The sequence below is a fragment of the Mus caroli genome, unplaced genomic scaffold, assembly GCF_978045245.1.
Source record: "Mus caroli unplaced genomic scaffold, Mus_caroli_1 scaffold_1, whole genome shotgun sequence".
NCBI classification, from domain to species: domain Eukaryota; kingdom Metazoa; phylum Chordata; class Mammalia; order Rodentia; family Muridae; genus Mus; species Mus caroli.
This window is the reverse complement of record NW_028227256.1, coordinates 163,456,007-163,744,364: the sequence shown is the minus strand read 5'-3', so window position 1 is coordinate 163,744,364 and position 288,358 is coordinate 163,456,007. Positions and strand designations below refer to the sequence as shown.

General features: G+C 42.2%; 2 protein-coding genes, 1 long non-coding RNA gene and 1 pseudogene across 17 annotated transcripts; 3 read left to right on the top strand and 1 right to left on the bottom strand.

Moving 5' to 3' along the window:
• The first annotated feature begins 28,705 nt into the window (after nt 1-28,705).
• Nucleotides 28,706-29,344, top strand: LOC110303833 (elongin-B pseudogene; annotated as a pseudogene).
• Nucleotides 29,345-72,132: 42,788 nt separating this feature from the next.
• On the top strand, nt 72,133-219,280 carry Pou2f1 (POU class 2 homeobox 1). Of its 12 annotated transcripts, XM_085842585.1 has the most exons (20): nt 72,141-72,193; nt 120,935-121,010; nt 127,678-127,778; nt 136,347-136,400; nt 141,892-141,957; nt 159,894-159,994; nt 162,067-162,120; nt 163,885-164,007; nt 167,189-167,377; nt 169,586-169,712; nt 171,835-171,929; nt 176,461-176,634; nt 181,038-181,179; nt 182,351-182,496; nt 183,846-184,025; nt 187,004-187,109; nt 194,618-194,689; nt 197,214-197,559; nt 200,623-200,711; nt 201,640-212,477. In XM_085842585.1, exons 4-20 carry the CDS (start codon nt 136,385-136,387, stop codon nt 201,948-201,950), a joined length of 2,337 nt encoding a protein of 778 aa, XP_085698711.1. In that variant the 5' UTR covers nt 72,141-72,193; nt 120,935-121,010; nt 127,678-127,778; nt 136,347-136,384; the 3' UTR covers nt 201,951-212,477. The 12 variants fall into 12 exon arrangements, 10 of the variants coding, with proteins under 10 accessions (XP_021023407.1, XP_021023425.1, XP_085698723.1 ...); XM_085842584.1 differs by lacking the exon at nt 120,935-121,010 and having other exon boundaries at nt 72,137-72,193; XM_085842586.1 differs by lacking the exon at nt 136,347-136,400.
• On the bottom strand, nt 214,721-285,332 carry Cd247 (CD247 molecule). Of its 2 annotated transcripts, none has more exons than XM_021167811.2 (8): nt 285,173-285,332; nt 221,592-221,695; nt 220,410-220,466; nt 219,319-219,399; nt 218,344-218,379; nt 217,546-217,602; nt 216,982-217,017; nt 214,721-215,758 (listed from the first exon to the last, which is right to left on the bottom strand). In XM_021167811.2, exons 1-8 carry the CDS (start codon nt 285,228-285,230, stop codon nt 215,693-215,695), a joined length of 495 nt encoding a protein of 164 aa, XP_021023470.1. In that variant the 5' UTR covers nt 285,231-285,332; the 3' UTR covers nt 214,721-215,692. The 2 variants fall into 2 exon arrangements, with proteins under 2 accessions (XP_021023470.1, XP_029335968.1); XM_029480108.2 differs by having other exon boundaries at nt 218,344-218,376.
• LOC110298520 (uncharacterized) lies at nt 232,721-244,563 on the top strand. 3 transcript variants are annotated; one of them, XR_002378379.3, is made up of 3 exons: nt 232,721-232,851; nt 241,472-241,603; nt 242,399-244,563. It is a non-coding gene; the product is annotated as an uncharacterized LOC110298520 (long non-coding RNA). The 3 variants fall into 3 exon arrangements; XR_015048363.1 differs by lacking the exon at nt 232,721-232,851 and adding an exon at nt 240,172-240,858; XR_015048364.1 differs by lacking the exon at nt 232,721-232,851 and adding an exon at nt 240,172-240,869.
• Nucleotides 285,333-288,358: the final 3,026 nt, after the last annotated feature.

Below are 288,358 nucleotides of genomic sequence, written 5' to 3'. Positions count from 1 at the left end.
ACTCTCAGCAACAAAGTCTTCCATATTCCTACTAGGATGGTCCATTAAGCCCCAGTTAAAGCATTACTGCTTTCCAAATCCAAAGTCCTAAAATCCACATTCTTCCAAACAAATGCATGGTCAGGCCTATCACAGTAATACCCAAGTCCTTGGTACCAACTTCTGTCTCCATTAGGGTTTTACTGCTGTGAACAGACACCATGACCAAGGCAAGTCTTATAAAGGACAACATTTAATTGGGGCTGGCTTACAGGTTCAAAGGTTCAGTCCATTATCATCAAGGTGGGAGCATGGCAGCATCCAGGCAGGCATGGTGCAGGAGTCGCTGAGAGTTCTACATCTTCATCCAAAGGCTGCTAGTGGAAGACTGACTTCCAGGCAGCTCCCTGGGCCAAGCATATACAAATCATCACTCTCTCCTTAAGAGTTTTCTAATTTTTTTAAATTATTGTTTGGGAAGTCTTAATATATATGTTCAGTACGTAAGATGCTTGCCTGCCATGCAGAAGGCTTTAGTTTCAGCCCCCAGTACCTGCATAAACCAGGTTTTGTGGCACAGGCCTGTCATCTCAGAACTGAAATGGTAGAGGTAGGGAATGCAAGGTCCTCTGCAAATACATTATGAATTGGAGGCCAGCCTGACGATACGTCAGATCTCACCACAAAAGAATAAAACAAAGCATCCTTGTAGGCCATCACTATAACAAGGAGCATCCTGACGTGTAAAAGTCCCCCTGTGTCTTCCTTCTCGGAGCCTGTTTTTCCCTGGTTACCACGCCCACTTCATACTTTTGCCCAGTCGGTTATTCACGAATGTCTTCGTCTTTAATTTGACTTCGAAGAGGTCGAGAAGACAAGAAGGAAGGAGTTGGAGCTCTTGGCTTTTCTGAATCTTTTGAAAATCTCCCCTGGCAGGACTGAAGACTCACAGCACATTGTGGTGGGTGCAGCAACCATGGCTAGAACTCTCTGAGCTTCTGTGATCAGAATCGGCAGTCAGTGATTATGAGCCGAGATCCAAGAGATGGGAAGGCAAGAGCCTTTTTTCCTTCCGAGCCTCGGACCAGGTAGACACCATTTGCTGCAGGGGCACATTCAAAGCTGCCTGCCCGCCGGGCTGGGAGGTGGGGGATGGTAGCAGCTTCTGTGCTAAGAGCTGAAATTGAGCAAAATTGACTGCAATTTAATGTTCAAGCCTCCCCATCAACGCACTCCAGACTTTCCAAATAGTTTCATAGGACAGACTCTTCCAGAGTAATTGTTGTCTGGGTGAGGACACAGACTTGCCAGTTTCCCAGAATTCTCTCTCTACTTCCGGTCATTATGTGTTTTGTTGAAAACTATTCCCACTCAGCTCATTTATTCATTTCCTTACTCTGCCTTCACACGACGAAGGCAGACGTGAGGGATTTTGACCCAGGCTGAACGCACAGCCAAGCCAAACGTTTACTAGTTTGCTCTTTACGATTTCCTTCTCCTTTTTCTTTGTTTTTATTTTATGCGTTAGTCCTGGCCTGTGTATATAAATATGTACCAAGTGCATGCCTGGTACCTGTGAAATTTAGAAGATATCAGGTTCTGAAGCTCTGAGCTGTTAGAAGCACCTGTGTGAGTGCCGGGAACCAAACCCGGTCCTCTGCAGGACTAGTGAATGAATGCTCCTAACCACTGAGCAACCGGTCCAGCCCCTACTTAGAAAATAACTTTGCCAATAACCACAGAGAAATGGGGCATAAATATTATGACAGTTAATAAGTAGAACATCTATTTTTCAAAGAAATATAAATTAAAGCTATAAAATACAGTGCGTGTTTGCATATGTGTGTGCCTGCCAATACTACAATTCCAAAGGACAAAATGTAAAATGTGTATTCATTTTAAAGATAAATTGCTGGATGAAGTTATCCATGGCTGCAGTGGGTTGATTTAGCTCTACGTCTGTGTCCTTATATTCTGCTTTGGCAAGTTACTGTAGAATTATGGCATATGAAAAGAATAATTTATAGAATAAACTTTTTTGTGTTTACTCTGTGGGTATATTATGTTCCCAATTCATTACTAGTCACCTAAGAAGCTGTCCCAAAAAGCTTCGACCAAAACATTCTAAGGTTAACTCAGAAATAGGCAATCGCAATAACCAAAGAGTATTTACTCTGGGAGTAGGTTAAGACCATGTGTCAAGGCAGAGTCCCTGATACTGAAGGGGCATGTAGAAGTTCTCCTTACTCAACCAGGAGAGATAGGGTCCTTATCTTGGGTGCAGAGTCAAACTGTGGGGACATATATGATACCCACCTTGACTGAATAAACCAAGCTTGGAGCAACCTCTCATTTTTCTCTCAGAGGAACACAAGGAGTGTGCTCCTCTTCTCCATAGCCCCTGGACTCTGAATTGAAGTATGTAACAACAATTCATTCATTCAGTAGGAATGCATTTTATTTTAAATCACAAGGTGAGGTTGGTGAGATGGCTCAGGGAATAAAGACACCTGCTACCAAACCCATCAACTTGAGTTCAATCCCAGGGCAGGACAAATGTGCACACACACATACACACTGAACATACTGAATATATATATATATATATATATATATATATATATATATATATGTGTGTGTGTGTGTGTGTGTGTGTGTGTGTGTGTGTGTGTGTACACACACACACACACACACACATTTAAAAAGAGAATCAAAGACAAGTTGACAGTGGTGGTGCATACCTGTGATTAGTCAGAAAGCTAAAACAAGACTTTTGAGGCCAGTCTGGGCTACATTTTTGGAGGGTCTGTCAGAGAAAGGGGGCGGGGAGAAGGAGGAGGGAGACAAGGAGCAAAATGCAGGGACCGAAAAGCCCTGCTTTATCATTCACTTTCCTAGGTAAAAACTAGGTAAGAGGAAGTTCCAGGGTCTTTGATCAGTAATGCAACCCTCTGTCCCCTCACCACAAACCCAAGGATTTTTTTTTCCAGTGGAAACATTGTAAGGACAGCTCTTGTGAGCTGACATAGCTGCGGTGGTGTGATCTGTGTTGATTTGTAAGAGGTTGGCATTAAGTCTTTATGAGTGTTCACTCAGTCCCATGGGAGAGACTGCATTCCAGGAAAGAACATTCCTGGGTGGGACACAGACTGTCACCCATCTTTTCTGTAAGCCATATACAATATCACTTCATAGTCTCCAAGCAGCTAATTTCTGATCCCTTATCTGCTACGAAAGTTGCTACTTATCTACCCAGAATCCATCCTGTCTCTTTTTTCAGTAACAGGACTCTGCTTTGAGCGAGGAGGAAATATGCAGCTGAAAATTGGAATTCCCAGCTACTCTTACAGGGCTTGAAAAATCCCGTAACTAAATTCTAGCTTCGAATACCTAGGTCTTTGTGGGGAAGCCCTTATAAAAGGACCATTGAATCAGCTCTCGGTTCCCTCCAGCCTTCTCCCTTCCTCTTCATCAGAGAAGAAGGGATTCGATAGATGGAAGGGCAGTGTCTAACTTGTGACCTTAAGGTGGCCTTGTGAGTGGGAGCCAAATTATTATTGCAATTCTTATCAAAAGAATTGCTGCATAGAACCTGCATTTCTGTGCTTATTTGTCTGTGTGATGGTTTGTATATTCTTGGACCAGGGAGTAGCACCATTTGGAGAAGTGGCCTTGTTGGAATAGGTGTGACCTGGTTGGAATGGGTGTGTCACTGTGGGTGTGGGCATAAGATCCTCACCCCAGTTGCCTGGAAGTCAGTCTTCCACTAGCAACCTTTGGATGAAGATGTAGAACTCTCAGCTCTGTCTGCGCCATGCCTGCCTGGATACTGCCATGCTCCCACCTTGATGATAATGGACTTGAACCTCTGAACCTGTAAGCCGGCCCCAATTAAATGTTGTTTTTTTATAAGACTTGCCTTGGTCATGGTGTCTGTTCACAGCAGTAAAATCTTAACTAAGACAGTCTGTATTCAAATTTCATTGTTTTGAGAGAAACAACCAAAGTCTCTAACTTCTAGACATCTGTAGCTAAAGTGGAATGTAATTCATACTGCTTCATGTGCCAGGCAATGTACCTCAGTGATGGTGAGTTATACTTACCACGCATGGTAAATACAGCTAGGTAAAAAAAGACTATTTGGGAGAAACTTTTAATTGGGCCTAATGTTGTCAGAGATGGGCAGCAACCATGAGGGAAGCTCCAGTCTGACCTGAAGAGACCAAGAAGCATCCTGTTTGTATAGCTGTTTAAAGGAGGCATGGAAAGTTTCATACAAGGGCCAGTCCCTCACTCCCAGACTGACTGCTACATCACCGGGAAAAGTGTTCCCATGCCCTGTCTGACCAGTAATAGCTGTAAGATGATCGGGACCATCCAGAGTCTCTACAGATAAGGTCATCTGGTCCCTGAGGCATGTCATATCAAAATTTGGAACAGCTGTAACTGAACAGAACCTTCTAGAGTAGAAGTTTGGGGTCAGCAGCCATCAGGACCACAATCATAGTTGTCTTCACAGCTGGAGTGGAGTCTTCTAGGGAACACGAAGTGTTCAAGACAGCCAGGCTGCCAGAATGATATTCTGGCTGGGAGCCAAAGGAAGAGATGCTTAAATGATAAATAACTCCCGGCTTAAGGAAGCCGGGTGCAAAGAAAAGCGAGGACAGCTGTTCTTCAAGCAGCTAATTGTTCTACTCCTCGAAGCTTAGATTATTGGAAAAATAACAAGCATCAAGAAATGCTTACAATAAAGTCCTACCATGAAATTAACATTCTCCATAGTATTTAATAGGTCTTAACCCCCAGGGGAAAAGACTGGGCTGTCTCGCTCAGGAAAGCAATAAAGAGAAGGAATTCTGAAGGCGTGATCACCTTTTGGTTAAAAGAAAGTTATGAAGAGAAAGTTCTGTGAAAAGCTTGAAGGTGAAAAAAAAATTTATAAAGGTAGGTAGGCTCCGAGCACAAAAGCATGAAATATGCTGGCTTCAGCAATGGCAAACCAAACCCGCCGCCCTCCCGCCTCACCCCTACCTTCTCTACCTGTACTCACACCCCTGTAAGCTTGAAATTCACTCCTGTCCTGTCCAGTCCCGAGGCTCTGGGGTGGTGCAGCCATGGCTAACTTCCCAGTGGGGATCAGATTTCCTGAACTCTACTTTTCGAATGCCTGGAGGTCACCCTAACAACCCAGGATGCCTCGAGCCTGAGCCTCGTCAGCTGCCTGGTACATATGTCCCATACAGTAAATATTGCTTGTATTTTATGAAAGACGAGGTGAAAGCAACATCAAAGTAAACATGGCTGTAATTTTAAAGGGCAAGAAGATTGAATGGTATTATTTTAAAGAAGCAGAAACAGGAGACTGCATTAGTTAGGGAAGCAGAAACCGGCCTGAGTAGGGCCACAGGCCTCATCCGGCCGGATCAGCACCGGGGTAGCTGGAGCGCAGGGTTGCCTGACACCCGCCAGCTACCCACGACCCCCGCCGCAGGATTTTGGGACTGCTGGTGAGTGGAACACAGCTTCTGCTCCAATCCAATCACGCGGGACCTGAGACTGCTCTGGTTGGGGAGAGAGAAATCCAGCCTACATAGGGCCACAAGCCTCTTCCGGTCAGAAAAGCACCGGGGCAGCTGGGGCGCAGGGTAGGCTGACACTCGCCAGCTACCCACAACACCCGCCACAGGATCTTAAGACTTCTGGAGAGTGGAACACAGCTTCTGCTCCAATCCAACTGCGCGCGGGACCTGAGACTGCATTAGTTAGGGAAGCAGAAACCGGCCTGAGTAGGGCCACAGGCCTCATCCAGCGCCGGGGTACCATCAGCTACCCACGACCCCCGCCGCAGGATTTTGAGACTGCTGGTGAGTGGAACACAGCTTCTGCTCCAATCTTTAAACAGTGACAACGATAACAACTAACCCCAGAGATTACCAGATGGCGAAAGGTAAACGTAATAATCTTACTAACAGAAACCAAGACCACTCACCATCATCAGAACCCAACACCCCCACTTCGCCCAGTCCAGGGCACCCCAACACACCGGAAAAGCTAGACACGGATCTAAAAGCATATCTCCTGATGATGGTAGAGGACTTCAAGAAGGACTTTAATAACACACTTAAAGAAATACAGGAGAACACTGCTAAACAGGTAGAAAACACTAAAGAGGAAGCACAAAAATCCCTTAAAGAATGGCAGGAGAACACTGCTAAAGAGTTACAAATCCTTAAAGAAAAACAGGATAACATAATCAAACAGGTAGAAGTCCTTACAGAAAAACAGGAAAACACATCCAAACAGATGATGGAAATGAACAAAACCATACTAGACCTAAAAAGGGAAGTAGACACAATAAAGAAAACCCAAAATGAGGCAACACTGGAGATAGAAACCCTAGGAAAGAAATCTGGAACCATAGATACCAGCATCAGCAACAGAATACAAGAGATGGAAGAGAGAATCTCAGGTGCAGAAGATTCCATAGAGAACATCTGCACAACAATCAAGGAAAATGTAAAATGCAAAAAGATCCTAACTCAAAACATCCAAGAAATACAGGACACAATGAGAAGACCAAACCTACGGATAATAGGAGTGGATGAGAATGAAGATTTTCAACTCAAAGGACCAGCAAACATCTTCAACAAAATTATAGAAAAAACTTCCCAAATCTAAAGAAAGAGATGCCCATGAACATACAAGAAGCCTACAGAACTCCAAATAGACTGGACCAGAAAAGAAATACCTCCCGACACATAATAATCAGAACAACAAATGCTCTAAATAAAGATAGAATACTAAAAGCAGTAAGAGAAAAAGGCCAAGTAACATATAAAGGCAAGCCTATCAGAATTACACCAGATTTTTCACCAGAGACTATGAAAGCCAGAAGATCCTGGACAGATGTTATACAGACACTAAAAGAACACAAATTCCAGCCCAGGCTACTATACCCAGCCAAACTCTAAATTAACATAGATGGAGAAACCAAAGTATTCCACGACAAAACCAAATTCACACATTATCTCTCCACGAATCCAGCCCTTCAAAGGATAATAACAGAAAAAAACCAATACAAGGACAGGAACCACGCCCTAGAAACAACAAGAAGGTAATCCCTCAACAAACCTAAAAGAAGACAGCCACAAGAACAAAATGCCAACTTTAACAACAAAAATAACAGGAAACAACAAGTACTTTTCCTTAATATCTCTTAATATCAATGGACTCAACTCCCCGATAAAAAGACATAGACTAACAAACTGGCTACACAAACAAGACCCATCATTTTGCTGCTTACAGGAAACTCATCTCAGAGAAAAGGATAGACACTACCTCAGAATGAAAGGCTGGAAAACAATTTTCCAAGCAAATGGCATGAAGAAACAAGCTGGAGTAGCCATTCTAATATCTGATAAGATTGACTTCCAACCCAAAGTCATTAAAAAAGACAGGGAGGGACACTTCATACTCATCAAAGGTAAAATCCTCCAAGAGGAACTATCAATCCTGAATATCTATGCTCCAAATACAAAGGCAGCCACATTCATTAAAGAAACTTTAGTAAATCTCAAAGCACACATTGCACCTCATACAATAATAGTGGGAGACTTCAACACACCACTTTCACCAATGGACAGATCATGGAAACAGAAACTAAACAGGGACACAGAGAAACTAACAGAAATTATGAATCAAATGGATCTGGCAGATATCTACAGAACATTCTATCCTAAAACAAAAGGATATACCTTCTTCTCAGCACCTCATGGTACCTTCTCCAAAATTGACCACATAATTGATCACAAAACAGGCCTCAACAGATACAAAAATATTGAAATTGTCCCATGCATCCTATCAGATCACCATGGACTAAGGCTGATCTTCAATAACAAAATAAATAATAGAAAGCCAACCTTCACGTGGAAACTGAACAACACTCTTCTCAATGATACCTTGGTCAAGGAAGGAATAAAGAAAGAAATTAAGGACTTTTTAGAGTTCAATGAAAATGAAGCCACAACATACCCAAACTTATGGGACGCAATGAAAGCATTTCTAAGAGGAAAACTCATAGCTCTGAGTGCCTCCAAAAGGAAACTAGAGAGAGCACACATTAGCAGCTTGACAACACAACTAAAAGCACTAGAACAAAAGGAAGCAAATTCACCCAAGAGGAATAGACGGCAGGAAATAATCAAACTCAGGGGTGAAATCAACCAAGTGGAAACAAGAAGAACTATTCAAAGAATCAACCAATCAAGGAGCTGGTTCTTTGAGAAAATCAACAAGGTAGATAAACCCTTAGCCAGACTCACTAGAGGGCACAGGGAAAGCATCCTAATTAACAAAATCAGAAATGAAAAAGGAGACATAACAACAGATCCTGAAGACATCCAAAACACCATCAGATCCTTCTACCAAAGGCTATACTCAACAAAACTGGAGAACCTGGATGAAATGGAGAAGTTCCTAGACAGATACCAGGTACCAAAGTTGAATCAAGATCAGGTTAATGATCTAAACAGCCCTATATCCCCCAAAGAAATAGAAGCAGTCATTAATAGTCTCCCAACTAAAAAAAGCCCAGGACCAGATGGGTTTAGTGCAGAGTTCTATCAGACCTTCAAAGAAGATCTAATCCCAGTTCTTCACAAACTATTCCACAAAATAGAAACAGAAGGTACTCTACCCAACTCATTCTATGAAGCCACAATTACTCTGATACCTAAACCACAAAAAGACCCAACAAAGATAGAAAACTTCAGACCAATATCCCTTATGAATATTGATGCAAAAATCCTCAATAAAGTTCTTGCTAACCGAATCCAAGAACACATCAAAACAATCATCCATCCTGACCAAGTAGGTTTCATCCCAGGGATGCAGGGATGGTTCAATATACGGAAATCCATCAACGTAATCCAGTATATAAACAAACTCAAAGACAAAAACCACATGGTCATCTCGTTAGATGCGGAAAAAGCATTTGACAAGATCCAACACCCATTCATGATAAAAGTCTTGGAAAGATCAGGAATTCAAGGCCCATACCTAAACATGATAAAAGCAATCTACAGCAAACCAGTAGCCAACATCAAAGTAAATGGTGAGAAGCTTGAAGCAATCCCTCTAAAATCAGGGACTAGACAAGGCTGTCCACTTTCTCCATACCTATTCAACATTGTACTTGAAGTCCTAGCCAGAGCAATTCGACAACAAAAGGAGATCAAAGGGATACAAATTGGAAAAGATGAAGTCAAAATATCACTTTTTGCAGATGATATGATAGTATATATAAGTGACCCTAAAAATTCCACCAGAGAACTCCTAAGCCTGATAAACAGCTTCAGTGAAGTAGCTGGATATAAAATTAACTCAAACAAATCAATGGCCTTTCTCTACACAAAGAATAAACAGGCTGAGAAAGAAATTAGGGAAACAACACCCTTCTCAATAGTCACAAATAATATAAAATATCTTGGCGTGACTCTAACTAAGGAAGTGAAAGATCTGTATAATAAAAACTTCAAGTCTCTGAAGAAAGAAATTATAGAAGATCTCAGAAGATGGAAAGATCTCCCATGCTCATGGATTGGCAGGATCAACATTGTAAAAATGGCTATCTTGCCAAAAGCAATCTACAGATTCAATGCAATCCCCATCAAAATTCCAAATCAATTCTTCAACGAATTAGAAAGTGCAATCTGCAAATTCATCTGGAATAACAAAAAACCTAGGATAGCAAAAACTCTTCTCAAGGATAAAAGAACCTCTGGTGGAATCACAATGCCGGACCTAAAGCTCTACTACAGAGCAATTGTGATAAAAAACTGCATGGTACTGGTATAGTGACAGACAAATAGACCAATGGAATAGAATTGAAGACCCAGAAATGAACCCACACACCTATGGTCACTTGATCGACAAGGGAGCTAAAAACATCCAGTGGAAGAAAGACAGCATTTTCAACAAATGGTGCTGGCACAACTGGTTGTTAACATGTAGAAGAATGCGAATCGATCCATTCCTATCTCCTTGTACTAAGGTCAAGTCTAAGTGGATCAAGGAACTTCACATAAAACCAGAGACACTGAAACTTATAGAGGAGAAAGCGGTGAAAAGCCTTGAAGATATGGGCACAGGGGAAAAATTCCTGAATAGAACAGTAATGGCTTGTGCTGTAAGATCGAGAATTGACAAGTGGGACCTCATGAAACTACAAAGCTTCTGCAAGGCTAAAGACACCATCAATAAGACAAAAAAACCACCAACAGATTGGGAAAGGATCTTCACCTATCCTAAATCAGATAAGGGACTAATATCCAATATATATAAAGAACTCAAGAAGGTGGACTCCAGAAAGTCAAATAACCCCATTAAAAAATGGGGCTCAGAACTGAACAAAGAATTCTCACCTGAGAAATACCAAATGGCAGAGAAGCACCTGAAAAAATGTTCAACATCCTTAATCATCAGGGAAATGCAAATCAAAACAACCCTGAGATTCCACCTCACACCAGTCAGAATGGCTAAGATCAAAAATTCAGGTGACAGCAGATGCTGGCGAGGATGTGGAGAAAGAGGAACACTCCTCCATTGTTGGTGGGATTGCAAGCTTGTACAACCACTCTGGAAATCAGTCTGGCGGTTCCTCAGAAAATTGGACATAGTACTACTGGAGGATCCAGCAATACCTCTCCTGGGCATATATCCAGAAGATGTCCCAACCGGTAAAAAGGACACATGCTCCACTATGTTCATAGCAGCCCTATTTATAATAGCCAGAAGCTGGAAAGAACCCAGATGTCCCTCAACAGAGGAATGGATACAGAAATTATGGTACATTTACACAATGGAGTACTACTCAGCTATTAAAAAGAATGAATTTATGAAATTCCTAGCCAAATGGATGGACCTGGAGGGCATCATCTTGAGTGAAATAACACAATCACAAAAGAACTCACACAATATGTATTCATTGATAAGTGGATATTAGCCCAAAACTTAGGATACCCAAGATATAAGATACAATTTGATAAACGCATGAAACTCAAGAAGAATGAAGACCAAAGTGTGGACACTGTGCACCTTCTTAGAATTGGGAACAAAACACCCAGGGAAGGAGTTACAGAGACAAAGTTCGTAGCTGTGATGAAAGGATGGACCATTTAGAGACTGCCGTATCCAGGGATCCATCCCATAAGCAGCTTCTAAACGCTGACACCATTGCATACACTAGCAAGATTTTGCTGAAAGGACCCAAATATAGCTGTCTCTTGTGAGACGATGCCGGGGCCTAGCAAACACAGGAGTGGATGTTCACAGTCAGCTATTGGATGTATCACAGGGCTCCCAATGGAGAAGCTAGAGAAAGTACCCAAGGAGCTAAAGGGATCTGCAACCCTATTGTTGGAACAACATGATGTACTAACCAGAACCCCGGAGCTCTTGTCTCTAGCTGCATATGTATCGAAAGATGGCCTAGTCGGCCATCAATGGAAAGAGAGGCCCATTGGACTTGCAAACTTTATATGCCCCAATATAGGGGAATGCCAGGGCCAAAAGAATGGGAATGGGTGAGTAGGGAAGTGCGGGGCGCTATGGGGGACTTTTGGGATAGCATTGGAAATGTAATTGAGGAAAATATGTAATAAAAATATTAAAAATCAAAAAAAAAGAATTAAATAGTCAAAAAAAAAAAAGAAGCAGAAACAATTTACAGTTAGTTATAACCTGTGTTAATAGTTGATGAAAAGCTGGGAGGAACCCCTTCTTAGAATAGTCTGTGTTCTTATCCATCCTGTCATCACAACAGAAATCAAACAAGCACAGGGGGTGTGGGGGAGCTAAAAGGGAAATAAGAGGCACCCATGGCCAATTCCTTTGAGTTACAAGTTTTTTCACGGCCAGCTGTACTTACCACAGTGACCAGTCCTCTCTTAAGCACCCCTCTCTATGCCAGCTGTCCACTGCACCCCCTCTATACCAGTTACCCACTGCATTCCCTGTATGCCAGCTGCCACTGCACCCTCTCTATGCCAGCTGTCCACTGTACTCCCTCTATGCCAGCTGCCCACTGCACCCCCTCTATACCAGCTGCTCACTGTACCCCCTATGTGCCAGTTGGTTACTGCACCCTCTCTCTATGCTAGCTGTTCAGTGTACCCCCTCTATACCAGTTGCCCACTGCACCCCCTCTATGCCAGCTGCCACTGCACCCTCTCTATGCCAGCTGCCCACTGCACCCCCTCTATGCCAGCTGCCCATTCTGACCTCCTTTGCTTCTTCCACACATCTTCATTTCTCCTGAACTGAAACTTATCCCTGTGATTCACTTACTCAGGATAAGATGTCTGTGGCACCAAATACCTGTAGCTCCCTAGAGCAGAAGACTCAAGGCTAAGCTGATGTGAACAGTATTCACCTCAGAGGCTCCTGGTCCACATCAACCCCAGAAAAAGCACGTTCCTTCAAAGTCATATTTGATACTAAGTTAAGGTCCAGAAGTTTGACCCAATCAAAAAATAATGTCCCAAGCGGGCAGATGGATAAAGAAAGCAGAGTTTACTGAGAGCACCAACAACCTGGAAGGAGGAAGGCTGGAGTCTCCAGATCTCCTGCTTCTAATGCTACAGAGAAGTAGGGGGATGTTCGCAGAGATCCAGGATAATAAATGGGAGAGAGACTCGTGCTTTCTTTGAGAGTATTTGGAGATTTCCCAAGAGCCTGAGCGCCCCTTCTTTTCACCGTTTTTACTGTTTTGTTTTGTTTTGTGTGTGTGTGTGTGTGTGTGTGTGTGTGTGTGGTTGCTGTAGGGGGTAAGTGTGTCTTTAACCTTGAAGAGAGAGAGGAGGAAGCCTGGGTAAGTCTAGGTCAGGCCAACCCAGTTATAGTTCTGGACAAAACATTTCTCAAATCATTAACATGTCTGCATTCAGAGCTGAGTAGAATCTGCCCCAAAGGTGGAGGCTGCAGAGGAAGAGAACTCAACATGAGGCCAGAGAGATTGAGCTTTTCATCTTGTCCCAGTAACTGGACATCTACAGACCAGAGTGAAAAGTCAGTTTCAGCAAAAGTGGTCTTTTAAGTCCCACCCCCACCCCTAAATAACCAGGCAACCATTAGCATCAGAATCCCTAGATCACAGGAATTGTCCACAGCAAAGCCAGCGGGAGACTGATTATATACTGCCCCGCTGTGTGACCTCCAAAATGAGCCCACCAAAAATCGAAGCTAGAGGGCTTAATTGGTTTCTAGTAACACAACCTCTATGATTATTTTAGCTACTGAGGACCAGACTGCTCCATGTTAACTCATCTGCTCACCAGCCTGCTTCTGTAGTTATCCCTGTTTTACAATGAAGGCTATAAACTTAAGGTACTCTACCCAGAATCTTAGTGTAGAGTTTAGGACACTAAGATCCATGCCCAGGTGGTGAGCCATTGAGCTGGTACTCAGCCTCTATACTGTTGGCCCTTTTCTATGAACTATAGAAAAAAGAAGAGAGTAAAAATTACCTCCCATTCTGTCAGCAGAGGTAACTGTAACTTTAAATTTTTTTTTCAAGCCTTATTTTTAATGATGGTTCTTAAATGCTTTAATGAGAAAGAAAGGATGGGGCGGGGGGGGCACGTTTAGAAAGGTTCTTTGGAGCAACTCTTGTCTGTGTTGCAGTTGAAATCGGAAGTTCAGCTCACAGGTCCACTTGCAAACACTTCACAGATACACCAGCAGTCCAGTTTGGTGGAGTCAGGATAGCAAATGCGAATCAGCAGCAGTGGCACTACCTAGCAGAGACAGCCAGGCCTCAGCCTCCCCATGAGTCAGCAAGAGAGACTGGGGGGGGGGGGGGAACGACATGGGACACACCAGGAGTTCTAGGCTGTGCCTCTCTCAGCAAAGTGAAAGATCATCAAAGACTCACCCACAAGCATTGCACAAGCATTGCACAACTAGCTCTCTCTATAAGCAAGCCTAGCTCAGCCTCCGGCACTGTCTGTCCAGTCCTTTTTATACTCTCTCCAAACATCACGAACCCTTCATGGGTCTTGTCTCAGCTGACATCACTCTGCCCATCAGTCACAGAAGCGACAAGAAATTACAGCACACCATCAGAAGTTTTATGGCCCATTTCTCTCTATGGAATCCCAACAAATTCGGCTCAACTACTCAACGAAGGGCAAACCAGTGCACGCTTGCTGTTAGCAAAGAATCCTTCATCACATGTCCTTTCAAGTTCTTGCTTTAGCAGAACATCCTCTCTCCTGTGTCTGCTTCAGCAAAACCTTCTATCACAAGTCTGCCTTAGCCTTTCACCTGTGTTCACTTCAGCTAAACGTTCCTTCACATGTTTGCCCCAGCAAAACACTATCCAAACGACTCTCCAAAGAACCCTTAAGTTTCCACATCAGGTCACTGTTTTTCTTTCTATCGAGAGCCTTAGTGCAGACTCAGCCTTCATGTCTCAGTAATGTTAGCATTGCAAGCCCAGTCCTGTGGGAATCCAATGGCAGTCTGGAAGATTACGTCTGCACCTCATTGCTTTCCCCAGAGTGGTCATTGCAGCAGACTTTCTTGACCCCTTACATGAATAAGGCACATGCAGGAGAGTACTTTGTCCTTTAAGCACAGTTGCCTGTCAATGTGGGCTTCTCCATTTTTGCTGACTTTGTCTCTGGAACCAGTTTTTACCTATGTTCCAGTTCTATAAATGGGACAAATTCGGAAAGCCATCAGAAAATCCTTTTCATCAAATGGGGCCTGTGTGGAAGCGTTGGGATATGATCAAATGCAGGAGAGGCAGAAGGCCTCAAAGCTGGAGACGGTACCAGCCTAGGTGGAAGGGCAAACTCATCAACTCACCTACAAAGCATTCTACATTTAGAAAAAAAACGCCCTGACAGCCCTGTGGAGAAAACTGGAGTGAAGCAGCTCATGTGAGTCACACCAAACCCAAACTGAGAATCTGTCCACAAAGACAATGGAAACAATCTCCTACAAGCAACCTGTTATACGCACCACGTGTGCTGATTAGAAAGAAGCAAGGGCTGGGTGAGCCGAGTACTCCGTCAGCCTGTCGTGTGACAAGCAGCTGTATCTTAGTCAACTGATGAGCTGTGATGGCTCTGGAAGGGTTATTTGCTCTCCTGGGAACCCAGGCAACGGGGACATGGACTTTGGAAATGAAAGGACCATAGGAGCTAAGCACAGCCCATTAGAGGGGATTCCATTCTCAATTCTGATCTGCACACATATCCCCACTGTCAGGACAGATGCCTCGGGCTTGCTCAGCCAGCTGTCAGGGCCAGGTGATCCCATTACCAATTCTCACTCTGACTCCACACTCACCTGGAACGCTTCTGATTATAAATTGAACTGGCCTGGTCATTTTCTCCTTCGGAGAGAGATTGTAGGACAAGGGTCCCATCACCTTGGGAGATATAAATCTCAACGTGCATTAATAACTGGCGTTTTGTTTTTACATCGTGCTTTATGCACTTTGTTAAGTGTGGGTCAGTACCACTGAACCTGATCACACCCAAGGGCCCTGGGAAGATGAATTTTTCACACTGGCTATGAGTAACAGCCAGACCTGGGTTGTCCTTGCATCTTTACTTCTGTAATCTATATAATTATAGTTGAGGAAGACTCTGCATTGATGAATGAACCTAAACTAACAGAGAATAAAATATTTTATTACGTATTTATGTAAATGCCCTGATGTGGTCGTCTGAACATCCAAAGCAACATCAGCATACAACCCCAAGACAGGTCACATAATAGCTATGTGACTGTTAATCTTGACCATCATGCTGATAAGGGTGAGAAGTACATATGAAGTAACTAGTTCAGAGGGGATTAGTTAAGAGAGAGGACCTACCCTGAATATGAATGGCAGCATCCCATAGCCAGGGGTGGGGGTGGGGGCAGGTCCCATATGTAATAACAGGAAAAGGAGAGAAAGCTCTCTCTGCTTCTTGCCTATCACAATGTTCCCCTTGGCCTCATCCTCCCCACCAGGATAGACTAAAGATAAGCCCCTCCCTTTTTCCATTGTTTTTGGTGGGTATCTTGTCAATGGTAACTCAAAAACACAAGCTGTAAAGGGTGTCTCTCTAGTATTAGGCTCTGGCACGTGCGTTTTGTGGGGGCACATTCACTCCACTCATAGCAGCTCCATCGCTGTCTGCTATCTCCCCCTAATGCCCACAGTCCGGGCTGGCACTGAAAGCGCAGCCAGCCGTTCTTGCCAAAGGCAACCTGCTGCTGAACCTCTTCCCAGCTCCTCCGCTGATCAAAGCTGTGGGAGCTTCGCTAGGCTCACCGAGGGTTCGGAATTGCCCAGGGCCAGAGCTGGGCTTCCCTTGTTACTGCAGACTGCCCAGAGCACAGTAAAAAACCACTTTCCCCTTCCTCTCTCTCCCTCTCCTCCTCCTCCCTGACTCTCTGGTCCTGCAGGGCTGCCTCCTGTTCTCAAACAATCCTCAAAGCAGTCCATGGGGACCCACACTACAGCAAAGGAGTGGCTATGCAGAACTGAGCGCAGCGGGTCCCCACAGCCCTGTCTTGCCTGCTCTGGAAGGAGATAAAGTAATGAATTGATATGAACATAGCCCACTTTCATGAAAGAAAAAGAAAGACACAACCAGGCCAACATTATAAGAAAGAACACACTCACTAAGTTTGCTGTCTATCGTCCTATACACAAACTGCCCCCAGGTCACGTGTCCTAATAGTGTGGGTTTGGTCACTCTCCAGTGAATTGTCCTGCTGTTTCCATAAAAATTACAGGTGAACAAAGCCCGTAAGTTGGAAAGGGGAAAGATAATAGATACGACTGGAGCAAATAGGTTGTATCCAGGGTTCATTTGTCCCCTGCATGTGCAATGGAGGGAAGTGGCTTCCGGAACAGCTCTTCTTTTTCTGGCACCTTCAGAATAGGCACTCAGTGAGACTTCTGTCTGTGGAGGAATGCCCAAGGAGCCACTTCCAGAATCAGAGGCTCTTTTGTACCGCTTTCTTACCATGCCAAGGATCTATGCCCATGCCTGTGTGTGCATGTAAGAGTGCACATGAGCACACACCTTTCTCCCTCTGCCCAGATGACTTCCAAGGCTTCTGGTTAACCCCGTTCTGCTCCCTGACAGCTACTCACTCCAGGCTTGGCCTTATAATCCCAAAGAGTGCCCGGGGCTCTGCTCAGTGCTCTCCTGGGAGAGTCTGTAAGCAGCCTGGATCACTCCTTTCCAGCACTCTCTCCAGACAGGACTCACAGAGGACATCCGTGTCCTCCAGGGAGCCTAAATGCTCACGCTGCAGGTTCCTCTAATTTATTTCTGCTTTCTGCCATCCTATTCCTGTGAAGTCTTTCCTTTATTCCATGTGTCTGTCTCTGCCACCCCTCTTGATCTGACCTTCCCTGCAAACCTAGTTAGGAGAGGGACTCTTCTATTTATGGTTGACCTTATCCTGTGCCTTCTAAGGGATGCTGAAGGATTTCCCCACCCCCACCCCTACCCTCAACACTGGATTTTGAAATTAATTTTAAAAGAGAATACAATTTCTAAAGCTGTCCTTCCTTGAAGGACACTTTTTATTCCCTCTGCTGAATGTATACTGAGGACTGGTCTCAAGGGGGAAAAAAAATCATACTTGTGTGCCTCTGTTTTGTTTTATTTCTGGGGTTACAAGGGGGTAGGGCTTGATGACACAGCATCTGCTTTCCTTGACAGAGTTTGATTTACAGTGTAATGTGGGTTAGAAGGACCCCCCTAGACAGCAAAAGCTTTTTCTACACAAAGCATCATTTTGCCTCAGGCAAAGCCTCTCTACCTTGATGACTACTTTTGTCAGTGTCTAGCATCCTGAGACACAGTAGTGCTTAATGCTTGATAATTAAAAAGGGAAATGGGTTGGCAACACACACACACACACACACACACTGATGTGCCTTTTATTGCAAAATTGTTTATTTTATTACCAACCAAAACCTGGACCTTTTCCTTGAGAGGAAAAGATGGGAAGATAAAAAGAGGCTGGCATCAGAACACTTCTCTGAATCTGGGATGTGGTGATTTCTTTTCTTCATCCAGCGGAGGATTGAGACCAGATTGGGAGACAGAAACCATCAGAGAGGGGGCCTTTTCTCTCCTTTTCTACTCGGTACATGGTTAAACCCCAGCTCTATTGGCAGAGATCCTGAGGTAATGTTGCTATGAACCAAGCCTAGCTTACCCAGGGTGCACACACGAAAGCCTGAGATAAGGCAATAGCATCCAGGGTCTGGCTTCTTAGGTCAGAGGGCCAAATAACTAAATGTGAGGGTTGTGAATAGTTTGGCAACAGTGAAGGGTTTCTGAATATATACTGACCAAAAATTAATGCATAGGAAACTGAGGCGTCCCTGGCTATGCTCACATGTGTTGCTGCTCACGATGCCATGGTTATGGACATGTAACATGCAGCATGGCATTGTGTATGACACACCATACAACACCAATGAAGCCACCTGGAATATACATGTAAGAATTGCAGTGTTAGGCTGGGCATGGTGGCATAAGCCTTTAATCCCAGCACTGGGGAGGCAGAGTCCAGCCTGGTCTACAAAGTGAGCTCTAGCCCAAGTGACCCTCTCCCATTGTTTTGTGGTGGGTCCCCACAGCACTACTAAGGCCTGTAAACGACAGGTGGTCCAAGGTCTCTGGGGTCTCCTAAGCTGTCACACTATTCTCATCTCATCCACACCAGAGAACTGGAACTGGGGCTGTTAGGAAACTCAGGTGATTTTCAGTCTAGTTACACTGACCATGTTGGAACACGGCAGATTGGGGGTTTGAGGGTAAGGGCATTTTCTGTAAGAGTCTCCCCATCTCCTCGAAGTACTTCCTGAAAGGTGCAGGGACCTTCCGTCAGACCCCACCTCCTAAACTGTTACAAGCGGGGTCCCCAAACCACTGAGCTTCAGGCAAGTGATCCAGTGAGAGGATGGGGATGGGGGCGGTGGTGAGCCGCACTGCACATCCTGAGAGAAAGGGGGGCCGGCTGCATGTAGCTCACTCTTCTGTTTTCCTTTCTCTCTCCTCCCCTCCCTCGTCAGAACACAAGTCTATGCTACCCTTCAGAGCTCCTCAAAGTGCTTGTTTGCAATAAGGTAAGTGCTGCTTCGAGCCAGCACATAAATCAGCCCATGGCTTTCTTCATCAGGAACGGCCTTGCAACCAAACAAAACCTGTGCCAGCAGAAGGGAGCACTGCTCAGTGATAAAGCTGATTTACATTCGGGAGCAGGCTCCTTATCTCTGCAGTAAACCGGCCTCACGAGGCAGCCCACTTTGTCCGGACTTCCTACCCACTCTGTGGCTTATGGATAAAGTTTATGTCCTGCTTCCTTCCGGCTGTGGGCTTTGGGCTTTGGCGTTTGATGTTCAAAGCCAGCTTTTCAAATTTATAAAAGCTTTCTCTCTCTGGCGCTTTGTCCTCTGCGACTATTGTTTCAGCTATGAGTCGGAACAACCCTGTGCAATTCGGTTGACTCCTTTGTTCCAACCTGGGTCTGTCCTTGTCCTGCGAAGAGGTATTATTCTGAAAAAAAAAAAAAAAATTCTGAGCGAGTGGTGGGAAAGATGATGATTCTACCTCTGCTCTGTTTAGCTTTTTAACTGTATTCCCTGGGTCTCTGGTAAGAACAATGTGCGGAGTTTAGTGTAGGGATTTATTTTACAAATGAGACGTCATCCCCTCCACAGCATACACCACCACCAAGTGCCAGGTTAGTCTGCCATGTATTAAAAAACATATAATGACCGGAACAAATGCAATGTTGAATATACCTTTTAAAACAGCAACAGTGCGACTGGAGAGAGGTGGCTCAATGATTAAGAAAGATTACTGGCTGCTCTTGCCAAGGACCCAAGCTCAGTTCCTAGAACCCACACTGGGCAGCTCACAACTGCCTGTAACTCCAATTCCAAGGGATCCAGTACCCTCTTCTGGCCTTGGTAGGCATCAGTGTCTGTCTGTCTGATTGACTGACTGTCTGTCTGACTATCTGTCTGTATCTCTTTCTTTCTCTGTCTCTCTCTGTCTCACTGTCTTTCTGTCTTTGTCTCTGTCTCTTTCACACACAGTGCACATATATGTATTCATGCAAATAAAACACTCAGACACATAATTTAAAAATAGAAAAAAGCAATAGAAACAAATATATTCCCTTGTATTTTATATTTTATAATACTTTTATCTCTCTCTCTCTCTCTCTGTGTACAGGTGCATGTGTGTGTATGTATGTATATGTGTGTGTATGTATAAGGCTAGGGAACAGCAGGGAGCCCAAATGCACATCCTCAGAGCAGAACAAAGTGCTTGTTTGCAGTAAGGTAAGTGCTGCTTTGAGCCAGCACATAAATCAACACATGGCTTTCTTCATCAGGAATATTTTGCAACCAAACAAAACCTGGCCCAGGTTTTGTGTGTATAGGTTGTGTGTGTAGAAGTGTGTATGTATATACAGGTGTGTGTGTGTGTGTGTGTGTGTGTGTGTGTGTGTGTGTGTACAGGTGCATGTGTGTGCGTGCAGGTGTGAGTGGCTGTGGGTGTGTATGTGTATATGTGCAGATGCCTGTGTGTGCACATGCAAGGGTAGGCTAGAAAACAACTTTGGATATGTTTTCTCCTCGGCTGCTAGCCATCTGTTTTCTGAACGACGATGTTTTTTGAGGACTCAGGACTCCATCCGTGACTGCTAGGCTGGCTGTCTAGTAAGCCCCAGGGATCGTCCACCTCCACTGCCCTGACATTACTGGCACAGGCTACCATGCCCAGCTTTGTACATGGGTACTAGACATGGGACTTAGGTCCTCAGGCTGTGCAGCAAGCTCTGTACGGACTCGGCAATCTCTGCTCTTATGATGGCTTGTCTTCTCAGCTGTTTTCTAAAAATCTTTCCTGCGGTATTTTCAAATTTTAAAAGTACAGAGTTCAGGATTGAACCCAGAACCTTATGCATGCTAGAAAAATACTCCTCTACTGAGCTACACCCTCAGGCCTTCTCTCTGCAAAAATTTTAATAACTTTAGAAGGCAATCAACCCCTTAACTATGGCACACTTTTATTATCAACAACACTCTTAAGACCCTCTCCCTTCATCCCTGATCTTCTCTTCTACCCAGCCTCAGGTGGCCATATCACCTCATGTCTGGGAACTTGTAGACCCTCCCTCACGCCGTGCGTAGATAGCTCTGAGCCGAAGGGAAGTGTGCTTCCAGTTTGCACAATGGAACAGTGCTAGTCTGGCATGCTCTACCTCTTATGAAATTTAAATTTATTTTTATTACATTTATGCAAGTTAGAGGACAACTTGCACAAGACAGTTCTCTCCCTCCACCATGGGACCCAAGGATCACACCTAGGTGGCCAGGTTCATTGCTAAGAGCTTGCAGTCACTGGGCCACCTTACCTGCCTGCTCTATGGCTTACTTTGCTCATCCAATGTAATTTTTCAAAAATTACCCCACTGCTGAAGACTTGTTTCCCATCTTGCAGTAAACGGAGGAATCAGAGGTCTCTTATGCTACATGCAAAGAGGGTGGAATTTAAGCGAGAGGGTGCCACAGATCCCTGAATCACGCCAGTTATCAGAATTATGGAAGGGTTACAGCTCTATTGACATATAATGCATCTATTTAAAATGTACAGTTCAGGACCTGGAGAGGTGACTAAGGAGTTTAGAGCACACATTGTGATGGACACTCGACTTTAATTCCAGCATTTGGGAGGCAGAGGCAGGTGGATCTCTGTGAGTTCAAGGCCAACCTGGTCTTCCAAAGGAATTCTAAGACAGAGCTACAAAATAGAAAGATGCTGTCTCAAACAAAACAAAAGAAACAAAATAACAACAACAACAACAACAACAACAAAAGATAGTGTGTCTTGTTCTTCTGGAGGACATAAGTTTGGTTTATAGAGCCCGATCACTTCAGCTCCAGAGGATCTAACATCTTCTGGTCTCCTAGGGATACCTGGACCCACATGACACATACACAGACACAAATGTGTACATATAATAAAAAATAAATAGATAAATAACTTGAAATGTATCATTGAGTGTTTTTTTTTAAATACTCCTAAGGTTGTACAACCATCAACACTAGCTAATTCTAGAACATTCTTATCACCTCAAAAAAAGTCCTCATATCCATTAGTAATCCCTACCTCCTAAATCTGGCAACTATTAACCTATTCTCTGATTCTATGAATTTTTCTATTTTAGACATTCACACAAGTGGACTCATATACTATATTGTAGTTATGGCTAGCTTCTTTCATTTAGCATAATGTGTTCAAGGTTCAGCCCCAGTACAATGTGTGCCAGCATGCTATTTCTTTTACTAGCCAAATAATATTCCACTGTATGGATATACCATATTTTTGGGCATTTACAACAGCATCACTGTTAGTACCTAAACTATACTTGATTTAGAAATTGTATTAATTAGGATAAGTTATGTCTTTAACTTCTAAATAAGATAAGCATTCTAGCAAAATGAAGGAAAGAAGGGAGAAAAGATATTTGGGGGAAAACAAGAAATTTCTATACCGTTTCTGCTTTCCAGAAAAACAGAATTCTATGCAAGCCAGAAATATTTTGTAAAACCTTTTCCCTGTGCACACATACAGAGATACACTTTCTTAAGTCCGGAGAACACAGCACTCTGCTAACTTGGTTCAAAGTTTCCAGAGGATAAGGGGACGAGAAAACAAATGCACACAGCCACCTTGTGCCTTAGTCTGTCTTTCCCTGTGTCTTGACCTCAACCTCACTCTGCTGTTCTGTCCTTCTGTGTGCTCCTGTGGTCCATCTGGAGGTCAGTCCAGCAGGCGATTCTGGGCCAGCTGTGGGAGAGGTTAGCAGTTATGCTTAATTACAAGGAAATAAGATTTCTCTGGGGCTGCTGTGAGCGGGGGAAGCAGATATGATCAGTCAAAGTGCTCCAGGAGCCTTGGAAGGCAGCCCCTCTGCAAGGACAGGGTTGGCCTTTATTGTTACTGCTGTTAATAAGCCAGATGTTCTCAAAGCATTCCTCCAACCGGTGACAGGGCTTGGGAAATTGCTACCCCTTTATTGGTTGCTGAAACCAAATAAAAATCAAATTAAAGTTTAATTCACCTCATAATTTTCTTCATGGCAGCTCTGGTTGGCAGCCTTGAGGCAGAGCCAACCTCCTCCTTCTCCACAGCATCCATCACCCTCAGCCGAAGCCCCCAGAGGCCAGCTGCTCCTTTTACCTCTGCCAGAAGTCCTCTGTGGGTGCAGGCTGCAGCTGCAGAGAGAGTTGCGGCTCTGGCTAAGATGAAAGGACTTTGGGAGCGGCATGGGGGGGATGCCAGAAAGTCTTTCCCTCTTCTCCTCTCCTCTGGGGTCTCCATGGTGACCGGGCAGGGGTCTGATAGATATTCTAGTTATGCGACTTGAGCCAATCCTATATCCACCTCCCACAGGGTTCTTGACTCCATATGCAGGGCGGGCTGAAGCCACTCCTGCTATCCAGGCAGCTCCTGTCCTAACAAAGATTCAATCAGTATCTTAGAAGATTTTCTTAGTGAAGGAGTGAACAGTAAAGTCACCTTCTTGGCGTTTCCTTTTAACACAATCTTTATTCTTTCACTGTCTTCTCTCCTTTTCCCTTCCTTCTTTCCCTTTCTTTGACACAGAAATACCCAAGACATCCGGGGCAGCACTCCAGCGCTAACATGATTCCACATGTGTTGTGAGTTAGCAGCCTGCTACTGTCTGTGTAAACGCAAGAGCTGGGTTTGGTTTGCCGTTCTGAAATGCACAGGTGAAAGTCAGCAGTCTCCTCCTCGAAATCAGACGAAGGGCAAAGGCAGAAGATCGCGATAGACCCAGGAGGTAACAGTCATAGGGGTGGAGATCTGCTTCATAAAAAGCCACCGCAGGGGCACCAGAAGGGCACATGTGAGCACCAGACAGGGGTGCGAACCCTTCTTCGCAGTCACCCCGATCACCCACTCATTTTACAGCCCAGGGACTAGTCCATGCCAAGGAAGACCGGACCGAAGGCTGGAGCGAGTGCCTACAGGCTGATGGAGTGACTGATTGACAACTTACACTCAAGCAAGACATCAAATAGAAACGGAGCCAGGAAGTGCTCCACAGAGGACATAACTGAGAGATGCAAGCAAGAATTAGCTCCTCTCGGTGTGACAGAGTAAACACTAGATCAGTGGGGACCTGGGGGGGGGGGAGGGGCGACAAGGGGATGGAGGAGACACAACACGTGAGACATTGCCTACCTTCATTACCAACTGTGCCTTTAAAGACACGGAAGGTTTTAATGCGTGTAGCCATGCTGATCTTTGTACTTATGAGTGAAAAACTTTTTTGTTTGCTTGCTTGCTTGTTTTATTCTTCCGTGGGGATCGTAGCCAGGGCTCTGTTCCCGCCGAGCACGTACTCTACTACTGAGCTGCGTCTCAGCCCCCCCACCTCCCGCGCCCCCATAGGAGTTTTTCCTGTAAGGACCTTGAGACCTGGCATGACATTAAAGAAAAGCAGTACAATTGCGCAGAACCTCTTTTACCTCGCTGTATAAAGTGTAGCGTGCTTCCTGAAGCTGCGTCTAATCTAATCGCCTTCTGTTTCTCCTGTCAAGGAAGTGGCAGAGCGAAACGCTCTGATTTGAATTCGTGAGCTAGTTCATCTTTCTGGCATTCCTGGTGAGTTTTCAGTGTGCTGCTGACAGAGACATGCGCTTTCTAGAGGCCCTTCTGCCTCCCACATCCACTGCATCTTCCCGACCTGGCAGCAGACACTGACAGACCCTGATACTCAGGACTTGAAGACAGAGGTTTGCTCCACAGGTGGTCCTGAGCACACAGGTCGGCTCCTCCATACTGGACACTGCTCGCTCGCATTTCTTTGTCTACTCCTTTAACTTCATGGTTTGGTTTGGTTTGGTTTGTTTCAATTTAGCATTTTCTGGGCAACCAGGCTTACTCCAAGATTGTGCGGAGAAAGACTGGTCGATAAAAATAAAGGGGAGGGGGCCAGTGAGTGAAGAAAAAGGTATGGCTGAGATGGGAAGGGAGAATATGAAGGAAGTGGAGATGCAGCAAGTTTGGGGTTTTGTTTGTCCATCTTGTTTTTAAAGTGGGATAAGAGGGCCAGTAAGATGGCTCAGTGGGCAAAGGTGAGTGACTGCTACCAAGCCTGAAGACCTGAGTTTGATCCCTCGGGACCCATACAGTGAAAGGAGAGAACGACTTCTGAAAGTACTCCTCTGACTTCCAGTCACATAAAATACAAAAATATTGATATAATATTTTTTAAAGATGAGATAATAATAATACTGCTTTTCTGGAGTCATGAGGATTAGGGCACAGGGCCTTTTTGCCCACATTGCCTTCAGTAGCAACTGTCTCTCCTCAGGGACTTCACTTCCTCAGTTCCTCTCCAATGTCACCTCACAACAGGGTTGTCTACCCGTGTAAAAGCCACTGCCTTCTCTTGTCCTCTAATTGTTTAGCCTGTTCTATTTATCTTTACAGCAATTGTTAGACCCCATTACATCCCACACTTCCTGGTTTGTGTGTCTGTCTGTTTGTTTGCCTTCCCTCAAAGGAATCTCAACATACCTGGCCCTGGGACTTTCTCTGGGATATCCAAGAATCTCACACAATGCCTGGCATATAGAAAGTTTTGAGTGGATGAGTTAATGAACAAATGGGTTCTCCAATGGCACAGGCAGGAATGGGAATAAGAGACATGTGTGCCCCAGCCCTTAGGTATCAGACCGTTGGACTGCAGAGTCTTGACATGTCTCCAAGAGCCCCAGGCTGGGAGAAAGGAAAGGATGAAGTCCTGTGGCAGCAGCAGAGACTTGTCTTCTAGGAAGAGATCTCAGCCCGGCATCTTCCTGGACCACCTTGCAAGGGAGACTGGAGGAGCTGAGACAAGAGTGGGGGACCACAGCTTGACCAGGTGACCAGGCTTACTCATGCTCTATCTCCTGTCCTGTGCTTCTGTCAGGATCTCAGAGGGAGGTCTTGGACTTGGTGGTTCCTGGACTCCCTTGTTTTTCTTCCTGATGTGGCTACCTTAAAAAAATCTTCTTTTTCTGCTTTCGTATTACAGAGCACTGGCTAAGACCAGCTTGCTGGTTTTCAGGCTTGGCTACAAGCACCCTCAACCCTAACCACTGAGACATCCTACCAGTCCAGAAAATACATTCTTAAGATCTATCAACACAGAAAGAGTAACAAATGACAAAGGGGTGGTTGTCTTTTTTTTTTCTTTAAAAAAAAAAAAAACAACTTTATCCAAATAGCAAAGAAACGCATAACAAGAAAGTTCTGGTTTCTATCTATAAGCGCCCAGCAAAACAGTATCAGAAGGAGATCATGGACTGGATTGGGCTGTGGGTTTCCGTGCAAAAGGAGAAAAATTCCTCACAGGCGGATGGTAACTTCTTCAAACATCTCAGTATTTACTTGGGTGTATGAGCCACATAAGATGACGAAGTGAGTGGCCATAGAAAAATGCCTCGTGTCCTGTCCACTGTCAAAACTACTCTGGAGAAAGGACAAACTTGTAGGGAAATTGGCAAGTGTTCCTGTTAGTTTTAATCACCAGTGCTGCGTGCATTTTGGCTGTCAGAGTCTCATATCCAGCCACAGCTTTCCTAAATCCCACGGCACATTCCATCCTGCCTAGCCCAGGGCCTGGGCCCCATTCTCAGCAGGAGCTCCCTCCCACCAGACTCCTCTTGCTCCTTCGGTTAGAGCCTCAGCAGCGGGGCAGCGTGCTGTCTGTCTTTAATTGGCTGCAAGGTAGAAGGAGGTGGGGGGCTGGGGAAAAGAAAGGTTATATAGTGTCCAAGTCTGTGCAGCTTGGGGTCCGTTAGGATGGCTGCTCTCCGGAAAGCTTCCAGAAAGTGCAGATTGGGGGTTTAGAAGTGGGGCGTTTATAAACTGCACTCCCCCCAAACCCTCTGAAAGAAAGAGAGAGGGGGAGCTCACAGGCTGCGCTCTCTGAGAAGGCTGGATTTGGGGATGACTAATGCAATTACCCCTTTGGAATTTAGCTTAAGAGATGAAAGAACTAGGCCAGAGGTAACAGTTAAAACTCCCACCCACCCCCTCCCCTTCCCTCTCCTGCTCAAGAGTTAGAAAAGGAACTGGGGAGGGGGGAGGAGAGGAGAAGGGAGGAGGGGAGAGAGGGAAGAGGAAATGGAAAGGGTACCTGCGCTGCCAGTGGGCCGTCCTCTGATGAGATGTGGCCAGGGAGCATGATGGGGTGTGAGTTTTGATCCCCTGGATGTATGCCTACGAGATCGATCGATCGACCGCCACTGGATTGCAAGCATTTGGTTCCAGAGGAGCGCAAAGTCAGTGAATGGCAAGCAGAGAGGTCACTGCCCCTGGCTTGCTCAGGCCTAACAAGACTACTGAGAGAAGCCACCAAAATCTGCCCAAGCAGATGGCCCGGCCCTGGTGTGTCACGGTTTAGACTGTGCTGTGTTTCCCAGATTGTTAGACTGTGCTGTATTTCCGAGGCTGCATCCTCCCAAGGCCATTGGCCATGCACCTCATTAGAAGGCCAAGAGCAATGAATTTCATTCAAGCCTATCCATCAGTCCATTCTGTGCCCCCTTTAACCTTCCTCAGCTGCATCCAAGAGTCCCTTCCAGGGAAATGACAGCTGGCTAGGGTCATGGAGGAGACTGACCTGAACAACCCCCCACCCCACCCCAAACTGGGACTTTTTCAGATCTTAGAGAGAAACCACCACAACCAAGAGAAGTCAAGGAGATGTAGCAACTAAACACAGCATGCTCAACAGGAACCTGGGGTAGCAAAGGCTACACTGGGAAAACAGGAAACCCAAAGAGATCGTGGGGAGAGTGTGGACTTCTATTAATAAAAATGTATTAGAACTGGGTCATTCATTGTGGCAAATGTAAAATGTCAACTAGAGGGGAAATTGGGCGGGTGTAGGGAAACTCGACAGTGCTTTCAGTTATTTTCCTATCAATCTAAAAGATCCTGGAAGAAACCGTTTTTTAAAAAATGTGAAGTATTAATAGTGTAGATTAAAAAAATGAAGACTTTTTTTCTGGGGAGGGCCACATTAAAGATGCCGTCACTGAAAAATGATATAGGTGCCAGCTAGATAGCTCAGTGGGTAGAAGTGTTTGCCACCAAGGCACACGACCTTCGTCTGATCTCTGGGACTCACACAAGCTAGAAGGAGAGACCTACCTCTATATCCATATTGCAGCTTGCTCGTGGTCTGAGTATGTACCCCCCCCCACACTCCCTTACATATACACGCAGTAAATGTAATGCTTTGAGATAAATTATATTTTATTTGTAAGAAGCAAGGTTGAGATGCTGTTTCAGTGATAATTTTCATTAATTCACTCACTGAAACATTCAACTGTGGGCGTTCGGTTTGTGTGTGCTTGGACCAGGGTTTTATGCTGAGAGTATGTGGGAGACAAAAGCTGCATCCTACAGGCAGGAAGCAGCTGGTGGCTGATGGCGAGCTGACTCACGAGCCCACAGTTGCCTTTGTTTTGTTTTGTTGTGCCAGGGAATGAAGCTGGGGCCTTGGACATGCTATGTACTAGGTAAACACTTGCTAAGTCACAAACCTATCCCACAAGCTTGACACAGTTACTGGGTGGGGGATGGGAGACATTAAACCCAGAGTGTAGTGATGTCACAGAGGAGGAAACACCCTGCTACTGATTAATCAGTGCTGCACTGTGCAGTATCTTAAGTTGACAGTGTAAGGTTGAGAGTATAAACCTTGGAGTAGGACAACACTGATGATAAAAGTAACACAGAGGGGGCGGGGTGGGGCGGAGCGCAGCCGCGCTAGGGAATTGAGCTGGAAGCATCCGCCTGGATGGACGTGTTGCTCATGATCCCGCGCAAGACCACCATCTTTAAGGACGTTAAGGAAGCTAGAGCACCCTGTTGGAACTGAAGCGCATCTCGTTGAGGGCATCCTCAAGCGGCCTCCAGAGGAGCAGCGACTTCACAAGGACGACCAGCTGCTTGATGATGGAAAAACTCTGGGCGAGTGTGGCTTCACTAGTCAGACAGCATGGCCACAGGCACCAGCCACAGTGGGCCTGGCCTTCCGAGCAGATGACACCTTCGAAGCTCTGCGTTGAGCCCTTCTCAGCCCTCCAGAGCTTCCAGATGTGATGAAGCCACAGGATTCTGGAGACGGTGCCAATGAGCGAACTGTGCAGTGAGGGCCCCAGGTCCGCCCCTAGAGACCCATTCCCCCAATTAAAAAAAATTTTTTTTGGCTGTCTAAAAACAATAAAAAGGGAACACAGTGCCAAGCTCAGGGTCAATTGGCTTCTAGTAGAATGAAGTCTTGTTGTGGAACAAGGACTACTGCATGCACGTGTGTCCATTGATCTATCTAGTCTTCCCATACAGTCTAAGGAGCAGACACTGCCATGTTCTGCCGTTTTGGGGGTGAAGGTATGAGGACACTTTACTCATAGAAACCAGTTAACGTCAGGGCCAGGGCAGAACCTAGCTCATCTCCAGAGTCTGTGCCTTGAACTTCTCTTGAGTTCTCTGCCCTGAATGCCTCCTGAAGGTTGAGTATGAACCAGCAGGTGAAGCGGTCATAATAAGTCTTATTTGATAGGCTAGACCTCAGCAAATGTCCTTTCGATATAAGTTTGAGGTCAGAACTTGGTAAAATGAATGATTAAGGGACCCAGGAAAGGCAGCTCTAGTGCCTACACTACAGATTCTATACTGAACAGAGTTAAGTAGAAACCGTCTCACTGGATTTGGGTGTCTATAACAAAATACCCTAGGCTGGACACTTTTCTTCCACAGTTCTCGAGGCTGTGAGGTCCAAGAAGAGATTGCTGGTAGATCTACCGTCTGTCGAAGGCTCTCTTTCTTTCTAGCTTTCTTCACATGGTGGAGAGCAGAGAGAAGAGGCAAGCCTTCTTAGATCTCTTCCTAGAAGGGGACTAATCCTGAAGGTTCCGCTCTCATGATCCAAGTACTTCTCAAAGTCCTCATGATACTATCATACCGGGAGTTAGGATTTCAACACATAAATGGGTATAGCACAAATATCTATAGCAGCCCATCTTTGCTTCCTCACCCCAAATTCATATCTTCTTTATGTAGAAAATACACTTTTATATCATTCCAGTGACTTCAGTATCACCTCTATAGTCTTCTGTCTCATCTAACTATCATTTTAACCAGGCATATGGATAATATTTGTGATGCAATTCATTCTGAGAGACAAAATTCTTCTTTAACTGTGAACTGTCAAATCAAAGAAGTTGGTGTTTCACAAACACCAGTGGTTGAATGGGTTGTCAAGACTTTATCACTCTGAAGGGGCCAACTCTAAATATTAAAAAAAAAAAAAAAACAGCTGATTAGTCCTAAGAAATTCAGATATGCCAGGCAAATCCTCTGAAATTTTGTTTTTGGTTTGGTTTTCAAGACATGGTTTCTCTATGCAGCCTTGGCTGTCCTGGAACTCACTCTGTAGACCAGGCTGGCCTCGAACTCCAGAGATCCATCCACCTGCCTTGGCCTCTTGAGTGCTGAGCACTGGGATTAAAGGTGTGTGCCACCAAATCCCAACCGATCCTGTGAAATGCAAATCCTATGAAAAGTTAAGACTCTGGAACCATCCTCTTCTGCTGGGTGATCAGCTCCCCCCAGCCCAGGAGTAGCTCCTGGCTCTCAGGACTGAGCTGTCCCATGATGCTGTTGCAGGTTCCTGCTCTGTAGAGTCTAGAGTGTGGGGATAGTCTTTCCTTCCCTTGCCTTTAAGAACAATACACTTACAGCCTTCCTTTGTTCCATCCACTTTTGCTGTTTTCTTTTGGTGCCTGCAGGCAGTTCAGTTGCTGTAACCCCACCTCTCTCCCTGACTCTCACATTTGCGCCAGTCTTTCCAGGAAATGGCTAGGCTAGCCTGACTATTCTTCTGTTCTCTTCTCAGTACTTTCCCATTTGTGTGTGTGCTCTGGACAGGCTGAGAATTATTTCACATCTGATCTCCTGATTCCTTTTGCTTAACAGTTCTGTGCTCGGGTCACTTGCTTGCCCCTGCATTTTACCGTAGGCACTGAGAAGGAGCTAAGCACTACTCCAGCCCTACACTTAGCTGTCTGCTCAGCTAAACGCCCAGCTGCTTCCTTTGCAATCTCTACCTTCCACTAAACACCAGAATGTGAACAAAATTCAGCCAAGTTCTTTGCCACCTTGTGACCGGGATGTTCTTTCTTCCACTGTCCCAACAGCAGGCATCATTCCTTGGAGACATCTGAATGGGGACAAGGCTCTACCACATGTGCTTTTGGAGGCTACTCTTTATATATAAACCATAGCAAACCTGAGACAAACCAGGATATATTCATAGAACAGTCTGAATGAGAAGGAACAAGAACCTAAACCTCCCACCAGCAAAGGGGAGAGAAGGGCAGATCAGAGATGCCCTGGGGAGTTCCTGAGGCCTGGTTACCGATAGGGCCAGGGGTCTAGGTGATTATTAGAGCTTTGTGGGTAAAAAGGATCGTCATCCAAATACACTAAGCAAGAATGATTCATAATTACTCTAGCTGGAAAAACAAGGACAGAGGTGCAGCCATAAAACAGGCATTCCATAAAAGTTGTTTGGGGATGAAATCCATTCTATGGAGAAGGTGCAGCAGTTGGCCACCAGTCTTGTCTTCCATGGCTCTGTCTAGCTGGCTACTTAGAACTTCTCTCCTCACAGGTTGTTCCCCCTTAGATTTTGCGATCTTATGACATATGTGACTTTACATCTCTATGCCTGTGTGCACCTTAACTTCCACTCCTTCCTTACTACTAAGTGTCTTTCTGAATCAATATTTTGGCTTTTGAAAGGGGAGTCTCAACCAGTTAACATGTTGTCCATTGTCCCTGTGAGGCAACATTCTCAGTGGGTCCATTGCAGATTTTCTGGTTCAGTTATAGTCAAGGATGCTAACGGGACAGGTATCTGTTCAGGATCCCCGAGACCCAAGTTCTTAACACCAAAGAGATTTATTTGCCCCAGAGGGACAGAGGTCAGAGAATAAAAAACAAAGATGGGATATAGAAGAAGATGGAGAAAGGGAACAAGGAATAGGGTTATTTGTCCTGGAGGGGGACAAAGGACTGCCTCTGGATAGAGAGGAGACAGATGTGACCCATAGGAAAATGGTGGTCTATAATGGCACAGAGGCAACCCTGTGTTATGAGGAGGTGTTTAATTTTAACTGGCCATGTTAATTAGGTAAACCAGAGGGATTTTGATTGCTGGATTTCAGTACTTTGATAGCTGGACCTCGGTAGTCAACCTCAGGAGGAGGAAGTGGCCAAATAAGGGAATAGATTTCAGTGCCTTGCTTTAGGCATATCATCTAATGGTTTTTAGGAAGGCAAAGAGAAGGGAGAGAAAGGCAAGGCCTGCCAGAGCCATGCTTGCCAAGTTAGGGCTGGCTCGAGTCACTTCAGAGGCAAAGTCACATGTACATAAGAGAAACCCTTTCTAGCCTGGGCTATTCTGAGAAAGGTGTCAATGAAAGGAAATGACTGGCCAAGGATAAGAAGCTAAACGGAGGCATTCTAGGCACATGGAAGTGGATGTCATAGGAAGACCAACTCAGAGGAAACTGGAGTTCATGCCTGGCATTCAAGAGGTGTCAGCTGTGGGTGGGAGAATGCACAGAAGAGCATCAGAATGGCCATGGTACCTCTGGAGATGAGAAGGCCGGCATGAAATTGCTCTGATTTCTTGTCCTTTTCCACAGAGGGACAGAGAGTTCTTCCCCAAATTGGCCAAGGATTCATCATATTAGCAGGTAATGGCTCACATTTCTCTCTATATACTATTACAGTAATACGACCTGTTCTTTCTAAGGCACAGGACTCTGTCTGGTAGTGTCCACTGATTGATCTGAGACAAACACCATGTGATGCTCATGGACACAACTCCCTGTGGATCCCTCAATGACAAACTGACAACACAGGTAGTATTCTAGGGTGTTGTCCCGAGAGATTATGTAAGCAATGAATTCCAAGCTGAAAAAACAAACCACTACACGTTTGCAAATGAGTTTGGACTCTTTTTCGTTCCCCTTCTTCCAGCTGGTCCCTCTCCTAGGAGTATATAATTAGCAGTAAAGCCAATACGATTCCCACCCTCAGCTAATCCATAAGCTGTTTGGCAGCATATTGTATGCCTGTTGTTAGCAGTCCTTGAGCAACGCCCACTCACAGTTTGGAAGGCACCTTCATTTCCTCACACCAGGAATAATGACTGTTGGTAGCTAACTAAGTATGTCTCTCTGTTTTAAGAGCAGACCCAATCAGTACAAACCATCCATCCTCATTACATAACCCAAGAATCCATTCTCAGAGCCTGCTGAAGTGGGAGCTATGCTGGCTGGTTTTATGTCAACTTGACACAAGAGAGAGTCATCTGAAAGGAGGGGACCTCAACTGAGAACACGCCTCCATCAGATCCAGCTGTAAGGCATTTTCTTAATTAGTCTTTGATGGGGGAGGACACAGTCCACTGTAGGTGGTGCAACCTCTGGGCTGGTGGTCCCAGGTTCTATAAAAAAGTAGGGTGGGCAAGCCACGATGAGTAAGCAGGATCCTTTTGTGGCCTCTGCAGCATCTCCTGCCTCCAGGTTCTGGCCCTGTTTGAGTTCCTATCCTAACTTCCTTCAATAATGCACTAGGATATGGAAATGTAATCCAAATATACCCTTTTCTCCCCAACTTGCTTTAGTCATGGTGTTTCATCACAGCAACAGGGGACAGGACTGGTTGCTCACCACAGAACTGCACAATCTCTAGCTTTTTTCCCCTGTGCCTAGAGTCTTCACTTATATCAGGTCTCTCTGCTACCTCTAGAAATCCCCTATCAATGTGTCTTTCAGAAAAAAAACATAAAGCCAGTCTGAATTTTACTTTGAATATGGGTACTCTGTAATGATATCAGCTGAACACAAGCTGGCTCTTGCTACATCCTGCATAGCTTGGTCCTAGAAACCTAACTAGGGTGGATAGAGAATGAGGAAAGGACACACACACATACACTCACACACACACACACCACACACACACACACACACACAGACACACACACACCACACACACACACACACACACACACAGAGAGAGAGAGAGAGAGAGAGAGAGAGAGAGAGAGAGAGAGAGAGAGAGAGAGAGAGAAAGAGAGAAAGCAAGCTGGGATTAGGTGGACTGTGCTCACTCTGATGGAACAACATCAATTATGCAATAACAACCCACAAACTGGAAACCAGCAATTTTATTATCTACAGCACAGGGGGGAGGTTCTATACAATATCTGAAAGAGGTCTCTGTAAGTGAGAAGTCTCAGAATGTAGTCATCTGGGTAAAAGAAGCTGTTTGCTAGTTTTTGCACACACTACCAATACTCCCATTCAGACCAGAAGAAGACTTTGCCATTTTCACATATCTGAAGCAATGGGTCCTTGACATGGCTGCACAGGGCTTCATATACTCTCTCAAGGCATCCTTAGCTTCCCACATGCTCATAATGTCCCCATATAGATCTATGACTGTGTTAGCTACCCATTACCATATGACAGATCATTCCCATATTATCCCTCAGTTCCTGCAGGTTGTGAATTCAGACTGTATTGCTCTGGTTCAAGGTCTCTCATGAGACTGAGTTGATGCTGCATCATCCAAAGCCTCCCTATAGCTGGAGGATCACCTTCCAATATGGCTCAGCCATATGACTTCTATTGGCATCAGCCACTGTCCAGGCCATTAGCTTCTCTCCATGTATGTATCTGTGTACGGTTGCTTTAATGTCCTCCCTGTACTCGAGTAGATGGCTCTCCCAGATTCCTAGAACCTAAAGAGGAACTAGGAGGTTTTTATTATATTGTCTGAAATCATACAGTATCACTTAAGCTATATCCTATTGGTCATGCTGGCTAATCCCAACTTAATATGGAAGGGGACAGCCTGAAAGCATAACCCCCAGGAACTGAGGGTCTGCAGGGATTATTTGATTGCTTCATTCATAGTTCTCGGCCAAAGGAAGCCTTGTGGTTAGGCCCAGTGGGTTGGCAATGTATTGTCCTTCTGTGGGAAAGAAAATGAAATAATTAGCCCATGAGTGGCTTATATACTAACTCTTCCTAACTTTAACACCCACCTAACTAAGGGAACCATCTTGTTTCTTTTACTTCTCTGGTCTCTGCCCATAGCATAGCCTAATCTTGCTCAATTTACCCAAGTGGGCTTAGAGACCACTGCCAAGACTGCCATAGATACGAGAAACCTGAGTCCTCGATAGAATGAGGAAGGCTAAAATCCACTGTTGTGGAAACTCTTAGGTCTCCTCTGGTGAACCACGCCTTTGAGGAAGATTGCTAAAGCTGACAATATCTGTGTAGGACACAGATGGCAGAACCTCGAGCTGGGGTCTAAGAAGCTAGAAACAGACCCAAGTCAGGCCTTTACCACCCTTGGTCAGGAACTGGTCAGGATCCTAGGGTCCAGGGCAAGAAAAGTCAGGGAAGAAAACCAAAGGTGAACTCAGAAAGGTGTAAGATTTGAAAGCCACAGGCAAGTCCAATGCTCACACACCATGCTAAGATCCTGTCACCACAGTCAAGATGGCCAAGGAGCACCCCTCAGGGGACCTCAGTTCTGAGAATGGGTCCCTGTCTCTGAACTATATTTTCTTTGATTTCATCTGCTAGACCTCTCTGACTCACATCCAGTACAGCCCAAACATATTGAATGGAAACTAAGATTGTGGTCGCTATCGCTGCTGTCAATTCAAGTCCCATCTGCTCTGAGTAGCTCAGCAAATGCTAATTAATTGCAACCTAGTGCCATTAACTTTAATATGCAGCTGCTCAACACTGATCTGAATTCAGGACATGAGTCTGAGGGTACATTAACAACCGAAACAGGTAACTTCACCAGTGAAAGGAATCCAAGCAAGAAAATGAAGGCTTAACTTGTTTTTTTCTTTGTGACACTCCTATTGAGAGAAGGGGTTGGTTGCCCCTCCTCTTGATTCAGGAAAAGCTTATTTTCTTTAATCAACAGATGCCATAATGGTTCAGAGCTGGCCTTTAGGGGGACTGACAGTCTCTGCTTTGGTCTTTTGAATCCCTAAGCTGTCACAAGCGATGGCTGATTACCCTGCTGGGGGAACCACATGGAGAGCCTCTGAGGGGAGTGGAGGAGAGAGAGAGAGAGAGAGAGAGAGAGAGAGAGAGAGAGAGAGAGAGAGAGAGAGAGAGAGAACTCAGCTTAACCCACTTCCCCATCACCACCCCTAAGCCCCTAAGCCGCCAGCATAGTGACAAAGCTACTTTGGATTCTCCCAGCAGTCCAGTGAGCCTGTGGATTCTACTAGTGACCTTCCTCAGTGTAGCATAAACCTAGGGAGGAGTCTCAGAAGCCCTGGCCTGCAGAAAGTAAAGGTGAAAGAAAACTCTTACTTAAAAAAAATAGGAGAGAGGGGTAACTTCATCTAGTGTAAATGTGCTGGCTTTAAGGCACATAATTTGCTGGCATTTAGCACTTTTTAAACTTTGCATGATCACCGATTCTAAAAAATCAGCCTAAAAGGAAGCCCCATACACATCTAACAGTCATTCGCTAATCCCTCTCCCTCCCCTCCTGGCAACCACCAATGTGCTTTATCTGTATACATATACCTAACCTGGATATTTCATATAAATTGACTCTCTCATCTATGAGTTCTTTTATTTAACATAATTTTTTTGAAGTTTGTCCATGTAGTAGCATGTATCAGTATGTTCAATGGCTGTTTTGAGTTTCTAACTTTGTTTATCTTTGTTTTAAGGTAGCAGTGGGTTCCCCAGAGTACTTAGTTTGAGCCCCTAAGCTATTGATTTGTTTACCAAACATTTTTTTCTGACTGGAAGCCACAGAGCTGGGCTCCTCTGGTAGCCTCTTCCACATGAGTGCTCTGGTCCTGTATTTTCACATGACTTTTCCCTTTCAAAATTAACACAAAGCATCCAGGAAGCATATGCAGGTGGGAGGTGGTCTTGCCTGTCTGTAAAGTTCTTGCTTCAAAGAAATAGCCAGATCTAGCCCTGAATGCCCCCTGCTTGGCTAATCGGCAGCCCACAGATTCCAGGTGTGCACATTGGAAAACACAGTGCTTACTTATGCATTGAAAATCACATTACCATCTAAAGCCTTTCACGAAGCACTTGGAATGTTTTAAATGAGAGCCTTGTAATTACAAAGTGTCTGTATTATTAAATAGACTCTGAGGGTCCACCCACTAATCCTGCCACCTCTGTCACTTTACAAAGAGGCCCGCATGGAAACCGGACTCAGCAGTTTGTTCCCTACTTCACAACAAAGAAACTTAGAGAACTCATGTGTAGGCTGAATGAACTTCGCCATTGGTTCTGGGTCTCCTACACCCCACCTAGTGCCTAAATTCAAGAAAAATAAAAGGGTATGATGGAAGTGTCCCATAGTGCTTCCCACCAGTTCTCAATGCTAGGCTATCTACACCAGCTTTGGAGGTCTACTCAGATGTTCTTTGGATTCCACTCAGGGAGACCCTGGTTGTCTAGGTTTAAGATTACCCAGAGGGTATATATTTACCCCAAAACTTCTACCAATGGACTTCGGTGAATAGCCACATTTAGCAACTACTGGTTTAGATGAATGAGTAAATCAAACCACATGCCAGCCTCATCCAATGCAACTGACAGACACCACACTCATAATATGTAGAGGATTAGATAATAGTTTCCTGAGAGCTTGGGAATAGTCTGCCCTTCGAGGAGGAAGATAACAGAAGACGGTATGTCTGTAGCTGAAGCAGGAACAAAGAGAGGGTTTACTGTAAGGACACAAGGTTATCTTGTGGTACCCAAGGTTAGACCCAAGATCCAGAAGCAACAGACAAGAAGGAAAAAAAAAATCTAGAATAAAAAAAACAATCACACCAGAACCAAGAGTCTGTGTCACTTGTGTTTGTCAGCCTCTACTCTACCACACAGCTCTCTGTCCTTGCTTTCAAAACAGTCTGGCCGCAACAGGCAGATCTTGCAAGCTTCTGCTTTGCAGTGAATCGTGCCTGCGTTTGTTTGCAGTGAATTGTGCCTGCGTTTCTCTCTCTCTCTCTCTCTCCAATGACAGAGATTGATCCCAGGGTCTTTGCATGCTATGTAAATGTTCTACCCCTCTGAGCTATATATATATATGCTTAGTCACACAAAATGAATAATTTTTCAATGTAAATTGTGAGGTTTCATCTATAAACACTGAAAGACCCATGACATGAGGACTCCCCCACGTTCTGACTCAGGAGAGGCGACACCCCAAATCACTCACAAGAAACGATCTTGCTGCAAACTGCAAGAGGACTTTTTATTTCAAGAGCGCTCTCGGGCCCACAGTCATACACCACGCAGGGGTAGAGGACCGTGGCTCCCCAAGTAGCTGGGTAAAGGGCTATTTAAAGGAAGAAACCACAACTCAAGGAGGTCGGGAGGGTATTGTTGGAAAATACCAAAAATACCAGTTAAGACTCACAAGGAAGTGCAAAGTCACAAGAGTCACAAGGAATACCTGGTAATTGTGTGGGTTATTTCTCAAGACAGTTTCTAAGAGTCCCTAACAATAGCACATTTGCATAGCGGGTTCCAGCAATGGTCAGGGTGGGTCAGGGTGACTTTCTTTGAATGAACATTCCTTGAACCCAGGAAGCGGGGATGGGAGGGGTGGGGGGGGGGTGGAGGAATGTTGCTATCTGTTTTTTTTTTAATTTTTAATATTTTTATTACATATTTTCCTCAATTACATTTCCAATGCTATCCCAAAAGTCCCCCATAGCGCCCCCCACTTCCCTACCCACCCATTCCCATTCTTTTGGCCCTGGCATTCCCCTATATTGGGGCATATAAAGTTTGCAAGTCCAATGGGCCTCTCTTTCCATTGATGGCCGACTAGGCCATCTTTTGATACATATGCAGCTAGAGACAAGAACTCCGGGGTTCTGGTTAGTACATCATGTTGTTCCAACAATAGGGTTGCAGATCCCTTTAGCTCCTTGGGTATTTTCTCTAGCTTCTCCATTGGGAGCCCTGTGATACATCCAATAGCTGACTGTGAGCATCCACTCCTGTGTTTGCTAGGCCCCGGCATCGTCTCACAAGAGACAGCTATATTTGGGTCCTTTCAGAAAAATCTTGCTAGTGTATGCAATGGTGTCAGCGTTTAGAAGCTGCTTATGGGATGGATCCCTGGATACGGCAGTCTCTAAATGGTCCATCCTTTCATCACAGCTACGAACTTTGTCTCTGTAACTTCTTCCCTGGGTGTTTTGTTCCCAATTCTAAGAAGGGGCACAGTGTCCACACTTTGGTCTTCATTCTTCTTGAGTTTCATGCGTTTAGCAAATTGTATCTTATATCTTGGGTATCCTAAGTTTTGGGCTAATATCCACTTATCAGTGAGTACATATTGTGTTGGGAGGGGTGGGGGGGTGGAGGAATGTTGCTATCTGTTTTATGATTAGCATATCTTGAAGCATTGAGTCACAGAGGTCACTTTCTCAAGCCTGGGCCTAAAGGCCTAGAATTTTGCTTTTATGTTATACTTTTTCAACACCAAGTCTGGTCTATAATCATTTGAAAATATGGCAATTTGGACTCGCATGTGGTGACAACTGGCTGGAGCTGGAGCTGAATCATGTCACTTTGATGGGAACACAGCCATTGCTGCCCCAGGGCTGTCTTAGCTGAGGCTTCTCCTCTGGTTTGTTTGAATAGATGCTACAGTATAGGCTCCACAAGAGCAGGGGTTTTCACGGAATTGAGTCTCGGATGCTGGAGGCTTGTGGTTCTCTTCTGGGAGTGGCCCTTGGACTCATTGGAAAGCTTCATACATTTTCTGGGCCACATCTTAGACCTACTGAAGTGCACTTTCCAGGAGGAGGGCCAAGGGGTCTGCATCCTTAGAAAAGCATCTTTGAAGACTTTTGAGTAGTTGTTGTTATTGTTTTGTTTTGTTTTTAAATATTTTTATTAATCATTTTGTTTAATTTCAAATGTTATCTCCCTTCCTGGTCTCCCCTCCATGAACCCCTCCCCCCAATCTCCCACTGTTATTGGTTCAATCTAAGATCTTTCCTAAACTTCTCTGAAATAACTAATGAAACAGAAAGGAGAAAGCAGGTTGAGAGAAGAGGATAAATGGAAACAAAACAAAATAGCAACAACAAAAAGGAAACCCAAATTCTGAAGCTTTTAAAGCTACTATTTGCAGCTTAGCACTGTTTATATTGTATGGGCTGAATTCAGGGCAAGATGGATTTAAAGCTGTATTTGCAACAATTTCTAATGTTTTCTTTTTGAAACATCAGGTACTTTGTAACTTGCAAAATATTCGTTTTCAGATGAGTATTTGATACAATTTCCTAAGAATGTCTAATTATCCAACAAGATGATGTTATTACCTGTCTTTTGAAACATGGTGTATGAATAGAAAACAATAAATATGAGTAGCTAGGCTAAAATATTAAATTAGCCTGGATTGCTTTGTGCTGGCTTGAGATCGAACCCCACTCTCCCCTGGGCTGGACACTGTTGTACACAATGTATAATCTTTCTTGGCTGTAGAATTCTTTACTGTTCTCTTTCTTCTTTGCTGTGCCACCTCTTCCTCTGTCCGTCTTCACCCTGGTCATTTACTCTCCTACACTCTTTTCCATCCTCTTTACCCCGGAGCTTCCCCTTGCCACTTCCGGGTCATCTCCGCACATCCCTCCCTCTACAGTCTGTGTGAAGAGGTTTCTCTTCCACACTCCCTGGCTGCTCACTCCATACTGCACACACACATCTGCATTACACACATCTGCTCATTCCTGTCTTGCAATGCCAGACTAAGCAAGGATTTGTTTACATCACTTAGCAAAAACTAAACAGAGGCACACGGAGTTTACATAACTTTACTGTAGCCGCACAAGCATTAATGAACAAAGAGAGTGATTTAAAATCAAATTTAGGTGACTTCAAACAAGCTCCAACTACTACCCTTGGCCAAGACTGGGTGGTGACCTGGCGTTAGCCTCTGCCCAAGGCAACACATGAGGTGAAAGGCAACTGATAACAGTTTCAGGACACTAGAGGTAATGGTTAATGTTCAGGCACTTTAACTGGAATTAAAATCAACAGAAAAACGCCTCTGAATATGTCTAAAGGTGTTTCTACAAAGATTGCACTGAGTGGAAAGACCCAGCCTAGATGTGGGTAGCTGGGGTCCCAGACTGAATGAAAAGGAGAAGTGAGCAGAACTAATACTCACCTCTCTCTGCTTCCTGACTGCAGATGCAATGAGACCTGTCACCTCACATGCCTGCTGACGTGCCTTCCCCTGCTCACCCTACTGAGGCCAGCATGCTGGTCTTCTGGAGTTGGAGAGAGAGAGAGAGAGAGAGAGAGAGAGAGAGAGAGAGAGAGAGTCTGGTGATGTCCCAGCAGATGGCTCAAAGAATGAAGTCTGAGAGAAGAGAGAGGTATACAGAAAGAGGATCCTAGGGATCTAGAGAGAGAAAAATTGATCCAAATACTAAACGTAGCACGCAAACCACATGAGAGGATCTGAGAGAAATGAGGGAAATTGTCCCTTAGCTGGTTATCCACCCAGACTATGTAATCAACAGGGCACACTCTCTAGAGTACTCGGGAAGGTCTTGCCTGAGTCATGACAAATATTTAGTCTTGAATTAACATGGAAGCAAGAACCAAAAGGACCAAACTATTTCCGACATAACTTGAGCTCAGAATAAAGCTTGATGGCACCAAACTACCTGTCACCCAATGACATACTCCACAATTCACTCCACAATTCTGTCTCCAAGCCAAGATTATTGGGTAGGGAATGACAAAAAGGCCCCAGCTATGATGACACATGCCTGAACTCCCACCAAGAGAGGCAGAGGGATCACAGGTGTGAAGTTTTCCTAGACTCCCTGGGGAGACCCTGTCCCAACAAATGAACAAGATAAAAATGACTCAGATGAAGAATATTTAATCCATTGACATGAACTGGCTCAAGCCAGAACTGGCACAGATGTTAAAATGAACAGCGAGGTTATGGAAGTATGGGGCTGGTGCTCAGTAATGTTAAGTTGTTTTCATTTCATTCTCAAAAACGTCTGTCTGCGAATGATATCACCATCCTCACTGACAGAAAGGAAGCCTGAGTGCTGGAGGGTAGTGTGGCCTCACTCAGTTTCCAGAGGGATGACCTACACACAGGGGCTAGAATTAGTTCCTGGTATTCACCTAGGTTAAAGTTCTCCAAATGCTTGGGCACTTGTAGCAAGCAGAAAGCCAGGGAAAGGCAACCGTTAGCACACGTTGCTATCCTTAGTCTGGTGAGAAAACAACGACAGTCAAAAGCATGCTCAAAGACAAAGAAAATATCTATCTTAAAATAACTGTTTGGATTACTTGGAAGGCGGAATAAGAATCAATTACTTTAACCTATTAAGAAACCCATTACTGAATGAGTATACATGAAGGAATCTATGCAATGATTAGTTTTCAATTATTTTGAATGTGCTTGGGGCTATCAGATGTCCAGGTAAAAATATAGGACCTCAAGTTTCTGTTGAGCCACTGGGAAATGAGATGGAGTACATTTGGACTAGTTCTTGATACCCTGTTCTTTCACCAAAATTACCTTTAAGAAACGAAAACAAATCCCTCGTCTAGCATGTGGCCCACTAGAGCCATAGGATTTTCTTTTTGTGACATTTCTTCTTCTTCTTCTTCTTCTTCTTCTTCTTCTCCTCCTCCTCCTCCTCCTCCTCTTCTTCCTTCTCCTCCTCTTCCTCCACCCTCCTCCTCCTCCTTCTTCTCCTATCTATTTATTTATTTTATGTGTATGGGTGCTATGTGTGCATGAATGTCTGTGCTCATTGTGTGCCTGGCCCATGGAGGCCAGAAGAAGGCATTGTATTCCCTGGAACTGGACTTATGGATGGTTGCCATGTGGCCACCATGTGAGCGCTGGGATCTGCCTGTCTGGGTTACAGATGCACGAGTGGTAGGCACTGAATCCCGGTCCTTATGCTTGTACAGTGGAAACTTTACCCACTGAGCCATTTCACAGCCCAATAGATATACCTTTGAATTTTAAAAATGTACTATTGAGCATATATACTTTATTTTGATATGCACAATACATTATTAAATGACTGTAAAATAGAGAGTGAAAGTCTTTTTAAATTTTTCAGTGGGGAGAGAGGCAAAATTGTCATTATTGGGTGGGATAGGAAATCACTGGTATGGTGAAGTGGTCAGTTTTTAGCGTAAGCCATTGGACTTAATATAGTCAAATTTTAAAGAAAAATAAGACACTTACTGACATACACTGCTTGAGATGGGTTGTTAAAGATTCTGTCTAAATGGCAGAGTGAAGTTGAGAGGCCTTTAATATTATCAGCACTCAACAAGGAACCCTTATTATGTAATAAGCCCGTTTAGTCCCAGTCACACGGCTGATTTCCAGGCATGTCTAGGGACATCTTATGTGGGGGTTGGAAAGGCACACACATTGCACGTAGGCACCCTGCCCACAGCCAGATCATCCCAACGTCCCCTTCCGTCACAGACTCTTTCGCTTTCTTCTTTTTGTTCTCTGAAGATCCCTTCTATCAAGCACTGTGCTGACTGGGTGCTACTGCATAGACTCCATTTAAATTACCAGTGACTTTGGGCTTGCACAGCAGAAAACTCTTTGCCAAGGGGCTTTGTTGTGTCCGGCCAGCAGCTCACACGTCTGGGTCTAGTCTGGAAAGGCATCTTGGAAACCTGGAACAGAAGAGGGGCTAGGCGGCGCGAGAGGAAGATGCAGCTAAGACAGTCATTCTGATCAAAGCTCAATTTTACTATTCCGACACTCAGTTAAGAAGGAGGGGAAGGGGCTACAGGGCTTGTTGCAAAATGTTAGCCAAACTTCCAAAATTCTCTGTAGCATCTGAGATTAGAGTCAACATAGCTAATGCCTACCTGATTGTTGCCAGCTCCTGATCATGTTAAAACTGCTCTTCCCACATCCTCAGCACCATCATTGTCAATACTACTGAGAGGCCATTTTTTTCCTTCTCAAAAACACACAGAAGCAAATGTCAAGGTCTTATAATCACACTTGTATGTGTCTAACTGGCATTCCCCAACAAACCAAGCTTGCATCCTATTTGTCTTGGTCCTGTCAGTTGGTCGGTTCATCTTAGTTTCAAGACAACTCATAGCATTTCTGTGTGGTGTGGAAGAGGGGTAAACTTGGCTCAAGCTCTACCTATAAAGACATCCCAGCTAAGAGATACAAGAGAGCAGTGGGGGCCTGAGGGGGGCTGATGTGTCTCTGAGATGATGGAGCTGTAGAAATGGCAGGGGAAGGGGAGGGATGTGGTCAACAATTTGGCTGTTCTCTCTTGAGTTATTTTGTAGCCAGAGGTGCATTAGGAGGCATTTTAAGGAAGCTTTTACAACCAGGGAAAGAAAGATTCATTGCGCTCTTACAGTGTGAACAAGCACCTGCCAGAGAGAGCTTGGTTCTGCCTTTTCCTCTCAATCATGTCAGGAGAACAGAGTTGAAAGACTTTCATATGTCCAAAATGCTCCCTGAAAGTGAGCCTCTACCCATTCTGCTAAACTGAAAAGTCTCCTTCCCAGGTGCAGAGATGCAGTTCATTTTCCTAAGAGTACTCTCCACCCCCATAGGCCACTTTCTGGACAATCGGTTCCTCAAGCTCAGCCAAGGGTCACTTGCAGCTTGACATGTTTCACGGTGCCCCAACCTTGACCACAAGGGCACACAGTGTATGTCTGGCAAATAAATAAAAGAAGATGCTGCTGTGGTTTGAATACAGTTGTCTCCTCTACAGCTCATGCTGAAATTGAATTGCTGTTGAGATTGAAACTGCAGCCTCTGACAGATGTTGAAATCAGTAAGAGGGATTAATGCTTTATTTCAGTTCTGGGTTCTATACTAGTTACTGCAAGAACAGGTTGTTGCTGGGTAGCAGTGGCACATGCCTTTAATCCCAGCACTCAGGAGGCAGAGGGAGGCAGATCTCTGTCAGTTTGGGGCCAGCCTGGTCTATGTTGTGAGTTCCAGGACAGCCAGAACTGTGTAGAGAGATCCTATCTCCAAACATAACAATAGCAACAGAAAGAATGACAACAAAAAGAACAGGTTGTTATGAAGCCAGCCTGTATTAGTCAGGGTTCTCTAGAGTCAGAACTTATGGGTAGTCTTTATATAAGGGAATTTGTTGATGACTTACAGTCTGCAGTCCAACTCCCAACAATGGTCAGCAGCAGCTGTGAATGGAAGTCCAAGGATCTAGCAGTTGCTAAATCCCACAAGTTAAGCAGTCAAAGAAGAAAGTGAATCTTCCTTCTTCCAATGTCCTTATGTAGGTCTCCAGTAGAAGGTGTAGCTCAGATTTGTGTGTGCCACCACGCCTTTAATCCCAGATGACCTTGAACTCACAGATCTCCTTGTCTTAATCTTCTGGAATTCATAACCACTATGCCTCAAGATTTCCATGCCAAGATCCAGGTCAGAAACTTGTATCTCCCAGCCTCAAGATTAGGATCACTGGTGAGCCTTCCAATTCTGGGTTGTAGTTCATTCCAAATATAGTCAAGTTGACAACCAGGAATAGCCACTACACAGTCCAAGCCATGTTTTTTCTCTTCTGCATGTACCTGTTCACCCTTCTGATTTTCACCAGTATGAGCTCCAATCGACACCAAATTCCAGCCTCCAAGACAATGGGCCAAAACCAACCTCTCTTCTTCGTAAGTGACCCAGGCTAAGGAATTTGACTATAATAACAGAGATCATATTAAGACAAATGTCTCCAGAGAGATCTTTGAATGTTTAGAAGTGATCAGTCTGAGATAATACTGAGAAAAGAGTTACCATTCTTCCCTGTTGTCAAAGTAACATCCAAAAGATGATTTTCACACAGTTTTAAATAAACCAAACTCTGCCTACTCAGAAAATGTCTTCCTGAGACCTAGAGAAATATTTTGAGCCTGAAAGAAAATTCGGTCTTCTGGACTATGGTACCACTAGGCTAAGGCTTCTTCTGCCTTAGACATTGGCTCTGCTTCTCTCACAGGTTACTCCTGTTTCTTCTTCTTCTTCTTCTTTTTTTTTTTTTTTTGGTTTTTCGAGACAGGGTTTCTCTGTGTAGCCCTGGCTGTCCTGGCACTCACTTTGTAGACCAGGCTGGCCTCGAACTCAGAAATCCACCTGCCTCTGCCTCCCGAGTGCTGGGATTAAAGGCGTGCGCCACCACGCCCGGCCTCTACTCCTGTTTCTTAAGAAATTAAGGACATACAGGGCTGTGCTTCTGCTCAGAAATCAGGCTTAATCTTCTGATGTATCCAGTAGACTCCTATTTAACTGTCAAGGCCCAAGCCCAGATTGCTACCTCTTTCGGAAGCCCCTATACACTGCATTACTTCCATATTAAAGTCAATCACTGTTCCCTTTTGTTGGAACATATTTTGGTTGTTATAGGTGAGCCAGTGAGTAGTACTTTATTGTTTATTTCATAAGGTTCTTGAAAGCAAGGATTATGACAAATTTCCACTACTGTAGGGACAGAGAAGCTTAGTAAGTGCTGGTTGGCTTGAGCTGCAGGATAATAGAGATTTTTTTCCTTATGAATTTAACTACATGGAATCTTATGATTATATAGAATAGTTTCATATTTGGTTATACACTTAACAAATAGATTTTATTAAAATGTTAAAATCACATGAAATCGGGGTGTCTTAGAACATCCTAAACACATAGCCATATGGTTTTAAAGCTGTAAAATACCAGCAGCTTGGATTTATCTAATTTGACAAAGTGAGGTGCATATTGGCATCTGAAAGAAATGTCAGACAAAAGCACGGAAGGAGGGGTTGTTTACATTAATTTCAGCTGCTAAGCGGAAGGGATTTACTTCCACGTGATTTGTTCTAGTGCAGAGCTGGTCTTGTGTCCTATAGTAATTGCTTTAATACCTTTGGGTGCGATCTGGCTCCCTTTCACATAGGTACTGAATAATTTATTCTAAAAATAATGTATAAAAACATTTACTAAAGGACTTGATAATTAAAACCTCAACTTTCCTAAAGTTTAAATTAGGGTTTTAGAAAAAGGAAAAGGATCACTAGAATAGAATGCTTTAGGCTTGGAGATGCAGCTCCATGGGCCAAGTGCTTGCACAGCATGCAGGAAACCACAGGCTCCATTCTCTGCACATGGAATAGCCGGTGTGGTGGCACATGCTTATAACCCCAGCATTGGGAACAGACAGGCAAGAGAGCAACAATTCAAAGCCATTCTCTGCTACCTAGTGAATTTGAGGCCAGCCTGGACAAAATGAGACCCTGTCTCAACAAAACAGAACAAAACCAAACCAGAATACATTAAAAGTAGTAACATTATTGAAATGTGGGTGTTGAAAGGAAACTAAATCTTTTTAAGATGGAGAAATTTCAGAATATTTCATCGGTTCCTGTGTTCACTCAAACTTCCACTGAGGCTCACTAAAACACTGTGTGCTTAAGGCACACAATGGGATACCTCTTGAGCAGCTGTCCCAGGAACTTATACAATTAACTTTCTTAGGGCTGGAGAGATGGTCAAGAGCATTGGCTGCACCACCAGAAGACCCAGGTTTGATTACCAGCTCTCACGTGGCAGCTCACAACTGTAACTCCATTTCCAGAGGATCTGATGCTCTCTTCTGGTCTCTGTGGGCACCAGGCATGTACTTGGTATACAGCCACACATACAGACAGAACACCCATACACATTAAAAAATTTAAAAAATTAAATTTCTTCTATAAGAGTTATAGAAGATGCTGCAACTCCTTGTGGTTGTTGGGACTTTAGTTGCAAAGGGTCTTAAGAGGACGGCTAAAGTCGAACTCGATCTCAGGTGAATTGGATAAATTCTGACATTATTTGCCTAGCTGCACACATCACAACAAACAGAACTTAATTCACAGAGGATCCCAGGTATTATCAGGAGTGGTATGTTCAATTTTTCAAATCTCAGCGTGTGCCTGTAATGAGCTGTGCTATGACAAGACTAGGCCATGAAATGCCTACAATCTGGCTCCTTCGGAGTTTTAGTCTTTGTTTTCAAGAACCTAAGAAGGAGATAACTGATCATGGGTGTTCATCTAAACCAACAAACCATTGGTAGGAAAACAACATTCATCTGTGCTTTCCATGTCTGCCATGCAACAAGCATGACACCAAGTATCAGTTATGGTTTCTGCTTCACTGGGCTTGTGAGAGAGTGAAGTATGTGTACAGGAAGATAATTAGCACCAGGGCTATGTGCAAAGGGCTACACGCAGCATAGACTGAAAGATCGGAGTGCATAGACAGATGGGAAGGGAAACTTTACAAAGGCTGTGAGTGGGACAACCTTTGACCTTGGGGAGCAAGGGGAAGAAGGCTAAGCACAGTGGAAGGAACGGGTACAGTGCTGGAAAATGATTGCTTGGTTTTGCTACAGCACAGAACAGAGGCCATGTGCCGCTGTGTAGCAGACCCAGTTATTGGAGACTTGTATCCACAGAGCTTTATTTCTCACTTCTACTGCAAGCCATCTTCCGTGTGTTGTGGCCATGCTTCAGACGTCTTCCTCACTTGAGATCCAAGGGCACCCACAACCTAGACTGTTGTGTCCTCGTGATGGGGGCACAGAGAGGGCAGAACAGCGGCAGACCCATGAGAGTTACTCTTAACCTTTAAGCGGCTATGGCACATGTCACTTCAGATAATACTTCTGGCCAAAACCTGTCACATGCAAACTCTCATGTCAATAGCTTGGGAAAACAGAATCCTACCATGGGGATACTTAGTGACATATAAATAAAGGACATATAATACAACCTCCAACAGTTTTCAAATATGTTCCTCTTCTTAGAAAATATTTTGGAATGCAGTAGGCATGAGAACAGGAGGCCTCTAAATTATTAGCTGCAAAGCTCTGTGACTGATATAAAGTTCTACATGTACATAAAACACATTAAAAAAAAGTTGTTTTGTTTTTTTTTAAAGAACAGCACAAGTCTAGGAAACAGGGCTTCCCATCTTGTCTCCCAAGGAGCGTGCAGCTGAATTGGACAGAGGCTGACAGCGGAGGAGGAAAGGGTCAGATCCTTTGCTTTGCTCCTGCCTTTATTTACAGCAGAGGACAGAACACTTTGTCACCTAGGAAACAACCAACAAAGGCAGAGTGTAAAGCTGTAAGAATCCCTGTCTGTTCTCTTAGAGGTGACTCAGGCTAAGTAGTGGGGTGGAGTGCCCTGCCACTCAGCTGCCCTGAGTGCTGGGTTTTGTGTAGTCAGGCAGGTGACTCCAGCTGGAAGAAAAAGATGTTTGGCCTTTGATGGCCACAGCTGAATAATATGTACCTTCTTGCCTTTTTGTATTCAAAGATAACACTACCAACTAAGAAGAGTGTGGCTGCAGTGTCTGAATCTCTGACCTACACTGGGGACAGTACAGTCTCTCTACTACCTAGCTATTCTTCACAGCTTATACCACAGTGAATGATTTTGTAGCTGTTACTTTTGCTATCATTCTCTCTCTCTCTCTCTCTCTCTTTTTTTTTTCTGGTTTTTCGAGACAGGGTTTCTCTGTGTAGCCCTGGATGTCCTGGAACTCACTCTGTAGACCAGGCTGGCCTCAAACTCAGAAATCCGCCTGCCTCTGCCTTCCAAGTGCTGGGATTAAAGGCATGTGGCACCATTGCCGCTCTCTCTCTCTCTCTCTCTCTCTCTCTCTCTCTCTATCATTTTCAAAGGTCATTTTATGTCACTGCTTACCTAGTAATTACTAATCTTGTCTTACATTTTAATACTGATTTGCATAGAGTATACTAATACAAAATTTCCAAAAGCTGAATGTGTGTCCACCATAGGCAGGAGATTCTATATTAGCTAAAGCTAGGTGATAATTATTTCTGTGCTATCATGAAAGCTTGACATCTCATACCATGATTGCTTGTTTGAAACAGGCTCTCACTATTTAGCCTTGGTTGGCCTGGAACTCACTACTTAGACTAAGCTGGCCTTGAACTCACGGAGATCCACCTGTCTCTGCCTTCCAAGTGCTCAGGTTAATGACTTGGACCTCATGCCTGGTTTACGTCACAACTGATGTCATACTGGCACTATCCAAATGTTCTTGGCCTTTGCAATAGAGGATTTAAAAAATTATTTATTTACTTTCAGTTTATGTGTATGTCTATGTACCTGCATTCGTTTCTGTGCAGCATGTGTATGCAGGTGCCTGTAAAGGCCAGAAGGCATTAGATCCCCTGAAATGGAGATAGAGACGGTTGTGAACTGCATTCTGAGAACCAAATTGTTATTCTTTGCGTTAGCAGTAACTGCTCTTAATGATTGAACCATCTCTCTGGCCATTGAAACAGTGTTGAGCTTAGATTTTTCTAGAACTTACAATCAGTCAGATAACGTAACAACTCAGCTGAGGATTGCTCAGCGTGTCTTTATCTCATCTTTGTTTTATATATATATATATATGTATATATATATATATATATATACATATATATACTCTATGGCACTCCCATGTCTGGGGCCTTTTTCTCATGCCTGTTCATAGCTGCAGTACATTTTATTTCCATTGTGTTGTATAAAACATCCAGTTTTGGTGTGAACATTATTGAGCTCAGAACTTTATAATCAACTCTAGTGTCTTTGAATGCTAAACCAGAGTATTAATATCTCCCTATACAATGTAATTTTACTGCAATGACAATAGACTGAAGAGAATCTGAGTTTTGGTCTTAGTTTGCCCATTTATATGACCATACATAAGACACTTATTCATTAGGAGGCCTGATTCGTATGGATGGATCCTGGAATCTACCACAGAACTTTTTTTCAGAACTGCATTCCTACCAGCCACATCCAGTCACCAGACTTGATGCTAAAGCTAAAAACCTATGTAAGAGTATTTATCTATCATACAAAGAAAGAGAGTTGCAAGGTGTTTGCTATTTTATGCATTTGAAGTATTATTATTATTGCTTCTCTTACTCTAGTTAGACAGATAAAACAAATTTGTACAAACTAGATGGGGTGCTGACAGTAACATGCATCTTGCCGATACTACCTACAATTATTATTCTAACAGCACTGTGTGTTTTTTAAGCAAGTGCACATTGTGCAAGCCTTTTGGGATACAGTGTAAGCACTACCTTACACTGAACTCTACAGAGTTCTGTAGGGAGATGTACAGACTCAGATGTGAAACTTGGCTTTTAACCTGTGAATCTCAGTTGGTCACTCAACCTCTGTGAGCTTCAGTTTCTTCATCTAGGAAGCGAGCTGTTGAAGAACTTAGACATGAAATTAATAGCACAGATTCATACATTGTCCTACATAGATGTTGGTTCTGGGGGCTAAAATATAGTTTAAGACAAGCATTTAAGGACTTTTGATTAATTCTCTACTTTATCAAATGATGTGTAAACCTTCTTTAAGAGTCAAGAAATATTTTCAGTGAAGTATTTTTTTCAGCACAAGAGATGAATGTCTACACTTTCTTAAACCATCATTGTGAAAGAGGAGGAGAAAGGAATAATTAATCACTTGAGTCCAAGGCTATGTGAGAGTCACTGTCTTTAACATACATGAGATACAATTTTATTTTCATTTAAAACCATTAGAAAATTTCAAGGGACCAATAACTCAACAGCTGATTCTATACGAATAACATTGAATAAGTAAAAATGTCATGAAGCAAAATAATATACTTCTACTCTGTGCTAACATCTGAAGTTCTGTCATATATACACAGTATCTGATCATGTAGAATAAATTTCTGTGAATTCCTCTGAAAATGTATCTGTAACACTTTTCAGAATGACCTATATCAGGGTCCTGCACACTTCAAATGGGAGATTTCTAATGCCTGACTAAATGCTTCCATGTCTACCTTCAAAGATGAGATTTTTAAAAACCTAGAACTTTAACTATATCTATATCCTTCTTTCCTATCACCATTCTCACTTTATCTTCTTCATGTATGCAAATTTGTTTTCCTTATAGACAGTTCTTAAGTTACAGAAATGGCTCAATTTAACAATTTTAACTATATAATAGTCAACAGTGATATACATTCAGCAGAAGCCATTCTTCAAATGTCAAACTTTCCCCTACTAGTGATGTATGTCTCTGTTGATGTTGGACAGTGGTTGCCGCAGACCCTCTGGGTCCCGTGCCTGTTCTCTAACGGTTCTCTTAGAGTAGATGGGCAAAGATTAGGACGTGACAGACAGACAAACACACAAGAGAGGTGTTGAATCTGAATGTAATGTCTGATTGAGCTTAGACTAATTATATTACAGCGAATATCATAAATTGTAAAACATAACAGATACGGTACATTGAAGTTTCCCAGGTGCAAAGGGAGTGACTGCAAAGTTTATGCTAGGGATTAGCATCCCTCCAGATGTAAGAGGAGTAACTACAAAAGGACTGAGTTTCGCACTTTAGAGTTAATTAGGCTAGAGGAGTTTTAACTCTTGCCTGGCCTCAGGAATAAAGTAGTGTCAAGGACTTAGGCCTTGTTAATACTTATCTATGTCTGGAGAATTCCCATTTTTCAGTATAGTAACTTAATTTGTTGTTGGCACGGAATATAGTCTGTAATAAGAATTTCTATCTCAGTGAGAATTCCAGTCTCTTTTTGTAGATAGGTGAAATAATGACTAGTACTTAATTGGTTATTGAATAGGTTAAACTCCTTGTTACTATCTGGAATCTAAGAACACTGGGAAAAGGCTTTAGCTAATGTTAGAATACAATCTTAAAAGGCATTTTCTATAGGGTAATACTTAATAGAGTGTGCGTGAGTCTATACATTAAACTAATTTGGTGGGTGGAGGATTGATATTATGATTTATAAAAATTAGGGGAGAAGAATGTCAAACTTCAGGAAGAGAGTTCCCTTTGAAACCCATTGTTTCATCGGTCAGTTTCCCAGCTTTCGCTATGTCAAACTGACTCAACCAAAGTATGTGACAAGTGGTAGTCAACCATTCCCAGTCAGCTACATGGTCTCTCTGTGTCTTAGTTCCAGTGCCTGTGTCAGCCACGGTATCAGTGCTAGGCCATCTCTATCGTGATCAGTGACAGTATAGCCAACCTAGAAACCTATCTACCATTCTAACAGGATTCCCTGCAAGTGACCCAGAAGAATCAAAACTGAGACAATACTTAGTAACAAGCTCTGTCTCAGTTAGGGTTTCCATTGCTGTGAAGAAACACCATGACCAATGCAACTCTTATAAACGACAACATTTAATTGGGACTGGTTTACAGGTTCTGAGGCTCAGTCCATTATCATCAAAGTGGGAAACATGGCAGCATCCAGGCAGGCATGGCGCCTGAGGAGCTGAGAGTTCTACATTCTGTTCAGAAGACAAACAGAAGACTACCTCCCACATGGCTAGGAGGAGGGTCTCAAAGCCCACACCCACAGTGACACACATCCTTGAACAAGGCCATACCTCCTAATAGTGCCACTTCCTGGGCCAGCATATTCAAACCTCCACAAGCTCACTGACTGTTCCTTATGGGGGCCCTCATTATAACGCTATCCTACCTATCAAGGTCTTAAAAGAACCTGTCTCAAGACTAGAGCATATAAACCAACTAGAGCCCCTTGGGAATATATCTTCCAACTGTAGTCTTCACCATAGCCAACATCACTGACTTGACTTGGATCCAAGTCTCTCAATTGTGATCCCAGAGGCAATCCTGTAAGCTCAGAAGTTTAACAAAAACAAACCTCTAACTTTCTGAAAACAGTAATTACAGAGTGAAAGAGGGGTTGGTCCTTCAGATGTGCAATCACCAGTGCAGAGCTACATGGATAATGAGGCAACAAATACCAGACACCCAGAGAAAGTTACAAAGCTCTGATTACTGATCCCAAAGAAATGGAAATGCACAAACTGTCTGAAAGGTAATTAAAAATAATGATCTTGAGCTCAGTGAGATGCAAGACAACTAAATGAAATAGGAAAACAATGAAAGAACAAAATGGAAAACTTAATAAAGTGTGTTTAATAAAAATAAAAAGAAGCAAACATCCCAACACTGAAAGACCTACTAGTAGAACTGGGAAATTCATCAAAAAGTTTCAGGAGTAGACTCAACTGTGCTGAAGAAAGAATTAGTGAACAAAAGATAAATTATTTGAAACAAGCAACTAGGAGAATAAAAAGAAAATAAATTGAAGGGTGACAAAACCTTAAAGAATTTATGTATGGCATATTACCAAATGTATAAATATGAGGAGACAGAGGTAAAGAGGCAGGAAACTGGAACACATTATAGTTAACTGTGGAAAGGCACAGGCAAAGAGAGACTCGAAAGCAGGGGGAAGCTAGGAACTCATCACATACAGTTTATCTGTGTACTTCTCAACAGAAACATAGCAATCCAGAAGAGTAAAATAACATAGTCAATGTTTTAAAAGAAGAACAAAACAAAACAAAACAAAACAGACAAGACAAAAACCAAGAATACTATACCCAGTAAAGCTGTCCTTTAGAAATGGAAAGATTCAAGGTACAATTCACAAAACATATGAAACTCAAGAAGAAGGAAGACCAAAGTGTGGATACTTTGATTCTTCTTAGAAGGGGGAACAGAATACCCATGGAAGGAGTTATAGAGACAAAGTTCAGAGCAGAGACAGAAGGAATGACCATACAGAGACTGCCCCACCTGGGGATCCATCCCATAAACAACTACCAAAACAGACACTGTTGTGGATGCCAACAAGAGCTTGCTGACAGGAGCCTGATATAGCTGTCTCCTGAGAGGCTATGCCAGTGCCTGACAAATACAGAAGTGGATGCTCACAGTCATCCATTGGACGGAGCACAGGGTCCCCAATGAAGGAGCTAGAAAAAGTACCCAAGGAGCTGAAGGGGTTTGCAGGCCCATAGGAGGAACAACAATATGAACTAACTAGTATCCCCAGAGCTCCATGGTGCTAAACCACCAATCAAAGAAAACACATGGTTGGACTCATGGCTCTAACTGCATATGTCGCAGAGGATGGCTTAGTTGGTCATCAATGGGAGGAGAGGCCCTTGGTCCTGTGAAGGTTCTATGCTCCAGGGCCAGGAATTGGGAGTGGGTCGGTTGGTAAGCAGGGGGCAAGGGGAGGGGATAGGGGAGTTTTGGAGGGGAAACTAGGGAAGGGGATAACATTTGAAATTTAAATAAAGAAAATATCTAATAAAAAGGAAAAAAAAGTATGCCCACTTTAAGATACTCTAGAGACAAACATATTCTGAGGGATTTTATTGTTTTAGTCTTACAAGAGAAGCTAAATGAATTCTTTGAAAAGAAACAGAAGAACAATAAGTGAAAATATGAAAAATGTGATAAATTACATAGTTGAATTCAGAAAACACTTAATGCCATTAAATGGCACTAAATGACTCTTAACTCTAGCATAAGAGCTAAAAAGACAAGTATACTCAGCACAGTTTGGGCTATAAGCAATTACTTAACATGAACATAAACAAATAAATATGACGTTTCTAGCATAAAATTTGAGATCACAAAATAAGGCCACATTCAAGCCACCACCATAAGTGAATTAGAGTCTATACCACTGCTCAGTAGATTTCTCTTCTCTTACTGTTTGCTCAATAACTTCCACTTTCTTCCCTCCCCTCCCCTCCCTTCCCCTCTCCTCCCCTTCCCGTTCCCCCTCCCCCCTTTTACTTTCTTTCTTGAAATATGGTCTTTCTGTGTAGTCTGGCTATCCTGAAATTCTCTGTGTAGACCAAGCTGGCCCTAAACTCACAAATTAAGAAGAGTGCAATAATGCCAAATATATTTTCTGACTAAAATGGAAGGAAACTGGAAATTCACTTGAGTAGAAAATTTGGAACATTCACAAAGACATTAGAATTAATCAAGATGCCTCTGAACAGCAATAGACCGAAGAAGAAATCCTGAAATTTAAGGCTTGAGATCCTCTGTTAGGTGTTAGAGCATTTAGCTGGCATCTCTGTGTTTGATTCCTAATAACATACACAGACACACACACACACACACACACACACACAGGCGGGGTTTAAAAATACCTTGAGAGCTAGAGAGATGGCTCTGGTTAAGAGCACAGGCTGCTCTTGTGGAGGACCTGAGCTGGGTTCTCAGCACCTACATCAGGCAGCTCAGGACCACCTACAACTCCAGCTCCAGAAGATCCAATACTGAACCTTCTGAAACCCTGTTCTTAGCTCAACTGCCAATAATTGGAACAAAATGTCACGATAGGCTGGAAAACAAATGGCTGTATCTAGCCTCCATCTCTGGCCAACAAAAGAGAAGGTAAGTATTCATCCTTCAGCATACTTGGTGTTGACACATGCGACCAATGAAGTGGTGAGCCTGTTGCAGTAAGAATAATTTAGTGAGTTAGGGAGATTCCTCGGTCATTAAAGTGCAAGCATGAACACTTGGGTTTGACCTTCAGAGCCCACACTTACAAAATCCAAGAACAAACCTGAGGTTGACCTCTAGCTTCCACATGCACAAGCACGCACATGTACATGTGACTACACACATATGTGCACCTGCACACGAGTGACTATGTATTCATCTGCACAAATAAATTTTAAAAATGACTTGGTAGTTTCCTTAAAAGAAAACTCACTGTCAAACAACAATAATAAAGGTAAATCACGGCCACTGATGGTTGTTAAGACTGAAGACACACAGAAATGTTCACTGATGCTACCGAGTAAATGGAAGAATAGTTGAAGCTCTGCCCCATGTAGATTTAATGCAACTAGCTTCATAGAGAAGCTTTGGGGAATTCAAGCCATCATCATAAGTAAATTAGAGTCTATACCACAGAACAGAGTTCTCTACTCTCTTACTGTTCACTCAACAGACCTTCTGTCCCTCCCTCTTTCTCTCCCTTCCTCCTTCCCTTCATTTCTTTCTCTTTTTTTTTTTTTTTTGGTTTTTCGAGACAGGGTTTCTCTGTGTAGCCCTGGCTGTCCTGGAACTCACTCTGTAGACCAGGCTGGCCTCAAACTCAGAAATCCGCCTGCCTCTGCCTCTCGAGTGCTGGGATTAAAGGCGTGCGCCACCACCGCCCGGCTTCTTTTTCTTTTTTTCTTTTCTTTTCTTTTTTCTTTTTCTTTTCTTTTTTTTTTTTAAGATTTATTTATTGATTATATGTAAGTACACTGTAGCTGTCTTCAGACACTCCAGAAGAGGGAGTCAGATCTCTTTACGGATGGTTGTGAGCCACCATGTGGTTGCTGGGATTTGAACTCCGGACCTTTGGAAGAGCAGTCGGGTGCTCTTACCCACTGAGCCATCTCACCAGCCCCTTCTTTTTCTTTTCTTTTCTTTTTTTTTCTTTTTTTTTTTTTGAGACAGAATCTCTGTAGCTTTGGCTGTCTTCGAACTCACTATGCAGATCAGGCTGGCCTCAAACTCACTGAGAATCCCTCTGCCTCTGCCTCCTGAGTTCTAGGATTAAAGGTGTGTGCTACCATGTCTGGCCAGACCTTTTTTTTTTTTTTTTTTTTAAATCATCTTGTCCATACTGGACTGCTGCAGGAAACACACTCTTCTGCGCTATTTTAGGAGGTGGGAGAGCTGCTGCTGCAATTCTGGTTTTCAACATCCTCTGAACACTTCTTATTCTGATATCAACTAACACCAAGCAGTGTGGGGAGGAGACATCAGCTTCCTGTCTTCCTGTGGACTTTGATCTTTGTGCTAAAGCATAAGGTTTCAAATAGAGGTACCAAAAAGGCAGAAACTGGTATAAGTAAAATGTATTTTTAACTCTCTCCCTGAGGCACAATTTTGCACAGTTACAGAGGCATCATTAATATAGATGACAATGTGGATTTCACCTCAGAGTTACATAATCCACAGACCTTTGTAAACATCTCTAAGACTTTTAGCTGATTTCATAAAAAGATCCAGTTTCCAACTTGGAGCTCTGTTTTTAAATCTCCCTTGCCCCCTTTCTGGTTCTATTCTACTTTCCATCCCAGAAATAAAACCAAAGGCATCGCTAAGGAGGGGGTGGGCAAGGGAAAGGAAACAGCAAAATAGCTCAAATAAATAGTTTAATGCCACATTTCAGAGAGTTACAAAATGTCTAAGACCAAAATAAGTACAAGTAACAAAAACAATAAAGATCAGAATGGAAAGAAATGAAACAGAGAGTAGAAAGAAACCAGGAGATTAGTGGAACTAGGAGTTGGTTCTCTGAGTAGATTACAAAATATGACAAACTCTCAGCCAGGCTAAGGTCTGTTCTGTGCCTTAGCCCACTGAGATGTAACAAGCAGTCACCTTATGGTCCTGCTGTCATGGGACCATATTGCCATGTCTTCTTCACTGTGTCCACTCAAACTGGTAGCCCGAATAAATTCTTCCTCAGAGATGTGGAGAGAAGGAGAGGGAGGGACGGAGAGAATATCAGATGCAATCACAAAAGAAGCAGTTACAACTGATACCAGAGAAATACAAAAATTATAAGAGACCACTATAAAAAGCTGTAAGTCAAAAAAAAAAGCAAACCTAAAAGGAATTCACAAATTCCTAGAAACATAGAGACTAACCAGACTGAATCAAAAAGACAAAAACCCATATACTTCTCAGTTGATGAAGAAAAAAAAAAAACATTTGACAAAATTCAACATTCTTTCATGATTAAAAACTCTAAACAAACTAGGCACAGGAGAAATGTAACTCAATATAATAAAAGTTGTATATGAAAACTCTACAGTTGCTTTATATTGTACGATGAAAGGCTGAAGGATTTTTCCTCTAAGATCAGGAACCAGATACATATACCACACATGAACTGCATCGATGTATGTAAGTTTTAGTCAGGATAATCCAGTGCCTCTGATCTCTGAAAACACCTGCACTTACATAAACATACACACACACACACACACACAATTAACAATAATAAAAGGATGGCTGGCAAGATGGTTCAATGGGTATAGGCATTGTTGCTAAGCTTGACGGTCTGAGTTCAATACCAGAATCCACATGATGGAGGAGAGAACACACTCCTGAAAGTTATCCTTTGACCTCCACAAGTGCTGTGACACCTATGAACCCATGTACACACACACACACATTAATAAATTAATAAATAAATCCGTGAAAATATCTTAAAATAATAAACCTGAAATAAATATACAGAATGGCTCTTGTTCCTTCTGAGCTTCAATAGGAGTTGATTAAAAACAAAACCCAGAAGTTTTCTTGAAGTACTTGGAAATTTTAGGCATAAACTGATCTTTTGGCCAGGAGACAGTTTTAACACAGTAGTAAAGATGCCCTCTTCTTATCTGGCTAGTCAGCATGGCAAGATTGCAAGGCGTCCCGAAGCTGTTTGCTATGACACAGGGTTTGTGACTGAGACAGTCCCAGGAGGAACCTGTGACTGTCAGAAACAACAGGTGGCTCTTTACAGTGGAACACAAGTGGTAATCTTGAATGGGCACTGGTGTGTGCTGATGTTATACAGCAACACGGATAGGTGTTGTGAGTAAAAGCTTTTGAGTTGTTGATGGTGGTTTGACCTCGTTTGTGTCCAGAGTTTATCTGAGTCTTGAGGCATCTGGGTTGATACCAACACAGGTTATTTAGTTTGTTTGTCTGTCTGTAGAAGAAAGAAGATTTAGCTCTATATAATACTCTTACTCATTTTGCAATATAAGAAAATTGATATTCTAGCTAGGTCAATTTCTCCAAGTCATTTAAACAGTTACTTAAGATTTAAAATATTTAATACAATAGTTTATTACTTTTTTAAATAGAGGTGTGTGTTGGGGAAGTATGAATTCAATTGTTCCCTTTTCTCCAAGTTACCAAGAGCATTGATCATGTTTTGTTACTGAGATGTACAGGCCCCTGCCCTGCTGATTCTGTAGGTTGCTTTCTCTAAGATAAATAGCCCCCAGACTCAGTGGTTTCTGAGATGTTCTCATTCTGACAGTTTGCTCTCTTCCATTGTTACAAGGCTGCCAACAGATGTGTTTGGCTTCTCAGGGACGCAGTCTCTAGGAGTATATTTACCTTCATCATACTTTTAATTTGATAATTTATCTACTTTGGAGTTTGAAATCTCATGGCTTATGAAAATTCTGGCTAACAGAAGTGAAACAAACAAATTTTTAAAATGGTGCTTTAACTTTTGACAGAAAGTTGGAAATGTTTGCATGAGAACGAAGCAGAAGTCTTTAAGAGTTGTCTATTTGGAAGTATTTTAAATTAAAGTTTGAACTTGGCTGTTTCCCCAAACTGGCTAGGGGACTTCCAGAGAAGCTGTTTTTAGTACACACATAATTGGGATGCTGGAGAGAGGGGTTAAAGATGATCTTAAGCCCTCCATCTCACCCCCATCAACATTATCCTATTCATTTTATGGAAATTGTAGTTAATATTCTGAATTAATTAGATTGTACAATCAATTTCAAAAGCATAATGCAGTACTGCATAAAATTTAATAATGCATAAAACTTGTTATGGAAATTTAAAGTTTTAGGGCCCAGATGGATTTCAAACATGAATTTTGTATGAAGAAATGAAACAAAATAGTTTTGTTAGAGTAATTTGCTTTATTACAAAGGAAAACATCCACAGCATCATTTAAATACTACATCATTCATCACATGCAGTATTTCCCAGCAAACTAATTTAAGGTGGACTCCAGACTCAATAAATATCAGAAGGGTATGTGACTGCCCCCTCTTCCCCCATCACCTACTTTCCTTTGGAAGATCAGCAGGCTTAGTAAAACCAGATTCCTAAAATAAGCATTATCATCTACAGAGAAGACTGGAAATCATAAATGATGTGAGCAACTTCCCTTGATTATGACAGGAAGCCTGCATATGTAATATTTGTAGCGAATAAACATCTTCAATTTCTAGTATTATATCATCCAATTCCAGGAAAACATTATCATAATATGAAATAGATGAGAAAGTAAATAGCAATCAGGACTATCTGGCAATGAGAAATACTAGTTTCTCTCTCTTGTGAGAAGGCAAAGAAGGTGGGGCAACCTCTTATGTGAGAAAAGCTGATGTCAGTGGTTCTGTATTCAAATTGTAGCCCCTAAGTGATTTTAGGCAAGTCACTAAATTTCTCTGAGCCTTAGTCCCTCTGATCATCATGCTTTTGACACAATCCTTTCCAAGGATGATATAAGACCTAAATGAGAAAAGAGTACTTCTCTACCCTACATCCCTATACATAGGACCTGTAGCTCTGCACTTAATTTGCAGTCCCTCACTCCAGCCACAATGCCTCCCCACTCACCCTGCCCCATCATTCTCCACTGGGTCTATGGTAGTCTCCTTTGAGGTGGCATCTATCCCTGAATCTAGGGTGCTTGTTTTCTCAGCTATGTTGGATTCCAGTAGGCCCCAGGGATCTTCCTGTTTCTGCCTGCCTTCCTCTGGAGCTGGGGTGACTGTGATGGCTGGATTTCTTATGTGCTAGCTGGAATGCAAGCTGGTCCTTAAAGAGCACGGAATAAGTACTCTCAGTCACTGCTGTTCTAATGCCCACAGCCTATCTATCCCTCTGCTATTTTGACTTTGGGGTTCTTGTTCTTACTGCCCAGGCTACTCCTGACACATGATCCTCCTGCCTCAGCCTCCTGCCTAGTTGGGATTACAGGTACTACCATCAGACTGGTACGAGGTACATACACCTGGGTGTTTATGTTTTTGTTGAGGCAGGGTCTTATGCAGCTCAGGCTGGCATCAAACTTGCTATGTAGCCAACTGGCTGGCCCTCAACTCTTTATCCTCCTTCCTCTATTTCTCAAAGTCTGGAATTGCAGGCATTGGACATCATGCTGCATGTACAACTTGAGGACCTTGCAGCCATTCAACTGGAATGCCACTTGTTTCCAAGTTTTTCATTTACCTTTATTCCCTGGCTCTGAACTATTCCCCACCACCAACTGGGATCTCAGTTAGTAATTAGATGCATCTGCTCCAAGCTTTCTAATCTGCATGTACTCGGTGGTATGAACTTAACCCACACTAGGAATACTCAATCGACTAGAACTGTCTTGAAGGAAGGACTTTTTTTTCTCTCTCTCTCTCTCTAGATATAAAATCTATGGAACTATGAAAATAGAAGAACAAAAGTACCATAGACATCTGCCAGTTTTTTTTTTCCTATTACTACTTGTATGTCTCTTCCATCACCAAACTCTTGCCCTGCCTACTTATTGGGCCTATGGTATTTCTGGTGAAATCTTAGATGCCTCAGGTGATCTTACAGCTACTGGCAAGAATAGAAGTACTGAACAGGCAATGTGATCTCCACTGTACAGTGGAAGACCCTGAAGCACAGGATGTTCCTGTGCTTTGCATGAGGCTAAATCACCAGTGAAGGACATGGGTAACCTCAGGTATGGTTGATACCTGACAGCTGATAGCTGTCAGCATTCACAGCTAACTGTTCCAGTTAACTGTTTCCTCCTCAAGTCTAATCAGTTTCCCACAGCATCCACAACGTATACCCTGCCTGAAGCACTGCTGATGTTTTTGGTGAGGCCTGTTGATCAATTTCCTACAGCATTGTAGTTCAATTTTCCAGAATGGATTGAAGTTCTCTTTTCATGCTAAACTCTTTAAGAGAAGGTGATAGTATATATATATTGGCAACTTGACAAGATCTGGAATCATCTAGCAAAAGAGTCTCTGGACATGGCTATATGGGAGTGTATAGAGTAGATTAGCCTCTGGATATGCCTCTAATGGATTTTCTTGATTGGGTTGAGGTAAGAAAGTCCATACTAACTGTGGGCAGCACCTTTTCATGGGTAAGGCCTAGACTGAAGAGAAGGAGAAAGGAAAAGAAACTGACATCTAGCCCTCTCTGCTTCCTGACTGTGGAGCAGTGTAACCAGCTGCCTTGAGTTCATATGGCGGCCTTGTGTTGTTGGATTGCACCCATAAGCTGGGAGCTAAAGTAAACCCTTTCTCCCTGCAGTCAAGAGCAGACCTTGCTTTTGTCAAGCTATTAGTGGGTTAGCCTTTACTGTGTATTACTCTCACCTCATCTTTTTCTGATAATCTTATTTCTGAACTAGATTTTTAAAAAATATTTTAATTTTGTATGTATGGAGGAGTTGCCTGCATGTATATCTGTGCACCTGAGTGCTTAGTGCCAGAGGCAGTTGGAAGACAGTGTCAGACTCCCTGGAACCAGAGTTACAGTTGTGAGCCACCATATTAGTGGAAGGAGTCAAACCTGGGTCCCCCAGAAGAGCAAGCAGTTAAGGCCTCTCTCCAGTTCCTGAGCCAGCGTTCTTACTGAGGAGATAACTGATACTTTTCAGGTAGCTCTGCACCATGGGCCTTGCCTACTGTACATTTAAAATATAGAAGCAATTTTAAAGAGTAGGTAAACCTGGGACAGCAAGATGGGTTCAGCAGGTAAAGGTGCATGCTGGATAAGCCAAATGACCTGGGTTCCATTTCTGGGCTACACATAAAGGTGGAACTTGAGAGAACCAACTTCATAGAGTTGTTCTGCTACCTTCACATATGCACATGTATTAAGTTTATACATAATACTAATAAGAAAGAAAATAAAGTCAAGTCATTAAATTTAAATGACCTAAATTTTATACATCTAAATTTAACACCTAATGATATATATTTAATATAGTAATACATGTACAGTTACTGAACTACATAGTCTTACTTAAACTACACGCATTGGTTTTAACCTTTCTTGACATCACTCATCTGCTACTTACTAGCTGTTTATTTATATTCCTCCTACCTCCCAACCTGTAACTAAATAGTAGACTGCTGGTTAGAGATTGCTGTAATAGTAAAACAACACAGGAAGTGGTTTCATTGGTAGCAAGGTTATGTCTTTTTCTTTCTACTTGATTAAATTCTCAACTTCTTACAAAGTTATAGACACAGGGTAGCAGTTACCCAACAATTTTACTTGATTTACAAAGAGATGTGGCAGTGTAAAAATAGTTCAGGTATGAGTTGCTTGCTCATTTTGAGATTATGACAGGGTTTAAATACCCATGTCTATCCAAGACGGGACTGGTTGAGTAAACCGTGGTTCATGCATGTAGTAAAGTATGCAGAGACATAAAAAAGAATGACCAAAGGCCTCGTGTCCTGAGAGGGAGAAAACACCCATACATTTAGGTGTAGAGAGCAGTATACATGGTATTCAATGTTTTCACCTATGAAATTGAGAAAAATAAGAAAAGATGGATTCTTATTTTGCAAAAAGAAGGTTGCAAGAAGAGATGCTGGAAGATATACAACAAACTAATAAAACATGGCTTCCTAAAGAAGAATTGTGGTACATTCCTTTCATTCCAGTATGTAGAAAACAGACACAGGCCGATCTCTGTGAGTTCAAGGCCAGCAGGGGCTACCCAGCAAGACCTTTCTCAAAAAAAAAAAAAAAAATCTGTATATCATAAGACACTGTAGCTCAGGTTTTTAAATTTACATAAGGTAGAGCCACTAAAATAAACACATTACCTACATTTTCTAAAAGTGTTTGCTGTGTGTTTCAAGCCTAAGGTCTACAGTTGCACTTTCTCTTCCTGGTGGCATCACCTGTTGGTGGGATCTAGACTAACAGTTCTCAGGAATAAAACCTCATTTGTAATACAGGTTCTAGAAGGTGGATTGACTGATTAGAACTTTGTGAGTACAGAGATTGGAATGTTGCAGACTCAGAGCCAAACTATCTTGAGCTATTACAGCCTCTTAAGAGTCCACTGTCAAGCCGGGCGTGGTGGCGCACGCCTTTAATCCCAGCACTCGGGAGGCAGAGGCAGGCGGATTTCTGAGTTCGAGGCCAGCCTGGTCTACAAAGTGAGTGCCAGGACAGCCAGGGCTATACAGAGAAACCCTGTCTCGAAAAACCTAAAAAAAAAAAAAAAAAAAAAAAAAAAAGAGTCCACTGTCAGCCGGGCGTGGTGGCGCACGCCTTTGATCCCAGCACTCGGGAGGCAGAGGCAGGCGGATTGCTGAGTTCGAGGCCAGCCTGGTCTACAGAGTGAGTTCCAGGACAGCCAGGGCTATACAGGGAAACCCTGTCTCGGGGAAAAAAAAAAAAAAGAGTCCACTGTCATGCTCTGTATGAACTAACACCCTGTGACTAATACAGGAAACCTTCTGGAATCATGACTAGACCACTGGAATCCACTAACCTCAGATAAGAATGTCTCCAGATCTATTATCTAAGTAGATTTCCCCACTTCTCTGTAACCTGCCTACCTGATATTTCCATCAATATATTAGAAAATTCTTCATGACTTTCCTTTGTACTTGTAACTGTGAAAATTTCACAGAACTGTTTTTACTTTGGAACATGGTTTTTAAGGCAATCTGAACCCATGTATTTGCGCCATGATCACTAATATTTGGCTAAAGAATAAACTTACTTCTATTTCTTTCATAGTGGGTGTTGATTTATGCTGACTAAGCTGTATGCTGATCTTTCAGGGCTTGCGTTTGTGCCTTCCTCCTTATTCATGGAGATTACTGTTTTCAGCCTGCCTCCACTTTTATATTTTCATTTAGTATTGCTATGTAATTGGAGCAGAGGAAATGTTGATAGGCGTGAACTTACTGTGCAAATGGAAATCTTTCCTTTCATCTTAACCCTAATATTGAAAAGCCTTTAAAAATCTCTTCCTGCTTTAAAAAACACAGAATTAATAAGCATTTCTTAGTAGATAAAACATTAAAAATGGCCCCAGTACTTGGGAGGCAGAAGCAGGCCGATCTTACAAGTTCCAGGCCAGCCTGGTCTACATAATGAGTTCCAGGACAATCAGAGCTACATAAAGAAACCCTGTCAAAAACCAAGAAACAAACCAAACAAAACATCCCTTAAAACCGCATCTCTAAATTTTAACTCTCAATACAAAATGTGCTATTTCATAGAATTTTAAATGTCATAGATTGTCAGATACCATTATAATGTTGCCAACTATCAAAATACATTTTAAAATTAAGCCCCTTCTGAGATTCATGTTGATTTAAAAATACTGATATGTGGAAAATGTATATTTAGAGCACATAAAATTCAGACAACTATGTTGACTTAGAAGATTAAAAGGTTGAATTAAGCCGGGTACTGGTGGCCCATGTGTTTATTTCCACCACTTGGGAGGCAGAGGCAGGCGGATTTCTGAGTTTGAGGCCAGCCTGGTCTACAGAGTGACTTCCAGGACAGCCAGGGCTACACAGAGAAACCCTGCCTCAGAAAAAACCAACAACAATTAAATGTTCACTGTTACCAGTATATTGCAAAACCCCTAAACAAATGTCCTGTCTAGAGCAATGCCAAATATAGGTTTCCAGTGCTGCATATGAATAAAGACTTTGTACGTGTATTGGACAGTTACTATAATATAGATGGAATTGTGCAAGAAAATATGTTTTTAAAATGTTTAGCATAGGTAATGCTCGGGCCCTTCATAGTCTGTACTCTAGTGAAAGAGATACATGTAACATCTTTGACAATAAGAAAGGACCCAGCTTCAGGAAGATAACAGTCGAAATTGTGGGGATGGATAATGACATCAAACAGGCTTGCAACATAAAGAGAGAGATAAAGGCATGTCCTTGGAGAGTACCTATATTAGATGGGAAGAAGAGGAGGATCTAGTGAGGAAAATCAAGATGTGGTTAGAGAGATAAGAAGAGAAATTGGAGAGCAATTTGTCATTGAGGCCAGAGGCAGGGATAGATTTTACGGAGAAAGGAGTGATCAGCATTGTCAAATTGCTGAGAGATGGGCCAAGATGAGGACTGAGGATGTCATCAGATTTGGCAGTTAGGAGGTCATCAGTAACTTCCAATAAAGGGGTTCCAGGAAAACGACTGGAGCAGGGTTAGATTGTAGTGAGTTGATGAGTAAATGCAGGGAGAGTTTATCTAAAAAAAGAAAAAGAGTTTCTGAGGAAGGATAGGAAGAGGCAGGGAAAAAGGAGGAAGGGCAAAACGGAAATTACCAGAGCAGGGAATAGGCACCCCGGTGCATACAACCAAGGTAAAGAGTCACTGCATACAGGCAGGAGGAGGACAGGCTGGGGAGCCAGGTGGAAGCCAAGGCCGTGAGCAGGTCTGAGAACACAGAGAAGCACGGGGGAGAGGATATGAGATCGGGCAATCCTTGCTTCAATTCCTCTCTCCCACTTCACTGAGTGAATTTAGGTGTGCTACTTGACCTCTGCCCTTCAACGTTCAAAAAGAATCCTCAGAAGACAGGCACTCCAAAAATACCCCTACAGTAAATATGATGCATTTCTAAGAGGTTTCCTTATGATTGTAATGTAGGCTGATGACATAAGTCCAAAGAGCAGTTCTAGGAAAGAATCTTACAAGGGGACAAAATGATGAATTTCAAGATCATGGCTTTCTGACAGTTCGGCTTTTAAGAGTATCCAAAGGTGAAATAGCAAATGGATTTCATGTTGCATGCCAATGCTGATGAGATGCCAGTGGCTGCCTGAAGCACTGGTTGGAAAAAATTGTGTTTGAGCAAGAGTCTAATCTCAGTTTAAGAAAGGGGTTGTGGATTAAAGTTAGCCAGAGGCTTGGAAAAGATAGTAGCAAGAGCAGTATTGTATATTTGCTGACCCTGAACTAGAGGGGAAAATAGCTATGTCTCTATCAGACAGTTCTCCATAAATGTTATTGAGCTTTTTGATGAGTATTGAATTGTAAAGATCTCAGGGTACATTCTTTGAGAAGTAGAAAGTCTACATTGTACATTAAGGGTAGAACATAAATTCTATCAGTCAGCTACAGGCAGTATAGGCTTGCCATCCTTTTATGAATGTTAAGGTATTTGACTTAAGACATATCCATTGACTTAAGAGAATGGCTTTTCATGTTGAATAAGGAGATCCACTGAAATAAATGTTCAAGGCAGGACTAGGATCTTTCTTGGAATAGCTTCTGAATACTCCATAAACACAGCAAAAGGGAGATGAGGACCCCAATGATTCATAGCTAATGGCCATAATCACTTTATCTTGAAACCTCCACAGCATCTTCAAACATGGAACAGCCTGGTGGAGTCTTTTCAGGCAGTAAATCCCATACATATATATGATTACCATGTTTCCAAATATATATCTCATCTGTGCTCCAATATAGGTAAAGCAGAGCCATTCTGGTAAAGAGGAGGTAGAGATATCGTTTTCTAAAAATCTGACCTTAAGCTAACCCTGAGGGTGGCACATAACATAGTTTGAAAACCTCTGCCATAAAATAGTTATCAAATTGTACCCATAGAATGTCAAGCAAATTATTCTGTTCTATTAGAATGTTAACTTCATGAACAGGTGAAATATTTATAAAAATGATTATTTTATCTTAGTCACTCAAACCTATCATTAAAACATATTTCCCAAAGTCTTCACTGCTTAGCCCTTAACAAGCATGTGTGGCAGCATGGAGAGTTAAGGTCTATTTAAGGAACACAGTGCCACTCTGTCTCATGATCCCTGTGGAGGCAAGATCAAGTCTGCTTATTCCTAACAACATATTGTATCATGAGAACAATGGCACCTCATGGACCAAGAATGATGAAGGAATTTTGATCCTCATTCATGTATTTAGGAAGCAAGGAAGGAAAAGGAAGGCATTTTCTTTAAGAAAGACCACAAAACTCCAATTTAGTTACATACCATACCTATTCACAAATCAAAACATTATTTGTCAATACATTTTCTCTCCACACTTAAGTATATAGATCTTAAAGACATGGCCCGATCCATAGCAGAATGGTTACGATGTTCTCTTGCTTATGTTTGAACTTCAGTTGCATCATTTAAGAGTAGTGTGACACTGGACAGTCTTTATGCTTCAATACCTCTTCCATCCTGGAAAACTAAGATAATAGAGCTCATGCCTTCCAAGGCCCACATGGATAAAAGAGGGTAATACCTTTAAGTGTGCTAGACTCAAAATACTATCTCAAAATACTTTCCTCATACTTAGCAACTAGTAAAGATCATGGTAACATTATATTTTTGAATGATTTCATCAGTTTAAAAAAACCCTTATATAATTTTATTTGCTTTTTAAAAATCCAATAATCATTTATGTGTCACAGGATTGTCCCTGTCCAATTACATTAGTGCAGAGGCCTGTGACCAGACAGGGAAAGGAAAGGCGGAGCTAAGAGTTGAGAGACAGAGAGGTCTCAGGAGGAGAGAGAAGGAAAATGGAGGCTGAAGTGGTGTTATCAAAAGGTTAGAATATTTGGGTTAAAGTTTTATCATTATCAATTGGCCCTGAAATTACTTATTGGCATCTTGTAAATTGTGATATTATTGATACATAAATCTAATTGGTCAACTTAAGGCTTAAGAGTCATGATTTTGCTGGGTTACTGGGTATTGTGTTATCAAACTTCGAGGATGGGGGACCTATTTGGTTAATGGAGTGCCGGTTACGGTTATGGGGGATTGTGGTCGAGAGGGAACTAGTGGTGGCATGCTGCAGGAGTTTGAGAGCGTTGTTTGACAGTTGACAGGTTCATTTTTAAATACTTTTCAAAACACTTATAAGCATCTACTAAAGCCAAGAGTTGGGCTAAGCACTGGGGACACAGATGCAAACATAAATACTGCCATTATGGAAAAGACTGATACAGACTATTTTAAACTTTTCCCACCCTAAACATAGAATTATTCTTCTTTAACTAATTCTCTCCACACCTACTTCCTTTGATGGAAATGAAACAATGCAGAAGGAATAGTGTATCCACCAGGTTCAGTGACTTGAATGAAGGTCATGTTCATTTAATTTTTGAACCAAAGAGCAAACTAAGACTAAATAGGAAGAAAATAGGTTAGTGGTGATGACTTCAAATTTGTGCCTGCCAGGAATAGTGTTGTTTACTTCACTTTAAATTATATTCCAAGATTTCCCTTATAGTAATATAATTTTGTCATATTTCCAGATGTTAATTGTAACATGGTTCAAATTTGCATTTCCTTTACTGTGTTGGTTTGTGTATTTTGAAATAATTATAGGGTGGTCCAATTATTTGGTTTAAGCAATCATGTGCACACCCTAAGGCTTAATTACTGAGAATAAATCAACCTCACCTCAAATCACTAGCTGTAACTGACAAACAGTTTTAGGTGTACTTGTGCAGAGTAAAGAATTCAACAAGCAACCTCGGGCTCAGAACTAAAACTTTAACCGTTAAAATAATTGCTTTTCCAAAAACAAAAAACAAACAAACAAACACGCCTTTAATCCCAGCACTCCGGAGGCAGAGGCAGGCGGATTTCTGAGTTCGGGGCCAACCTGGTCTACAAAGTGAGGTCCAGGACAGCCAGGGCTACACAGAGAAACCCTGTCTCGAAAAACCAAACCAAAACAAAACAAAATTGCTTTCAGGAAGGATCTGTTTATTTAGGGTCTTTAGGGCTGTGTGTGTGTGTGTGGGTTTGTGTGCAGAACCTGCAGTTTTACCCAGTTGAAACTTGGGAATACCCCTCTCAAGGACAGCCTAGGACCTATTTATTCTTACTACACAATGTTTTTGTTTTTATCCTTAGAAATTTTTTTTAGGAAAATCCTAGGACTTGTCAAGAATTAGTAAAATAGATTTGGGTCTTCATCCAGGCCTTTTTTTTTTCTTCAATAAAGGAGAAATCTGGGCAATATTTTGGCTAATTACTTAGGAAGATGATCACAAGAGGAATATCACCCCTCCCAGCGCCCCCCCCCCCCCCCGCTATCATATTTACTGAACGACAGGGCAAAGAGAATTCGTAACCGTTGGCGCTATTGCCAACTTGCAGTTTTAATCAGGTCAGTTTACAATTAGCCTTTAAAAGGTGTTCCAGAAGCAAAAAAAAAAAAAAAAAAAGAAAGAAAGAAAGAAAAAAGGAGTCCCTACGCAGATGGGGTCTGTTTGTTTCGCACGGGTGGGCGCGTGCAAGGGCGTCCCGGCGACTCGGACGGTCGCTCCTACAGAGGCTGGGCCGGGCACGCGCGACAAGTGGAGGCGACTCTATGCCCAGCTAATTAGAGCCGCCAGGACACGCCCCCGCGCGCCGGCCCCGCCCCGAATCTGCGGCGTGGGCTGAGGCGCGGGGCGGGGATTAGCTCGGATTCAAATTTAAAGCGGGACGTCCGCGCGTGGCCCAGCAGGTGCCTCGTGCCCGTTGCCGGCCGAGGGCGTTTCCGCCCCCACCTGCACACAGGGCCGGAAATTACCTCGGCGGGGAGCGGCCCCCTCCATTGTCGCAGTCAACTGCGAGGGAGTCCTTAAAAAGTGAGCGGCCGTGGAGCGCTCGCTAGTCCCTTACACGCGTCCTCCCGGCGAGACGCCGGGCATGTTGTCCTTTTACAGAGCCGCCGTGGAAACCCCGAACTTATCCGGGAGGGAACTAACACGGAAGACGGGAAGCCCATCCGGAGACGTAAACAAGCACTTGACATACTACACTTTGGGGTGAAGCCACGCTCCCGGGGGAGGGAGGGGACGAAGAGAGGCGCATGCGCTTTCCACCTCTCCGGCGCGTGGAGAAAACTGCGCGTGCGCACAGCGGCGCGGACGGGAGGGGGGAAAGAAAAAAACAAAAAACAAAAAACAAGGAAGAGATGATTGGCAGGTTGGGGGGCACTTTAGCTGCCTGAGGGGGCGGGGTCCCTGCAGCCTGGATGCGCGTGCGCACCGCGCGCGCAAGGGGGTGGAGCTCTTCCAAGGGGGCCGGCGGAGAGCAGCGCCGGCCTCGGGCGCCCCCTGGCGCGCGCCTCGGGAGAGGAAGGAACGGGAGGGTGCGGAGAGGAGGGAGGCGGCGAGCAGGGCGGGAGGGGGAGGGGAGCGGGAGCGAGGGAGGGTTTATCGACCGGGCGATTTTGGTTAAAATATTCAAAATGGCGGACGGAGGAGCAGCGAGTCAAGATGAGAGTTCAGCCGCGGCGGCAGCAGCAGCAGGTAATCATTACAGCATTTTACATATTCATATTCATACTCGAGCCGGGCTCCCGCTGCCCCCCCCGCGACTTAGCATAATTTATTAGTACTCAGGATTATTATAATTAACGGCGAGGAGATGGGGGGCCGGGGAACACAGCCCCCTCTGGGCGCCGAGCGGAGGGGGAAAAGGAGCTCGGAGCGGCCGGGCGGAGGGGGAAGAAGACCCGGGGCAAAGGGGGCTGTGAGCCACCGCGCTCCTCCTGCCCCCGGCCCACCCCGCCGCCGCCGCGCCGGCCCGCCCGCCGGCACCGGCCCTCCTCCTCCGCCGGCCGCCGCCGCCTCCTCGCACGGTGCCCGAATCTAAGCGGGTCCACGGCAGGCGGCGGGGCCGGGGCACCGGGAGAGGACAATAAAGACATTTTACATATTCATAGCTGCTGGGCTGGCGGGGCGCGGCGGGGTGCGGGCGGGAGACCTGGACGGGCGGGGGGGGGGGGCGTGGAGGGGCCAGAGGTGGCGGCGAGCACAATGCCGGTGGGCGGCGGGGCCCGAGCGGACCCCGGTGGCCGGACACCCGCGCGGCGCCCCCCAGGATTGGGAGCCGGCGCGGGCTCGGGCTGGGGGACGCTGCTCGCTGCGGGACGCACCCGGGAATGGTGCCCTGCCCCCGGCCGTGCGGGGGGTCCGCGTGGGGCCGAGCCCGGGGTCACGGCCCGGGGCCCCTCAGCCGCGCCCTGCTCGTGCCCAGGGCAGCGGCCTGACCTCAGCCAGTCCGTGTCTCTGGTTAGGGGCAGCGTGGCGTGGGCCCGGTGAGCTGGCCTTCGGGTTGTGAGCCCGCTCTGGTGTCCCCCGGACCCTTTGGAGGCTGGGCTAGGTGGGAGGAACCCTCGGGGAAGTTCCCCTCCGTGGAAATGGCTTCGGTCGTCCGTGTGTCCCGGGCCCTCACCCAGAGGTCCGCGCTGCCGTGGGTCGCGCGGGACAGTTGGGTTGGAGGTGCTCGCGGGGTCTGGTCGTTCCTCCGCGCACATCCCCACCCCCCCACGCGCGGGTAGCCCTGGGGACCCTCTCGCTCTGAGGCTCCGGAGCTCTCGGAGGCCACCCGAGAACTGGACCGTAAAGGATTGCCCTCCTGCCCTCAAAGGGCTGGCCTGACAAGTTGATCATATTCTAGATTTCTCCTGTCCTGCGGGGGACGGGGGTGGTGGCTAGACACGGAGATCCCCCTCCCTGACTGTGTGTGGTGGTGCCTTCTAGCTGCGTGCTGGGTCTTCTCTACTTGCTTCTCATTTGAATAATGTCTAATTCAGGGAGGTTTATATTCTTGAAATGGCCGCCTGGCTTTCCCCGCCTCTCATGTTTAGTAATTCAGACCTTTAATAACAGCCACTCACAGCCCAACGCCGTGTTTATATTTTACATTCGCCCCATGTGCTTTTGTGGTTCGATATGATTCTTTTTTTTTTTTTTTTTCTTCTCCTCCTCCTTGGCAATCCACAGGACTCTGAGATCAAACCCAGTCTGTGCTGGGAAGACAAGGAGAGAACTAGGCCTGGACTGCCCCAGTTGCCTAGGCCCTGTTCTCTGCTGCTTGATTTATTTACTAATAACCAAAATGACTCCCCCATCAACTGCCGCTCGAGTCCCCTCCTCCGCAGGCAAAACACATCCTCTTGGGGACCTTCCAGCATAAAAACAGCTCTGAGCTAAGCATCAGCTCTGAGGTTGGGTTGTTTTCTTCTAAAAGGAGTTTATCTTTCAGTTCATAGTATGTGGACCTTATTTCCAATTTACAGAGGCTTCTGTGAGCTACTGGTTTAGTACAAATAGAGGACTTTGTTGTGGGAATAGTCCCTCTCTTCCTGAGTTAAACTCGTTCAGACTATGTAAAGATTTGTAGTATTTGTAAAACCGGCAGACTTCCCTTTCAGGAGTGATGGAGTAGCGAGGTATTTTAGAAAGTCCGGCTGACAACACTTGGATACTCTCTCAGCAGGGCTGCTTTTCCAGTTTCTGCACCAACTTGAAGGGAGGCCGGCATTCTTGTGCTATTACTGACATAGACCTGCCTGTTTTAATTGCAGCAGTATGGAAAACAGAAATGGGGTTATGTTTTCCTTGGTCATGGTTAAATGAGTGAAAATAGAAGATAAACAGAGGCATTGTGTCCACTCTGATCTTGGAACTTGCTTAGCCTGCTGGCCTCTTGCTTTAAGGTGTCAGAATTGATTTTTGTTTTATCTAGGCTTAGGACATTGGCCTATGAGAGCCAATTAACTTTTACTGTTTAGAGAAAACAGTAATTTTGATTTCTGGTCTCTCCTGTAAGTTTTGTTTTAAAAGGATTAAAAGGTGGTGCTTTCTGGGGGGTGTTTGAGGTTTCTTGTTAATGGGTTAAGTCCTGGTGCTTACATTAAACCAGCATGGGGAATATATGAAGACATTAGACTTCAGTTAATTTGTAACAAAATTTCAGATTTAGGGGAGGAAATGCAGGCTAATTTAAAATAACTACTTCTCATAATTTGTTTTTTCCTTCTTTCACATCCAGTAGGTAGGCCCTGAATGCAGTAGAGGGTAAAGGTTTCCTGAGAATGCTCAGGTAAACAACTGATTCAGCGCTGAAACATGAGGTTGGGTGGACAAAAAGCAGTAATATGGTTTCATGCCTTAAATAGCATATGTTTTTGCACCCAGTTCCCAAGATGTGGTCAGACTGATGATGTCATTGGACAGAGGACAAGGTGCAGTTAATGTGATTTATTGTCCTGAGGAGAGGTATAGCAATGGAACTTCTCACGGGGAAACCATTTATCTCTGGACAATTTCCTTTATAGCTGCAGTTTAACCACTACAGGGGCTCTAGGTATTTTATCCAAAAGGATAAAATGCACACTGCACTTTACAAACAAAGCTCACTGTTAGAGTTTTTGTCATACAGAAAAAAATATGGGTATTGTGAGCTGGCCTTTTATTTCAGTTGGCTGTCCTTGCCATAGTAAAAAATCATTTCCGATGGGGAGTATGGATTTAAAATAAGGATACTTGTGCTACATACACCTGCTTATTTTATGTGGGGTTTGTTGTTATTGCTGTTTATAATCTTTCTCTTACAGGAAACTACTTCTGTATCACAGTATGGTCCAGACTTGTGGAGTGTTCTGGAACCTATTTTAATGACGAAAACCGAGTTGAAGAAAATGAGGGCACTCTATTTTTTATGTTAAAATTATAGTATTTAAAATAATGTAAAACACTTACGGGGAAGCTTGTGCTTTGAAGTAGCTTTGAAAGAATCTAGAATTCTTTTTGGATTTGTCTGTGCATGTTTGTACATTTACAGTGAATGGTGTTTTAAAAATCTCCTTTCAAAGTAGTGATTTCCATACACAGTTTTTTACATTAATTTTTGTAAGCATTTCTTCTGTTTCTTAATGGGCATCTTAAAGAGATGGTTAAGGTTGGGCCGTGACTGGGAAGGCCGCCGTCTCTTGGAGCTGATGCATTAGGTGCGCTCAGCTCAGTCGGTGTTCAGGTTATTCTGCAGCTCGTCAGCCTCCAACCTGCCAGGCTCCTGTTGAAGTTGTCAGACAACTTCCCAGTACAAGTTTCTAGAAAATCGGCTGCTACTTTCTTGATTTGCCCCACCCATTAATTATAATGGGCCTTCTGAATTAAGGTCTTTGACATTCATGACAGCTGACCAAATGTTCTTCATTTCTGGAGGATTTATGTTTCCAAGTCTTTACTGTAAAAGTAACTTTTAACCTCTTCCCCCCATTTCACTTTTGATTTATTTTTGTTGGGGAAAAAAAGCCACAAGTCAAGGAAAGCACAAACAGTGGGTGTTCAGTTGTAACGGTGTAATGCTTTTGTTCCTATTTTAAATCTGTTATTCTCTACATCAGTAGGCACTAGATAGCCAAAGAAAGAAAATTGTTTCAGTGCTGCCCTACATTGACCTAATTGTTAATCACTTGATCAGTTGCCTTTGAGTGAGTTTAGGGCTCAGAATACCAACCTACCTTTACCAGGTCACCAAAGATATGTAATAGAGCCCTGAATATCACAGGCAAGTGCTTTAAAACGATGGGACTGAGAATACTTTCTTAAATGTATTTCATTTAAGAATGAAATATTTGAATTGTTTCTTGAATCTGTGTTGCTTGAGCTTGACAAATGTAGAAGTGTGGGAATTAAGTGAAGAATTTCCTTTGCGCTGAGAAGACTATACGTAGTCTTGTGTAGCCACTGCTTTGCTCTTCTTCTTCTTCTTCCTCTTCCTCCTCTTATTTTCAGTGTTGGAAACCATGGTCATTCCATGTTTTTCCTGATGGTCATGATTTCATTTGGAGCCATTCAAGTAACTTTTGTTAGAGAATAGAATAGACTAGAACAGATAACACACAGCCAGTTTGGTGATAAATGTCTGGATGGACATATCATTTGTCATAGAAATCCAACATTAGGCATTAGAGTGAAAATTGGGACTTGGCTCAGTGACATAACTCTCTATTTTACTTTCTGTATTCTCCCTGAGTTAATCTCTGCCCCGTGGTGGTTTTGCTTGTATTTTTGGTATTGGGATTTGTTATACAGCCCATGCTGGCCTTCAGTTCTCCACTTACTTGCCTTAGCCTCTTGGGAGCTAAACTTCACCCCTTTTGTAAGAAAACTCTGGATCAGAATTTTAAATAATTGTTTTCCCACCATACCAGCTAAATAGCTCTTTTTAATGGTTAAAAGAGGTAATAATTATCGTTAATAAAGAATAGCAATTTCTTTATGCATCTTTCATAAAGTGTATTTTTGACATCTTCATTTTGTGAATGAGGACAAATTGAGCTGATTTTTAAATAAATGTGGTTTATTTTTTTACACTCACATACTTGTGTCTTAAACTGACAGTGAGCTTTTTATATCAGCTCTTGCAGTGGTAACAGCAGTGACCAGGAGACTATCATGGGTGGAGCTCTTGCCTGACTTACTGATCCTGTCACAGTGGAGTTAGAATTTAAAGGATGAGAATGGCTTTGAGTTTCTGAACCTTTGGCTTGAAGAAACTTGTTGCATGTGCATGCTGTTTACAAAGCTTCGTGTCGTTACTATTAGTTATTAAGTGGTTGACAACTGATAGGTTGTCTTTAAATACTTAGTGACTGCTGCAGCTTATTTCTTTTTTAATAATTTCACTCTTAGCACTCGTTGTTGAGTAAATTTTACAAAACTAGTAATTGAGCAAAGGGAGATTCAAGAGTTGTTTAGATGTCTAAGATTCTCCTTTGAAACGCTGTCTAGAAAACTGAATATTTACTTAAGGAGGATATAGTGTATTATTTTTTTAAAAAAAGATAAAAAAGCACCAAATTAAGCTCTGTGAATGCTTGCAGTAGTAATAATATTGAAAGAAAATTACAAGTATAGTTTAATTTGCCACATGATTTAATAATTCTTTGTAACTTTAATGGTTTTTGTTGGAATCAGAAATAGTTAATGAAATTAATTCAGCACAGTAATACATTTAGATTTTTCTTTCTTGGTGAACTTTGTTCGAATTAGAAAGTATTGACAGGAATGTCTGGAAAGTAAACATTTTGTACATACTTGGGTTTAACCTGTTACCTTAAACAGTGCAGTGCTTATGGTAGCTTTAAGGGAATGTATTTTCAAAGAGACTTATCTAGGTGTTTCCTTGGTTTCATATGTTTTAATGGTTTGGCTAATGAAAAAAATTATTTTTTGCTGATTTATACTATAGCAAATTATTACAATGAATCTTTAAACATAATTAACATTTCTTAGCTTATGAAAGATATATCTGTTGTGTACCTCATCTAACTCCATTCTTTCTTGTGTGCAACAAAGGAGGTATAAGAATGTTATAGTAGGGACATAATGATAATGTCTTATTTAAGCAGGGAAAATTTAAAGCAGTGTATATAATTACATATTAAAATATGCAACATAATAAAGATTAGGAAAGAAATCAGGGTGTGTTCACGTTTGAATTAATCTAAACATCCTAGAATGTTATAGCCGGAAGGTAATTTAGCTGTGATCTATGCCAAAGCTTTTGCTTCCCTGTGTGAAAATATTCCTCAGTTTTTAGTGACTTGTTTACCAGCCACTCAGCCGTTGACTAGCAGGGGTTGGGAGGTGGCTCAACTAGTAAGGTGTTTGAGCTCTAATTCCAGCAGTGGGGGAGTCTGGGATAGAGGTGGGGATAGGGCTATTCCTGAAACTTGCTGCAGGAAGTGAGTGAGCTCCAGGACAATAGAAATCTTGTCTCAAAAACCAAAGAGAACTATTTCCAAAGATAGTTGATGTTGATCTCTGGCCTCCATACGCACGCACATCTGCAGCACACACACATGAAAATGTGTAAGTATGTCAGAATATAGATTTCTGACTTTGAGTGTTGTACTGGTTTAGTGAGTAAGCGAGAGACACCTCTCCTCTCCGGGGAGGCAGGCGGAGGACTGACTGAGGACTGGCTATGAGCAACTGATGGTGTGCAGGTGATTTGAAAAGGGAGAAATCAGAGTCATAGAAACAAGGATACAGAAACCGAAGTGTTTGGCTTATGTTAATTGCTGTACTTTGCAATCAAGATGCTTACAAAGTAAAGCAATTCCTTGCCCTCCAATCCTTTGAGTCTAGTAGTAGACTAATGGTACAAGTCAGACATGTCGGGGATGGTAAGTCCGGTTGTGTGACACAGAAGAGATTCTGGCCCTATCTTTAAGTGAGGAACTTTTACTTCTGAGTTCACTTTTACTCTTGTGAACAGAGAATTGTCTACTTGCTTTCTTTCCAAAACAAATACAATGCTCATGCTCACTTAGTAACCTGAAGGGAAGCAAGTGCATAGGCAGCTATGGTGTACATGTTTCATTTATGTTCTTGCATATGTTTTGTGTTTCTTTTATTGCTTCCATCTTTAAAGTCTTGTTTTGTGTATTATGTGGGCTATTTCCTCTTAAGAAAGGTAGGTATAAATACAATTACCATAATCATGACATAATGATAATGTCTGTATTTTTATAGTGTCTTAAGTTTTATAGCAGCACCCTCATTTTCATTACCTCAGTTAGCCTTACTGACATGTAGCATTATGTCCATTTTATAGTTGAGTAAAATAAAGGCCAGATAAAGTGACTTCCTCAAGGTCCATGTGTTTTAATAAGCACTGAGCATTGTGGAGACCCGGGAGGGGTAAAGCCAGGGTTGGAGCTTTGTCAGTAGGAGCTTCATATCTGGTGAATGCTTTACTTTGGTTCGAAAGTTAATTTATTTTGTTTTCTAGGCAGCAAGAAGTCAGTTTGTAGTTGTTTTGGATAGTGCCCTTATTTTATAAAGATTTTGAACTTGGCTTATCTGAAGGAGATTAGAATCATGAACAGAAAGTTGTAAGGAGGTTGGGAGAGGGAAAATAAGGGAAGAATTCAGTTAAAAATATATTTTTGTATGTATGTGTGCCTACATGAATATATGTGCACTATGTGTGGCTAAGCAGCTCATCGGAGGCCAGATAAGAGTCTTACACATGGGTCCCTGCAACTGGAGTTACAGGCATTGTGAATTGTCAGGTAGATTGCAGGATATAGAACCTGGGTCCTTGGCAAGAGCATAAGTGCTCTTAATCTGCAGGGTCATCTCCCTACGAATTAACATTTCAAACATACTTGACACAGTTTGGGGCAGATCTTATTTAGTTTCCTTTTGAAAATTGAAAAAAATGTGAATTAAATAAATATGGATGTGAAGGGTGGTGTCTGTGCATGCCGTGTGTGGTGTGTGTGTGTGTGTGTGTGTGTGTGTGTGTGTATTGAGCATTGACATCTCATTTTGACTTTGCCACTGACATTTGTGGTTATTTCTGTCAACAATAAGATAGTGCTAATGACAGTGTTAGAGGAATTCTGTGGGGAGGAACAAATTGATAGCAGAGGCATCTTACTTTAGTACTGTAATCATAGCTTTTCTTAGAGGCGCTTGATTAGTTGTGCTGCTACAGAGGAAGAGTAGTGGTAGCCGCTGATGGGTTCTGTGCCGTCCCTTAGTGAAGGTTGTGCATCTGTGTGCTGCCAGCCAGTCCCCTGGGGAAGAAGTGTGTCCTTTCAGTACACTGAAAACCTTTGCAGTGGAAGTGCTGCATTCTGCCTTTTAGTGGTACCTCTCCCTATACACTAGCTTTTTACTACTTACTTATCGAGCTTCCAACAAGGAGTATTTTGTTTTAATGAAGTTTTGATTTTAGAAAAGTTGCCCTTGGGGAGAAGGATGGCTGTATTTTATCTTAAGACTTTCCTGGTTCCTTCTCCGGATCCATCCCCTACCCCAGTTGTGGTGTTTGGGTTGTTGGGCAAGCCTGCACAGCACTGCCTGTGCCTGGAGTGTGGAGTGTAGACAGGTTCTCAGAGTTGAGATGCTGATGTTCCACATCACGGCCTAGGTGTGTAATTGTGTAATTTTAGGATGGTATTTAACGGGCTGAAGACATTTTGCATATTTTAAAGTATTTTAAAATATTTGCATATTTTAAGAGGAATGTCACACTTTTTAGTTTATTTTTATTTTTTGGGATGCTAGGGATGAAGCACACAGTATTACTGAAGTACTGTACCACTGAGCTACATTCTCAGCCCAAATTTCACACTTTTAAGAGCCTCTGGCACTTTTATTTAAAACTCAACAGTGGGGCTATTCTGGTCTGCCTGCTATCCTCTGTGAACAGGGAGGTTGGGTATTTGTCCTTTTCTTTCTGTTCTGGTTATGGCCTTAGTCCTTCAGCAAGACTTTTAAAAGTCTTTAGGGCTGGGATCTAGGAAGCCTTTCCTTTTGTTTATATGAAGGGTCTGTCACCTGCTTATCTTTAGGGACCTATCTATTCATAGCTTGTCACTATAAATAGCTTCTTTTTTGTCTGAGCTCCTGTCCTACTTTCAAATCCTAATTTAGTACTTAATTTGTGTTCATTTAGCTAATTCAGTGCTTCACTGTAGATAGTCTTATTTTCTTTCCTAATTGATTATATAAATCTTGTCACATAAGAACTGAAACTCAAAGCTGTCTGGGTTGAAGAAATGTGTGTTGCTGCTGATACGCGTATGCTTTTTTTATATTGGGGGTGTTTGTTTTTGTTTTTCTATTAAAAGACTCATCTGTCTTAAAAACAAACTATGAAAGCAGGAACCGTAGGCAACCGGCAGCTAGCACTTGCCTAAAGTAATGGGTTCTAATTCTCTAATTCTAATTGGGAGATGAGAAGGCTGTCACCCGAGGTCCTAACACAGCTGAAGTCTGAAAACCCCTATCTTATAGAACTTTACAGTGATTTGATAGCTTCAAATGATCACATGTTATACTTCAAGATCATTTATTGCTTAGAGTGTCTCAAACAATGGTTCTCAATTACTGCACCAGAGAGAATGGCTGGGGGTGTAGCTTAGCCTACTAGGATGGAAATGAACAGGGCATAAGTTTAGCATGAAGTGTAGTATTCAGTTTGAGTGTGAACAGGGAGATAATTAACAAACCTGACTGATCCTTCTGCCTCCATTTTGTTCCGTAAATACAGTTACTTTTCCTTGGCTTGCACTGGAGATAAAGTAATGTTAGTGTAAACACTACCTCAACCCTCAGAGCTTATCATGTTGGAGAAGTCATGTAGTAACAATGTTCATAGCCATTCATTGATAAAAGTATGTGGGGTGGTGGTACCATGGGAATACGTGACAGATGCCTTAGTCTGGAAGAGCTGGTTAAGAAGGGCTTTCTCAAAGTAGTGTTGCTGGTAAGGCATAGAAGGGTAGGGTGTGATCAGTTCAAGGGTTGTTATAACAGTAGGAGGTTGAAAATCGGGAAGAGGGATTGAAAATGTTCTAAGCAAAAAACAATACATACACACACATGACTGAAAATAACATTTTCAATGTTTTCATGATCTTTAAATATTTTAGTCACTGAACCTGCAGTCAGGTTTTGTGACAATTTCTATATCTTCTGATAAAAATGCATTGATTTCACTAGCAGTGATTGTATCTATAAAGTTTTTGCCACTTAGTTTACCAAATGCAAGCAAAATTTCACATTAATCACGAAAACCCTGTTGGGGAATGAAATGGCACCCCTGGACTTGAGGGGACAAGCAGGTTAATGAGGATGAGTGGCACATCCCAGTTTGAGGCCTCTCGTTGTGTCGGTAAGTTAGTGGGAACACAGTATTCCCTTGACACTGACTTCTGTCTCAAACTAGTTGAGGGAGGAGACATAGCAAGAATTGGGGGCTTTCTGAGTTTCTGCTTGTAAAAGGTCTGTATTTAATACTTTCATTTAGTTTCCAGACCCAGATCCTGAGGTAGGAAAAGGTCAGTTTGAATTTTTATTTTTATTTTTGAGGATAAGGTCTTGACATATCACTGCCCTGAAGCACAACTTTTAGCTTTGTGTCTTTATCTCTGTCTTGCTGTTTGGGCATGGACACCTGATTACCAAATGTAGTACTAACTTAGCTTTCAGAAATGTCCAGATGATGACTCTAAAGTAGTTGGAAGGAATTAGTACGCATATTGCTGGTCCTAGTAACCCACGAACCTTGAGTGTTTTTTTTTTAATTCTGTAACAGTTAGATAGTAAACTGATTTTGATAGTCCAGGAAGCTGAGGCTGGGGAGTTGGAGAGTTCAAGGCCTGTGAGAACTCACTTCAAACATAGACAGACAAATAAACCAACAAATAAAGCCAGCTATGTTATTAACATCTTGATAATTTTAATTGGGGGTGTATCATGTGTGTCTTGTGATCTGGTTGTTGAGAAAAAAAATTGGACTTTATTTTTTTAACATTTTGAAATCTTTTAATGTTTTTTAATATGGATTGTAGTAGAAAATTGATATGGGTCAAATCCTGCTAAGGGAAAAATACATTTCTTCCCCCATACCAGACTGCTACTGAGCCTGGGGTCACTGTCGCTTGCGGTGCTGTGACTGCTGTTATCGTTTCGCTGAGAAATCAGCTACTTAATGACATTGGTCCCAGTTGTGGGACACTCTACTTACATTCTGCACTGCCTTGCTTCTTTGGTATGCTGTTTATCTCTGAAAACTTTCCAGATAGCACACAATATTGGATTTTATTGAATAGTTTACTAGTCTCATTCACTTTTTTGTCTTAATGTATATTGGATTTTTTTCCCCATTGCTGAGGTAAAAATTTCATGTATAGTGTTTTGTATTTTAGGACAAATTTTGGTAGGGACAGTAGCACTGAGTGCTTGCCTGGTGTGCAGCAGGGCCCTGGGTACCACAGAGTAACAACAGCAAGGACATTCTTCGAATAGCTTGAAGACACAATTGTAACTTAAAGTAAAGATTAGATGGTTTTTATTTGCAGTTTTAGGTTTGGGAAACATTCTTTAGGATGGGGTCAGTCTTCCAGTGAGCTGAGCGAAGAGGCTTGATGTAGGCAGAAAAGGTAATGAGTGGTACAGAGTTATTCATTTCCTTTTCTTGTTGACAGCTAAACTATATTCCTTCTGATTAGTTGGTATTTATCTTCTGTTTTATGGGGGAAACTGCCTGTTTGAGAGTTGAGTTTGAGTAAGTGACTCTTGGTATGAATGACTTCATTCTGATTTGATCTGATTCTTAGGGACTGGTCCCAAACAGTGGCTTCTCATAAGTTGTGTCCAGTAGAATCATACACATTTAAAGATGTTAGTGTCAGGAATTTGGGGATGGTACCAAGTCATGTTCTTTTTTTTTTTTTTTTTTTTTTTTTTTTTTTTTTTACTTTTTAAGGCCAAATCTCTCTATGTAGTTCTGGCCATCCTGGAACTAGCAATGTAGACCAGGATGGCCTTGAACTTACAGAGATCTGCCTGCCACTGCCTCTGGAGTTCAGGAATTAAAGGCCAGCACTACTGTGACTGGCCGGATGTCTTGGTTGCAGGATTTATCAGTGTCAGTATCTCCATTCTCTCTAGCATAGTTAGTTATTAGTCTTCTGGATCTTTTCTTGGATGATAGATGAATATCTGAGTGTTTTGATTTTTGTGGTTTTGCTCTAAGTTGTGTGTAATAAATTTCTATTTTTCTGTATATTTTCAAATGTAAAACATTTATTTTTATTATATTACAGCCGTTTTAACCTTTTCAAAGTACTTGTAGTTTCGTTGAAAAGTTTTTAATGTATTTTCTTTTGTACATATGTGTGTGTGCACGAGTGTAGGTATACACACCCACCCCGTGGAACCAGAAGAAAGTGTTGGAGCTCCTGGACCTTGTATTACAAGCGGTTGTAATTAGGATGGAGATGGTACACGCCCTTTAGACATTTTCCACAGATACTTCTTTTGTTCCCAGGAAGTGCAGCACTGCTGGCATAGTAAGGATCAGCAAGGGATCCTACCAGAGTGAACACTGAATCGGAAATTGTTCATTGGTGCTTATCATTAATGGTAGAAAGTTAAGATTGGGCAGTCAGGTGGCATCAAGGTGGTATCAATACGACTGTATTGGCAGGCTCATTGGCAGGCCTGATTCGCAGAAACTCAATTATTTGTCAGCATAGCTGCCATACTGTATACTTGATGAAAGGAACAGTGCCTGTTTGTGTTAACCTTAACCTGTTATGAGAAATATAATTGTGAAGTCCACTAGACTTCTTATTCATTGTGCAATCTATTATTTTGCTTTAGATGAAAAAGCTAAATAACAACCAGAGGAGTTCCTTAGTGACTCTTTTAAGTTGACTGTTTTGAAGATCAGGATATCCTGGTCAGAGTTGGCTAGAGCACAGTGCTAGGTACATTCTGAAAATTGTTCTTTGGCTTCTCTTTCTTATTCTTAATGAAATCAAATTCCCACCTAAAAACATTCCATTCATCACTGACAGAATAAAGAGTTGTGGTTAAAAAGTCTACTTAAAATATTTTAAGTGGGCTTGAGAGATGGCTCAGCATTTAAGAGCACTGGCTGTTCTTCCAGAGGTCCTGAGTTCAATTCCCAGCAACAGCATGATGGCTCACAACCATCTGTGATGGGATCTGATGCCCTCTTCTGGTGTGTTTGAAGACAGCGACAGTGTACTCACATATATAAAAATAAATCTTTAAAAGAATATTTTAGGTTAAGGATAAGGTTATTAGTCACTTGCATTATTTTGGGCCATACAAGGTGGCCGAAAGAGAACTGCTGGGAAACAAGACTGTTGATGTGACCTGTTTCAGTCTGAGCTGTTTTCACCAACAAATATTAGGGAAATAAACCTACTCATTTCTGTTTGCTGTGCTATCAAAATTCCATTAACTCTCAGTTATAATAAATATGAATCTTAGTGTGTATTTTTGTTATTCTAGTCCAGTGAAAGTGCATATGTAAATGTGCTAGCCATTTAGGCAACAATTGAAGTGTAATTCTATCACAGACTGTAAGTACAAATACATAGTGAACTATTGTGAGGCTCAATGGTTAAAATTTGGCTTTGTACTCAAATCTGATACTCTCACTCCCACACCCTCTTTTATGTTCATTCTAGCAGGTGCTGGAAATGCTAGAAGCAAATGGGTAGCCCCCTGAAAACAATGTCTTCTGAAAAATGATCACTGTAATGCAGCCATGAAAACATCTTATCATGAAACTAGAGTTTAGGAGCCCAGAATAATTGAAATTGGCATTAGGTGAAGGACCAGGTGGTTGGGACAGTTGGCTTCTTATTTGGAGGGGGGAAATTATGTCCATTTCACACACTGCACACAAATTAGTTGTGAAGGGATTAAAATTTAAATGTTCAAAGGGTAACAACAGAGTTGACGACAACAGGAGCAGGAGTAAGTTTTACAGATCAAAAGGCTTCTGACATACAATACCCCACAAGCCATAAAAAGAAGAGATTTAGCTGTGGACAGTATTTAAGGTTCTGTCAGATTCTGCAGATAAAATTAACATAATAAATGGTAGAAAATAATTGGCTTATATGAAAGATTGAGGATTAATTTATGTTAATATACAAGTAATGTTTAACATTGATAGGAAGTGAAACTATTAGGAGGTTTGGCCTTGTTGGAGTAGGTGTAGCCTTGTTGAAGGAAGTGCATCACTGGGAGTGGGCCTTGAAGCTCTGCCCAGCGTGGAAGAGACCTTCTTCCTAGCTGTCAGAAGACGGTCTTCTCTGGGTTGCCTTCTGATCTCTACTGCATGAAGCCATGCTTCCCACCATGATAATAGACTGAACCTCTGAAACTGTAAGCAGAGGCCCAGTTAAATGCTGTCCTTTTATAAGAGTTGCCTTGGTCTCTTCACAGCAGTAAAAAGCTAAGGCAGTGTATACGTAGGCATTTCACTTAGAAAGATAACTGTGAACCTCAGCACCTCTATCAAGACCTCTGTAGTGAAGACTAAAACCTTTAGGACATACACAAAAGGACGAAGGGCCAGTGACGTGCATGGTTCATCTAATAAAGCAAGGAGGCACTTTTTGCTCAAGCCTGAGTCCCATTACATGGAAGGCAAGAACTGACTCCACAAAGTTTCCTGTCATCTCCACACATGTGCCACAGCACAGGCACACCTCTACAGTTCACATGCATAAGTAATACAATTTATTTTTTAAAAAGGGATGAAATTGAGGCATGACTATTTTGGTGAAATAGTGGACAAATTAAAATATTAAGGGAAAGAATAGTGTTGGAAGGCATGCTGGGTGTAATTCAGAGGTAATTGTGTGTTTTCTGCTTGTGATTTTATTAAATGACAGTCATCATTTTAAATCACAAGGTAGTTAAGGAGGGATTTTTGCCATTCCTGATTCAGTACACAGGACACAAATGATTATAAGCTGTTTAAGCTGGTAGAGAACTGTGCATTTCTGCATCGGTGTTTCCTAGATACCTGTAAGCTTGCTGTCAATTTTTGTGTTCATGTACAAATACCTTTTAAAAAGCAAACTTCCTCCATGTTTTGTTTATAAATATCTTTAATACACTTTTGCCATGTCCTGCTGTTTGTCTTTTGCTTACTTTATTACCTTCTCTAGAGTTCTTTACCATTATTTTCATAGAGATTTGTGTAATTTAGATCTTTTGCTTTGGATACTCTTGATTCTGTATGAAATTGTTCCAGGAAGTTTTTACCTAGGAGGTAGCAGTTAGCCCAACTCTTGCTTCACTATTTATCTCTCATTGGATGATGTTAAGCAATAACCTAACAAAACATTTGTTATAATTTGTTTGTTTTATTGCACACAACTCCAAATTGTCTGGGGTTGGGGTAGTTGAAATAACCAAGTATTTTGCTTTAAAAGCAAGGAATCAGAAATGTTTATTCTAGTTACTACTGATTTGTACATAGTGATGTCAGTAAAAAGTCACTTAAGCAGAGAAAGTAGTGATGCTATTTAAAAGAATTTGAAGGCAATCTTTGTTGTAGTAAGTTGACAACATGAATTTTTGCTTGGTTAATCGACATATAACTTCAGTTATTAGCTTAAGGTAGACTGAGTCTGGATAATAGAAAATCATGTTATGTAATGATATCTGTGTATTTAGTTTAATAATGATAGCCATATTCCTATATGCTTAAAAGTTTCTTTGTTTTTAAAACTTATATCAAGTAAAATGTTAATGTTAGCACCATATTTAAGATTATATGTAATTTTTATTTTGTGCACACTTATTTTGTTCCCCCTCCCTCTCTTTTAAAGACAGGCTATTACTATGTAAGTCTGGCTGTCCTCGAACTCAGTATAGAGACCAGGCTGACCTTGAACTCACAGAGATCCACCTGCCTCTGTTCCCCAAAATGCTGGGATTAAAGGTGCACACCACCATGCCTAGCTTAGTTTTGTTAAGTTCTTTAGTCCCCTGAAAGTATTCCTGGCATATAAAATGAAGCAAAGTGTTCGTTTTATGCCTCATTTTGCATAGAGGCTAGCTCATGTGATAATGTGTACATATTTACTATTTTCTCTGGGGAGTTTTAAGATTGACTGCCTTCATTATGACATGCCTCATGTGTTTGTATCCTAACCACTACAAACATGTTAAGCTAGTAGATAGCTATCTCAGCAGTCATAACACAATAGGTTTTTGTTCTGCCGTGCATATCTATGCATAGCTGATGGTTAGAATCACCTGCTCAGAGCATGTTTGTGCATGTTCTTTATAATATTGCCAGTTTCCTTCTCATTCTTTCTGTGAGAGTCCTAAGTATAGAGCACTTCAGAGAGCTTAAAATCCTCTCTGAATAGGGTAGGAACAGTGTAAGAATCTTTGCCACTAAAGGGTAGACATAAAAGGAAGACACAGATCTTTGTGGTGAGGAATCTGCACATGGTTTTGTTGGGTCCTCTATGTTAAGCCTTTTAAAAGACTGCAATGCTTTGGCCCAAACTATAGTCTTATCTGAAGGTTCAGATTGGAGGGAGCTTGCCGAACTTGCTCACATGATTGTTGATGGATGGAGTTCTCCTTACTGGCTGTTGCACTTAAGACCTCAGTTTCTTCTTATCTAGTACTTGGTTGATCAGAAACTACCCTCCCTTCCTTCTTTTGTGGTTTCTACAGCTTTATTCCTTAGAGTAGGCCTTGAAGGAGCCAAAGAGAATGCTAGCAAGGAAAGAACATTAGCAAGATTGAAACCATTGTCTTGTAACTGAGTCAAGGTAGGTTAGGAAGACTCAACTCCTTCTAAGAGGACATTTCCCTCTCAGATGGTATTTGGGTGAGGACTAAGTACTGGATGAAATTTTTCTGAGAACAAGACTTAATTTTTTTGGTTAGTCTTCATAGCTAGCACCCCTCAACGTACATGTATATTTTTGATGACAAAAATTGTCAGACACAGGTATTTCAACTACTTGATTGACAGCTGTCAGACCTTTCTCCCACACTGACCTACTTGTGGCCTTTATCTCTGTTAGAGAAGGCTGAGTCCAAAATACAAAGAGCCAGCAACTCAGCCTTCGCTGTCATAGTCAGTAGCAGTGAGCAGTGCAGGAGAGAGATGGTAGAAGGCTGGGGCGTGGAGCATGAGCAGCTGAGATTAAAGAAGGTAAAGGACAGCAGAGAGTGGGGTGTTTGAAAAGGTGCAAGCTCTGTCTAACTGCTGGCAGAATTCCAGAACACTTCTAAGAGCTCTGGCTTCTTAGGATCCATAATTCTAAGAGCTAAGGGTCCAAACACTTGAAGCTTGGAAGTGTAACACTAGTTCTTCAGTACTAGGCCACAAGAACTTAAAAGTGTAGAGGTGTCACACTGAAAGCAGACAGTCTGGATATCCAAGGCTCAAGAGTTACTAACATTAAACAAGTGTTACTTTGCCTGTGCGTGTTTTTCATCTATCAAAGAATCCTCACTTGATTGTTAACATAATTTCCTAAGTAGTCTGTTCCCTTCTGCCATGTTATTAGAAGCATATTACTTGATCCGTTTCACACTCAAGAGCAAGCAGTAATACTAGGAGTCAGGTATCAGTGGAGGCCATTTTAGAAATCTACCAACACCTTGCAGTAATTTTTAGGATCCTAAAAGGGTCCTGAAGCCCAAAAATTAGTTGTTTTCAAGCTGAAGAGTTGGCAGGTCGGTTAAGAAAACTTGCTGCTCTTGTCGAGGATCTTGGTTGCTCAACCATCTGTAACTCTAGTTCTAGTTGATCCACTGGCTTCTCTGACTTCCCAGGGTACCAGGTATACATGGAGTACACATGTAAGCAAACCCATGCTTACACATAAATAACAAAATAAGTCTAAAAATGTTTAAAGTTGTTCTCTAGGGTTTGGTTTGGGGCCTTGGAAACCTGCATGTGGGGTAGGGGTGTGAAGTTGACATGAGAGTCTCCCCTTTATGGACTTCATTTTCTCAAAGGAAAGATCTTACTAGTACCATGACTGTCCCATAGCAACATCTTTTATGTAGTAGCACAAGCGTTAAGAGTGCTGAGGCTTGCTTATAGTTGTTATGAGCGCATAAAGCATAGCTCTGTACAGTCGTCAGTGCCGTGTCATTCACCAAAAGTAGAGCGTGTTGGTGTGGTCCTTGGTGCTGAGTGATAGGATTCTGTTGAGTGGTGAGTTATGTTACCTTCCTCATTGCTTAGCTTCTTGTGCACCTTTTCAAAGGATTCCAGAGGCCATGCAATACGCTTAGCAGAAGAGAGGAACTAGTCTGAGTTTTGTTATTGTCTCCTTCAGTGATTTTAGTCTTTTTTTGTTGTTGTTGTTTATTTTTAGAGATGGGGTCTCATGCTGTAGTCTTGACAGTCCTCAACTTGCCAAAATCCCCCTGCTTCCCCAGTGCTGGGATTACAGATGTTAGCCACAACTTCTGGCTCTGGTTATGATTTGTCAGTGTAAAATTTCTTTGTCTGTAAACTAGAATTGTGGATTACATAATGAAGAGGGTTCTGAATGCCTTCTTGGAGCATTTTGGTTTATTGCTTGCTTGTTTTTGATAGCTTGGCTTCAAATGGGAAGAAAATGAATGCCTAAAACTATGATAATGGTAACCGAAGGCAAATGTTTTGGAACAATGCATGACTTGTCTAGTCTAGACCACAGTGCTAGGGATTGGAGGAGATGAACATTAAACTCAGGTCGTCTGGTTTCAGAGTTAGGACTTTTACTATGCAAGGAGCTACGCTTGGGCTATGCTGGGGATAAGCATTCCGAAGAGCTCTCCGTTCTCTTTGTGTTACTAAAACGTGGACAGGTTGACGTCATTGAGTTTTTTCTTCCCACCTCTAGAATTTCTTACATGTTCCATCATTTTCTCACCTCTACCCATTCATTTGTTTCCAGCACTTTTAAGCTTCTGCACACTCAAGCTTCTCTTTTATGTTCCTTCTAGATACCAGCTTTCTCCAGTCCCATCTGTAGACTTCTTTGAAATACTGTAAATTCTAAATTTCCTTCTATTTACCTGTAATGCACCTCCTCAAACCTATTGAAATGGAGGTTTTAAAGACACACATTGAGAAAACTGAGCAGGTGCTGCTGGCCTATGCCTTCTATTTGTATTTTTCCTGGGAGGCAAAGGTGTAGAAAGAACAGTGAAGAAGAAACAGAAGATTGCAGGATTCTGGGCATTATTAAGATACGCAGTTCAACAAGGTGTAATTAAAAGGGAAGTGAAGTGAGGAGTAAGTTGTCTGCACAGGAAGGGAGGTGTGAAGGGCTAAGAGGCTGGGGTTGCAGTTGAAGAGTTCAAAGTTTTAAAGGAGGTGATGACAAACAAGGTATAAGATCTGTGATAGATTTAAAACAAAAGATAGTTATAGAGTTGGAGATGATGGCCCACTAGAGCAACGGTGGCCTTTTGAGTGCAGTACTCTGAACAGCCTGACTGTATAAGCTGGAAGACTCTTGTTATCCTTGCCCCTTGTTTAGAATCAGATGAGGAGAGAATCATTTTATTAGCAGGGGATATGCTAATTTTGTAATTGACATTTGCAAACTACCGGAAAGTAGCACCATGTGTGATGAAATTCTTTGTGTTGTCTTTTGAGGATATTTTTGAGCACTGTATTTTATGTTAGCAGTGTTTTGACCTTTTCTGTCATTCTGAGCATTTTTTTTTCTGACCAACAAAGAAGAGAAAAGGGTATGAGAGAAAGAACAAATTAATAGATATCTGTCTTAGAATGTTAAAGATAAACTGGTGGTTTGGTGGAGAAGTGTCTGCCATGGATCACACTGAAACAAAGCTGTAATCATGATGTGTGATATATTGCTTGTCCTTTGTTTGATTGATTTTTGCTGTTTTAATCATGTATAGTTAAGTTATAGGTACTTCTTAGGTTTTAGATTGTGAGGTTTAAATTTGGGATAAAGTGGGAAGTAAAGCTTTGTGGCATTTTCTTCTTGATGTCACTGCAAGAATATGAAAGGGAAAATGCAGTCTTATTTTCAGAAACTGGGTGTATTGGTAACATTCACCTAGGTGAAATGACAACTGAACCTTGAGGCTCAGGGACATATCCTTAAGAGATGCACTAGCTAGCTAGGGTTTCTCTTGCTGTGGAGAGATACCATGACCAAGATAACTCATAGAAAGGACAGCGTTTAATTGGGGCTGACTTACAGGGTCAGTTATTTTATTAGTCCATTATCATCATGGTAGGAAGCAGGGCAGCATGAGGGCAGACATTATGCTGGAGAAGGATCTGCAGGCTGGCCTGGCTTGAGCATTTGAAACCTCAAAGTCCATCCTCAGTGATACACTTCCTCCAACGAAGTCATACCTCCTGCTAATGACACTTCCTGGTGTTCAAGCATTTAAACCTGTGAGCCTGTGGGGACCATTCTTATTGAAACAACCACAGGAGACTATCCAAAGAAGCCATGTGCTTTCCAAAGTGCTCTGCAAATTCTCATTCCTAACCAGCTTTTCATGTTGAAAATATTCATGCAAGAATCATTAAGTAAGTTTTGTAAGGGAGTCTAAGACCTCAAATCTGACTTTGATGTTCATTTTTTCTCTAGTGAAAAAGAGAACCAGCTCTGTATTAAACTCTATTCTTGATCATTTGAGAATACAAACCAAATTAATATATTCTGATTAGTTATGGTGAAGTTCTAGCCTTTATTTTATTTGGTTTTCTATATAAATTCTTAAGTAAAGAATATCCATAATCGAGCCACAAATGGCAAGATAAACCAAATAATTCTGATTGTTAGAAAAGGCTTTAAAAGGTTACTTAAAATTGTAACCAAATTCAATTTCTTATGACAGATTAATATGGACAACTAACTTATGCCTATTATTTGAGCCAGGTCTTGCTATGAAGCTCAGGCTGTCCTTGGATTCCCTGTAGAGCCCAGGTACGCCTTGACCTCGAGATACTCACACCTTAGACTCTGAGTACTGGGATTAAAAGTATCACCAACATACCTAGCTAATTTGTGACTTGATAAAAAGTGTATTTCTCTAAGGTGGTATTTCTGTTACTCCTATTGCAAAGGCTACAGTAGCTGGCATTTTGCCAGGTTCGTTCCATTAACTGATTTGTTTACATTTAATTCCGGTTTATTAAGGTGTATATTTTAAAGTAAGTTGACCCATTGCAAACTTAATGATCAATTTGCTAATGGGACTAAAACAGGGAGACTTGATTTTCAAGAAACAAGAGGATAAGAGTTTCTCTAGTTCTTATGTGTAATGGGTTAAATTGTTTTATTCTCATCAGTTCAGGAGTGAGAAACCTCTCAGCCTCTAAATTCTGTACTGATTTATTAAGTAGCTCTTGTAAAATAAGACACTCTCTCGTCCTGACCTATTGTATTCTTTATTTTTTTTTTCTTGAGTTTGAATTAGAACTAAGTTAAGTTTGTGTTCATAGCTCATCAGAGGAGAAGGTCATTGTGGTGGTCGGTTCCTTCCTCCCTGTTGTCATCTTTGCCATCCTTTTTTTTGAATCTGGTGTCAGATGTGCCTGCTTCTGTAGGCAAAATAGAAGTGTTGGCTGATGGGAAATTTTCCATTTTTGCTGTGTTTCCTTTGCTTTTGATCCTTTCTCCCCTTTGCTTTTCTAAAGCAGCAAAGGGGAGGAAGGAAAAACAAAATCAAAAACCTTTAAAAAAAGTCCATGTTCTGAGCTATATCTAGGCAGTTTTATACATTTTGTTTGTTTGTTTTTACAAGAATTCAGAGTAGCTTTTTTTTTTTTTTCTGGTAAGGTTGGGTCCTTTAACAGAATATTCCAGATGCCTGAATAATGTATATTAAATTACTTAAATAACACACTTCACTTCTGAAAGCCTGTTCGCACATTACTTGTTTTTTTTTAAAGATTTATTTATTTATTATATGTAAGTACACTGTAGCTGTCTTCAGACACACCAGAAGAGGGAGTCAGATCTTGTTACGGATGGTTGTGAGCCACCATGTGGTTGCTGGGATTTGAACTAAGGACCTTTGGAAGAGCAGTCGGGTGCTCTTACCTGCTGAGCCATCTCGCCAGCCCCATTACCTGGTTTTTAAAGAAGAAAAGTTTTAATGCTTTTTGAAATTAGGAAAACACCTTGGTATTGTTTTAATAGTTTGTATAAGATTAGATTATTAATCTGATTTAAAGATTATGATGGAGGGTTGAGGATGTAGCTTAGTTACTGTTTTACTTGCCTAGCATATGCAAGGTGCTGGGGTTAATCCCCAGCAAAAAGGTGGCACACACCTGGAATCTCAGACTGGGGAAGTGGCAACAGGAAGGTCAGACAGACATTCAAGGTCATCATTGGCTACATTGGAGTTTAAGGCCAGCTTGAACTGTGTGTGACACCATCTCTTAAATAAAGATTATGATGGAATACAAATGAAATATGTGGCAGTATCAGTTCTGTTGAATATAAGCCTGGCTTTTGTTCCAGTGTGCTTTAGTTGCTACATACATGTTCATTTCTGAACTTTGCCAAGGGCAGTCCTGGTTACGCCAGTCAAACACCAGTCAAATTAGTGTTTGGTTCTGAAGGTGGATAGGAAATAGCTGATTCCCCCCTTTTCTGGTTTTGAGAATCTCTGTAGCCAGTGCTAGCCTTGAATTGACTATCCTCCTGCTAGGTTTCTGCAGTGCTGGGGTCTAGATATGCATTACTAATCCACTTTATGTTGGATTTGTATGTATGGGTCATTGTGTTTCTTTGTGATAGTTACTGGGCTTTACACATAGAAAACTTCTGCAGAAGGCAGTATTACTTCTGAGTTGGTAAGAAGCCACAAGTGTCATACTGTCTTAACCATAGAAAACCTGCAAGCTAATTACCCCTGGTTTCAGCAGTTGAACATGGTGTTCAGTTCTTGGTCATCAATATCAGTTCTTAATTTAGGGAATTTTCAGCTTCCAATTCCTTATCTAGTGAAGAATTTTTTTATTAGGTAGAATGTCCAGAAAATGAGTATGATAGTTCACTTTTTCCATCATGTGATGTGTGTACATGTCTGCAACCCATAATTATTTGATTGCCTTTAAGCAGATTATGGTTGTTTAGTGTTTTTGCCTGAGAGGTGAGATAATATCAGCTTCTTGACAGTATATGTGTCTTAGCTCCAATCTAGGACCCCGGGTTAGTGCGATTGGTGTGGTACAAAATTGAGCTTCTGTAGTCAAGTAATTTTAATGTACTTTTGTTTCTCAGTACTGTAAAAATAAGACAAATCTGTAAATATGTCAATTAGCGATTCTTTGAGAAATCACTGTATATTTCTAAGTTCTCCCTCATTCAAAATTGTTTCTTAGTTTTAGTTACCCATTGTTAACTTTGATCTAAAACTATTACATGGAGAACTCTAGAAACAACTTATGCATTTTGAAGTAGATGCTGCCTGAGTTACATGGTGAAATTTTATACAACACTTTGTCCTGTCCTGCCCAGGTTGAGAGCCTATTCTTGTTACGTATGTTGCTCATATATTAGACAGTTAGTAGCTGCTTTGGTTGCTAGATTGACTATCAGGGTCCTCTAGTCCTTGTATCCAAGTGATTTTTTTTTTTTTTTAATAATGGACCCAGATACAGACTGGCACCTGGGATATGCCTGAGAGAGTTGCAGAGTGTTTCCTTTAAATGAAAACATAGAAGTTATCCATTTAAGAAAAAGAAAAAAAAAACCTGTAGTACAATAAAATTATTTTTGAGAGACCACATTCACATATTTTTACAATTATAATTGTTCTGTATCACCTTATGCCTAATTTATAAATTAAAAATTATAATAGGTTTGTGTTTATAAGGAAAAAGCCAGCTTATGCAAGCTCGCTATTGTCTTTTGGCCTGCTGGAGATCCTCGAACCTCTTTTCTGCCAGCAAGGGAGAACTACAGCATTGACATTTTAAAGGGGGAATAAGGTCCTTGTAGAGAGCTCAAGATTTCATAAAAGTAGAAAGATCTTATAGCTCAACCTTATTCTTCTGGGTGATTTAATAGAAACTCCCTTAAATCCAGAGATAAATAGGAAACAGATATCCTAATTTTGGAAATTGCAAGTGAAACTACAGGAAAGAAATGGTAGCAGATAGGATGCTCTATGAACATGGAGAGTGAAATTAGATTTGAACTTCAGAAAGATAACAGGTAACAGAATAATAGAGCATGCATTGTAGTGATACAAAACTGCAGGCAGGAAGGCTGCTGGAACATCTTCAGAATAATCCATGTGTCTTAGGGTTTCTATTGCTGTGACAAACACCACGACCAAAAAGAAAGTTGGAGGAGGAAAGGGTTTATTTAGTGGCTTACACTTTCAAATCATAGTCCATCACAGGAGGAAGTTAGAACAGGAACTCAAGCTTGGCTGGAACCTGGAGGCAGGAGCTGATGCAGAGGCCATGGAAGAGTGCTACTTAACTGGCTTGCTCCTAATGACTTGCTCAGTCTGCTTTCTTATAGAACGCAGGACTACCAGCCTAGGGATGGCACCACCCACAGTGGGCTGGTTCCTCCCCCACTGATCACTAATTGAGAAAATCTCTTCAGCTAGATCTTATGGAGGCTCTTCCTGATCTGAGGGTACTTTCTCTGATGACTCTGTGTCAAGTTGACACACAAAACCAGCCAGTACACCATGGGAGTGATACAGAGTCAGGGTAGAGCACCTAACCAGCATGTTGAAAGTCTGGGTTTGCTTGCCAAGGCTTGGGCTTGGGGGTGACAAGACCCAGATTAAGAGAGTCCTAGTTGGAGGGTGGGAAAGAGGGTTTGGGGAAGGAAGGTAGAATAATATCAAGGGACTGATTAGTTCTTAGGAAGAAGATTATCAATGTTTTCCGCTTCAAAGAACTTCTATCTCCAAGTTTGCTCCAAACCAAGTGGGCAGTGCAGCTCAGATTACAGGTTCAGGTTTACCTGAAGTCACTTGGTTGGTTCAGACTGGATTTGCTACTCAGATAAAGCCATCACTGCTTGCTAGAGGATGGAATGCTCTTTATTTTACCTAGACTGGTGTGATGTGATTACCTGCTCACCATGGGAAAGAGAGTAAAGATAGAAGGCGCATAGGATCAGGTCCTGGCAGGATTTCTTGAGCATTTAAACTGTATTATGCTTTACATAAACCGTGAGTTTCCTAGTTTGTTTTGTTTCATTTGTATTGAGTTTTTCAGTGCTTAAAAAATGATTAGCACCACAACTGAAAATAAAAACGATAAAGTTGTTAAAACTAGAGAACAAATGGTGGAAATAGGTTTAGCTGAATCAAAGCAACCTTGAGTTCTAAGAAGGAGGGTCAGTGACTTGCATTAATGTGAGAAGAAGCACCTGAGACCAGCACTCAGATCTTACACTTAGCTCAGTGTTGTTTGTACTGTATGATATCACTCATCTCAACTGAAAAGTTAAGAAATGGTAGTCTTAGGATGAACTGTGTTGGCGCTTTTTTAACTATTTTTTTTTCGGGGGGGGGTATTCTTATATTTCTGCTTCTAACTCTCTTCCAGCCCTATTCTACCCCAATCCTTTCCAACCCCCAACACTAGGTAGGAGAGAAAGAAAGAGGGTAAAGGGGACGAAGACCTCCTTTGACTGCTTTCTGGTTAGGGGCGTTGAATTTCTTGGGGCCAGTCCAATCTTGTCATCAGGATATCTCCAACTTCTTGTCGAACCACAGCAACAACAGTCAGGAGCAGCCGTCACCACAGGGCCCGCCCTCCCTCAAGGGGCTCTCACATTTTTTTTCCCTCTAGAGTCTCTAGAACTAAAAACTGCCTGCAGCTGGCAAAAGCCCATGCCCTCCTAGAGCATGAGCCAGGCATAGTCAGCAGCTGGGAACAGACTGAACCAGCCCCATAGCCCACACCTGGGATTAAAACAGAAGCATTCACCTAGCATAACTGTTTTTTTTTTTTTAAAGAAACCAAAATTCTCACTATGGAACCGGTTGTGGATAAAGGGAAAGTGTGTTCACAAGAAAGAACATGAGCATATGTGTGTATGGAAACACTTTGATAAAGCCATGCAATGCCTTTCTTCTTGTGAAAATCCTGAGTGAATACCTATTGATGTATTAGATCTGGGTACACTGGTTATAGCTACACAAATCTTTGAGACACTTGTAATTTTGGTTGCTTTAGGGGAAAGATACTTAGAAAGCAGTAAAATACTGCCTGAATGTGGCAGTCCTTTTCACTCTCTGGATGGGCCTGTGAAAAATGTCTCCCAGAACCTTTAATTTTGTTCCTAAATTTATAACAGAGCAATTTCGTGATGCTCAGGGTGCTTTTGGTGATAAGATTTTTATTAAGTTGGGTAGGTGAGTTGTAGACCATGTCCTCCAGGGAATCATTTATTGTTTTGTTCGAGGATAGGTAGTATTGAGGAGTCATGTCTCATTTTTGGGCATCAAGTAGTCTCTTGCTTGAAAATCTGACAGTGGCACTATTTTTTTTTTTTCATGAAAAACCAGTGCTTGTTTGTGCATAAGCAAGATAACTTAAAAAACAACTTATTTTTAAAGCATTGGATCTGTTTTTGCTCTGTAAAAAAAAATAAAAACAAGAAAACGATAGTATCATATACTTAGGTCCAAATGTCAGGAACTGCATGTGATTCTTTCCTTTAGGAAAGTGTCTGTCTTTTGAGCACTAACATTGATTTCCAATTGAAACTGGTAGAAATAGACCAGACTTAGAATATATATATATATATATTTATATACCCACATATATATATACATACACGTATACACACATATATGTATACGTATATATATGTGTGTGTGTATAGTAGCTTCAGATTTAAAGGAAATTGCTGAGAGGGGAAATAAAAGCCTTTGTTAAAAACACTGAAACCAAAATAACATTGGAAAAAATGGGAAATAGACTGATTGCTTTGTAGGAAATAGTAAGGGATCTATTTAGACAAGACTGTACTGTTGGTAGCATTTATTAACACTGATTGATATACCAGGTTATGTGCTTAACTGTTTAACTAATTAGGTGTGTCAGGATACACGTGTTTTGAAACTCCATTTTATAGGGGAAGAATCTGAAGGTTTCAGTAGAGCAGCTTGTCAAAGCTTCTGAAACTAAGCTCTAGGTATGGCAGTTGAGATTTGAGCATAGGAAAGCTGATTTGTGTCCCTGCAGTTAATGAGTGAGCTGTACTCTTCCTCCAGATGTGATTCTAAAATGCCACTTTCTGTTATCTCTTTTCTGTTTTTTGGTATTTTTGAGACAGTTTCTCAGTGTAGCCATGGCTTTTCTGGAGTTCACTCTGTAGACCAGGCTGAGCTCACAGAGGTCCTCCTACCTCTGCCTCCTGAGTGCTGGAGTCAAAGGTGTGCATCACTACTCCTGGATTTCTGTTCTTTCTTATAGTTTAACATTTCTGTCTTTTGGGAGAAGTGATCTATGGGTTTAAAAAAAAAAATGAAGGAATTCCTCACCATAGTTCTTATTTTGTATTTGCCACACTTATTTTTGGGAGACTTCTTAGTAACTGGTCATGAAGAATTCTATTCTCTGTTTTCTTCACAGCTAGTATTTATTATTTAAAAAAGCAAACAGATAAATAAATAAATAAATAAAACTTTAAAGAATGTAATTTTCTTTTAACTTTCCTCCTCACAAATAGTATTCAGTATCTGTGTAAACACTCTTAAAGGCCAGGTGTGTGATCATAAGTACACATCAGGCACTCGCGTTATCTTTTCTCTAAAGGAATAGCTAGTCAATGTTCTGGATTCTTTAAACTGAGAAGTGAAATGGATGTTATGTACATGCTTATAGAATGAGGGGAAACACGTCTCAGCACGTAGGTAATTAGCAAAGTGTTAAGTAAGACTTTGTGATCTAAGCCTTGAGAAGAATTATTTTGAAGAAGTAATATTTTTTAGGATCCCCTGTTAGTGTCCTTATGATCAGCTGCTTTGCAGACATTTTGTAAAACCTATTCTTAGTAGTTCTGTGGATAGGCGAGGACCTGAGTTTGGATCTCTAGAGTCCACACAGGGCTGGTTGGACTTGGTATATAAACCAGTCCTTCTTCAGTGAAATGGGAGTGGAGACTGGAATCCTAGGGAGTTCAAAGACTGGACACCTGGTCTCAAACAAGATTGAACACAAGGACCAACACTCAAGGTTGTCTTTTAACTTTCACACATGCCTATACACATGTATACAGGAACATGTATGCATATACATTAAAAACAAACAAACAAACAAAAAACCCAAACAATGCTGGACAGCTAGCTCAGCAGGTAAGAATACTTTTTGCTTTTGCAGAGGACCTGGGTTCAGACCTGTGCACATGGGGGCCCGTAGCCATCCCAGTTCCATAGGATTCTATACCCTTTTCTCAACCCTATTTGCTGCATATACATACATGCATGCATACATACATACATACAGGCAGGCAAAAATATACATATACAAATCTGTACAACAACAGAACCTAAACTATTCTAGCTTGTGAGCCATATAAAAACAGGCGTTGTGCCAGGGCTTCATCAAAGATGTGATAGTTCACCAGTCCTATGTTTGTCACTGTTCTACTGGTTCACAGGAACTCTGGAGGTGCTCTGAATTATAGTAATTGCCAGTCTTTGTTCAAGGCACTGAGAAAACAATGAAACAATAAATCACTGCATTTATTAGCAAGTATTAAGTACCAAGTAGGGAAAGAAAAAGCATCGGAAGGAATTATATATTCCTGTATTATTTTCTAAACAGGGGTTTTGTGGTTATGTACTTTGTGACAGATTAATGTATTTTAATGTATTCATTTGGCTTTTTAAAATAGTAGAGAATAAACTAAATTGTTGTCCGTTTAGATTTCTGTTAACTGATGCACAGAGGACATTGGCTTAGTTAGAAGTATGGACACAGGTTACTGGGCTCTGCAGCCTTGAATATAAAATCATGATGCTATATTGCTTCTTGTTTGATAAAAACTTTCTTAATTTTACATTTATTGATGGGTGTGTACATATGTTAGCGATTTTGGTTATCAAACCCAAGACCATATATGTCAGGTAAATGCTGTATTGTTGAGTTACATCCTCAGCCTTGGGATAAGTTTTGTACATAGTTTTAAGTTACCTCTGTTCTCTTTTAACATACTAGCTGTAGTATAGACACTTAATAAACCCTTATTTCTTTTAATGTGGCCCAATGAGGAAAACAAAATTTTCTTTTTAGATTTATTTATTTATTTATTGTGTATGCAGTATTCTGCCTGCAAGAATGCCTACAAGTCAGAAGAGCATATCAGATTGCATCATAGATGGTATGTGTCACCATTTGGTTGCTGGGAATTGAACTCAGGACCTCTGGAAGAGCAGACAGTGCTCTTAGCCTTTGAGCCATCTCTCCAGCCTGAAAGATAAATTTTGTATGTGAAATTTTTTTACTGTTCGATTCAAGAGTTATTCAGGTACATACTTTGTTTTAATTATGAGAAACAAAAGATAAATCAGAAACAATTATTGCCCTCAAAGGGAATAGTTTCTGGAAGCAGTTTATAAATTATAAATATGTCTGTTTGCTTAGTTTTGCTCTTTCATGTATCATTTCATGTGATCATTTGCACTTGAGGTGAGCTGGGGTAGTACACCAGGATGGAGCTAGGGCTGTCCATTCTGAGTGGAAAGCTAGCGCAAGAATACAGCAGATAGGATGTTGACAGGTGGATTATGATTCTGGAGAGTAAGACTGCACTTCCAAAAGAAGGAAGAGCTGGGAAGCAAGGTCTAATAGAGGAGAAAGCGCCAGCTGTGTTTGGAGCTAAGGTAGTCTTCTGACGAGTTTGTGTGCGATCTTAGGCATCGGATGAAGGCAGACAGTAGGGAGCCACTGAGGTTGCATTGGGGGAATTAATCCAGTAGCATAGTTGGTAATGAATAATGAGATGATTTTTCATTGCTGTATCTTTTATTTTCTGTAAAATTAAAATAAATGTAAACTTAATTTAGCTGTCAAGTAACAGTAAGAATCTTCACTGATGAATATGGAAGAAGGAACATGCTTATATTCTCATACTGCACCTTTTTTTGTTTTTCAACAGGGTTTCTCTGTGTAGGATGACTGTCTTGGAACTTGATCTGTAGACCAGATTGGCCTTGAACTCAAGAGATCTGACTCTGTCTCCCTGCCTCCCTGCCTCCCTGCCTCCCTGCCTCCCTGCCTCCCTGCCTCTGCTGAGATTATCTTGTGTATTGTATGGATGGCTTACTTGTCAATTTAAAAGTCTATGGTCTATGGCTTAGGCAGGAAATAGGGGTGGAACATTGGGAGGAGAAAGAATTCTGGGAGAGAAGGAGGCAGGGAGAGGAACCTGAAATGATGGGAGGAGGTGGACGCATGGTACCTGAGCACAGGTGACCAGCCACGTGGAAAAATGTAGGTTATATGGGTTGTCTTTGATTTAATCAGAGTAGAGCCCAGCTAGATGGCCAAGGTATTTGTAAATATAATTTGAGCCTAAGTCTTATTTCTGGGAGCATGGGGCTGAGAGGCAAAAAACAGACCTAACTTAAACATCTGCCTTTGTGTGTACCACTGCATATCTAATACTGTACCAATTTATAAAACTAATTAAATTCAACTTTGTTGACTTGTGGTTTAAAGTTCTGTATTCAGGCTCTTTTGCAGATAGATTAATATTACAAAAACACATTTCTGAATGTGATACTACTCAAAAAGCCTTTTAGGCTATTTGGTGGGGGGCGGGGTATATGCAGACTTAATATCCCAGTAATATAGGCCCTTTCTCAATTACCTCCCCATGCATTCCCTACTCTATACATACTATTCTTTAGCTTTCTCTTGATGTTACATTTCTTTGTAGTTGCTGTGACCTTTGCAGAGAAGGGCGTGTATTGAAGTGCTGAGAACTTGGGCTACTAGGTCATATTTGACAGAGCTGAGATGAGAGGTACTTAAGCTTGCTGTGTGCCAGGTATTGTGGTAGATCATGGAGATCAGATAGCAATTGACACATAAGTGGTCTCTGCTCCTTGTAGACATAGTCTGAAGAATATTTTAATCATTAGTAATAATTAATGTACTGCTATAATTGCAAACTGGGTGAGTCCTGTCGGGAAATGCTCTGGGGTACTCTGAGAAAGTATAGTGAGGAAAAGGGGTGAAGCTGATTTAGAGAGGCATGAGGGGAACATCTTTTGAAAGTGAATTTAAAGTGAGAATTGAAATGGGAGAGCAAGTAGACAAGATAGAAGGAAAGTTATTCAAGCCGGGTGTGGTGGCGCACGCCTTTAATCCCAGCACTTGGGAGGCAGAGGCAGGTGGATTTCTGAGTTCGAGGCCAGCCTGGTCTACAGAGTGAGTTCCAGGACAGCCAGGGCTATACAGAAAAACCCAGTCTTGAGAAAAAAAAAAAAAAAAAAAAAAAAAAAAGAGAGAGAGAGAGAGAGAAAAGAAAAAAGAAAAAAAGAAAGTTATTCAAGGCGGAGATACTGTGTAGCAAGAACCCTACAAAAGGGGAAGACTTTGTAGTATTATGTAATCTGTTACTTAAGCATAAAGCCTTATCTGTTCCTGTTCTATCTTCCAAATAACTAACACAAAGACCTGTTAAGTTTATTAACAAACTGTAAGCCTAGGCTGGGCAGCAGGTTCTGAGCTATTCTAACCCTTTAAAGCTGTTAGTACCAGAAAAATGCCCAGTTACTTGCCAATCTGGTCTTGCCTTGGCTTTCTTTGATCCATTCGTCCCCTGTTGTGTCCTGATATATGGAGACCTCCTGGTCTCTCCATGTGGCCCCCTGGGATCCCTGGTTGGGATTAGAAGTCCAGCCTTTCTAATTCCACTGCCTTTGACCAATCAGAAGAAGATGGAGAAGAATGTTTACAAAACAATGACACAGGTGATGCTTCATAGACATAGTAATGTACTCAACTCTCTGCTAGTATAGAAATCATGTGTGACCACACCTACTTAGATAAAATAATTTTGTTGAGAGTTTTGTTAATAGTGTATTCTTAGTATGTAGAAAACTGCATGTACCAGGCAGTCAGTGGCTCATAGCTGAGTGAATGAGTGGAGTAAAAGCTGAGAGGACAGGGAAAACACAGTCTGGATAGGAAAGGCTTTGGTAGTTGAAGTAGTTAGAAAAGATGTGGAGAAGCCGTGGGTTTAAGACAGAATTTGTAAGAAAAACTAATAGGATAGTTGATAGTGATAAAGTAATTTTGTTTGTATATCTGTTGTCTCCCAAGCTCAGTATTTCCTTAAACTACCGTGTTAGTAATTAGATAAGAGACCTTGTTCAGTGTAGTGAAGGCTAGTGAGAATTTAGTAAGTATTCAGCTGCTGAAAATATTTGTATAAGGTTGGGTTTTTTCTGTTTTGTTGTTTTGTTTGTTTGATTTTTGTCATGGGGAAGATTGTACTCACAGGCTCAAGCGTGTCAGGGAGTGCATTACTGACTGAGATATGGTCTTAGCCCTTGATGTATACTGTTTTGTTTTGCATTTTTGGAGTCATGGTCTCATGCTGTAGGCCAGGAAACCCCTTTGTAGTTAACAGGCTGGTCTCAGACTTGGCAGCACTCTCCTAACCTCATCCTCTTGAATGTTAGGTTTCTAGCATGAGCTCTCATGTTGGAGAGCTCAAAATAGAGCTTAAAAATAGGACTATGATGCCTGTCAAGGTGGCTCTGTGGTTAAGAGTGTTTGCTGAAAAGACTGATGACCTGAGTTCAATTCCTTCCACCTGGTGGAAGGAGAAAAGTGACTGTTGCAAGTTGTCACATGCAAAGGACACACACTAAATGAATAAACAAGTAAAATATGTTTAAATTTAAATGGGGTTTGTGAGATAGCTTGTTGAAGTACCCTGTGATGTGGTTCCCACCTAGGCACAAATTTTGTTCATCCCATTCTTCCCAGGGAGAGGCAATGATCAGACACTCTCTTGTAAATACCCAAGAGTGAACAGATCTGTCCACTTTTCTTTCCCCAAGAGAATTGCCTTGTTCAAAAAGTCTGTAGTGCTGCATTTGAGAATTAGAGTTAGTGGTGTTAACATCTACACATGTGAACCCTAAAATAACCATATTCATATCCATTCAAGGAGTGATTAGAAGTGGTTGTTTTCTTTCTCTTAACTTTTGTCTTTTGAAATTAAAATTACACCATTTCCTTCTCTCAGACTCCTCCCATGCACCCCTTTTGTGCTTTCCCAAATTCATGGCCTTTCCCTTTAATGTTTTTTTTTCATTTGTTTTAGACAATTTTTAGTCTATAACTGACCCACTTCCATGTACATGCACATAAGTATAACTGAAAAATATCCTTTCAAAATAGCTATTTTGGAAAGGGTATACAGTGTTTTAATTTTGCCTGTTATTACAGTTGCCTTTGAGATAGTGCAAAGTTTTAAGTTTTAAGTCTACTCACTGGTACTAGGAGTTGATTGTGGCTTCTGAATACACTGTGTAGTGTAATGTGATTGGGCATTAAATAAATATCAACTATAAAGTAAGATTTTATAAAATTGTAACTGACTTTAAAGTAGTTTAAAAGTACTACTTTTACAACATCTCAGCAAATAACTGAGAATATGTACACATGTACACATTCTCAGGTAATTTATCAGATGTCAAATTTTAAAAGAGTGTATAGTATCAGGAAAACAAAATGATAATATTAGAAGTTACTTTAGCACAACTTTGGAAGAACAGTGTAATACATTGAATTTTCAAATGTTTACACTGTTTAACTGAAATACGTTATCACTGGTCATTTGTTTATAGAATTAGTTTAAGCTATCAGGGAAAGATACATAAACAGTAGTACTTCTTGAAGCTCGGTTGTTAGTGGAAGTAGAAATAATTCAATAGAGCATAATACATTGTTTTAACACCCCAGAAATGAGAGCTATGTGTATAATGACTTCTTTTTTTAAATACATGTATGGCATAAGATGCAAATTTATGTATCTAAGTCACATGAGTCAGGAACACCCGGGACAGTAAATGCTAAATGTAACAGGAATAGGACCGCTTCTTATGTTTTAGACTTGTCTGGTTGTTTTATGCTGAGTATCTTTCAAAAACAGTAACCAAATCTATTTTAAAGCCAGACATTATTATCGAATCACTTTATAGCTGTCTTTTTCCCTTTTAAAAAAAATATTTTTAGTTAAGTGTATGTGTGTGGGTTTGTGCCTGTGAGTGCAGGTGTCCACAGAGGTCAGAGGCAGTGGAGCTCTTGGGGCTGAAGTTTAGGTGGTCGTGAGGTCTATGTGCTGGGGGATCTGAGTCCTCTGCTCTCACCTGCTAAGCTCCTCTTTAGCCTCATACAACTATGTTTTTTATTGCTTTAAGTTGACTTTTGTCAGCATTTTGTAGTGCAAACCAGAGTTATTTATATTTTTTAATTGCCAATGATTCCTAGGACTTGTGATTTCTTACTCAGTTTTTTTTTTCATGCCTTCAAGATGACAATCAGTTGATGTTTTTAAAGTCTATTAGCCTTGAATGCACACTTCATCCTGTAGGTGGTGCTCATGGTTTTGTGGTGTTCTTTATGCTACTTATATCTCAACATTTTCCTAATCTGGGAAATCATTTAATACCCAATGCTGTTAATAGAATGCTTATCTTTTATGTAACTCTTGAAAAATCAGTATTTCCTTACTACTATTTAAAGAAATATTTGTAGCAGAAAAAAAATCTGTATTAAATTTTTTGTGTAGAATTTATTTTGCATTTTACTTGTCTACTTAACTACTTAGTGTAATATCTGGAAATTTTTATTTTAATTCTGAATTTTACTAGCCAACTCCTCAAAATTCCCCAAATCTAGCAGAACTAAATTATCACAATGAGTTCTTTTTTAAGATCTCCCTTCCCTTCTCTTTGTGTGTGTGACTCTCACTCTTCTCTCCCCCTTTTTTCTCATCTGTCAAGTTCAAGAGCAGCTCAGATGCCATGAATTAAGTGAAGCACAAAAGAGAGAAAGGAGACCCTTTTGAAGAACAAAGGCCTCCCATTAGGCTGCCATGTTCTTTTCTGACCAAAAGTGCACCCTCCATGGTTCCTATTGTTGTCCACATGCCCTGCACATAAGGTAAATATAGTAGATCCTCATTACTCACGTTTCCCTCCCCTTCCTCCTATGCCACACACAACCAGCGCAGCTTTAGGTCTTTGATATCTTTCGGCATTCTTAATACAGTTGCTTTATATCCTTTTAAAAACTACAGGGGAAGAAATGGAAGTGGAGAACAGGCACACCAAGTAAAACCCCACAAGAAGGGAAAATTAGCTGTTAGATAAGCTGCAACCCAAGAGCCAGGGCAGGTGGAGGAACCAAAGATTTATGGTGTTATTCTATGCTAGTTAGCATCCTGGCTTTTAAAGTTACAACTTTGATTTATATGGACTATGGATTAGTTATTCTTCTCTTTGTCCATGCGACAGAACAGACAAACGGGACAAATTGAGTTGCTGAGTGCAGTCTTTAAATGAGAGCTTGTTGGTAATCTGCATGTTTGCTTTTTGCTGTCATGTACATGACTTATCCATAGGTTCATTACTGCGTTTTCATTGGAAATGAACTGCATTACCTATAGGTTATTACTTGTGTTTTCATTGGAATCGAACTGAATTATCTGTAGGTTTATTATTCTTGTGTTTTCATTAGAATTGACCTAAATCATCTATAGGTTTGTTATTCTGTATTTTCATTGGAATTGAACTGTGGACTGGGGAAAAAAAAGTTTTAAGTGGTAAATAGAATAAACTGTGCAGAGCTTGGTTGTTTAATTTTTTTTGAGGCAGGGTCTCATGTAGCTCACATTGGCTTTGAACTCACTCTGTAGCTGAGGATGACCCGAATACCTGATGCACCTTTACTTCCTAGTTGCCAAGGTTATAGATGTGTGCAGCAACCATACCTGGCCAGAAGTTGCTGAAAGTTCATGTTGTATGCATTTGAGATTAGTGTGTACAGTTGTTGTGATGTTGCTGGAAACGCCCGTGGTACTTAACTTACAAAGGAGTGTGTGGTCCTTGATATTGCTCACAGTTAACTATGGAGGAGAAGACTGTCATTACCAAGCATGGTGAAGTAGCTAAAGGCCTCCTTATTGTACAGCAAATACGGAGTCCTGACAACTAGAGGTTTGGGTATTGGTTTTATTTTTATTCTTTGAAAGAAATTTGACAGTTTTGTGGTATTGTTAAGGAGAAAAGAGATGGAAAGAAGGCCAGAAGGAAAAAGGATGTACTTTTACTGTAATTTTTAAATAAAAACATTTGTTTTGATGTAGGAAAGAGTGAGAACTGACCTTTCAGCAGCATGTGCTTTCTTTTTGTAATACTGAACTGACAAGCAGTTTGTGACAGCGTTTACAGGCTGTCTTGAACTCACTGTGGATTATGGGGCTGCCCTTTTAGGATTATAGATATGATTTAGTGAGGATAAAAAGAACATTAAGTAAACCTTTTCTAGAAATAGTGACATTTTATTTTGAAATTTTCATGAGATGAAATTGATATTCTGGCTTTTTCTACTTGACATTCATATTAAAAATACCTAACATTTAACTTTTTTGCCCTAAAATTTTTTCATTAATATTAAAATCTGGCTTAATGCATGCAATTGTAAGTGTGTGTGTGTGTGTGTGTGTGTGTGTTAGAGAGAGAGAGAGAGAGAGAGAGAGAGATTTGAAAAAAATACTTGACCTTACTTAGATGCTTTTTAGGAATAATGAATAGTTTCATGTTTTGAGGGTACAGTAGTCAGCAAGAATCCTTCAGATTATATACTTGACAGCAAAATAAAAGGCAAAAATCTTCTTGCTTTGTGTTGTATAGGTAATTACCATTTCTGTTGACTGTATGCAACCAGGACTCTCAGACAAGTAAGAGACTTGTTCTAATTTTGTCTTGCTTTTGCCTCTGGTCGCACAATTTTCCTCTTTTGTTTTTTGCGGGGTGGCATTTGCCGTCAGAAGAAACCACTGACAGTCACACCCAGATTGCTAAACTCCAATGCATTCACTGATATGTTCTGCTGGGATCACTGGTGACCGCTTTGATACAGGTGCATTGAAACACTTGCCTTTGAGAGATGGAAAGTGAGTTCTAGTTCTTTTATTGCATGCTCTTGTCTCCTGCCATCACATTTCAAGAACAGTTTTGTTCCTAGCATTCCGCCTGTCACTAGTGCCCCGCTGTTTCTCTTTGCTAATCAGAATGTCCCCTGCACATCCAGATAGTTCATACATGGAGGGCTACTGCTGTAAAATAAATGTGACTCCAGGCCTCCAAGGTTGTGGTCATAATTTTATAAGTTAGTATTGATTTTTAACATTTTGTATATTATGCTATAAATGAAATTGAACTTACATTGTTTTAAATAGTTTCTTTTAGAACCATTAGCTTTAGATTTAAAGACATGCTAAGTCTTTAAAATACACCATCGTTCAATTATAACCATAGTACACAGAATTAGAAAAATCAAGTAAATAGTAACTTTTAAAATCAGAAAGAATACCCAGGGAAGTGGTGATAAAAGCAGTTTAGAGCTGTGAGCCAGTTTTCCTCTTTGAACTTTCTTTGAAGCTATTTGAACAGTTGCTGGGGGTAATTTTAAACATTAAATGTATTTGTGACTAAAATCTTCCTTCTCTAGCTACTAGCTACCAAAGCCTCACAGTGGTCTCATTATATAGAATTTAAATGATGGTTTAAAGAGACAGGGAATAATAAGGTTGGTTAAACCTATATTTATTAAAAGATAGAGCATGAAAAGATTTGAAGCCTTATAGTAGTTCAAGGTAGTAGGATTCATAAAAAGTTGAGATGCCCTCCCAGAACCCCTGCTCATCCCCCCCCCCCGGCCCCCCCAAGGATATATTTTGACTTAAAAACATTCAATCTGTGCCCTGGGGAGAGAGATGGAATGAAATGAAGACTTCAGAAAGTTTCCTTGGAAGACTTAGAACTGGGAATGGAAAGTAGAAATTAATGAACTATCAAGAGAGAAACAATTTTTATTTTCACAAACTCTGATGAAAACCGGAGGACAGACTGTGATCCTTAGGCCACTCCCCACGTGCGCCTTGTGACTCACGTGCTCTCTGTCACCACGTTCTGCAACCTATGCTGTCTGTATTTACTTGGCCCAGGGGCAAGAGTTGGTTTTATGTTTTGAGATGTGTTAAAAAAAATTAGAATGAACAAGATTTTATGGTATATTAAAATTATTTGAAATTGAAATGCTAACAGATAAAATTAAACTTGAATCAAGACACAGAAATAGCCATTTGTATATGTATTGTCTTTGGTATTTCTAGCTGTTCCTGGGCTGCAATGATAATATGGAGTAGTTGTATCAGAGACTATATGGCTCATAAAAGCTAAATTTCATGCTTATTTCCTGGCTATTTACCCAAATATGCTGGTCACAGAAATGTAGCATGTTTTCTAAACTAGAAGTTCTTGGCCATTAATGAAATTCCTTTATACTTACATTTGCTTATCAGGAATACATACCTTTACCCAGTAAATAATTTTATTATTATTATGCAGTACCTGCATAGTCAGTTTGTTTTTGTTCTTGATAATACTCCCTTGGTTGAGTGTTTTGTGTGTGTGTGTTTTTTTTCCTTTAGAGATAGGGTCTCCATAGATAACTCAGTCTACCCTTGAACTCATGACCCCCCAACAATAGCCTTCCAGTGCTTGGATTATAGGGGCTTGAGGGCTAGGAAGTATTTAATTACTTCTGGTTCTCTCATTTGAATTATGAAAAAAAATTTTTTTCAGAAGTCAGTCTAATTTGCTGTTCCAAGTCTACTGAAAACTTTGTAGCTCTATCTTTATTCATGCTTACAAAAATTACAAGAACTTAAACATCAGAATTGCTATTTGCTATTTGGAAAAGCTACATTGAGATGAGCAGTTAATCTTTTCTTGAAGGTATTAGTACTAACAGGTTATTTCTGATACGTTAGAAGTGAGTGCTGTCAAGACGACTTAGTGGCTGAAGGTGCTTGCTGTCAAGCCTTTCAAACCCACATGTAGAAAGACAGAATCAACCCCTGTAGTTGTCCTCTGACCTCCACCGGCTGGCCCTGGTTCACCCACACAATAAATAAATAAATAATTTTCTAAGATGTACTAAGTGATCACATTCTAAACATATGCTGCTAACACTGGCAGCTCTTGTAATACTCTGAATACAAATTTAGGGTAACTTCTATTAGGATTTTTTGAGTTGCCTGGGTAAAGGGAGTACTGTGTGCACGAGGATTTGAACTTATACTCCATTTCTCTTCTTTTTATTAAGCCTCACCTGCCTCAGCCAATAAAAATATGAGATTTAAATACTAAATGAGAAACTGTAGAGTTTGCTTGACAGGTAACAGTTGCTGCCCTTCAGATGACCCAAGTTTGGTTCCCAGCGTCTTTATCAGGCAGCGTCAGAGGATCTGATACCCACTTCTGGCCACCCACAAACGTGTGTACACAAACACTAATAAAAACCTTTTAACATAAAGCAGAAGAAGTTAATAAGTTTACCAGAGGTAGAAAGCTATAGTTAATTTTCTTGCTTTCTTTCCCTTCCCTAGAAATCAGGCCTGACTGGACCATGTTGCTTATGATTGAATAAACTCGTAGAAAAAAACCAAAAGCCACTACCATTGATTAAACATTTATTCTGAGTGAACAACCGTTACTAGATATAAATGAGACCTCATAGCTAAGTTTTCTCAGCCCTTGTCATATCTAAGCAGTAATGAGTGATAGTTCCTTCACTTCTTAGTGACTACTTCACACAAATGTAAGGGTTATTCTATATAGACCTTCCTGCATGTGTAAACTATTCAGTTTGTGTGGTGGTTTCAAAGAGAAATGTTTCCTGTGGGCTCAGGTCCTTGAACGCTTAGTGCTCAGTTGGTGCTGTTTGGGAGTTGGCACAGTCTTGCTGGAGGGCTTGACCACTGGCTTGTGAAGTACTGTGAACTTTTTACCCAGAACTTTCCTTCTTTGACACCCTTGACACCCCCCCCCCCTTGAAACTGCCTTGCCTGGAAGCTGAAATCACACCTCTGTTTCCTCTCATCTACCTGGGAACTCTCCTACTTGGTCTCCTTTGTTTCCTGAGATGTTGGATTCTTGAGGGCTTGATTCTAGGATTCCGTTTCATTTCATTCTACAGCCTAGTGTATTCATGCCCAGGGCTTCAGTTACTGTTTGCTGATGCTATCTGGCATTTTCTTGTGTCCTGTATTTCAGGGAGAAATATCAAATTATTCATGCCCAAGGAAAAGACTTGCTCCCCTTTACTTTCCAAATCCATATCCTGTCTTATCCTAGCATAAGCAATCCTTATCTTCCCTCCTGGAGCACAGCAGGTACACTGGTTCCCTCCAGTAGGTGTCCTTACAGAAGCAACAGCAGCGTATGTTCTAAAAGGACAAATGTAACCACTCAGGATTATAACTTAGGTCATTTGGGTGACACATCCCATTCTACTTTCTCAGTCTCTTCCCTTGCCTGTCTATACATAAGCCACTTAGGCCTGTGTCCAGATTCTGACAAGTATCCTGCTTTGACCTTCTACCTCTCTTTCCTAGACAGTTGTCATTTTATTATTTGCATCTCAACACAAAGACAGTTTCTGTACAAAAACTGCTTGGTGCAGTAATTCCACAGATGTGAAAGGCACTCCAGGAGTCGGAACTAGAGAGGAGAGGTCTGGCTAGAAGGGAAACAGCAAGAGCGCAGAGTGGTTCTCAGCAGTACTGAGAACAGGGTTTGATGTTACTTAGACTGGCCTCTAACCTGGCCTAAGTTGATCCTTAGTCCTCCTGTCTCAGCCTCTACTTAGGAATACTGGTGCCTGGTATTGGAGGAGTTTGTTGTGATTGGTTTGTTTGCTTGTTTGTTTTTCTTTTTTTAATGACTAGTCAGACAAAAGAAGGTCACTGATAGCTTTTAGAAGCTTGAAATACTACATTCTACAGCACAAAACAGAATTCCCTCAAAAAAATATGCTCAAAAATTTCAGTAATGCTAAGTTTAAGATATAGTGGTCAAATGCAGGGTACCATAGAGAGAACTAATAGAAACATGCATCTATATTATTGCCATCTCATCCCTTCTTCCAGTAAACAGAGACATGAGTACAAATTTAACTCAAGCATGTTTAGCTCAGCATGGTACATGTAAATGTGTCCCTAAAACAGAAGTTCTACCTGCTCAGCATGGTCTTTCACCATGCAAAATAGATGCTAAATGAAGCCAGCTTTGCTATAATCTCCCAGCTGTGTTGTCTCTCCCTCCTGGGGATTAAAAAAAAAAGAAAAAAGATATTATTAAGAACATTTGTTTAGAGTAGATAATAATTCTTTTTTTTTTAAACTATGACAGTGTGGGAACTAATAGGGTCAGGGGAAAGAGGGGGAAGGGAGGATAGCCCACGTCCAGCCAGAGTTCCTCCTATGCTCTGGGCAGGCAGATGTGGGAGGGCTGCCGGACACTTTCCACTTGGCCCTGGGTGGGCATCTAAGCCACTGACCCCACTCAATAGGGGGTGGACAAGGAAGGGGCAGCCTCCGAAACCAGGGGGCCCCAGAGCAACACCCTGTAGCCCCCGGGGTTATGGGAGAGAGGGCTTAGGGAGAGAGGTTTCCACACAGGTGAGAGTAAGCGCAGTGGGCCTTGATGGACAGAGACAGTCTATGGTTTTAGAGCTTTATTGTAGAAAGTCAGGGAGGGGGGGAAGTGAGAAGGTGGAGGGAGGGAGGGAGGGAGGGAGGGGGGGGAGAGAGAGAGAGAGAGCGAGCGCGAGAGCCCAGCCATGGCCAAGAGGAGAGAAGGGGGAAAAGGAGAGAGAGAAGAAAGGCTAGAGAGGAAGAGAGGGAGAGAAGAGGAGAGAAGAGAGTAAGGGGAGTAAGAGCAAGAGAGTGAGGAGGGGCCAAGTAGCCCCTCTTATGGTATGCTGTTATCTTTATTGTTGCTAGGTAACTGGGGAGGAGTTTAGACCTTCTGGGGAAGGTTAGAAGCTTGGGACATTGTCTACTTGACTTCTAGCCATGCTTCTCTTGTGGGGGCTGAGGGGGCAGTAACTTCCACAGGAGCCCTGGTTCCAGGAGACATGAGAGAACTCCTTCCAGCCCATGTAGGTGATTTATCACCGCTGGGTCCTGGGATTTAACATCTAACCTCAACTGGAAACCAGGCTATCTGCATATAGCTCAATGCCCCATATGACAGGAAGTCTTTAAACTTTGTAAATTCACTTTATATCCAATTGCTGCCCCCCTTTTCCGGTCTGCCACTCACACAGTCCCTTCCCTATCTCCCTTCCCCTTCTCTGAGAGGGTAAAGCCCCCCTGAGTATCCCTCCACCTAGGCACATCAAGTCTGCAGGGCTAGAGCATCCTCTCCCACTGAGGCCAGATAAGGCAGCACAGTTAGGGGAACATATTCCACAGACAGGCTGCAGCTTTACAGACAGATCCCACTCCAGTTGTTGGGGGACCCACTTGAAGACCAAGCTGCTACATATGTATGGGGCCAATACAATTCTTAATAGCAGCCTTATAAATTTCTGTATATCATGCTAGGTAACTGATACAATAAAATAATAAATTTAAGAAAGCTTTGTTTTACTTTATTAAACCCAAAGACTAAGGCATTTGGGGCTTTCAAGTGGAGACTTAGGAGTACTGTGATATGGTTAGATTCCACTATCAGGTGCTGCTGAGCAGTTTAGTTTACCCAGTACTCTTTTCTTTATTTTTCATATGTAAAATGGAATGATAAAAGAACTTACATGATTGTTCTTGTGAGAAGAAACTAGTTAATGCCTGTCACACTGTGGCCATTTAAAAAAAAAAAAAACTTGAGCTAGGAATGGATTTTATTTTATTTTTCTTTTAACAGGGTTTCTTAGTGTGGCCAAGTCCTGAATCTCACTATGTTGATTAGGATGGCCTCAAACTCTCAAGTGCTGGGACCAGCTTTAGTTTTTATATTTATGATATTAAAAAAATGGGAAGGTGAGTGACAGATTAGGGGTCCACAAGGCCTAATGTTATTGCTCTGTATAATTATTTCTCAGAAAATGCTAGTTTCTGGGAATATGTATGCTATTGTAAGTATGGTAGTTTGCCAATGAATGTTAGAATGAAAGATAGCTGTTAGATGAGAACTGGAGTTAGAAAAGAATGATTGTGGATATTACTGACTAGAGAAGGAAGTCACAGTTGTTACTACTGGTGATTACTTACAAGGGAAAAAAAACAAAGCCAAACAAAACGAAAGTCAGTAACATTGTAGAAGTAGCAAAACCAGTGGAATCCAGAAGGACTTCCTCTTTTGGAAATAGGGTTAGGAGTGTTTTAGGGCCCTCTGTCTTTCTGCTGTGTTTAAAAAGTTAGATCAGGAGTGACGCTGAGATTTATAGTAGCTGCTTATTATAGTTTGCAAGGATAAACAAATTTTCAAGTACTGTCCCATGTTTTCAAGATTAATTTTTAAAAATGTTCTAAAATTGTGTGTGTGTGTGTGCGTGTGTGTGCGTGCATGTGCGTATGTGGGTTATGGAAGTCAGAAGACAGCTTCTGTGTTGGTCCTCACCTTTGACCCTGTTCACTGCTTTGTATTGCAGGCCAGCTGACTCATGAGCTTCTTGGAGTGCTGCTGTCTCTGTCTTCCTTCTCTCTTTAGGAATATTGAAATTACAGACACATAAAACATGTGTCAGTTTTGCAGAAGTTCTGAGATTTGAACTCAGATCTTCATGCTTGTTTGGCAAGCACACTACTCCTTGGACCATCTTTCTAGTTTAATGTTCTGTATTTAAGATCAGCACATGAATAATAATTCTTTAACTTTAATTTTATGAGTATGGGTATTGCACATGCACATATGCTTGTGTATCACATTTGTGCCTGGGACCAATGGAGGCCAGAAGAGAGTGTTAGACCCCTAGGAACAGGAGTTTCATTCAGTTATTTATGAGTTACCGTGGAGGTGCTAAGAATTGAGCCCAGGTCTTCTAAGAAGAGCAGCTAGTGCTCTTAACCACTGAAAGACCTCTTTGGTCCCCTAGTGTTATGTAGTTAAAGATCTTACTTATTTACTTACATTTTGTATGTCTGCGTGTGTGAGTGCATGCACACAATTTATACAGGCACACAAGTGAGTTTGCAAAGGCCAAAAGGAGGTTAGGTTCCTTGGAGTAATGGGCATTTACAGATCACTGGGCTTGTACGCTGATGCAGGGATCTGAACTTTGGTCCTCCAGATTGAGCAGCAAGTGCTCTTAACCATTGAGTCACCTCTCCAGCCCTTTTCTATAGTTTTGTGAAGTAGTCCTCCATGCTTTATGTTATGAAGGAGATTTAATAAACAGTAAGACATGCGTAAGTGCTTAATTGTATTTATTTTATAATAAACAGTAAATGCTTTTAATTAGCCAACTTCATACATTCTGCCGTGGAAATTTGTGGAGATAGTAAATTCTTAGTTACTTCAAATTCAAGCCAGATTCTTCAGTATTTATTCCTATCTGCCCTCCAACTAACCTGTTTTTCATTTAGGGTGCTAGGATGAGTTTTCTTCTTTCATTTTTATTTCCTTGATTAATGATTTCCCATTTCTACTTGTTTTAAACTGTATACATGTCTAAGCTGATATCTGAATTGTAGTAAATAATGGTAGTTTCTGTAGTAACTGAAAGTTGCTTGAATGTCTCTGATCCGAAGCGGTCCCTGGAGTGTTTAAAGCAATTCCTTTATTTCATAAATTGGTTGTTTACTTAAAAGTGATGGAAATTGTTAGTGGTTAAGTGAGAAATGGCTCAATGCTCTGGCTTCTGCTCCTATTCTTCTACATAGACCCTGTTGCATCTCCTGTAGGCAGTGTGTAAACTCTCCATCTTCTGGGGACAGAGTAGGAAATCCCGTTCCTACAGAATACACCTTGTGAAGATTATACATCAATAATAATAGGGTCATCTAATTTTGAAGAGCTTTATAGAAAAGAAAAGAAAAAATGGAGAATACTGTGCTATTTTAGTTTTGTATAGTTTTCTTTCTTCACCGTGCATTCTTAGTATATGCAGTAGTTGACCTTCCATTTTAATATTACTATTAGCTGGTGTTTGTTTTGTTTTACTTTCTATTGGTCTCTTTCACAGTAAGAGCAAGTAGTTGCAAGGTATTTAATCTATTGAATAAATAAATTGTTGGGCTTTGTTGAAAGTTTTTTGTGTGTTGCAGGGATAAATGAGTAGTTCTTATCTGTCTTATATTCAATTCATGCTTACATATTTTTTTCTTTATTCAGAGGTGGTAATTAAACTATTCTAAATAACCTGGCAGCTATGGTGTTGGTATAAGAAATAGTAGCATTAAGTTAAAGATGATGTATCTTTATTCTGCCACTAATGTATAACATCTTTATGATAATAATATGCCAGAATATCATTTTCTCATCTATAAAACAATGAATGACTTCTTTATAGGATTTTGTTAGTATTAAAAAGGTAATATTTAAGCGTGTCCAGCATGGTATCTGGTATACCTAATGTTCAATAAATGATTGTCATATTAAAAACCAGGTAGCAGTGTATTTTAGCTGCCTCCCTAGTTCTCCGATTAAAGGCGTGTGCCATTACCTCCCAGTTTTAGGGTGATCGTAATAAAACTCTTGAGTCACAAAAACTTAGAATAAGAGTAGGATATCACAATTTAAGGCTCAGTCCCCTTAGAAAGTTTATCTTATTCTCTAGTGCCCTTGGCAGGTGTTTATACCTCAGCTGCTGTGGAGCTTTTTTCTTTGGACAAGACATTATGATAGGTTTTTAGGGGACTTCTGAGTTGAATAAGGTTCTTCAGTCTAGTTCCTGTGAGAAATGGCAATGGAGATAGATCGTGAAGGATGAAATAGAATATGAATATTTACAGAGTTTCTGATAACAGGAACCAGGTGGAACAAAGGAGAGGAGCTGATTTGTTGCAGGAAGTCATGAATATGGATACTCCCATGAGACTGGATGAAGGAAGGTACAGGAGTAATGAAGGGAAAGTTTCCTACAGTGTGACTTTATGTATCCATCAAATGAATTGTTAAATATCTAACTGTGATATGATCAAATTTGCATCAGAAAATTATAGGAAAAAACAGCAATAGAATGAAACTTCTTTTCCCATGAACTTCAGATTGTAGTAAGTATGTAATTTAGTATTTAAATCAACTTAAACATACTTTAAAAGTGGATTGGAGCCGGGGGTGGTACTGCATGCCTTTACTCCCAGCACTTGGGAGGTAGAGGGGCAGGAGAATTTCTGAGTTCAAGGCCAACCTGGTCTACAGAGTGAGTTCCAGGACAGCCAGGGCTATACAAAGAAACCCTGTCTCGAAAAACAAACAAACAAACAAAAAGTGGATTGGAACACAGGCACAGAACAAGTTGCAAAAATGACTAGGCAGATTTGGCAGAGTAATTTCTAAACAGGAAAAAGTGGTCCTTGAAATTTACATTTCAAATGCATTTGAAAAAAATTTTGAAGAAACTAATAGTAGGTCTTGGGAAATTAATCAGATTACTACTAGTGTTCTAGAGGTAGATATGAAGAGAAAGTAAGATACAGAGAACAGAATGAGAAGGCTTATAGTTCAGCTGGTGTTCTAGAGAAGACCGTTCTTAATTATCCTTTCTAGTGTACGTCCTCTGAGAACACCATCCAGGGATATGGAAAGGCGTTCACTAGAAACAGTGGAAAGCTAAGGACACTGGGAGAGAGCAACCTTTAAACCTTTATAAAGATGAAATGATAGTTTTAGATAGATAAACTGAGTTGCTTACCACCATATCCTTTTCTAAAGGAGCTTCTAAGAAACATTTCTTAAGATTGAAGGAAGCTGAACTCAGAAAGACTGAAGTACAAGAAGGATAAACAAAAAAATGGAAATATATGAGTAACTATTAGTAAACTATATTCAACTTATTTTATATTAACAGAGCAGTTATCAACTTTCATCGTCAACCGTTGCAGATAGTACAGTAAGAATTTTTCAAGAGAAGCTGTAATCTTAGCTCTCTCTCAAGATTATTTTCATCTTACCAATGTCTCTGATATGATTTGAAATGAATGAATGTCTTTTTTAAAAATGTGTCTACTTGCAGGCTGCTGAGCTAATTTTAAATTTGAATAAGAAAATTTAAAATGAATCTAATGGAACTATGTTAACTGATCTTGCTCCTTAGTTACCAGTCTTTACTGTCAGTGTTTTACCATTTGAATCTGGAATTGACTAGTGAGAATGCTCAGCTTTCATTGCACTCACTAGAAGCCAGTTCCAAGTGCATTGTTTTAAGAATATATGCTAATCCTGGAGAAACACAGACATAATAAAATGGAGCTTGATGTTCTTCATATGGCCAAGGGCATTGCAGCAGAATGTATATAATGTCCTTTATAGCTTTAGCCTCAGAGAGGGGAACTTGCTAGAGAGTATTCTGTTTGCTTGCTTGTTTAACTGCGGAGCCCTTGGTATTCTGTGAGAGCAATATATAGGGGTTTATTAGTCGCCTTTATTCAAAATCAACAGTGAGTGCTCTACTCATATTCTAATCTTTTTAAGCAAACCTTTAATTGTGGACTTAAGTCTCATATGCTTGATTTAACATTTGTTGACTTTCCCAGAACCCATCTTTTCATTCATGTACAGTATTTGGTTGAGCCTTTCTCAGGTTCTACCACATATGTGAAATTGCTGTTAAGTAAATAAGACATAATATCTTGTGTTCAGCAAATTTTCCTTCTAGTGAAAAGCAGAAATCAAACAAGTATACAAATTTTAAAATTATGAGTTTTCAGAGAAAACAAGGTGAAGTTATAGATTAATTGATTTAAAAGATTAATTGATTGTCCTCACCTGAATGTACAGAAATTGCAAAGTCCACAGGGCATATTTGACTGAATGTGGCATCCTTTTCCATATGAGAGGATATATATATATATATATATATATATATATATATATATATATAAATAATATTAAAATGATGGGGATTTTCATTTTATAATGACATAAAAACTACAACAGCTCTTTACAATTTAAATGCTTATCTTCCTTAACTCAGGGAAATATGTGAGAGGCCCTATCCTAATTTTTATTTTATATTTGGCTCTATAATGTGGAGAACTCAACCCCACATTAAAACACTTGGTCACAGATGTTTGATTCATCAGCTGTGTTATGTGCGCTGTCCTTATGTATTTAGACAGTGGTGCCACTGTATGTAAAAGCAGTGCTTGTTAACTTTAGCAAAATCTTTACATAAGACAAAAGATAATACCAAAGAATCTTGGTGTTTTAGATATACAAGATAACATAAAGACAGAAGCCAGAGCCCCAAGCCATGTTAGAGAATTTAAACATAATAATTTCTTTAGAATAAACTGCATTTTATTGACGAGCTAATTATTTATATAGGTTTTCTACGCAGTGAATTCTTTTTTCCACAATGAATTCTTTAAAAATGTATGAAAACATTGTTGTTGAAACATTAGTGTACATATATTCTTTTCGCGGGATTTTTACTCTTGGCTTCTTTGAGAGTAAAGCTGTAGAAATCTCTGCCATGGTTTTTGTGGATTGTGAAAACAATTGAGAAGCTGTAATTACAATAGATGGGTTCCCTAACTGTCTTGTGGGGTCCTTTCCTCAGTGTCACCATAGGTAGTAAAGTGTGATTGCAGTGTAGAAGACTTTTCTCTCTAAAGAAGACCAGTGATCCCTTTAAGAGGGGTCATTGTGAATTTCTTGTTGTAATTGCAGAATGAGTGAGTTTGAATATGAAGGAAGAAGAGCCTAAATAGGAGAGATGTTCTGGGGCTGCCCTTCTCTACAAAAGGTAAATCAGAAAGCATCTGTTGTGGCTGTTTTACCATTTTTATTTTGTTTAAGAACAAACATAGTAGGCGGTTTTCCTTATTTGATGAGCAATGACATCAGTTTGACCAGATTTATGATACTGAAAGATTATTGGTAGGAACTCAGTAAAGGGCAACATTTTGGAAGTTTATCCAACTGTTCTTTTCGAATTCACGCAGAATGGCACAAACTGAGGCCAAATAGATGGTCTCAGCATTATTTCTAAGCTAGCCTTTCACTGAAAAAGTCTTCCAGTATTTATCCATTTCCTTTTAACTGCAAGACTTTTTTTTTTTTTTTTTTTTTTTTTTTTTTTTTTTTTTTGGTTTTTCGAGACAGGGTTTCTCTGTATAGCCCTGGCTGTCCTGGAAGTCACTCTGTAGACCAGGCTGGCCTTGAACTCAGAAATCCGCCTGCCTCTGCCTCCCAAGTGCTGGGATTAAAGGCGTGCGCCACCACGCCCAGCTAAGACTTTTTGTTAACAAGTCTTTAAGCTTAAACCAAAATTGTCCTTCCTTGTCTTAAGTCTTCTCTGTCTTGAATCTTTCTTATAGATCTCTATTAAACCAAGCTTTAATAGAGACCACGACTGCTTTGTTCTTTTGAGAGTTTCTTTCTTTGTATCAATATCAAGGTTACAAAACTGATTGTATAGGATTTCACTCATTTAGTTATAGATTTGATTAATAAGGTAAAAAATATTTAGCCAGACACTGGAAGCCAACCAAATATACTAATAAATAAATAAATAGTTCAGCTAAAAATCTTATAATCAAAAAATAAAAATTTGTGACATTTCATGTGTTTATTTAGGAAAAAATAGAAATACTCCACCAACAGGTAGATAGTGAAAATGTGGTATATATACATAGTAAAATTCTACTCAGTTGTAAGTGGAATTGCATAAAAAGGGCTTGATCTGAAAAGTATATTAGAAGAAGTAACCCAGACTCAGACAAAAATTACATATTCTCTCTCATGAAGTTCCAAACTTTAAATGTTTGCATGTATAGAAAGAAAGGAATGAGGAAGAGTTGGCTTAGCCATGAAACTACAGAGGCGACAGTCTAAGGTAGGGCTCTACTGCTGTGAGCAGACACCATGACCAAGGCAACTCTTAGAAGTACAACATAATTGGGGCAGTCTTCAAGGTTCAGAGGTTCAGTCCGCTATCATCAAGGCAGGAGCATGGCAGCATCCAGGCAGGCATGGTACAGGAGGAACCCATGCCCATGCCCACAGTGACACACCTACTCTAACAAGGCCACACTTCCTAATACTGCCACTCCCTGGGCCAAGCATATTCAAACCATTACAGAGGCTACAAGGTGGGAAGAAGTGCTGAGCAAAGCGGATAGGACAAAAGACACAAGTGACAGGAGGACAAGTGGGAAGGAGGCTACTGGAGGTGGAGGGGCAGAAGAGGAGATGGGAGAGAAGAGAAATAGCACAGTTTGTTGGAAAACATAATGAAACCAGATTCTTTATAGGCTAATAAATCTTTTTCAAAAGCAGAAATATAGGTCGGTGGAAACAGCATATAAAGGGAAGACGTAATACATACATAGGCTGAAATGGCTCTATTTATTGTGAGGCGATTAGTCTAAAGAGCACTCTGAATCCATTTCTTATTCGTTCTTTCTTGCTGTCTTTGAAGACCTAGGTAGGGTTTATTCTTTCACAGTTCTTTTCCCATAAGAGTGGAGTAAATGCTGACAGTACATTAACAGTAGAAATCATAGTTAAATTGATTCCTTAGGAAAACATTCTTTGAATAAGGTACACCTGTGGTACAACTATCCCAGCTTAAAAAAAAAACAACATGGTGGCTGGGCAGTGGTGGCACATGTCTTTAATCCGAGCACTTGGGAGGCAGAGGCAGGTGGATTTCGGAGGCCAGCCTGGTCTACAAAGTGAGTTCCAGGTCAGCCAGGGCTACACAGAGAAACCCTGTCTCGAAAAACCAAAAAACAAACAAACAAACAAAAAACATGGCAAGCAAAAGAAAGAAAACAAGTGTGTATTTTTTCCTTTCTCCTGTTGTCTGACTTGTATGTTAAGTCACCTGTCTGAGGCTCGATATGTGTAGCTCAGGGAACCATTTACCTATGTCATATGAGACCTTAGGTTCCATCTCCAGTGGCATCTTCCCTCAAACAAAAAGTATGCATGCATATATGACCTAAGAAAATTTCACCATATTACTTACACAAACAGATCGTGATAATAAAGAAACACTTCATTTGAATGTCTTTGTCTTTCTGATTTGTTTTGTTTTTTTCTCATAAATTGTGACCAATCTTTAGATTTACTTAAAGTAGTTAATTGTCATGCTGGAGTTGAACCCAACACTTGTACATAATAGGCATGCATCTTTAGTCCCCAAATTTTTAAAGTACATTTTATGGGATAGTGCTGAAAGCACTTAGCAATTTCACAAAATGACCTCGTTGGTGTCTTAATTAGGGTTATTCTTGGTGTAATGAAACACCATGACCAAAAGCAAGTTGGGGAAGATAGGGGCTTACCCTTCCACATCATAGTCCATCACTGAGGAAACTCAAACTGACGCAGAAAGGGTGCTGCTTAGTGACTTATTCAGCATGGTTTTCCCAGTCATTTTTATAGAACCCAGGAATGAGACCGCCCACAATGGGTCAGGCCCTCCCTTATCAATCATTAATTAAGAAAATGACCTTCAGCCGGGCGTGGTGGCGCACGCCTTTAATCCCAGCACTCGGGAGGCAGAGGCAGGCGGATTTCTGAGTTCGAGGCCAGCCTGGTCTACAAAGTGAGTTCCAGGACAGCCAGGACTATACAGAGAAACCCTGTTTCGAAAAACCAAAAAAAAAAAAAAAAAAAAAAAAGGAAAAAAAAAAGAAAATGACCTTCAGCCGAGTGTTATGGACGCATTTTCTCAACTGAGGTTCCCTCCTTCAGATAATTCTATATGTCAAGTTGACATAAAATTAGCCCTCACAGCTTGGTTGAGTCCATCATTTTTAACATCTGATGTGTTTGAGCTAACTAGAGGCTTTTCTCCATTAACTATTTTAGTATGTCTATGATAGCTTTCATGCAGCTAGCCTAGTTCTTTGAAATGTTACCCATTGGAAATATGTTTTTAAAAAGTTTTAGTACATCAAGACTGTATCTAATAAATTAGATACTAAAGAAATGCATACTTTTATGTTTTTAAAGAATTCAGCAGTGAAGGATGTTAAAGTTTGTGGCTCTGACTTTATACTCATCCCCATATAAACATTTTCTGTCTTGGAAAATTTGTTTTTATGAAAGGATAAATGGTTAGGTTTTCTGCCCTGGGTGTGAAGACCTAGATGGTTGGAAATGAATATGAATGATAGTGAGTGAGGTAGCCTGGGTTCAAGACTCTCCTTTCCTTGAATAATAGAGACTCTTGTTTACCCCTTGGTAATTTTGCATGTAAAAGAAATAGACTTGCCCAACTTGATACTCTGCATCTTGTTTAGACAGAGGATACTAGCCAACAGACTCCTTTCAGAAGGCCAGTAAGTCCTTAGATTTATTCTATTTCTGTCACTAAGGTTCCAGTGAGTAGAATAAATCCCTGCATTTTTTCACATATCTCTCTGAAGTTTGACGCTGTAAATCAGTGTTCACACTTTACACTGTTCAGAATCTTATAGAGAATTGATTTCAGAACATATTTCGTCCTTAGAGTTTCTGATTTTGTAGATCTGATGTAGGACCCAAGAATTTATATTCTAAGTTCCCAGATGGTGTTGATGATAGTGCTGACCCAGCTACTATCTCTATGACTACAAACACTTTAATTAGGCCAAAGAAGAGCCAGAGCACATTGATTTAAGGAAACGAGGCACATTATTTAATTCAAAACTTTAATAAACTATTAGTCTCTCTGGGTGCTGTTGACTACATTAAGGGAACCCCACCCTTACCCCCATAAATATTGACTTAATTTTTTTTCCTCTTTTCAACTTCTTTAGTCAAAACATTTTTCCTAAATTTGATGATTGGCTTCTTCTAATTTAACAGACACACTAGCCCCTGCTGTTAGGCTGGAGGTCACTTTTGGATTAGTAGAAATTTATTTTACTTGAAACTTCAAGCAAAGATAGATTTTTAAAAACATTTTTTTTTTTTTTTTAACTAAGATACCACAATTGCTTGCACAATTGAAACTTTTTAAACCAGTCTGAGGTCAGTACAACCTTAGGCGAGCCATTACCAGCTGTGTCTGTTGCTATGGAAACTCAGCAGGGACTAGCAGTGTTATAGTTGTAAGGACCACACCTGGCTTATTTGCATCCAATTTAAGTTGAGAAAATTTCTAAAAGAATAAAAGGTCTCTCCTGTGCCAGTGGACAGCCAGAAAGAGCTTGTCAGTTTGTAGCCTTCAGGGTGAGTGGGTTTTTCTCTTCCTGGAGGCTTTTAGTGAATATGTTAAAGCTCATGTTTGTTCTGTGTGTTCACATGTGTCAATGTTTTGCTACCCTTTTTGTGTAAAGTGATCTATTTTGTTTAGGATTTTATCTTTGGTTTATACTTTTAAATTTTAAAGTGTTTTCCATTTTCATAGAGAACTGAAAAAAGAAATCACATTTTCAAAAAGAAAAATCAAATTTCTCATTTGTGCTCAACCTATAATAACATTTTAGTGAGTTCTTGCCACTATACAGGCTTACAGGGGATCATAAGCTGATATCTCTCTTTCAGCATTAAACAACACACACCAACACCAAATCTCTCATACTCACCATTCTCACCAAATAACCAAAATTCCAATTAAATTTTGGACTTAAAAAAAACTAGAAAACTACTTATTTTTATGCATTTCCAGCCACACTTGGGGAATTATTATACCTGACTAGGAGGACACTACAGGACAAAACTCTGGAAAACATTCTAGAGAGTATGATAATTAAATCCAGTCTTCATGATTCAAGCTTGAGGCTCTTACCACATGAAAAATAACAAATATTCAGACTTAATTGCTCAGTTTAGTGTAGCCTGAGTTCTTTATTTTTAGTTTCATTGGCTTTTATAACTGTTAGTGCCTTGGCCTCCCCAGCTACCTTGATAGTGTGAGACATTGTTTACATAATGAGAACATTACCTAGCTATAGAGATTTTATAAGAAGCAATGAAATAACTCATCTTAAAATATTCTGAAATATATACACATATATAACTGTCAGACATACTCTAGACAGATAGGCAACTCAAGTAGCCATATTGTTCTTCTTATTGCTATAACATAATACCTGATAGAAGCAACTTTAGCAAAGAAAGCTGTGTTTTAGTTCACAGTCTAAGTATATCATGGTGATGATGAACAGTGAAACTAGCTCTAACTATGGCAAGCGTATGTGAGCTCATGTATCACACTATGTCCAAAGTCAGGAGGCAGAAAGGCGGGCTGCTGCCTGCTCAGTTTGCTTTCTTTTTCCTTTACTATTCAGTCCATGATACCTTCACAGATATGCTCAGAGATACATGTGTTTCCTAGGTAACTATAAGTCCAGTCAAATTGGTAATTAAAAAATAACTATCATGTAGAAGCATAATTAGTAGGATGTATCTCAGTAATTTTTATTGAACATTCTAAGCTACAAAATAAAGAAGGTAGTTTGAACTACATATTTGCCTAAAATTTTTTAAAATAAAAATGTGTGTGACTGTAGTGTATTTATAAATGCATGTTTGTGTATGTGTGTGCATATTCATGCCTATAGAGGCCAGAGGATGATTTGAGTATCTTCCTCAATCACTTTCCCCTCATTTTTTGAAACAGTGCCTCACTAATTTGTTAGATTGGCTTACTAGCCAGTGAGTTCCAAATTCATCTGTCTTCATCCACCTAGGTCGCTGCCGTTTGTTTGGTTATGCAGGCACTAGCAATCTGAATTCAGCTGCCACACTTTTGATTTTGTGTGTACCATTAAACTAGATTTATTCAGAATTTCATGAAGTAGGAATATATGTAAACATATAGTTAAACTAACTAAGAAAGAGCTTGACATTAAAATACATGGCAAGTGAAAGTCAGTGCCTGTACTGATCCCTTTGCTGTTTGAGGCTGTTGGTGCTCTCTGCTGATCAAGATTCTTGACACTTGAAGACAGTGTAACAGTCAACCAGCAGTGCAGAGTTACCCACTATGTGTGCCAATTACTGACCTTCCCTATTTTCTCAATACAAAATATGATCTGTTTTTTTTAAAGTCTATTTTAAAATTAATAGAAACTTGCATTGACTTATTTGTATCATTTCTAAACAGTTTGATGCTTGCAGTTTGGGAGCGGTGAATGCTAAAATGAAAATGAGTTTTTGGTTTTGGTTAGGAGAATGTGCCTATTAAAGAAAATCTTTAGGCAATTTTTATCCAGCTTCATGAAAGTACACCTTAAAATATATACTCCAAGGACTTTCTCTTTAACTTCATGTTCTTCAGTAAGGTCAAATTGTAAAATTTGTTTTGTAAAGGAAGGAATGGGCATAAGAGAGATGCCTACCTAAAAGAGCTAAATGTGCCCTGGTGACTAGTCTAGAGTTCCCTATTGTATGTGACTTTATTCCCTTAAAGTGTTAGTTATTTTATACAGTTTACTCAGTTTTGCCTTTTTCTCTTTTTGTATTCTTAGACTGGAAAAGTAAGAAGAGCTTTCCTGCCTTTTTAATTACCAAACTACTCTCAATTTTCATTGAAACAATTCAAAGAAAGAATGCAGTCTTTCTATACCTGGTAAATATTTTCTACTAAGTAAAACTATTCCTTTAGTAGCCACTGATAAACCCAGGTGTTATGGTGATTGCCTTTTATTTTATGGATTGTCTATTAAAATGACTTATCAAATAAAGAATTTTTCATTTTAGTTCTGAAGTCTGTTTAAGATTTAGTGATGTTTTGGAATGTTACTTGGGATGCCTGTGACCTAGCGAGCAATAGAAATGGAGTCAAGTTTGGTTTAGCATTTAGTATATCATCTGTATTTTATTATAATGAGAGAGTAGCAATAATCCTTGATGGTAGTTTAGTAGAGGCACTTTGTTACTAATAGTTTTATAAAAATAAATCTAATGGCCAGGCGTGGTGGCGCACGCCTTTATTCCCAGCAGTCGGGAGGCAGAGGCAGGCGGATTTCTGAGTTCGAGGCCAGCCTGGTCTACAAAGTGAGTTTCAGGACAGCCAGGGCTATACAGAGAAACCCTGTCTCAAAAATCAAAAAATAAAATAAAATAAATAAATCTAGTGAGTAAACTATTATTTAACATTCATTTAAACAATGATCTAAGATTAGAGAGAACAAGTGAATTGTTTAAAGAAATTCAGCTAAGTAGTAAAGAAATTCCAGACTAAGTAAGGAGTCTGGAACTGAAACAGGCTCCAGATCAGAATCTGTTATTGGGTTTTTTATTTTTACGATTTTTTTTTTTACTTTTTTTTCAGTTTCCTTAAATATGAAGTAATATGTCTAAAGAATAAAAAATTTGTAGTAACATTTCATGTGGGTTTTTTTCTTTTGTTATAACTTAGAGTATATAGGAATAGAGAAGACACTAGTTTCATGTGCTCCTTGTAAAATATTTCACTTATACTAACAACACTGTTGGCAACTCTTGGCTGGCTGGCTGGCTGGTGTGTGTGTGTGTGTATGTGTGTGTTTAAAACTTACTACAAACTTTTGAGAGTATTTTGTGCCTGTTTACTGACGACATTCCCACTATATATATAAAAAGTGTAAGATTAGAGGAAATAGGGAGAAAGAAGAGAACGTATATAAATTATTTGGTCCTTTTTACAAGCTACAGTCTTCATCAGTGTTTGGTAACTACGTATTTGTTGATTGTTGTGATACTCTGAAATGTGTCTTCCTGGGATTGTCATAGAGTGCACACATGGACAGAGAGAGATCTTTGTCTTTATTTATAGTTTAAGTCTTCTGGAGAAAATATTATTTCAGTATTAAAACATGGAGAAAAGGAAAAGAACAGCACCTTGTCCTTCAGTGATGTGTTTCATTAGTTCTAGCAATCTGTAGATATTTTACCATGTACAACAAACATGCTTTTTTGCTATGGTTAAAGCCTAGTTAGTAAACAGAAATATCCATGAGTATCTACTCTTATTCTTTCCATGCATTAAGAGTAGCATTTATTGAATGTTTATCAAGAGATTATAATAATACCCGAATTATTTTTATAAACCCTGGTTATTTTAAAATAACATTCTCACTTTAGGAATACCCTTGGATACAATCCCCCTTTCTTACACGGGCAAGCTTAAGTTCACAAGCCATATTAGTTCCTAAGGATGCCACATGGAACAGCACAGCTGCAGTATCTTAAGCAGCAGGAACTTACCGCTTCATAGCTCTAGGCAAGGGGCTCTTTCTTGACCCTTCTGACTGAGACTCTTTAGTACAGTTCCTCATGTTGTCATGACCCCCCAACTATAAAATTATTATTTTTAAAATTAATGTTTTCATTGCTACTTCATAACTAACTTTGCTACCGTTATGAATTTTTATGTTTGTTTTGTTTTGTTTTGGAAATAGAAGTTTGCCAAAGGGGTCACGACCCACATGTTGAGAACCACTGCTCCAGAGGCTGTCAGTCTAACATAAGGTGCTCTCAGGGTTGGTTCTTCTGAGGGCTATGAGAAAGAATCTATCCATGTTTCTTACCTTCCTTCTGTGTTGGCTCTGTTCAGATTTCCCCATTTTATAAGGACAGAAACACTAATGACTTCATCTTACTTAGTTGGTTTTAGAATAGTACTAAGTTCATGCATTCTAGGCAATCTCTGTACCACTGAACTACCTCCCCAACCCAATCATATTATCTTAATATCATTTCCAAAAGCCATATGTCTAAAATTAGGTCATGTTTGCTGGCAGAAATACAATCATTCCATAGCAGATAGTAAGTCTTCCATTCAGCATTTCCTCCCCACCCCTGCCTATGGTTCCCATTTTAGTTTTATTTAAGGCATTGCTTTTCTACTGAGGATACAGTGCTATATAACATGCAATGCTATTTCTTCTCCCTGTGTTTTATGGTAAAGTATGGAGGGTACCCAAATACTTACTGTAGTAGCTCTAACTTTAAAACTGCCACAGAACTTCCTAAATTTAGGCTCTTCATAGCTTTTTCTGTGGAATGTTGTGTCTCTTTTTGGACTGACTTAACTCTCTCAGTGATGGGCCCTGAAGAAGTGCCACAGAGGGTGAAGCTCCCAACTCGGGAAGTGCCCAGACATTCCTCCTGGCATGCAGCTAAACCCTCTGTTACAGCTTGGAAGTGATGGGGAAATTGTGAGTTGCATACTTTCTCCTGGTGTTCACCTTCTTTCTCTGCAGTCTGATTCTTACCTTGCTAACTGATGGTTTCATTGTATTTGTCTAGAATCTGTTGTTTGTCCTCGTCATTGATCTTGCTTGGAAGAATCTCATCTTCAACTTTTGCTGTCATATTGAAAGCATAGAATTCCAGTGAATTCTTTGGTAATACATTATTTCTCTGCTTCTCTTTAAGCTTGTACTTCCAAGCTTCCTGGACCACTCATGCATTATCTTTCTTACTCGAGAGGCCCTTGTAAGTGGTGATGGTGATCTTGTTCTCCTTTTGTGCTCTTGTCTACATTAGAAACATTGAGGGTGCCAATGGCATCAATGTCAAAAGTGACTTCAGTCTGAGAAATATCACAGGCTACACAAGGTAGGCCTATGAGTTCAAATTTTCCATGTAGGTTGTTCTTGGTCATGGCTCTTTTACCTTCATATACTGGAATGAGCATACCTGCAGGTTGTAAGAGCAAGTGGTGAAGATCTGTGTCTAGTTGGTAGGAATGATAATATTATGCTTGGTGAGGACAGTCATGACTCTACCAGCAGTTTCAGTACAAAGGAGAAGAGGAGTGTCATCCAAGAGGAGCAAATCCTTAACCTTCTCAGAATTGTTTCCAGGTAGAGTTGTCTCCAGTTGGCCACCTGGACAGCGTACTATAAGCAACAGCTTCATCAGGGCTAATGCTCAATCAAGTTCAGTTTTTTTTTTTCCATTGAAGAAATCTCATAGAAGCTTCTGAATCCTGGGGATTATGGTAGAACCATCCACCAGGACATTGTGACATCTCAAAGGGGCTTTTCTACAGAGTCCACAGTGCCACAGAAATAAGTCAGCATTCAGTTCTTGAGCAAAGGTAATGGTAAGGGTAATGGAGTTAATGAAGTCAGTTCCTCAGAGAAAGAATCAATCTCCCTCCCAGCTCAGGTGCTAGAGGAGAGGGTACGTGCCCAGCGCCAGCAGTACATAGACATTAGACAGCTCTCTTGTTTTCACTGATGTTCTAGTGCTTGCCTTTAAACAGAACAATAAAATGGTTACCATCCAGTTGTCAGTCTTCTCTACCCAAGTGGGTGCTTCTAGCTGTAAATTAGACCTCAAAAGTGAGGGTTGACATGTTAAAAATGTCACCTAAATATCTCGGCACATTTCTTTCAACTCCGGCCTTCCTATCTAAGCCATAAGCAGTAGTAGTAGTAGTTGGCTAGTTGATAATTTTAAGTACATTGAGCCCAGCATCTACATCTTTGGTTGCCTACTTCTGAGAGTCATTGAAGTCAACTGGCACTGTGATCATAGCATTGGTAGTAATCTTTCCAACATAGGCTTCTCCAGTTTTCTTTATCTTTGTCAGAACCATAGAGCACACCTCCTCTGGGTAGAAAGAAGCTTTTTGACTCCCCTTTGTATTCTACTTGGACATTAGACCTGTGTGCATCATTCACCACCATGAAGGACCAATGCTTCAGATGAGGCTGAACAACAGCATCATTAGACCTACACCCAATCAGACATTTGGGTGTTTTGTTTTGTTTTAAATAAAACAAAACTGTTGTTGAGGTTCTTCACAGCGTCCTAGGTTCATCACTGTGTCAGTGATTCAGTAACCATGGTCAATGGCAATCCCACTTTCCTTGCTGGAAGACACCTACACAGGGGAGGCAATGCTAAGATCAATGCCAACTGCAGGTCCTTTAGATATGTTTGCTTCCATGTTGGTCCAGCTGTACTGACAAGAAGGCCACACAACCCTGAAAATTGCTGATATATTCAGTGAGTCAGTTTCATAAACAGGACAGTTTGAGATAGTACATTGCAGTGCCAATAAATAGTATTTTTAAATAATGTGACAGTATATCTAAAATACAGATTTATATTTTTCTTTTTTTCTTTTTTTATTAGATATTTTCTTTATATACATTTCAAATTTCAAATGCTATCCCGAAAGTTCCCTATACCCTCCCACGGCCCTGTTTCCCTACCCACCCACTCCCCCCTCTTGGCCCTGGCATTCCCCTGTACTGGGGCATATAAAGTTTGCAAGTCCAAGGGGCCTCTTTCCAGTGATGGCCGACTAGGCCATCTTCTGATACATATGCAGCTAGAGATATGAGCTCTGGGGGTACTGGCTACTTCATATTGTTGTTCCACCTATAGGGTTACAGACCCCTTCAGCTCCTTGGGTGCTTCAACATCCTTAGTCATCAGGGAAATGCAAATCAAAACAACCTTGAGATTCCACCTCACACCAGTCAAAATGGCTAAGATCAGAAATTCATGTGACAGCAGATGCTGGCGAGGATGTGGAAAATGAACACTCCTCCATTGCTGGTGGGATTGCAAGCTTGTATAATTAATTTTCTAATACTGTCTAATGTCTGTGGAGATTTTATTTTAAATTAACTGAGTTTCTAACATAATAGACTTTGGAGCTATAATATGATGTTTTCAGTAACGCTTTCTTCAGACAATAAATGATGACACAGAAGCTGAGGCTGACACTTAGGTCTAAGCTTAAATATGAACTTTAATACAATTCAGAGGGGCTAATGTGGACTTCTCTTCCATAAGATACTGAAAAGTCCATCAGAATTCTGTGTAAATGATTATAAGTACACTCTGACAATAAGTAATCACTCTTTCATAACTCTAGATTTCTATTATCATCATGTTCCTATGATTAGACATTTCTGAGAGTTTGGGATAGCAAAACTACACTGGCATAAAAACCACCAGTGTATGACAGTACTCATGAAGTTTTGTTAATAGTAGATATATTTCATTATTGTTGCTTTAGTTTATGGGTATGGGTATTTTGCCTGCATATATGTGTGTGCACCTTACTTTGTGCCTGCAGAAGTCACAGGACAGTGTTGGGTCCCCTGAGCTGGAGTTATGGATGGTTGTGAAACATTGTGTGGGTTCTGGGAATTGAGCCTGTATCCTCTGCAAGAGCAGTCCATGTTCTTATCCACTGAGCCATCTCTCCAGCCTCTCTCTCAGTCATTGTCATTTTTATTTAGTTTGTCTAAATTATGCAAAATTTGGCAAGGAATCTTTTAAGTCTATGTCTGTCTTTTTCACCTTCTTTCCTATAGTGCAGGACTTTGTTGGGCAAACATTCTGCCATTGAGCTACATCCTCAGAGATTTTCTGATGTCATATGTCTTCATTGCTGTTCCATGTGCCTAAAAAATACAGTGACAGAGGGTCTTAGAGTTATACTTATCTTTATATCTATGTTTCTAGATTTATTTTTATGTGTATGAGTGGTTTTGCCTGTATTATGTGCATGTCTGGTGAAGGCCAAAAAAGGGCATTAGATCCCCATGGTGGCTGCTGTGATGAACAGTTCTTCCTAACTACTGAGCCATATCTCTAGATCTTAACTATTGAGCCATCTCTCTAGACTCTAATTTTTTTTATTTAAGATTTATTTGCTTATTTTATGTATGTGAGTACACTGCAACTGTTTTCAGACATACCAGAAGAGGGCATTAAATCCTATTACAGATGGTTGTGAGCCACTGTGCGGTTGCTGGGAATTGAACTCAGGACCTCTGGAAGAGCAGTCAGTGCTCTTAACAACTGAGCCATCTCTCCAGCCTATACTGTAATTCTAATATAGTATTTTATAGTTTATTTTGTTTTGTTCCTTTGTTTACAGGATTTAAATTCTCTTTTCAACCTTCCTTATGTAACCAGTTTCCTGATACCTGCCTTGTTCTTGGGCTGAATTGTGGGAGACAGAGAGAGAGAACTATCATTATTTTTATGATAAATGTTAAACTGGTCAGATTGGCTCTACCATTGTTTCATTTGATTCCTCTATTGTGTTTAATTTGAAAAAAGAAGTTGGTTTCTTGTTGGTGGGAGCTCTCTGCTATTGATGTTTTCCCTAGAACATGAACAGTTGGCCATAAATAAATTAGTCAGGAAGAATATAACATAACCTTAGTTCATTCAAACCAGACAAAGGTTACTTAAAACATAAATTATAATTTGGTTATTATTGCTTTTAATTTCTTTTCTGATGATAACTTATAAGGTGTCTTTGTAATCATGCTTAACTTAAACTTTAAATCATGAAAGTTGTTCTTTGAGTGAAACGATGAGAAACTAAGCATTGTATTAGTTTCTTTTCTATTTCTGTGACCTGCAAGCACCCTGACTTGGGAGGAGGGTGGACACAGTCCATCTCTGTCGAGGCAAGCATGATGTCAAGAACTTGAGGTTGCCCAGAAGTCAGGAAGCAGAGCAAGAACAAGATGTAGGGATTGACTATAAAACCTCCCCAAGTGACACTTGTAGCAAAGCTCCAACCCTCTAGATGTTTCACAGCCTTTCCAGACAGTGCTGCCAGCTGGAGTGTCAACACATAATCATGCTTTTCACATTCAAATCCCCAAGACACCACACCTCCTAACCCTTCCCAAACTGTTTCACTAACTGCAAATTAAGCACTCAAACATATAAACTCATTCTCATTAAAACCACAACAGACATAATTTTGAATTGTATAATTTGAATGTTACCTTGATACCATATGATAAATACTATTTCCTGTCCTTTCCATAAATGTGTTACCCCATCTCATATCTCCAGTCTAGCTTAAATCTAGAAAAGAATTATTGAAGTATTTATTGGCCTCTTTTGTCAGGGTATCTATAGGCCACTAATCAAATCCTAACCTAGGTGTTAAAAGAAGGAGATATAGTTGAATTAACTCTTGCTGATCTTACAGATTTTTAAGGTGTTCTTTTTTGGTTGAGTTTTAAACTTAGGAGTTCTTTGTTGATATTTCAGAGCACCAAATAGTATGTACATTTAACTCTGTGATAGAACTTATCTGACCTTTTCTTTTGGATATAAATGGTCCATAGTTGGGAAGGATGTTGCCTCTTATTCTTTACTACTATTTGTAGAAGTCTGAACATTCTTAAGAGTATTTAAACCTGTTGTTTAAAGTGTTTATTTCAAAGATGGCCAAAAGGACTGCCTTTTTATTGCCCTTTTCACTGTAGCCCAGTCACCTGCCTAGGTGAGATGTGTAGTAGAAGAGAATATTAACCTGGCAAGCTAAGACTTCCTTCTCTACAGAGGAACTTGGGACTATCTTGGCCTAAGGCAAATGATACTAACACTGCTTAGGTAGAACCAACAATGATGGCTTGTCTGTAGCTACAGGTCTTACTTGCTTGGATCGAAAACACCAAATTATCAAAGAAAAAGCTATCTTAAAGATGTTATTGTATAGAGGTTTTGTATTTGTTGTTTTTTTTTTTAAGGCAAATTACAGAGGTGGTATAAAAGGGAAAACAAAATTTCTATGAATGCAGAAGAGGAGAGGATGAACCACTTTATTAATACCAAGTGTATTCTAGTCAAATAAGTACTTCACATAAGTATGTCATGGGAAATGGAAATGTAGATTTAGGTCCATTTCATCATTTCTTCTCATCCTTCCCACTTAGAGTAAAATTTGTCCAGTCCAACACATTGTTCTTAAACATTCATTTGGAATTAGCATCCTATACTATATTCTTGCTTATTTTAATAAAAGTGTAGTATAAAATTGATATTTTTAAAGATGTGCTGTTTATCTGATGGCTCCATGTTCGTGTAGCATCTGTGGTCTCTCATTCCTGTTTCTGCTTCAGGTCAAACTTCCTACTCTTGATCCATTGTGCCCGAGATAATTTAGGCAACCATAGGTATATAAATGCATAAAATAGGCATACATGTCAAATATTGACTGATATAGTAAATCATAATGTTACTTTAGAATATTTTCTTGGTATGTATATTTTACCATGCTAAAATTAAAGGCTAATATAAATTTGCACACTAATAAGATGGACCTGCTTATTTATTTTACATAAATGTCTTAGCTGAATACTTAATACTGCAAAATATAGTGCCTTTTAACAACTTTTAGGGTTGATTGATATTTTTATTTTTCCAGTCATCAGTGTTGAGAATACCACTTCACACTTTCACATCATGGAAAATGGCAGAAGTAAGTTTAGGCCCATTTTAGCGATTATTGGAAATAATGTTCTAATGCCAAGCTAAAATTCATTTAACAATTATTTTAATAAAACTTGGATCATAAAGCTACACAGCCATTCTTAAAATCAAAACTTTTTTTAATACAATCAAAGATACAGGGTGTGTGTGTGCGCGTGCTTACATATATTTATATACACCATGTGTATACAGGTGTCTGAGAAGACCAGAAGAGAACATTTGATCCTCTTGAACTGGATTTATAGATAATTATGAGCCACATGATGTAGATTCTTAGAACAGAACCTGGCTCCTTTGTTGGAGCAGCATTTGCTATTAACTGCTAAGTTGTCTCTTTAGCCATAAAGATGCTGTAGTTTGATACTTATGTACTCGTAATGATAGGAAAATACCAAGTCCTATATGTCTCTATAAGAGCAGAAAACCTTGTTTGTAAGTAGTTATCGTACTTTATAACACAGTGATGTTGAGTCTGAACTGAGGGACCTGAAGCAGCATGGCTGGCAGCGGGAAGTATGGCAGCGTGGAGCATGTGCAGCACGTAAGGTTCATATTGTATGTTCAGACCCCAGGCTGCAGGGAATGGCGTAGTATAACACTGGACAAATACTGACTGGAGCACCCTGTTTATTACATGTATATTTATTACACACATTTTATTTCATAAGCTATTTTTAAAATCAGACATTGGAATGCTTGAAGACAAGTATAAGTAAAAGGTTATTAATGAGAGGGTACCCTACTTTCAGCAACTATATTATCTGTATGCACTTTAAACATGATGCTTTTGCTACCAATTATTAGTCTCTTTCCTCAGTACTGAAACAGGCCTGCCTGCTTTAGTCTCTTCCCCCCCTCACTCTCACTCTCTTCCTTACTCTCCCTCCTCCCTCCCTACTCTCTAGTTCTCTGACAGTGTAACTTAGCCGTAAGGTGTGTAGGTCTTGCAAGAACTTGGATCTTGATGTCAGTAAAATCTGCTTTGAAATCCTGACCCGGAATTATTAATATGCCATTGAGTAGAAAGTGCTTTAGTTTTCTGTACTTTGGTTTCTTTATTCCTAAGAACTTAATAATGTTTGTATAAATGTCCTGAATTCTTTATAATATCTGAAACATTATAACTTAATTTCAAACTTTAATAAACATGTTTAATGAGGCTATATATGTACAGGATGTTTTTCTCAAACACGCAGAGGTCCATTAAGTGGTATTGCTTGAAAAATAGCTATTTTGCATTTACGTGGCCCATTTGAGGATGATGCATATTCTAAGTAACAAACTGTCTTCCTCTTGAGTTTGATTTTGATGGGAGCATGTTGCATAATAGGCAGCAGTCAGCTAATCTTCTGTTAATTTGGTAGTATAAAAAGATTCACATATAATGAATATCTGCTCTCAAAGATGCTTTTGTACACTCTTGCCTGCTTCTGCATTTATGCAGTTGTCTTGTTTTAAGTAGGACTTTCTCTTGACGGTGTGTGTTAATAACTGGAAAATTCCCTATCAGTAGACTAGCACCATCTTGACAAGCCTGTGTTCTGCTCCTACCTTGCTAATTGTTTCCTTGGGATTATTTGGATTGTGTAGAAAGCCTTTTGCAAATCCTCTTATTACTGAAGTCATTGTTGCCAGCAGGAATAAGATTAAAGGTGCTTAAGTCTGTAGAGTTGTTTCTAATTTGTCCATGTCATTTCAGTGGCATTTTAACAGAACTCTGCCTCCTGCCCCTCCCTTCTCCCCTGGTACTATCTCAAGTTAGGTCCAAGATGCCAGGCCATTGGAAGAAATCTCATTTTATCCTCCTAATTATTATGCTGGCACTCAGGAGATAATTTTTCCCTTCATGCACTGCCAATTAATATGCAAATGTGCTGATAAATATTTATGTATTCATTTAAATTATGCAGGGAGTGCTTTCAGTGTATTCTGTAAATGAATTGTTCCTGGACTTCAAAGTGCTGGCTGCTGTGCTAACGAGGAGAGATTTGCATAAGGCCCTAATCACACGCATACTGATTAAGCTTCATTATGGAAACTGCCAGCTGCAATCTTTGTTTCTATTTTATTACAAAAAGGGGAACTTTTCATGCTTCAGTTGCCTTGACAATGTCAGTCCTCACTGGTAGAAGAGACTAAAACTCCTCAGAGCAACTGAAGTTTCCTTATTCAGTTGAAGATTGCTATGGTGTAACTGAAGTTGTAGTTTGCTTCTCTTGTTAATCTAATCCACTTTCCACTCCTCCCACTCTTGTTCTCTTAAGAACATAGTACAGATTTGTTAGAAATAGTAGTTTTTTCCCCTCCCCAAACGCTACCTGTTCCTTCTTGCTTTGGACTATCTGCACCTCTTGAAGATTTTACAGCCATGCTGGACTGCAGTGACTGTGTTCTAGGTGGGTACCAGCACAGTTCTTTTTTACAGCGTTAATATGGAAATAGCATGTGTGGGATTGACTATGCATAAACGCTCAATCACATATGCGACCAACATGGGGGAGGGGAGAGCTTGAACAGAGAAGGAGGAAAGCATTTGCAAGGCACCAGCATGCTTGAGTTTGCTGTAGGTCCCTCCTTAGGACCAGCTCTTCTGGTTCAGTGTGTATTTCCAGCAAATCATGTATTTGAATTTGCCTTGCATGGAGGAAATTTTTTGCTTTTTGGAAATTTCCAGCTCTTCAAGTGTATTTTCAGCAAATAGTGTATTTGAATTTGTCTTGCATGGAGGAAATTTTTGCTTTTTGGAAATTTCTATAGAAAGTAGTATATATAATTTAAAATACATTTTAAATCAGAAACAAAATATATGCTATATCAAAATAATATATACATACTAATAAAATAGTTTACCTATCTAATAAGAAATCTTCATACAAAACCAAAAATCCTAAATGAAAAATTAAGGTGGTATCATGGTGCAGAATTAATATTATAACTACTACTATAGTGGGAAATTACAGAGGTTACTGATCAGTTTACAAAGTTACTGGCCATTCTCAAAATCTGTCACTTTGATTTCTTAAATCCAGCTTTCTCTTAGGAAATTACAGTTTTATCTGTTTTTGAAAGGCTGTTAATAGTAAGTTTCCTACAGAACCAGGGGCCTTTGGGAGGTAGAGGTTCTGCTTGAATAAATGAAGCATTTTGGGTGACTAAAGATGGGTTGAAGTGCTTTGGCTTAGATAAATGATGCCGCATGGTGGCCATATTTTGTGAGGACTTCTTCTGTTTACATGAGGAATGACTGAAGCCTTTTTAAGTCGTCTGATACAAAGTACAAGAATTGGATATCTTAAACTTAAAACTTTAGCAGATGATTTTTATTTCCTGTGTGTTATTTTCTATTCTGGAAATTAAAGCAGTTAATGAAAAAGTAAATTGATACATCCAAAATATCTGAATTCTTATACAGAAAACATGGTTAAACTCAAGTTAACCATATACTTGTCCATCAGAGTGAAAACTGCTATGTCAGGGGTGCACATGACACATACAACAAACTGATGTTAGGAGTTCAGCCTAGCAGTAATTTATAGACTGCAAATTAGACTCATGATCAGTTAAGTGACATAGGCTTCTGATTTTTTCTATTACTAATAAACAAAAGTATCAGTGAATAACTTACTTGTATATTTTCTTCTAACTTACCAAGTTTGAAATTCCAGAAATGAAAGAAAAATGTCTTTTTTGAGCTATATTTACCATTTATTTTTGAATATCAGAAATTAAATAACTACTTAGAGTCATTAAAACGGACTTCCCATCGTTAAATCAGAATTTTATCTATTCATATTTTATTTATTTATAAAAGATTACTCTGTTTGTGTTTGAAGTAATTTTGTAAAATGCCTTTGAAGGTCTTGACAGTTCAATAAAGGTCCTTAGAAAAGTCATGTAAAATATCTGTGGAATAATTTTCAAATTTATAAGTGTGGAAATTAGGTATTGAATGCAAGGCCAGGCTCATGATTTGTCAAGACTTGGGATTTTTGGTTACTGTGGTGTCTGTGCATGAGAAAATTGTTAATTCTGTTTATATGTGTTTACTGATTTTTTTTTTTTGCACTTTGCTTTAAAAAAATTCCTTTTTAAAGAAAGCATTGAGTGTGCATACAATGATATGTTTTGAGTTTTGTGATACGTTAACTTTTCTAAGATTTTAGTTAAGTCATACAGAAAGCTGATTTTTACTAAGTTGTGCACCTGGTTCTTTCAAACCATAGTGTGCTTTCAGGTGGTATTTAAAATTTTCTGGACAGTGACGAAGGAAGTTGTAGAACAACCTCATTTATGATCACAAACATACATGTCTAAGACCCATAAGACATGTATCAGTTACAAAAATTTACTATATTAGAAAAGATATTGTTCAGTGTCTAGAAAACAAACTGCCCAATTTCTAGGTTATGAAATATGAAAAGTTCCTAATATTTTTCCTCATTTCTTATACATATAGGTAATGCAACTATGGGCAGTATGGTTGGGACTTACAATGATTGTCTTGTCTTCTTAATTAAACATTTTCTGCAGATGATTTTTAAAAGTTGTTATAATATGGTTTGATTTGTTCTCTTAAAATAACTTGGTTAATGGTCCTTTATAATGGAGAAGAGATAGAACTTACTTGGTAATTGTCTTATTTTATGACAAACATTTAAGTCTGTAGTGAATGTAGAGCCAAATGTCTATTTTGTCTATTCTGTTGACCCTTGGGAAGAAGTAGCAGGGCATAAGTTGTTTGTCTCCTTTCCTACATATTTTCTGGAATTGCTAATAGTGGTTGACAATATTTTACTATGGAAACCACAACTTAATAAACTATCAATAAATAACCCTAAATTAACTGGTTCATTTATAGGTGGGTGTGACTCTTAGAACTATAGAGATTCCTGTTAGACCTTCTGGTGCAGTTTGTTATGCTTGTTTTTAATGAGGCATATGTTTGGCCTACCACCTTATTGGCTCTAGTTTGGCTAAGGAAGTCAAATGGATGTGTTCAGACAAGTTTCTTTTCATCTGTTAGATTATTATTTACTGAATTTGTTTTAGTTGTAGTTAACTAATATCTTTGCTTTTAGAAAAACAGTCATTTGAGAATAACAGTTCTTACTTTCTGAGATACTTCCAGTTTCCCAGTTTATTTTAAAAGTATATTATGCATGCCTCTTATAAAGAATTGATTTTTTTTAGCATGTCAGACTGTAATATAATCTTTTTTACCTCAAATTTTTCTCTTAGAAGAATCTTAAATTTTATTAGATAATTTATTTATGAGTTCCTTTATGATTTAGGAACTCCTGAATATTTGTCAGGTAAACTTTTTACTCAATTTGTAATGTTGTAGCCTGCCATATGCTATGCATGGCCTTCTTGAAATGAACCACTGTGATATTAGTTAACCCTTGCCTTGGCCATAGTTTTGCCTCCTTAACTTAATCTTAACCGCTAGTTTTTTAAACACCTTCTTTGTCTTATTGCAGACTCAAGAATGAATAATCCGTCAGAAACCAATAAATCATCTATGGAGAGTGAAGATGCCAGCACAGGTAAGAAAACATTCTCTTATTCATCTTTTGCATTTGTTCATAGAGCTGAAATGAGAATGTCCACTTAGCTTGGATACATAGTTGACAAATACAGAGAAATTTGTGTATCTGCTTATGAAGTATGATGTAGTACTTGTAGGGACTGCAATTGTATTTAACATTATCTAACTCCTGAGGAGTGCTTCCTTTTTCAGATTCCATCCGTCAGAGAAACTAGAGGTAGTTATGGGAATGGTCCTTTGGGACACATAGTCCTAGGTCTGGATTATGGATCTTCATTCACTGTGTCATATGTGGCAGAAGCTGTCAGATTCCTGGTTATAGGTATAACCAGAATAGTAGATGTGGTCTACCCTGCATTTGATATAAATTATGCTAAAGTTTTGATTGTATCAGTAAGAAGTTATAAACTTGTCTAGTATATCCTTTCATTTCATTTTAATAAAATGTATACTTAACCCAAACCTTTTAACAAGAGAAAAACTAAGTACCATATAAATTTAAAAAATGAAACTCTTTGAGAGAAAGGAAAATCTATAAATAGATATTCAGCCCATCCTTGTAAGTCAGTCAGCTCATAGGACATTTGACAGTTTAACTATCATCTGACAGATACGATACAAACATTTCCTCAGTTTCTGCTAGAGGCAAAAATTAAAACAATAAACCATATTAAGGGAATTATGGGCAAGGAGTTATAGAAAGTCATTATAAGGTAAACTAGACTCTTTACTTACTGAAAGGGTTTATTTCTCTGACTATCATTTCAAAACATGTCTAACTATGGGAGGTAGTAAGAAGGACAGTGTCTCTTGAACCTTTGTTTTCCACTACTCCTGATCATAGATAGAAACTTTAATTACAGTAGAAGATTGGGTTGACTCAGTGGAAGTCTTGTGTCTGCACCTGTCTCATTGTAAACTGTCCTGTATTTGGAAAAACACGGAAGTACTTTTTAAAAATAGGTACTTCTTTATGGGAGACTAAGGCTTTCATGTTTAGCTTTGCATATTCAGTATGCCCCTGCTTGTCTTGTTGAAGCTAGCTGAGTAGCTACAGTGGCATCTCTTCCCTGCCTGGACCCTTTGTTTATCTTATCACTGCCTTATGCTGATGTAAGTGGCCTTTCTAAAGGAGTGGGACTTGTTTGCAGAGAGTAACTAGGCAATCAGACCTATGAATAGGCTTGGAAGTGTGGGTAGGACTCCCACATCTAAAGAGTACCTCCCAAATTTCTCGAAAGGAAAAAAAAACTCAGAATGATAACAGAATGTTGAAAATATCCATGATGTCAGGCCCCTTGAAAATATATATTTACTTTTAATACTACAATTTCTCTACTATTTATTGGGTGCCTACAATATTTAATTTTAACCTTTGTTATTTTTTTTAAACTTTAGTGCTATGCATATTATCTGATTTCATTTAAATTCATATGACAAGTTAGATATTATTTCAAAGACTAGGGAGTTAAAGTATAAAACCAGAGAAGAAATAAAGGCAAGTTTAGACTAGCACTTGTGTAAGGTTTTTCTTATGAACTATAATACATAAAATTGAAAATTTAAGCAACATATTATATGTGTTCAAGCCCAAAGTCATTTCTAGAACTGTGTAAAATACATTCTGGCTGGGACACTTGGTGAATGACTCGCCTTGTGAGAATATGGGATGTGTAATAGATCCTTCTCATAGAGCTGAGAACTGTCAGTTTACACAGTCACTTTCTGTGTTGTGGCCTTGTTTGTTTTTAGAAACAGTGATTGGCCTGGAACACTTTATATAAATTAAAAAAAACAAAACAAAACAAAACCGCTGGCCTTGAACTCCTAAAGATCCTGGTACTTCTCCCTGAATTCAGAGGTGTTGTGACACACACTTTCAGATAGATACTTTTTGAGACCAGTAACTCATTTTCCTAGACTTCTTTGCTCCTCTATCACCAGTGGTAGTGATTAATATTCTCTTTTCTCTACAAAGAGAAAATTAATTGCTTTTCTGTAAGATCTCCGCTAATATAGTACCATCTAGCTAGATCAAATACGAGCAGATAACTACCCTGAGAGGCAGAGAGCTCACTTCATGTTTATTTGCTGCAATGTGCCCTATCTTCATAGACACAGATTGTTTCCACATTTTGGACCATTTCGGAATCAAAGCACACTTTATTGATTTCTTAGTTTTAAGGGTCTGCCGCTATGCTCGTAGCACTCTCTCCTGGTATTAATTTGTTAGTTTAGAAATATAGATATGTTTGAGTTCTGTGTTGTACATTAGATTATTACTATTATATATATTAGAAATAAAATTACAGGTTTTTGTTCTGTTTTGTTTTGTTTTAAAGTAGGATGTAATGGGTTATACCCAGCAGTTGGAAAATTAAAGCGGGAAGATTATCTTGGTTTCAGGCCAGGCTAGACTACATAACAAGACCTTGCTTGCCTCACAAAAAGAAAACGTGAAACACAGTGACAGCATTTGTGCCATGATAAAGAAAATAGCTTATTTATTTGACCATGTTATGCCTGTTTTAGTTTTCATTTTAAAATTCAGTGAACTATAGAGACTGTTTGCTCTTTTTCATTTGTTTAGTAATTTGTGTGGGAGGGGTTGTTTGTTTGTTTGTTTGTTTTTGTAGTTCATGAAAAAGTCCAGATTTTAAAGAAAGGAACCCTGAATATTATATAAAATCAAAGTCTAAAACTTTATAGGTTCAGGAGACAGTTGTGTCGACCTCTGTTTCCTAAAATGATCACAGCTAAGAGTTTGCTTTATAAGATTTTAAGGGTAATGAGTGGTATGAAAGTCAGGCATTCTGACCATGCATTTTATTTTATTTTATTTTTAATTTTTTATTAGGTATTTTCCTCATTTACATTTCCAGTGCTATCCCAAAAGTCCCCCATACCCACCCCCCCCACTCCCCTACCCACCCACTCCCCCTTTTTGGCCCTGGGGTTCCCCTGTAAAGTTTGCAAGTCCAATGGGCCTCTCTTTCCAGTGATGGCCAACTAGGCCATCTTTTGATACATATGCAACTAGAGACAAGAGCTCCGGGGTACTGTTTAGTTCATATTGTTGTTCCACCTATAGGGTTGCAGTTCCCTTTAGTTCCTTGGGTACTTTCTCTAGCTCCTCCATTGGGGGCCCTGTGATCCATCCAATAGCTGACTGTGAGCATCCACTTCTGTGTTTGCTAGGCCCCAGCATAGTCTCACAAGAGACAGCTATATCTGGGTCCTTTCAGCAAAATCTTGCTAGTGTATGCAATGGTGTCAGCGTTTGGAAGCTGATTATGGGATGGATCCCTGGATATGGCAATCACTAGATGGTCCATCCTTTCATCTCAGCTCCAAATTTTGTCTCTGTAATTCCTTCCTTGGATGTTTTGTTCCCAATTCTAAGAAGGGGCAAAGTGTCCACACTTTGGTCTTCCTTCTTCTTGAGTTTCATGTGTTTAGCACTGATCATGCATTTTAGACAGACAATCTTCATATGCTCACAGAAAATTTGTGATTTGGGTTTGTTCGGGTTTGTCTTGTATGTAAAATGTTATAGATGTTATTATTAGATTTGGTACAAACAGATGAGACTCACAGTCTTCTTAGCAATCTACCAAGAGCCTAGACATTAACAAAACTGGTTCTGGTTAGTTTATGGTGAGTTATCCAAGATCAAGCATAGAAGAGCAACATAATGTTATTAAATGGCCTGCCTACCTGTCTTCCTTCCTTCCTTCCTTCCTTCCTTCCTTCCTTCCTTCCTTCCTTCCTTCCTTCCTTCCTTCCTTCCTTCCTAACAATTATTTTTCAAGTGGGGTATAGTGTGGTACATGACTTTAGAATCAGCACTTGGGAGGAGTTGCAAAGAAATAAATACAACACACCAAAATAGACTCAAAAGACTGTACAACTCAAGGAACTTCTTTTTATCCCATTAGATTATACATTCAGAACACAAGCTATTAAGCTTCCTTCACGTTGAATTTTATACTTCACTATCTAATATATTTTTATGCAGTATCAGCTACCAAAACTAAAAAATTCCGTGGCAGAGTTACAAAAGAAATTAGCTTTGTATCCCTTGTAATTTGTATCTGTTTCCTGCATTCAGTCAGCCCTTCCCTCACCCCCATAACCTTTCTTCTTCTTTTTTCTACATGTGGTATCATAGCCCATGTACATTTATTTGCATATAACTGGCTAGTTTCCACAGGAGGGAGATGATGTATTTTTTTTCTTTCTGAGGTTAGGTAACTTCATTTAATATTACACAATCAAAGTCCATCAATTTTTCTGCAAATTTTATGATTACATTTTTCCTTAGAACTTTATAGAATTTCGTTTTATATATCAGGTTTTCATTGGCCATTCATCTGTTGACAGACCAGATTCCAATTTCTTGCTTTAGTGAATAAAGCAGCAAGGGTTGTAAATATCTCTATGATAGATTGTGGAGTTGTGGGTATGGGCCCAGCAGTGACAGAGTGAGATCATGTAGTAGTTCTATTTTTAATTATTTGAGAAATTTCCAAGCTGATTTCCATAATGACTATACTAATTTGCATCTCTCCCAACAGTAATGTCACCACATCTTCTATCACATTTGTCAGACTTACTGATAGCAGCCATTCTCACTGGGGTGAGGTCTTACCTCAGAGTAGTTTAAATTCTCATTTCCCTGATGGCTAGGGATATTAACACATTAAAAATAGTTGTTGGCCATTTTTGTTTGTTTCTTTTTTTTAAGGTATCTATTTAGCTTATCTGCCCATTTGTTAATTGGCAGTTTTATTTCCTTGGTATTTGACTTCTGCAGCTCTTTGTAAATTCTGAACATTAGCCCTCTGAAGTGTGATATAAAGATTTTCTGCCATTCTGTATGTAGGCTGTCAGTTTGCTCTGTTGATTATTTCTTTTAATGATTTTTAAAATATACTTATAGGCAAGGTAAAATGAACCACCATTGAGGGAGAAAGTGTACAAATTAAAACAAGTGGGTTGGGGGAGAAACCAGAGTTCTCATTTCAAGAAGCCACATGAATGTTGATGGTTGTTGTGGCTTGCCTATAAGTCTAGCCTTGAAAAGCAGTGGTGGAGCTTTCTCTAAGCAAGCTGGCTAGCAAGACTACTCAGTGAATATGGAAGAAGAGTGATCAAGTATGATTCCTAACATCAATCTCATGTGCAGTGAACTATGCACCTACAGAAACATGCATACACACCGCACACATGATGGCAGCAGTATGCAGAACAGAGGGTTAGTTGGGAAGAAGACAGGAGAACTGCATTTGTGGTCTCCAGTACTCCAGGTGCCTACTGCACCCAGAGGACTCACTGCAGTGCAGTGAGATAATAATTTTGATATCAAATTCATTTTACAGAAAAATACATATAAAAAATAAGCAGTCAACATTGAGACTATTCCTTAAGAAGTATGTGATTCATGAGAATTCAGTGTAAAGAAAAATGTATTTCCAAGTTGGAAAGAAAGTGTTATGGAAGACATCATTAGAGGAGGTGGAGTTTATGCTGCCCATTGAAGAATGGGTTACAGTTAAACATAATAGTGGTTGGCATTTTACCTTCAGCATGAAGAAGCAATAAAAGCTAAGGTGAAGTTAAAGAAAGTTGTACCAAGTACCTCTCTCTCTCTCTTTTTTTTTTTTTTTTATTTTTAAGTTATGGTATGTTGTATGATCTCCAGACCCTTTTCCATTTAGTCATTCCCAAAATTACAGAATTACATTCTTGTAGAGACTTTAATGCCAGTATTACTACATTGGCTTTCTTTTTCATTGGAATTGGGATTGATCCTCTATCTTGCTGTGTTTATTGCATGCACACTAGTGTGATGTGGGATTCTCATACACGTTCATGTAAAGATCAGAGCAGGACATCAGGTTTCTTCCTCAGCTGCTTTCCCCCTTGTTACAATGAGAAAGGCTTCTCACTGCACTTGTTTTGGCCAGGTTGGTTGTCCATCGAACTCTCCTTGACCTATCTACCTCCACCTTCAGTGCTAGGGTTTTAAGCACACATAAGGCTTTTTACAAGATGGCTGGGAATCCAAACTCAGGGCCTCATACTTGTAGAACAAGTGCTCTTACCAACAGGCTCCAACCCTGTAGCCGAGTTCTCCTATGACAATATCAATATCTTTTTAGCAAATGAAAAAGCCAATGTAGTTTAGTTATGTAAGCCAGTGTACATTTATGATATACCACCCTAAAAGCTGTATTTTAAGAAGTCCTGATAACCAATGATTTCTTGGTTCTGTACTATTTATTAGTTATGTGGTTAGTAGCTGTGTGACCCTATCCCTAGGGAAATAAGAAAAAAGATCTTTTCACTCAGATAGGGCACCCACAACACACCAAAGCAAAGATAACACCAAGTTTAACTTGGTGAACCAGTGAGTTTGAGGTAATTACAGGAATACAGGTGAAGGGTTACTTGCAGGAACATAAATGGCTCAAAGACAGCTGCATCACTGAAGCCCATCCCAGTGTGAGGGAGACTCGTGAAAGCTGGAAGCATAGAGTTCACTATAACAATTTGCAGGCAGCTGCACAGGCTAGACTATCTCTTCCAGGTAGCTTGTCTGAGATTGTCTCTTGGCAGTCTTTACTGCTTATATAAACTTGAGAAGGGAGCAGCCAAACTCTTCTGGGTCAGTTTCAGGGGCTTCATGAAGGTTCTGAGATGTAAACTATCTGAGTCCTAACATGTTTTCCTACAGGCTGAAATGTGTGAGCTCAAAGGAAACTGCTATATAATGCAGGTATTTAAAAATTGTATTCACAAAAGATGACCAGACATCATTTTCTCTAACATCAAAATTATGATTCCAAAAGACTAGGACATTGGTGGATATAGTTGCTGTTCTTTAATAATTTGAGAACTTGATGCCTTCAGCCTGAGTCTTGGAAACATCTCCAGATGAAATTCTCAGCTAACTAGACCAGTACCATTACAGATTTCAGATTCTGGACTACCTTTGAATTTATGTAGGGACCATTTCTAGTATGCTTTTTTCTTTTATCATTATTAATATTAGCATAATGTTTGTTGCATATTTTACTTGTGGACCACATTCTTCATTGGCAAAGGGTACTTTTATAAGCCCCAATGTAGAAATTCCAACACTAGTATTTATCGGTGTGCTTTCATAGTAAAGTTTAAGTAGTAGGAAATCCTGTAGCAGTGATTCTCAACCTGTGGGTCACCACCCCTTTGACAAACTTCTCTCTCCAAAAATATTTACATTATGGATCATAACAGTAGGAAATTATAGTTAGTTAAAATATAGTTATATAGTTATAGGTAGCAACAAAAATAATTTTATGGTTAGGATCATCACAACATGAGGAACTGTATTAAAGGGTTACATTATTTGGAAGGTAGAGAACCATTGGACTATGGGATACTGAAAGTGGTTGAAGAGCTTCCAAAGAGCCTTGAGAGCAGAGTTAAAGCATAGATTATTCTTTTGGTCTAAAAGAAAAAAAGAGTCCTTCTAGTACTTAATTGATAGGTATCATATGAAACACTGTTTCTAAGAGCTTCTAACCTCTGTATACTGAGAAATTTGCTGTGCTGCTATCCATATGCACCTGTAGCAAGAAACCGAGCATTGGTAAATTACTGAGCTTTGCAGAATGATGGTGCTGGTATAGTGGTGTACACCTTTAAGTCAGCACTTGGGAGGCAGATGCAAACAGATCTCTGAGATATTTGAAGGCCAGCCTGGTCTACAGAGCCAGTTCTAAGACAGCCAGAGCTACAGAAAGATCCTGTCTCCAAATTAATTAATTATTGTAGTGAATAGTGGTTATATTCTTCTAATCAATAAATGAGAAAGCAACTCATCCTTTTGACAAGAGATAATCTAAGTAACAAAATTTTAAAAGTAGTGTCCATTTTATTTATTACCAATTAAAATATAAAACACTAATGAGAAGATTTGTATGCATAAGTAATCAGAGATTGTAACTTTCTTCTTCCTTTAAGGACAGCTTAGCTTCATGCATTTTTCACATTTTTTTTTCTAACAAGAAATTATATACATATATATATACATATATACATATATATATGTGTATATATATATATATATATATATAGAGAGAGAGAGAGAGAGATACTTTACATCTTGCTTGAAGCAAAAATCTAGACTGCACTGTTCTTTCAATTAAATCCATTCTATAGCACCCTGGCCTAAAGCATTGGCAGTAGAAATTGGAAGTCAAATTTAATGAGCCATTGCTGGGGGAGGGGGCAGTGTATGGAGATTGTGAGGGAGTAAAATAAGAAAGAAGGGAAGAGAGTACAAACATGAATACTTGTATTGGTGTCGGGCTGGGGATGTAATGGTGTTCTTTGAGCAGGGACTACCCAGGAGAGGAGTAGAATAGAAAGAGATAGTTTTAGCTCTGAAAATGTTATATTCACAGTATCTTGTAGTATTTGAATGGGAAGGTACAAGAAGTTAGAGAGAGCAGTAACTCTCCTTCTAGAGAAAGGAACGCTGGTCATGGAGGGCCCAAAGCAAGGAGTTTCTAGGAGCAAGAGACTGGAGTAAGTTGGAAGAAGGACCAATCACAGAGCCCTCCTTCACCATTGAAAAGGTTGGCAGATAGATAGGAACCTATACCACTGCCAGCTTGGTGTCCAATTGCTGCAACTGATATTTAAATTCACATTACATTAAATTAAGAAGTCAGTTCTTTGGTCACCATGACATGCTTGGTAAGTTCATTTAGTCATGGATAGTGATGGTTACTGGGTTACCACAAGGTTCTGGCAAGCCATGCTTTCAGTTTCATTTGGTTGGGGGATTTTAAGTTCCCTCCCTGGTTTCTTCAGTGACCAACTGCACACTCAAGAAAGAGTATATTGTTCATAGATGTCATGGCTCTTGCCTGTAATTCCAACCCTTCAGAAGTAGAGGCTAGAAGGAATTCAAGGTCATTCTCAACTACGTAGCAGGCTTCAGGACAGCCTGAACTACAAGAGATCTTGTTTCACAAACAAACCAGAAAGGCACTTTACTTTTTTAGTATTTGTAGTTGGCATAGTTTTTCTTGCTGTGAGTTGTTTTATTTCAGTTTTATCAAATAAGACACAATAAATTACTTTAGTCTCCTTTTTTTAATTTGTTAAGGCTTACTTTTTTGACCTAAGGCTACTTTTGGAATATTCTGTACATATTTGTTAAGCCCATTCGATTTATGATGTAGTTTAAGTCTGTTTGACCTTTTAGATTGGACAACCTATTTAAAGATGAGAATTGAGTATTAAAGTAACCAATATTTATTTTGTCATAACCAATCAGCCCTTTTATACCCACTAGTGTTTATTTGATAAATTTGGGAGTTCCTTTATTCTATGCATGTATGTTTACAATTGTTGTATCTTCTTGGTGGAATGTTCCTTTAACTAGCATGTAATGGCCCTATTTGGAATTCTGGTTTGAAGTCTACTTTATCAGATGTCAGAACAGCTCCACCACGCTTAGTTTTTTATTCTGACTAGTTAACTTCCCTCCTATAACTCTCAGTCCTTATCTATCTAAGTGCACCAGGATGCTTCTTGGCAACAAAAGTTAGTCTGGTCTACTTTTGTTGGCGAGTTGAGGCCATTTCCATGTGAGGTTGATACACATTTAACTAATTTAATTGGTTGCTTCTCTAGTTGGTTGGATTGTTTGCCTTTCTTCCACGCTGGTAGGGGTTTTCTGGATTATTGTGTATTTTCCTTCCTTCTCTGTTTAACATTCCTCTAAGTATCGCTAGCTTGGTTGACACTGCCTTAGCTTCTGCTTAAACTAAAATGTCCTTATATTTTGCCTGTCTTAAAGAGTAGATTGCTCTATGGAACAGTCTTAGCTGCAGTTCATTGACTCTCAGTAGTTGTGCCATTCCATCCTTCCCTGGATTTTTAGGTTGCTGACAAGATGTCAGATATTATTCTGATGTCTTTGACTTTGTAGGTAAGTTAGCATTTTCACGCTTAATTTTGAAATACTGTTTGTTTTCTTGGTATTCTAGACATCTGACTATAAAAGTGGTGATGTATTTCTTCATTTCTGTTTCAGGTTCTAAATATCTCTTAACATTTGAGGGCTTCTTTCTTTATCTTGATTTGAGAAATTTCCACTATAATTTTGTAGATGAGATTCTCTGCCTTTATTATTTTTTTTAATTTAATTTAATTTTTTGTTTTTCAAAACAGGGTTTCTCTGTGTAGTCCTGGCTGTCCTGGAACTCAGTCTGTAGACTAGGCTGGCCTCGAACCCAGAAATCCGCCTGCCTCTGCCTCCCCAGTGCTGGGATCAAAGGCGTGCGCCACCAATTCTGCCTTTAATTTTTAATCTCAGTTCCTCCCTCTAAATTTGGTGTCCTACTAGTTGCCCAGGGTTGTTGGCTATTGGTTTATTGTGTGGGGTCTGTCTGTCTGTCCATCATTCTGTTGTGTCACCCTCCCCCAACCCCTGCCTCCCACATGCACATGCCACATTGGTGTTTAAACGTAGTGTTTCTTCAGTCTTGTCCTCTATTCCTCCATTCCTAGTCTTCCTTCTACTTGGTTGAGTCTACTGGTAATGTTTGGTTCGTTGGGTTTTTCACTTTTGACTTTTGTTTTTTTTTTTTTTTTTTTCCTGAACTGTTTCCCACACACTCCCTTTCTCTCCTGTGCTACTCACGTTCTCCTGTGTTTTGTTGAGGTTTTATGTTGCCAGCTCTCTGGAGATGGGACTTGATTGTGTCTTCCTTGAAGTCACGACCAATTTAACTAGTGAACTTTTGAAATTGTACTTATTTCACTATCTTTGAATTCAGTCATTGAGTTAGTTAAGATATTTTAGAGGAGTAATATTGCCTTGCTTTTTTCTACTTTTTGTGTTTCTAGGTTGTGATTTATGTATCTATTGTTTTAGACATCTCTTCAAGTTTTATTACAGAGTCTTAACTGCGCAGCCTACTCTTAGAAATGAATCCCCAGTATCAATTCAGTAAGGAAAAAACTGACGTGTAATAGCAACAACATCAGACTGTATAAAACACAGAAATACTCTCAAAGCTCAGTTAAAGCCCACCAGTCTGTAACCTCTGCACTAAGAATTATTCAGGATAAATGTGGGAATGATTAAGATAAGGAAAGGGGAAAAAGAATTGAAGAAGAATGTTGTGGGCAGGGAAGATCAGAAAAGATAAAATGAGAAATGAACAACAAAAATCCCCAAAATAAAAAATGCTACTTAAAGTATAGTAAAGAGCGGGAAATGGAAACTTGGGACAAAGGAAGAAGGAATTAAGTAAAAGAAAAATGTCTTTTAAGTGCCCACTTTTCTTACTCTCTAGCCTTCTTTTTCTCTCTCCCTTCCCCCTTCTCTCCATGTGGCCATGGCTGGTCTCCCTCTTTCTACCTTCTCTCTTTCTCTTGGCCTTTCTACAATAAAGCTCTAAAACCAAAAAAAAAAAAAGAAGAAGAAAGAAAGAAAGAAAGAGAAAAAAGAAAACTGTTTACCCAGCAGTGAAAGAAACCATATAGAGAATATTAGAAGAGCATGCAATGTAAAATACAAAGTAAAACATTCAGAATACAATAACATAAAGAGTGTAATAAAATGAAGGTACTAGATCCTCTAAAATTGAAGGTGACTGATTATATGTAGAGAGAGGTGCGGGGGTGGGGGGGAGTGGGGGGGGAGGTGTTGTGGAGGGGTCAGTCACGATGCGGTTTGTTCTTATCTTCTGTTTGGCTTACACTGGTACTGAGCAGGCTGGAAGGTATCTGCTAGAGTACCTTCTCCATACTTTCCCTTCTTTCATACCAGTGTCCCCATAGGGTCCATACTTAGCTTTGTAATCTGCGGACTTGATGAGTTCTACCACCTTCTAGAAACTTAGCAGTTCATACTCCCAGGTGAGCACTGCTCTGTTCTGAAGCATCTCCCAATTGGTGTGGTGGTATGGAAAGCCTTAACAGAAACGAACCTGTCTTTATACTTTGAAGACCTAGATAGTAATCACTTACTTGAAGCATGCAGTTGTGGATATCAGGTAAAACCTCTAGAACTTTAGAGTTTGGGGAATGTACAATAATAACTGGTGGATAGGTGGCCCCAGAAATTGGACACATCCCCTTGTGGACCTCAGGCTCAGGGCTGTGTTAAGATATGATCTACTTTAAGCAGTGGAGGTCAGCATTACCTTTCCCAGGCACTTTGCTATCTGAGCTGAGCCTCCTTCCACCTACATCTTTTGGCTTGTTAGTATTGCTTCTTTCCACTAATGCCCCGCAGGGATATGTCTGGCCCTGGGAGTTGTGGCAGATTATATCTTTGTCCCAATGCCAGGCCCCTGGTTTATCTTTTGAAGAAGCCATGTGTTTCCCCTCCCCTTCAAGGGATTAACATTTAATGACGGTTAAGATTTAGGAAAAATAGCTGAATAGTTCTCTTGTCAGTATTTGTTACATTTAGCCCTCATTACATTATTAACCTATATTAAATAAAGGTTAATATAGCATTTTAGGTGGCCTCCAATTTCACATAAAAAAGCGATCTCATAACTGAAAGGTAGATTAAATTTCCAATTTTAAAACTATATTTTTGTTACTGGAAGCAAAGAAGTTTCTGACTGTGTAAAATATACTCCATATATACCCATATGTTCCTTGTGCTTCTAGCAGGATGGGGATAGGAACAAGCAGCTGCACTGCACCTGTAGCACCTCGTAGTCCTGAGAATAGAAAGGGTATCTTGTTCTTAATAGATACTTTTTCCCAGGGCTTGGGCCTTTTGAACAAATTATTTTTGGTCTGTTGAAAGTGGAGAATTTTTGCAAATATTTCTAGGTTTAAAAAGAAAAGTGCAAAAATTTTTATTCTGAAGTAGTTTATGGTTTGTGTGATTCTGATGTTGCATCTGACACAGTAACAAATGCATTTTTATATTTGTAGAAAAATAATCTGGGGCCCCTAACATTGGGGAAAAAAACAAAACAAAAATAAATTGCATTAGAGTCTAATTTCTCAAAGGACTGATCTGTTTGAAAGCTACTGATGTTGTCTGGTAAGTGGTAATTGTGTGCTAAGACAAAACAGGTTTAAATGTAGTTAGAATTTTGAAAGATTATTTATAGTTAGTTAGCCAATAAATAAATAAATAAATAAATAAATAAATAAATAAATAAATAAAATAAGTGGGCAAAAGTAAATCTCCTTTAAAAAGTAGATTTGAGCAGGAGGAAAAAAGTGAAAGGAAATCCATGTCAGGCAGACCAACACTGAACAAGAATTTAAGTGAGCTCTGAATATAATACTCATGATAGAGATGTGAAAATACTGAAAAATCTTTCGTTTAGAGACAATTTGCCAAAGTTTGTCATTATTAAATTAATATTTCTCAATACAGTTATAAAATTTGATTCTTTATTTACAAATTTGTTTTGATTTAAAGGAAACAGTGAATGAGGGCTGGAGAGCTGCTCAGTGGTTAAGAGCACATGCTGCTCTTGCAGAGGCCCTGAGTTGGGTTCCCAGCACTCAGATAACATTCACAGCTCTCTGTAGCTCCAGTCTCAGGGGCTGCAGCTCCCTCTTCTGGCCTGTATGGGTACTACATGCACATAGTACCATATGTATATACATGCAGGCCAAGCACTCCTACACATAAAATGAAAAATAAATAAATCTTCAAGTAGTTAGTGTAACTGGGATAACCTCTGACACAGAATCCAAAAGCCTTACGTCTCATACCTTATGTCTTCTTGGGACCCCAGTTTGCTCCGGTTACTGGTTAATCACTTAGGTCATATTTTGCAAATAAGCATTGACTTGGATTCCTTGGTAATTGGATACAGGACGCTAAGTTACTATGCAGTTATACAGTTGAAATGTTTCTATATATTTTTTATATATTTTTTATAATTTTCTATATATTTCTATATTTTTTTTATATATACTCATTTCTACAGCAAGATCAGTCAGGTTCTTTTTTTTTCTTTAATGATCCTTTTCCATTTTACTTTTATCTAAAATGCTGCATAAATGAAATCATCGTAGTGTAGCCTTGGAGTCTCTCTGTGACCAAGCAGAGCAGAGTTGAGAATCAACTGTATTGTGTTTGTTGGTTCAGTTTCATTTCTTGTGTTGCCCACCGAATGTTAGAGACGTATAAAATGTAGTTTTGTAGTAAAGAGGAGGTATAGATTTATTGCTTCTATGCTTAAATGCAGTCAGAACTTAGTACTGAAGTCTGGGGAGGAATCCATTGTATACTGATATCCCCCCCCCCCCCCCCCCCGCTGCCTCTGAAGGGAAAAACAACTTTGTATGAGATGACTCTTCGATCCTTAAACCTCACAAAAATTCAAATCTTTCTTAGCTTGAATTGTACCTTGTAACTGGTGCTGTCCTTGGGCTCATCTCTCACTGTCTTCATTCTGTACCCAAAAATATTTTTTTCTTTTCCTGTCTTTTTTTTTTTTTTTTTTTTTAGGTAACTGTGTTTATGAATGGAACTTGCTTGTATTTTTTCATACTTATCTTTGTTAGGTTGTGGCATCAAGGCTATGCTACTTTACTTAATGAGATAGGAAGTTTTGTTTTGTTATACTGTTCTCTGGGGAAATATGTAAATGAGTTGAATTAGTTGTTCATTGAAATTTTGGAAGCATTTCTTGGTAAAGTTATTTAGAGAGAAGCATTCTCTTTGGGAGAGATTTTTTTTTTTTTTTTTTGGTTTTTCGAGACAGGGTTTCTCTGTGTAGCCCTGGCTGTCCTGGAGCTCACTTTGTAGACCAGGCTGGCCTCGAGCTCAGAAATCCGCCTGTCTCTGCCTCCCGAGTGCTGGGATTAAAGGCGTGCGCCATCACACCCGGCTGAGAGATTTTTTTTTTAATCTACTAATCCAATTTCTTTAAATGTCATAAGACTCTTGTATTTTCTATTTCTTCTTGAGTCAGTCTTGAAAAATGCTGTTTTTTAGAGAGTTTTCTCAATTTTATTAAGTTTTGGTCTTTTATCACTGTTTTTTCTTCAGATTAATTTTTCAGTGGTTTGATATTTTCCTATAGAATTGGACAGATTAAACTACCCCGTTCTTCCCTTAGCTCTTGGAAATACTAGAATCAAGAGTTTCCTGCCCACTTGCTTCTCTGCATGCATTATTTCTCTGTATGCATTGTTTCTCTGTATGTATTTGGATACAAGATTCAGAGTTCCAACCTGGTAGTGCTAGTCTGCAGAATCTTTGGCTCTGGCCAGCCATTTCTTGATGTACTCTAGACTACTTTGGTGCTTTTCAGGGTCTTTAGACCTTCATGTGTCTAATATTAATCTTCTTACATGATTCATTGGCCAAGAGCCCAATGAATAAAGTCCTGATTCCTTTTTCCAATGTTCCAGTTCTTCCAAGCATGTAAACTGAAGTATTATTTTGCCTCTGAACATCGCTCTCTCCTCATAATAGCTCATACCAAGTTCAGTTGGGTTGTTTGTGTCAGACCACCTTTCTTTGTTAGCCTAGTTTAGCAATAGTTTGTCTGTGTAATATATTTCTGCTCTCATCTCACAATGTCTCAAATATCTTATTAAGAGAAATTATCTGCTTTTGCATCTTACATTTCTGTATATATCTTAGTGGTTATCTTTGTATACTAATGGTCAGTCAGTTATAGGTACAAAAATCCACAAGTGAAGGCTCAGGAAAGCCAAGTTTGTTATACTCACAGGTCCAGGAGACAGGGAACATATGTGACACCCCTGGAAAAAGCAGATAGTTAGAAGTTTAAAGAAAAAAAAAAAAAACTAACAGACAAAAAACCAGGAGGGAAAAGCTTAGACCACAGAGTATTCACTGATCCTAGGAGAGGCAGTCGCTCTTCAGCTAGAAGGGTTTTGAGATGCCAATATATCATAATATTTTTATGGATTCAGATATTTACAGTATAACTACTATCCTACATCCCAACCCCTAAAAGACAAAAAGTCACATCAGTTCGACAGTATTAAGTGCTGATACTATTAACAGTAGTCAACTGCACTCAGGATGCTGGTGGAACTCAGTTCTCGAGATTTCAGTGCCTTGTAATTTATAAGGAGCTTCCTATCATTTTATATGAGAACTGAATGTAGAATCAATATGTGAATTTGAATGGACTCTATGCAAATTGGATGTGTAATGTTAAACACTGGCACTGGTTTAGAAATACTGTAGTTGGTTCTGATGGCACACATTTGTTATCCTAGCACTTGGGAAACTAAGGAAGGAAAGTCATGAGTTTGAGGCCAGTCTGGGTTCTTTGTGAGACCCTGTCAGGGGGTGGGGGTGGAGTGAAAGTATGAATCTCTACTTTTATATTCAGGAAATCATTACAACAACAAAAAACCAGAATTTTTTTATATAAAGTGTGATTTAACTATCAGACAGCCTCTTATTAAAGTGTTTCTATCAGTAGTAAATCCTTCTTGCTCCTCACAAAGTCAACAGTGAATTTCTTCTGTGCACATAAAATACTCAACTAAGTAGAACAAGAGTAGAAGACAGCCTGAGACCCTCTCTCGGGATAGTCTGTATCATCCTTTCCAACATTAAAATGATCTCTTCCTGAAAAACCACCAAATGCCATTGCCAGTTTTAACCTGCTTGTTCCAATCACTGTATCTCATACTGTGATCAGTAACACTTCTCTCCCACCCCATCCCCACCTCAAACAAGGTTTCTTTGTATAGCCTTGGCTGTACTGGAAGTCACTTTGTAAACCAGGCTGGCCTTAAACTCACAGAGATCTGCCTGACAGAGTCCTCCAAAGCATTAGGATGAAAGGCGTGTGACATTGCTGCCCAGCTCAGAAACTCTTAGAGTGGCCACTGTTTCAGTTTTGACCTGTTTTTTAAGCATTGTTGGTGTTCTACCTTTTGAAGAGAAATCACTGTCTTAGTTACTTCTCTACTGCCATGCTAAGACACCACGGCCAAGACAACTTACTGGAGAAAGTTATCGGGGTCTTATAGTTTCAGAATATGAGTTGTGGCCATCGTGAGCAGACAGGCATGATGCTATAGAAGCTGAGAGCTCACATCTTGAAATAATAACAATAACCATGAGCTGCTGAAGGGCTAACAGAGACTGGCATGGGATTTTGAAACCTCCGAGCTCATCCCAGTGGGTCACACATCTCCTCCAAAAAGGCCATACTTCCTTTCACCAACTAGGGACCAAGTATTCAAATACATAGGCCTATGGGGCCCTCTCATCCAAACTAGCACTCCCCCTACTGTATCTCCTTTTTATTTTAGTTAAATTTTTTCTTTATTTTAGAAAAATAATACATGTATATTATAAAATATCATCATATCCACTTCCTATTTTCCTCCATCTACTCCCCTTCTAACTTCATGGCTTCTTGGCAAGGGGTGGGGGTGGGGGTGTTTTGGTAAGTACAATTAGTGTTGTCCATATGTATATGGGTTTGGGGCACAGAAAATTTACTAGTAGGAACACCCTCAGAATAGATTGATCCTCCCTCCGACAGCAACTATCAACTGCCAGTGGCTCTTCATTAGAGGGATGGAGCCTGAATAATTCTTCTCTATTGTGCTAGAATTTTGACTGGCTTGACCTTGTGGATCTTAAGCAGGTCACTACAGGTACAAGTTCATGGCCATTTCACACACGGAAAACAACCTTTCACAGCACTTCTCCCCATCTTCTATCTCGTCTGTTCTTTCTGTCTCCTGTCCCTCAGAGTTTCTGGATCCCCTCCCATGGTGTCCAGTTTCCATTTTTCCAAATCTCGTCATCTCTTTGAAGATTTAGAAAAGTAATTGTTCAAGACAAGTTCCTAGTGATGTTGGTAACTGTAGCTGAATACTTTACTTCATTTGAATGTACTTTATTTAATAGTTATTTTGCTTACTTTCCAGGCACACAAACCAATGGCCTGGACTTTCAGAAACAGCCCGTGCCTGTTGGAGGAGCGATCTCCACAGCCCAGGCCCAGGCCTTCCTCGGACATCTTCACCAGGTAGACTGTTGACCAGCAGCCATAACTGAGAATGCTGTTAAACAAGGAGGCATGGCATGCTAGGGAGGTTATTTCAAGTCCTGTGTAACTCTTCTGCTCAATGATTCATGTGGAATTAATAGATTCTGCATAACTAGCTATTGATTCTATAACTGTGTGAACAAAAGAATTTTTTGTTGCATGGGACATAATATAACAGCGAGGTCACTTTTTTCTGTGAGCATGAGCTTGAGTCTGTGATGGCTTAGTGCTGCTAGTAAAACACCAGACTCACTTGAAATTAAGTAGTGACTACCACTACCATGAAACTATTGTCATTTAGGTAGCTAGTGATACCTACCACATGCCTCCCCTCCCCCAGTCTAAATCAGAGCATGAGTTCTGTTCATTTATGTTTTCATTCTTTTCACAAAAATGTCATTAGACTACCAAAACTTTTTTTTTTTTTTGGGAAAAAAAATTTTTTTTTTGCTCTTCTTGAAAATAGGTGAAATTCTAGGAAACTATCCTCAAATTTGTTTTTTAAGCGAAGTCAAGTTGGAATGAAGAATGTAGTTTCATTCTAATCCCAGGCACGGGAATGTGGGGCTGCTTCAGACTGTCTGCAGCAGGTGACTATGATTTGCCTTGGGCTTGAACAGAGGCATGGTTTTGCCAGCTGCAAATAGTTGTATAGACTGTATGATGTTTGAAATCCTGGAAAATTTTCAGAGGATATATGAATGTTAGAATCCCTATAGGTGGGTTAGTAGTTGTTGTTCAAGGGGGTTGATTGTGGTTTGTTAATAGCTCTGCTCAAAGAAGAAACAAGAGGAAAGATATTAAATTCAGGAATCAATCCCTGTCTGTCTCTGTGTGTGTGTGTCTCTCCCTCCCTCCCTCCCTCCCTCCCTCCCCCCCCCCCCTCTCTCTCTCTTTCTCTCTCTATCCCTCTCTCTCTCCTTGTGATTGGGGTAAAACCACAAGGGTAGGCAAAGGGTGGGAAAAAGAACTCACAAAGCAACAAAGACCAACCACACCATTTTGTTTCACCTTCCATTTATTCTAGTTTATAGTCTTCTCCCGTTTTAGTCTTTCAAGACATTAACCTTTGAGGGGCTGCAAGATAGAAGGAGAAAACAAACTCCCTCAATAAATAAATAAACGAATGAATAAATATTTAATTTTTAAAAAGACTGACATTTTTTAAGAGCACAAACCAAACATTCAAGAATGTCCCGAAATTTGGATTTGTGTGCTTTCTTGTCATGCTTAGATTATTTTAGAGTCACGTTATCCACTTGTGATAGGCTTACAATAGAAGAAACGTACTCTTCAGTGTGCTTGCAGCAGAATGCAAATCTCTCATGGTGACCTCACTGACTGTGCACACCTGTCATTTGTGTCAGAGAGCCTTCCCTGGGGACTTAACCTTTGTACCCTTCATAATCTCAGCCTCTGTGGAGAGAGAGTGGTGCACATGTAAACTCTTATTCTCATTTTGTCCTTAGTTAGATGATCTGATGGTGACTCTTTTCTAAATCAGTTTGCTATCATGATTGCCAAATGATAGTTTTCTAATTGCCTGTCTGTTCTTTAATATGACCATGATTTGAACTTTTCAAAATATGCATTAAATATTGAGACAGATTTTTTTCCCCATGTGGCTCATAGGATAAATTCTCTTAACTAATTCTTTTGTTCATAATAATAAAAACCATGCATGGGCATAGTTTGTTTGGGAGATATAAGTTATGTTTTAGACCCTAAGCAATTTATAACTACGAATAGAGTAGTTATAAATACACGAATAGAGTGTAAAATAAAGAGCAGCCACCCAGAGCAAATGGCATGCTGATTGATGGTGCGCGTTTAGGGATGGTACTAATTCAAAAGCAGTTCCTGCGGTTTTCAGTTGGAGGGGAATTATGAGCTTGTATGTAAAGTTTTAACCCCATAAAATAATATCTTTCAATGTTTAATTCTAAGTTGGTGGTATATCTTAGTATCTAAAGTATTTCTTGATACCACCTCTAGTGATAAATGAGAATACTTTAGTTTATTAGGTCCATTATTAACTACTTTCCTCTTAGGTCCAGTTAGCTGGGACAAGTTTACAGGCTGCTGCTCAGTCTTTAAATGTACAGGTAAGTTGGAATATGAGCAAATAGGTCGTATTTTCTATTTATTTTTCCAAAATTTCCTGTAATGAGCACATAATTTAGAAAAGAAACTACTTGTGATTGTTACTTTTTATTAATTTTATTGTTTTTATAATTTTTCTTGCTAAATCCAGGTGGTAATAGTTATTAATGGAAATCAGTTTAATCTGCTATATGTGTGAGCCAAAGGTGGACAAGCAAAGAAGTTGAGAATGAGGTTCTGGAACACACACTAAACCCAAAATGAAACAGTTTCTCGAGTATTATTCTGCTTTCCCAGACTGTGTGTCATTATTCAGGAAACACTGGCTAGAGAATCAGGGAGCTTGAGTTCAAGTCTCAATAACCTTTGGCAAGTTACAGCCTGCTGGAGCTCAGCTTTGTGTACCTGTATTTAAATAAAGACACCGATAGCATCTTCCCTGCTCTAAACAGAAGTCAAGTTAAAGGGCACTGGAGTCATCACCCAGTGGTTAAGAGCAGTATACATTGATTGATCTTACAGAGGACTCCAATTCAGTTCTCACGTCAGGGTACTTTGCACAACTCCATAACTTATGCTTCAGTCAGCTTTTCCTTGTAGTGTTTGGGAAACTAACTGTCCAGAAGGAAACACAGTATTCTAGAAGACTGATCTCAGTGATGCTGATGATTAAAGATTTGGGGTTGAACATTCTCTGAAATCTTGTGGAATATGGACCTAGTAACACATGGAAACAAGGAGAGGAAAAGAGACAATGTGGTCGTCCTTTCTGAGAGAGAGGAGGCAGAAGATTGCCTTGGTTGCCATGGTAAACTTAACATCCCTTAGAGAGATGTTGGCAAACAGGCTATATCTCCAGTGCAGAATGTTTACAGTCCTGCACTGTAATTATCTTTCAGTGACTGGCAGAATTAATCAGAGCTTTTATGTTAATTAGCTTTGCTGTAGTTCCCCAAACAGGTGGTGAAAAATATGCAAATCTATGCAGAATTTTGATACTCTGCATAACCAGTTTTAATTACCATAAAAAAATTTCTTTCTAGCCCTTTAAGACCTATATTTCTTGACTGTATTGTTTTATTTTGTTTTGTTTGTTTGCTTGTTTTTTGAGAAAGGATTTCTTTAGCCCTGACTGTCCTGGAACTCAAAAACTCTGTAGACCAGGCTGGCCTTGAACTCGAGTGATTAGCTGTCTCTGCCTGGGCCTTCCCAGTGCTGAGATTAAAAGAATGCATCACCACTGTGGTTGTATTATTTTCTTTCAATCTTGTACATTACTTGGTGGGAAATGTTGCACTCAGAGTTCTTTAAAATAAAATTTAAAAGTTCTGTGGGTCAAGTAATTGAATTGTAAGATGGTATATAAAAAGGGTTGAGACTTGCCACAAAGTATATTATTCAAAGTGTTAGTTTGAAGGGTCTAATAATAGAAATGAATTGAAAATGCACCCTTTCTTTTATTCTTTATTACCTGAACCTAGGGATTTTGAGGTTATGAAAGGTTTGGTTAATATGTGAAGGACCAATTTAGTTTTTCTTTTAAAAATTTATAATTGCAACTTTTCTGAGGTTAGAATAAAAATTTAAGAGTGCTTCAGTAGACAAACAAAAAGACATAGGAGAGAGAAAGGAAAAAGAGAGAACCCCAAACTCAAAATTGAATAGCACGTATTTAAATAATTTTTTAATAACAGAGTTAGAAGTACTTTTCTTTTAATCACCTATTTGAGATATTTTATTTCATTTCCTACCCAACTCCATTTCAGTCTAAATCTAGTGAAGAGTCGGAAGATTCACAGCAGTCGAGCCAGCCTTCTTCCCAGCCGCCTTCAGTGCAGTCAGCCATTCCCCAGACCCAGCTAATGCTGGCTGGGGGACAGATAACTGGGGTAAGTTTTCCTTGAGAATGTTGTAATGAACTTCCCATGTCTGAACAGCCACTGGTTGCATCTCATTAAAATGGTTCACCACATCCGGCCCTAGCATGCACTACTTACTGTCCATAAGGAGCTGACGGCTAGATGTGGAGTGCTCCTCTGGAAGAGGAGTTACTTTTGCCATTCTCTACAAGATGTCTTTTTGTTACAGCTGCAGGCATTCAAAATAAACTACTAACTTCTTAACCCACATTAAAAAATAGTGTTCCTTCATTGTGCAAGGGAGTTGTTGCCATATGCAGGGTGAAATTCGAGTTGTGTTGTGGCAGGACAATTAAAGAGTGGATTCATAAAGAAACATGTTTTGAACTACCCTGAAATAGAATATCCTGTCTGTGTAATCACTAATCACTCAGGATGAGTTACTTTATCTCTCCATACCTCACTTTCCCCTTTTCTAAGTGGCGGTATTAATAATATCTCTTTTAAGTACCATTGTAATTTATGTAAAGCTCTTAAAACAGTGCTTGGCATGTAGCCTTCAGTAAATGGTAGTTATTTCGACTTGTAACAGATTGTCCTCCGTGACTGTTAAGCTTTTACGTGTTTAGCGATTTCTGTTCTATTATTTGGGATGTTTTTTGAGTGTTGAAAGCATATGTGACGAGAATAAGGAAGAGAGCTAAGAAAGGAGCTAATCAGGTCCCAGCGCATCAACCTTCAGAGCTTTCTATAGTTAATTTCAGCTGGCGTGGCTGAGCTGTAGATGGTTCTTCTAAGAGCTGATGCACACTTATTTGCAGTATTTCATCACTAGAGATTATTGATATATGTACTTATTTAAAAATATAAATATACATACACACATTTTAAAGAGTAGTGAATTTTTGAATAGTTTTGCTCAGGTTCGTGTGTTTCTAATAAAATTGATTGGTTACATTAGACCCTGTTAGTTTAGAGGGCAGGCTGTGATGCTAAATGATTGTTCATGAGACTAGATATATAACATGGTCCTTTCCTGTTTGATCAGAACATGTCACCAAAAGAAAGGCCCAGCACACTTACTTCTTTGATGTATGCATATTTGAAATGATGTGTTACGGAAGTTTATGTTTGTTCTAAATACATTCTTGCTTTATTGTTAGGGTTTGGGTTTTGGTGATTAGTGTCTAAGATGGATAGAGGGATAGATAGATGGATAGATAGATGGATAGATAGATGGATGGATAGATGGATGGATAGAGGGATAGATAGATGGATAGATAGATGGATGGATAGATGGATGGATAGAGGGATAGATAGATGGATGGATAGATGGATAGATAGATGGATGGATAGATGGATGGATAGAGGGATAGATAGATGGATGGATAGAGGGATGGATAGATGGATGGATAGAGGGATAGATAGATGGATGGATAGATGGATGGATAGAGGGATAGATAGATGGATGGATAGATGGATGGAGAGATGGATAGATAGATGGATGGATAGAGGGATAGATGGATGGATAGAGGGATAGATAGATGGATGGATAGATGGATGGATAGAGGGATAGATAGATGGATGGATAGAGGGATAGATAGATGGATAGATGGATGGATAGATGGATGGATAGAGGGATAGATAGATGGATAGATAGATAGATGGATAGATAGAGGGATAGATAGATGGATGGATAGATAGATGGATAGATAGAGGGATAGATAGATGGATGGATAGATGGATGGATAGATGGATGGATAGAGGGATAGATAGATGGATGGATAGATGGATGGATAGAGGGATGGATAGATGGATGGATAGAGGGATGGATAGAGGGATGGATAGATGGATGGATAGAGGGATGGATAGAGGGATAGATAGATGGATGGATAGAGGGATAGATAAATGGATGGATAGATGGATAGATAGATGGATGGATAGAGGGATGGATAGATGGATGGATAGATGGATAGATAGATGGATAGATAGAGGGATGGATAGAGGGATGGATAGAGGGATGGATAGAGGGATAGATAGATGGATGGATAGAGGGATAGATAGATGGATAGATAGATGGATGGATAGAGGGATAGATAGAGGGATAGATGGATGGATAGATGGATGGATAGATGGATGGATAGAGGGATAGATAGATGGATGGATAGATGGATGGATAGAGGGATAGATAGAGGGATAGATAGATGGATGGATAGAGGGATAGATAGATGGATAGATAGATAGATGGATAGATAGAGGGATAGATAGATGGATGGATAGATAGATGGATAGATAGAGGGATAGATAGATGGATAGATAGAGGGATGGATAGATGGATGGATAGAGGGATAGATAGATGGATGGATAGATGGATGGATAGAGGGATAGATAGATGGATGGATAGAGGGATAGATAGATGGATAGATAGATGGATAGATAGATGGATAGATAGATGGATAGATAGAGGGATAGATGGATGGATAGATAGAGGGATGGGTAGAGGGATGGATAGAGGGATAGATGGATGGATAGATAGATGGATGGATGGATAGAGGGATAGATAGATGGATGGATAGATAGAGGGATAGATAGATAGAGGGATGGATAGAGGGATGGGCACTTGGAATTCCAGGTTCTTGTACCTTGAAGACTGTTAATCCTGGCTGTTTAGATTCATTTGCATTTAAGAGGGTGGCTCTTACCACCTGTTTCCTAGAGATAATAAGTTGGAAAAAAATGTAAACTTGCAAACCGATGCTTTTCAAGGGCAGGAGAGTGGGTAAGGGAGGGCCCTGGAGGAAGATTTGTAAAGGAAACAAGTGTGGCTCCTGATTTTTAGTTATATGTGAAGATGTGATGGAAATAGTGAAATATGATGGGGATTCAAGCAGCTGGGCCTTATCAGTTCTCTTCCTGCACCTAGCCAGTATCCTTTTGTTCCTCATTCATCACTTGCTGTTGGATATAAATGTCTTTGCATATCCTGTCAGCATCAGTCCTTTGTTTTCTTATGTGCAGGTTTTAATTCCTTGTCTAAATGATTGTTCAAGTCTGAAGTGCAGACTACTTTAAGTTAAATGCTGTGATAGAACAGGTAGTTTGTTCATTGGTGGACAGGTTAGCTGCATATTGACCAGTAGTGGGGACCTAATCCCACTTGAGTTACCTATTTAAAGGCACTCAATCTTTCCCTTCTTTGTTCTTACTCTAGCTCACATTGACCCCAGCCCAGCAACAGTTACTGCTACAGCAGGCACAGGCCCAGGCCCAGCTCCTGGCTGCTGCAGTGCAGCAACACTCCGCCAGCCAACAGCACAGTGCTGCTGGGGCCACCATCTCAGCCTCCGCCGCCACACCCATGACGCAGATCCCCCTGTCTCAACCTATACAGATTGCACAGGTGAGGAAGGGAAGAGCAAGGTTACTGGGACAGCAAACAGCCAATAAAACGGGAAATTCTCTTCCATATTGTTAGCCTTCTGGTTGATGCTGTGGGTCTGTAAACACCCAAGGAACTCTGGTTCAAGGAGGCATTATCGCTTCTTCCCTTTTTATAAACTAGCTGGTTATTTGAATAAGTGAATGTTTATGTTAAATGAAATTCTTGAGTAAGTAGCTGACATATTTCTGAGGCAAGGGGTTTCAGTATTCATCTTAATTCGCTAATTATAGCAGGCAAGAATTCTTCCATGTGCTCTATAGTAAGTGTTGCCACCTGTAAAAAAGACAGCAAGTCATCTTTCTGCTGTGCAGTGACTAGGGCCATGGAGAACTGCATTAAAATGTTACAGGGTTTCAGTTTTTACATTTTCAAATAAAATATCCAAAGGGAATTTAAAAATTACTTAGAGTCATAAAGAATAATAACAAAAGAAAAAAATATGTGAACTCCTTTCTCTCAAGGGAAGGAAAGGGAGCATGAGAAGTTAGATGTAACATAAGAAGTGTTAAAAGTAACGTTCTCCTTCTGTCCCCAGAGGAGGGGGAAGTGCTTAAGTTGTAACAGTTTGACTAGATACTTGAAATAGAGTCAGACTGATTTTTATTACTGTGTGGACGTCTGTATCAAGATAGTGTTTTGATTTGGGCCATTTTCTTCATCAAATAAATTATGTTAGTGCCTAAACTTTGAGGCTTTATCTGAAATTAATATAAATAGAATCATTTATATGAAGGCATTGAAAAATGTAAAATACTAGAGCCAATATAAAGCTGTATTGTTTTGTTATATCTGACTTTTATGTGAATTTTTAAAATAACATTGATTCCTAAATTGAATTGGATAAGCTGGTGTCAAATTTCAGGAATCAAATCTTTTATTTTATTGATGGAAATTTTGTTATATCACTCAATTTTTACTTTAGAAAAAAAATGGAAGCCAGGTGTGGTGGCGCACACCTTTAATCCCAGCACTTGGGAAGCAGAGGCAGGCGGATTTCTGAGTTTGAGGACAGCCAGGGCTACACAGACAAACCCTGTCTTGAAAAAATAAACAAACAAAAACAAAATTTAAAAAATGGGTCAAATATACAAATCCCTTTTTCTCACTTAATTTTTAAGGAACATTTAGTCTCTGTTTAGATCAGAGCTAAATGAACAGAACTTATAGAATGAGTGCATATTAATTTATTAGCATTTATTAGAATAGTTTACAGGCTGTGGTCCGGCTAGTCCAATGATGGTGGTCTCTCAGTTCATGCAGCTGGATGTCTTAGCTAGTCTTTATTCCATCTTGAACTCTTCTATTACCAGCAGAGGAATTCCTCAGCAACAGGATAGATGAATATAACCAGAGGGAAAGAGCACAGAGACAAGAAGCAAAAGGGTCCTTCTTCCCTGTTCCTTTATGTGGGCTACCAGCAGAAGGCGCAGGCCAGATTTAGCATGGGTCTTCCCAGCTCAGATGAGCCGATCAAGAAGAGCTCTCAGAGGCATGCACAGATGCTTGCATTTTAGTTGATTCCAGAGGCGGGCAGGTGGCCATCCAAGATTACCTCTCTCAGTGGTGGGAGGTGGGAGTAGAGAGTTAACTTCAGACTTGTCTTCTCATTTCCACATGTATGTGTGGCTTACACAAACCTCCTCACACACTAGTAACAATAAAACTAGTTTTTAAAATTGAAAACCACCTCCCCCAGAAGATTTATTCTGTATTCATTTATTCTGAAAGTCTTTTAGGTAACCATTGAAAATTGGGCTTAACATAATCATGATTCTATATAATATACATCATAACCTCAAAAATAACTTCTTGCAGAGGCCCTAAGTTTTTTCAGTTTTGTTTTTGATAATTGCTGTTTGTGTGTGTGAATCAAAACAATTCTCAGGAGTCAGTTCTCTCCTTCCACCGTGGGTTCTGAGGATCACACTCAGGTCTTCAATCTTTCACAGCAAGCACTTCTACCTGCTGAGCCTTCTCTGGCCTGAGGCCTGAGGATTTCTCACACACTGACAGTCTTGGAAGCCACACTGTTGGGCCTTAAAAAAAGCTGAGTATTGTCTCATTGTTATTTGATATGACACAAGTCTTTGCCTAGGAACCTTACGACTAATCCAGCTTTCATTTCAGGATCTCTCTCTAATCTGTGTTTTGCTTCTGAGCCTTTAGGATCTTCAACAATTGCAACAGCTTCAGCAGCAAAATCTCAACTTGCAACAGTTTGTGTTGGTGCACCCAACCACCAACCTGCAACCAGCACAGTTTATCATCTCACAGACCCCCCAGGGCCAGCAGGGTAAGCGTCACTCTAAAGCTCCTCGGTGGTGCAACAGGGCTGTGCACTTTGACCTAACAGTGTCCATTGAGCAGTGCTTTCATTGAGTGTGGTTTCAAACTACCAGTATTGATGAGAACTATAACAGTGCCTTAAATCAGGAACATAGGTTACATATAAGAATAAAAGACCTGAAAAACCAGTAAAGGCTAGCTTACTAAAGGAAATTTCCAGGACTTTAACCTGAAATCATGCAACTTAATTGTTTCCAAGGCTCGGTTTATTTGCAAATCACTGGATAAATGAGAAAAGTAGTTTTCTGAGTCCCATCCCAAAATTTTAACTAGTTCTTTGTGAAGATGCATTTGAATGTCTGATATCTTCCAATGTTTTCTGTGGGATATTTAAAAACAAAACACTAAAGTAAAAAAGTGTCATTAGCCATTTGTATTAAGAAAGCTTGTTTACACTGAAACTTGGGGAGGTTAGAATAGTCAAGAGTAGGTTTAGTAATACTTGTCAGCAGAGTTTTGCAAGGTCGTGTTGAGATGGATCGAAGCTGAGCTATGATTACGAGAGCAGGAGAGAGAAGATGATACCGCAGATAGACAAGACTTGGGCAAGGCATGGTAGAACTGGCCTTTAATCCTAGCATTTGGGAGTTAATCAGAGGCAGGAGGATCTCTGAGCTTAAGGCCAGCTTGATTTATATAGTGAAAGCCTATCTCAAAATAAACAAAATAATATAAGAAAGGACTTGGTGGCCAGTTACGTTTGGTCAATGGTAAGGACTGGGTGTCTAGGTGGTTAAGTTTTTAGGAAACTAAAAGTGTTGGTAGGTCATAAAAAGATGTATTCATGATAATGAGCAAGCTTTAGTAAACCCAGCACTTTGAAATAGCAGGGATACATAGAGTCTGAAGATAATACTGTTTTGGTTTGTGGATCAGAACCAATAAATTGTTTTGTCTTGTCACAAGCTCATATGCAGTGTTTCAACAACATTTGAAACTAAGTACATAGATTAAGTTCTTCAATGCAAATATATTCTGGTTGCCCCTGTTTTTATAACATTGAAAAAAAACAAACTAGACAATAGCAAAACCCTATAGAGTTCAAACATCAACTGAGTACATACTACAGATGCTTCCAGGGGCTCAAGACAAAGTCTCACTGTGTTGTCCAGCCTGACCTCTAACTTTGGGGCTCGAGTAACCCTCATGCCTGCCTCAGGCCAGCTGGGACTGTAGGTGTTTGCCTTTACATCCATTTTACTTATTGAAAACTTTTAAACCAGGATTGTCCAGTGCGGAGAGTTACTAACATTTCAGCTTTCATCAATGAAGAGACATGTCCTAAAAACTTGAAAATAGCATCTCCCACTTAGAGGATTGCCTGCTTCTTTCAGAAATGGATTCTCTTATTCCCAGATTCATTAAAGCAGCAGTTCTCAACCTGTGAGTCATGGCCCCTTTGGGTATCAAACGACCTTTTCACAGGGTTCACACATTAGATATCCTGTATATCAGATATTTACATTACAGCTCTTTTTTTTTTTTCTTGTTTTTGGGGGTGTGTGTGTTTGAGACAGGGTTTCTCTGTGTAGCCCTGGCTGTCCTGGAACTCACTTTGTAGACCAGGCTGGCCTCGAACTCAGAAATCCGCCTGCCTCTGCCTCCCAAGTGCTGGGATTAAAGGCGTGCGCCACCACTGCCCAGCATTACAGCTCATAACAGAAGCAAAATTACAGTTATGAGGTAGCAACAAAATCATTTTATGGCTGGGTTCACAGCTTTGGGAAGGCTGAGAAGCACTGTCTGAGAGGATTTCAGTGAGTTCTGGGTTAAGAAGTTGAACTCATCTTGAAATTTCCAGATGCTTTGATTTCAAGTAGTTCCTCACATTCTTCCTCTCCTTGGAAAATAAGGGCCTTTCAAAGAGTTTATTCAGATTATACTAAAGACACGCAAACTTTGATTTAATGTTATGGATTTTCATGCCATGTTGTATTTAACACAATTAACAATACTGATTTTTAGGAAAAGAAACTAGACAATTCTGAAGACAAACAAAACTACTAGGAAATTGGTTGGGAACTGTTTATATTCTTTTTTTATCCCCCTGAAATGTTTGATTTTCACAGGTCTCCTGCAAGCGCAAAATCTTTTAACGCAACTACCTCAGCAAAGCCAAGCCAACCTCCTACAGCCACAGCCAAGCATCACCCTCACGTCCCAGGTCCGTGTTCTTACTCAGTTGTTTTGCTAATTGAAAAATGATACAAAAACACCCCAGCAATAACAATCTCCAGTGTTCAAAAACTGACCCAAAACCCAATGTTGGGCTTATTAGCTTCAAAACACAGCATTGCCAAATTGATGGAAACTGAAATTTTTCATAATTCTTTTTAAGTTAAAAAAAAAACCCATGTTAGTAATAAGTGGGGATGAATTATAGCTCTCTGATGCTGATAGATAGGAACACTGAAATGGAAGACCTAGAAAATGAGTTAAAACCTGCCATTGATCCTTTGCCCTTGCTAAAACAGTACAGGAGCTTGGATTTCTGTGTCACCTCAGTACTTAAATGTGGTGTTGTGTCATTTCCTCTAGAAGACATAACAGTCATAATCCACAGAAAGCACAATTCTTAGGCATCTGGAATTTTAAGTTGCATATTTGTGTTCTTATGGAGTGATAATTGTGACTATGCACATCAGTTTGCAGCTCTGGTTTTCAATCTGGTCATCCTTACTGGCTGACCTTGAGTCCTCACTTGCTTTTGACACTTTGTAAATAGAAAGAAGTTGGGGATGAAGAAATGAATGGCTTAGTGGTTCTTGCCAAGCAAGCATTAGGACCAGAATTTATATCCTAAGAACCCGTTTAAATACCTGGGTGGACATGTCAGCTCATCTGTACTTTTAATTACAGGATCTCCTAGCCTATTGGCAGGCTCTGGGAAGAGAGTAATCAAGGCAGGTGAATTCTCTGCATGCACATGTATATACGCACAAACATGAAAAGAAAGGGTAGTAATTAAAACTTAATTCTTAATATATTACTACATTTCTTAGGCTGAAAATACAGAAGGTCTGCTTTGATTGACAGCTTCAGTAACTATTTACTTGCCCTTTGCCACTGAGCCCTCCGTCTAGGCCCCTGTAACCAAAGAAGATAGTATAGGTAGAAAACTAGAAGGACCAGCTAATGGCAAGAATTATTACCAAACTATAATAATGAATATGTGGTATTGTCATATAGAGAAGTGTTGGCCAATGGGATAAGATAGAATCCAATAGACAGAAATGTAAATAGCCAGCTAATTTTTCAAAGGGACCAAAGGATGCCAATGGGAAAAATCTTTTTAACTAACTGATAACTAACAATTGACTATTCATTAGCAAAGGGGATGCAGAACACCCTTATTTCACCCTTTACACAAAGATTAATTTGAAGTGAGTCATAAACCTAAGCATCCAGAAAGAAATGCATATGCCACTGGGCTTCTTAAACAGGACACAAGAAGCCTTAACTATCAAAAAAACAAGGAATTTCAGGAAAATTAAAAGCTCATCTTAATAGGAAGAAAAGCCACAGTTAAGAAGAAAACAGTCCTTTTTTTTTTTTTTCTTTTAAATTGATAAATGATTTTGTTTTAAGATTTAATTGATGTGGGGAAGGGCAATATTTGTGCAGGTACTCTGGGAAACCAGAAGAACATTTTGAATGGCTTGGTGGGTGCTCTCCACTAGCAGAATACACTCAGTCACTGAGCTATCTCTCCTGCCAGGGTAAGAGAATTGTAACTAGAATAAAGCGCAATACAGCTCAGCCGTGAGACAACCAGATAAGCTAATGAGAGGCAAGAAAACTTGATTGCCAGTGGAGATATGTTAATACCCAGTAAGCCAGTGAAATCATGCTCGGGACATTAGTTAGTAGGAAATACCAGTGTCCGTTGACTAGAGTGGGTGCAGATATGAAGCAGCATCTGATACAAGTATTGATAAGACCATAAAGCAGCAGATTTCTCAGAAATTACTAGTAGCAAAAAGTTGCAAAAAGGTACTCACACTTTGTAAATTAATTTGACATTGACTTAGAAATTAAATATAACTGCACCGTACAGCTCAGTAGTTTTGCTCTTTAAAAGGAAAGCACAAAGATAAGTCTATGAATGCTTATAAAAGATTAATTATCACTGCAAACTATCAGATAGTAAGTTACATAAATTTCTGAATAGTCATATGACAGACTTACTCTGCAGTAAGAAGTCATGTCCTTCTGATACCTGCAGTGACATGAATGACTTTCAAAAGCCTCACACTTAGTGACAGAAGCTGGGCTTAAAAGACTGAGTATCAAATGATTTCAGTTTGCATAACATTCCAGAAAGGACAGAACTATAGACATAGAAATCCTATTAGTGCTTGTCAGGAAGTAAGGATTGATGATGAAGAGGAGGAGGACAGGACAAGGAGGAAGAAGTGAAGTGGCAAAGGGTTCAGAAGAAATTCGGGAAGGATTAGTAAAGATACACTATTTGTGTTAGTAATTTCATAACTATATACAGTTGCAAAAGCATCAAACTATACTGCAGTTTTAAGTTTAGTTTTTGTAATATGCTGACTGTAAAATAAATAAAATTGGTGTTTTGATATATATATACCACAGACCTCTTTCTGGCCTACGTGCTATGCACATGGAGGACTTCATCCTTACTCCTGCTAATTAAATGCTATACTACCATTTGCTCTGTCCCAGCTCAGACGGGTATTTTAGAGTAAGATACCAGCTGTCTAAAGGTACCCAGGCTATTTTTAGTCCATTATTATTTGACAAAGAGTCCACTTGAAGCTGAAGATGAAGTAACAGATTGATAGTTGAAACTGACCTCCACCTATCAGCCATGGTCACTTTGGTAAGTTTTCAGCAACACAGGATTCTAATATAGTTGGTACCCTGTGTAGCTCCTCCAAAAGCTGAAGTTAAAATTGCTCAATGTCAGGATGTCATAGAGACATGCTTTATTGTCTTTATTGAAGCAGGATAGCAGAAGAATTTGCCCCAATTATTATGTCACGCCTATTATGTACTTTTCTGGGTCAGTTAGTTCCCTAGGTGCAAGCCTTATTAATGAGATAAAGGTCAGGTAATCGAAGGCCTATCTAAATTACAAGAAGAAAATCCTGGTTCGTAGTCTGTCACCTGGGCTGCTGTTGATAGAAGGAAGGGTTCACCTGAGTAATTAGGATTCAGTATTAGTGAGCATCCAGAAAGAAGGCCTACTCAGTGTGTGTGAGTACCACTACAGAGCAGCCTGGTGTTGGAATAATAAGAAAATTTAGAATTTTCTTTTTAAAAAAAGAAGGGGGGCTGGAGGAATGGCTCAGTGGTTAAGACTTCTGACTGCCTTGTAAAGGACCTGGGTTTGTTTTCTAATATAACTTGTCTCTAACTTCAGTTCCAGGAGATCCAATACCCTTTTCTGGACTCTGCAGGCACTGCACACGCATGGTGCACAGACATGCATTTTATGGACATACATAAAGTAAAATTTTAAACAAGAAAGGACAGCCCTGGGCTCAGTCTTTAGTACAAGGAATAGTGTGGTGGGGTGTTTAAAAAAGGTTTCAAGATAAACTTTAGATAGATTTAAAGTTAAAATGCAGAGAATAAGGTATCATCAGGAAGAACTTTTCCCTTTTTACCAGAAGGAATTTAATCACTAAGAAATAACTAAACTTTCTTTCACAAAGATATAATAGAAATGGGGGGAAATTCATAAAAATATAGTTTAAAGTTTATATACACTGAAAAATGTTTAAAGACTGGTTGAAAAAAATTATTTGTACTACTATGATAAGAAAATAGTTTATATACCATAATATTTGAAGAAATGATAAGGATGACAACAAAGATATTATTAGTGTATAATTGTGATCTGAATCTGGTACAAGGAGATATAGGCAATAAGTGACGCATAGGAAGTCTCTTGCTTTGAGTAGTAAGAAAAGTATTATGTCAAAATGATATACCACTTGCTCCCCGGTAAGCAAACTCTTGTGTCAGGAACAGCATTGTGTAGTGGAGCACAGCATAGTTTATTAGAAGCATGACACTGTTTATTAAGTTGCTAGAAAAAGACTTTGTGAATTTATCTTAACTTTTTGCTGGTGTTGGTGGCACCTATTTATCCTAAGTTCTGTGAAAGTTGAGGCAGTGGGATGAATACTGAATTAAGAACTAATCTGGGCTACAGAGTAAGGACTTCTCTTTTAAGAAAAAGAAAATGGCGGTAGTTGGGGAACGGGTATTTCTTTGTCCTGGTTTTCTTGAGACATTCTTCTTCTAAATGCATTTATTTATCATACGGTGTATTCTTATCATCTTCCTCATCATCCTCCCAGATCCCTCCCCAGGTCATGTCTCCAGTGCACCCAGCTTGTGATCTCACCCACCTAGTCTCTTGCTCTTTGTCTCTCGTCCTTGCTTGTTTTTTTAAGAAATCTTATGGAGCCCAACTTGTATTGGCTGATCCAGGGGCCTCCCCTGGAATGTGGCCAGTATACCAGAAGAAAGGGGATTTTTCCTTTCCTGGCATTAAATGCCCATAACTCCTCAGCTAGGGGTGGACTTCACACCCACCTTCTCTCCTCCATGCTAGAGCTTTGTCTGGCTTGAGCTCATGTGAGTCTGTTTTCTTAAGACGCCAGCACATTACATTATAAACTAAAGTGTCTGCTCTTCTGTCCCTTCTCCAACAGCCTACCACCCCAACTCGCACAATAGCAGCAGCCCCAATTCATACACTTCCACAGAGCCAGTCAACACCAAAGCGAATTGACACTCCCAGCTTGGAGGAGCCCAGTGACCTTGAGGAGCTTGAGCAGTTTGCCAAGACTTTCAAACAAAGACGAATCAAACTTGGATTCACTCAGGTAGGATGAAGTTCACTTTCTTTTACTGTGATAAAACACTGACTAAAACCAACTTGTGAACGAACAGGCTTTATTCGGCTCACAAGTTCTAGCCTCTTGCTGAGGGAGTCAAAGAAGGAACTTGGTGGAAGGCACTGAAGTGGAAGCATGGAAGAACTCTGCTTCTTGGCTTGTTCCAATATTCTTAACAGCCTGGGCCCTCCACCATCAATCAGCAATTAAGAAATACTCACATACCCGCAGACAAACCCACAAGCCATTCTGACAGGTGACAACTCAATTAAGATTCTCTCTTTCCAGGCCTGTCAACAAGTGTAGCCATCACGATGTTTGTCTTACATATCCTTTCTTGGCCAGCTATGGATGCTTTGTAAATACTTTGTAAGGAACAGAATGTTTCTTGGTCATATTGACTTTGGGGTTAGCTATAGTTGATTTTCTTTTTCTTTTTCTTTTTTTTTTTTAAGATTTATTTTATTTATGAGTCTACTGTAGCTGTTTCCAGACACACCAGAAGAGAGCATCAGATACCTTTACAGATGGTTGTGAGCCACCATGTGGTTGCTGGGAATTGAACTCAGAACCTTTGGAAGAGTAGTCAGTGCTCTCCACCTCTCCAGCTCCTATAGTTGATTTTCTTAGTCATTTAGCACTTAAAATTTTGGAATATTGTGCATTCACTTACATTATGCTCATACATTTACTCGTGATATAATATTAGGTTAAAAACTTGGCAAATATGTTTCACAAAACAGGCCTCTGAAAATCTGTCAGTAAGCTGTGTTTTAGTAGATTGTGTTGGTGATCGGACTGTTAAAGAGCATGTGGAAGAGCTAACTACTGCAGATGAAAGTCGAGAAAATTTGAATCCCAGAGTCTGTTGAAGACTGACTTAAAGTTTGTTTGCAAGAGAGTGTGCTCCCCTCCTTTCTCTTAGTCTACTGAGATTAGTCAAGTAAGAATTTATTGAAGATTTTTTAAAGTAAATTAATCAAAATCAAATCTTTTAATGTCAGCTACCAGAGGGCTTGAAAAGTGAAATGAATATGCTTGCTGGTTTAAGCAAGCATTTGGGTGCACAGCATGGTTTTTTTTCTAAGCACTGCCACTGGCTGTACTCCCTGATTAGCCTGTCAAAAATAATGCTTTGAAAGCAGGAAAGGAATTAAACTTATAATGGCAAAAGATCATTAGCTGAAAGAGAAAAAACTGAAGTATGGATTGAGTTGTGTATTTATAGAATCAGGAAAAAAAAAAAAAACCAATCTGATGTTTTCTTTCCAGAAAAGCTTGTACTCACAGAGTTTCCAAATTAGGTTGTGTTGAAAGTACACAGTGCACCTCCTGCACTTTCTGTAGATCAGAGTCAAGGTCCCATCACTGTCTGCTGTATTCTGGATGTCATTAGGGGCTTAAATTTATTTTATTCCTTATATCTGAGGATTTATTTTTGCTCAAAGAAACTCCATATTAGAAATTTACAATAGATACAATTATAGATGAATTGCAGTTATATTTTTGAGGAGTTTCAGATATAAAGAAACAAATTAAGGGGCTGATGCTTACCACCAAGCCTGATAATCTGAGCTTGATCCTCCAGAACCTATGTAGTGCATCCACACATAGATGCAGCTGCATATATACACATACAAAGTAAATTAATATAAAATTTTTAATTACAGTACAGAAATATTTTAGTAATTTTGAAAGAAATAATACGATTTGTCTTAAACATAAAAATAAAGATAAACTAGATTGATACAGATAAGTTAATAGACTAAGAAGACAGTTTAAGGCTAGCACGTTAACAGTGCTAGGTTTTGGTTGGCTATTACCACATTACGCTCTGGAGTTCTCTGGTAAATGGTTTCATAAATGCTAAGTCAAAGGTGTTAGCCTTTCAAAGTCCACCTTTTAACCAAACATTGGTTCCCTTTCCCTTTCTTTTGCATTTGATCCAAAATATTACCAGTATGGATAATCACTTCCTCTTTCCTCCTCTTCCTCCCTCCTCCCCACCCTTTTTCTCCTGTCCCCACTTTTCACCCTTCTCTTCCACCTCCCTCATACACATCACACCTTCATCCCAGCATCTTATTCTGTTTTATGATTTATTTTGTTTTGTTCTTGGCATGACTGCTACATAGTCTTCAAAATGGCCAGAGAGATCTGGAATGGTTTGTAAATCTTGCCTATATGGATCAAAGTACTTACTGCTGGTATGGGATGGAAAAATCAGCTATCTTTTTTTAAATTCACTTGTGAAACATTTTTAATGAATTGTGCAGTTCCAATGTCAGTAAACATTTATTGCCACATAATATCACATGCTCAAAAAATGTTTTATTTGGATTCAGATTTCTAGAAAGCTATAGTCTAAATGAATAAAATGGTGCCATGATTATGTGTGGTTTGTAAAACCTGAGTGGAGTCCCTGGTGTGTGGGAGGCAGTGTGTGACGGTGATAGAAAGGAAGGTTAGTGAGCCTGCCTAGCCATAGCTTTAGGTACATTTGTATAAAAGCATAATAATCTACATCAGTCCTAGTTAAAGAGATCATTCATTTGCTTTTCTGCAATTTAAATGTAAGTCTTCACATGAGTGGCAACTAATGAGAGGCATAGTGTATATCTCTCTTGTCTTGGGATTAAATATTTAGTATATTTCATTTTATTTTGTAGTTCCACATTTGTTATATTTTAAACTTCTTAGTGAGAGTTGTTCATAGTTGGCATCTTGGCACATGCTTAGATTCTTAGCACTTGAGAAGCCAGGGGTTCACAAGTTCAAGACCAGGAACAACTACATAACAAAATTGAGACCATTCTGGGCTACATAAGACCCTCTATATCATCATAATAGTAAATTAAAATGAGCAAAACCATGCTTACACATACTTTTAAATACATCTTTTTCACGACCCCACATATAATAGACAATGTAATCTCAAAAAGATGGACCTGTGGGATTAAAAAAACTCAGATAATCCCAACTCAAAATTGTGTTCCTAAAGCAGGGCATAGTAGGCACAAACTTAGAGTCCAGACCCTTGGGAAATAGAGACAGGAAGATGACAAATTCAAAGCAAGTCTGGGCTACATAATGCATCCTGGTCTCAACAGATTGGAGCTAGAGAAATGACCACTTGCTCTTCTTGCAGAGGGTCTGGGTTCAGTTCCCAGGTTCTTTATGCTGACCCACAGGGATCTATAACTCTAGTTCCAAGGGATGCAATGCCCTCTTCTGTGGACATTACACACATGTATTGTTTATACATGCATCTAGGCAAAACATTCTTATACATGAAGTAATTAAAAATCTAAAAATAATTAATAATAAAATAACATTGCCAGGTTTGTTGAGAATTGACTCTCAGGATAGACAAAGTTAGCTCTGTGGAATTTCGAAGGAGAAATGCTATACTTTTCTGTCCTGTTACTAATCTAGTTGAAGTGAACCATTTAAACTCCAGGAGTTCCTCCTGTTATCTATAAAATAACTATTAAGATACATCTTTTTCAAACTAGAACAAAAGTGATCCAGCTGGAAGAAAAGCACTGTGTACATTTCAAAGGTGATAGGCTCGTGGAGAAAGGCATCTTTTGTAATATATTCAGAGGATCATTGTTCTGTTTCAGTAAGGTTACCAAGTTTCCAGTGTCCATGAAGGTTTTACTAAGTGGGTCAAACCTCTCTACTGTGAATTTCTACCTCTATAATGGCTACAAATGTGGTCCTTTAGAATACCTGGTTTTGTGATCAACTTTGAAATCGAAACTAAGGGTGAAAATAGATTTTTTTTTCACAGCTTCCAGAAATACTTAAGAGAAAAACTATAAAGAATGAGGCAGCATTCTAAATTTTAACGTAATTTATGTGAAATTTGGTTGGTTCAGAAGTCCTTGATTTAGGGGCACTTGCCACTAAGCCTGATGATTTGGGGCTCAATCCCCAGAACCTGCATCTACCTACAGTTAGGAGGAGAGAGCCAGCTCCCTCAAGTTGTCCTCGGACCTCCACTTAGGCACCATGGCCCTCTTGGATTCTCATACACATTAAATAAATAAATAAATAAATAAATAAATAAATAAATAAATAAATGTGCAATAATAAATAAATTGCTGGGCTCTCTGAACATCTATGTTGCTTGTATTACTGGAAGGGCTTTAGCGTATCAGCACTATCTTTGAAGACTTAGAAATGTTGGTATGACGGCTGAGCTCTCCCTACGGTCCTAGGCTCTACTTGTAGGTGAAGTTGGTGGGAGAATGGAGTAAATAGAACGACAGCCAGTTTTCTGTCTAGAGTAGCACTTACTGAAGTAGCCTTTCAAAATAGAAGTTAGAAACATTAATAACATGAGTCTCTTTTCCTCGTTCCCTTTCCTGTTCTATATTATTCAGGGTGATGTTGGGCTCGCTATGGGAAAATTATATGGAAATGACTTCAGCCAAACCACCATCTCTCGCTTTGAAGCCTTGAACCTCAGTTTTAAGAACATGTGCAAGTTAAAGCCCCTTTTAGAGAAGTGGCTAAATGATGCAGGTGAGTGAACATAGTAGGAAATGTCTTCATTGTCCCTGGGGTTTCCTAGGAGGGATTAGTCTGCAAACTGGGTTCACACTGTATTGCTGATACTACAAAGTGTTGGATCCACTAAATCTATGAAAATTTTTATAATTTATGGTCATGTAAATCAGATATTACATCTTAATATTCCAGTAATTACAGTATAAATAATCAGCAATAATTGCAGTTTGGATTTTTTTTATTGTTTTTGAGCTAGGTCTAAGGATGGACATAGATTTTTTTTTTTTTTGAGGATAGGATTAGAAGGCCTGTGTGTATGTAGAACATCTTGAAGAACAGACAGATTATTCCTTCCTTGACTAGATTGCCATAGGATTTGTTCCTGGTAATATTTCTGCTTTTGTTAAAAATGACCACCTATTTCATACAAAATTAGACTTCTGGTCTTGAATTATTTAACTTTGAGACATCCTTTTTAAAACTTTGAATTTTGAGCCACAAAATCACAGACTTCAGGAGCTAAAAGGAACCACAAAGATGCCTAACCATGTACTTTCCTTTGTAGATAGAAATAGAAATTAGGCCTTTGGAAAAGAGGATCTTAGACACACCCTCACCCCTGGCATATTGATTCAGTAACTGGGGGAAGTTTAGCCATCTGTTATCTTTTTTGCAGTCACAGGCAAGAACCACTGGTTTGTTCCATCTTAGTTTTCAAACAGTAGAAAGAAAGCCATTGAAACATGCCCAGGCTTATTCAGTGTTTCCTAAGCTTAAAGAATTCCAAAGTACCCTCTCTCAACTCTTGTGCTTAGAAACTGAAAAGCCATCTTTAAATTAAACATTAAATAATCCAATGAATTTTAAGAAACATTGTTCCCTTTTATCCTCAGCTTATAAAAAAGCAAATGTACCGAACTGAGGGAAGTGTAAGTGGAGGAATAGAACCTTTGTATTCTCAGAAACAAACCAAAAATGAGTGGTGACAAAAGTTAACTGCCCTGGGATAAAGGTTGCCAGTAAGGACAGTGGGAAGTCAACAGTACTGAGCAATGCTTCCATGGAGATTAACATTAAGAATCTCACGTTACCATTGAGCACTAAACATTTTACCAGTTTTCTTGTTCTTATGTATTCTGATATGAATCCTTAAGCTCAGCTGTTTGTGTTTTCTTCATTTCTGTAGAGAACCTCTCATCTGATTCTACAGCATCTAGCCCAAGTGCTTTGAATTCTCCAGGATTGGGGGCTGAGGGCTTGAATCGTAGGAGGAAAAAACGCACCAGCATAGAGACCAACATCCGTGTGGCCTTAGAGAAGAGTTTCATGGAGGTGGGCGTTACTTTTCATGTGTACCACACTGTTAGGGACTGCAGATATTAAAGCATAGCCTTGTCTTCCTCCACCTGTGGGCATTTTAACAGGGAGAAAGTAGGATACCAGATAATACTACACTTTAGTGCTGCAGGACTCAAGAGAGACAATGGTTCTAATCATGTGAGCATTTGGGAGGGAGCTAATCTTGCAAACTGGAAAAGATAGAAGAAGAATACCTCACACAGAGCCATCTCATAAGCATAGGCCTCCAGAGGAAACCATGCCTGTTCAGACGAAACACTGGTGGTTTGGCTGGGTAAATTTTAGCATCTTTATGCCTAGAATGGTAGTTTGGGGACACAACACTAGAGACCTCGAATATACTATTCTGGAGTTCAAATTCATTCAACAGATATTTGGCTTTAAAACAAATGAACTTTCTACTTAAGGAAACATTGAATCAGGAGTCTTTCTTGTCTTTGCCTCTTATTAAAGGCACATCTTGTCTCTTGATTTCAAGATGTTCCTGCACCTATAAAACTGCCCTCCATTCCTGTCTCAGAAGCATAGTGTGAGGTCCGAGTTGGACAGTATGGATAAAGCACTGAAAACTCAGGATTCCTAGCAGTCCATAAAGTTGTATTACTTTGTTAACTTTCAGATTACTAGACTTTAGCCAGGCAAGAGACAGCTAATCCCAGTGCCTGGGAAGCAAAGGTAGCTGGATCTTAGTAATTTTGAGGCCAACCTGGTCTACATACAGAGTCCCAGGACAGCCAATGCAACACACTAAGACCCTGTCTTTAAAAAAAAAATAGACCTTTACAGTAAGGATCACTTAGTCTGTTCATAAAATTTTAGATAAGTGTAGTATGTATTAAAACACTTTTGTAGAAGTTGTTGCTAAAGTCTTAATGTGGTCATAAAGATTCTACCATCCTTTTCTAGCTGGCTTCTTCCTATGGGTATACAAGTTCATAAAGTTATTTCATAAAGTTGGTTATGGTGGCATGTGCCTTTAATTGCAGTACTGAGGAGGCAGAGGCAGGCAGATCTCTGTAATTTGAGGTCATCCTGGTCTACATAGACGGAGGTTTGATTCCTAAAACCCCACATAGTGGCTCAGAACCATTTGTAGTTCTAGGTCCAGGAGATCGAACACTATGTCTTCTAGCCTCTGGGGTCAGTGTACATACATGCAGGCAAAACACACATATAATAAATAAATCTTAAACAAAGTGTTCTAAGGCTAGGATTTAATTCAAATGTAGAGCGATTATCCCTGGATTCAATCTCCAGCATGGCGAATATATAACATGAAATTTTTAAAATTTTAAAAGATGGGCTTTTTTTCCCTCTCTTAGAATCAAAAGCCTACCTCGGAAGATATCACCTTGATTGCTGAACAGCTCAATATGGAAAAGGAGGTGATTCGTGTTTGGTTTTGTAACCGCCGCCAGAAGGAGAAAAGAATCAACCCGCCCAGCAGTGGTGGGACCAGCAGCTCACCTATCAAAGCAATTTTCCCCAGCCCAGCCTCATTGGTAAGAGTGGATGTGGAAGAGATACACACTTCCAGGGCTCATTTTTAGTCTTACAAATGTCCTGGAAGTAAATTCACTTCCTAACAGTTGTCTTAGTTACTGTTGTATTGCTGTGATAACGTACCATGAATGATCACAGTAACTTAGAAAAGAACACATTTCATTTCAGCTTAGGGTTTCAGAGGCTGGGTTCATGATAGTGATGCAGAGGAACAGCAGAGAGCTCACATTTAGATCTTCAAGTGGTAGGCAAAAATTCTGGGAATGGAATAAGCTTTTGAATTCTCAAAGCCCACCCCCAGTGACACACCTCCTCCAACAAGGCCACACCTCCTAATCCTTCCCAACCGGTCCATCAACTGGATTTAAACATATATACCTTTGCAATTATCCTGTTTCAAACTACAACTTTTAAGGAAGTGTGTGTGTGTGTGTGTGTGTGTGTGTGTGTGTGTGTGTGTGTGTGTGTGATACATGTTAAATATATAAAAATGTCTACTTTAAATATTTTCAAAATTATAAATCTGTCACTGAAGAATTTACTGCTTTCCTTTATTTCTGGAAGTAAACAATCTGAAGTCTTTTGTGTTCTTCTGGATTTTCATCTGTGGCTAATAAGGTTCCACTGTAGCTATAGCGGTAGATTTGCTCCTGAAAAAAATGTGTTCCTTTATTACCGTTCAGTCCTGAAGCCCATTTTAGTAAACTTACATGATTAAGTGACAGTAAATTTTCAAGGATGAATAGTCAATCTCAAATCTTCACTCTTGGACAGTAGGTCAGCCTTCATATAGACCCTTATTTAGTCACTTCTGCCATTTGCATTTGAACATTATTCCCAAATGGAAGAGACATGCTGTGGTCATGGGACTTAACTTTTCTTCCTTTTAGAATGATTGTAGATCACTGTCATGCTGCCAGACAGGCTTCAAAAGAAGGCCAATAATGCACTTATGTTCCTTTTGTTCTTGTTGCTCTGCTTCTATTTTATTTTAATGTTATTCCATGCTACAACCTCTTTCCCTTTCCACTTAGTTCTTTGAGAAAGGTTTTCTCTGTGTATCCTTGGCTGATCTGAAACTCACTATGTACACCCTACTAGTCTGGAACTCACAAAAACCTCATGGCCTCTGCTTCCCAAGTGCTGGAATTAGAGGCATGTAGTGCCATACCTGGCTCTACAAAGTTGTTTATTTTTAATAATTAATTTTATTTTATGTACATTAGTATTCTACCTGCCGCATGTATGTCTGTGTGAGGGTGTCAGAACCCCTGATACTAGAATTACAGACAATTGTGAGCTGCCATGTGGGTGCTGGAAATTGAACCCAGGTCCTTTGGTTAAGAATATTCAGTGCTCTTAATCACTGAGCCATCTCTCTAGCCCCTTCACAAAGGTTTTTTTAAACTAGAAGGTTATGGGTTATTAAGTGGGAATGTTTTAATCATAACATTTATGTTGTAACAGATCATAGTCATCAGATAACAGTCTGTGTAGGTGATTGTTTTGTTATTCAGGCTTAGCTGTCATAGAAAGAGGGCAGGGTCTTATAAAACTGTAAAATATTTATTGCAATAGTTCAAAAAATGCAAGATTGTTTTTAAAATCTCTTTCACTAGAGCTTGGAAGTATTGGGGCACATACCCTCTTTTTTATTAGTTCTTTGAGAACATCAGTATATTTTAGTTGTATTTCCCCCTTTTCCAACTCCTGCAGCTCCAAGTACACACACACACACACACACACAACTTGTCCTTTTTTTATTCTTTACCCATCAAGCCCACATTCCTGCATGTGTGGCCATCCACTAAAGTGTGACTAACTTACCAATGGCCACAACTTAAAACTGACTCTCCTGCTCCCAGCAGGTTCCAGTTGCCAATAATTCCACAGCTAGGGCTTGGACACTACCTCCCCGCTTCATGCCGGGATTCTGACTGGCTGGAGCTTGTGTGGGTTATGCATGCTGTCATAATCACTGTCAGTTCCTATGTGTGTGCCCTGCTGAATCAGAAAAATGGTTCATCTACCTTCCCTAGCTCTTAAAACCGTTCCTCCCCCTCTTCTGCAGTGATTCCTAAACCTGAGGAAAATGGGTGTGACAGAGAGTCCCCTCTTAGGGCTGAGCATTCCTTAGCCCCCTGTTCTCTGCACCATAAACAGTTGTGAGCCTATGCTAACCGCTTCAAAAAGGAGCTTCTCTGATGAAAGTCGAGAGATGCACTAATCTATAATGTTAAATCTTTAGAGCTAGTTTAACATGTCCATTTAGCAGACTAATATTAAGTTCTCGCCTTGGGCTTATGATCTGTTTAGCCACAGGTCCCTGGCCCCAGTAACAGTACACACTTTTAATCTCAGGTCTCAGGAGGAAGAAGCAGGTGGATGTTTGTATTGGAGGCCAGCCTGGTTAAACTTGAGTTCTAGACCAGCCATAGGTACATCGTAAGGTTGTCTTTTGGTTTGGTTTGGTTTGGTTTTCAAAACAGTTTCTCTGTGTAGCCCTGGCTTTCCTGGAACTTGCTCTGTAGACCAGGCTGCCCTTAAGTTCAGATTGTCTGCCTTTGCCTCCCAGGTGTTAGGATTAAATGCTAGCACCACTACACCTAGCTATAAGAGTGAGTGTAAGTCAGCCAGTTGGTGGTGGCACACAACTTTAATACCACCAGCACTTGGGAGGCAGAGGCAGGCAGATCTCTGAACTCAAGGATATCCAGGGCTACCCAGAGCAGCACTGTTTCTAAAAAACCAATAAATAAATGGATGGATGGGTAGGTGGGTAGATTCTCCCACAAATCAAAAGTAAAAACAATATAAGCCCTAATGCTATCAGATAGTTGTCTTGTTTAGGTGATATTTATGTTTAGGTATTGTTCTCGCTTATTTATAGTCTGTCTGACTAAACATTATTCAAATTTAAGAACTATTCAAGTTCTGATTATGCTATGTGCATTTTTTTTTCTTGTCTCACCTCTAGGTGGCAACCACTCCAAGCCTTGTGACAAGCAGTACGGCAACTACCCTCACAGTCAACCCTGTCCTCCCTTTAACCAGTGCTGCCGTGACTAATCTCTCTCTTACAGGTAAGCAGCAACCAGCTTACAAGCTAGTAAGCACAATGCCAGTCAGGTTTCTGTGGAAAACTGCTAGGTCATGAAGGTACTACTACCTAAGATGTGAGTTGGTTGTGGGGTGTTTTGTTTGTTTGTTTGTTGTTTGTTTACTGTATGACTGGCTCTAGGGAGGTTGCTCCGTGAACATAATCATAAGGACTAGAGTTCATATACAAAGTACACATTTATACCCAAGTGGGCTTAGTAGCGCATCCATAACCCCAGTGCTAGGGAAGCAGAGAAAGGGGTTCCCCAGAACAAACTGGGCTAGCCAGATTGGCATGTTCCAGATTCAGTAAGAGACCCTGCCTTGATAACAGGGAATAAGCAAGGAGGACACTTATATCAATTTCAGGCCTCCACATGGACCTTACTACATACATGGCAACATATATGCCCCAACTCCATCACTTCGTTTTCTCTCTCTCTCTCTCTCTCTCTCTCTCTCTCTCTCTCTCTCTCTCTCTCTCTCTCTCTCTCTCTCTCTTCCCCCCCCCCCCCCGTGTGTGTGTGTGTACCTGACCTTGAGCTGGGCATGTTAGTATTCACTTTTTTTTTTTTTTTTTTTTTCTTAAGACTGAGCCCTGGCTGACCTCCTGAGTGGACCACTCACTATGCAGACCAGCCTAGCTTTGAACTTAGATCCCATCTGCTTCTACCTTCTGAGTGCTAGGATTAAAGGTGTGTGTCACAACACCCAAACCCAGCTAAAAAAATATATATATAAAAAGTTTTAAATCTGTTACCAAACTTTTAAAACACATCTTTGGGGCTGGAGAGATGGCTCAGCAGTTAAGAGCTCTAGCTGCTCTTCTAGAGGTCCTAAGTTCAATTCCCAGCAACCATGTGGTGGCTCACAACCATCTATAAGGGGATCTGATGCCCTCTTCTGCCCTGCAGATGTATATGCAGCAGAGCACTCATACATTAAATAAAGTTTTGTTTTTGTTTTTGTTTTTTTTAAAAAAAAAAAAAAACTTTATTCACGTGACTTTTTTTCTTCACAAAACTTGAATAGTGGCTTTTTACATTCAGAGAAACATACAGATTTGTCAGTGCACTGAGTATTGTTTATGCTTGACCATTGCCATCCCACCCAACACATGGGCAAGCTCCATCCAGGCCATTGTAAGTAATACCACTGTAGTGCTCGGTTCTTAGTCTTATAGTTCTTGGTGTGATATTGATAAGCCACTCCACATTGTATATCTGTTCTTCCTGGGAATATTTTAACTTCTCCAGGAAGTTAAGGTTGTCATTTACTCATATTATAAATCTATTTTTATAATTCTATCTTTCCCGATATCCTTTGTACTTGTAAAGAGCTAAATACTATATTCTTTCTGATGTGCAGCTTATTGCCTGATACACTCATTATAAAATTAATAAATAAGAGCCAGACATGGCAGACACCTTTACTCCCAGCACTTGAGAGGCAGAGGCAGGTTATACCCAATGTCTGCCCTTGGACATCTATTATTTTTCTGTGTCTTTCCTGCCATTTGGAATGGGGTTTCAGAAACAAGGAAATATATTTTCTCAGTCTATTGTCTTATAATAAAATACTTGATAATTGACATGTTTGTCTTCGTTTTCTCCTGTGCTTGGCACATGAAGGGTCCTGGCAAACATTTCTAGAGGACCTAGAAATACACTCCTCCAGGAGACTCGGTGCTCTTAAATGCCTTGGAGCATGCTCAACCAAAGGGTTCTGTCTCCACTTTGCCAAAATGTTTCATAATGATGCAAATGTATTTCTCAGAAAGACAATAGCAATTTGAATTAGTTATCAAACAATGGAAGCTCAAGATACAGGTAGGAAAAATGAGCAGAAAAAGAGAAATAGTTCAACAATAGTAAGACACAATACTCTACCTTTGAACTATATCAATAATGTTGTCAAAGATACAAAGACATTGAACAGTATCAACCAAAGATTGTTTTTCAAGCTTGACCTGGCTTGAAAAACAATCTTTTCAAGTATACCTGGGACATTAAATTAAAGATTAAAAGTGTATGTTCATTATTTTAACTCATTTTTATTTTATGTTCATTGCTATTTTGCCCACAGATATGTCTCTGTGAGGGACTTGGATCCCTTGGGACTGGAGTCAGACAGTTGTGAGCTGCTCTGTAGGTGCTGGGAATTGAACCCAAGTCCTCTTGAAGAACAGCCAGTGCTTTTAACCTCTGAACCGTCTCTCCAGCCTATTGTTTGTCATGTTTTGTTAAGACAGGGTCTTACTATATAACCCTGATGACTTGGATTTGCTGTGAAGATCCTATTGGTCTTAAAATTACAGAAATCCACCTGCCTCTGTCTCATGAGTGCTGGGATTAAAGATATGTGCCATCATGCCCTGCTGTATTGTGTTTACAGAAATCAACAACAGAAAAAAACTTGAATCCTTTAATGTTTGAAAATTAACATGTGGCCAAGATCCAGTGAATTTAAAGGATTAAAACCATACAAGATATGTCTTTTTAGAGATCAACAACAGATATTTGGGGATCCTCAAATATTTGGAAATTAAATCAGAAGTTTATGCTAAAGGAAAAAACCAAGAAATTAAGAAAAATTTTTTAATTGAAAATAAAGCATCTCAGAAGACAGTAGCTATGGCTCACGGTGTCTGCCCTGCAGGGAGGGCAGAGGCCACCATGGCAGCCTGGCTGCAGTAACAGAGATCAGAGAAACAGCACCACGGGCCAGCAGCCTGCAGCTCAGATTGAAACTTCTGGGAGTGTAGGAAGTGGAGGATTGCAAAACATAGCAAGAGGAGAGTGGCTACAAGGCTAGCCTAGGGACATAGTAAGACTCTGTCTTGAAGGAAGGGAAGGACGGACAGAAGAAAGAAAGGAAAGAAGGATGGATCATAATCATATTTTTTAAAAGAAGAAAAAATGAGTCCCAAAGCAGTCAGAAAGAAAAAAAAATAACAAGGATTATAGCAAAAAAACAAAAAATAGTAATAAAATGAAGACAGTAGAGAAATAGTACAACTGAAAAATGACAAATTTATCTGCAGCCAAGAAAAAAGAGACACATATTACCAAAACTAGTAACTAAACAGAACAAGAGTGGAGCAGTGTTGTATCTGCACTTTATCCCTGCACTCAAGAGCAGAGACTGGGGGATCTCTAAATTCTTGGCCAGCCTGTTCTGCATAGTGAGTTCCAGGACAGCCAAGGCTACACAGAACCTACCTTGGTATGTAGGTAGATAGGCAGGCAGGCAAGCAGGTAGGTAGATGATAGATAGATAGATAGATAGATAGATAGATAGATAGATAGATAGATAGATATTGAAATATTAATTCTTTTTGTTTAGTTTTGAGGTGGTCCCACCCTTGGCCTTCCAAATAACTAGAATTAAAGGCATATGTTCAGCTTATAGCTCACTTTTTTTTGTATACAATTTTAAAGTCCTCAGTTCAGTAAGTTTTGGTACAGTTACAGTATGTGGAACTGCAACAACTATCTAAATATTGGAATAAGCCCATGAGTTCCTGGTGCTCCCTCATCCGGGCATCCCTCTTGGACTCTCTTTGGATCGCTTGCTTTTAACATTTTAGAGAAAGGGATGTGTACAGATGGCCCTTTGAATATGCCAGGTTTCTTTCCTATATCTGTACTTTTCTCTCATGGCTGAATGGTATTCCACTCTTGGGCTGTACAGCAGTGCTTACTTTCTCAGTTAGGGATTTACTGCTGTGAACAGACACCATGACCAAGGCAAGTCTTATTAAAACAACAACAACAACATTGAATTGGGGCTGGCTTACAGGTTCAGAGGTTCAGTCCATTATCATCAAGGTGGGAGCATGGCAGTATCCAGGCAGGCATGGCGCAGGCAGAGCTGAGAGTTCTACATCTTCATCCAAAGGGACTGACTTCCAGGCAACTGGGGTGAGAGTCTTAAGCCCATGCCCACAGTGACACACCTACTCTAACAAGGCCACACCTCCAAATGGTGCCACTCCCTGGTCCAAGAATATACAAACCATCACACTTACCATTCACAAGCCATAGCAGTGGTGTAGCACCATAGGTTTGGGCTATTGTTAATGCTGCTACTGTGATTTTCATGTTCAAGTTTGTATGTGAGCATACATTTTCAGGTCTTTGGAGTTTATACTTAGAACTGCTGTATAATGTGGCAAACTGGAGTACTAGAAACAATTTCACTCTAAACAAAGATAGTGTAGAGTAAAATGGACAATAGAAACTAACAGATTGTCAAAACTGATTTAAAAAATGGAAAATCTAATAGACTAAAAGGAGTTGAGCAATTATTAATTAAAAACTTCACAAATAAAAGCCCAGGCCCTAGGGGTTTTAATAGTGTTCTGTGGAATTTGTTGTTGATTTTTTGTTTTATTTAATCAGATATTTTCTAAAAATATAAAATTTCAGAAAATAGGAATTTTTTTTTTTGAACAAGGCAAGCAGGGTTCTGATACAAAAGCTAGATAAATACATTGGGAAAAAAAATACAGGCTCATAGCCCTCATGAAAAATAGATATTTGGAACTCTCAGCTTGTTGACCACTTGCCTCGCATATGTAAGTCAAAACTGACAACATATATAAAAGAATATTCATTTTGATTGGGGGACTTACCTCAAGAATATACAGTAGATTTAATATCTGAACACCAGTTAATATATTATACAATAAAAATAGAAATTGAGACAAGACCTGAATAGTTGGATAAAATGTATTTGACAAATACAAATCCATTCGTGATAAAAGGCCCTTTGACCTGAAACCGAAGGTGCTGCTTCCACAGATCAAGAGCGGCTACTCAAGACCCACAGCAAATAACATGCTTAAAAGGCCAGGCCAGCCACTTCTCCTCGGGGTTTGGGAGGCATGTGTAGTGTATGCTGGCGCACACGCATGCGGAGACTGGAAACCAACCCTCAGATGTTCCTCAGGGACAACTAATTCCTTGGTTTTTTGAGACAAGGTCTCTTATTGGGACCTGGTGCTCACTAATGTGTGTACCCAGCTGGCCAGCAAACCCAGAGCTCTGTCTCCACCTCCCCAGCACTAGAATTAGAAGCCTACACCACCATACCCGCCTTTCTTGTGCTTTCTGGGGATGAAACTTGGGGCTCATGTTTGTATGGAAAATACTTTACTGTTTTCCCTCCAACCTGAAATTAAATTCTAAAAGGCATCTTATATTCCAGCATTCTTAAAATGACACTTGTCTGTCTCTACCTTATTTTATTATTTATTTCTGATTCAGCAGTCATAATTCCAACACATAAACTGATAGCTCATTCTAAAATAATTATGAAAGGGATGTATTTAAAAATCTATATGAAAAGGACTTGAAAAGAATGAACTTAGAGGATATATCAAGAGCCAGGTTTCAAAGCTGATTATAAAATACAAGTAATGAAGGCAAGATTAAGCTCTTCATAAAATAGATTACATGAAACAAAGCTGTCAGTCCAGTGGAGCGGGGGGTGGGGGGGGGGTTGTTTGTTCTCTATTGATTTTTGACAAATAGCTAAGACAATTCAATAGGAAAAAAGAGTCCCTAACAAATGCTTCTGGAACAGTTGGCTGTCAAGATTCACAAGACCATTTTAGGTTCTTGTGTCAAGCAAAAAGCTAACTAAAATGGATCAGATGCCTGAATTTATTCATAGAATTTCTAGAAAATAGTAGGAGACAGTCTGCATGTCTTTGTACTGCAAAGGGTTCAACACCCAAAGTATAAGCTTTAAAAAAAAAATAAAGAGGAGGAGGGGGAAAGGAGGGAGGGAGAGGGCGAGAGGGGGGGGAGAGGGAGAGAGAGAGAGAGAGAGAGAGCGCAAGCAAGCGCAGGGCTGTAGTGATGGTTCAGCAGTCAGAAGCACTTGTTGCATTTGCAGAGTCTGAGTTCAGTTCCCAGCCCCTGTGGTGGGTGCTTCCCAACCACCTGTGACTTTACCTCTAGTTCTAGGGAATCCAGTGTCCTCTTCTGGCCCTGTGGAAAGCACTTAAGTGCACACATTTTTTTTGTTTTGTTTTTTAATTTGACAGATGGTAAGTTGGATTTTATCAAAAGTGAAGTCTTTTGTGCTGTAGAAGGCATCTTGAGGAAAATGGAAACAAAAGACAAGGACTAAAAAAAAGATTTATAATAAAGTATGTATCTTTTAAAAAAAAGAAGTTGCATATGGAATATACTAGAAACTCTGACAGCTCAATAATAAAGATTCAGCCCAGAACATTTAAGTAGATACTCTACTGAAGAAGGTATACAAGTGAAGAAACTCTATAGGCAAAGATGCTCAGCAATATTGCTTGTTAGGGAAATGCAAAGCATACTTCACAGGACCTGTATACCCTAAGATGGATGAGGAATTAGGGTCGTAAAAACTGCTGCTCCTGCCGAGTGGTAGTGGGGATGTAAGTGATGCAGGCACTGTGGAGAACACTTGAGCATGGTCTTTGGAAGTTAAAAACATTAATATAGCATCCAGTGAAGCAATTTCCTCAAGGAAAACAGTCACAACTTAACTCTTTTGTGTGTGTGTGTGTGTGTGTGTGTGTGTGTGTGTATTTATAACAGTCCCACTCTGTAAACAAGCCAAAGCTCACCCAGCATATCTGCACCATTGAGTAGACCTGGAAAAGCAAAGTGCTTGTATGTGAAATGGCCAGGAAAAAAGGCAAATCAGTGGAGACAGGGTAGGTTTGAGAACTGACTACATGCAGGCCTGGGGGATCTTTTCTTGATTGTGCAAGTGCTCCAGTCTGGTAGTGTGACACTTAAAGAATTTGAAAATTGATAAAAAGTTATTAACTTTACACTTAAGTCATACTTCAGTAGGTTAGAAAAGGGTGGGAAACAAGAGGAAGTGCTAGGTACCCTACATGTTCTTGAATCTAACATCTAAGGCTGCTGTGGGCTGGGTGATAGCATTTTTTTAAGGATGCTGAGGCTCTGAAAGCCTGCGCTTCCATAGAGTGCATTGCCAAGGATTCAGATCTAAAGGAGGTATATTGGAACAGAATTCCATGGCTAGGAGGATGTATTTAAAGATCATGCTGGTGTTTTATGTCATAGTGGTTGCATGATGCTCAAATAGGAGATGCCTAGAAATGGATAGTATATTACAACCAGAAAAAGAAAAAAGAAAAAAAAACTAAGTTGTATTTTTAACTCATACCTTTCTAGCCTAGATTAAATCCACTGATTTGACTGGGATTTTCTTCGTAAGCCTACAAGAAGAGTTAACAGGTTGCTGGTTTATTTAACTTACGCAGTGAGGAGGAAAGAATAATAATCAATTTAAGCTTTTTTTACTTCAAGATTTAAGGTTTTGTTAAAAAAAAAAAAAGGACAGTTTCAGAATTTAATATTACACGTAAAATTAGGTTTCATGGAATGAAAACCTCGTCAGGAGATTGAGAGTGCATTGGAACTTTTTGCCTGTGGAGGAGAAATAAGAAAGCACACTTATCTTCCTATAGATCAAGATCTTAGAAGAGGATGCAGCTGGGAAGTGCTTAGGAGTCTACCAGACAGAGTCACCACCACAGCAGGTACACAGTGCAGGGCTTGGGCTGGTACCTTTAGAACTGAAGAAAGACTCAAGGGGTAGGCTTAATAATATCCACACTGCTGTAATTTTATTTAGCTAGAGGCAGCTGTAGTGTATAGAAAGCATTTTAGTTTTGTTTTGAGAAGGACAAAGGGGGGGATGGATTATTTTTTATAGTATTTCTTAATTAGCAACAAAAAGAAGGTAAGCAAGTTTACCTCATTCAGAGACCACAGTCACTTTGATACCATTGTGAAGGTATAGGAAGCAAGTGGTGCCCATTGCAGATGGTGTAAGTTCCTCCCAGTGGCTTAGGAGGAAAGCTGGGCAGCAGAAAGGAAACTGAGAGTTGTGCCCCTCCCTTCTCGGAGGCTGTTGGCCATCAGCCCTGGAGGATAAAGGTAGCAGAGGCTACACGCAGGGTTTGGATAGCCGTGAGTATGATGGAAGAGCTTCGGAAGACTGCTGCAGCTACACAAGTCCACTCTCTTGTTCCAGGGGTAGGGTGTATAGGGCTCTTGTAGGGGTACAGGCAGAAAGGGCAAATTGGTCATAGCATCAAACAGGCAGCAAGGGCTGATTGGTTATAATACAACACCTACTTATGCTGACAGGAAGCCAGAACAGGACTTGTGTGCTGAGTTATGCAGCCTTACACAGAACTCTATACAAGGTCATTTTTCAAACAAGATCAGCCACCTGTGTTCAGGCATGCTCACCCCCACAGGGGCCATGGGGAACTGCAACCTTAATAGCAGGGTTCTCCATATTAGTGCAGCAGGGGTACTTACATGTGTGCTGAGACTCTTGCAGGGGAAGGGTCTTCTGTACCACAAAGTGTTGCTTACGTAAGATTTTTCTGACTGTTTCACAAGTTTGAGATATTTCTTTTGCTTGGGCTGTTTATATACTACATTGGAAATCTTGTATACTTTGGTAGCATTGCTGTATGGAAATTTTAAAGGGTTGGATTGTGTATGTTTGTCCTTTCTTGAGTTCTCCCTAGTGAGAATATCACATGAGTTTTGTTTTCTATTTATGTATGGTTAATTATATCCTAGGGCATGCTGAGCTTCACTGAGTTCAGTTCTAGCTACCTCTGTTTTGTTTTGGTGGAGTTTGTTGGTTGTATTTTTGTTTTGTAATGCAGCATTGTCTTAAGTGGGGTTTCTGTTGCTGCTATAAAACACCACAACCAAAAGCAAACTTGAGGAGGAAATGATTTATTTCAGCTTCCAGTCCATCACTGAGGGAAGTTAGTGCAGGAACTTGAGATGGGGACTAATGCAGAGACCATGAAGGAACACTGCGTACTAGCTTGCTCCTCATTTCATGGCTTACTTTCTCAGCTTTTATACCATCCAGAGCCACCTGCCCAGGGGTGGCAACAGCCTCAGTGAGTGGGGCCTTCCTACATTAAGCACTAATTAAGAAAATGTCCCACAGACTTAATAACCCACAGGTCCATCAGGTAAGGGCATTTTTTCTCAATTGAGGCTCCATCTTCCAAATGACTGGTAACGTGTATCGATTTAACTAAAAAAGGTAGAGGAGGAAGAGGGAAAGAAAAACATGATAAGCATTTACTGACAACTAGAATTAGAGGGCCTGCTCTATATGTTTACTATAGTAGATACCTTACTGGGTCATGAATGGACACATTCTTTTAAGATACTTTTGCCTCTAGATTCTAGCTTACCAACTTCCACACATTTTAAATCTGTACTATGCACTACGGCATTCACTAAACACATGTGGCTTTTGAATATTTGAAACATGGCTATTTCAAATTTAGGTATGCTGTTATAATGAGTGTACTGAAAATCTACGGAATGATAAGAAATATTAAAATGATTTTTTTTTTTCGTTTTTGTTCATTGTTTTTGTTTTAGGTGAGGTCTCACTTTGTAGATCTGACTGGCTTCCAACTCTCTATATAGACCAGGCTGGCCTCAAACTCACAGAGATCTGTCTCTGCCTCTCAGGTGCTAGAATTAAAGGTGTGAACCACCATGCCTGGCTTGAATAGCTTTTTTTAAAAGATTTATTTGTTTGAAGGTTTTCTTGTTTTTGTTTTTAACGTATATGAGTGTTTTTCCTACATGTATATCTGTGCACCATCTGTGTGTCTGATGTCTGTTGAGGCCAGAAAAAGGCGTCAGATCCTCCGGAACTAGAGTTACAATGGTTGTGAGCGCCCCCTGCAAGAGCAGCCAGTGCTCTGAACCACTGAACCATCTCTCTAGCCCCTCATTTGCTCTTTTTTTAATAGAAAATTGAGGCTGGTGGTGGGGACAGGGATGGCACACTGTTATTCTTTCTCTTAAAGTAGGACTCATAGCTTTGGCTTTAAATTGTTTATCATTAATTTCTGTTAAAATGCTAAGCAAGTTTACTAAAAAAAACAAATTAAGGATTAATGAGTAGTCGGTTAACCATTCTCTTGATTCTAGATACTGATGGAAGTGACTACTTTTCCAAACCCATTTACAGGAGGCCATCTTCTAACTCAGGTCTCTTCTCAGGCACTACAGACTCCACGTCCCACAACAACACGGCCACCGTGATTTCCACAGCTCCCCCTGCCTCCTCAGCGGTCACATCCCCTTCCTTGAGTCCCTCTCCCTCTGCCTCAGCCTCCACCTCTGAGGCCTCCAGTGCCAGTGAGACCAGCACGACACAGACCACCTCCACGCCTCTTCCCTCCCCTCTCGGAGCCAGCCAGGTGATGGTGACTGCGCCCGGCTTACAGACAGCAGCCGCCGCTCTCCAAGGAGCGGCACAGTTGCCAGCAAATGCCAGTCTTGCTGCTATGGCTGCTGCTGCGGGACTCAGCCCAGGCCTCATGGCGCCCTCACAGTTTGCTGCTGGGTAAGGAGCTTTCCCATTCCGTTTGCATCCAGAACAGAACTAGGAACTCATTCCTGCAGCTCCCGGGGAAAATTTGTTATCGCTGTCTTAAGTGAAAAGTATATCTGAGATGGGTTTGCACTTAAGTTTCTAAGTAGCCACATTGTCATTTCCACACGATGACACAGAACTGAGTCACTGAGTAACTCAGTGAGAGAACCAGGAAAAAGCTCAGAATTCTTCATTATTAAGCTTTCTTCAGTCAAGTATATTTATCTACTTTTTAATTCCCCCAAAACAGGTAAAACTTGGAATAAAGTGGTATCTGATTTTATGTATTTTTCAGGTTTTCTCTGATAATTTCACACATGTATACAATGTATTTTGGTCATATCCATCCCCAACTCCTCCCAAACTGCCCTGAACTCACCCCCACCCACACGTATGACTTCATGAATCATGTTTTTTTGTTGTTTTGTTTTTTTTTTTTCTTCAAGTAGCCAGTCTAGTTAGTGCTGCCTGTGTACATGTGACTGTAGGCCTGCCCACTGGGACACGAGTGACCCACCAGTGAGCTCTCAACTGCCAATAGCTCTTCAGCTAGGGGCGGAGCGAGAGCCCTTGCCCTGTCTACACCAGAATGTGTCTGACTTGATCTTGTTCAGAGAACCTTCTCTGCATTCAGTGAGTGCAAATCCCATGTCCGTGTCTACAATGTAGACAGCAGTTCACAAAACTCCCAGCCTCCCACTCTTACATCTTTTCTGCTGAGGAACATTTTCCTTAATGTTCCCTAAGTCTTGATGTTAGGGAGACATGGCTGATAGCGATGTCCTATTTAGGGCTGCATACCCAACAGTTGTTTATTCTTATCAGTTTGACCAGTTGACTGCATTGATTATTATCCACTGCAGTAAGAGTTGAGAGCATCATACATCTGGGTATTAACATAAGTTCTTAGAAGGCAGTTCGCCATAACCATTTAACAAAACAATAGTCAGTATCTGCCCCTGCCCCACCTCTTGGCCCATGAGTTCCCCATCCATGGGCTTTTGACTACATTTACAGCACCAGGCATGAACTTCCTGCTATGAATAGGCCTCAGATCAAATCAGAAACCAGTTGTTTACCTCTAGAACAGTCATCCCACTATTCCACCAATGCCACATCTTGCCTGATTGGTCAGTATTGTAACATACAGGGTCTAGTATTTTGCAAGACTGTTGATGCTTTTTCTCTCCTAGGTGCCTGTATAGCACCTCTGGTACTGTTAAAGTTAGCCCGCAGGGAGGAAGCTTCCTGGTCAGTTCCAGAGTTTTCCATGTCCTGTAACTGAAGTACATTTGTCTTCAGTAATCGGATATAGCATCTAGTTACGATGTACACCCAAGAGCAGTGGCAATAGCCTGTAATGAGCTGGGGGTTTTGTTGGTTTTTATTTCTAGGGGGTTGGCCTCTAGAGCTTTCCAAACCAATAACTTGTTATAAATGTAACGTTTATTCTCCTGATGTAATTGCCATCTTCAAGGCTTACTGCCTCTGTCTGCTAACTTAGGCCTAGTCCTGGAACCTTCCAACCGTCACACAAGCTAAGCTAGGCCTAGAATGCGGTCAGCCTCTGAGACTCACTGCTGACTGAGCTCGCCCTTTCTAGCTCTTTCTGCGCTCTGTTGGCTGGTTTAACTCACTGTTCTGGCTCAAGCTCCTCTCCACGTGGACGAAGTCAGTCTGGCTTCTCCAGACTCTGACTTTTGCCCAAACGAACCCTAGCACTCTGTTCTCATCTTGTAGCTCCTCATTCTCTGGCTGGTTTGTCTTTACTGTGTCTAGCTTGTTCTCTCTATGCAACTTGTCTCTGTACAAGTGTCCCAGTAAAACTGCCTCCTACCTCTCTCTTTTCTCTCACCCCCACCCTGTGCTGCTCTCTAAAGTAGCTTCCCTTCCCCTTCTTCTCGTGAGAGTTGGGCATATTCTATTCTGGCAGATCTTTCTCTGATTTGTCTCTTTTTCTGCCACTCAATTAGACATCACTTTTAAACATAGTTTGTTATAAAGTTACAAACTAACTTTATTCTCATTGTTTGGGATTAAAGGTGCCTACTAAGGGCTGAGCCACACCACAACTAGAGAAAGTTTTTTTTTTTTCAGTAAATAATATAATCTGGGGGTTCAGAGTGTGATCAAATACCCTGCAGCAACTTGGACATATGTATCCCATGTATAGCACTAAGATTTTTATTTAATAGTCTGTATCTTCTGGGAATAATATTGTCTACCTATCTGGGTTACTCTGTTCAAACTCCTTTCCTTATTTTTTTATTATGGGTTTTAATTAACTTACACATAGAAGGTTTCCACAAGGCTTTTTCATACATTATTAGTTTTTGTTGACCTACCTTCCTTCTTCTCTGCTTCCATCCCTCACTGCTGTCTCTGCTTAAACCTTTAAATATCCCTGGTATTCCCTCCTCTTGTCATCCCAATACATTCTACTATGTCCCTACCCCATTAAGACCTCTTGTCCTCCTCTCAAGGACCCATCCATGTTTTCTGATGAAAGTACAGATACTCCAAGTTAAACATATAAAGACTCAAAGCTAGGAGTCACTGTGAAGGAGACGTTGCAGCCTTTGTAATTGCTAGTCACTTAGTGTAATGTTTTCCACTTCTATCCATGTATCTGCAGATGTGTGTTTGTATCAGTCGCATCCGCCCATCAGTCAATGTTAATTTCGGTTTTCCTAGCTATTGGGAGTAGAGCAGCAATGAATGTTGTGTGGTGATTTTATATCTTTACTGTCAAATATAAGGATTATCCCTTCAAGATTTTTCTTTTAGAAAAGAAAATGAAACAATTCAAAGAAAAGTCAGGATGACTCAAGTTTCATATTTTATGCAGAGCATAGCCTTGTTGTACAAGAAAGCAGTAACTGGGAAGCACTAACTGAACCATATAAAATGATACAGAAAGTGACAAGGATCCTATACATTTCCCAAGTTGAGGTTTTCTATTTTATCAGTTTGGGTATGTCAGATTGATGTCTGTTACATGGCAGTAGAGTGACTCCTCTTTTGCACTTACAGAGGTGCCTTACTCAGTCTCAGTCCGGGGACTCTGGGCAGTGCTCTCAGCCCAGCCCTAATGAGCAACAGTACACTGGCAACGATTCAAGGTCAGCAGCACATTTGTCTTGCTTGGTGCACCTGAGGGTATTGGGGGCAGGGGGCAGAGGGGGGGAGTTAGAGGAAGCTTCCTGCTTTGCTAAAGATAAAGGTAAGGAGGAGAGTTGAACGCTGATTAAGCTGTTCTTGGGGATCAAGAAGATATTCCTGTAAAAAAGTTTTGTAGAAGAGCATACGGGCTAGTTTGTGAGAACAGCAAATGCATAGTTTGGTATATTCCAAGAAATCTAAACTTTATTATGTGACTAGAGTTGGAAGTAGATTTATTTTCCTCCTGATGTTAACCTATCTCAAGGCAAGCTTCTTCAAGTAAAACTGCCCAGTTCCATCCCCAGTGAGAGTCAAGTGTTCTGCCTCTAGAAGTAAAAAACAACTTTTTAATATCATGCCCTTTTCTTTATTTAGTGATGTGTGAATGTTCTCTTGACTAAAGGCTTCTCAGAGATAGCTTTCATCTTGTATGAAATTTATTCTCAAATTTGTCAAATAATATCAGTTGAGTTGATAAAAGCTAAATATATTTTTAATTCTTCAATCACTAACAAGTAGTCTTCTTGAATGGAGGTAGTTTTAAGTAAACTCCATTGAAAGGATAGTATTATTGGATTTAACAAATACTTGTAAGTAAATGTCAAAAACTTGATACTTAAAAGATAGAAATATGACTGATTGGTCTGCAGCTCTCATGATTCCTCCCTATTTATTTGTCTTACTCACACTCATTAAATTGACTTTCAACTCTTTGCATCAGATGTATAAACTTGAGCTGATGTCAGTACAGCATCACAGTGGAGGGGAGAGTCAGCAAAGAGGCACACTCTGCTGCTGAGTAGGAGTTAGCTGATGTGTTATCTGTGTTACCTGGCTTCTCCAGGATGAGGTTTAATGTTCTTCCCGTTGTGGGCTCTGTGTCTATAGCTCTTGCTTCTAGTGGCTCTCTTCCAATCACGTCTCTGGATGCAACTGGGAACCTGGTATTTGCCAATGCAGGAGGAGCCCCGAACATCGTGACTGCACCTCTGTTCCTGAACCCTCAGAACCTCTCTCTGCTCACCAGCAACCCAGTAAGCTTAGTTTCCGCCGCCGCAGCCTCCACAGGGAACTCTGCACCTACAGCCAGCCTTCATGTCTCCTCCGCCTCAACTGAGTCCATCCAGAGCTCTCTGTTCACAGTCGCCTCTGCCAGTGGGCCTGCTTCCACCACCACAGCTGCCTCCAAGGCACAGTGAGCTGAGCACAGAGCTGGGTTGCCACAGGCTTTCCTCACTACAGGGTGATAGACTGGCTACCAGCTGCTTAAGAAAATGACACCTGTCATTGGCTTCCTCCCACCATGTTGTGAGGGGGAAGAAGACATGGAGAGAAGAAAAAATTACACATACCAGAAAAAGGAAAGAATGGAGACAGGACAGCATTTGCCTAATTTTATAATAAAACAATGTCTTTTCAGGATTGCTTCATGGATTGGAGAACTTTCTAACCAAAAATTTTAAAGGAAAAAAAAAAAAAAAGAAACAAAAACAGACAAAACTAAGTGAAAGGCCTACTTACCATGTCCAGCAGTCATGACGACAAGCTAAGGTGGGTCACCAGTTCCAGGAGAGGAAGGGGTCTTTTTCTTTTTCTTTCTTTCTTTTTTGTTGTTGTTTTGTTTTGTTTTGTTTTTTGGGGTTTTTTTTTTTCTTTTAAAAAAATCATTTTTATAGGTCTGTTGTACAGACCATTAAGTCATAACAAGGTGTTTATAATCATATCAATTGTGTTGGGGGTTCCTTTCTTAACTGGTACAATTTAGGCAGGCCTGTATTACTGTATCTCTGATATTGTTTGTTTATACACATATATATCTATCTATATATATTGAACATGTTTATCTCTTGCTCCTGGATCCTGTTTCAGTGAGCTCCCACGCTGTGGGGAGGGAGGGTTTGGGATGAAGGGAGACTTAGGTCCTTAACTCCTGGGAATGTTTGTGCTGGTTTCCTTATCCTTGGTGACTCTTACAGAGGTGCTAGAAAACGATTTTCTTTTGCCACTTATGCAAGAGGCTTGGTGCAGAAGCTGAAGGCAGTGTGTGCAAACACTTCTGCCTCACACACGCCCCTCCCCATCAGGCAGTGCCTTTGGAGCACTTGTGTGTAGGAAGGAATTCCTGCTGAACCGTGGCTCTCACTCACCCTGAATCATTGAGCAGCCTGAGGCCCAGACCCTGTGGTGCAACAGTGATGCTTCCTTCTACTTCCCATGGGAACAGCTATGCCTGTTGCAGGGCAGGGTTTGGTTCCGAAGAGCAAAGACTACTGCAGACACCTGACTTGGTGGCTCTCCTGATTTCTTATCTCTTAAAAAAAATGCTCCTACTGTTAGTGTTTGTTTGTTTGCTTGTTTGTTTTTTCATTTTATGAAATTTTTTCATTCAAACTTCCTTTTATTTACTTGGTCAGAATCAAATTGGCATACTGAAGTTGTGCAACAATTCTCTCCCTTGTTTTCTAAAGCAATTCTGTTGAACTGTTTTCTACTAACGAGGTATCCCAGAGAGGTCAGTATGAAGCGCCTGAGTGAGTGTACCACCGTTCTCTAGAGAGTCACAGACTTCCTGTCCACTGAGTGGGTCACAAGTTTCTCCAAGCCTGAGAGTCTCCTCAGTCCCCTGACTGACAGAGGCCCTTTCCTGGCTGGGCAAGGGATCTGTGGAACTTCAGAGATATGCTGAGCAGGAACTTCTCAGCCTCAAGTGTCTCTTGGTTTGTTAGGCCCCTGCTAAGTAGATCTGATGACGACATGCATCTCCTATTTGATGTAAAAAGTGATTTGCTCCTGTAATTGCTTTCAGGGTGTTTCTAGACTACATAAATGAGCCCATTGAAAAGGAAGACCTTGTGAAAATGGATGAAGACGGATGAGGGTAATTTAGAGACTAAATTCCCCCATTTGTCAATATCCTGTTATTATACTATCTGTACCAGAATTTTTACAAACGACTGAATCACTGCAGTGAAGCTCTGAGTTGCCCTTATTGGAGTTAAAGGTTCCCATTTGGCGTCTGAGGGCACTTGCTTCAGTTCCTGGTGGTCTGCACTTTGAGCTGGGAGTGACTCTACTTCTGATTGCTTTGCTTATGCCACAGGAAACTGTGCTTTTGTTTCTCTGCAGAGAAAAGTTCAGAGAGGCAGTAACAGGCACAGATGTGTACCTTTCTTGTTGTTTTTCAGTTGGGAGAAGGTCATATTAATATTAAAGGTCAAAAACATTTTGATCCCCTTTAATTTTTTTTTAGTTCCTTTTGGTTATTTCCCAGAGTATTTAATTTTCACCCCTGAATAATTTCTTTTACCCTTAACTTTTCCTAAAATCCCTCCAAAAATCAGTGAACTGCAAGCAGGGAAACTCACAGATGCTCATCCACTTATTTTGTATGGTGTGGGTGTTTTGTTTGTTTTGTTTTGTTTTTGAAACTAAGCTTGAACCAAAGTCAATTCTTAGCCAGCTGCTGTACTAATGGACTAATGGTTATAATGTGCAGTTCAGACACAGTGAGGAGATAGATGCTACTGACAATTCTTACTCCTTTTTCTTGATTAATTTTATGTGAAAGTTGCTGCTTGTTTTTATCTTTTATGTTGGTAAATTGTAATATCCTCTGGGCAGACATTACCTTGATTTTAGCTAGTTTGTTTAAGTCAGTGTGTAAATAGGATGGCGTGCCAGTTACTACTTCTCCCTCCCCACCAGCCTTTCTCTCTTGTTAATGTAATGTTTCGTCTTGACTTAACACTCTAACCTCAGTCTGCATATGGTTTTAGGCCTGTCGATACTGTTTCTGCCCTAGCAGAAGTGAGGAGGTTAGGAAGAATTCAGGGAGAGAAATGCTGGTTACCTACCAGACAGATTAGCAGTTATAGCATTAATTTCCAGAATTGCTACCAAAGGAACTAGAGAGTCCCAAGAGGCTCTGGCCCGGGGACTAAGGAGGGCAGAGGGACTGTTTCGTCTTACGTGGTTAAAAGGATCTTTTTCCCAAATAAGAGTCCCCTACAGACTTTGATTTTTAAAATGATACTAAGTTTTACGTTTTTGTCAATCCTTCCTCTGTAGTCTCTAGTGGGTTGAGAAAGGATTGCTGCCTTTTTATGTAGTTCATTTTTTGAGGATAGACTTTAAAACCAGCATAAATACTGTATTGAGAAGAAAAGGATCTTTAGATAAAGATAACTTTAATTTTTCCCTACCCTTTTTCATGTGTTTAAAATTAAATTGTAAAATGAAAGGTACTTTATACATATGTATACATGAAACACTACTAAAGCTTTCTGGTGGGTGTTCAGGCTAAAATACCTTCCGTGACCATCTCTAAATGGTCTGTTAACCTACTATACACAAACCCTTGGGTAGTTTTTACTTGATACCATTTTTTTTTAATGATCTCAAATGCTTTTTAAACTGACAACTGTCTTCTAAGGTAAAGTACTCAGACTTAAACGTTCAGCTGCCTTTTATGAAAGAGTATAGGTTATGTGACTAAAAGACACATACAGTTGAGTTTCTACATTTCCTGAATAAACAGGTTGTTAAACCTGTTAGTTCATTCTTCTTTTCTTCCCCTTGATATTTATGCTTGCTTTATTTCATCCCTAAATTTAGTTAACACATAGTAAGCCAAAGACTAATTTTAAATACATTTTAGGGGATACTATATTTGCCTGTGATAATGGGCCCTCCCTGGAGAGTAGTGAATGTAATTGTTTAATCCTGTTTAAGCAATGCAGTTTGGCATAAACTTTATTTATTTCCTGTGTAAGTCTAAATGACAACAGAAAAATCTATAAGGTTTCTCACAAGAGCAGTCTTACTGCTGTAGGAATAGTAAGTGCTCTGTTACCTTGGATGTCTCTGAAGCCCTATAGGCAGCTCCATAAAATGAGGAAACATTATTCCTAGCCATTTGCTTCCTTAATGTGTTGTCAGAAAGGTCAGCACTGTCCTGTTTCTGTAACTTGTTACTCCAAAATAGAACCAAAGGAATCCAGCTTTCATCTTGTGGAGGACCAGCCTATTTATATTTCATAAGCTTTATTAGAAATTTTAAAAGGGATATCAATGAAAAGGTTTTAGGTGTGATCATCTTGCCAATATGTTCTATATCATCATCCATTTGTTTTAGGAAAAAAGCACAATTATACCTCTCTAATATTATTGTGTCTATTATCTATTCTTCAATTATTAGAAAGATAGGGGAAATAATCTTTTCACTATCCAGAAGCACAGGTTTTTGCTTGACAATATTTCAGTTCAGCTCAGTCATTATTAACATATAACTTGCTGGAAATGCCAGGTACATTTGTAAATATAGGGATATTATGTAAGGAAAAAAGACTATAATTCCTAGTCTGAAGTTCTTCTTAAGCCATGTCATCCTCACAAATCTTTCTTGACCAAGACAAAGAGACATCTATTTTCTGTTCTTCCCCAAGAGGGGAGAAATGCTGCCCCAGTGTGCAGAAGACAGTGTCCTGCTGGCAGCCTGGGCTGGCCCTGGCCCTGAGGAACTCACAGAGCAGTCTATAACCTGAGTGTGTGGTGAGACAGAAGGAAGGGCCTCAGCAGCTCAGCAAGAGAGCTTGAACAGAAACCTTACGTTGACTTCTGGAGTTGATGAACATAAAGTGTACTTACTCCTCAAACTCTATTAGAACTGTAAACATTTAAAACTACCCATACTACTGTAAGGAAAATACTTAAAAGACCTGAAACCCATAATTGTACACGTGGGCAGAAACTAATGTAGTAATTTATTTATAACTCTTATGAGTTCACTTTCATTTGTGGGTAAGAACAGTATTTACCATGTTATGTTGTCCATATAAAGAGATCCATGATTATTTTGAAGTCATTTTCAGATACTTGTAAAAATAAGACTTCCCTAATATTTTGATTTTGAAGAAGAAAAGCAATTCTTCTTTGCCATTCCTCTGAGAATAAGACACTGTTCCACAGGTTTGCATGGATTGCACACACAAGCATAAATAGAAAAGGCGGAAATAAGGTCCTTTGATTATTAAAGGTTGATGGAATAATCCTTGCCTCATCCTCTAACTCACCAATGGACAGTAGGTGTAAGGTTCTACCGGGGTGGTCAGGGAACCTCTTCCTCAGCATTTGTCCAGTTCGTACCTGGTGCATGATAGGATTTGTGAACTGGGTTTCTTCCGACCATCATTCTATTCATGAACCAATTCCTTAGTTTGACCCTTCTGCTCTTGGCCTTTGCTGGAAGCAGTAAACTTGAGTATATCACGTGTCAATTCAGTGATCTGGATCTCTCTGTCTCTTTTCCTTCTCTTATTCCTTTGAGTGGTGGTACCTTAATCTGTGAGAATAATGCTCGTGGGGAACAGCTTCTGGCACCTTCATAAAATACCTCAGCATAGCTTAGCATTGTTACAGAACTGGTTTTAGACTGAAAAACCAAATAAGTATAAGAAAAAACTTTATAAATAGTGGAAATAATTCTAGCTGTAGTATTTAGTTGAACTAATGTTTATTATGATTGATAAACATGATTGATGCTGTATGTATTTGGGATCCTGTTTATAGAGTTAGGGAGGGTTGGGTTGGGAGAAAGGAGAAATTGATTATGTTAGAAGGAAAATATTGCTTGTGTGTATTTGTTTTTCTTTATATCTGTCTTGCCAAAGGAAACTTGATATTCCCTATGAATGGGTTGGGGGTTTGAGGCCTCTCTGTGATCTGATATGCAGCACAGTATGCAGAACCGTGCAGGTGATGTGTGGGGTATCCAGTAGGTTCAGGATGCCCAGGGACAGGTTACAACCCTCCCTGTCGGTGGCTGTCATGCCCTTGCCCCAAGACCTGCCAGGCTCTCCTGATGATCCATTACCTCTGTACATAGCTAAAGCTTAGGCAAAGAAAGAGTGTGCAAATGTCCAGGTGTGCAGATGAAAAGACAGATATGAACGTCTTTTCATATGAACCGAGGAATGGAGCGGTGGGTGATGTATCTTGAGCTAGGAAAATTAACATGAAATGAGTCATCTTTTGTCATGTTAGTGATTGCTGTGCTAGTAGTAGCCCAACATTTTTAAAACTTTATTTCCTTTTCTTATACCAAGGATAATTTTGTCTAGACCAAAACACAAACAAAAGAAAACCAAGCCAAGAAGTCGAAAGCTAACCCTGTCCTGTACTAAGGCAGGGCATTGAAGGACGGGGTGATGAGATGGAAGAAGGAGTTGTTCTTCCTGTTGGGAAATGTGAATAAGAAATTATGTTGGTTTAGGAAAAAATTAAAAACCTTTCTGCCCTTGTTCTGTCTGGGACAGACTTTCTTGGCTCTCTGAGTTCTAATGTAAACTATATCTCAAGAACTAATTTTTTAGCATGTCCCATCTCACAGAACTTGAGTGGGATTTGATTTTGATACCAAAGACACAGCTAAACCATTGCTTCTCCTTAAGTTTTCCAGACACTCAAAGGCCATAGAGCAAACGCTGAGGTTGGAAAGCTTCGTCTCATCTCTGTTCTCCCCATCGGCCTCACCCCTTCCTCCCTTTTGGAAGATGTCTTTTTGGTTACTCTAGCTTTAGGAAGAGATTGATCTTGTTCCTCCCTGCTGCTCAGTTGAGATTGGTAGAGTTGCTCAGCATAACATTGATGCTCTGGCTGAGAAAGAAACTTGGAGTGCAAAAAACAGTAGTAGAACTTTTACTTACCTTTATCGAGTTCATACCAATAAAGTAGGCCATCCAACCTGTTGGAGTACCAGTCAGGATTTAGTTAGGAAGAGCAGACTACAGCCGAGTGATGTCTCCTTCCTCTCCTGTAGAGCTGTTTTGCTGCACAGTGTGTTAGGATACGGCTGCTGGGAGGCTAAGAGGTTTCTTGTGTCAGCAGGCTTTAGATAAACAGACAGTGAGAGAGGAAAGACCCACAACCGTGATCAGGTTGCTAATTTCATGAAAGCTTTCCTTGTTATCATTCTGACATTATGTAAGTAGTGTTAGTACTGTGTGGTTTTTTTCTAAGCATTAGGTAGGTTTGTATGGTATAGGGATATTGAAGATAAGAGCACGGAAACAAATGCTGTGAGAAGCAGTGTGTGCATCGTGAACACCATTTCAGCTGTGAAAGGGACGCTCCCAGGTTCAGGGAGGGAAACAGTTTATGATCTTTCTGCATCCCTGAGTCTGCCCACGCTGCACAGGGCTCTACCACCCTTGCCACGTCCTGGTTCAAATCCAGAACCCTGTCAGAAAGTTAAGAAACTTTCCAAACTAATGTACAGGAGGAGGGAGGAGCTGAGCTCTGCCGCAAAGTTGTTCATCACTGCAACAGCCACAACCTCACAAAAGCAGCTTGAAGCTTCTTTGCTAAATTGGCAGTGCTATTGATCACTACATCCCAAGGTCTGCAGGCAGCTGGTGACAGTGCAGTTCCAACAGTGCAGCATCTGCATGGGAGATCTTTATGTGATCTTGTTAGAGAAAAGTAGACAGCCAATGCCCATCTAGCCCAGAGAGTGTCTAAGAACTACAGGAGGAAACAAAATGTTCTCACACGGGTATGACAGTGTCTCTGAGGAGCACTGTGGTAGGCTGGCTGGGTTCTATTCCTACATGCGTTTGCAGAGGGCACATGTTTTGTAAGAGTGATATGAACTAGTTAGTGCTAGCCCGGTTAGATGTAAAGTTGCAAACTGTGGGAGTAGGGGTAGTGTGTTCAACAAGACCCTGACCATATTACAACATTGACATTCTACAATATAGATGGTAAATGGTGAAAGGAAGACTTCTTCCCACTGCTTACCTCTGCTTCCATGGGAATGTGTGCGTTACTCAGTCCACAGGAGGGCTCACTGAGGGAAGTGTCCTGCCCCTAGAGTGGCCCTCAGCCATTGCTCTCCTCTGTGGTAGTGAAGGCTAGGTGAGTAAGAGTGGTGGTTTCTGCCCACCGTGGCCTGTCCAGGAGCTGTCGTATACCTCATTTCTAACTCTAAGTAACTTGCTTTAACTTCCTCTCAACCCTACAGCGTTGCCAAGTCTGCCCTCCCTCTTCTCAGCCACATTAAACTCTGGCCTATAGCATCATAAGACCTGTCGCCCGGGGTGGGACTATCCCAAAGCCTCTGAATGTCTCTGCTTTTAAGCTACTAGAAACTGAGGGCAAATTGCAATCTCCTGTTTGTCTTTGTTGCTAGGGGTCCTCACAGGTCCTTTACCATGTCCCTACCACCTTGCCTTCAAGGACGGCCAGCTCTCTTCTCCCCATCCACCCTGTATTTCAAACTGCTGGATGGACAGCAGCTTTTGTCCTTGCTTTTCCAAGTGGGCTCAAGGCTGACCTTTCCCCTCTGAAGCCTTGGGGTTCTGCTCATTACCAGGACTTGGTAGAAAGGACATGAAGGTTCATTTAAGCTGACCTAAGCTACACATTTCACTTGTTTCCTGCGTGACATGACCAAAAAGAATTCCAAATATTTAAGTTTATTATTAATATATTATAATAATAGTTATTATTATTTGACAATCTTATATCCAACGGGCTTTCTGGAAGCTGCTTCTCCGGCCCTTTCAACGTTTTCTTTGAATGTAGTTCTTAACTTGCAATTTCCACCCCCAAAGTTGGGGGGTGGGGGGAAGCTCAGCCAGGTCAGGTCATAATACTGCTGCTATAAGCCAGGGGCGGGTGGTTTCTTTGTTTTGTTTTGTTTTTCCATTTCCAGCCAAAACCAAAGATTTCTTAATGATTGTATAAACTCAAAACAAACAAAAAAACCAAAGAAAAGGGAAGTCTTCAGCCTCAATGCAGTCTGTGGCGTCCTGGCACTTGGAGGCATGCCAAAGGGTAGGTGGGGACACCTAGCCAGCTCAAAAGGGCAGGCAAGTCTTTTCTAAGTTGAGAGATTCATTCAGATGCATGCCCAGGAGTTTTGGCCTTTGCTCACTTCTGAGTAGAGCATGCAAGAAAGAAATTGGAACATCAGATTTTTCAAAATGAAAGTCCCATCAGCACCACAACTCATGTGACAGCAGCCAGGGTCATCACCAGAGCTGAGCACAGGGCCTTAGAGCTGGGAGCTGCTACTGGGTGGCCATGGACTCCACAGAGTGAGGATGCTGAAGACGCTGGCACAGGATTGGCTACTCTGCTGGGTGCTTTCACCTTTGGGGCAGGGTCTTAACCCAAGGGTCCTTCTGAGTTCTGAGCCTTCTCTCTCTTTTCTGTTCCCAAACTGCTTGGAAGTGGCTGTCCTGTTTGTGAGGAAACATGCAAAACAATTGTCAAACTTTTTATCTTGTTTCCAGTTTTGTTTCCTTTTGCAGCACCACTGTGCAACTATGCATTGTATTTCATAACCTTTGTGCTAGGTAGACGCCTGTGACTTTTTAACTTGGGGGTGGGTGGGTTGCGGGTTGCAAATGAAGGAAATTTTTACATGGATCTTTTTAATCTCAGTTGATTGGGGGAGGGGGGTTTTGGTTCTAGGGTCATACAAGCTCTATCCCAAAGCAAAATCCAAATGTTAATAATACTAGCCTGATGCAGATACCAAAGACAATTTCTTTCCTGCAGAACCTTAGACTTGTGTATTAAGTACGATTATCCGGCACTTGCATTAGTCTAACCTCAGTAATTCCAAAGCTTAGATGTATATTTTGGTATATTTCCAGGATATTAAAAAAAAATGTCGTTTAACTTCTTGTTTGTTTCAGTGTAATGCTCTTAAAGTCATCGCATGAAATAACTGCGCTGTCCTATTCTTGGTAGTTTGAAATAATAGTATTTTTGTATGTTTTGGGTGTGTCTGTATGTATTAACATAACAGTTTTCACTGCCTAGGTGTTCATATAAAAATGAGAGGTTCTGAGTGTACATACTATTAAGTAACAATCTCCACCAGTGTCCACAGAGTGTGGAGGCACTGACGACTGCCCAGCTGGGATCTGGTTTTAAAGAGACAGTGATTGTGTTTTCTAAAGATGTTTGCTTCTGTCTTTAAATATCTTAACTTCCCCACTTGTTTTTTCCTACTTTTTTAATTAATATTGATTCAGGGGTGTTTTTCCACTGTTGTCAAGGGAGGAACACAAGGGAACTGACACCTTGGCCTCCCAAAATATGTTATTTTATGTATTTTAAAATGTGAGTTTTGAGTTCTTCTTTGTGGAAACTTTCAACATGATGTACATGATTCTTTCCGGAGTTGCCCAGCAGCTTTAATGAGGCAGCAGCAGCAGCCGTTCCTGGGTAGTTTATTGGGTGTCCTCTGACATTTCTCCTTAAGATGACTTTGCAGTCTGGGTGGCTATTGTGTAGCCTCACTGCCCCAGAGCGTCTGTAGCCATTTCCCCTTCAGTGGGGATATTTTATAAGATTCAGCTGATAGCTCGGAGCACTGGCCCTGTTATCTGTGCCCATGGGAAATGTGTTTTTCTTGATTTGGAAAACCTGAAACCCAAACACTTCTACTAACCGGGCTTAGCGGATAGCTCCTGAGGCCTGGGGAAGTGGTGACTGTGAGAAGTGCTGTCTCTTTTTTAAAAAGTGCCCTTTATGTGAGTCCCCTGGGGACCACCAGAGGGGCTAGGGCTTGGGAGAGATTGTGTGGGTGCCAGTGAATCAGAATGAAATGGTGGGTTTTATGTAGATGCATTTGTCTGCTGTAATTTTTTATATATATTAAACTTACTGTAACTGTACAGTTCCCATTTCTGTTGTAAAACATTAAACCATTTTCCAAGTGTTTTCACATTGTCTGTGTCTCTGTGAGGTTACTGCCTTGGTGTTCTGGTGCTTTCCACAAGCATTTGTACGGATATTTACACAGGCCCTCCAAAACATTTCTCCCCACCGTTCTCCCTGGGAATCTCGGAGTCTAAGCAAGCACCTTAGTCTTGTACCTCTCCTGGCTTCCTTAGTGAGCGGTGGCCACTGTTTCCCTTCTCTAGACCCTCAATTGGATTTAGTGGAACCCTGAGTTGAGTAGCAATGGTCTCCTTCAGAGCTGACTGCTTTGTATGGTCAAACACAAAGGCCCTTGACTGATCCTTCAGTGTGTGTGTGTGTGTGTGTGTGTGTGTGTGTGTGTCTTGTCTGTCTGTCTCTCTGCTGGGATTGAACTTGACTCTCCAGGCTCAGTTGTTTGTCTGACAGGCCCTGAACCAAGAGTGGTGGAGTGGTGGGAGAGGATCCTCTGAAGGTGGCACATCCCGGATGGGCCCTTGGTCCTGCTGTTTGCATAACTAAGCTCCTGCCTTCCAGACAAGTTAACATCTGCTGCTCTGATGTCATAAGGAAAGTAGAATCCTAGAATTGCCCACAGAGAGAAGTCTTAAGCTTTTGAAGAGCTTTGGGAAGTGCCTCTGACAGGCATGTGCTAACAAGAGCCCATCTCAAAATGGCAGAGTGTCAAAGCCAAAAGATCTATGGGTTCTCCTTTCTGCTCATAAGTTAAATGAAATTTTTCCTTTCCCTTCTAATATTTATGTCTTATATGTAAGTCTGTAGAGTTATTTTTTTAAGTAATGTCAAAAGTTTGACATTCTCTTTGGTAAAGATAACAGCACCTTCTTGGTTAAGAATGACTCTAGTAAGCAAACGTATGTTATCCCTCTGAAGAGGTGAGACTGGCCCTCCTAGCCTCCTTTTAGAAAGTAGCTTTATTCTAGATGCTTCTCAGGCCTTATAGGAAGCAGAGCTCCCCACGGGATTGGTAAAGAGTCTCTCTGTAAAGAGCCTTCTCTCATTCCAAAGACCTGGGCTCGCTGCAAGAGCAACATGCACTCAACCACTGAGCTATCTCTCCAGCCCCCCCTTTTTTTAGACATGTCTTTACATTTGTAACCATGAAATAAAACTACTTATGTTTAACATGTGTGAAACCCTCTGAAACAAGTGATAGTCCTCTGTATCTCACAGCTAGTGGTATCCAGAATGAAAGACTGACCAGGAAAGAGTTCACTGCCAGGCCTCGGGCAAGGCAGGAGTCCAGGCTGTTCCAGAAGCCGCCAGTGTCACCTTGACTCTCGAGCACCCCTCCCCAGGAACTCTGATTCTGTGACCACATCTGTTCAGTTTCTCTCAATGCTTGCTTTCTCCGTAGGTACATTGCAGCTCGCTGCCAGCCCTTCCCTTTGCCTAAGAGAATATTCGTAACAGAACTGGGTCAGATTTTTATTTTCCGGCCATATCTACTTAGCTGATCTTGAGGCCTAGAACAGGCCTGGATGTTAGGTGCATTCTGCCTAAAGACCCCAACCTCAGGCTTAAACATGAGTGAACTGCCCCTGCCAGAAATGTTTACATAGAAGGCCTTTCTATTTATGCTGGTAATATTGGTGTTGGGATCGCTAATTTTCAAGGCCTTTTAATAAACAGCCTTGGATTTCTGTTTATAAAGCCAATGTACAAATTTTATTCTTTTGTCTATCATTAATTGGGCTTGATGAACTGGGAACTCTTAAGTAGAGATGCTCTACTTAGAGAAGGCACTACTAAGGTAAAGGTCACCTTTGGTGAAGGAAGCTGACCTAATACTGCTGTCCACTCCCCACCCCTGTGTGAGGGCCATGGCAGCTGCCAGGCACACCTAAATGCTCTGCTCGGTATTACTGCCAAGTTCCCCTGCGCTCAAAGTGAAGTTCGCCTCAGGACGCCTTTCCACCATCTTCTTCCGGTTCAGTCATAAGACCAGGCCAGGTCCCTATTCTTTTACTGGACATTTCCCTGTGTGGTAGCCCAAAGCCAGCCTCATGCCAGCGTCCTACAACAGGCACTACCTCATGCATTAAAGAGAACCTTCAGGACAGCTTCATGCACTGGTACCCCTGCCCCCTGCGCCCTGCACGTTCCTAACTGAATCTAACATCACTTTCTGCAGAGGCTGCCTTCTGTGTTCCTGTCTGCATTGCTACCCCAGGCTTCACCACTCAAATAAGGCTTCAAAGATTACTTTTAGCAAAGCGTTTATTATGCAAAATAGCAAGCTGGTATAAATTAAAAACCCAGGAGATCAGAGGGCTCCCCATCCATGGGTACAGGCACTTTAATGACACAATGACCTTGCCATCCACTGACTGACTGTCATTGAGAACACTGCAGACCTGGGTGGGCTGGGTCTTCCTGCCACCCAACAGGGATGAACCGAGTTCCTGGAAGAAGGCAGGACTTGCTCCCTTTTCTCTTGCTCCCTTGTCATTGGCGGTAATGGCCCATTCTATTTTCTGTGTCAGTTTGTACACAAATTATTTGCACTCTTAAAAGCATGGTCTTCATGAAGGTAAGACATCTTACCATTCCTGGAGTGCCTGGCACAAAGGTTGGGAGATGTGGAAAGTTCTCTTGGTGGAAAGAGGCCCCTTGTTACTGTTCCCCTGTGGCTAGGAACCTACCTTGTGTGTTGCTTCCCTTCTTTGAGCCACCTCTGGCTGGCATTTGCCTGGACTCCCTTGTACCTGCCTCTCTGCCTTTCACAATGTGGCCTAATTACATGTTACCTCGAGACTGCAAAGTATGACAACAGAAGCCAAATTTACAGCAGGAGCGAAGCGAGTCAATACCCATAGAACAATACACACAATACCCGGGGCTTCTCTGGGGACTTTACAAAGCAAACTGAACTCAGCTAGCTGCAGGAGGGAGTGTGTTAGTGCCCCACCCTCCACCCCCAACTCCTAGCTAGGGCTGGGCTCAGCAAGGAGAGGAGCCTGCCAGAAGACCCAAGAGCAGGGCTGGGATGGAAGAGCAAGGGTGGCTCTCCCTTTAGAGTGTCCAGGGGTGACATTCTGTGTTCAGTGCTTTGGAACTGAAGAAGACAAACGTGGCAAGTGAGAGAACCATCCTCTTCATGAAACGGTGGCTGTGAAATGAATAAACTGAGGGGTGCTTTGTCCTCTGTCCTTCACAAGTGACATCAGCAGGTGAAGCCCGTGAAGGAGAAATGCCCTGGCTGTTAGCGAGGGGCCAGGGTCTGCATATGCAGGGCATCATAGGTGTCCTTGGTGGCAGTGCTGAGACCCTGGTGAAAGCAAGTGACAGAAGGGTGAACAGGAGTTCACAGGTACAAGCTTACTCTCTGTAGCTCATCCACCGTCCCTTCAGGAGCCCAAGAGGATCCCTTCACGTCCCAGGTGGGAATCTTGCCTGAGAATGCTGACAGAAAGATGCATTCTTTGTCCTGCTACAAATGACTGAAGCAAGTCTTTCCCAGCTTGATTCTCTACTTTCTCAACTCAGACACTGTGCCCTGCAGCACACAGGGCCCATCAGATTCCCATCTGACCAAAGAGGAAGGTGGCTTCCCCATGTCACACACTGAGCTGGGACCCCGGGGGTGCCAGAGAATCTGCTACCTGGACCCACAGAGAGTCTAGACTAGTCACAGGGAAAGTGGTCCCTCTTTAACTCAGTCCTTTTCCGGGAGTTTCCAGGCCCTGGCCACTGTGGTATGTATATTCAGGCAAAGCTGACCCCAGTCTGGCTGGAGAGCCTCTTCCTCCCTATCCCAGGAACAAGAAAGGCGGCCCCCTGCGGCTGCCAATAAAGCAGCATTGAATGTTACTAAACTCAGGCAAACCCAGCAACAAGAAAGATGAAGCCACTAGGGAGCCCTTTTTAGGAAAGTAGGGTCTCTGCACGTCTTTTGCATAAATTACATAAACCAGGCACCTGATTACAAGGTTTTCCTTTTGACGTCTTTTTTTTCTTCAGTCTTTCTGCCCACTTTTTGTTTGTTTGTTTGTTTTTTGAGACAGGGTTTCTTTGTGTAGCCCTGGCTGTCCTGGAACTCACTCTGTAGACCAGGCTGGCCCCAGAAATACGCCTGTCTCTGCCTCCCAAGTGCTGGGATTAAAGGCGTGCGCCACCACTGCCCAGCCTTTCTGCCCACTCTTAGTCTTGGGATTGGGGAGGGGGGAGCAGAACTAAACCCAGGAGGCAAAGGAAACAGTCAGCTGTAGAGAATCCTTTATCTGTCTCTTGCCTGCACCTCTTGGGGCTCCCTTCCCACCTCTGTAGATAGCTGCTATTGTCTGCTATATACAAATGATGTGTCGCTTCCACAGCTGAATCTCAGCCAAGCCGGAGAGCCATAGTGGCCGTGGAGTGACCTCCAGCCCACTTGTGTGCCCTGGGCTTGCGTGTCCTCTCTGTTGACAAAGGCCTGTGCCACCACCAACAGACTACAGTAGCTTCAGCTCTACCCCTTTTGTGCCGCCCAGGGTGGGCGCCGGCCACTCTCACCTGGTAAAGGCCATCGTGCCCCTTGCCTCTCCGCCTCTGAAAGGAGATTAGAGAGGAAGAGAGTCAGTAGTAGCACCCTTGCTCAAATGCCCCTCCTCAAGGGATCAGAAGGGATGGCTTCCTAACCAGCAACCAACCCCTCTCCCTGGTAGAGCACTGCCCAGGGCCCCCTACTCAGAACTCAATGCTCTAGCCTAGATATTTTCAAATTCTTACAAAATCATCAATAAAGAAGGGGCCATACACTTTCATTCCCCCCAGGAACCCCATGTCAGCATGCAGTAAGCACACAACAGTACTATATAAACAGCAATGCTAATTGAAAAGGTTCAATCCGCTTCCAGCAGGGCTTAGCACAGGCTCTAGGTTTGCCTTTGAGACCTGACACCTCAGTCCATCCTTAGTCCCATGTACTGTCCGGCGGTACCTATGCTCATGGCTGCCGTCATGTGGGCTTTTCTTAGATGAAGGAGGAATGGATGGGAAAGGAAGACTTTGGCTGGTGTATCTGAAAGGCCAGAAGGAACCTGCCTGCCTAGGGCTTCAAGGAAGAGCAGCGCTCACCTCGCCTTTCGTGCCAATCTCACTGTAGGCTTCTGCCATCTTGTCTTTCTGCAGTGCCTACAGGAAGAGAAGAGGTGACACAGTCTCTTCTTAACCAACACAGAGAGAGCATTCCCTCAGAAGCCTCCGGATGCCCAGGCTGCCAGGCTCCAGTTACCAGGGCTCCAAGCCTTAGGCATACAAACATTGCTGCCCACAACCCTGACTTTGAAATCTTCCCTGATCTACCGGTTCTATACATTGAGCGATTCACATTAGATGCAGAAAAATGGGATTTAGAACTGTAAATCAAGACAGGGAGATTGGACAATATAAGGGCTCAGGGGGGAGCAAAGAGTCATTTATTTGAACAAGCCATCTCTTCATAGCTGATACCACAGGCTGTGGATCAGCCAATCGCAGTGGTATACCAACAGCGGCAAGGAGCACCTTGGTGGTCTGAAACTAGTTTCACACCACTGTGGTGGGGGTGAACTTTACAATGAGAGAAAGTGTTCAGAATACTCCAGCCCTCGGGATGAGCGTCCTCTCAAGACAAGCCAGCTCCACACTCCTACCCTGCGTAGCCTGCAGCTTCTGCCCAGTTCCTCAAGCACAAGCTCAGGGCCCACAGAACAGCAAGAAAAAGACAGAGGAAATGAGGTGCTGTGACCCTGCCCAGAATAAGAGGACGTTCTAAAGCTACCAGCAGGTGGCACATGGCCATCCAGGGAAGGCATGGACTAGCCTGGACAGAAAGCACCTCTGCCAGCCCTCTTCCATCTGTCTAGGGTGAATGGTGAACTCTCCCATACTTACATTGTACACGCCTTCCTGGGGGTTCCTCCTCCTCTGCTGGGGAATAGAAAGGTGCAGAGATGAACTTGAGAGAATCCAGGCTGGCAAGTGTAATGGCCTCATGCTACCTGGCCCACTACCCCCGCCCTATGGCTCAGCTATCAATCTCCACATTGCCCAAGCCTTGCTCAGGTCGCCCTTGGTCCGCCCCACCCATCTCTGGGCAGGGACTCTACAACGCATACCTACACACACACTTCACACTCCCACCTAGACATGCCTTAGTCTGCTGGTGATCTCTCAGCCCCCTTGCTCTCTCACACCCTCACACGCACCATAAACTGAGACATGGGCTGGGTCACCTCATTCAGAGGTAGTCAGTCAGTGCTCCTCAGTGTTTCTGTGGCCACTCTTTGCCCTTCCCCATACCCTCCAGGTCCCGTGGAGAAGAGCTGAGGCTGGAGACTGAAATAGGAGTGAGGAATTTTATTTCTTGCCATGCCCTCTAGCAACGCCTAGGACTCAGAGGTCAGGGCCGAGTGGGCATGTCTGACCAGAAGCATTGAGGACACTGGGTAGCTTTGAGTAGCACTGACCTTACACTGGGATTTTGTCCTGAGTCTTGCTATTAAGAGGCCTCTCATGCATCAGAGGAGTCTCCCAGCCCTTCCCCTCCCTACAGGGCACAGGCCCCTGGAGCCTGATGTGGCCATGTTCTAGAGGGGTATTCAGAATCCAGAATGCCTTCTCCACAGGCTTAGCCCTTCCTGTGTGTATCGTGACATGGTGCTGGCTAAGGCGCAGTAGAGGGGAGATGGACTTGAAGGCAAGGATGGTCTGAGTACTGAGATTCCTTCTGACGCAGAATGGAACCAAGAAGAAAGGGAAGGCACAACAGCAAGTGTCTGTCATTCTCTTGTCCCAGGCCAGAGTCGAATGCCCACCTGCTGCTATAGCCTCGAAGCCCACACACTCCGAAGCGGAGGAGCGCCCTACCTGTTTGCCTCCCATCTCTGGATCCCGAGCCCGCTTCTTCTCCAAGACGTCATATTCCTCTCTTCGCCCTAGATTGAGTTCCTAGAACAGGAAACAGGACCTTGAGGAGAATGGGGTCACATCGACTGAAACTGGAGTTGGTTTCCCACCCGGTGGCTCAAAAAGAAACAAAGCAGCATAGGGGAAGTGAGGTATGTGGGTGGGGAAGGCACTGGCCTCGGCCTAAAGATCTGAGTTCAATCTCCAAGGCCCACATGGTAAAAGGAGAGAAGTCCTCTGACCTTTATGTGTGCACCACGGTACACACACACACACACACACACACACACACACAAACAAAGCACAATAAAAAGCAAATGTAATTTTTACATTTTATTTGTGTTATGTGTATGTGTGTGTGCCTGATGTATGCCTGTGCACCACATGCCTGCAGAAGAGGCGTCAGATCCCCTGGGCGTGAGTTACAGATGTTTGTGAGCCAGTAGGTGCAAGGCTGCATCCTCTGCAAGAACACCAAGCACCCTTCACTGTCTCTCCAGTTCCAGTGAATGTCTTTTTTTTTTTTTTTTTTTTTTTTAAAGCATGGATCAAGGCAAGAAAGGTGGTGGGAACTGCTTCATCTTCAAGCTAGTGCCTCAGAAAACACCTGCTACCTTGCTGGCACATGGTGGGAACCCCCAAGTCACCATGTGCTGATCTGTCTAATAGAGTTAATAATACACTTTCATTAGCATGCAAAATGGAGGCACCTAGAGGGGAATCTCACAGACCAGAGCCCCACTGCGTTTCTGTGGGACCCTTCCCTCTGTGCTGTGGCCTCTTGCCTTTGCAAAATTGCTTGTGACTGAAAGTTCTCCTGAGACAGGGCCATGCCATGCATCTCATCCTTAAAGCTCCTCGTCCTCATAGCAGCACTGAGGGGCAAGCAGGATTCCGCTCCAGTCAGGATTAGAAACCCGAGGCTCAAAGACTTGCCACCCAGCCACCAGGCCAATAGCTTTGGACCAGACCTACAGCTGAACCTGGCCTTGAAGTTTCCCTAAGTCCTAGGACAAGGCTTTCCAGGCAGGTCTGCAGAAGGGAGGACTTACATTGTAGAGCTGGTTGGGGTCCTGCAGGTTGGCAGCAGTCTCTGGACTCCTGCTGAACTGCAACAGAGCAGAGAAAAATCTCAGCACCATCTCCAAGGGGCCATCGGACTGGCTATAGTGCAAAGCTGCGTGTCAGCCCCTCCATGCTTGATGATAACAAACTCCCTTGTTGGCTCCCTGTGACTAGCCCAAAGTGTAGCCACTTCTTTCTGAACTCAGTTGTCCTTTCTCCTGCCTGCGACCTGACTAAAGTGCTTACAACTTTAGTCTTCAGAGAAGTTAATCATCCAAGCAAAGGCCTTGCCCCTCCCCCACCTCACACACACCCTGTGTGCAGAGGTTCCAGGCTCTCCGCCTCTGCCTGCTGGGATCCAGGAAACCCCTCCTGTTTCCCTTCCTCCAGGAACCCCGAGGACCCTCAGGGTAGACAGTGGCTACAAAAAGCTTCCTACTAAGTTGGTACATGGGCACCATGACTCACCCAGCTGTTTCCTGAGTGGGAAGCACCTTGCTTGCTTACTGTCCTGACTGTGTGTCCTGAGTCGATATAACCACACCTGTTACCTAAGCTGAGGGGAACTGCAGGATTTTCCAGAGTTGGTGCTAAGTGTAGTTTCCAAATTTAAAAAATCATAAAGTAAGACTTCCTCAAATGAAATCTTATGCCAGAAAGGAAATGGGTTCTATTGCCCTGGGAAGATGAGATTTCTACCTCCCCAGATGTGTCCTTTCCACAAAACCCACTGCTTCAGGCACCAGGTGATGCCTGATGCTCTGTCCACCATTCTTATTTCCAGAATGGGAAAATCAAGACTTGGAGAGAAAAGCTGTTATGGACTCCATTAGCAGCTCAAACGCAGGCCCTAAGAAGAGGCTGTCTGTCTTTCACTTTCTTGTCCTAAACTGTTCAGTATAAGCCATCTGTTTCCCAGCAGAAGCCACATCCAGGCACTGGTACTGATCTTCAATAATACACATAGCACTTGGATCATTGACCTGCTCTGTCTGCCACAGATGGATACCCCGCCTTCTCTGCTAACCGGCTGTGCACGCTTGGTTGTATCCTGCCTTGCCCATGGACACCAAGCAGAGAACAGGCCTGAGACTCTCCAATGCCAAATACCCTCACATCCTCCCAGTGGAGGAACCCATATCCTCCCTCAAGAGCCCAGGGGAACCCACTTTTGCTCTCAGGTACAGGGCTGTGACGATGACTCCATAGAGGAAGAGGATTCCATCTAGCAGGTAGCAGAGTTTGGGATCCAGCAGACCAAAGCTCTGTGCCTCTGTGCCAAGAGAGAAAACTGGTTAGGCATGCTGGATCTGGCAAGAACACATCCCACCTACCCCAGGTCAATTCTGTGACAGATTGTAATCATGACATGGGCACTAGGTCCAGTCCTCAGACTTCACACAGACCACAACCTACCTCTCTCACTCAGTCTGAAGAAACCCAGCCTGCAATGGCCAATGTAACCACATGTACCAGATGTAACGAGTGCACCAATGCATACAATGTAACCACAGGTACCAGATGTAACAGTGCACCAATGCATACAATGTAACCACAGGTACCAGATGTAACGAGTGCACCAATGCATACAATGTAACCACATGTACCAGATGTAACAGTGCACCAATGCATACAATGTAACCACAGGTACCAGATGTAACGAGTGCACCAATGCATACAATGTAACCACATGTACCAGATGTAACGAGTGCACCAATGCATACAATGTAACCACAGGTACCAGATGTAACAGTGCACCAATGCATACAATGTAACCACAGGTACCAGATGTAACAGTGCACCTATACATACAATGTAACCACATGTACCAGATGTAACGAGTGCACCTATGCATACAATGTAACTAATGTACCAGATGTAACCACAGAGGCTGGGAAGAATGAGGGAGTATTAGGAAAAAATGAAACGGCTGTGCATAGAACTTCTGCTCTGGTGACATGGAAGCCCCGCTGTAAGTAAGCTCTTGCATAAACTATGACATTCTAAACCTCAGAAATGTACCTAGGTAGCTAAGGCCTTTATACAGAGAGAGGGAGAGACTCCAGAGGTTACAAATGTAGGGCTCAGAAATTGCATGATTGGGTAAAATCATCTCAATACCTAGTCATTGTCAGTGACGTCTAGGTATCGTGGTACACATCAGTAGTCCCATCATTGAACAGGCAAGAGTTCGAGGCCAGCCAGAGCTACATAAGTTCCAGGCAGACTACATGTTTCAGCTTAGAGCCTCTTGTACTTAGTCTCCTCACTCCAGAGCCACCCCTCCTGCCTTTCTGATGTTTATCGAACCACACTCAAAGCATGTATGGTTCTCTCTAGATAAGAAGGGCAGGGGGAGTAAGGAAAGGAAATACGTTAGTTAGATAGAAGGTAGCCTTCCTATTTGAAAGATTACACAAAGCAAGCAAACTGAGCACATTACTGATCCTGATCTCCCTCCCATTGGGTAAGTGTGGATCTGAGAACTGGCCCAGTGTCACAAAACCCTCCCTCTGGCCCTGCCTGAGAACCACACAAGCAGAGATCTTTAAGGCTTTCCAGCCTAACGCCAGTAGCAAGTAGCGCCCTCTGGTGGACGCTAGCCAACAGTGGGTAAGGCGGATGGGTGCCAGTTAAGTTCCGGCAAGGTATCCTTCCAGCTGCCTCTTTTGCAAAACAGGTTGAAAGTCTTCAGTGTCTGTTCTGTGCAGTGTTTATGGCTTTGAGCGCAATCATTAAGGTCCCGCTAGATTGCCACCAGAAGCACACAGAGCAGGCAGGTAGTGACTATGCCGGAACCCTCTCATCTGCTCCCACATACAATGGAAGGGTGACTTAAATCTCACTCACTGTCCCCATCACCATGTCCCTAAAGCCCTCTGTTCTCAGCTTTTAACTCCAACTCTCATCCAGGGTCCCTCCTGGCCCCAGGTCCCTGCTCAGAAACCAACTCAATCCCGCTCAAAGACACTTCAAAGTGTGGGACTCAGTGCAGCCCCACAAATGTTCTGCCTTTCCAGGCCAGACTGGAAAGAACTAATTACCGCCCTGTCCCTTCTTCAACTGTCTCATGTATTCCAGTCTGGCATTGAACTTATAGCACCAAGGACAGCCTTGGCTTTGCAATGCCCTGCATCCACATCTGGAGTCCTGGGAATTTACAGATGTACATCTCTGTGCTTGGTGATTCTGGGACTCAAACCCAGGGCTTCACACATGGCAGGCAAACACTTTACCTACTGAGCCATATCCGAACACTTCCTCCTTTATCCTCGCTGCTCTCTTAACCTTAGGATGCTCTCTAATTCCCTCCACACCCACTTTCCGTTCACCTGACTCCTCCTCTGGACTGCCTCTGCTTGCTCTGCCCAGCACCTTCAGGAATCAGAAACCTGAGTCCTCCAGGGACAGCCAGGGAATGGTGGCGACTGCAAAGCCTAGATCCCTACATAGCTCTCTGGATTCAGACTTCCCTTCTCAGAATGTAAGCCAATGGCTGCATCTTTTTCCTTTTGTCTCCAACCCCACCCCCAACACCATGCCTGCCTGAGACAGGCATTTCTCAAATTTCCTACAGTTGAGAGGAGGGTACGGTTCAGGGATGGGGAGATGATAGGCTCCAGCCCTAGGCTACTCTTTGCTCTAATAATGATCTAAGAAGCAAGCCAGCCCTCCAGTAAAGGCCACAGAAGCTGGGGTGGCTGTTGTCTTTTAGGGTTGGAGAGATGTCAGTGGCGATTTACCGGGTGGTTGAAATTCATAGAGAAAGCCAGGAGAAAATCACTCAGCTGCCTGTCGTGTGAAATGAGAACAGAAAAAATACTGGACAGTAAATTTAGAACAAATAAGAAGAAATATTTCTTTGTGTTGTGCAGAGTCAGCACGGTAGGTGGCAGGCGGGGAGTTGGGCACACCCCCCCACCCCCCAGAGATGAATAACAGGACAAGTTCCCTCACTTTCTCTGTAAAGAGCAGCACAAGTTTTATGGCCAGCAACAAAAGTGCTACGTGTGGGGTTGGCAAGGATAGAGCATTAATCCAATGATTTGCACGGATGGTTCCTGTCCTCAGCCCTACAGTCTGTGTACTGAGAGGTGGGCCTAAAGAATGTAGTGATAGCCCAGGAAATTCCATGCAAGAACTCAGGACCTAAGTCAGTCGCATAATTTATTAGCTATTTGTTGGGCACTGGTTCTGGGCCAAGAGTTGCAGAACTGGAGACAGGCTGCGTTTGGGGCAGGTGGCTTCCACGGTTCCCCATTCCCGTTTACTAGCTATGTGGTCCTAGAGGGTAACCTCACTTCTCTGGGCCTAAAGCCCTCTGTTCCTAAAACATGTTGGGAGTGCTTATATAGGCCTTAAGGGCTATCACAAGGATGCTTTGCCAGGTGGCTTGTAAGTGGCAGGTTTTCTATCCTCTATAAAGCCAATGGTGTCTGATGTTCAGGCATCCATTCCAGCAGCAGCTCTTCACGATGTCACTTGTGGTGACTGTATGGTCTGATCCCAGTGTCTTCCTTGTCCCCTCCTACTTGCAGGCAGAGACCTGACCGGCTCCTACCCTGAGCCATTTGCACACCCTGTTCTCGTCTCTGTCTGTCTCTGCTCTCTCTCTCTCTCTCTCTGTCTCTCTCTCTCTCTGTCTCTCTCTCTCTCTCTCTCTCTCTCTCTCTCTCTCTCTCTCTCTCTCTCTCTGTCTCTCTCTCTCTCTGTCTCTCTCTCTCTCTCTCTCCTGCAGCTCATCCCCGGTACAGCCCTCAGATGCTTCCCAGGAAGTATCTAGGGGCCAGCTATGGCAGCTGCTTTCTTGTACAATGGAAAAGTCACTTTATCTTTGGTCTCCACCCGTACTTTAGATCCCAGCACCCAGGAAAACTCCAGCATATGAGAGAAAACCCAATAGCCAATTAACAGTTCTAGGGCCCCAGACCGGTAAGCCAGCCTGCCTGCCTGCCTGCCTGCCTGTTAGGATGGGCTCCCAAGCTCCCTGGAGAGGTTGACTTAACCACTGTGGGCTAGGGCCCGAGTAGGGGGACTTCAATACTGGCTGGAGAGATCCAGAATCCAACAGAGCTGATACAGAGCATGGACAGAGAAATGTGGCCTTCTATAGCTATGCAGCCAGACCATCTGCACAAGAGAAAATGTCCCAGCCGGGTTGAGAAGCACATTCATGCTCTGCTCCAAGGCGAGGCTGCAATGCTCCTGGCTCTGGCCATCTTTATCCTCTATTTCCTCTCCTTATAGAGGAAGTAATATTACTTATCCTCTTGGTGATGGAGGAGTACGGATAGTTAGACTTACCAGGTGAGGGACCTGATTTGTTCTCATAATGCTGGTTGGCAAGAGCACTTCTTTTTCACTTTTAAGCCCATGGGTAAAAAGCTGTTGTCTTTGCCTTGTGGCAGGACACCTGGAATAGACTCTGTGGAGGTCCCCAGGGTAGCTAGTGATAGCTCAAGGAGCATCTGTCAGAGTACCCATCAGTTCAAAGACTAATGTCCTTAGCAAGAGAGAGCACAGCCATCCCTGAATTGTCACCCTCACAAGAGCCTTGGTTCAGGTGCCATGACACATGAACATCAAAGGGCAACCTGAGGAGACGGGAGTGCTAACAGTCTCATCCCTCCAGTGACGTGCATCCTGTTGTCAGTGTCTCCCAGCCAGGCTCTTGATTCCCACCACAGGGATGAGGTCTTAATAAGCAGGATCCTCTCAAAGCTGCTGACACACTCCGCTGTGTCCCCACACCTAACTCTTCCAGCAGATCCAGTTGAGAAGCTGGGCATCTGCTCCACTCCCTCAAACCATCTGACCACAGCTTTTGCTGTTAAAATGACTCCCCGTGTCTGATAGAGTTCGACTCTGAGAGGAGTCCAGAAAGCAGGTAGAAAGCTTTGATGGGGCCCAGTACACAGCTTGATAAACTGAAGTAACTTCATCCGGAACACTTGCCAACAAATGGCCAAGCTAGAGTGTCTGCCTGATTCTGGACACTTCCTCGGCCCACAGTCTGGGGGGCCTCACCTTTAGTGCAGGCTCCAGAAAACCCACAGCCCTTACTTTGGATACTTGGTCACAGTCGTGTGTGACCACATACGTCACTCAATTTATTCCCTTTCAGTGGGTGCTGGAAAACAGTTGGTTCATTCTGGTTTTCCTCACTGGGGTGTACCACTAGCCAAGAGACATGAGGGAAGAGCGCAGGCCTCTGAGGCAGGAAGACGCTAATTAGTCAAGGTCAGAGTCTATTTCTCATTGGCTTAATGTTTGAGAATTGTCTTAACCCTGGCCTTCAGTCCTCTGCCTGCCAAAATGACTTAGTGAGACTGACACCACAGGGCCCGAAGAGCAAATGGGGTCAAAGTGCATGAGAGGACCCCTGCACAGTGGCATGTGCCAACCCTGCAGGACTACAGCAGTGTCCTTGTCACACAGAGGCTCTGTAGGTGCAGGCAGCAGAAAGTAGAGGACAGGCACTCTCTCCCCTTCATGCTAGGTTTGGGGACGGAAGCTGGACAGACTCTCCAACACACAATGTTGGAAGCTGGCTTTCAAGAGCATTGTGTGGATGAAGTCAGATCATCAATAGATATGGAGGACCTGACCATAGAAGACGCTCATTGTAGAGGGGCATCGGGCATTCTGAAGGCTCCTGGCTTCACAAACCACAATAAGACTCCCACCTGTGCTGTTCTGCATACAGTTCAGAAAACTCGTTCTCCTTGCACAGTCTGGTTTAACATTCAGTGCAATTGTTTACAATTCCACCAGGTTCGTTGATAATTGTGTTTTCGCAGATAAGAACAGGGCTCCCAAAGGTCACCGAGCTGGAAAGTCCCTGAGTGCCCCTGGAGCCAAGTTCCTTCTGCTCCACTTTGTCCCAGTGCCTAGGGGACTCCTTTCATCTGAATAGCCCCAGGCCTTCCTAAAGACTTCTCTGACCAGCCTTCCAGCCTTTGCTTGCATACTGTTAGGATACGAAGCGCTCCACCCACCCAACCCCTGGTGGAGAGCTCTCTTTCTCAGTCTTTGAATGTCTAGTTTATAGGACAAATGCTTGAGACCAAGGCTTGGTTCTGCTACCATGTGACCATGAAACCAACCTAGCCACCCCTATTACCCCCACCTCCCACCCCACTCTATGATCCTCCAGACCCCATGCACACTCAGTACAAAGGACTCAATGCCCTCTGTGGTGACCATATGGCTCATCTAGGTAAGAGCAGTCACCTTCTCAGCCCCTTAGCTTCCTCTGTTTGGAGCCCCAGCTTGGGACCCCGGGTCTTGCTGACGTCCATCCCCACCCCCACCTCAGACTCAACTGACAGGTGACATTGTAGGTTAAGAATTTAGAAAACAGGAAGTCACGTGTTCTCAGGAAGGCAGTGGCAGCAGCAGCGGTGGGGGTGACTGTGGAGGGCAGAGCCAGACCTGGTGCCAGTCCACTGACCACAGCATGGGGGCACACAGGCTTTTCCATCAGGGGTTGCTGCCTTTAGCCTTCATTGCAGCAAGAAGGATGCAAGCTAGACACATGGCATATCTGTGACAGCCCACTAGGTGGGGTTCCTTCTGTGCCTAGAACCAGGGGTGAGTTTTATGCAGACTTCACCATGACTCTTACTCTACAACTGGGGAAACTGAGTCTCTGAGAGGCTCTTAAATGCCACTCAGTTCTACTCTTAGGGGTCTTTCTTGCTGGTCTCAGAGGAGTTGTTTGAGGCTGAGAGGTGGAGATACTGATACTGAAAGGTCAGGACACACACTGCCTAGCTTTTCCTTGATTTTCTCTGATGGCCCTGACTTTCAAGGCAACGCTCCACAATTTACAAGTGCCACATGTCACTCCCCGCTGTAAGTTGCCCCAGGCCCCCCACCCTCCAACAGCGTATGTATGCGTGTATTCCTGTTCTGTTATGACGCTTCCAACCTGGTCACTGCCACCTACAAACCGCACATTCCCGTAACAAAGATCCCAAGCAGAGAAAGGGACTGTTTTATTTCTTAGATTTAGAGTGAGCGTGGGCAGCGATTTTTTCCCTTTCTGTTTATTTCCATTAACATTGTGGTTTGCACAATATTTTTACATTTTTCTGTGATTGTGTTTTTTTTTCTATTTTCAAGTAAAATGAACTCATTATAAAAGTGCAGAAAGGTAAGAAAAACTATCAAAATCTCTCATAATGTCATGTTGAAACGCAGTCACTTATAAGTATAATAACAGCTTGACTTCCAACAAGTCTTCTGTTTATCACTTACGATAACCCTGAATCAAAACATTTTTTCCTGGGGGGGTGGGGGGGTGGGAAACCAAGCAAAACAAAACAAAACAAAAGCTGTGCTTTTCTTCAGTCTGTGCTATAGCTTCTCAAATGTTGTAATAGTTAATGTTGTTTTACGTAACCATGCTTCATATTTGGGGCTACTTCATAGTTTTAGTGCTTATCTTAAATTATTTTTGCATCTGCTTATGCATGTTTGTGTGCGTGCATATGTGTATGAGCGCACACACGTAGGTCAGACAGCACCTTGCCTGAGTTGGTTCTCACTTTCCACCATGTGGGTTGGAGGGATTGAACTCAGGTCATCAAGCTGGAGAGCCGGTGCCTTTCTCGGCTGGGCCAGCCCCTAAATAGTTTTTAATGCTCTCCTTGTTCTCCTTCGCTGTGCTACGGGTGAAATATATAAAGATCTTGTAAAAAAACAATGCATCGTAGGGTTGGGTGGGGCATCCCTCACAGTAGAAGCAGGGGCAGAAAGGTCTCTGAGTTTGAAGCCAGCCTGGTCTACATATGGAGCTTCAGGCTATCCAGGGCTACATAGAAAAAGACTCAATGTCAACAAATAAACATACAAAAAAAAAAGTCAGCAATGCATATACAAAGGACAATATACAAGGGTGTTGTGTATATTTACATATCTGCATACATCAACAGGTACAGAGAGGAGACCCATCCCTTCTTCTTGATGCCAGTTTTGGCGTATGGCTGCTGACTGTCACAGCCATGGTCATGCTAAACACGGGCTCCCTCCACACTTTCAATCTAGAAATGCCTTTAGAGTTGTATTTCATTTAGTGGTAACAAGGGACTGAGGTAAACTGGGAAGCTCCAATTTGCTCCACTTTTGCAAATAAAGAGATGGAAGGTTGGGGGTGGGGAGGAAAAGTGACTGTCCTGTGGTCCCACTGCACACAGGTGGCAGGCAGAGCCTGAGAGCGAGTCCAGCCTCCCCAGGTCTCTGCTCTTTTTCTCACTGCACATTAGCCCAACTTAAAAGAAATCCTCTCAAATTATGCCCCTGTGTCAAAATGCTAAACAGGATTTTGTCATTTCTCTGAGCTCTTGTTTCATAGAAAAACTTGGTGTGCAGAGATGTGTACACAGAAATGATCATTGCATCATTACCCTCAGAAGAAGAAAAAAAAAACCATGAAGATAACAGAAATGTCTACTTACCAGGAGTGAAAAATTACAATGTATTTCTATAGTAGTTGTATATGCCTACAAGAGACTGGGGTGTAACTCAGGGGGCAGACTGATTGCCAGGCATGCACAGAACCCTGAGTTCAATCTACAGCGCATGTAAGCCCCGCACTGAGAAGCTAGGGACCAAAGGATGTGAAATTCAAGGCCAGCCTGGGCTACAAGAAACCCTGTCTGAGGAGAGGGAAAAAATAGAGAACTCCCTCTGACTGTGCTAGAAAGATCTCTGAGAAAATTAGGTTAAAAAGAGCAGCCCTGTACACTCTAGAGTTACTATACAAAGTAATTTATATAAAAAAGAGAAACATATAGGCTACATAGGTATATGTGTGCATTAAAGTGTATCTAGATGCAGCTTTGCTCAGGATGACGAAAATGGTGGAAATAAATAGTAGCAATGGTTGTGTGACATTGTGGGTATTCTTGACACTCTGACCACACTAAAGATGGAGCTGGGATATAGTAGAGAGTGCTTTCCTAGTGTGGACCCCAGGAGCTCCCGAGCCACATCAGTGACTCTAGGCTACGTGAAGATGGATGCTTCAAAACGGTGAAGAGTTGCAGAACACACAAGACCAGGTACGCATGCATATTTCACACACAGATTTTTACTATGTACATTTCTAGTGCACATAGAAACGATGATTGCCAGCCACTCTTTCTGTGATCCAATGCTGTAGACATGAGCCGTGTTTCACTGTACAAGCCCCCAGTACACACTTAAAGCACCAGCAGGGCCAGGCAGGTGAGATGTGAAGCTGTACTTCAAATCCAAGAGTCCCTTCAGCGGGTCCCACCCTTAGCCGGAATGGGGTGTTTCCTGGGTTCTTCTCGGGGTTCTGGGCCACAGACTGCTTAGGTTACCCAAAGAAGTCCAATGCAGCCAAGGGAACCAGGAAGGCTTCATCTGGTCAACCTCTTCCTGGCCCGGTTGTTCAGGACACTGGATGGGGAGAGGTTTTACAGCACCCAGAGCCGGAGCTAAAACCAGGTTTCTGTGGCTTTAGCTTGCCTTCCTGCCTCTGGCAGCTCCCAGGGGCGGGGCTGTCGGTGGGGGACAGAGGCTGTCACGCGGGGACCCCCTCACACTGCAGGCTCTTTCCTTCGTTGGCAGCGCAAAGTACTGATGAATCACGCTGTGGTTGTGCCACCCTGCATTGCCCAGACTGGAGGCTGGGAGATAGCCTGCCATTCTGATTTTAGAGCGATTTTAGGCTGTAAAGAGGGGTCCATTCACCAACTGCCCCGGAACCTCCTGCGGTGAAACCTGGGTGCGCCCAGCGGACACATTTGAAACTAGTTGCTGCTGGGCTTTTTTTTCCCCCAACACCACTTAGAGCCCTAGCGTGCAGGAGTGCATCGTCAAATGTGAAGAGCAGTGAGCAGGGACATGGGCGGGGGGTGGGGGGTGGGGGGCGCTGCCCTACTCTCCGCTGCTGTGCCGCCGGCTGCTGTGCGGTTACCGAAAGTCACCCCTCCTCCTTGGCCCGCAGCTGGCTCCCTGCTCGTTCGAGGTTTCCTGTCGAGCGTCGCCATCCCGGGCCGGGTTATCGCCAGTGATCTCCCATCTGAACCGCTCACACTCCGCCGCGGCCGCCCCCACTTGTGGTCCCTTTCCCCGGAACCGCACCGCCCCCGGACCTTTCGCAGAGCCTCCAGCCCGGGAGCACTCGGGGGGCAGCTGGGGAGGGGCTGCTTTCTGACATCAGGGAGCGGCTGTCCGGGTGTCCCCCCTCTGAAAGTCAGGGAAAGGGCTAGTCCCCTGTCTGGGTTGAGGACTGTGGCCATGCGCACGCCTGTCCATGGTGGCACGGGCGGGGACCCGGAGCTGGTTTCTAAGCTCAAGGCTGTGTGGGCTGAAACTGGTAGGTGGGGGACTGGTCCCCGCCCCAAGCACCCTCCACTTCCCTCCCTGAGAGAGCGGGAGGGGGCGGAGCGGGGGGTGGGGTGGGGGGATAAAGGCTCTCTGCTCTCGCACAGGGGGACTCCAAATGTCGTCAAAACTAACACTCTCAGAATGAAGAGCTTTCGTTTCGAAGCCCCGTCAGCTCTGAGCTCTGGGGCTTTCCTGGCTCACATATCCAACAGGTGGAGAGTCACCGATTTTATTACGTGGGATATTCCGGTGTGGCTTATTGGGAGTATAAACTGGAATGTGATATGCCCAGGGTTGTGTGGCCTCCCATTCGCGGCAGGAATGAGGAGGTAGGCGCTGCTGAAGAGACAGTGGTTATCCCGCTATTGGCCTAGGCTGGAATTAGTGAGCTGAGCTCATCAGCTCTCATGAGAATGTACTCAAGAAAAACTACAGATATACATAATTAACAACAGCAACAATAGAGTGGATGAGCTAGCTCCAGGGGTATGGAGGTACTCTGTTTGTTTTTGAGCAGAGCCCACCAAGTCAGCTAAAGGGTTGTAAAGTCTTGGTTTGGGTCTTGCATTAGAACCATTTGTGCCTCCAAAGGTGGAGTATTCAAAACTGGTTCCTCATGTTGTCATGGCTAATATTCTTTGGGAAGCACAGCCTCCTGAGGTGGATTATCTGGAAATGTCTATAAACATAAATATATCCACACCCCACACACACCCCCAGCGTTTGCCAACATACAACTTTCCTAGGGACGGCAGCCTCAACCGGAATTAGAGCCACACTCTCTCCCTTTGTTGGATAAACTCAAGAGAACCATGGCTTTGGCATTGTAAGGGTGTCACATTCTGTCTTGTCAGTGTTGACACTGTAGTGCGTACCTTTATGAAACACACAAAGAAGGTTCTAGAATGTTCTGTTCTCCTTCCAGCCCCACTTTCCTCCCATGATGCCACTCTCTGAGGACCAGCTGGGAGGTTGCTAGTGACTACCTTGGGAGACAACCCCACCCACCTGTGTCTTGGGGGAATCTGAAACAGGTGCAAGATGCCAGCCTGCTTAGGGGCAGAAGTGAGTGTCATGCTCTATTAACTCTGTGGGTGTCCTTGTTCTTGGTACGAAGCCATAAGCCACTCTGGACAATTTAGAAACTCAACAGATTGCTTGAGGCGGGAGTGGAGGGGGTGAGGGAGTAGGGGAGGTGAGGGCTGGGGGGGGGGGAGTGAGGGGGAGTGTTAGGGTGGAAATAAGTTAGGAAACCTCACACAGGCTGTGGCATATCCCAGTCTTCCTTTTCACAGTTACTTTGTCAGAGAGAACAACCCTAAGCCCCCTGCAGACTAGAATGACAGCGAAGACGAAAAGAATGAAAAATAACACATAAATAAAAAAAATTTTAAAAACCTGCCGCTGCCAGAATGAAGCTGGAATCTTTCCCCTGCCTAGACCCAGCTGATTTAAGGACTGAGAGCAAACTCCAAGGTATCTAGCATCCCAGGAAAGGCCCTGCTTTGTGGTGAAGGCAGGAGCTCTTGAGTGCCGGCCCTAGTGCTCTCCACACATCCCGCCTGTGTCCACTGAACCCTAAGCTTTTACAGCCTTTCTCAGCTTTCCAGTTCCACTGAGGATCCCTCCCCCAGAAACTCCAGCCTACACAAACCTCAAAAGTATCCATGTTTTGTTCTCAGCTCAAAGAACAAGGTATTTTATACTGCTCAACAAACTCCATGTTGCCCAGGACAAACCCCGGGTGTTAATTCTTTCCCCTCTACCTGGGGGGAAGCCAGGTTTTATGCAGCCCCTCCCCCCACCTCATGAATAACATAATTGCTTAGATAATTAGGAGACTGATTGATTGGCTAAAGGTCATTAGTGCTATAAAATAAAGGAACCTTGTGGCTTACATTTCAAAGAGCCATTGTGTGAGAAGAGCAAACCTGTCCCTCCCACTCCCACCCCACTCCACCTCTACACCACCCACCCCCACCCCCACCACCAAGTAGGAGCTTTGGCCAAAGCTAACACTCAAAGTGTGTGACCTTTGTAAAGTTATTTCCCCCTGGTTTTTTTTGACTCCTAAATAAGTTGTTAACCTACTAACTTCTCTGGTTCACTCCTGTTGGGTCCGGCTCTGGGATCCCAGGTTCAAAGCTAATCATCAGGAGAAAAATTGCTTACGATTGCTTCCCGAAGTGGTTACAGAGTGTCAGATTCCCAAACTGCCCTTCACTTTTGCTTTGATCCAGGAGTTGCAGGCTTTGTCAGGGGCTTGACACTCTGAGCTTGTCCATTCTAGTCCTAAGGAAGATTGACTGGTCCTGTTTTCCCAGGTCAGGCCCAGGCTGTGATCATGCCTCTGCCCTGCTTTTGACACAGGCCCAGGTCCTGTTGTGGCAGCATCCTTCTGATGGTTAATCAAAAAAGCAACCCCAGAGTTCATCTGGAAGGAGCTGCCAGCCTTCCGGGGAAGATCAGCCACAACCGTTCTTAGCTTGCCAAATCCCTCATCTTTCAATATTCAGCACATCTTTCAATATTCACCCGCTCTCGGCACATTGCGGTGCTGTGTTCAAGCAGGATGGGTTTTAGTGGGGGACCTGTTTCTATTCTACAGGGTGACCTAGAAGTCAGAAGTCCTGGGGTAAATTTACTGTTAAACAAGATATCAGTTTAGCTGGCTGGCTGCTGTGCACCTGCAGACCCAGCAACTCAGGAGCAGAGGCAGGAAGAATACTGGTGTCCTGCAGTCGAGTCTGGCCTGACTCAAAACAAAATATACAAGATTACTTTCAAATAAGATATTCAGATTTAAACTGTAGAAATGAATATAATTGGTGATCTATCAAAACAGGTATATATACATATATATATATATATATATATATATATACACATATACACATATATATATCCTCCATTTTATATATCTAATATATATATATATCCTCCATTATATGTCCATTTTTTATGGAAGGCCTGTAATTTTTAGGTTTTGTTTGTTTGTTTGGTTGGTTGGTTGGTTGGTTTAGTTTGGTTGTTCCATAGTAACAATTGTGTCCATCATTTTACGTTTATAGGGTCTGAGAAGGTGTCTGGAGGGTTAAGGAAGACCTATGGGGCCTGTTATTCCAAATGTAGCTAGTGTTCTGTTCGTCGGTTTTCTGTGCTGAAGCAATGAGTCCAAAACCTCTTGTGTGCCAAGCTCCATTTTAAAAATAAGTTTGGTCACATTTTTAAAATTTTTCTGACACTCTGCTGTTCCGGGTCCATTTTTCACTAATTATTTGAAGAGAAGTCTCCCCTTGTTTAAAAAAAAAAAAACACAACAACAACAACAAACCCCTGAGAACTATGCAAGGTCGGAGACCTTTTATTTACTTTCTGTCACTACGAGCCAGTGTGCTGTGGGGGGCCATAGCAGTGTGAGACCGTCTGTGCTTTATACCTGTATCCTTGCCTTCCGGGCTGAGCCCAGAGCGACGACTCCCATCCTTCCTGTGCTATCAGCTCTCTGTGCCCGGACTTCCCAAAAACGTTTGACAAGACGAAGAGAAATGCAGCTTCAGAAAAATATGCCCGGTGCACAGCACGGTGTAGAAAAGAGACCCAGTTTTTCCCTTAGTCCTGCCGCCTGCGGTGACTTTTTTCTGACTTCAGAAGGCTGGGCTGCTTTGCTGGGGCACAAAGCACTCGCATTTCCCAGCCTGGGGATGCTAGGGTGAGTGAGGCTGTCCGAGCCGAGCCGCGCGACTTCTCAATCCTTTCCTGGAGGTGTGTTTGTCAGTCTGGCAACCCTCGGGTGCCCAGCCCACGCCCGGCTAGCATCCGCCTGTGACGTACTTCGCGTGGATCAAAGGCCCGCAAAGCCCTCGGCGCCTGCAGCCGCCACGATGAGGACTCACAGGGAGCGGATTGCTGCGGGTAGGGGAGGTGGTGGGCGGACCTTTGTGGCTGCTCTGTCCCTGAGATGGAGGGCACCCTGCTGGCCGCCACACCCAGCCTGGCTCAGGGTAGGGTGGCCAGCCTAGGACAAGCCACACTGATCAACCTGGGGTGCTCTTGGAGAGTCCAGGACGTCTCCAGGACGTCTCACCAGGATGGCCAGAGACCCATGAGAGCCATGGGCTGCATCTTAGAGCTATTTCTGCCGACTCCGTAGCTATGTAACATTTTCTACGGAAAAACAAAACAAAACAAAATCCCTCAAACACTAACGGTGCTTTCAGCTCTGGCTCGTGAAAATATGGGTTATCTGGTTGTTCTTTGCCGTCTTTTATTTACCAAGCTTCTACAGTGCATACAAATACATAATTTTGAAATGAGAGGAAAAAAAAGTCCCTTTCACCTCTCAGTAATCGGACCTTCCTCCACTAACCTCCAGCTCTACCACTTCTCAGTTGACATTAGGTCTTGACTACTTAAATTACAGTACATTCACACACACACACACACACACACACACACACACACACACACGGCAGGCTGCAGCAAAAAGGACCACTGATGGGATGCTGAAGTGAAAGGTTGGTTCTGACCAATTCACCCATGAATGCAGGAAGCTGAAAAATTAGGAGGGTAAAGTTACAAGGGTCTTGGAGGTCAGCCAAGCCGGTCAAATACCTAACCTACACAGACAGACCCCAGGTCCTCTGGCCACAGGGTTCTCCTCATGCCCAAGTGGCTGCAGAGGCTGATGATGGTGGAGAGGCTGATGGTGGAGAGGCTGATGATGGTGCAGAGGCTGATGGTGCAGAGGCTGATGATGGTGCAGAGGCTGATGATGGTGCAGAGGCTGATGATGGTGCAGAGGCTGATGATGGTGCAGAGGCTGATGATGGTGCAGAGGCTGATGATGGTGCAGAGGCTGATGATGGTGGAGAGGCTGATGATGATGCAGAGGCTGATGGTGCAGAGGCTGATGATGGTGCAGAGGCTGATGATGGTGCAGAGGCTGATGGTGCAGAGGCTGATGATGGTGCAGAGGCTGAAGGTGCAGAGGCTGATGATGGTGCAGAGGCTGATGGTGCAGAGGCTGATGATGGTGCAGAAGCTGATGGTGCAGAGGCTGATGGTGCAGAGGCTGATGATGGTGCAGAGGCTGATGATGGTGCAGAGGCTGATGATGGTGCAGAGGCTGATGATGGTGCAGAGGCTGATGATGGTGCAGAGGCTGATGGTGCAGAGGCTGATGGTGCAGAGGCTGATGATGGTGCAGAAGCTGATGGTGGAGAGGCTGATGGTGCAGAGGCTGATGTGTCTTACTCCCTCAGATCTTGACATTCTCTTTTTACTTCCCAGGACAAGGTCTAAGTCCAGTTTATGGCTGCTCTGAAATCCCCAGTCAGCACTGCGAACTCCTCCCCAAACAGCCTGGTCCCAGCCAGGCAGTCCCAGCTTGGGAATCAGCCCCTTCCTTGTCTTTGAGCCCCTGCTGGTAGACATGTCAGCCCCTGGTAGACATGTCAGCTCCTGCTTGGGGATACAGTCTTTGCTCTAGTGTCCTTGGCGCTGCTTCCCTGACCTAGGTTCTGCCTATGATGTCAGAAGAATGGACCAGCAAAGAAGAGGCCAGACTGATTCCCAACTCCTGTAAAGGTTTGCCTTCCCTTCCTGCAGGGCTGGTATGTTTCCGTGTTCACCTCCTTTCCTCTCCTGGGCCATCGTGTCTTCAGGTCTACCTGCTTTTTCCCTCCGGATTTTTCTCCCTGTTGTCTCCTCTCTGCGTTTTTCTCCTCCCTCCACCCCCCATCTTATTTTTTCCTCTTTCATCTACTCTTGCTTCTTTAATTCCATTTGACAAAATGGTCACTGCCAGAGTGATATGACTAATCCCCTCTTGGACATCTTGCCACCTGGAAGCCCTGACCATGAGGATGGGGGACCAATCCTTTTGAGTGATCAGCTTCCTGGGGGACCGATGGCCATGGGCCATCTTGACAAACATTACATGAGGTCCATTTGGCTGTTTGGCCTAGAAGGTCATACTACTTGATCTGCTGCAAGTAGATTGCCATCGAGTCTGCAGTGACTTGGGGTTGGCAAAGCTTTCTGACTCCCCAATCAGGTGGAAGCAACAAATGCAGAAGCCCACAGTCACATTCACTGCCCTTTAAAATGAACATACCAGGCAGGCGTGGTGACCCCAGCTCTCAGAGGCACAAGTAGGCAAATCTCTGAATTCAAGGCCAGCCTGATGGAGTTCCAGGACAGCCAACACTGCTACATAGAGAAACCCTGTTCCAAAAAAAAACAACCAACCAAGCAACCAAACAAAAACCCCACACAGCTCCCAATTACTCTCCCTCATTCCTGCCTCCAATCTGACTTCAAATGTCCAAAGCCCTTCATATAGAGTACCAGGGACCTCGGAAAGTTGTCTATAAAAAAGAAAAAAGGAAAGAAAAAAGGAACAAAAAGGAAATGGGGAGATGGAAGATGATGCATATTCACACATTTGTAAAAACTAAAGGGGCATTAGATGAGTTAGTCAGCTGTATCTGAGTTTATGACTTGTTTCTCAGTTTTCTTGGTCCTAATAATAACTTGGAACCTGAACTGATTTGTGCTTATTTATTAGTTGAATGTGAAATTCAATGAGCCATTATTTTAGGGATCGAAATGGAACTTTTAGCAGTTTAAAAAAAAAAACAGACCTCATCAAAACAACCGAATAGGGAGATAGATTGCTCAGCAGTTACGAGCACTGACTGTTCTTGCAGAGGACCCAGGTTCAAGTCTGGCACCCACATTGTGGCTCACAGCCCTTTGTTTTGTTACTCCAGTTCGCAGAGGCTCCAACACCTACTTCTGGCCGCCTTGGGTCCTTTTTGTATGTGATACACAGACATGCATGCTGGCAAAATACCCGTAGATGTACAATAAACAACTATTTAGAATTGGATCCAAATCTACATAAGGTTATCCCCTGAATCTATTAGATTAATAGAAATAACCTCTTACTGCTTGATTAAAACCAGTGCTTCGTTAGCTAACAAATTTGCCCTTTTCTGTGAGTACTGGGCCTCTATGCATTTACAGGAGGAGGGCCAAAAATACTGGAAAAAAAGGGACTTTTTATTTGGTTGGTTTATTTTGAGACAAGACTTCACTCGGTAGCTCAGACTGGCTTTGAACTACTGTATCCTCTTGCCTGGGATCACGAGTGGGAGTCACCACAGCCAGCCATTTGTTTTTTAACATTTTTGTTTGCTGACATGAGAAGCTTACACTCCTGGAGATGGCTTTCTCATTACTTGAGAAAACAAAAACACCTGCAGAAATTCCAGCGCTGGCTAATAAGACACATGCCTTCAATCCTAAGTGCTTCAGACACAGTGTTTCTGCAGATGTGCCATCTGTGGCCAGTAGCAATTGTCTTTGCAGTGGGCGATAATAAAAGCTGTTTTCAAGGTCCTTTCCCAGGAGAAGCCTGATTTATAAATGGAAATAACAAGTTTATAATTTTCCCCAAGCAGATGTCACTCCCCTTGAACTACAGTTGCCCCGGGGATTGCCATGTTGTTGGCTGAATGCTAAGCTGTGGTTGGGGTTGTCTTTGAGGGAGCTTGTTTATCTCCGCAGCCTACATTTCTGGCAGGCTTTTACAAACACTTTGCTCCAAATGGGGAGGCCACCTCCCCACTGTACATGGGCTCTGCAAAGCCTTGCTCCTCTGCAGGGGAGGACAAATTCAGTTATACTCTGACCGTATGTAAGGGCTGCTTTCCCCAGAGAGACTCAGACAGCCCAGGAGGACCCTTCTGCAACAGATGCAGCTCTTTGGTCATGGGGCTAGCTGTCCCCTGCCTTGGATAAGGGTGCAGATTCTCAAATCCCCAAAGCCATTTTTCTCTTTCTCCACTCCCACCGCTTTTCTGAGAGCAAAAAAAGCTGAGCAAGCAGATTGAATAAAAGGAGGAGAGAGGAGGTTTGCCTGAGCTCATTCTTGCTAGGGGACACCTGGGACCAGAGGGTGACAGCAAGGATGCCAAACCTCCATCGCCTTTGTTTCAGAGGCAAGATTTCTAATAATAAAATGAAATAAAAATGAGGTGGGAGAGGGATAGGACATTTACCGGAAAGACTCCAGTGTTTATGCACAGTGTGTTCTGTGACACAGACCATGCCCATCCCTCCTCACCTGCCATCTTTGGTTTCTTTTCATTAACTCTACTCTCTCTTCTTCTCTTTCTCTCGCTCTCAAGCTCTTCATCCCCACATTTCCTTCTTCCCCACCTTTTTCCTCCCGAAGACCTGTCTGTCTACAAGACCCACACGTGCCTCACCACGACAGCCCGCCTCGGGTGGCTGTCCCCTTAGAAACAAACCACAGACAAAGTGGATAGTGATGCCTCAGAGGAGTCCCCACTCCCTTTCCCTTCACCTCTAGTATTTCTTAGGCTCAATAACCAGCAAGAGAAAGAACTGGCTTCGCTGAGACATTTGGGGGAACCCATTTATTGCAGAGCAGTTGGAGTTATTTATCTAGCCCAGGCTGCCAGGAAATTCTGAGCATCTAGTCGTTTGGAGGTCATTGATGACTGGCCGTGCCCTCTTGGAATTTCTCTGGCTCCAGTTACAGCCGTTCTCTGAGCAGCCAGCTGGGCGATATTAACTCACTATCTCTCTCCTCCGCTAATTCGAGTGCCGAGATGATACATGGCCAGATACACACGCACACTCCTGCCAGCAGTTGCCAGGGAATATTGCTTTTTTGGACTTTGACACCAGCTCCAACTTTGAGAGGAATTTAAGTGATATTTATTGCATAGAAATTCCTTTCTGTAGCTCTGTGCTCCTGGCTCAGCCTGCTGACAACACACTGGATTTATTCTGGCATCAACTTGCTGTGGAGACCAAGACTCAGACTTAATTAACTTCATCGGGGGTTGGGGGTTGCAGGTTTGGAGTTTGCAGCCCAGCATAGATCTCATTCCGGTTACCAATCAGGGACTTAGGAGACCAGAAACCAAGCAAATTACCCGAAGCCGGTACCTCCCCCAAGCGTGCTTTTCTATCAGCCAGAGTTAACTGTGGCCCACTTTAGGGAGCAATCAGCTTCCTTTAAATCAACCCCAGGTACTAGATAGGTTTGTGTTTTAATTCCATTTCTATGTTCTACTTTGTTTTGTTTGAAACTGTGTGTGATGTGTTGGGGCATGCATACCATGCATACTGTGCTCCAAGCATGGAGCACAGAGGACAGCTTTGTGGAATTCGTTCTCTGCTCCCACCATTATGTTGGTCTGGGGATGGAACTCTTTCTGGCAAGCTTGCACACAGCAAGTACTTGTTCCCGATGACTCGTTGCTCTGGCTTAACTCTGTGTGTGTGTGTGTGTGTGTGTGTGTGTGTGTGTGTTTTGAGACAGGGTTTCTCTGTGTAGTTCTCGAGGTCCTGGAACTCATTGTGTAGTCTAGGCTGGCCTTGAACTCAGAGATCTGCCTGCCTCTGCCTCCAGAGAGCTGGTACTAAAGGTGTGCACCACCACAACCAGGTGCTTTTTGTTTGTTTGTTTGATTGGTTTGGTTTTTTTGTTTGTTGTTTTTTTCTCCAATATTAGAATTTGGAACCAATTTTGTCAAAGAAATTACCATTTTGATATATGGCTTTTCTATGTCCATTTAAAAAATTTTAGGAGCCTTCAAATATAGAATATAAGGTTTAACCTAGTTTCATTATTGTCCTTTAGACATAACAGGACTGATGCACAGATGAATTCAGAGACTGTGACAGTGTACCGAAGACCTGCACAGGTTCAAACCAGAGAGGATCCCAGCAATGAGAGAGAAGTAGACCAGGGGTCCCACGCTTAATCAAGAAGGTATGTGCAATTGATACCTGCTGGCCACAGTGGAGTACCACTACACTCCTGAGCAGAGCTCATGCCTAGTTGGCCAACATGAAACTGACTCCATGTTTTGTTTTATTTGTAAACTTGTTGTTTCGTCTTGGCATTTCTTTTTGTCTTATTGGACTTTTTCTTGTTTCTTTTGATCTGTGTTTTGGTGGGCTTGGCTTTTGTTTTGTATTATATTATATTGTATTGTTTCTGAAAGAGAGAAGGAGAAGAGAAAAGAAGATAAAGGTGGGTAGGGTGGGAGGTGGGGGCGTCCAGGAGGAGTTGGGGGAGGAGAAGGGACAACATGATCAAAACATTTCAGGGAAAAAAATTAAATCCAGTTACATTGACAAGGGAAAGCACATACAGATGTGCTTGCAAGTGTTTGTGGATCCATATACACAGACTCAAATATATAAGTAAACACACACACATGTATGCACACACGTACACGCGTGCATATGTGTATAAGATATGCTTTGTAGCCATTTCAGTTTTCACAGTGTTAGATTGGTAATAACTGCCACACAAGCCAAACCGCTGGACACTTTGATTAGCCGGTAAACGTGCAAAGGCATCCGAGAAGCTGGCTCTTGTTCCAGAAGTACTTTTCAGCTCCAAACCAGAACCCACAGGCAACTGAGTATTTATTACAAACGCTCATTGTGCACTCTCACTTTAAAAAATTTATTGAGGGCTCCGAGCTTGTTAACAAAGATTTACCGTTCGCTCCTGGCTAATTCCGAGGTTAACATCAACTCCTTTTTTTTTTTTCAGCCTTTCGTACAAACACAAAGCCTAAAACCCTACTAGTGCTCCAGGTGGCCTTCTGCCCTGTTCCTTTGCTACAAAACCTCCCAGAGGATTCGAGTGGTTGGAGGACATGAATTCCACAGAGGCAGTCTCCCTCCGTTCAGCAGATAATTCTGTTGTAATGGTTATTACCACCTTCCAGCCTGCACGGCTCAGATAAATAGAAAATGCATTCAGTGTTTACACGTCTTCCCAGGGGACTGGGAAGCAGGCTGATGCTGGCTCTAATTGTTATGAGAGAGTTGCATGGCTCAGACCTGGCAGTCCCAGCTGGTCCCTCCCACTGCTCTTCCTGGGGATAGCCTGCTTTTGAAGGGTTGTTTTGGGTTGTCCTGGGGTCCTGCTTTGGGGTCAGAGTTGTTTGTCTGAGTGTGTAGCCCCACCATCACCTCCTCAGCTCCCTAACTCACCCAAATGAAACCTAGCAGAGTGGCTCATATTCCAGTGACCTGGGGCCACTGTCTGGTGAGTTTAATATCAGCGTGGCTCTCTGTTAGACTCTTTCCCATCGTAGACACTTCCTCATTCTAGACATTTGGTGACAAATCAAAGTATAGGAGCCATAGTACATGCTGCGGCTCTCAAATTCCCTTAGCCAATTTATAATTGACTTTTAAATCATTTAGGTGCAAAAGCAAATAATAATAGCTCCTTGGTTCAGTAGCTAATAAATTCCAGCTCATGAAAACTGAGAGAGAAGCCCGAGCCCATAAAGATTAAATATTTATGTAGATACTACACGCAGGGTGACATATAAATGCATATACACACACATTTTAGGTACTGCTGTTCATTTTTAATTCCTTGTGTGATAGCCAATAAGAAAAAAAAATTCCAGCAGAGAAAAAAAAATGAAAGGAAGATTTATGGCCTCCAAATTAATACAAGAAAACATCGCTGTAATAGCTATCCTCTTACGGCAGGAGCAGGGAGAGAGAGGAGATTCGAAAGATATTGAATTGATAAAATTATCTTTTCTCTATTGCGGGAAGGGTGGGTTAATATCCATAAAGAACTTAGAACTCCCTCAGTCATGAGGATGCCCTATAAATACAAACCATCATTATAATTTATTATTGAACAGAGTCCATTTTTTCATCTAAGCCATTTTTCAAACCCCTTGGAGCTCAGGCTCCTCTGATGGGAGCCCTGACATTGAGCCAAAACACCTCTCCCAGGCACGGAGCAGCCATCTATCAGTGTAATGTGCAGACACCTCAAAGCCAGCCTCCTCGGGAGCCAAGAGCCCTAGGCAGGCAGGCTCAAGCTCAGCCTCGGTGAGTGCACTCCGTGGATTCCTAGTGAGCCCCACCACCCTGGTCCAGCCCCATAGAAAAAAGTCTCACTAAGCTCCGTGTCTTCCTCCCAATAAAGGAAGCTTAGGCCAAGGGACACCCACTTTTCTTTTCCACCCTGTCCGTACTAAGTTGTGCCTTCTCTGAAATTGTAATTAAAATCTCTAACTGTGTAAGAGTTCAACCACAATCAAGTAACCTCCGCTCCCCATAGTATGAAGCAGGTGGTCTCTTTCTTCATAAGGGAAGGAGGGCCTGGGTTCCAACCCTAAAGAAGAGGCAACTGCTACGCAGCACACAGGAGTATAGCTGAAAAACTGGGATCTGACCCTGAAATAGATCTTTACAAATGGAGGGGCTGTGGTGTGCTCAGTGGTACGGTGCTTGCCTGGCACATGGAAGATTCAGGGTTCAATCCCTGGAGCCACCAAATGACATCAACAACCAAGACAGAAAGGAATCCACGAGATAGCTTTACTCAATTGTGGGGCTGAGTCCATTTAAGCAAACGTGGCCAAGCTGAAGTGAGCACCTGCAAGGCTCTCCACCACAACCAGAAGATGGACTTGTTCTGGATGCTCCCCCAAGCCTCCTCCTCCCCTGCACTGTAAAATGTTGCGATTATGGGTCACAGGAAGAAGTATTTTTTTTAGTTGAATTTTTTTTTAACATTCCTCCTGAATGTAAATTTGTACTATTTAACTGACTATTGGTGTAAAATCTTGTCATGTGTATAAAAATTAAAAAAAATCCCAAATTTAATTAAAAAAAGAAAACTCACCTGATACCTGATTCTTCGGATACAAGATCCAGCTAAGGCGGGTCATCAAGGAGAATGCGGGGCGGGGCGGGGGGGGGGGGGCTCAGACACCTGCCTCTTAGCACTCTCCTTCCCAGTGTGGTCATTGTGGATGTTAGCGAGTTAACACACTCGCTAAGCAGTTCTCAAACACTGAATCTGCATTTTCCCATCGTTTGTGTTATATTGACATGGCTTTTTAACGCCAAGAACAATGTGGACCCTCACACACTTGTGCACACGTGCGCACACGCATATTACCCATGAGAACTAGGCCCGAAAGAAGTTGGCTAGATGAAGGCAAGTGCCCATGCCCAACATCAGAGCTCTTAGACTAAGTAATCCCCAGAGTTCATTTGATCTGATGAACACTCCAGAATGTTTGCCCAGTGCCTGTGGCTGAGATGGTGGAGCATACCGCGCCATCTCCCCAACTGGTGGCTCTGCCTCTGCCAAACGGCTTAGAGAGATACCCGAGAGCTCATTTCTCGTCCTATTTTCTCACCTACTGACACGTACTCCTTTTGGGATTTCAATCACTCATCCTCAGGGCTTTATAAAACCTACTGTGTGCTGTTGACCTTAGTCTTCATATCTGCAGCGATGGCTCTCCCGGGAAATCCAGGCTGGACCATCCACTTAGACAGAATGGGGGCTGCAGAGTGTTCACACACAAAGGAAGACATCTCTAACTCTATCGGACGCCTTTGCCTTCTCTTTAGCATCTCCTTCCCACCCCCACCACCAAACTTGCTTCTTGGAATATACTAGGAAGAATTTGATTTCTTAATTCAAAGTTGGGGGAATTCAATGTTTTTTTCTATATAGCATTTCTGATAATGGAATTAAAAGTACCGATTATAGGAACATTGTAAAATACTGGAAAGTGCAAAAAAGAAACTAAAGTCTACCCACGACCTCACCATTCAAATGTGGTCACTGTTAATTAACATTTTGATACTTTCTTCTAATTTCGCTTTTATGTATTTTTAGAAATTGGGACCACGTCCTCACAGGTTCTGCTCTTTACTGTCTGGAGATGTTATTGTATAGTTACCTTGTGCCTTTAGAAATGGATTTTTAGTCCTATTGTGTTACAGTAAACATCCTTGAATACAGTGTTCTCTCTGTGATTTTTTTTCTGCTCCTACACTGCTGAGAATTAAATTTAAGGCCTTATTTTGCTAGCTCACCACTGGGTTATGCCCCAGCCCCCTATTTGGTAAAAATAAATTAACAGGGCTGGAGAGAGGACTCAGCACTTAAGAGCACTTGTTTGTGCAGAGGATCCAAGATGGAGTCCCTCACAACCATCTCTAAATCCACTGTCCTCCTCTGACCTCCCAAGCCCCCTGTGAGCACCAGGAATGCATGTGGTGCAGGAACGCAGACAGATGCAGACAAAACATTCGCACATATAAAACAATTTCTAAAAACTTAAAAAAAAAAAAAAAAACAAGAGTCACGAAGTCATGTAGCTACAAATTGGGGAAATGCTTTTCAGACCCCTTAAATGAAGCCAATGTACATAGAGCAGTTTTTGAAAGAACCTGATTTATGATATTTTTTCTCACCCTGGGTAGTATCTTTAAAAAAACAACAAAGTAATACAGCCGATCCAGTGAGCAAGCACAGCATCTCAACTTGATCAAATGGGCATCTGCTTATCAATAATGCTGGAGAATAATTTTTCCACGTGTTCTTCGCTGTGCATTTGTCACTTTATGAGTCTGACAGCCATGAGCTTTGCTTATTCTTCCTGGATGGGCGTTTGCACGTGCTTGGCACTATTCATCTCTTCCCATCATATTAGGGATTGTTGTACATATATTAAGATAGTCTCTCTTTACCTCTATCTTTCAGTTAGTATCTTTGATACATGCAAATTGTAATTTAGGAGATTCTTTTTTTTCCCTCTACCTCTACCTGTAGGCTTAGAAAATCTCTCCTCATTTTGAGGTCAAAGATATGTTCACTTATGTTTTCTTGGGAACACTCGTTTCAAAGATTCCCCTGTCCCGAAACAAAAGTTAGAGAGCTGTCTTGGCAGGAGCCCAGGTTATCTCTTGTTAAGTGAATTTGTGCATGTACATACACGTGTGTGCACATACACATGCATGCTCACACACGTGCACAGACTGTGGGACACGAGAAAAGCAAGTCTAGCCAGAGGGAACCTTCCTTGTCTATTTAAATGCAGTAAAATTCAAAAGTCAAGACTGACAGGCGTAAGGCAGCAGGCCTGCCATCCCGCAGCTGGCTGAGGGAGGATGCCAGGGAGCTTCTGATAAAATTGGTTTCCTGGACCTTGTGTATCACTCGGTTTCTTTAAAGAAATAAAACCACGGGAGCAGAGGCATCAGGTTTAAATGTGTAGACAGTCATGTGACACACCACAGGGCAGTCATGTGACACACCACAGGGCTAATTCTGAAAAATACATTGTTCAATGATTTCAACCTTAGGGGAATGTCATAGATAAGGTAGCAACAGCACCTCTCGGTAGTATAATTTTATGATTCCAGTGGCATCCGTGTGGTCTGGCATTGTCAAAGATGTCATTAAGGCACTGGCAAGTTAACTCAGTGGGTAAGAATGCTTGCCACCAAGCCTGAAGACCTGGGTTTGGGACCCAGGACCCCCATGGTAAAAGGACAGAAACCAGTTCCTGCAAGTTGTGCTCTGACTTCCACATCCACGCCAATGGCACAGTCATGTGTGTGAGCAGGTACGTGTGCACATGCGCATGCATACACCTTTAAATGTAATTGTAAAAACATCAGATTATATTTGTGTGATACAACACAGATCACATACAGTATTTATAATGTAGGTGTAATTTGTATAAGTGGTTTGAGAGGATAGTTTGCTTACTGGCGCTGGGGACTGAACCCAAGACGAGACACACACGCTCCCATTAAGTACCCCAACCCCTATAAACTCTTGAGAAAGACAATTGTTGCATGTCTGTGTGACCCCTTACCCACCATAAGTGCCCGACTCAACAGCCTCATGACCCAGCGACTTGGATGCCTTTAAGAGGATTCACTGTGCCTTGGTTCAGACCTGTGCCACCTGCCCACACATGGGTCCCTCTGCTCTGAGTCTTGGTTTCCCACAGCCCATGCTGTTCTGGTTGAGTCACCTTCCCCAGGTGTATACATACATACATACATACATACATACATACATACATACATGTATGTGTATATACAGAGGGGTGAGCAACATCTGCTCCTTAGGCATCTGATACCACTGGTTTCTCTATCCCTTACACACAGGCATCTCCTCTGCAGTATAACAGAAGATCAATTATAAAGCCTTTCCCTGAACACCTCATTAGCTTTTCTCCTCCCATCTCTGGGTGGTGACCAGATGCCCCAGCACCTCCATCACCTCCCTTCCCCTTCTGACTCCTCCTTTCTAGGCCTGTCTGTCCACTTCTTCCTGAGAACAGCTACAGCCTGGACTTGGACACTGTTCTGAGAACAAGCATGGTTCTTGCCCATCCTCATGATGACAAGCAAAGTCACCCAGTGACAAACATGTGGGGCTGTTTCCCTTGCCGGGGGGAAGGGGTGTGCTCTGCAAAGTCTAGAATGTTCAAGAAGAAGTTCCTCATACGCTGACTAGACATACACCGTCTTCTTGCAGAATAGGTGACTCTTGACTCGGAGGGGATGCGGATGTGTATGTAGTGTGGTAGAGGGGACCCAGAACTCCCAAGTCTGTGTGGCCTCGCCAACTGTACCCATTTAATCTGGGCAGTTCCTTTCTATCTCTCTTTTAGCCTTGTGCTTATCTCTCAGGATCTCTACCTGCACTGTGCAGCCCACCTTACCCCCGGCTGATTAGACAGAGCTGTAGGAACCGGAGATAGCCTACTGCTCCCTTCCTAAAAGTTTCTTTCTGATTTAGTTTGTGAGATAAACCTGCCTCATTCTAGATAGATGGAGATATAAACATTCACTGCCCTCTCTGTACTGACACGGTGGCTAAGGGCAGGGCTCAGGCTGGGGAAGGGGAGCCAGTTCAAACTAGTGACTGCCTGAGCCTTTATAGTCAGATTCTAATCTCCTTTCCCTCCACCCACTCACGGGTACAACCAACGCATCCTGGCACACCTGCTTGGTTGGGGTGGCGTGTGGTGGTAGTGGGGGTGGAGGGTGGCAGAGGAATATTTGCTTGCTATGTGGAGAGAAAAATACTGCTCCTGGTCACCACACCTAACTGGAGTCTCAAGGATATTTCCAGGTAGCAGGGGCCTAGAAGGAGTAATGAGAGTCCTACACACAGAGAACCTTTGTGAAGACAACAGCCAGGCCTTGGAGGATTGGCCAAGCCCACACTGGAGTGGGAAATGCTCAACAGACATGGCATAGCCACATCATGCGAGTGCATGGATGCTCACAAAGGCTTCTAGAGTTGTGCTAGAACAAAGAGAGGGCGATAGGGAGAAGAGGAAAGGGAGACAGCTCAGTCAGCAAAGGCCTTGTACTGCAAGCACGAGGGGCTGGGCTCAATCTCCAAGACCCACATATAAAAGCCTGGCATGGTGGCACATACCTTAAATCCTGTCTCTGGGGTGGTGGGGTCAGGTGGATCCCTGGGCCTTGCTGGTTAGTCAGCCAGTGTATTTCATTAGTTCCAGGCCAGTAAGATACTCAGAAAGGGCAGGTGGACGCTAACTGGAGGACACTCAAGGTTGCCATTTGGCCTTCACACTTACAAGCATGCACATATGCCCCCATAGGTGCACCCCTCCAGCACACATGTACAATTTGGAATTTTTCAGTAGCCAATGTTGGAACAACTCACACATCAATAAGATGAGGAACTGTGTGTAGTATATTAAGAGATGTAGGTATATTTAAGTCCACACATTCATCACGACCCTGAAACTTCACCTTTGAGGATGATGGGGAACATTTTTGTTTGCTTGCTTAAGATTTCCCTGTCAACCATCACTCAAATTGTAAAACTATTAAACAAATGCACAAGAACAACAATACAATTGTTGTACAATATAATTATACAACAATATAATTGTACAAGTACAATTACAGCCACCGCTGAATATCAAGAATGAGCGGTGGGTGGCTACTCTTGTCCACACTCACACAACAGAGCCCTCTGCCCAGCATTAGTTTTGAATCTATTTTATATAAGCAAGTCATTGTAGATAAAGGAAAGGAATCTAGCGTTTACCCTGAGCATGTATCAGGGCAGCCAAATAGGTAAGGAGGGAACATTTCTACCCCCAAATGAAAACATAGCTTATTCCTAATGAGATAGCCCCTCTAGGCAAAGGTTGTCATTGGCTCTTATCATCACAAGAAAACCCGTATGATGTGCTGTAAGCCTCAGGAGAAGAGTACCACTTTCTAGCATCCTTGCTCCAGTAGCAAACCTGAGTCGCTTCAAGTCTCCATGTGTATATTCAAGGGCGAAAGAAGGTATGTGTTAAATAACAGCTCAGGTGTGCACCCAGTGAAATGCAGACTGTGGGAAACTCTGTGGGATTAACAACTTGGCTTCTTCCATGAATACAGCTCAACAAAGGGGAGCCAAGTGGGTGAGTGGTGCAGGAAGGAGCCTGGACATTCAAAGCTCCTTCTCAAACATTTCTGCCTCTGAGCTGCCCTCTGTGAAGCTCCGGCTGAGCGGGTCCTCTTTCTCAGTGACTCTTCCTATCCACTGACACTGTTACAAACTAGCCATGTGACTTTGACATCTTGGGACAGCTTGGTGCAAACCCTAAAAGCCATCTGGAAAGCCACCAGTGCTGCTGGGCAGCTGCTGGACCTGTTGCTTGTCTGGAGCCTCCCTTCCTGTTTCAGTGACCAGGCAGAGGATACACTACCACACCGGTCTCCACCAGGATATCAAGACATTTCCAGTGGCACCAGCTATGGTCTCTGGACACTCCTAAGTTCTCCCCTCCCTGGCTATGCCTTGCAGGATCAGCCATGGAGTTCTGGGGACAAGAGGATGTGGTAAAAGCATTCTAGCACAGCTCATGGAAAAGCTAGTCCTGACAGGTACCTACAGTCTGGTACACATGATATAGGGCCAGCCTCAACAACCTGGGCCATGCATTTATATCTAGCTACCCACCTAAAAAACAATCATACCTGCTCAAGAGGCCAGCGTGGAGGGGGTCTTTGTACCCTAAAGATTGGATGTAAAGCCTAAGACTTGGAGATTTCAAAAAATGGTTCCATATTTGAAAGACTTCTCATGAAAGAAGATATTGGGCTTATGTGTGGGGTGTGTTATGTGCATGAGCATGTGTGTATATGTGTGATGGGGGAGGAGCATCCACAAAGTGTGTGGGGACCCCTGGAACAGAGCTGGAAATGGAAAGAAACACCACAAAGAGCAGGCAGAAATACACAGAGGAGGGCAGACCCAGAGTCAGAAGGAAGACCTGCCTGCAAGCCCCACCTTGCCCCTTTCTTACTCTATCTGTGAAAAGAAGAAAAAACATGGCACTTTGGTGGATAGGTTGTTGTGGGGATCAAATGAGTGAATATAATGTCAAATGCTTTGAATGGCTCGGCTGGGGCTACCTAATCAATACATGTTAGATTGATATCAGACACAGCACAGTGAGAAAACAGAAACTTCTATGGTTTCGTAGTCAAAAGTAGCAAGATCCAAATGGCATATGCTGTGATTCTGATTTTGGTTTTAGTTTTTAAAGGTTTTTTAAAAAAATTATGTGTATGTGGGGAGTGGGGGAGGGGGTGTCTGCCATGTGTGCATGTGTGCCCACATTGACCAGAGGGAGCAGCAGATCCCCTGGGGCTGGAGTTACAGGTGATTGTAACCCACCCTCTATGTGAGCTGGAAACCAAACTCAGGCCCTCTGGAAGAACAAGAGCTTCGAGCCACCGAGCCATCCCTCCAGCCCCTGGTTTCTATTTTCATTTGCTTATTTTTTGAGGTGAGTTCTCACTATATTCCCAGGCGGACCCCAAACCCAGGAGACTCACAGAGATCCTCCCAGCTCAGACTACAGAGAGGTTGCTACTGTATAGAGGTGCCACTGGCCTCCTTCTTCTCCTTTTCTCAAAATGAGCATTATTGTGGAAGATAATATCCAAACTGTCAGAGCTAGTGACTCCCAGACAATAGGATTAAAGAGACCTAATTTTTTAGTTTTTCATATTGAATGCTTTCTTGATTTATTTCTTCACAAGTGAAAAAACGTTTGTTTGTTTGTTTGTTTTGTTTTGTTTAAAAGGTCTTTAACGTGTTGTCTATTTCAAACAGGTAAAGCCTACCTTAAAATGTCCTCCAGTTACTAAAAAGGTTTAAGCCATCCTGGCCGTGAGAATGTTCATCCCGTATGGTGATTGGCTGGTTGGACTGCGAGTTCCAACCATGTTTGGTTTGTTTTTAAAGCAGTATATAAAAATAAACTCTGAGATGAGCTAGGTGACTTTGGCAGCCGTGGTTACCCTGGTGACGGATGGTCTGTTTCTCTATTCTCTTTGGCGTTTTAGAATTTTTCTGAACTCTGTTTATTGTTTTGAGAATGGAAGTGTGCGGTATGGTGGGGCTAACTGGAAATAAAAATTAAACTAAAAAGCAAAGGTGGTCGATCTAGATTAGCCAGAAGCATCCAGATACCTGCCACCCTTGCTTCCACACTCATGATGCTGTGACCACACATCGGTGACATTATCTGATGGGACACTTCTACCTGCATTCACTGCACAGCTCGGTCTGGTGGTGGCTGTGTCTCTCCCTGGGCTCAAACCACCCAGGCACACAGGTTTGGTTTTGCATACATTGAATATCTACCCCCACCCCACTGTGTGGCTTCAGGGCCTCTCACTATGGTTAGACTATTTTCCACTATGTCAGCTGTTAATGTCCCCTCCTGCCAGCCATGTCTACTTCTCTGGGAACTCAGTGATACCTGCCCTCTCCATTCTTAGACCTTTTTGGTCCACTACTTAGAATGTCACCGTTCCCTCAGTCAGTGTCCCTCAGAGTCAAGGCTATCTCGTCTACCCCCGTCACTGGCCCTCCTGCAAATGTCCACTCTTCACCTGAAGCAGAGAACTTGGCATGGCTGTCATTCATTTTTCATGGTGCTGAGCCTTGCCTCTTTCATCTGGGGCTGATTTTCTTGACTGCATTTTTAACTTCTGTGTTGTAATTCATGTCTCAATCCAAAATATCTAGTTTGGCACTGAAGCCATGTTCAGAGTCCATAGACATCTCCATCTAGACTGTTGTCACCCCATGCTCCATCTACACCGTTGTCACTCCATGCCCATTTATAAGGTCTGATGTCTTAGCCCCAAGGTTTGCAGAAGCCAAGAACAGAAAAGGAACACTCAGGAGATGCCTAAAGGGCAGTAGAACCACCAGTGAAGACAGATTTGTCAGCGCCTCATTGTTAAGACACCATTTGCTCAGAGGCAAAGGAAACACAGCTTCCTCATGCTACGCTGAGAATCAAGTTGTTGAACTATAGCCCACTTAATATAGGCCCATGCTGGGATCCATACAAAGGAATGTGACCACCTGATGCTGCTACAACTCTGGGGAGTATCCTCTTCCTACCCTGTTCCCTGACAGCTAGGGGCTTCCATCATGCTCTTCCAGCTGAACAGCCAACACTGGATCTTATCGAGCCACAGAAGCCCAGCTCGGGAGTTCTTACACCAGCTGAAGCAGGTGAACAGAGGCCACTGTGGGCTATCCTCCTCGGTCAGTTCGAAACCAATGAGGATATTTCAGAAGACAGTTTTAGCAGGACCTTTTAGCCTTTCGAGTCTTCCGGCCATTCTGCATTAAATAAATATGAAGATACACGTTCCACCCACATAAGACAGTTATTTAGCTATTAAAAAGGATGAGAGTATTTTTATAATTTTGTTATTGAAATTATCTGGTTATGAGACATTCTATGGTCGTCTACAATTGCTTTGCTTTGCTTTGAGTGAAGGTGTGTGTGTGTTTGTGTGTGTGTGATGCTATGTGCACGAAAGTCAGATGCTGTCCTTGGGTATCTGTTCTCAGCCTTCACCTTGTTTTTTGAGACAGGATCTCTGCTACATACACCATGCTAGCTGGCTGGCCCACAAGCCTCTTGTTGCCTTCTGTCTTTCTGTATGAGCACGTTGGGATACTGGATGCTTACATAAAACTTGAAGTCAACAATAAAGCTAATAGGGAGATTAAGTATAGTACTGTCTCAGGCCCGATTCCTCATCTGCTGGATCAGAACCACAGTCTGCTAGGAGACGCTCAAAGGTCATTGATGTTTATAGTTAGCACACACAGCTTAGGAACAGCCTCTGTTTAAAATGGGCACATGAAGCGAAAGCCTCTGCTGAAATGGTTTTCACTCATTTGCTTTCAAAAGTTTGTGTTTTGGGAAATCTGCTTCTCAGGTAAGAGCGAGACTTCAGTAAGCAGACATTGAACTCGCAATGGGTGAGGTTAAGATTGAAAGAAAAATGCAGAACGAGTGTTCCGATTAGTTTGTGGGAAGGGTCTTAATTCTTTTTTAGAATTGGAAGCTACTTGACAGGTACAAAGTTCACAAGACAAACGACTGTGAGCACAGGAGCTTAAGAAACTGATAGATATGTGATAGTCCAGGTGAGTCAAATGGCACCATGATGCCAGCTTCCCTGGGGAAAGGCAATGGGGGCCATGTTACAGTCATCAGTCTATTGGGTCTTATGGAGACTAGTCATGTACTCCTGTTAGCTTTCTTTATAGGAAACACTGAGGCACAGGGCAGTACACACATGTATGCACACCTACACACACACACACACACACACACACACACACACACACACGGTTGGTCTGGTCTCCTCAACAGGATTCCCCATTGCTGGGCAGAAGTCCACTAGGGTCAAAGTTTCCATGTCATAGATTCTCCTGGGTTTGCTTTGAATGTTGCTTCTGAAGAATGGCCTGAGTGGGCCTCTCTCCTCTCAGAATGGTTCCCAGACTCTTTCCTTTGACTCCTATTTCCTTTCCCCCTTCTTCCTGTGTCTCTTTCTAGCCTCTGCTCTCTCTAGAAACACGAGTTCTGCAGCTGGGCCACTTGTTGACCTTTACGAGCTAGGAGGAAGGACACTGCACCAGAGGAAACCCAGATAGAACAAGAGAGGCAACAGCCTCTTGGAGGCTGGCTGGGTCTCCAAGCATCCACAGACAAGCAGAGAAAGACTTTAAGGAATCCGTCTGGACTCAGGTCCCAGGACTCTGCGCCTCTTCTAGAGGGCCTACGCTTCACAGTCCTGGGGAAAGGAGAAGGATGGGAAATGGTTTCTTTTACTAATGGAACCCACTCCTCTAGGTCAGAGTCCAAGTTAGCCTCAAGGGTAGATGCTAAGCTGAGAGGTCCTGATTCCCACCATTTCTGAGATTTTTAATCCAATTGGAGCTTCTGTGGGTTGTGTCCAAGACGACCGTCCCAAGGCCTATTAGGTCATGCACTGTAGTGGCAGTGAGACAATCAGGGTGTCTCTCAGGGACCACCCTTTCCTTCCTATTTTCCTATTTTCCCACCAAGGACCTATTGTCCTCACACCCTTTGGAAAGCCTGTGCTAGTTTTTCCCACGAGGAAGCTGATATTCATCCCTGTCTTGTGTGACACCCCCCCCCCCCATCATAAACATTTGTCTCATTTCATCCTCAGAGCTTGCTTAGGGCGACCGCATTCTCTCTGTCTTACTGCCGAGAACGGGAGGTTTAGAGTAACTAAGCCTCTTGCTCAAGACCACATAGCTTGTAGGCAGAGACTCGCCCAGTGTGCAGTGAGGTCCATGTCCCCTGCAACACAGCCAAAGGCACGACAGGTTGGTTCCTTGATGACTCGATATTTTTGTGTAATGCTCTTTTAAAAATCGTATTTAAAAATATACCTATGCGTGGAGACCTGAGCGTCCTCAGCACACCCGTGGCAGTCAGAAGAAAACTTGTAGAAAATGAACCTTCCCTTCCACTTTGTGGGTCCTGGGGATTGAACTCGGGATGTCAGGCTGCCCCCTCTGAGCCATCTCACCAGTCCTGCAGTCTTTGGATTGGAATTTGAGGCCATGCACTGAGACCAAGAGAAGAGCTGTTTTCTCTCTCTCCCCTCCCCTACACAGATTCCCTTCAGAAGCCACTATCTGAGAAACACAAGGAGTGGTGGCCACTGGGCTGGTCACAGTGATAGTGGGTCACGTTCTGACAGGAGCTGCCCAGACTGCATGCTGTGAGCAGCGAGCAGCAAGCAGCGAGCAGCTCTGCCTCTGCTGCCTGTGTGAGAAGCCAGGGAGGAGGGCTGGGCTGCTGGAAGCCAGTGGGGGTACCAGCTACAGCTCAGACATCCTTCTTGGCATAAACGCAGGCGTGGACCACACACCCCTTTGATTCCATCTTTTCTTTGGAAGCTGCTTAGCCTTTCAGAGACAATTTAATCTCTGAAGAGCAGACACCTGTCCATCTATCTGCCCTCCTCCTGATTCTGCTGCTGAGAACTGCTTGTGGCTATGCAGGCTGCTCCGAGCTCAATCTTGAGGACAGCAAGGCCTCTCCTGACTCTCTGAGGCTTCCTTCTGTATTCCTTGGCCCTTGAGGATATCAGAACCTAGGATCAAGGTTCTGGGAGCCTCTGGCTCAAACATTTCAAAAGCCACGTCCATAGGCAGCAGCCCTCTTTACTGTATGAAAACACAAGTGGCAAGTCTTTGGGGGCCAAAGTCACAATGACCCTGCCTGAGCTCCTGGACCATGTGCAGTAGTGATCAAGGGCCAAAGGTCCTGGAGGGGCTGTCACCTTCCACCTGTCCCCCACCCCCATAGAACAAGTGGAAGCTGGCACCCATTAGAATGATTCGAAGTTTTAAAAGAATATAAGGAAAACAATTAAAAAGGGGTTAGACAGTCACAGAATCAGGCCTTATAGGCAAGATCAGAAGGGACAGCATTTTTCTTTCAGCCAGAGGCTGAGGGATTTGGGTGCATCCCAGAAGCCACCACTCTTCTAGGCTTGTCCCTTAAGTTGGTGGAACCTGGGTGTCGGGTGTTTGAGGAGCCCAAGAAATAACTGTGGAACCTAAGCTTACCCTGTAATGAGGAGGAGTGGAGCCACAGCCTCGATGGGAAGCAGAAGCAGCTGGCTCCTTACACTCCACGGCGCTCACCCTTGCCTTGGGGTGCACACCCTTCTAAAGACTCCAGGGGAACCTTGTGGTATAAAGAGGAAGCCTTCGGGAAGAGCAGCAGCATAGCCCATCATGGGATGGATAGACTCGGCCTGTCTCCACTCTGCCTGGGCGCTACAAGGGCTATGTGCTCAGTTACTATTTGGCGAGCTGAGAATGCTTACGACTTAATGTGGCTGAATGAGGACAAAGTGAACAGGCAGACGAGAAGCGGCTTATCCTGCCCATGCCTCTCCTGTGAACTCTGTATTGGCAGCAGCGGCTGCTGGCAGGCACCCTAGGGACAGTCTCTATCTGCCATGGCTTCCAAGGTGGTTAGTGCAATGAGGTTGGACAAAGAGGTTGGAGCTTTAGGACCCTTCCTAGCAGCTCTGTCTCCAGCCCCCACGTATTATAGCCCAGTTATAACCAGAGCTACTGGAAGACTGGAGAGGGCGTCACACACACACACACGAGGCACCTTCTAGAAGCATCCTTCCACGTCACACTGCCGTCTACACTGTCCCTCTGACCCATGCACTGAGGGACAAACAGCCTCAGCTCTGCTCTCAAGACACAGTGAGAGCAGAGGCATGCTTAGGGTCCAGTCCAGAGAGCAGCACAGAGAAGCCGGTGGGGTAGAGGGAGACACATTCTGATCACAGACCAAGAAACTTGTTTGGTTCTTACGCCCAGTGCCCTCAGTGTTCAAATAAGAAATCAGATTCAAATACAGGACCTTCCCGAATCACTGCAGCTAGGGAGGAGTCACTGATATTCTGCTACCGATGCAGAAAAGGGGCCGCGGGACATAGGCAAGTCACTTTCGCACCATGGCACACCTGAGATAGGGTGGCTAGAAGGGTTGCTCTGGGGGAGCAGCTCAGGGTGCTTGTGGGAAAATACAGTAAAGTAAAAACTAAAAATTAACTGAAGACTGGAGCCGAGGTGTCCTTGGGCCCCACCCCTTGACCAGCCTCTGGTCAGAGCACAGGTGTCCTCGGGCCCCGCCCCCATGGAGCACAGCAGCCGAGCCTATGATGTGGCAGGCATGCCACCAATGGCACGCAGATCACTTTCCCACGCTAGAAGGCTTGTCTCTGCCACCACATCCTTTCTTGTCTTGCAAGCCTTGCTCTCAGCTGGGAGGGTCAGCTCAGCAACACCCACACACACGCCCACGAAAGCACTCTGATGCTAACACTGACCACTGGGATCCCCCTCTTCTGCCAGGTTTGTCAGCGTAGAAGGTGGTGCCCTAGAAAAGCGGCCAGACAAGCCAGAGGCCCTTCCTCTAGGTGGGTGTTCCTCATTCGGTCTGTGACCCAGACCCGCTGCTCTTGCCCAGGGGTGCAAATTAATTTTATTTATTTATTTATTTATTTTCTTTTTCTTTTTCTTTTTCTTTTTTTTTTTTTTTTTTTTGAGACAGGCTTTCTCTGTATAGCCCTGGCTGTCCAGGAACTCACTCCGTAGACCAGGCTGGCCTCGAACTCAGAAATCCGCCTGCCTCTGCCTCCCAAGTGCTAGGATTAAAGACGTGCGCCACCACCACCCAGTACAAATTAATTTTAGGTGGAAGCTCAAATCCACAGGGTCCTTAATCACCATCTGTGAGGTGGGTCTGACTCATTGTCCTTCTGTTGGCACATCATGGAATCTTTCCACGACAAGACAGCATGTCATAGAAGGAGCAGCCTATGGGGTGTTAGAAAAGATGGGCGTGCTCTGTCCATAATATTAATCTTTGCTTTGTTCTCTTAAGAAGCTCACTCAGTGCCTCAGTTTCCTGATCTGTCAGGAGGAAAGGACAGTCACTATTTCCACGGGGTGCAAATGACATCATAATGAGATCACTTTATAAAATGGACCCCAGAATATAGCTATCAGAGATTATCATCATACTTAGTAAAAACAATTAATAATGATTGCCAGGATGTGTTAAAGAGAAATTACTCAGAGACCCTTGTTGAGGAACAATAAGAGTGACTTTACCCAGGCCATTTAGACAGATAAAGGACCACTTTGGTGGGCTCCTCAGTGGGAAAGAACAGTGGGGCTCAGCTTGACCACAGTAAGGGCAGGTGGGCAGGTATAATCAGACGTCAGGCAAGAGGGGTCAGTGGATGGAAAATTACTAAGAAAGCTATATCAGGAGTGAGAGAGATTCTGGCTAAGCTGACGTCACAGGATCCCAGCTGAAGACAAAATGAGGCACCCCTGAGGGACAGTGGAAGACTGGGCTCATTGGATTCTGAGATATTGAGTGTGACCAGGTGTCAAGTGTGAGTTTCTTGCTGGATTGACTTAGCAAGAGTCTCAGTGTTTTATTAACCACACATGGACCAAGGAGGAGAGCCGGAAGCTTGACTAAAGCTGGTCAGGCAGAGACACCGTCAATTGACATAATGGTGATTTTGAAACCTTTTGGAAAAAAGACCCCACAGACCTGTGCTAGAGGAGACCAAACATCTCTGCAGGTGCACACCTGCTTTCCGTTCCTCGTTCCTCGGGAGCAGCTCAGGGAAGCCAGGGGCTACTGAGCACAGGGTAGGTTTCTGGGTTGGGGGGAAGGAAGGGCTGATTGCTGTGTCCAGGATCAGCTCCGCCTCGATGAGGGTGACTCTTCCCAACCATTAGCCCACATCTCACGGGGAAGCAGGCAGCTTGCAAGGCAGGGCTGAGGCGCAGACTGGATTTGTGAAGTTTTAACTCCCGACAGCTGACAAAAGACTAATAAAATCTGGGCCAGGATTTTCCCAAGAGGGATGTGTCACCATGGACTAAAAATGAAACCGGGGGGGGGGGGGGAAGAACTCCCGTATCCTCTGCGCTTTTGTGGGACAGTTGAAAATACACGTGGTGCTAAATTAGTGCTCCAAGACCAGGAATAAAAGTGCTTTCACATTCCTTTCTTTAAAAATATTTATTCAAATGGGATGAAATGTTATGGGGGCTTTGTGTCTGGAAGCAGGGTTAATTAAGGATTTCCTGCCGGCTTTGTGAGGCGGTGACATGCCATTGAGATGCCCCGTCTATTTAGTCTGCCTGCTTCCCTTTTCTTTCTATTCATCCAGCTGGTGGTGAAATTCCAGGGAAATCTGTGTGGGGATGTAAGAGAAAACACAGCTATTCCCTACATTCTGTGCTTACCAAGAAAAAGAGGGTGCCGGAGACTCGAGGCACACAAACCAGACTACTTCAGAACCAGGTCTGCGTCCCCTTCCTTGAGGTTTGTAAAATGTGATGTGGCTGGTGTGCAGAAAAGAGGCTCCTGAGCTCCTGGCCAGGGGTTTTCAAAGGAAAAGCCCCTCCACCTTGTGCGGCCTCCTGAAACAAAGGCCCAGGGCAGCCCCTTGGAGCTCAGCGCCCCCATCACCTCCCCCATTCTCACAGGCGGTTTCCCTGACATAAAAGGGCTGCCTGATGCAGTTGCTCCTTCAACAGCAGGTTTAAAAAATGCATGAAACCCAAGATTGAATGCCACCCAGTTTAGCCTCTACAGAGGCCAGCTCTGCAGAGGTGCAGGGGCAGCCAGGCCAACCAAGAAACCAAGGAAGCCTGCTTTCTGCTCCCTGAGGCAAACCTGGTTTAGGGGCCAATCACCCCTCCCCCATTTTGATCTTCTGACCCCCAAATAGTATCTGTGGCTTGTTCCTCTTGATGACCCTCCTGCCCTGGAAGCAGTCAGTTTCCCCAGGCAAATGTAGGCAAACAGGGCCCAGCACTCAGAGTTGGGCTGCCCCCAACTGCAGTCACAAAGCTGTCCTCAGAGCCTGTCACCGTTCTGTACCACCTTAGTTTTTCTTACCCACCTTAACTTCTAATTTTTCTTATCTTGTTCTCTACACATCTTCTCCCTTCCCTCCTTTTGCATTGTCTCTGAAGGGCCATGTGTATGCAGTTACTTATATTTTTGTATGTGTTAATATTATTAGTTTGTTAAAATGGTATGCCATGTTTAGGTCCTTCGTCCCTTCGTTCCTTTTGACAGGCCCTCACCGTGCAGTCCTGGTTGGTTTACAATTCACTATATTGACCAGATGGCCTTGAACTCATAGAACTCCACCCGACACTGCCTCCTGAGTGCTGGCACTGAAGGGGAAACCTTTACTTTGCGTGTTTGTTTCTGCTCAAAAGTTCAGATCACTTCACCCCAGTGAGAGCAGCTAGGATGGGAAATCAGAAGCAAGTGTTGGCAAGGATATGGAGAAACTGCCGTGCCAGATGCTCCTGGTAGGGATGTAAACTGGTATAGTCGCTGTGGAGGATAGCTTGCCAGTTCTTGCACAAAGCACAAGTTCAACTACTACATGACCTAGCAGTCCTACTTCTGAGTACACATCTGAAGAGACTGGCAAGCAGACCCCTGTCTGCCCACACTCAGAGCACTTTCCTCACAATACCAAGTAGAAGCAACCTAGGTGTCCATCACTTGGTGTGTGACCAAGCCAGATGGGATCTGTACATACACCCGGGACATTATTCAGTCTTTAAAAGAAGACGACTCTGACACCTACTAAAGCAAGGTAGGGCCCCAAGGATAATATGCTAAAATAAGAAGAAAACATCCAAGCATTCAAATACTGCATGATTCTGCTCATACAAGATACATAGGGAAGTCAAAAAATCATAGAGACAGAACATAGAATGGGAGTTGGGGGTGGGGCGGTTGGCGGGCACTGGAGGCTGGTGGATGTATGGTTTCAGTTTTACAAGATGAAAAGAGGCTTAGAGACAGTTGCTCAACCAAACGACTGTACTTAATACCACTGAACTGTACACCCGAAATGGCTAATGTGGTAAATTTTATGTTGTGTGTGTTTACCACAAACCTTTAAATCTGAGGGGAAAATATTAGAAGTCCATGTCATTGTCTTGGGCACCAAATATCCTAATATGTCATTATACTAAGCCACTCAAGGTTCACTTGTGGAGGGGCCCAGAGAAGCAGAGGAGGTGGATCAGGAGTCAGGTACAGGGCCTAACCCTTGCAGTACCAAGCTTACTAGGAACCCTCAAGTCTCTGTCATTCTCCCACTGTCTGCTAACAACCTCTGCAGGTCCAGTGTTTTCTACAGCTCTCAGGGATGAAGGTCGGTGGCAGCTAGCACACTTCAGAAGCTTGTGTGTTCATGAAGGGGTGGGGAAGAAGGAAGAAAGAAAACAACAGGTGAGCTTGCAGCTTCTCCTCAGCCAGCGCTAACCCAGCTGAGTGACACCTTCCCTCAGTCTTCTTTCCTAGCTGACAGTTGGTCCCTGACAGGCGATGGGAAGCCACTGAGATCCAGCTCACAGGGATCCCTCTGTGGGTATTTGGGGAGGGAGGCAGAACCTGTGCCTGCCTGAACCAAGGACACCAGGTGGCGGCAAATCTGGAGGACTGGGTCCCAGAGTATGCAAGGGTGCTGCAGAGCCTACTGTGAAGAGGGAAACAGGCAGGGGCGTGAGGGGACCAGAGTACTTTTTGGAGTGAATGCAATTCTTCTTCCTAGCAGGTAGAAAGTATCTCCTGGTGTTCCCCATCCCCACACAGCCTCATTTCCTCAGATCTCCATTCTCTCCCAGCTCCTGGCTCTCTCCATCTGTCCCCTTTCTGTTTCATAGGCACAGTCTACATTATCAGCTGCTCTTCAGCCTAGAGCCTTCCTTGCTCCTAACATGAGGCCAGAGCTAGCTAGCGTTTAGCCTGTGGGACTATGGGACTGTGCCTGTTTTGCAGATGGGTGCAGAGGCTCAGCATAGAATAGCTTGTCTAGGTTTACACATTTGCAAGCAGAAGACCTGAGATTAGAACCTTGAGAGTTTAGCTTCAGAACTAGAACCAGGTTCATTACTAAGTTACTTTGTTGGGTTGGGTTGGGTTGGTTGGGTTGGGTTGGTTGGGTTGGGTTGGTTGGGTTGGGTTGGGTTGGTTGGGTTGGGTGGGTTGGTTGGGTTGGGTTGGGTTGGGTTGGTTGGGTTAGTTGGGTTGGGTTGGTTGGGTTGGATTTAGCAATAATTCCTTCTTCCACCACTCATTCCCTTCCCATAACTTCCTCCATTCACCCTTATCCTCTGATGACAGAAACGATGCTCGACCATGCCAGGAGGTTGAGTTTCCAAGCATGGCTGAGAGGTGGGCAGGTGGTGACTGACAGGCTGAGAAGAGAGCTACCAGCATTTGGTTCTGACAGCATTAACGTAGAGCTCCATATTTAATTCCTGTCTTTTTTTTTTTTTTTCAGAAGGCTCTTACTGACCATCTCTATCCAAAGCTCCTATGACACCAAGGGTTTAGCCGTGTCAGATGCAGCAAATGATGCACCCACACTCACCACAAACAGAACTCATAATTCCAGATGTTTCCTGTTCTGCACTCTTCTCCACAGACGCAGTTCTGTTAGGCTTCCTTATCAAGAATGGGTGGCCCCGGAAGGCATTCACTGTCCTCTCACCCCCATCAGATGCAGACGACACCCTCAGGGGTGTCTGTAGCTCTGCACATGCTCATTTGTGTCCAGAATGCAACCTGATCTGCCCCACAGGGGTCCCAACTGGGAAAGGGTGACTTATGAAAAATGGGTGTGTGTGTGTGGGGAGGGAGGGGTTAGATGCAGCTACCCAGCAAAACCTGATGTCTAACTCCCTCTGTGGTAGCCACAACCAAGTGGAATTTTCAGGTCTGGTTCAGAAAGATGCTGGCAACAGATTAAAGGATTTTTTTTTTTTTTTTAATTTTCGAACTGGGCTCAAATGGCTGGGAAGTTGGACTGTACTACAGAGCTGTATTGAGCTGGTAGTGAATTTTGATTCAATAAACACAATGGCCCCTCTACACTGGTGTAAGACCTTGGGAGAAATAACTGGGCTGAAGTTTTCTTACCTTTGCTAGGGAGGTGGGAGATTCTGTATCCCCAGAAACTGCCTGAGGCTATTGTAAGGGTGAGGTGATGGACTGGGTGGGGTACCAGCTATGAACAGCACCATTCAACTTCCTGTGCTCATGTATGTGTCTTTGGTTTGTTTTTTGTTTTTTTTTCCTCTGCATTTGGGCCTTACCACACTCACATCTCTGAACTATTATATGGATCAGAAGTAATCACAGATTTAACCATCCTTAAATCTGTTTCCAGATGTGTGTTCCAGGAGGCCATAAGCTTTATTCTTTTATCTCTCCTGTAAGTCCCAGATTCAGAGGAACGTTTAGTAAATCAACAGAGATCTCAACAAAAAACAAACCCTGGGGATGGCTCAGTGGTAAACTGCAAAGCAGGCAAGCATAAGCCCTTGATTTTGAAACATGTAAAAGGGTCATGAGCAGTGTTCATCTATAATCCCAGCACCGGGGAGGTAGAGGCAGGGGGATCCCTGGAACTGTCATCCAGCTAACCTAACAGACTCAGAGAGCGGCAGGTTGAGTGAGAAGCCAAGTCTGAAACAATAAGGTGCAGAGAAATTGAGGACAGTGCCCAGAGCTGACCTCTGACCTGTACCTGCCCAAACGCACACTCAGACACACAGACCCAAATGGTATTGTCAAGCAGTGATCATATCAAAGCATGACTCACTGTATCTTAGAGCCAGGAGGTAAGTTATGAGATCACGTCTAGGACCTCACTCTATAGCAGAGATCTCTAGGGTCCAGTGTGCCAGAACGTCTTGTCCTATTATGGTTTTTGGGTCCTGGGAACAGTGGTGGGCCCTCCATTCAGACACTGCAGAAGTTAGACCAGCTGGAAGTCGTGGCTGGTGGCCTCACAGGCCACCTGAAAGATTTCAGAGGACTTTTTATTCAGCCAGAGAGGAACTTCCCAGTTCAACGGTAGGAGAAAGCTTCCAGCTACATTCAACACTGGCTTAGTGCTGGCTTGGAGGCCTTTCAGTTACAAAGTTCTGGGCTCACATCCTGACTGGGCACTTAGTAGGCTTGGCTATGTGCACCCTCTATGAGCCTCACTTTCTTCCTCTGTAAAATGGAAATATGGGATTTACCTTAAGGGTTTGTGAAAGGAATAAAAGTAGTGACAAATGGGTGTGTCCAGCCTGCAGCTGAGACTGATAACTGCTCTTTCCATGGTATGGAACAGCCCTCTTGCTGTTTGATGAAGGACAACGCTCGCTCTCTCTCTCTCTCTCTCTCTCTCTCTCTCTCTCTCTCTCTCTCTCTCTCTCTCTCTCTCTCTCATCAGCATGGCCACACAAGGTTGGCAGATAGGAGCTCAGTGAGAGTGTGTTGAGCAAACACCACTAAGTATATGTCCAGTCTGTCAGGGATGCTACGTTAGAAAGCCCCATGGAGACAAGATCTGAGGATGTTCAGGTACCTCTCAAAATGACAAGGTACAGAGAGCTGGAGAGATGACTCAGAGGTTGAGTGCTAGCTGTTCTTTCAGAGGTCCTGAGTTCAATTCCCAGCAACTACATGGTGTCTTACAACCATCTATACTGGGATCTGAGGCCCTCTTCTGTCATGTAGGCATGCATGCAAATAGAGCATTCATACACATAAATAAACAATTTTATTATTAGAAAAATGGCAAGGCATTTGCATATAACCTATAAATACTGTCCCACTCACTTGGCCATCTCTAGATTACCGGTAGCATCTAATGTCACTCTGTTGTCTAACATTTTTTAGAAACAGTGGAATTTCCCTCCAAACAACAACAACAAAACTACACTTTTAAGACAGACAAGACCACCACAGCGCTGTCTTAAGCAGCAGATGTCAGAGGGAAACCGGCTTATGGCCCCATGGGAGGGAAGCTATGGAAAGATAGCCAGCACATCACTCCATATCCATCCCACTATTAGACATTCTTGCATGTACAACAGTTCAGGTTTGCACTCTTGGGACTTTTTATATTTAGAAAAAGTTTGAACTCGCCTGACTCTGCGGAAGCAGAGCCCACAAGTACAGGAAGCTGGAAAATGACTGTATTTTGTTTGTTTGTTTGTTTCTAGAGATTTATTTTATTTTGGGGCGGTGCTGGGAGTCAAACTCAGAGAGAGCCTCGTGCATGCTCAACCATTGAGCCACAAGCTCAGTACCCACAACCAAGTCCTTCTGTCTTTCCTCTCTCTGTAAAGTGCTAGGCTAAGCTTGCTCCAACCTAACATTAGTTCTTGGCTCCAAGGACCAGCATCCACCTTACTCAGAGTCCCATGTATTCAAGCCTGTGGACAGTTGCCACTCTCCAGCCTCCACCACTGGGCTCACTGCTGAGCACGCCTTCTCTGAGCCTCTCCCACTTTCTCTCCATCTCTTGCAGTTCTCAGAGCACAGAGCATGGGGAGCACGGAGCACAGAGAGCACAGAGCATGGACCATGGACCATAGAGCATAGAGCATGGAGGGAGCACAGAGCTCAGAGAATGGGGAACACAGAGAGCACAGAACATGGAGCACAAAGCACAGGGAGCACGGAGCATAGGCCCCCTTCACACTGCTGTCCACTGCTTTCTCCCATGTCTGAACTGGCTTACCTGTGGACTTCCCATCTTTATTCTGACGCCATCTCCCCACAACGGGATCCCTGCACACCTCCTGATGACACATGACACCTTTCTTCAACCCTCCATGCTGTCTTCTTTTTCTTCTTAGTTTTCAGCAGGACTCATTTTACACATTTACTTGCTTACCCTGATTTATTTCTGCCTCTGTCTTTAAAATTCTAGCTCTGTAGGGTCTTGGATCTGTTGTTTCATTTTATTTTGTTCATGATTGTTTATGAAGCACATTGAGGCCCCCTGGCATTATACACACTTGATAAATATTTGTTGAATAAGTAAATGTATGAATACTGTTAATGGCTGTCCTTGCCTGTGGGCATCTTTCCAGCGGCGTGCATTGTGAGATAAAGCAGAGTAGCTGTGTCCCAGCTCACTCAGCAGTGTTCTCACAAGACTGGAGCTGCACCCTTGGGAGACGCTGTTGAGTGACAGCACAGTTGGGTGACAGCACATTTGGAAGGGAGGTGGTACTAGACATTGTGGAGGTAGCATCAACTTTCTGACTCCAGGAGGCTTCTCAGTTGGCCTGGGGCCACACCTGAATCATGAGAGCCCTGTAAACCCTCAGATCCCAGAGTTCTGTGTATCCATAGTATCCATACGTGTGCATGCCTTAGTACAGGGCTGCTCAAAGCTAAGGCTCGCCCTGAGTCCAGAAGCCATGAGGCTTTGATTCTCACTCTGAGCATGGAGGTTGCTCCATCCTGTGGAGGGTCTGGCTTTGCAGCAGGGACTAGAAAGAAGGAACCTGGTGGGAACAACTGAGTCTCCAATGAGTTGGGCCAAAAAAGATAATAGCAGAGCCAACGGACAGGTAGGATCTTCACAGAGAGCAGAGAGTGGGCAGGGACTGGGAGTGGGGAAATATAACCAAGTATGCTATCATGGAGGGTGAGAAGTCTAAACAGTGTTTGAGGTTGGGAGGCAATTCCTAAGGGGACATCAGCAGGCCAGGTATCCGATGTATCAATGCCACATGTTCACATCTCTTTCTTACAGAGACAGGCCTGAAGTTTAGAAAACGTCACAGAGGAAGTGCACAACAACGTGTGGGTCCATAATGCTTCCAGAGGAGAGACACTCAGCATTTCTACTTCCAGAGGTGATTCCAAGGAGACAATCACACGTGTGGTGTCTGATGCATTCACAGGAATGGAGAACAAGTCCACAGGGACATTATTCACAATGTGTCAAAATTCAAAGCCATCTAAATGTCCCGTAGGCAGAGGGGACATAAATCACAGCCCTCCACAGGTCCTAAAACTGCTGTCCAGAAATAGTTAACAGCGAGAAGGGATGTTTGTGATTTACTGTTTGGCCAAAAGAACGGTTACAAAATAAAGTGCATGTCTCTCCCAGCCCGGGAGAACAGAGGCTGGCATGGTCATGAAGTTGTGGTGTGCATTTTTTAAAAAATGTTTTTTTTGTTGTTGTTCTATCTTTTTTTTTCTTCTTTCTATATTTTCCAAGCTTTCTATACTATGATTTGACCTCATAAAATATGATAAACAGTATCTCTTAAAGTGCGCGTGTTTGGGTTCTAAACGCAGAAAATGAAGCCTGTTCGATTTTAAGCGGGATGCCGTGGTTTTGCTGACCTCCAGGTCCTGTGCGCTCAGTTCTCGTCGTCTTTATTGTTTCAGGGCTAGGGCGACTTTCTGCGTAGTAAATGACTACTTTTAGGGGCGACAGTAAATAAGCAAGAGCATAAAAAGTGTAAATGTAGTTGGCATTTGTTGTGAGAACAGGACAGTGAAGATATAAAAGCTGAGAGACAGCCTGGCCCAGCAGAGCCCTGTACTCAGCAGACCTAGACTCGCCAAGTCTCAACAGGAACAAACTGAGAACCCCCTTATTTCAGGGGTGATCAATCCCAGCTGTGACCTCAACCTCACCTTAGCTTTCCTGGCTCAGCCACCAGGCTCACCATTCTGCCGCCTTCTTACCCAGGACCACGGACATAGAGTTAAGGCCCAAGCGTCTTCAAGGTTCCCGATGGAGCACAGATTCCAAGATATGCAAGTGGGAGATGAGAGGGAGGATCAAAAAAATGTCCCATCATGCCTCTGCTTCCGGCTATGCTGAAGTGTGGGCCCTTTCTCCCTGGTTGTTCATATTGAGTGTCAGTTGCTTGTTCTTGGATCCCTGGGTTGTGGCAGCCTTCTGCCATCCCTCCTGTCCTCTGGCCTCTCCTCCTGCTCCTACCAAGCCAGTAGCTCCTGCTCACTGCTGGGACACAGCTGCCTTCCAGCTTTTCCCCCTTCACACCGCTTAGGCCAGAAGCTTCTCTGGTTTTTCACATGTGGGTTCAGATCAGTTGCCAAAGCCTTGAATGTCTACACAAACCAACATCTTCTCAGCCTTCTGCCCTAGGTCAGGTCCTCCAGGGTCAGAGAAGTAGAGGCAGGGAGAGAAAAGCCAGGGGGAGATGGATTCTTGTAGCTGACAATAAGAATGTGCTCCAGAGATGGACAAGCTGGAGATTGGTCACAGTCAGGTGCAGTCACCGGCTGTCACCATTGACACTTCCCATATACCCTTGGCCTTTCTACTTACCCAGTCACTAGTCATTCACCCTTTTCAGTTTATAGTACTAGAACACGTTTATTATAGAGCTACCGGGTGCCTACTCCACCTGGGCTCTTTATATGCGCTACTTTTAATCCTGCCAACGAGGCCTCAAGGTAGACAGGGTTAATTAAGAAAATTGTTTCAAAGAGGCCAAGGAACTGACCCAAGGTCACATAACTAGCTGTGACAAAGCCAGAATTTTAATTTAGATCATAAATCTATTATCTTTCCACTTCTGCTAAAACTGACCTCACTCAACCCCATTGGATTGTCAGAGATGCAGATGAAAGACAGAAGGAATTGCCAGCAGGGGTCGGGGAACCTGAAGTCAACTGGTAGCCTGGCCGTGGTTGATGGCCGTCCTTGATAGAACCACTTCAGAAACCAGTGTTCACATGGCACCTGGCATCTCCAAAGCTGTCATTTCCGTGGTGCTGGGAAATGCTTAGAATTGGATCTGTTGCAGCCTCTTGGTCCATTTGATGACCGAATGCAGTGAGAATAGCCTATCACGGGCTAATCGTCACTGAGCAAAAGAACACAAATCACAATTCATCTCCCTGGTTCTCAGCCCCCAGGGGACATTCTGCAACATCTAAAGGCACTTAAGCTTGTCCTAAGTCGGAAGTGCTCCTGACATCTAATGAGAGGAGGCCAGGGATACTATTAAACATTCCACAGCACATGGGACAGGCTTCAACATAAGACTATTTAGGTCAAGATATCAACAGAGCTAAGGTTGGTTCCTGTTCCCAGCATTCAACTGAGAGGGCCTTGATTCAGCCAGAGATGGACCAACGAGAGAAGTGTACCTTATCCTCAGAAAAGCTCAGCTAGGGCTAAGAGAAGCGGCCACATCCTGTGAGGCGAGGCCGTGGGGGCCTTACAGAGTTTTTCCAGCTTGCTGTATTCAAAAGCGGCCTATGGAATTTACATAATTTGGGGGTTAAAACCAGGACTGGAAAATGTAACCTCTAAAAGGAAAACAACAGAAAATGAGAGGTGTGTGTAATAATGGAAGCTAGGGTGTCAGGTTTAGATTTCCCATAAAGCTACCCCTAGTCATACCCCGTCTCTCCAGGCCAGAGACAGACCCCCCAAATGGCCCCACATCACTGAACAGAGGGAGAGTCTGGAATGCAAATTCCAACTTCATTGTCACCAATCTTGAGTGCTCACACACACAAGGTTTCCCATCCATGGGGCAAGTGGGAGGGGCTTTTAAAAAATGATTATTATTAGTTTTCCTCCCATTACCACTGTGTATGCGAAGCTCATCTGGGTTGAGCTTCTGTGTATTATGCTTCACTGGAGGAATAGTCACTATATCGTGAAAGAGAACCATTGAACTCGATTTATTTTATTTACAACCCAAAGGAGATGATTGCTTTCCAGAGGCTACTCCACTGCATTAAGAGAACAATGCTTAGGACGCTGAGGCAGACCACATGGAACTTTCCAGTTTGTCTTCATCTTTCCTTGACAGGATGCTGGATTTTCACTCTCAAAAATCAACACAACCTCAAAGACTTCATAAAAGGTGGAAATAAAAATACATCATCCCTTTGATTGACTGCAGGGTTTCTGGTGTGAATTAGCGAGGTGGCCCCTATACCACATATGTGCTGTTTATTAACTTTTATCTGATGGTAGACAGCTATTGTAGCACACATGATTTCTCATAATTGCCCCCTCCCTGTTACGTGGAGCACAACTATTTTGAAGACAGGTGAGCCTTGTATTGTGATGTGCTGTGACTTCCTGAGAATAGAAACCCCTATGACTAAACTCTCCATGAACACAGTGAGTCTGAGAACAATTGAGAACAATAACAAAAGCTTTTATCACTGGGGCCACAGCAGAATCACATTGGATTTTCCATTTCACTTCAGCAAGACAGCGATCTGCCTGGAGGGTGCTCCGCTAACAAATGTATGTCATCTTGACTTTAAGCTTGGGCCTTGTGCTATCTGCTTGTGGAGCAAACCACCCACCCACCCCAGCTCAGTGGCTGCTGGGGATGGCCCCCCGCAGGTGTCTCCCTGCTGCTCTCTGACTTGCTTACCAGTGGGACTTCCTCCTGAACAGAGATGGAAAACCAAGAGGTGGAGGTAGACAGGGACCCAGGTCTCTGTCTTCTGTTCCCACTACTCTTGACCAAGGTGTACAAAGGCTGACCCACAGGGCCTGTTTTTTTTTTGTTGTTGTTTTTTGTTTTGTTTTTTTTTTTGCAATAAAGCTGTATTGCCATATCTCCTGCTCATTTGCTTGCATGTGTGTGTGGCTGCTTTTGGGCTATAGCAACAGCATTGAGAAATTGGGAAGAAACCCATATGGACCATAAGTCCTTCAAGATTTGGTACCTGGTCCTTTGGCCTAAACACTAGGTTACCATTTGAGGATAACCAAGGGTTGACTTTAGGCATCTAGTGAATAGAAAGAAGTAAAAACATCAGGAAAAAAAAAGCTAAATATAACTACCTGGAAAGTTAAAGTTAATATAACCACAGTTATTTCATGGCATGAGTCAGCCCCCAGTGGTAGCACAGTATGACTGTCCCTTATGAGCCAGCGTGGATTCAATGCATGTGCTGGCCACCAAAGCCAACATTTTTCATGCAGTGTCAAGTCAGCCCTTTGAGTAGATACTACACAGCTGTTAACAGACAAGGAGCCCCAGATCTACAGAGCTTTTAGTTGCCCCAAGGACACAGGGCTAAAAAGTACTGATGGCAGTAGTGTTTGGTTCCAGAATCTAGGCTCTGCAGTTTGGGCTGAGCAGCACAATTGGGGATACAGACAACCTGCCCCTGCAGCAGGAAGGGACGTGATGATGTAGCAGAGTCAAAGGTCAACAGATGCTCTCATGAAGCCCCACATGAGATGCTGCTTTGTTCACACTGTTTTCTCAGAGGTGAGAAGGGCACCCTAATCCAGTTTCTCAAATGTTTGCTGATGGCAGAAAGCTAAAGGGCTAAACAGCTGATCCCTAGCTTACCTTCCCAAAGAGAATGTGTTTGAAGCACTTTTCCACTGACGACGGAGCTAGAGCCACCCACTCCACAGGTGGGGCCTGACAGCTGTGACCTGGAAACCCACTCTCTTCTTCCCCAGCCCAGAAGACCACACAGAAGACAGAAGAGTCAGGTCCCAGCTGCACGCTGGTTTCTCATGCCAGGATCCCTCTGCCAACTCACTGTTCTGTGGGTCCAAGATGGTAGATTTGCCTTGGGAAACAGAGGCCTTGAAATGAATAGAGATGTCTGAAACCCAGATCAAGCCCCACTGCCTGAATCACCGGCGGACTCATTCTGAGACTACAGAATGTGCTTGGTGATGTTTTTCTAAAGGGCAACCCCGGTGTTTCCGAGAGAGAAGGCAGCATCCCTCTGACACACACTTATTCCATCTTCCGGAGACTGTGCTCTGCAGCTGTGCCAGTCAGAGCAGCATGGGTTAAATGGACCCCAGGCTGCAAGTGTCCTTCCCTGATCTCGGCCACCAGGTCACCCTAGAAGCAGCTTTGCCTATAGTCCTCAAAGAGCCTGAGAGGAATGTGCCTGCATTTAAATGAGACATCAAATCAGGATCTCTGTGACGCCTGTTACATGGAGCCAGCAAAGCTTCATGCACCTCTGAAGTCCCCTAAATAACATCCTTAACTGAACGCATGGCAAAGAGCAGCGTCCATTGAAAGACGATTCCCAGGAAGCTTTGGTAGATGGTATGGACTGAAATGTAGCCACAAGCCAAGATATGCCAACACCCCAGGAAACTGTCTTGATCTGGGGAAGGAGTGTGAGCAGATTGTCCCTCATGGTCCCCAGAAGAGACAGACCCACTGACACCTTGAGTTTGGATTGCTAGCTTCCAGAACCGTGGAACTGTAGAACAAAACATTTTTTGGGTGCCGCCCTGTCTCACCCCGCCCGTGCGTGTGTGTGTGTGTGTGTGTGTGTGTGTGTGTGTGTGTGTGTGTGCGCGCGCGCGCGCGCGCGCGCGCGCGCGCGCGTGCACACACACGTGCCTAGGCAAGAAGACAACTTTGGCTATTGTCCCTAGATACTATCTACTTTTTTGAGACAACATCTCTCACTGTCCGGGAACTCACAAAATAGGCTAGGGTGGCCAGCTAGTGACCCCAGGGATCTGTCAGTCTCCTCTGTCTCAAAACTGGTAAAATGTATGTGTGCCATCATGAGAAAACACCTGGCATTTTAAAAAAGTGGGTTCTGAGCCCAGACTCAGGTGTTCACACTTATTTTACCAACTGAGTCATATCGCAGTTTAAATTGCAGGGTTTTTATTGTTTGTTTGCTTGGTTTGGTTTTTTTTTTTTTTTTTTTTTTTTCAAGACAGGGTTTCTCTGTGTAGCCTTGGCTGTCCTGGACTTGTTTTGTAAGCCAGGCTAGCCTTGAACTCACAGGCATCCACCTGCCTCTGCCCCCTGACTGCTGGGATTAAAGGCATGTATCACCATGACTGGTTATAAATGTCAGTTTTTAAAAAGCCACTACTTTATGGTACATTGTTATTTTGTAGTGGATACAAAATACAGTGGATACAGAAACCAATACCATGGCTTCTGTGCTTTGAACACAGTTTGTCCCCTCAGAGATCTATGTTGAAGGCTTTTAAGCTCATGTATGTACAGTGTATGCGTATTTGTGTGCATGTCTGTGCACATCTCGAGGCCAGGGATCAAACTTGTGCTCATTCATGGGGGGGGGGGGCATCCACCTTGATCTTTCTTGTGGGATTTTTGAGTGCTTTTCGTTTTTTCATTTTTATTCTTCTCTCACTCATTCCATTCCATTTGCAGTTTCCCTTCCTCCACCCCTCCCTCCCAGTCCTCCCCAGATCTACACCTCCTCTGTTTCCCTTCAAAAGAGAGCAGGTCTCCCAGGGGTGCCAACTGAGCAAGCATATCCAGTTACTATAAGACTAGGCACAAACGCTCACATCAAGGCTGGATGAGGAACACTGGAGGAGGAAAAGCGTCCCAAGCACAGGCCAGAGAGTTGGAGACACCCCTCATTCCCCTTGTTAGAGGTACCTTAAGAACACCCAGGTACACAGTCATAACATATATGCAGAGGCCAAGCCCAGACCCACGCAGGCTCTGTGAGCCCCTACGAGCCCGGCTTAGTTGATTCTGTGGGCCCTGTTCTCATCCATCAGTTTTTGTTTTTCTGAGACAGGGTCTTTCTGTGTAGCCCTGGCTATCTTAGAACTTGCTCTGTAGACCAGGTTGGTTTCGAACACAGAGATCTGCCAGCTTTATCCATGGTAGGCGAGCACTCTTAACAACTGAATCCCATCTCTAGCCCATGAAGTGTGTTTTTTTTCCCAAGATGTATTTACTTTCTGTGAATGAATGTGTATCTGTCCGCATGTATCTATGTGCACTGTGTGTATGCCTGGTGCCTTTAGGCCAGAAGAAGGCATTAGATCCCCTGCACCTGGAGTTACACGTGATTGTCAGCTGCCATCTGGGTGCTGGGAACTGAACCTGTGTCCTCTGGAAGAGGAAGCAGAGTTCTTAGCCACCGAGCTGTCTCTCGAGCCTCAATGAAGTGTATCTATAAAGCAGGGTCTTCACCAAAAGAAAATTACTTGTTCTTCTCTATATGGCTTCGGTCTTTTTCCCTACTAGCTTGTTCTAGCAGGGCAGCCTATTCCTGTCAGAGGCGGAGCTCATTGTCAAACAGGACTAGGACCAGTTGCTTGCTGCCCTTATTAACGTGGCTCTGGACAGACTTAGAAAAGAATCAACAGCGCCACTGACTTGTTAGCACTGAGAATTTCTTATGTCTCCTCCACTAGAACATGCAGGGGTAGAGATGGGGGATTCTCAGAGAGAACAGGCTTCATAGAAAGCCATTATGGTTGAGCTCTCGTGCTTCACCTCTCCTTTAGGGGCTCATCCACACTGACAGCAGACCAGGAGTTCTGGGTCCTTCTTTATCCGAAATGAGTCAGTGTTGCTGCCAAGCCTATGGACCTCAGCTGGACCCCCAACCCCTACGTGATGGAGAAAGAGAGAACCAACTCCCTTGGGTTGTCCTCTGACATGCCATGGCAGAAATACATGCACATACACAGATACACACAAAATAACAATAATAAATGTTTTTTTAAAGTGTAGTATACCTGTTGGTTCTGAGAAAATGAAACTAATAAAAATCATCATTCATGGAAATAACTAAATTAGAAAGTTAATCCTCATAATACTAAAGAATTTATGATAGCTTTTCCTTAAATGACATTCCCCTGAGTATAGTTAGTGTTAAGAGCGGTGGATCTCCACCTGCCTGCTTCTTGACCTTTTAATACCGTTCCTCATGTCGTGATGACCCCCCTCAACCAGAAAATAATTTTCATTTTTACTTTATAACTATAATTTTGGTACTGTTGTTAATCTTAATATACATATCTGATATGTAGGATATCTGACGTGTGACCCCTGTGAAAGGGTCATTTGACCCTCAAGGGGGTTGTGACCCACAGGCTGAGAACCACTGATTAAGATCGTTATACCAGTCTCTTGTATAAAGCTTCTCAAACGCCCTATCCAGCGACTAAAGGTTCCGGTTAGTTAGTAGAGATCCCCACAGCTTTGCAGCCTAGTTCACCCGCCATTGTGTTAGCATTGTCTAAACTTAGACATGTTTATAACATGAAATACTTGAGTCACAGGTTCATTCAATGGACTTCTATTGGACATCTGCACAGGCAAGATGCCCATGCTGTGTGTGTGTGTGTGTGTGTGTGTGTGTGTGTGTGTGTGTGCTTGGTGGAGCTAGAGGCTGATGTCAGGATATCTTTCTCTATCTTCCCCATCTTACTTTTTGAAACAGGTTTGTTCACTGAGCCTAGATCTCACTGTTACACTAAATTGGCTTGCAGGCCAGTTAGCCCCTGGAACCCATGAGTCTGTCCTCCAGAGCTAGGGTTACAAGTGTGTGCTGCTCCCTGTTTTTACGCGGGTGCTGGGGGATTGAACTCTGATCTTCATGTTTGCTCAGCAAGCACTTTACCTGCTGAGCCATCTCCCTAACCCAAGGCCACGGGTTTGAAGAGACTGTCTAGGGACAGCATCCCAAGCCAAGCACACCAGACCCTCTTTCTGCACCAGCAACTTAGAATTATCTTTCATGGTCATCCTGCACTAAACTTTAGGTGCTTGCCCAGCTGAGAGGCTGCTATTCTGCTTTTTAAAACTGAAACAATTCTGGACTTGACCACTGCTAGAAAACATTCAACTCTGAACTTAAAAATCTCTAAGTGGCCTAATCTTTCTCTGTGTCTCTCGGTGTCAAGGAGCCATTTTGTGCTCTTCAAAGTGGCAAGAGTGATTCTGAGAAAGTTCAGGACTGAAATGAAGCTAGCAATTAGACCAGCTTCAAGTCTCAAACTTTGTTTCTAAAGAAGCAAATGATGTATTTTTCCCAAACCAAAGCAATCAAGAGATCTCCATGAAGATCAAAAACCTGTTTCCTAAGTCTCCCCTGAAGCCACCTTGGCCCCTTTGGCTAGCAAACATTTGTAGACTTGATTCACATCTCCTTTTCAGGTCTTCAAGTAGCCCCCTCCCAACACAGAGACTACAAAGATCCGAAAATTAGAAGTACCCCCAGCCCAAAGAGCTACTCCCCGATGAGGTGGCCATTGAAATACAGTTTGTTTTATCAGGTCTTTCTCGTGGAATTACAGACTCGAACATTTAACAAAGCAGCATTTGCAATGGGCAGGTGAGAGACGGCCAAGATTTTCAAGGGTATTTCACAGGACAGGTCAGCGGGGAGATGGATGGGTGAACAGTGGTGGATACAATTATTTGACTTTCTGGGCTGTTCTTTTGAAGCCTCTATGCTTAATAGAAAGAAAAAGAATAATCCTCTTTGCCAACCTTTTGTAGTTGGATCTTTATTGTTCCCACCGAAGCCCAAAGAAACCGGGCAAGATTCATTTTGTCTCGAAAGCATTTGTGTATTTTATATAGGTCTGGGCTTTTGAAGCACCGATAGTTAAGTGGGAGAAAAGACAAAGATTTCTCTCTGCTCTGAGAAATCAAAAGAGGAATTTCTGAAGCCCTTCTGTCTAACTCAAAACAGTCCTGGGTGGCATCCAATCCATACGTGCTGTCTTTGCTACTGAACTCAGCGTGGAAATTAGCACAGGTCGACAAAACTGATGGAAATTAGGCCAGACCATGAAGCAGGGTGTCGGAAGCCACATTCAGACTCTTTTGAAAACCAGAGAATATGGTTTCCGGCATCGTGAATGTCCATCTCTAAGAAACGGGTCTGCTCAGTGGGCTGGTTAGACTGATCATCTATAGATTATTTGGCTGGAGACACAGGGGAGGCACGTTCGGAGCATTTAATTGCTTTAATCAATATGAATTAGTCAGTCAGATAGCGTAGATAATCAGACACTAAAACTAGTTTGACCAACTGCTATGATGGCCAAAGCACCTCACTAGGGGCTACCTTGTTAGATTGCTTGCAAGAAGAAAAACATCAAATGTGTGTTGACTATTTTGCCTCCAAACACACATGATTGTTGTGGAAGGAACTTGTGAAAACTTGGAGGAGCAGGTGACATTTTCTGATGATTTCTGTGTGTCCCTGAAACTGTCTGTGTGCCAGACCTAAACTCCGAGAAGAGCTCGCAGTAGGGACATATTTATGTTGTGTTTTTAAGCTTGAGTTGGGAGAACAACAATTTTCCACCTTATTTTGCCATTTGAATGCAGATAATTTATGATGGTTATGAGTTTGGGAGATCATCAGATATCTAGGCTTAGCATTGTGGGTAGGCAGGGTTCCCACAGCTGAGAGTAAGGCAGAGTTTTAGCATTTTGAATCTTGGGAACTAGGTGGAAAGAGGTGCAAAGAAGGAAATGCCAGATTCATTTTGGAGACAGGGTGTTCCTGCGGAGTGGGGCCAGACCAACAACTCCTCTTAAAGACACATATGGTATATACCAAGACACGGAAGGCTACATGTTGATGTGCACACAAACACATACCTGCAGATACTTGTACATGCATTAGCATACAGTGAGTACAGACACAGAAGCACTCACTAACATAATCATACTTTCACACACACACACCCCACACTCACAATCACCTTAGAATCTACATCTATCTGGATGCTATTCCTTTAGATTCTACCCAAAAAGCACACTGAGTGAGGATATGTTTGTCATCCACGTATGAACCCTGGGACATAGACTCCTGCATCCGCCAGAGCATGAGTGGAAACGTCCCCAACAGGCATGTTCACCAGCATCACACCGAGCTTTTAACCCATGGTACTCAGGCTCAGGCCACTCCGTAACTGATCCAGTCTGGCTCCGTGGCAGGTTGATCCTGCCACCCCATTCCCCATCTTTCCTCTGAAGCAATAGGATGCAACCTCCATTCCCCTTCCTAAGCATCTCTTTTCTCTTCCCTAGGAAACCCCCTCTTCTCTCGGATTCTCCCACTATCACCTTTCAGTCTAGGGAGAGAACAGGCAGGTCTGGCTGAGGGCTGTCAGTTATGGTGTATCTTGGGGCTAGTGCAATGTCACACATGGGAGACCTATATAGTTATGCTTGGCTGGAGTTCCAGTCTCTACAGCAAGAGAGTAGTGGGGATTTATTTAATCCTATGTGGTGGTGTCCATGCTGGTGTGTGTTTTGAGCCACACTGTCTTCCTGTCCCCACAGTTTGGCTAAGGAAACTATTTACAGTGTGCCAGCCTGTTTGTTGTATAGACAAACGTCCTGCTGAAGTGGTCACTCTAGGAAACACAGACATCTGTGTATCTGGTTCTGCAGTGCTTCCTGCTTTTTGTTTTGAGCATCAACTTCTTAGGATGCCTTACTTTGTCCCCATCAACAGCATAAGGCCTTGCCCTCCCTGAACACACAGCCCCGTGCTGAAAGTAAACATAAGTAATAGAAAACCGTTGCCACTCAGTGACAATTCTACCATTCTTTGAGAATTCAGTTTTGAAAAATTCGCATTAGGGTTTAGCAGTTAAGAGCACTGACTGCCCTTCTAGAGGACCTGGGGTTCAATTCCCAGTACCCACATGGCAATTCACAACTGTCTGAAACTCCAAGGTCTGACACCTCATACAGGCATGCATGCAGGCAAAACATCAATGCACATAAAATAAAAACAAATAATTTTTAAAAATTCACTTTAGAATCTAGGGCTATCATTGTACTATTCCTTGAGAGTATTGAATACCCACCCAATAAGACTTTTCCACCGGATCAAAATATATTCCTAACATGTTCTTTTAGTCAATCTTTGGAGTAATCCCTCTCAAAATTGGTTTAGTTTACATTTTTAAATTTATTTTCCATGCATAAAGGAGTATGAGGGGGAGGGCGCCCATAGGAATGGATTGAACTACAACTGAGATGTGTCTTTTCCAAGGAGAACTCCCCAAACAGTTACATTTATTAAGACTAAAATGGAAAATATGGGTTTACCAGGTTTGGGAAAAGTGTGAATTCAGACCTATAATAATGTCAGAGATGAACAGAGTTCCATTCTAAACAAGCCCGGATTTCCTACTCAGCAGAAAACTGTATGCCAAACAAAGATTTCAGTGTCAAAACGATTTTTTTAACTTCAAAAATTGAGAAGAAAATAGAATTAAGCACTTCCTAAGGGGAATTCTTTTAAAGTCTGCTTCAGAATTCGGCCTTCGGGTGTGTGGTAATGCCAATCAACGAACAGCAATCAGAGACAACGGCTGCAGAGAACGCACGTTGGAGGCCCAGTTCTCCTAACCAAGCCATCAAATCTTTGAACGTAATCATCTCTGTATTTTTTATGTTTTTATTTCAAGTCTCAAGCAGCCCACGCTGGCTTCCAACCTCTGAATAGCCAAGGATAAGCGTGGAGCCCTGCTCCTTCTCTCTCTCTATCTCTCTCTCTCTCTCTCTCTCTCTCTCTCTTCCCCCCCCCCCCCGGGTGCTGGGATTCCAGGCACACATCACCATCCTTGGTCCCATTTCCATCATTTACAAAAGGAGAACTCTATACCTTTCTGACTACCGGCCATAGGATAGCTGGGATCAGCCATACCATGGGTTCTCTGTAAATACAAAGATGACACTCGAGAAAACAGAAAACAGCGGCCTAGACGGGGTCAACTTCCCTTTACCCTTCTGCTTTCTGTTTATTTTGCCCCCTGGAGTCTGAAACTGGGCGCACAGCCATCAGACAGGCAAAACGGAGCACAGGAGCCTAGCCTGGACCCGTACTGCGGTCCAGTCACTTCAAGCATCAATTCACTTTCTCGCCAACCAAGTCCTGCGTGGCTCTCAATAAATCTGCAATCGACAAGCCAGAAAATGTTGGTGTTTCCAAAGTAGAGGCCTCTCCCAACAAGTTCAAAACAGTGCCCTAAGGTGAGAGCCCCAACCAGAAGAAGTATTGGAGCTCTAGGTTGAAAAATGGTTGCTTTTTAGATTCGATCTCACGCCAGAGAAAGCTAAGGCCCAGAGAGCCATTTCTGCCCAAGTTTACGCTGCAGTTTAGTGAGAGGAAGAGGAGGGAAGCACACTCGAGCTGCGTTCCTGCTTTGCATCGCGGAGATGGGGGCGTGGGGGAGGATGATATTTTATTCTGAAGACTGGGAAGCTGAGGCACACACAGTAAGGACCAAGCATCCTGAGCCTGGACACTCCACAAAGCCCTTAGTGAGGGGAGCACCATCACCGCCATCTTACGAGGGAAAGATAGAGCTGAGGTGAGCCACTAACCTACAACAGGGGCCATGGAGGAGCCCTGACTTCCATCCAGACCTTTCTGCACAGTGTCCTCTCTCTCTCACCATACCACACGACCATTTGTAGATGGTCACGGACAGACACATTCTTTCTCCAACAGGATTGTTCTCAACTGGAATCTGGAGTCCAGCTATGAATCATTCTTTTGTTTTGACCTGTCCTTTTAATTGCCAGCCTTGAATTTGCACGACTCCCTCCACCCCGTTACATGTATATTGTCCTGAAAACTATCTGTAACAACAAGCATTAGCAATGACCCAAATGTCCATCAAGAAGGAAATACTGGGCAAAGCATGACGCATGTATTTGCAAACTGGTCACGAAGATCAAACGTGAAAGTTACGCTGGACTGTGATTCCTGCTGGAATCCACAGGGTCTTCTGCTCCTGATACTTTCATTACTTTATCAGCCCATTGACCACCAGTCTCCAATATTGATCACCTTTCCCCCAGCACTGGAGAAAAGGCAGAAACTGAAAGCAGTGCATTTTTGCTTAGTTTTAAGATATTAGTGTTAATTTAATCATTTGAAATGATCTTTTCTCTGGGTCCAAAATAAATAGCTGAGTCTCACAGCACAGACCTGTAGTTTCAGCTACCAGGAGGCCAAGGTAGGAACACTGCAAGTTCTAGGACAACCTGAACTGAAAATGAGTCCAGTTCAGCAGGCTGGGAAATTTGGAGAGATCTTGACAAAATTTTATAAAGGGGGTGGGGAGCTGGGGAAATACCTCAGTGGTAGAGTGTTTGCCTAACATGCATGCACACGGTGCTTCTAGGACCCCCCTAACTCAGAACAAGCAAATATTGATAGTAGAATTTCACATGGCTGAACAAGAACATTTTAATAATTGCCATTTTGAATCTTAAACTAACTTTGTAACTCACGCTGAAGTCTGCTGGTCACTGTTGACCCTTTGATTGCTGATTTTTAAAATTTAGTTTATTTTTAACACTCATAATTTACCACTAAGTTGTTTAAAGGATAGGCCATCTAATAAAACCATGACATGAATCATGCGGAAACTTCTAGATTTCCTTTACTTTTAATGCATTCAACAAACACTGGAATATGTATCATGCATTGACTCTGGTCTAAATATTATGCTGAACACCAGGGATGTGACTGGGAGCAGCCAGGGGCATCTCTTTCCCTGGGGAACGTAGTCACTATCCACACATAGTGCACAATTGCAAAATGACATGTTTCGGCTAACAGGTCATATGACCGGTTTACTGTTTTCTACCAGAATAACTGGTAGTTATTCCAGTTGATTACATCCACTGTCATCTTGTTGTAAGTGAGCAGCAGCTTTGTCTCATGCAGAACTAAAACAAAACTATTCTGAACTATTTCTGGTGTTTGTTTAATCAGTTAACTGACCATAGATATAAAAACAGGGGTGATGGGGTGTTCTCAAATTGTGTGCCTATTCTAATCGAACCTAAGACAATTCTCTGTGGAGCTCAAAACCTTCTAAATAAAATACAAGAAACATGCTAGGTGACTTTTGAAAGGAAAGATGTATATTTTTTAAAATTAAATCTTATTATTTTTTTTTAAATATAGTGTCTCACTAATAGCCCAGGCTGACCTAGAACTCACTATGTAGACCAGTCTGGCTTTGAACTCACAGAGACCCACCTGTCCCTGCCTCCCAAATGCTGCTATCCCAGGTGTGCGTCATCACGCCCAATTAGTCTTATTTTTCAAAAAACAAAAGCAAAACTAACAATGCTAAACGCACAGAGCGGTGTAATAAAGCTAGCCTGCTAACAAACCTTAGGGCTGTTGGTATTTTGTGGCAACAAATGCAGTCTGCAATCTAGCAGCTCTGAGCAGGGCTGAAGTAGGAAAATGAAGCCAGAGGCTCGGAAGGGGTCAGGCACCAGAGGGCAAAACAAACCAGAGGGTGAAGACGACACCGGTGAAACACAGCCACACATCTGTCACTTACGGTCCCCTCAACTCCGCTTCCAAAGCTTCTACAGCGATTTGGTGTTTACGATATTTGTAAATAAATTCCTGGTCACGCACATCCATGCCTTCAGACCTGAGTGGCCACCATGATCATGCATGTTCTTTGAATTTGCCCAGTCTTCTGTATTTATGTTACACCTTCGGACTTCTTGTCAATCTGAGGAAACATGTTCCTGTGTGGTGTGCTTAAGAGTTTGAAATGGTGGGTGTAATATTCTCCCTCTGTAAATCCCAAGTTTTGATCCATATTTGCCACAGGGCCCGCCCACCTGCCACTGGGTTTCTGGGCTGGTGTGGGTGTGCCCAGAATTCACAGGAGGGACAAGTCATATGCTATCAGGAGAAGATGCCCATTGCTGCTTTATAAATTAAGAATCTCAGCCATAGGTTCCATCCCTGCATCTAATACTTAGTGCAATTTCTGTTTATTGTCTGTCGTGTGTGCATATGTGTGCATATGTAGATCTACATAGATACACACACGCACGCATGCATGCATGCGTATCTCTGTATATGAAACCTTGCATTCACTCCTTGCCATCGCGTCTCCTCGAGGAAGCCATTAGTGTCTTTGCTTTAGAGGAAATCTTACAAAACCCAGGACCATTGAGATCCAGTGGGTGGCTCAGGGACCTGCTACTGGGAAGGGCGATGGTTAGCATGCCCCTGCCTCCTGTCTTCCTAAGAAACAGACCTTCTCATAAACCCGAGGCTTCACACTAGAGGTGCATTTTCTCACTAGAGAGTGGACACATACGGTAGTGACCTCTGTTTTCAACCTTTGCCATGGCGGGGCAGTCAGAAGTAGCAAGAAACTGACGGTTGGCTGACAGACGTGTTCCGTGGCAGACAGACATGTTCCGTGGCAGACAGACGTGTTCCGTGGCACCCAGCAGCTCCCTGCCTCCTCTGGCCCTCGAAATGGTCTTGTTAGACTTAGTGGACTGATTAATTCATTCAACATTGGCTTAGTCCCCTGTGTCTGGGCTTTCTCAAAGAATTGTAAATGGGAAAGGCTTAGGCCTTTTCGGTTTGGGGTGGAAAAGACCACAGGCTTTGTGCCCTCTGGGTGGGGTTTTGTTTACTGCCAACCGTTTGTTTCTCTCCCTAGCTTGCCTTAGCTTTACTTGAGCTTCAAAGCCTGTGGCACAGGGACCAGGACCAGTGAGGTGCAGACAGAGGTAGAGAGTCAACAGTCGCCTCCCTCCATCTTTTGAGAGCCTACGGTCATGAGTCCAGAGCTCCTGCCTGCAGTGGCTGCTCCTCTAGTCAGTGAACCTCTCTGGCTGTGAAAATCTTTCTCACTTGCCTATGGTTGAGGGCTGCTGGGGCTCCCTCAAGGGCAATTACCCTACAGCACTGAGTGAGTCACACCTGCCCGGCCCTTTCTGAGAAAAGCACTGTGCTCGGTCAGAAAAGCCCGTTCCTGAGCCCTCAGAACCCTGTGACGCTAGCCCAGGACTGTGCAGTTTCCTGGTGGTAACAGTCATGTGTTGGCCATTCCTGCCCTCTCAGCCTTGTCACCCGACAAACTGTCACCCTCAGGAGAGCTCTAAATTGGAGGAAGGGTACCCCTTACAGCTACCATCCTTGTCTTTCTAGATTCAAATACAGATTGTCCCATTTCTTGTAAAACGGCCATGACACCAGTCTTGTGAGTGGTGTCTTTTGTCTTCTGTTCCCTGGCTTCCACCCCAACTGCTGAACTAGGAAGCACACTAAGGCTATGGCATGCCAAACGCCAGGCGTCGGAGGGATGCAGTGAGCACTGGCGCAAGTTGTCTTCTTGGCTAGTTGTGACTGGTGATGGTCATGTATTAACACATATTCTTCAACCTGTTGCTAACATTTCTGTCCGTGTCTCTGGCTGCTTGGCTCAGATAGAGAGCCATGTGAGTATATCACAGATAATCAGTATGTCATAGGGTAGCTGGTGGCTGTGATGTGGTGGACAGCCTTGACAGGGTGAGCTTAGACTTAAATGCTCTGGGCCAGAAGGTGGCAATGCGCCTTGCAAAAGGCTGCAAATATGGATGCCTCCTCCATATGCCTCCCTCCCTGCCTGCCTCAAGTCCTCTTGTAGGGGCTCAGCCTCTACCAGATGTTTCAGGACACCCAGGGTCACAGGCCATGACCCTTTCTGACTGACCATGGTAATGTCCTTTGTTGGCAAAGGAGGAAAGAACGGGGCTGACCGGCAATGCCAACCAGAGAGGGGAGGAAGGAGACATGATATCTAAAAACCAGAATAGAGGAGCGAGGCCTAGCTGGTGTTTCTGATCCTGTGCCGCTTCCCCTGTCCGCGCAGAGCTGTCTCAGTTGCTGACTCCCTGCGTTTCTCCTTGCCCTTTCCCTCCACAGTCTTTCTCTTCTGCCTTTATCACTGGACAATCTACAACTCTGTTTTCAAACAGCTGGCCCCCAAACGACAGCTTGGCTGTCACAGAGCAGACGCCTGGGTGGGACCCAAGCCCACACTGCCGCTGCCCACTCTGCCCGTTGACTTTGGGAAGACAAGCTTTAAAAGAAGCGCCAGGCCCTTGGCACCCCCTGCTGCCCCTCAGACACACAGAGAGCCTCTAAAAGGGTCAAGCCGCGGGAAACAGAGCCCTTACCTGCTCCTGGGAACCGCACGTGGAGGATGCAGGCGAGAACAGACACTTTCCGCTTCATCTTCTGCTTCCCTGGGATGGTACCCAGAGGCAGAGGCAGAGGCAGCTATGCCTGGGAGGATGAGGAGAAAAGGAGGCGCTGATGGAGTCTCTGCTGGCTTTGTTTTGTGGCTGACACCCCAGGAAGTGGAGGACTGTGGGCCTTTGAGACAGCACCTGCCAGCAAGACACCCTCTCACTCCCCCTCCACTCACAGACAGGAAGTTCTGAAGGTTTGGAGGTTTGGGGTGTAAGAATGGGTATCCGTCCGAATTTTGCTTTTTCTTCAATTTGACTGTACTTTAATGTACTTTTTATTATTTTAATTCTTTACTAATTTATACACGACTCTCAATTGCTGAAGTCGGACCCCAGGCACATATCTAAGTTGCTGTGTGGCCTTGAAGCATCTCCAGGCATCAGGCTTCTTTATCTGAAGCACAAAGAAAGGAGGATATTTTGGGGTATGGTTCTGAACTTGGCCTCAATTCAGACCATAAAGAGTGTGAAATACTATAGTTCACATCGTTTTCAAAATTCTTTTCCCCCAGACAAAATCTCACTACTCAATCCAGGCTGGTCTTGAACTCACAATTCTCCCTCCTCAGCTTTCCACTGGTCAAGATTACAGTATGTGCCACCAAACCTAGGTCACATGCTTTCTCTAATTGTCAACATTTCACCCTTGGGGTCATTTACAGTAAGAAAAAGATAAAAGTCAGGCCTAGATTGCCTGCCTGTAAATCTTATCACTCATGTGACAAAAGCAGGAGGAGTGTGAGTTTGAGGTCACACTGGACTAACAGTGAATACCTGGCCAACTTGAGCTGTGTAGCAAGACTGCCTCAAAACAAAATAAAAAATAAAACTGAGAAATAAGCATAATGAAGAGTTGTAGGTGAGTGCAAAAGGACCATGTGGATGGGGGGATACCTCTGGTTTCTTTGATTGAAAAAAGTCTCTCAAGAAGTCCACAGTTACTTTTCAGTCTACCAGTCTTCTAAATGGAGAGACAATATTATCAAATCTGGAGGCAGAGAGCTGGTTCAGGTAGTTTCTGCCAAGCCTGACAGTCTGAATTCCATCTTCAGAGCCCACATGGTGGACGGGAAGCCATTCTTGTAAGATATCCTCTGAGCTACACACACACACACACACACACACACACATAAATCACACACATAAATCACACACACATCCACCATACACACATATACCACACACATAGCATACATACATGTATACACCACACATACATACACACATATACTATACACATACATACCACAAATACATACACATACACACACTATACACAAATATACCTCATACATACATACACCATACACACATATACCACACACATAACATACATGTACATAGCACACATACATATACATACCACATATGTACATACACCATATACACATACATACACATACACACACCATACACACATACATATACCACACACACACATACATACATACATACATACATATATCGATATATACATACATGTATACACCACATATACATACATATACACACACTATACAAATACACATATACACATACCATACATATGTACACCACACACAGACACACCACACATACATACACACACACACACACCACAAACAAATAAATGCTAAAAATATGTTAACAAACTCTTAAAACAAGATAAACTGATTCTAGAGTTTATATGAAAGACTTAACATGTTAGACCACAAAAGACACAAGCAACCAAAACCAAAATACATAAATTGAACATCATCAAATTTTAAAAGTTTTATGCCTCAAAAGAAAGTGGGAAGAAAAATTTAAAAACAGTCCACAAAATGAGTGAAAATATTTGCAAATTATATACTGGTTTTGGTCCAGTAGTCAGATTGTATAAGTATGTCTACAGTTTAATAGGATAAAAATAAAAAATAAAAATTAGCCAAAGATTTAAATTGACATTTCTCCAAAGAAGATAAACAAGTTGTCAATAGCACAGGAAAGCCTCGTAGTGTGTTAGTCACTAGGAAAACGCAAGCTAGACACACAAAGCATCACAACGAGATGCTAACACAGCACAAGGAGTAAAGGGCGTCCGTGCTGATGAGGACCAATGAGAATGTAAGGAAACTGGTGCTCCTGCAGATGTTCAAGGGAGGACGAGGGCCCTGTGCCAAGCAATTTGACAGTTCCTTAAAATGTTAAACAGAGTTTCCACATGCCCAGAAACTCAACTAAGTAAATACCCAACAGAATGGAAAACATATGCTCTCACAGAAGCCTGTACAGAAGTGCTCCTGACAGCCTAATGGATAATGGCCCCAGACTGGAAGCAATTCGCCACAGCTGAGGAACGGACAAGCGGTCGTGGTGGGTTTAAACAATGGAATATAACAGCCGTGAAAAGACTTGAAGAACTGTTAGATGCTACTGCTGCAAGCACGGGTAAGGCAAACCAGACATAGAAAGCCACTTATTGTATGACTCTGTTTATATAAAATAGCCAGAGTAGGCAAGTCTGGAGAGAAAGTGGATCAGGGCTAGCCAGGAACCAAGGGCGGCAGGCAACCTGACTCGCTGCTGATTGGTGTGAGGTCTCTGTAAGGAATGATAAAATGCGTTGGATGCTTTTGTACCAGCAAATTGGATATGCTAAAGACCGTTGAAGTACACACGTGCAAATAGTGAATTTGTCACACAAACATTCTACTCCAAAATATAATAATGCTAAAACAAATAAAATGTAAGGGATGTCCTTACCAGTCTGTCTCTGCCAGAGAGCCCACACTGTGAATGAGCATACTAACCCTACAGAATAATCTCCACTACCCTGAACGTGCCCAGCCTCGTTTGAGCTCACAAGCTAAGCAGGCTCAGGCTCGGCTAGCCCTTGGGTAGGAGACTTACATATGTGTTCAGTCACGTTGCTTTAGACAAGGGTAAAAGAAAGATCCAGTGGGGCTGATGGTAAACTTTTAAGAGATAAATGGTACTAGAATAACTGGATGTCTATGAGGGAAAAATACCCTGTTTCTATTTCATGCTGTACACAAAAGTTACCTGAAACATTTCATAGATACAAACATGAAAGTATGAAACAGTAACGCTTCTGGAAGGAAACACGGGTGGGTGATCTCGGTAGCAGAA

What these genes read in the sequence shown, in the direction of transcription:
- Cd247 (XM_021167811.2), bottom strand. Translation starts at nt 285,230, where the DNA reads ATGAAGCGGAAAGTGTCTGTTCTCGCCTGCATCCTCCACGTGCGGTTC. An exon ending in CCCAGGAAGGCGTGTACAAT is followed by an intron (nt 217,603 to 218,343) that starts GTAAGTATGGGA and finishes CTCTTCCTGTAG; the next exon opens with GCACTGCAGAAAGACAAGAT. An exon ending in GGCACGATGGCCTTTACCAG is followed by an intron (nt 215,759 to 216,981) that starts GTGAGAGTGGCC and finishes TGCTTTCACCAG; the next exon opens with GGTCTCAGCACTGCCACCAA.
- Pou2f1 (XM_021167748.3), top strand. Translation starts at nt 72,133, where the DNA reads ATGGCGGACGGAGGAGCAGCGAGTCAAGATGAGAGTTCAGCCGCGGCG. An exon ending in AACCTATACAGATTGCACAG is followed by an intron (nt 167,378 to 169,585) that starts GTGAGGAAGGGA and finishes CTGAGCCTTTAG; the next exon opens with GATCTTCAACAATTGCAACA. An exon ending in TACACTGGCAACGATTCAAG is followed by an intron (nt 200,712 to 201,639) that starts GTCAGCAGCACA and finishes CTGTGTCTATAG; the next exon opens with CTCTTGCTTCTAGTGGCTCT.